This window comes from Clupea harengus, chromosome 9, assembly GCF_900700415.2.
Source record: "Clupea harengus chromosome 9, Ch_v2.0.2, whole genome shotgun sequence".
Lineage (NCBI taxonomy): Eukaryota > Metazoa > Chordata > Actinopteri > Clupeiformes > Clupeidae > Clupea > Clupea harengus.
The window spans coordinates 4565764-4803263 of NC_045160.1; the positions used below are offsets into that span (position 1 = coordinate 4565764).

A 237500-nucleotide genomic window follows, 5' to 3' on the forward strand; every position below is an offset into this window, starting at 1 on the left:
GCAAGGTCAGCACAGATGTGAAATCTGAAATGGGTTTCAGCGACAGCTCAGGGTCCTGTGGTTTCTCTGGGTTCCTTTTTCTTTTATTTCCCCTGACGAGTGTTGGAAGAGACGGCCAGCTGTGTATCTCTTCTTCCAAGACGCTCTTTTTCAGTTCTGTCGGTGTTATACAGTGGTGGAGATTTTATGAAGAACCAGTAAGACAAGAAAAAGAAACCTTAAAAGGCACATTAGCGGTTCAGGTTACATCTAGCAGACAAAGCCAGGAGTCATCCCTTCCCAAACACAAACTAATGGTCCCACTCAGATCCTCATCTCTTTGGAGGTTTCCTGATTGCATAACACAGCTGAATCCCAACGGTTTATTCTGATTACAGAGTGCAGGAGAGTCTCAGAGACATTCTTTTCTCACCGCATCTGTTTTTAATGATGCCAATTGGAATTGGAAAACAGGCAGCTTAAGTATTCCTCAGTAATCATTGCTTAAAGCTACTAAAAACCAACATAATAGTAAAAGTGGCTTTCCGTGCCTTCACAGAGGGTGTAATTGTGAAGGGAGGATGCGCCTGCTGCAGGCCTTCCCTTCCATCGCCCATGTTTATTGCTGGTGTCATTTAAGGGCTGCAGTACCACCTTAACGCTTCAGGGGAAAAGATTCTTCAAACACATGATATGGGTGATAAATGACAAAAAAAAAAGAAAAGAAGGGGGAAAGAAAAAGACACATTTATCTTTATCTTTCCAACCAACCTAGGTCAGAGCTGCAGCTTAATGATTCATGCAGATGATGATTCCACGTTACTGATGCGGCTGGAATTCATTATGCCGGGAAAGATCTTGTCATTTCTCCCCTCCTGTGAAATCCATTCCATTCTTTTCCAGAGAGATGCAGTAATTATTTCACCCGCCCACGCCCCCCTCCCCAACCCATCTTGGCGCTTGAAGCCCAGGATGAGAAAAAAAAAAAAAAAATGCCTGTCTTGCATCCTGCAACCCTGAGTCTCCATTCGACTCCAGAAGCTGTGTGTCAAAATATTGAGATTTCGTGCCGATGACAGGCCCCTCCACCCGCCATGGAATGTGAGCCTGCTCTTGCTTCTAAGCATAACTCTGGGCTGTGGAGGCTAAGGGACTACAGGTTTCACAGAGCCTCATGTGTATGCACTGCATTGGATTTTCTGCACAAGAAAGCAGCTACTGGCGAATCCAACAGTAAGTAAACAACTGGGAACGTGTGATCCGTATGGGTGGGTACTGGGTGGATTGCTGTGCTGAGAAGAGAGGCGCTCGTTTTTTTTCTCCCACCTGTTGGATCGTCTCGCACCACCAGTAAGCCGTTCCGACACACCACTTTCCCCGTGGTCGCATCCACGAACACCAGCGAAGGGATACTGGTCACCTTGTATTTGTTCCACAGCTTCATCTGCAACAGAGAGAGAGAGAGAGAGAGAGAGAGAGAGAGAGAAAAGAGGTGGCAGAGGAGGGACAGGCAGAGAACAAAAGAAAGAGGAAAAGGAAGAAAAGGAAAAAGAGCAAAAACAGAAAAAAGGACATGAGGCTTCTGGGAACACACAGCACACAGTGGAGAACAAAGCAACAGGAACAGTCGATGTAGCGCCACTCATCTCCACGGCGAGCAGAAAAACCTCAGCACTTTCAGGCCTGCCTTTAACGCCGCTGCCTAAACGCCTATAAGGGGCTGCTGTCGCCGCTATTATTGTGCTTCTGAGAGCGAGAGACAGTGCCAAATGAGACACAAAACAACTCTGAGCGCTCGCTCTGTGATGTGTTAAAGGGACTTCAAAATGCGGCAAGTTGAATTAAGCAGCAGCGCAGTGTGGCCCCAGAGGCTGAAATCACACAGCCACGGGGTCCCACTGCAACTTTAAACGAGCAGACATCTGAGGAAATTCAAGAGGAGCGCTTTCTCTCGCTTCCCTGCCATCTCCTGAACAAAAGCACATGAAGCGGCGCTTACAAAAGAGGACGGGTTGGGGGGCGGGAGAAAAGGAAGGGGGAAAAAGTCCACACGCACTAAGAAGCTGTTACATCGTCGCTATGATCGCGCTACTGTTGATGCCATTTGATTCCCAAAGGGTACTCGCACGTCTGCTCAGTACGCACATGCTTGAAGAAGTGGCATGCACACACACACACACACACACACACAGACTGCGACAGCAATGATGGAAGGAGTTCTGACACCAGTCACATAACAGCAAGGCTCCTTATGGACATCACTAGCATGAGCCACTAGCATTAGCTGGTGTTGTGTTACTGTTACTTTAGCTACACCAGACCACGGTCACTAATCACTGTACAAACCAATCACATCAAGCCTAAGCATATGGAATATGGTGGTTTTCTTACCTTGGCCAGTGTCAAGGTGTTTTCTGCCAACTGTAAAAATATGTCTACGTAGATGCTGCCAACCACCATTAATATAAGTAAATGGAGTGAGAATGGTGTGTGTGTGTGTGTGTATGTGTGTGTCTTCAGCCATGGGTGAAGAGTGTGTACTGGGGTACCAACCCTAGGGAACGGCCTCCAGAGCACAGAGAACCCCATTACTGTCAGTCTCCTACCAGACTGATTAACACTCCTGTCTGCACTCCATTCAAAACAATGACATCACATCAGCCCCCAGGTCAGAGAAGTGTGTCTGCACTGTGTGTGTGTGTGTGTGTGTGTGTGTGTGTGTGTGTGTGTGTGTGTGTGTGTGTGTGTGTGTGTGTGATAGAGAGCATATATCTTAGTGTGTATGTGCATATGTTATGTGAGCCTGAACGTGTGTGTTTCTATGTGTAAGTGTGATGAGAGCTGGAATGTATGTATGTGTGTGAGAGCGATACAGGGATACAAGTGTGTGTGTGTGTGTGTGTGTGTGTGTGTGTGTGTGTGTGTGTGTGTGTGTGTGTACACATGTCTGTATAATGTTTGAAGGCTGAAGAGGCTTTAAGAGTATGAGTGTGCTTTGGTAATGTGACCATAGTCCAGTGCCAGACACCATTTCTGTGTGATGACCTCTGTAGGATGACACTTGAGTGAGACCTCTGCTGAGCCAGCTCTCTCTCCATCTCTCTCTCTCTCTCCATCTCTCTCTCTCTCTCCTCCCTAGTCCCAGAGGTCCTCAGAGAATGTGTCTGACAGCAGACAGCAGACAGCAGCAGCTCGGGGCTGTCGGAGGACCAGTGTGTGGAAGCCACTCCAACACAAACCTCCAGCCTGGCCATGGTCAACAGCTCAACCGCTTGCTTCTGTGTTTGCTCTCCCTCCCTTCCTCCCTCCCTCTCTCTCTCTCGCTCCATCCCTCCCTCTCTCTCTCAGCCCTGAGAGTTCATCATCAGCGCCAAGCCTGGAAAACATCTCACCCACTCTGGAAAATTCACTCTGGGCCGTTAGCCGAGGCTGCCTAAAAAAAAAAAAAAAAAAAAAAAAGACAGCAAAGCAACAACTTCTCTCCACTCTTCATCAGACCACCGCTTTGTGTGACTGACATACCGAAGGATGTTTGTGCATGTGTGGAATAAGGCGTGTGAGTAAGGCAAGTAGTTGGGAGGAGGGCACGACTTGTAAGAAATCCACCCTGATTTTTCTATCCCATACTTGGACCAATCCTTTTGTTCGGGGATCAACTTGCAATACAATTTGTCTAAATATAGAGAACACCTAACTAGGGCTGAAGAATTAATTGCATTTGCATTTTTTAAATAATAATAATAATTTTCTTAAGATGGTAAATTTTGCACACACTGTTTAAAAAGTGCATGCCTTGTGTTTATACTTACAATGACTTTGTTTAAATTACTTAAATGCACAGTGGCAAAGCCACCGATTTGTTGTTCTTGTTTCTGTAATGAGCAGTTCAATAAAAATGTAAAGTGTGGGAAAGAATATTTTACACTAAATATCTAATATTGTGTTAGTCATATTAGATTATTTTCCCAAATCGTTCAGCCCTACACCTAACTGTAATCTATAGCCTCTGTGGTGAAAACACCAAGTCTAACTATATCACAAACAGCACAGATCCCATCTCCTAATCTATTTATCTTCATCCACAAAACATTCTTGGACACATTTCTGACTGAAAACTGGTGATGTGTAAGACAGCACACGCCCCCAAGGTATGGAGTTCTGGAGAAGGTAGAGAGAGGCCTGTTGCAGCCCCACCCTCAGCAGGCAGCGTCCCCAGAGCACCCAGCCCCGCGCTGGCAGGGTGGAGGGGTGGGAGAAAGGCCTTGGAGCCCACTCCGGGCGTTCTCACTGTCGATGATTTAGTGCGGAGCCCGGTGATCTCCCCGGAGCCGTCTGGCAGCACTTCACAGCGGAGCGGAGGGGAGTAAATCAGTGGGCGTGGAGATGGTCTGGCGGAGCACAGGGCAGGGAATGCGTCTCCTGTTAGCGCTGATTGCTGTGCCGTAATTACAGGTGCTCCATCACCCCGTCCTTCCCATTCAAATCAGCTCATTTCAACATTTGTGACACCTCCAAAAAAGACGGTGATTGATAGGTGGCCAGCCGTCACTAACATCTTCCTAGATGTCAAGACGCGAATGTGAGTCCACAAGAGACACCTCTCCCCCCTTCACCGAGCCCTCAAAGTCCATCATCTCAAGAGCTCTCAACATGTTCTTATATTCTCAAGGAAGATGATGTCCATGTTTGCTCAATCTCTGTAAAGAAATCCATCACGAATCACCAGAGCAAAAGAGGGCAAAGACTCACCACCCCCCCCCTCCCTCCCCTGAAAAGCTCCCTCTCCAGCTCATGGGAAAGAGCCAAGCAGGAATGTGAAGCCATATTGGTCAATGTAATCATTCCCATGCTCCAACTCCCCATCCACTGCCACGTGCATCTGCTCAGAGCTACAGCAAGGCAACAGACAGCACTTAGGCACCCATCAGCAGACACGTCCTAGATTCTATTTTAATGGAGCTTTAGAATGATGACAAATACGGCCCAGACACCAGAGGGTATTACTTTGATTAGTACTTCTACACTCCAGCAACAACAACATTCAGGGGAGAGTTTCCAGCGGGTTTCTTCTTCTTCTTCTTCTTCATCTCGCCTCTCTCTTCCTCACCGCACCACACATTAACCCTCTGGAGGTCTGGCGGTCTCATCGCAGGACGGAGAGGAGTGCCAATATCCCCTCCTCTGGGAACCAGTTAACGCCCCACAATGGAGCCAGGCCAGACAATCCATACTAGCAATCCATTAGCTTCTCCCCTCCACACACAACGCAAACACACACACACACACACACACACACACACACACACACACACACACACACACACACACACACACACACACACACACACACACAGGTCTAGATGCATGCTTGAAATTGGATTTGTCAAAGTTGTGGTTGTGGTAATAGAAGAGAAAAGGGAAAAGATGCCAACATCACATGCCCATGAGACCCCATGGGGGAGAGAGATGGAGAGAGGGAAAGAAAGGAGGGAGAGAAAGAGGCTATGGAGGTCATCTTGAACATACTCCATGAGGCACCAGGGGTCAGATGCTGTGGTGTTTTGCTGCTTGGGCAAGTAATTATGTTTTCACACATACATACACACACACACACACACACACACACAAGCATGCACACACACACATGCTCACACACACACACACACACAATGTAACAAACTGCATTGGTGAACATTGACTGGCTCACTGCACTGAACTGTTCACAGATGAGGAAGCAGCTGTAAGGAGAGATCACTAACACAGGGATAATTAAGCAGAGGTTCCCTTGTTCCTTGTGCCTCACTGCGCTAGTGTAGATTCTGAGGTACAGCTATCAAAAGAGGGGGGGGAGAAACTCCATCCTTGATGAAGATAGCCAGCCAATCCTGTTACTCACACTCCCCCGACTCCAGTGCCTCTCTGGAATGCTCAACCAACCTGGCTAGCAGCCGACTTTGGACCGAACCTGGCCCAAATGAAGGCCCGATCCATCCAAGAGTCAACTGCTGTCCGTGCAGAGGCCCTGTACTCCCGTCATCCCCCTGACCGCGGAGCGGAGGGTCCTGCTGAGGGATCTCAAGTGGAAGAGATTCCTGCAGTCAGCGGCCCATTCAGCGCTCATTGTTCCTACCCCTGACTCCGCGCAGATCCGCTTTCACCCCAGCCCCCGGGCCCAGGGCCCGCCAGACCTCAGCCAAAGCACCAACGAAGAAAACTCACACACACACACACACACACACACAGAATCAGCCGCAGCCCCGATTACACAACGGCCGTCACTTTACAAAGAGGGCCGCGAGGCCTACAAAAGAGCGCGTGTAACACGGTTCTGCTGGCAAGGAAGAAGCTCTCGTTCCTTTTCAACAGAGAGATGAAAACAGCAGAGGGACTATTTTTGGCCATCTCTAAAAGGAAGCGCTTGTTCAAAGACACGCCAGATTCGCCCCGGGCACAATATAGAGTGTCAGTATTCATATGAAGCATTCCCGTGCAGGGCTCTTTCACACCAAGGCTCTGCATCTAATCTAAATTGGTGATATTTATTTGTGATGAGTTTTCAGATCTAACGCCACATATTTGAATTTCAAAAACATATATATGAACACATATGCATATGTGTACTTAACTACATTCACTCAAATCACAGTCTTCACAAGCCTTTCTGGGTCTGTTCCAAAAGCGGATATAACACGAGCATTAACCAGTGAGTAATAATGCCCCAACAACAGCAGTTAAATTCACGACAGAATGATTTACTGCCACAGTGAATGTGTACTGATTGGTACAGTGTAGGGCTCCGTAAAGCCAGTAATACGTTCCATATTTCTCCATATTTCTTAAAGAGCACAGTCTGCTTGGAAAGGAAACCCAGTCGTATGTCTCAGTTTGATGTGATTTTACACTTTAAGCAAAGACATGCGTCTCATGCTGAGTTTTAAACTGGGAGGACGGCCTTCTATACAGCTTTGGAAAACAACCCAACCTCATTTTATGACGAGGTTGGAAAAGTTTGGCTTACCCTCTATAAAATAAGCTTGTTTAGTGGAATGTCATATTAAAGTCATGTCATGTCCGATGACTTTGACAAGAGACAAAAACAAGAGACATCATGGCTCCAGGGAGACTTTGGTGGGGTTCCCTCCTCGTTTCTCTTCAGACTCCAGTGATCTCAGAGCAGGCCCTGATGGGGGAGGATGGCTTTAGGTTTGGGGGTGGTGTGGGATGTGTGTGTGTGTGTGTGGGGGGGGGGGGGGTCAGGTCACGGGGGTCTGATGGACCAGGTCTTGGGTCAGTCATGCTCGCCCAGACCTTCATCTTTTACAGGATGGTTTTATAGAGCAGGCCCTGCAGGCAGGCAGTAAAGGTTTACAGCAGAGCCACCGGAGTAGCAGCCAGACCCTGAGCTGGAATAGAGACAAACTTCTTACTGGAGGAGAGATACAACTCTACACGTCACAGACAACAGGACCACAGCAAAGTCTGAGCAAAAACATTATTCTTGCATCTGATTAAGGTTTTACACCTGCATTCAGTTAAGGAGGAGATATAATTGAGCAGGCTTAGCTAACTCTGGCCTTCACTTTGCCTATAAGGAAACCAAGTCCCTCATGTGGGATGACATCAAGCAAAACATGAGGCAATTTTGGATGAAATCCCACCCCTCCTCACCACATGTGTATGTATGTGTGAGTGAGTGCATGTCTGTGTGTGTGTGTGTGTGTGTGTGTGTGAGTCTGCGTGAGAGTGTGTTTGTCTATGTGTGTGTGTGTGAGTCTGCGTGAGAGTGTGTGGGTGTCAATGTTAGTGTGTTTGTCTATGTGTGTGTGTGTGTGTGTGTGTGTGTGTGTGTGTTTGTGTATGTGTCTATGTAAGTTTGTATGTCTGTGTGTGTGTGTGTGTGTGTATGTGTGTGTGTCTATGTTAGTGTGTATGTCTGTGTGTGTGTGTGTGTGTGTGTGTGTCTATGTTAGTGTGTATGTCTGTGTGAGTGAGTGTGTGTGTCTGTGTAATCCATCTCATCTCAGTGTTTCTTGATGAGTATTGCAGGTCCCTCGCTTAGCCGCCCCTCACAGTCTCAGACGGCGCCTCGCATCTCAGACCCGCATTACGGAGAGTAATTGAACGTCCTGGACGCCGGTCTCTGCGTGTGAGACACTTGCGCTCCGCTATCTCTGCAAGCCCCCATCATTCTCCAACATGCACACTGCTATTGCCAGATCATATTTATCCCCTAAAATATTCATTGGCCATTGGCCCAAACCGCTTGGCGGAGGAGTCCTCACACGCACTGATATGCCGACTAAATTGCTTTTCGATACAGGGCCCTGGTTTCTATGGCAACCTCCCAGTCAGGACATGTCACGGAGTGGCGAACACATTGTGGGCTTTTAGTTAATAATTCAGTAATTCAGTCATAAATTAGCGGTTTAGCGAGGAAAACAGGTGCCAGTACGTCAGGGGCTTAGCCGGTATAGCTGACCAGGAAAGGAACAGAAAGAAAGGGAGCAAGAGTGAAAAGAGAGAAAAAGAGAGAGAGAGAGAGAGAGAGAGAGAGAGAGAGAGAGAGAGGCAGCAAAGTGTTCCGCGAGCTGTAAGTCCCACCATACAAAAGCGGCTTTCTCAATGCAGGCCATTAATGCAAAATGGTGGATCCTCTAAGGTCTGCTGAGCTGGATTTTTATTTAGCAAGAGAATGAGAAGTAAAGTGAGGGGGGATTGTAAGCGAGTTAAAAGGCAGCCCTGGATTGAAATATGTGTGCCATTGTCTTGCCCAAACCCAGCTTGCATGTGGGCCTCAACACTCAGAGGGGTGAAAGGTTATTTCAGCAGGGGGTACATTCTTCACTCCAGTACCCCCACCCTCCGCCTCCGACCCCTCCTTCTCAATGCCAGCGGGTTGCAGTCTCTCTCCCGCCTGCATGGCAACAATGCTGCGAGCCGCTGGGCTGGTTTACATAAAGGGCCAGACGGGGCTCATTCAGTCCACACATTAACTCAGCCCAGCTCACTTTCAATAGCTGCTCAGCATCGTCATCGGTGGCTTTGTCCCCCACTGTTAGGAGGACTACCATAAACCCACACCAAACCTCTCCTCTCCTACGTCCTTCTCAATGTTCTGCATGATGTGCAACCATAAAACGTTCCCCCCATCGTTTCTGCTTCATCTCTGCACACTGAATATTTTCGACCCTCAAAACAACAACAACAACAAACAAACAAAACTACTTAGCATAGCTCGATTAGCATGCTAAATTCAGAGCAGTCACACAGCACAGCACTGCGCATGAGAGTGGGCATGCAACTGCAGGTTTAAGTGAGGGAGCCCGGTCGCCCGGCTGTGAGGAGAGCCAGGTGAGTGTGTAGTCCACCACCAGACTCCTCCTGCCTCTGTCGTGCTGAGACCTGCCACGTCCTGCCACCCGGTGCCAGAGTTGGCGCTGACCCATCTGGACGAGTGCTGAGGGCTGCCAGGGACAGCCGGCCATCTCAGATTGGCATCGCACCCTCGCCACAGCGGCGGCCTCGCTCCAGGACGGGGGAGGGATGGTTCCCACTGCACCCTGCCCCCCTCACTTCATGACGCCTGCCAAAGCGAATTCATATCACACTCCTTCATGCGCAAAGGTAATCCAATACAGTATGAAGTGGTTACTGGCAAAGCGGCTGAAAGACATAACCCCCTCCCCTCCCCTCCCCTTTTCCCGCAGACAAAAACACTCAACCAAACAGCACACATCAAAACCATATCATTCATAAGCGCATTCTTAAGGCATATTAGGTGGTGGTGGCGGTGCTGCTGCCGGTGTTGTTATGCTCTGCCTTATGTTTTCTTCACACGGTGTAAAACAGAATTACAGCTCAAATGTGGGGTATGTGTGTGTGTGTGTGTGTGTGTGTGTGGGGGGGGGAGGGGGGTGATTGCATGTGCATATGGTTAAAAAGTCATTAAAAAGGAAACTACAGCTTAAGCTCCAGGGTGCAGATGACTTCCTTATGAGTCTAGGGGGGGGTTGTGGGGTGGGCGGTGGGGTGGGCGGTGGTGGAGCAGAGCGCATCTGCCGACTGTTGTCCCCCCTCTCCTGACCTGGAGTTGACCCCGCCTTTCTCGCCGGCCCGTGGGGAGGTGGTGTCTGCTGGCCCTCTCGCCTCAGATCCCCTCCTGCCAAATCCATATTTGATGACTAATAAACGCGGCCCAAAACAGTGCTTTTAATTCCACAGGACACTCTGCGCCTGCTCTGTGCGTCAGTGTGTTCCTGTGTGTGTGTGTGTGTGTGTGTGTGTGAAATGATACAATCTCTTGTCGGGGCGACATTATCACACATTCCCATCAGTGTTTTCCTGACAGCTGTGGATTGATTAGCCAATGCCTTAGAGGCGAAGCGGCGAGATGGAGTTCCTCCCAATTGTGTGGAAATTAACATTCTCAACATTCTCCAGAGAACAAAAATACCAATGCCTGCTCATTAATAGACCATTAACCATAGCAAATTACCTTGGCAATGAGGATATTAAAGAATGGGAAATGTGTGGAAGGCATCCAGCATGCTAATGTGAGATTTCCAAGATGGCTATTCTACCTCCACTTCAAGGGCGGTGGCTTTACAGCCCTGAAATGAAAAACCCTAAACCACCAAGAAGCCATCCATCTTGGCCAGAGTGAATCTTAGCTCTTTTGTAGTGTCTTTGTGATCCCAGGGGTCAGGCCATAAAGCATGTGGGTTGTCATGGAATCTCCAGGGCAACACCACGACGGGCCTCGTAAATCTCCACGAAACCCCTGGGGAGGGTGGGGGGGTTGACTTCTTTATAAACCTGAATGGCACACCGAAAGTCAGAGGAGCATGGCAATGTTGTGTTTCATCTAACCATGACTGGGATCTCTCTCACTCACACACACACAGACACACACACACACACACACAGATCTGTTTTGGGCATCTGAACCTAATAGATGCCTGTTGTCTCTGCCAGTAACTGCCGTTGCTTTTACAAAGCTCATATATTCAGTCAGACATGTGACTGATTCTGAGCTGATGTTTCATTGAGAGGCTCTCACTTATCTTAATGTACTGGCAAGTTGGTTTCCTTTTCTCCTTGTTTACTCATTAAAGAACACATCTGTTTCAGCTGCTGCTGCCGCTGCAGGCACTGCTCCTGATTTTACATCCACAACCCCCCCCCTGCCAAAACCATGAGCCGTCTTAGCTGTCCCCTCTCTCATCGCTCACGTCTCTCAGATCCGCTTTGATGCGACAATATGCTATTAAATCAGATAAGAACGGATTGGCCGGCTTGTAGAGCTGCTTACGGACACTGCCTCGCATAGCAGCTGTGGCTTTCAAACCTCACCAACACACACACACACACACACACACACACACACACACACACACACACACACACACACACACACACACACACACACACCAAAATCCCTGACTCACTGGACAAATGTCTCAACTTCTTTAAAAAATAACCACATTATAAGGGAAGAGAAAAGTACTCAAATTAAAAAGGAGAATCAAACAGACCACAGTGAACTTGATTTCCTGTAAGACCAAGAGATTTATGTGTTAGTGACTGTACAGTCTTCCCAACCACTCCCTGCATTTCATAAGGCAAAGAGTGACGTGTGTGTGAGTGTATGTGAGTGTGCGTGTGTCCATCAGTGTGTGTGTTTGTGTGTGTGTGTATATGTGTGTTGGTTAGAGGGGGAAGCCCACTAACAGCTGAGAAGCAGACTTCTCTGGGTCACCTCCCATCACGGGTCGACTGACTGACTGACTGACATGGCCCAGGCCAGTGGCTTCCCACTCTAGCCCAGAAAAACCGTGGCCTTCAAAGCAGCACCATCCATCTGTCTGTCAGTGACCCCTCATCCTCCAGTGAAACTGTTACTGGGAAGATCCTTCACATAAGCACCGGTATTAAACTTCAAAGACCTCCCATCCAGTAAGACTGTCAGATCTCTCTCTCTCTCTCTCTCTCTCTCTCTCTCTCTCTCTCTCTCTCTCTCTCTCTCTCTGAAAACAGAAGGAGAGGGAGTGCAAGAAGGGAGAGAGATGGAGAGAGGGGAGAGAGAGAGAGTGCAAGGGCGGGAGGAGTGGCCTGTGTGGAGTATTTACATTCACAGTGGCGGCGCAAGACCTTTGTCACTTAACAAGGCCAAACATCAAAGATGGATTGCACACCAAGGGTCCCGGCACCACAATCAAGTCAGCGCAGACATGAGGTCTTCCAATGGGGTCAGAGATCACAGGTCAAAGGTCACACGACACAGTTAGCCCAGACATCCCCCTGCTTCCTCTCGTGTCTCTCTGTGGCTTAAGGCTCTAATTGCAGCGATGCCTGGAAAGCCACACTCACCAGAACCCCATTATAAAGTAAAGGCATCTAGAGCATGGGGGGGACGAAAAGGTTTGCCTTGTAAACTTCATCATGAATAACTTCCAGGCACCCCAAACTGATGATTTTCTGGGCAGTGCTCTTACTCTGAGAGGCACCATGAACATAGCCGTTGAACACAAATGGCCTTTCCTGGAATTACAAGAAGTGACGTTGGAGAGGAAATGACTGCACACGAGTGGCATCATACATCCAGTGTAGCAGCACAGCACTGTAGAGCTGCCCCTTATTCAATCCCATACAAAGAGTGGAGAAAAATATAGTTAAAAAAAAAAACTCTCTAATGGAAGTTTGACACAAATCTGAGCCACTTACAAAGGTTAGCTCTCCCACTCACTCTCTTTCACACACTCTCACTGTCTCACTGTTTCTCTTCCTTGAAGCCAAGCATCACCCCCCTCTAATGTTCCTTCATAAGTCCTCAGTTGACTCGCTGGCCTCATTCACAGTAAATCAACCTCTGGTCTCAATTCGCAGCCGCACAATGTTTCACTAACACTGCAGTGATTTGCGCCCTGTGGCAAAGCATCATGTTCTCCAACACTACTCACTTTCTCTGCCTCTGACTCTGAGGTATGACATCAGAACGGTTACCATGTAGTGGATCACAAACACGTAATTTGACATGCACCCTCCAGGGGGGGAGCTCTGTTTTCCCTTGTCCTGTGGATTTAAATAAGTGCCGACTTTGTTAAGGTGAGTGAGTGTTAATGCCACGGTAAAATGCAATCTGGCGGGGTAATTACACCTCCCTCAAAGCCAGCCAATCGCCATGTGCGATGACAGAAACACGCTTTTTTTTTTTTTTTTTTAAAGGCATGGAACAATATTAACTGAGGACAGGATGTACTTTCATCAGGAACCGATATATTTGCAAGCACCTTCAATGATTGTCATCTAATCTTTCTGCTGCATCTGCTCATCTCCCTCCATCTCTCTTTCTCTCTCGATCTCTCTGCATTGTTTCAATAAAAACGCAGAGGTGGATAAACACTCCCTAAATCCCTGTGGCTTCCATGTTCCTGTCTGGCAGAGCCAGAGATTCCCCTCCTGACTGCAGAAGAGGAGCCTTGTTCGGGGGAGAAAGCCGAGACTCTGTGTTGCAGCAGCAGCTGGAGCCGCTCCAGGAGTTCCTCCACGCAGGGCAGGCTGCAGGAAACCTGTGCTCAACTGGAGCCAAAATGAAGGGGTAAAGAAGAGCACAGGCAAACTCCATTTACTTGGCTTGAACAGAAATTACAAAACAGCTAATACCCCTTGAATGACTTAATGAAATGCCCCTCACTAAACATACTTGAAGGTTTTACTAAGAGCACAGTAAAGATGATGTGGGCAGATAAGTATTTAGCGATTATAATTGTTTTACGGTATGTGTGACTGCTATTTTGTAAACAGTGTCATTAACTGAAAAAACTAAATGTGAGGGATGGATTGGCGGCTGGTTTTGGCAGGGACATGCTGATGCTATACGAGTGCAATCAGCGAAAGCGTGGTTAAAGTTTTCCATCGCTCGAGCGCTTGGGGAAAACAAGTGAGAAATGCAACCGTCATGTCAGCCATGAATCTAACGCCTTCCTCCGAGCAGAGACACATTCCCACAGAAACGACTGAGCATGAGTTACAAATCATGGCAAAAGACCCCAAAAGTCCACATCAGGAAAACACAACTACGCATTAAAATGGGAAGAAAAACTGGTGGAGATTATGTGGTGACCCTATCATTTCAGCCAAATGGATTTATATTACAGGGTACAAACTCTTGATTGATTTGTATTCATTGACAACTTTTAACCAGTTAGCCACACTTAACCTGAGTCTAAATAAAACGTCACACTAGTGTGGACAACATTATTATCGATTAACTGTGCCAGATTGGCGAGCGTTACCCCTCCTCGTGAAGAGAGGAATCTGTGTGTCAAACAAAGGCTCACACACAGCAGCGAGGTACGCGCTCCGTCAGCGGAGACGCGCTGGAATGCTCTGCAGCTTTACGTGGTTTATAAATAACCGGCAGGAACAGCCAGACACAAAAGGCAACGCTGTTTCGGAGCGGGCCTGGCTCTCTCCCCGACACCCTCGCAGCCCCGCGGCCCACTCAGCCACGCTCTCCCAGGAGTCACCAGCACTTCTCAGCCTGCGCCTGCCTCCGCAAACACCGAGTCGCACACACACACATACACACTCACACACACACACACACACACATACAACATGAAGGCAGAGAAAAGCTCTGCCTGCTCTGAGGAGTAACACGGACATGATGTGTGTATTTTGTGGAAGCAGACCTCGTGAGCTATGTGCTTTCAGTGCAGCTGTGAGCTCAGCTACAGCGAGTGGGGAAAGAGGTTAATTAGAAACACTGGGGTTTCAGCATGACTGCATGAAGCTCCATTTTGCACAAAAAAAAAGAGAGAGAGAGAGAAAGAGAGAGAGAAAAAAAGACGGCTGACGTTCTAATGACTCTCTACTTCACCCATAAGGGCACTGGCAGCCAGTGTCACAGTGAGCTATAGCACTGCAAATGGAAAACAGCACAGCTAAACTCACCGCAGCAGCAGCGACAACAAAACACCACCCCGAAGACAACATACTGCCACGCTTCTCCCAGCTGCTCGAGATGGCTATGAAAAGCAATCTGTATCGCTACATTACAGGCCCAATGCTGCACCACACACACACACACACACACAGACACACACACACACACAGACAATGAAAAAAAGGAGGAGGGGTATGAGGGGGGGCATATATCCCCTCCAAAGAGAGGAGAGTCAGCCCTGCCGTTATTAGACACACTTTCACCGCCTCCATCCCTCGGCAGTGTGTCATTTTGGGGAGGTGGAGAGAGACAGGCAGAACATGGTGAAAATGGGAATCACAATGGCCAGTGACACTGCATTCAAGGGGGCTCTCGCTCAGCAGACACAGGAGGAGCATACGGTGGTGAGTAGGGTGGGTGGGGAGGGGAAGGTTTGGGGTGGGGTTGATCAAGGGAGCTGAATACCCCATCAGACATACAATATTTCAATAGAGACAAAAAAATTATTTAATCTTAATTATGTAAAATCATTTAATCATGTCTGTAATAATAGTCAAGGCAATTTTCCTATGTTAATCCTTCCCAAAAGAACAAAATTGTATGCTTTGTTAGCTTAACAATGAATATTATATCACAAATCACTACCTGTGGTGAACAAAATAATTAGCAAAATAATTAGCCTAATCATTACCATACCATACAACCCCCAAATGAGCATGTTACCCAGGAAGGGCCCTTACCAGCAGAGGAAACAGGAAGGAAAGGAGCTACCATAGACGTCGGAGCCTTGTCCGCATCGAGCGGATCTAATTAAATACTGTTCCACATTAACAGGATTGAGTGAACTTACCATTTCCTGCTGGCTTCCCCTGGCTTTTGAGTGGCACTCCGACTAATACTCGTGAGCAGCCACGCAACGTAACGTTTCCCTGGATACACACACCAGACACAAGTGAAACTGACATCCACACACAAGGCTGGCCTTGCTCCACATTGTTGCTACAGGTTGTGGAACATGTTGAGGTGGTGGTCACATCCCTCAAACAATAGCCATCGGGGATGGAGGGGAGGAGTGGGGGTCATTGCAAAAGAACATGTTTGGGAGTGGAAATATCTACTTGTACAGGAGTCTAAACAGAGAACAGGCCTGTGTGAAATGGATATTTCTACAGCTCTTTTTCATACAAAGGATTTGCGTTTGAAGAACAAGTGCATCAAAAGACAACTGTCGAGTGCAAGCACACACACACACACACACACACACACACAGCTTAATACAACCCCTCCACGAAGCGCCGCTGAAACGGTAGTTGCGACAGGCTAACAGGCTTGCTGCGTCTCCTGGGTCGTGCTCCACCATGCCAGGCAGTATGATGGGGTGCCAGCTGGACACGGCCACCCTCACCACCCCTCTGCCAGTGGTCAACCAGGACACGGCAGCCGGCCAACCAGACAGTGAGTACAACACAGGCGTAGCGCATGGACGAAAGATATGATGACTGATACCACAAAGTTTTAAATCCTCCGTTTTAGCATAAAGATGACAATTCACTCACAATTTCAACCACTTTTGAAATATTTAGTATTTATGTTTTACAGACACAGTATTTCTGTGATGGTAATTGGATATGCCTGTGATGAATTCACCGTATAATTTTAGGCTGATAAAACTGTGCGCAAGCCTCCCGTTTTGCAAGAGAAATCTGTTTTTAGTTTGAACAGTTCTAAATCTCCGGGCTGATACAGACACACAGGGCTGGGAAGATTGGGGAGGGCAGCCGACTTGTTAAGAAATAACTCTAAGTTGCTCCTACACTCAGCAAAGGGGTATACAAAAACAAAGTTGAGTCCTGAATTAGTGTTATGGGTTTGCACAAGACAAACTACATCCGGACAATACATTCCACACAAAGCAGAAAAGAGGATGGAAAAAAAAAACAATGAGATGCAACATAGCTATACGCCTGCTCTAACTCAGCGTTTGTTTACAGCCCAACTCAACCTTAGTGTTGGAGGGATGGCAGAGATGTTCAACATCCCTTTCCTGTGTACTGGACCTGTGGTGTGTGGACTGAAGTTTTGGCCAGAATAATATTTATACGTCCTGATAGAAAACCACAGACAGACCACACAGCCTAAACCATGCTCCTGAGTGTCACAGAGAGTCTCACTGCTAATTTCATCATTTCATCTTTTTTTGTTCCAAGTAAACCCAGACTGCACAGACCCTAAAAGAGGAGGAATGAATTCATTTCAATTTTATTTATATAGCGCCAAAACTATAAAATTGTCTTAAAAGAATTGACTTTATATGTACAAGCAGTCTTACATTGACATAGTAATTTGATCCAAGGTTAGATTGTACTCCAAAAAGAATTCTGCCAAATAGTTGATGTGAAGTATGGCAGTGAATAAACTGAATAGGAATCTGGAAAGTATACAAAATAGCAGTTGCTTCAGTCTCAGTGAGTCTCATGGGAACAAGCCGATCTCTTGTGAAAGCCTCCCGTCAATCATCTTGGGCCCTTCCACAAATCTCTAATTCACGCATCGCCCTAAGCAGACTTAGCACTTCCATGGAATCAGGGAGCTGTTGGTTCTCAAAATGTCATCCTCCCTTCTGTGGAAAGCTTCCCCTGTTGTTTCCCTTATGATCAACAGCAAAGAAACACAGTTTTTTTGTCTCTTGTGTACCTCAGCAATCCTCTCTGGGTCGCCTGACTCTAAATGGGCCAATATCAGGTTGGGTGTCTGTCCCAAAGATCCTGACTTTACCTTTCCCCATCAACAGGCCTCTCTACCAGATACAAAACAGCCTGCATGCCATTCTCCTTGATAAGCTTCTCCAAAACGTGAATGAACTGAGTTGGACTGTGAATTGTGAAAATAAATTAATTGCGTTACTAAACAAACACAAAAACGGCAGGAACATCGAGGAACACAACGGAGGTGTATTTCCCAAATGTGTGTTTCTTTGGCCATGTGGAATCTTTCGCTCATTTGGAAGTTTTCTTTGAACAAAACTACTTCAGTTCTGCTGGCTGCACGCCCTTCACTATTGCACACATACTAATTTCAGCATGATTTTCTGCTATTTTTAAGAAAAGCTTAAAAGCTGTATGACAGTAAATTAAAGTGAATAAATAAGAGGAATGGCTTATTTCACTTTCACAAATGCTACCCCTTCTCTCTGGAGGACCTTCAGTGCTATACCCTCTCATTTTGTCAAGGGCTTGCGGCCTGAGCAGCGAACCGCAGGATTTCCTTTGTGTTCTGTGGCATCGTGTCACGGGACCCAAAGCCAAATCTTCATTCTGCTCCTACCGAACCGGTCATCAAGTTCATCTGCAACTGCCTCGCGAATATACCACCTGAATTCTTGACACTTCAAAAGAGGTGTGAAAAGTCCACGTTGTTATCCTCTGTTATGATAGGGGTATTAAATCAAACACGAGCGCAAGACAAGCGCCGAGACGAGCGAAGGATTAACTTCTAATCACCACCCATGGGAGGACGTCTGTGGAGGGAGAAAACTCACAACTGGCAGCAGTTGCTTTATGAGAAACCTGTGTTTTAAAGACACTCCAGGTGTATCCTCCTCCCTGCCTCTCATTCCTTCCTCCCGTTTCAACATACTGCCCTTTACATTTGCGAACCACAGCCTACCGCATTTTTAAGGTTCTACTTCACTACTTTACTTCATTGACAATTCTAATGATCAGACCAGTAAATATTCCCATTCTAGTAATCTGTGTATCTCAGAAAGTAAACCATGGCTGCAGCAAGAAGCTTCATTTGGATGGTATGAGTGCATTCCCCTTCCAAGTCCTCTTCAGCAAAGCTCAGCGGTTCTCTGACCCATTTAGGGCTGCAATTACTTGTTATGGTTCCACGCGGGGCCGTAATGGCGCGTCGTCCCCAGTGTTGCCTTGCATGTCTGGGGGCCCTTGTTGCCGTCAAACTCCAGCAGCCCTCGCAGTAGAGCAGAAACAGCGAAAAGCCAATAAAACTTTAATTTCCTCCCCAGCCAATCAGCTGCTCCCTTTGCTCGTCATAAAGCGCTCATATCAGACCTGACACCTTCCCCCCATCCCCGCAGCTGATGACGAGAAACCAGAGTGCTCACACACACACACACACACACACACACACACACACACACACACACACACACACACACACACACACACACACACACACACACACACACACACACACCAAGCCTTGTCTCATGTTCGGAGTGGAAGCTCTGGGAACTGCATCAGAGTAAGCAGAGCATGTGGGCGAGCTCTTAAGAAGGCAGCATTAGTCTCTACAAAGGACTGAAGTATGAAACTAGATTAAGGCTTGTTATGAGGATAGGTGGATCTAAGTGCACAAACTGAAGTAGCCATCATCTGACATTACTTTGACCCCTTAAACTTTTAAAGAAGATATCTTAGAGACCAGAAAACATTTCCACCAATGAGAAACAAGTGATGCAGAGAGGTTTTGCTACACATGACACAGCGAAGAGACTACAGCATAACACCCACAGGCTTGTTAAGCAAGTAGGCTTTCATGGGCGGAACCTAGAACATTTACAAAACCCATCATTAAGATATATTAAAAGGATAAATCAAGTGAACCGCTCTAGGAGACTCGCTGTTTGACGGGCAAGATTTGTTTTGTTGCTTTTTCTGCAATCATTTTACAAAAACCCACAAACACTCATGGTGAGAAACTGCTTTTAACTGACACACAGAGAGAGTCCAAGGACAAGTTTTTGCCTCAATTAAACTTAGTGGGACAATAAACAAACAGTACCGTTATAGATATAGATCCTGAATTAGAGGGTCCATCACTCAAGTTCTCCTACATTATTCCTACACTCTGCCCCCTCCATACTTCTCGTTATCACCACATGGTCAGTGGGAGACCTGGCATTTGTTGTCTATTTCATTAATTCCAAATAGCACAGCTTAATTGCCACAGTGCTGGCCTGCATTAAGCCACCAGCAAGAGACAACAATTTTCTGCTAAAAATAAGAGCCAGAAATCCTACACTCGGCTAATTATTTAACTGCCCTCGTACGCTCACTGGCAGCCTGAGGCAAAGCCTTGGAGTGTTCGCTGGGTTTACATGGACGAAGCATATTTTAAAGGGCTGGGAGGGAGGTTTGAGGAATTTATTTATTTCATAGCATTGGAGAGACTGTGGAGTGTAGACCTGCTCGGTTTAAACAGCTATGACTGAGTAAACAAGCGAGCGGTGATGGACGACCTGAATCCGCCTTTCAGTGGAACAGGCAGAGGGTGAGAGCGTACCTCATGAATCAAAACAACTTGATCCCCTCCTCTCCTCTCCTCTCCTCCTCTCCTCTCCACACACACCCTCCTCCTTATTGTGAGCCAAGGCACAATCTTTTTCAAATTAAGGCCCTGGCTAGTTCCTGAGAGGTCCAGCAGGGTTGACTGCCTTTCCCTCCTGAAGATCCTTAGCACTGAGGGAAGATTTATGTCCATGATTCATAAAAAAGGCAGGAAGAAAGAAAGAAAGAAAGACAGAGAGAGAGAGAGAGAGAGAGAAACAATTAGAAAGAAAGAAAGGAGAAAGGGAAAGGAAAAGTGGACATAATTAAATTAAATGATCTGTCCTCAAATAATACACATTCCTCCTGAGCAGAGTAAGGAGGGGATTGTGTTTTCATTAGACAGTGGGCTCTAGGCCTCAGCCACACAAGGAGACGTCCAGCAGACAATAAACGGCTGCTTTAAAATGGCCGCCTGGAGGAGGGGAGCCCAGGGATGAGGGGACACTTTATTAGCACTAATGCTCCATTCAGACAGACGCACAGCAGTCACAGCTGCTGAGCCTTCTCAGAAAAACAAAAACCTTTACCCAGTGTAATGATATCAAGGAATGTAGCAGAGGACTTTCTGAGACACACACACACACACCAAACAAACAAACAAACAAACAAACAAACAAACAAACAAACAAACAATACACTTGCCTACCATACCAGCACACCAATGCAGTTATGCCAGCCTATTTCCTGAGCGCTGACAGGAGCCCATTTTATAACTCCCTGTGTGTAACTCTAGGGGCTCTGTGCTGGCATAGCTTCTCCCGCTCAGTGGAAGCGCTGTGGATGTTATAATGGATTTGTTTGATGTGGGCGCATCACTCAGCAGTCTTTTTCTCCCCCTCACTCGACACCCCGTCACCACTCACTGACTCAACGCGCAGTGACACTGACACTTGTTGCTTTGCCGCTGCGCTGAGCGCTCAGCAGCTCCCTTCTCTTGAGCCGGAATGGAGTAGTCAGCAACGCTTGGTAGACACTCTGTTTTAGCATTACTATTAAAATAACAATTATTTTTATTTGGTCCTATGAATTAGTGCAACAAGCAACAACCAAGTTTGGCACCCACCAGGACAGCCTGACAACCCGACATCACAATACCACCCCCCCCCCCCCCCCCCTCCCTCCCTGCAGTCCAGCCAAGCCGAGGCCCCCCCTTCATCGGCAATTACCAGCTCACACTCATCATTTCAGCAAAGGAGAAGAAAAGAGGCAATTTGATGCTTAAACGGATAAATGTGTGAATAATTACAGGTTTAATCGACCCGTAAGCATCTATAACAGCGACCTAAAAAAAAAAACGACAAAGAAAAGAAGCAAAAAGGGAACGAGAGAGAGACAAAGACGATTTGCCTGCGTCCCAAAAAGGCGGGTATAATCCTTGACACCTGTCAGCCGGCTCACACTTCACAGCCCCCCCCCCCCCCCTGGCCATGAAAGAGCCGCAGCCGTGCTCACAGGCTTAACCCCCTCCACCCCTCCAACCCCACGGCCCCTTCCTCATTCAAAGAGCCGGCCGGTTGGAGTGGGCCCAGCAGGAGCTAATCCAGACACGCAACTCCAGCCGATCCACGCATGCTGACATGTACGGCTCGCGGTACGCAACATGCACGCAAGAGCGCCAGCACCGCCCCAGACCCGGGCCAGAGCTGACCCAGAGGCAGCAGATACCTGGGCTCCACCTTGGGCTCCAACAGCAAACCAGTGACCAGCATCTAAAATAGATATTGGTACATAATAGGTACATGCTTTAACTGTTTGATGTGTACTGGAAGCCCAAGTAGTAGTTGAATATTTACTACGTAAGGAAAGGAAGCTAAAATCACACAATTGTCAGGAACAGCTGTTGAATCTCTAATTATGGAGTGAGCAGAGAGGAAAAAAGAGAAAGAAGAGAGAGGAGAGACATGGAAGAAGAGTGAGAGAAAGAGGTGAGCACATGACCTGCTTCCCCGGAACAGAGAGGGTGTTATTTTTAGGAGGTTCCTCCCTCTCTCTCTCTCTGCAGGCCTCCGCTCCGCTTCAGTTTCTCTGTTTGCTTAAAGAGACCTCTGTCTGTCTCACCCTACCGCCTATCAGCATGGCTGTCCATCAACGTGTCTGTCTGCCGTGTCTCGGGGTGTGCCCCCGTCAGCACACGTGTCTATAAATCCGTCCATTTCCATTTATCAGTCACTCAGTATATCTGTGTACACATCCGTGTGTCAATCCATCTGCCACTTTGTCTCTCTGTCTCACTCAGTTCAGGTCTTCCTATGTACATATATCTCCCTATATGTTCACTTCTCTGTGATCCTACTGTTCGCTTAGAGTCTGATTGTTAAGGCCTGTGCCTATCTGTGTGTCCGCCCCAACTGATAATCTGTCTGTGTGTCTGCCTCTGCGTCTCTGCGTCTCTGCGTCCATCCCTGGGGAAATTCTATCCGTCTCCCTATCCGTCTCTCCGTCTACCCAATCCATCTCCCCTCTGCCTGAAATCAAAGCAAGCTGACCGAGCCATGGCAACTGCGCCACACACACACACACACATTACAGGAGGAACCTGAAAAGCCCTGGAGACGGGCAAAGGATTCTGGGAATGTGGCGCTCAGCTCAGGGCTCCACTCAGGGCTGTGGGCTCGGTGGCCGTTGCCTTGGTGAAGGCATGGGCTGTGAGGGCCTGGCAGGGCGCCCATACCCCTCTGCAGCAGGGGGGAGGGGGGGTTGGGTGATGGGGGGTGGGGGGGGTTTCAACTCGAGACGTCCGCGGCTCCTTAACCAGCCAAGCCTGCGCCATCTGACAGTGAAAAACAAACCGTCTTCCCTCAGCGCTCTGGCCAAATGTACACGCTCTCACCATCACAAGCCCTTCACTATTCCTACAATCCTAACACGGACAACACTGCTATTTCGGAGTGGGCTGAAGTGCTCTTCAGTGAGCTAATTGATATCAGATTTCAGTATTTGTGGAATGAATCACGCTGTGTCATATGGCAGCTACTGCCATATATTTGTTTCAAATAAGCCAACAGTGCCTTCTAGCCACAAAGTGCTCCAGTCTCACTTAAAAGTGCAAAATGTGGCTTTAATTCCCAGTACTGCTATATATCCTTCCACAAATTTGAAGGCAATGGAGAAGTTTGTATGGGGCGGGCAGATGAAATATAGGCCTCTCTGTACTCCAACATCTCCCCGTACTGAGTGCAGACTGTGGGACAGCAGGGGGCATAGCCTTTGGTGAAGGAGCAGAACAGAATGGAGAATACAGAATGGAGGAGAGGAACATTTGGTGGTGGGCGGGGGGGAGGGGGCGGTCTGAAAGCAGGGGGGCTATTGTTACAGCCTCAGAAAAGTGTACAGGAAGAGTGGCAACACTCTCTCTCTACCTCTCTCACACACACACACACACACACACACACACACACACACACACACACACACACACACACACACACACACACACACACACACACACACACACACACACACACACACACACACAGAGAGAGAGAGAGAGAGCCTGTGAGACAGGGGGTTCTGCAGAATAACAGGAAACTCTACAAGACTCCATAGAGTGGAGTGACGGCACACCACTCGGCCTGCATCCTGTTCCAACCTAGCGGCCCCACAGGTCTGAAGAGCGGGCGGGCAGTCAGTCACTCTCAGCAGAGAGCTCCACAGCCGACCCCACCCAGCCCACATGCCCCAGTTAGCACTCGCCAACATTTCCATAAAAACGCTGCTCCCTTTTGACAAATGAATGATTCAGTTTTGTCCCACTGCCCGTACATGCTCTGGCTATGTCCCACTCTTGGCTGTGTAAGTTGTAAGTCCCTCTAAAGCAGGGCCCTGACGAGCAGAGATGATGTGCTGCTTCACACTGGGGGGAAATAACAGGGAGGAACAGAAAGAGGAGTAATACTCCTCCCCAAGCCTGTAAATGCAATTACCAAGCAGAGGCCTTGAGCGGGCGCCAGGTAAAACAAACACGTTGTTGTCCTTATGTCACCATCTTACATGGGAAGTCATTGTAATTCATTCTGTGTATAAGGGGTGGATCAACAAAACAAAAAACACAGACTCGGATGGCTCTGACATGTTTAGTTAAAGTTCCCACCTCTTATGGGAAAAAGATTAAGACATGAGGGAGGAGAATATCAGCAGTTAGTTCTTCCTGTGGTCACGTGGATCAGACGAGAAAGAGGAGGTGAGGATATGTGTGAAAATGACAGACAGAGACAGAGAGAGAGACAGAGAGAGAGAGAGAGAGAGAGAGAGAGAGACAGAGAGAGAGACAGAGAGAGAGAGATTTCTCCATGCGCTGGCCTCCACTCTGTGACCCATTGGGTGTCCATAAATCTTTAAGCGCAGCCCTTTCCGCTCTCGTGTGTCTGTTCTCACTCTCACACAGTCATCCCCAACAGGCCACTAAACTACGATTGTATTTATGTTTCAAATGGCACCAACCCTAAGAAAACCACTGCACAGTCAAGGCTGGGCCCAAGTCATAGGGAAATAAAAACACGTAAAATCAGCTAAAAAAAGCCATAGAATGCCACCATAGCAAGCATCGACCAATCAGTGTTGGCTTGATGTGGTGTTACGGGGCAGCACTTGACACAACAAACTGAGATTTTTGACCCAACATCCACACTGATCTACAAGATCAACAGGAACATATGAAAGAAAGATTCCACATTACATAAGAAGCCTTTCAGAATCTCTCAACGCCAGATTAATCACAGGCCTTCACCGCACTTGTAAACGTAATCTATACAAAAATATCTTAATCCAGAAAACATGAGTTTCTCTGTTTCTCTGGATATGAGACACAGTCTTGGCGTGCGTTCACACACTTCATCATCAGATTTCTCAGTACTGTGTGTCAGTAGAGGACATGCATATGGGCCTACACACACACACTGCTTGTCCAATGCCATATGTGAAAGCAGCACTCTGAAGGGAGGGAGTACTTTAGCCAAGTGGCAGATAAAAGACTCTGTGCTGTTGGTTGCTGCTCGAAGGCTCATTAAAAAAAAAAAATGGTGCTGCTAGACTGCCTTTGCATTCGGCCACATGCAAACATTTGCTTTCAACCTGCATATACATGAGATTCAGAAGTAAACCCTTGAGTCAAATCCGTTACACATTACACATTTTTCATATGATGTTCAGTTGTGTTCATGCTTGCATATTGTGCATTTGGACATCATTTAGTAAATATTTCATGGCTGCCTGTCAGTGTTACAGCTGGAACAACATCTTAACACACACTAACAGGCCAATGAATCTGAACTGTGCAGCCTAAATGTAACACATCCCCCTAGAATAGAGCCCCAGTCCCAGTCTCATAACCTATACAGCTCCTGCTCTCCCTACCCACGTTAATGCAATGCCAACTCTAACCATAATGACCCTCGCCTGCAACCCCATTTCCACCACAAGAGTAAACCCCAAACCCAAAGCTAATCTATTCATTTCAGTGCGGCACCCTCTACGTTCACAGTCAGCTGTGGGCTTTTCCTCCTCTTCCTCTGCTATTGCTGGGAGTTTAAACAGAGGCTCGTCTGAATAGCCTTTATAACTCAGTGCTGGCTTAAGCGCATCCGATGGAATGAGACGGTCTTCAGAGTGCAGCACGATGGAGACACGTTTTCTCCGCTAATGATAGTGATAGCAGTCAGAGAATGCTAATTTGCGGAATTAACATGCTATATTATGACATGTAATGGCTGCAATTTGGGAGATCAAAGTTTGGATGGATCTTGTGGAAACTCTTTTTTGACTTTGCCTCCTCCCTCTTCCCTGTTATTGGTGGCTTCAAGGAGAACAGAGGGACAGCATGAGATTGCCTCTCCTCTGATTTTAATTTCCCCTGGGCGCCTCCGCAAAAGAACTGGAGCTGCGAGGGAATGGCAGACCAATTAAGAGAATGTTCCAGAAAAGCCAGTTGGTTCTCTGAAGGCCAGACCCACTGACGAGAATCACTGTTCAAAAAGGGAAACCGAATGGGAAAGGGAAGAGAGCGATGGGAACACCCCAAAAAAACACTGCAGTCAGGAAATCATAACACAGCAAGGCTCAAATCCTTTACGTTCAACTTCAGGGTCATGGAAAACTGAGAAGTCACACCTGCTGGCTGAAAGAGCTACTCAATGTAAGATAATTACTACTGGGAAGACTGTACAATGGAACAATCTGCAGCTCAGTGGCTTACATCTGATAGGAGGGATGAATGTTTTAAGACAGTCCAACACATCAGCATGATGATAAAACACAGTTTGTTATGGCACCCATTTTCAGAGAAGTGTGTGGTTAACGTGATCATCTTTAATAGCTGCCAACTGACAGACAACAAAAGACAGCTGATCTGTTATCTCAATCCCTGAACTTACATAAACTGCTTTGCTTATTCCTTTTAAAATAGTCCATGCTTTGAGGCCACGCCAGATATTTAGCTTGGCTCTGCTCACTGCGGTACAGAAAAAGCGTGAGGAAAGAGGGAATAAAATGGTGGAGCAATAGAGAGAGAGAGAGAGAGAAGAGAGGGAGAGAGAGAGAGAGGGAGAGAGAGAGAGAGAGGGAGAGAGAGAGGCCAGCCGGCAACAGGAGGGGGCTGGCGGACAATCCCTGCAACACGCTGCATTCTAGAACTCTCTTCCTCAACGCCAAGGCTTGGCCAGAGTGAGCTGCCTCTTGTACCTGAACTTGGCACAGTACTGAGAGTAAGTGCATGCATGCAAGAATGGACAAGAATCCTATTTCATGGTGCAAAAATATGGTTTCTGCGTCCACGGCTGTGTGAGGGCATCTGGCTAACTTAGTCAGCTCGGTATGGTTGGGCGTGACACATACCGCACATGAACTATTATTTCGATAATAGCCCTGAAAAATGAGTCTCAGACAAAACAAAGCTCGCAACACATGTGCAAACACCTTAAATAATCTCAGAGTGAACAAAGGCCAAAACATGGGGCTTCTGGAAGCAATAATAAGCCAACAAAGAAATCCTTCAATAAATGACATCCAGAATGTGGGATCGTGTGCCAAAGAGCAATACAGACAGTAAGACCCTATGCTCTATGTTAAGGTCAAATATCGGTTAATTCAATATTGTAAACACTCAGAGAGGAACGTAATGTTACAAATGTCTTTTGCAAGGGGACCAGCGGCCCTTGGGATTGCATATTGGCACAGAGGATAGTAATTACTCAAGTGGTGACTGTAATACTAATAATCGGAAAGGGTAATGATGGGGCCTGTGATCAATGCAGCCCTGCTCTGCCGGTGCGTATGGCTCACATGGTGGAAAGCTCAACGCTACTCTTAACCCTGCTCTGTATTACACCAATTACAACCACAGGGCTTCTCATAGACGTTTCAGGTAGAGTCCATCAGTGAACTACTATGCTCTGCAACAAAGCAATGAAAATGAACATGTCGTTTTGTTTATTAAAGGTCAATTAAATAAATGTCTGTATTTCACATCACACAAATATATTTCGAGGAAAAATAATTTAGCGCCCAGTCTGACATCCTGGAGCCCTCCGGAGTTCTCTCAGTGTCTAAGAGGGACGAGTCAGAGACAGTATAGAAACAAGAGGAGCTCTGCAGAGCAAATAAATGCTGCTCTTGATGGTCAGATTGACTTCCTGGCTCAGAACATGTTATCCCCTGATCTTGCACTGAGCTCTCTCCCATAAACATCAAGTAACGCCATTAGTCTTTCATGTGTCCTTCTTCTCCCTCTTTTTTACACTCTCCCTCACTGCCTCTCCCCGCTCTCTCTTTTTCAGCTTCACTTGCAGCATTTGCTTGTTTTGTACGACATGCTTCCTGCTCCTACCATAACCCTTCATTACCTGAAAAACGAGGGCCTGGTGGGGGTGTTGGTGGGGGCACTTGGCAAGCCACACTGACATTCCAATCCCCCTCCCAACACACACACACACACACACACACACACACACCTCAATCAAGTCAACCTTTATCCAGCCCCTATGAACCAACCAGCCACACACTCTAAGCTCCAAATCACTGAAAGGCTATTCTTCTGAACTGAATCAGTGGCCTTTCCTCAGGCTGTAGGGGGTACGGGGCTGTCAAGTTGGAGCCTCTGCCCCTTTCTCATAGCACAGGTGTGCAGGGGCACCTCCATGGCCCCCCTCTGCCACAGACGAATGAACAGGTGGCGACTGACATACTTGCACCGCACCAGGGATTGCCGGGGGGCTAATGACTGCTCTGTGGACGGCCACCTCCCCGCCAGTAAAAATCCCCGCTCAGCACTGAACCCCTCCACGGGGCCGGAACACCCATCCGCAGCCACAGAGGCATTCAGAGGAGCTTCAGCCTAATCATTACTAGCACCTTCAAACACGAAAATCGGCTGAAGTCTTTCCGGCCATTCGCTGCGTTTTATCGCACTGCAGTGGAAATCCCCCTTGGCAACAGCATTAGCGTGGGCCAGCAGAACTTATTAGATCAACTTCCATCGCACTGAGAAATTCTATGCGCGGTATCAGGATTAAGAATTAGCTCCATTCATGTGGCCGATGCGAGGTCAGGCCAGAGTCTTGCCTGGAGTCTTTGAGGCAGACCATTTTGCTGGCAGCAAAACACTCAACCATGACAAACTGGACTTCCTTCCTCTTTCAGGTTATCGTGTCGTCCGCTCCACTTGGACAACAGAGGGCATCGTCATGAGGCTTAATGTTTAGCCCACACTTACAATGTGGCAGGGGGGAGGAGAGGCAGACAAAGACACAGAGAGAGAGAGAGAGAGAGAGAGAGAGAGAGAGAGAGAGAGAGAGAGAGAGAGAGATAGATAGATAGAGACAGAGAGTGAGTGCAAGCTGAGGTTTTCTATGCCTGTAGCCTCTCTGTGGGAATGCAGCGTCTCTAATTGACTGGACACTTCTACCACAGAGGCCATGCTCTTTCTCTCTCTCTCTCTTGCCTCGTAAAAAGATGGGACCCCTTTTGCTCCGGCGACCAGCTTAAGCAGATAAACCCCTTTCATTTGGACATGGCGTGGGATCAGCTCCCCCTTGGTTCCAAAGACACAGAGCTGAAAAAAAAGAAACGGCTAATCAAAACAGCGATTAGCCTTCGACGCAGTCACAGGCACCCTGCTGCTCAGGACGCGGCAGGAGGCCTCAGTCAAGCACCAACACCAACTTGTAAGGGTGAGCAGCCCTGGGCTAGCATTCACTACGCTAAAGCAATGGTGGCATCTACCAGGAATGATGAGCCATGCAGTTCCACACAACGGAAAAGGAACCAGAACATTCAGAGTGAGAAATGACACAGTGGAATTTCAGTGGAATTTTAAATTCTAATTTTCTACACACCACATTGGAATACCATTGATGACATTCCCCTTGAGGGAAAATATTTGTTAAGGGTTACAGGTACGTTATAAAAACAAAATCAACAAGCTGTGGTGACCGACACTTAGAGGCCTGTGTATTTTGGTTATTTGTTTACTAGGTGGAGTGGTTGGTGGCCACTTCACAGACTTCTCCCATGTCAGCATGATCTGAGACAGAGGTTTGAGATATTGCCACAATACACAAACTCACTGGCACAGAAAATAGAGCCTTCACATCACCCTAGGTCCCAATGTTCAGTCAGGTATGAAAGAGGCCACAGTCCTGATGACGCAGGAACTGCCATCGCTGGGCACTCCCACAGCCTCAAGTCTCTCCCACAGCCTCAAGTCTCCCGGGGGAAGACTCACCCACATGCTCTAGCACCCAGTCTGACATCCTGGTTCCACAGGAAAGAAACGCCCGGGTCCCAGTGGGCTGAGAGTCCGGTCCGCCACACAGGGAGATGATCTCAGCCCTCCAGGAGTTTGTTTCTCTCAGTGCCTAAGAGGGACGAGTCAGAGATAGGATAGAAACAAGAGGAGCTCTGCAGAGCAAACAAATGCTGCTCTTGATGGTCAGATTCACTTCCTGGCTCAGAACATGTTATCCCCTGATCTTGCACTGAGCTCTCTCCCATAAACATCAAGTAAAGCTACAGTCAGACATCACGTAGTCATAGCACATCACACAGTATGTGTGACTTCAGATCTTTTGGATAAGTTCCAAGCTGGTCCTCCAGAACACTGCAAAGACACTGGAGCTTGCTAGTGCACCTCTCAAAGTAGCACACCTGGCTTAGATGTCTTTTGAATGCATTTTTGTTAGAATTCCTCCCTCACATTGTTCTTTTGAGTGCAGGCAGACTTCACAGTTATCCCAAGCCATTAGTTACACAGGATCTCATACACACCCTACTGAGCAAATGGCTGAGAGAGCAGACAGGCAGACCACACATCTGTCTTTAAGGAGACCTCATCACAGAGCCTCCAAACCCAAGGACTCAAAGGTCAGAGGTCAAAAGACACTTGTAGAGTACCATGTCTGGCGCAGGAAACTGCTCTGGTGACTTTGGAGGTGCTAATTGACCATAAGCTCTTGGAGATGAAGCAATTAGGCTACTTGGCGTGTACCCACGGACTAGGCGCTGTTGGGAAAAGGGGCATGGTTCATTTAACCACCAGGGAATGGGTCACAAGGGAGTTCATCACTGCCTGGAGCATATTAGGCCTGCAAGGCTCTTCTATTGATTCGGTAACTGAGGATTCTTCCCCCTCTCCACAAGAACAAAAAATTTAAATTGGCAAACAATATGAAGTATGCAGAAAACATACTTGAGGGAAATGGACTTAATTAAAAACCTGACCAGCATATTTCACTAGAGGTGTTTATTCAATCTTTCAGCCAGAAAATGGAGGTCCCCTTCCAAGATTATCAATCTTCTCCTCAAAAAGGTTGTGGTTTTTGAACGGCCTCCCATTCTCTCCTGGCTAGGGAGTAGCTCTCTTCCCTCGTCGTTGGTGCGTTTTAAAAGTCACAGACTGAGTGGCAGTCTGACTGTCTCCTCCAGCATTATGACAAACGTTCCGTTGACATCACTGACTTCCCATCTTTCATCTCAGTCCAGCGTGCTTCACTCTCAGTTTGGTTTGGTCTAACCAACTAACAAACTGTGGGTCATAGGCAGCACTGGTAATGTGCTAATAGCAGACTTCTTGCTCCGACAAAAGAGCAGTCAAAGCATAGATTACTTCCCAGTTTTTTGAGAGCTTGCCACCAACAACAACACAAGGCTCTTTCAGATCCCGCCACATCTGTTTCTCCCATACAGAGATGCAATATGGGGTCGGACGGAAAAGAGGATCACAAGGAGTACAGTTTCTCCACGGCGGATGACCTTTCATAAAAGGTGAGAGCTCTTTTCAATCTCCAGAGACGCTCAAATGACACACTGTATGGCAAAAGAAGACACATCTCCAGCGCCCCTAGAATAAGCACACTCAATGCAGTGTGAAAGATACCAGAGCGAGATAAGAGACTTAAGTTTGAGCCGGGGCTCAGGAACTTTCCACTTGGCCCAGTGTGCGCTCTTTCCTCCCGTCCAACTCTGCATTCTTCCATCCCTCCTGCCACTTATCTCCACAGCCATCTCGCCACTGATTCCCCCCTCTTCCTCTTTCTTTTCCGGCTCAGACCAAAATGCCATTAATGCCCATCGATAGAACCCAACCCAAAAACCAAAAGAGTGGCATTCGATTACAAGCAGAAGAAAAAGGAAAGCAAATAAAACAACAGCAGAGGAAAATGTGAAAGAATAAAAAAAAAACTGGGCAGTCTGTGGCGCAGAGCCCCTTGGGTCTGGGGTTATTATGGAGTTATTATGCGAGAAATGGCAGCCGAACAGCGGTGCGGAGCAATTAGAGACTGCTGACGGAGAGGGGGGAGCAAGAACAACAGCGACCCCCCCCCCCCCCCCCCCCCCCATTCCTCCAACACTGCCTCCTCACTGTTTCCAAGATGGAGGTGCTGGTAGGGAAACACATAAACAGCCCCATCTCCGTTCGCAGTCAGCCATGGCAGATAGAGGGACAGTCAATGAACGGTGCTTTGCGGACAGACTGGAATCTCATTCTGAGTCAGGCTACACATCCCTATTTCCCCGGTCTCATTCCTGCTCCACCCATTCTGAGTTGGAGTTTCAAAATAGCATTCGACAGTGCCTTATATAAATGGTTTATTTGTCCATTTGTAGTCATAACAGAGCAGGTCTCCACTAATATATAGGCTTCACTTTAGTGTTTTTGTGAGCTACTGGTTATTCTACCTTCAGTGCCACTATACTGTAGAATGTTCTTGTGTGAAAAGAAGACATTTTTTCTTTACTGTGGGAGAAACTCAGCAACCACAATGACAGTACCCCCAGTATTATGTATTAAATGGCCTTCCTCTATTCACTTTGTGTAATGTGTTACTGAGGCAGCAATTTGTCTAGGGTCACAACCCACTAGACCATTGTCTCCTTGCCTCCAAAGATAAAACACAGAGGGGGGAACAGCTTGTGTTGCCAGGTAAAGAGGGGGGTCCAGTTCTGAGTGCTGTCTGAGCCCGAGGTGTCTGTGTTTTCATCTGCCCTCAAAAGGTAACTCAACCTTCCTTCCGCCCGCCCCGCCCACCTCCAAAAGAAAGTATCCATCTGCAGGGATTCTCGGTGCCCACACTTCCATTGTGCTCAGATGTCATTACAGCACTCTGTTGAGAGCATCACAATAGGGCCTGAAAGGGCGCTGTAAATCTAGCTTGGTGTGAGCCCTCACCTTTGCCATGGCTAAGTGTCCACAAAGCCCTGCTGAGGAAGCTCTTGCGTAGCCCCACTTCCAGCCAAAGGTGGTCCTCTGGAGCAGGTGTCTGTCCACATTCCTGACATAATCTCTAATCAAATATCCTACTAGCATGTACAACCAGCTGGTAGCAGAATGGCCCTCAAATGTATTACACTACGTTGTCCAGGCATAGTCGTTCAATAACATGGAAGTCTCCAGGCAACAGCCAATCAGTACTCCACCCTGTTTTTGTCCCAAGAATTTCTATGCTGGAAGTTGCAGAGACAAGCATCTGGGAAAATACTTGTGAGGCCCCTGGCCTGATGGTCCATGCCAGTTTTTTGTCACCATGCACTTTGCAGGTATACAGCTCCATATGTCCAATCACAGGCTCTGCCTTGCTTTCCACTTAGCCTTTTTATCAGTACAAACTGTCTGTTGACAAAATGACAAAAGAAAGGTCTCTCTCTCTCTCTGTCTGAGAACTGACCCCAAGCCAAACTTGCCAAGACACGACCCCCGACCCCCCCCCCCCGCGCGCCCCACGGCACAGCAGATAACACAGGTCTCATCTCCAGGCAGCTCGGCTTGAAATCGAAGCTGCCCCAAGGCCACAGCCTAGAGATATATGATGAGCTGGCCTCAGCGCAGTTTTCATCAGATCAGTGACACTTCGATGACAGCCACCTTTTAGCCCTGCGCAGAGGACTCCAGCAGCTGTATCCAAGCTGCTAGAGCAAACCAGAGAAAGGGAGAAAGGGAGAGAGAGAGAGAGAGAGAGAGAAAGACAGTGAGAGTGAGAAAGAGAGAAAGAGAAAGAGAGAGCCTTTCTCTCACACCAGTACTATTCTGCCTCTGCAGTTTACTTTTCACCCTCAGCAGAAGAGGGGGGGTTGCAGGGTTTTGGCAAGGGCCTTAATTGATTTATTAGGAGAACCCCCTTTCAACCCACATCCCCCCCAAACACACACACACCCTTCTTTCTAGTGTGTCTCCTTGTAAGGTAACACCAGCCAAGTCACTAGAGTCTTGCTCACTAGTCCCCTGATACCATGTAGTACCCATCGGTTTGAGCCCACCACTCCTTTAGTCTCTTTCACAGGCAGAGAGGAAAACCTACATGCCAAACGCCACAGAATGCTACAGCTGTGCCGTCATCCCACAAAACTTTGGTGACCTTTCCACCAAGCCAAAGCAATACTGGAAAAATACTGGTGTGCAATGAAATGGCTTGTGAACCAAACAGTTTATGGGTTTGGGGAGGTCAGTGATGTTGAAGTGACATAAGTGAAGACCGCAACTAACGTCGTTCATGGCTGAAAACTTTGACATACTTGCATGAAACCAAACACTTAACAAACGACTTGTTTAATTGCAACTTAAACAAAGTAGAGAATGGAAATGATGGCGCATAGTGTAAGCCTGAGGAAAGAGAGCAACTAAACAACATTCTATGCTATGGGACTATTTATTGCCTTGGAGTTTATGGCTTCAACAGATGCATATTAATAGCACAGAAATATACAGCATGACCATCACTGAACCTCACAGCAGAAGAGGATCTTTATTGCAGAGCATATTTTCCTTTTTGCTTTTGGCGCAGTAGCCTTTAGAACTCTACAGCAGTTATTGTAACTCCACAACTGTGATAGAAATGCAAAAAAAATAAAAATAAAAATCCAGAGTTATAGGACTCTTTTAGTTGAGCAAACACAGATTCACAACAGTGGAGAGAGAAAGAGAGTGGGTGGTGGGTGGAGGGTGGAGGTTCGGGGTAAGGGGCCTGAGGCTGAGTGATGATGCTTTGCAAGATCTGACTAAAATGAGTAAGGACTCATTTCTGACAGGGATGAGCTGCACCTGCCTACACACAACTAGTTCTCCTCTTCTGTAGGCTCAGCACAAGCACGTGCACGCGCACACGCAGGAAGTGGGCCACTTAATACCTGCAGCCCCACTCACACTGGCTTGGCTTTCAGCAGGCTAACATCATGCAGCAATTAAGGCTCCTCAAGGCACACCCACCCACACGCTCTCCACACACACACACACACACACGCTCTCCACACACACACACGCTCTCCACACACACACACACACGCTCTCCACACACACACACACACACACACACACACACACACACACACACGCTCTCCACACACACACACGCTCTCCACACACACACACACACACACGCTCTCCACACACACACACACACACACACCCACCCACACGCTCTCCACACACACACACACACACACACCCACCCACACGCTCTCCACACACACACACACACACACCCACCCACACGCTCTCCACACACACACACACACACACGCTCTCCACACACACACACACACACACACGCTCTCCACACACACACGCTCTCCACACACACACACACACACACAGACACACACACACACACGCTCCAGCACTCACTACGATCACCCAGACCCAGACCACATCCATGCAGCGGCCTCACACTCCTCTTCAAAGGTTGCCTCACAGCAGGGTGTCTCTCGTTGGATACATGGAGACAAACTTTTTTCTATTTGCTATTCCCTCAAATTTCTCAATAAGAAGGGGCCTTTGAGAACATGGTGGCTGAGAAGACTCAGCTTATTGCATTCCAGAAGGATTTTTTGCAGAGGAAGGACATTATAATTCAAACCAATTTCCAGCTATGAATTTTAGACTATGTAATGTAAAATGTTTATGATATACTGGCAGAAAAACATTTTTCATTTAAAACGAGAATTCAAATTTTTGTTCCTCAACAAAATGGTTTTATTACCATTTGATTTCACTCATGAGTCAAACAGACTCGAGATAACATAGCAATAGAGAGGGAAAATAACTAAATAAGATAACAAGAGAAAGTAGCACTGCAGAGAAAATCTAACAAAATGTTTAAAAATCCTTTGACGTATTTAAACAGAGAAAAGGGGCCCACCCAACAAAAAAAAAATCGGCTCCATTTGGACATCATTAAAATGGCTGTATGTGAAAAATCCCTCTGCCAGGTGCATTGTTTGACAGGCTGCACACAATAGGCTCGTTGAGCTGGTCTCACTGCAGTACTGGATTTTTTTTTCTCCCCCTCCTACATTTTTTTCGTAAGGCCTTGAGCTGTCTTAATGAACTTCCCAGTCATTCCGAGGACAGAATGCGCCGCTCCGGCCTCTGACAAAGACCCAGAGCACAGGAAGAGGCCAGAGTCTCAGAGGGAGAGACTGGTACCATGGCCGGAGAGCAGCACCAGTGTGCTCATCCACCCAACACTACATAAACCCCACACTTAGACAAAAAACAGGCAATGAAATCACAAGCTATGTGTGTTACTTATACAGTTCATTCTCTCTCTCTCTCTCTCTCTCTCTCTCTCTCTCTCTCTCTCTCTCTCTCTCACCCAAACACACATACAGTTTCATGCATAATTGCAGTCTTTCTTTGTTTCACACAACATGTATAATGTCGAGCTTAGACATTTAACTAGATACTATGAAAAACAGGCTCAGTCTCTGTGAGTGTACTTGTAAAAATACTCTTACGAATGCCATTTGTATTGTGGGCAGACAAGTATGCTAGAGCTTGCTAAAGGAGGCTGAGTTGGTGCAGTGGAACAAAATGGTTACCCACGAAGACGGGCAAATACAACCCCGATGCCAGCTGCCTGCTCTGTTTGTGTCCAGGGTCTCCCCTATCTCAAATGAAACATGAACACCGCCAACTGCCATGCAGATATGAACAAAATTCTCCAACATCCAAGGATTATCAATTCATTACTTTCAAAGATACACTTTGATATGATATCAAAGATTTAAATTAAATAGCTGTTCTATAAATGGCCTCGTTTGTTGCCTGTATGCACACATTACGAAAAAAAAGAACAGGCAGACTATTTGTTATGACCCTGAGAGGTGAGGTCACTGCAGCCCTTGGATAAATGAGGTATTCTATTATAGTGTGGCATTGACCCCACCCCTTTTATAGCCCATTATTCTCTCATCAATGACAGTGATCTGGTTTCATTCAATTCCTAAGACGTTTTTTTTATATATGAGCAGGCTACATCAAGGCGATTAGCTATTAAATGCCACGCTTTCCTTTCTCTCCCGTCACAAAAGGTATGCATTTTGACCTTTAATATTCAACACCACCTTTACTGCTTCAACAAAAATGATATCTGTTGATTCAGGGAACTATGTGATTCTAAATGTTCCTATTAAAATTCCTATTATTCTCATTCTTCTACCAATAACATTTACCAGGGTCTCAACCAGTCAAAATAAAATCTTACAATAGAGAAGGGATGATTGAAAAAGAAAATGGTCTGTTTCCCATCTGTTCTAGGTTACAGGCTGTATCAGTAGCGGTGGCCTATTAATGGTCTGATATTCCTTTACGATTCTCACAGATAGGCCTACTATTTGTGATGACATCTTAATGACAATGCTTTTATTAAATCATTATTTTTCTTAAAATGTACTACATTTGTTATGGATACCTAGTAAGTACAATGCAGTGGCGTTTTCTGCTATTCCTACTGGAAAAAACTAAAGCTTAAAGAGGCAAAAGATTTTTAACAGTACAATGACTTCATTTGTAAACAATGAAAATAAGGTGAGCGGAAATTGGTGACTAACCACAAAATGTATAAATCATAGCCTCTAGTCTAACAGTTACATATTATATAAAAAAATGTATTAATAGAAATGATGCATTAGTAAAATTGTTAAAAGTAACCTAATAATGAAGATGGTGGTAAAATGAAAATGAAATGACTAAATTGCAAAGGTAGTCGAGACATAGTAGGTTGTATAATGTTTTAAAAGAATGAAAACTAAAAAAGGCAGTATCCTACATTGATAGAACTAATGGTAGCCTAAATATAAAGGCCTTGACAAAGCTGTTTAATCTGGATTTACTTTATGATAAAAAGCATAGTCTGGCCGACTGCTTTGCAGTTTCAAATCTCGTCATGAGTGGATCTTTTGAACAGCATATAGATCAGTAGGCTGTAAGCCTGTTAAACACTATAGCGGAAAATGGGTCAGCTGTAGTTTTTCATAGGACCGTTAAGCGATTGTGGTTCAAGGGGACTACTGTTTTGCCAACTACATAAAATGGAAAAAAGACCCCTGTGTAATAATAGCATATGCAATATGTCAAGGTTAAGCACACTCGTTTATTAAGATAATGTGAAGGATTTCCATGCTGCCGCGGGTTCATTACTTTACAGTGTCAGGTGGTAGATGACCAATGTTTAGCAGTTAACATTGAAAAAAAAATAATAATAATAAAAGTCAATGAAGTCCAAATAGCCTGGGCTATTAGTGTCTTACCTTTTTGTGTCGGTCTTTAAAAGGCAACGCCAGCCATTGCATCTCTTGTAAGAAGTCCTGCCAGTGTTTCTGGTCCTGATCCGACGAGATGAAGACGATTTCCAATTTGTCTTTATGTTCTGACGTTTTCTTAAACTTACTGTAAAACTCACACAGGCTGGCGTTGAACTGCTTACAAGGGCCGTTTAAACTGCAACCGAAGTACAGCCCGACCAGGGACAGCTTGCTGCCCAGGGCTTGCACATCTACCTCGGCTTTCTCACTGTTGACGAGCCGCTCTCCGAGTAGATTCACCAGAAACTCCGACATCGCAGCTCACGCCTTGAAACACACCCAAATTACACGCCGTTCTTTAGTCCAAATTGCGATGAAAATGAAGAAATCAGGGGCGCATTAAAGAACAACACGCCGTCGTCCTCCTCCTTCGCCCCTTTGGAGAGCACCAAAAGCGTGGAGTAGGCTGTCTGCACGAGAGAAACCGCCGCCTCCACTGTGACTGGTGTTGAGGAATGCTCTCTCCAGTTATAGCATAGTCCTCAGCAATTGAATCCGCTGCCTCCCAGCAACACCCAACACTTGAATGACACCTAGTTACAAAATGGTGATATTGCATCTCAGAACTTGAAAATTGGGATGTCAAACTAGAACATCATCTTAAAAATATCGTAATGCAATCCTCAATAAAAAAATCTAACATATATCAATTTAAAAGAAAATCTAATCTATCAAGTGCGTGGTGAACACGGAACCGACTGATTTATTGCCTTTTCGTTCTAAAACTAGCACTGGAAAAAAGCACATGCAGAAACCTTTTAATAAGCTACTTTTCGAAACAACAGGCTACATGGTTGATAGGCTTTTAAATGATTTCATCATACAGGCCTGGTCTTGCTACTTGCATGAGAAACGGCTACGCCATGGCTATTTTATATTTATATTTTATATTTATATATTTGATCATGTTGCTAGATGGCCTGACCTGCAGATGAATACTTTAAATCATGAAAAACATAGATCCCAATGTAAATATGTCACCTGGTAGCCCAGGCTACTCGTTTGCCGTGATATGGGCGCTTCGGCCATGAGGGAAAGCAGATACTGCCATCTACTGTTCATTAGGAAAACTGTTAACTATATGGTGAAGTTCAATCTGCATTCTACAGACTCTGTCCTCGGCGACTGTGTAGTTAAACCCAGGAAAAAAATATTTTCCATTTAAGATACAGTGTGTAGGTCTTGCATAGTTGCATGTAGTTTAAAAACACTATTGACTACAACATTCCCACTGAAAAAAATATCCTAACAGTTTATGTAGCAAGAAACTCAAACTGTTGAAGTTGGCTTTTAGTCTTTTAATTGAATCATATCCAACATGACATTTTAGCAGGCACCTGTTCAATTATAAGGACACAATCAAGTCACCAAGTACAGTCTATACATGTATTATTTACTTACAAAAACAATTGCAATGCAGAATGGAATATCCTATGGAAATTAACATAGTGCTATCTGTCATTAGATATTATACTACAAAACATTATATGAAAGGCAATTACAGTGAACTGAATCTCAAACATGTTTTATCAAACATGCATACACAAATGTAGTTTAATCTTCAGTGAACATCATCCGCACCAAATCTTGTTTGAAACACTCCTCCTCGACAAGTTTCTGGGGCTAAAAAGGAAAACAGACAAAGTAAGCCCACTTCAAGATGTGGAATTCACAGGCCCACAGACATACACCATTCAGCACCAAGTAACATGGTAAGGAACATGATCAACCATCTGCAATCTGTAGGCCTAAGTCACTGCAAAAACAAGCACACCTGTGCATAGAAAGTAAGAGATAAGATGACAAATACCTATTTGTTAATGAATCCACAGGAATTTATAATTATTAGACCAACGAAAGTTAATCTGATGTCTATGAGGAATCTCCAATAGCCTATGTATAGCCTATTCAAGATACTGTTGTTGGCTGAATTGTTACGTCTGCATTTTAGGAGGAAGTGTAGACTACAGTGTATAAGTCATAAGCCTGTGTACAACTTCCAAAAACATATTTGACTCCTTACAGTTCCATATCGTAGCAATGTGGGAACACCAGTCAGCTTCAAGGTCTTCTTGAACTCATTGTTGGGGTTCTTCCAGCTTAAAGAATGGGGTAAAACCAGAAACAGTCGTTTAATAAGAGCTCACTTACCTGACAAGAGCTACAAATCTATTTCGAATAAAAGATACATCTAACTTACTAGGGTCTTTCTCCGACTTGGCAATAGATAAAGACAGAACCTTCCGGCAGGTGAGACATCTCCCCTCTGACAACAGGCTCAGCTAAAGAGACATTTCCAGTGATTAGCCTACCAAGAATAAGTCAGCATACCGCCTTCAAAATGTGATCATGGATGTGTGATTGAGTAAAGGTGAACGTTGTTATTTACAACGAATGATTAACCTGTGGCAATAATAGAAAAGAGAAACTTGAGAAATAGGTTAGATTTGAGCCATCACTGCTGAGGAGGTCCTAATTTTGTCACGACAATGTGCAAGTCACCCAAATAACAGTTGCTGCATTTATGTCACAAATGCAACTCCCGATTCTGCGATTAATTTTGCTACTGCTCACCTTTTACACAATCCGGGCACCAACTCAATCCTTGATCGTCTTTATTACCGGAGAAATAGGCGAATATGTCTTTCCCCTTCCTCTCCGATACAGCTTTGCAAAATTCTTCATAGCCACAAACTTTGACTTCTTCGTAATTTGTCATAATGTTACTTACAAGACACTAACGGGAAAGAGAGTTGTATTTTTCGGCGAACGTAGGGAGACGTAGGCAGTTTACAGTGACAAGAAGTGGGATGATTTTTGATTGTGTCAGCTTTAATACATCTCTACCCTGGTGAAGTGTGCTATCATATGGTGCAAGAAGGATGTGAAGGTGGCTGCATTATATGAATACACTTCCGGGTAGATTCAAAGGAATTAAAAGTCCTTCGATACAGGTTTAGCTACATTATAAACTAAACTATATCTATGATCGTGCATTATGTTTGTGTCCATTATGTATTCATTGTTTTAGATTTATTCAATATTGCATACAATGTCTTGGTATATTATTAATACTCAAATGTACTCATCCAGTCATTTTTGGCCTTAGGTGGTATCCGTACCCACACTTGGTCATATGGGCTGTGAATGGTTGTCAGCGTGAGTTTGGAATGTAATTTTGCCGATTTTAGTCTGTTTTAATATGTACTCGTTACAATGATTAATATGGACACAAATACCAAATACCATATAAAGATCTTGAAACAGGTTTGTCTGTCTTTGTCTTCAGGAACTACCAAACGGTTCCTGCCAGAAATGTTCTGTTCCGATGACTTAATTATGCCCTTATTATGTATGGTACAATTATTAAATTACCCTTGTCTTCTGGATGGTCATTTTGATGTTCTCTATGTTGGTCTGAATGGGTGTGTCAATATATGACGATGTTTTTACGTTTAATTTGCACATATAGCCATGGGCTTTGTAGTTAAATGAATATCTTATATATTGTGTTTTTTTCTTTTTTTCTTATGTGTAGGCCTAGTACTTTTTCTTATGTGTAGTAGGCTACTTATTGTGTTTTTATGTTTAATGTTTAGGCTACTGTATGCACCTATACACCAGAGCAAATTCCAGGTAGGTGTAAAGGCAATAAATACAGTTCTGATTCTGATTCTGATTCTGATTCTGAATACGCTACATCTAATCAGAAAAAGGGAATGGGGGTTATCTCTTTTGTGTTTGGACACCCTGGCAAGATTCAGTCTCATTATATCAGAAGGGATGAGTTCAGAGCAGCATGAAAAATCCATTAATGAGCAGCAAGGAAGTTAGAGAGGTAGGCCTACTCTGGGCAGGTGGCCTCCCTGTGAGAAAGCTGAACTCCTGCTGTGAAGAAACTAGTGCCGCAGATGTGAAGGCTGTTGGCCCCACCAGGAGGTGGAAAAACAGACTTGCTCCTTAGAAACCTCAGTCGAGCTCGTAAAAACAACAAAATAATTATTCACTGTGAGCTTGCATACTTCAGTGAGATGGTTTATTGCAGGCCTGTCAGACCAAGGTGCTGCCCCAGCAGCCTAAATGTCTTGGGCTATGTAAAACTTGATTCAATAAAGAACAACATGAACCAGTCCATAATATGTAGCTTTACGTACAAGCCTAAACGTAGAACGTAAAGTTAAAAATGCTAATTGTGGTGAGAATCGCAGTGATAAATCTGTTTAGTAGCCTAATAGTCAATGCAAGTTTAACCAATAGGGGCGCCCAATGACAGTGTCAACAGCCTATGAATGAATTATTTATTCACTCACCATTCAAATGAAATTGTAGGCCAAACTATATTTCACATCTGGGTCGATTTTCCCAATAACGATTTATCTTTGTGGCTAGAGTGTTCTCGAATGATTCAGTGAATGTTTGTTAATTTTTACAGGCTTTTCTCAAACAAGAATGCAAGCAAACGCGCAAGCCCTGCTTTTAAGAAGTAGCCTACTTAAAGGGAGGCTTCGGGATTTTTTTTTTAACATGAACCCTATATTACTATCTTTTTATCTATACACTTTAACTAGGGACAAAAACGATCGGTAAAATCGGTAGAACGCTATAACCGACAACCGCAATTGGGGCAAGAATCTGCTTTAGAGTAAACTGCTTGTTTTTTGTTTTCCTGAGTAAACTGCTTGCACTGACATGCTCATTGTATGTGTCTGACAACATGGAAAGGATCCCTGCAGAGATAGACCTCTTTACCTAACTGTAAAAAAAACATTAGAAAATTACTTTCTGGGTATTTGAGTTTAAAGTAAGATTCTGGGGGGGGAGTTAAATGGCAGGATATCTAAGACAAAAAGTCAGGAATAATTTCTACAATTAAGAAGTCCGAATTTCTTAGATTAGCCCACATTCAGAATTTCTGTGAAAAAAAGTTAGGGTTAGTCTTTATTTTGGCTATTCTTTAAAATGAATGATCTTATGAAGCTGTATTTTGGAATTGGTTTTAAGTGTTCTAGCCTACTTTGAAGCATCGTGGCGAGCTGGGTCTGAACCAGAGTAGAAATAATCCTTTGTGCAGGAGGTACTATCGAGAGATGGCCAAATAGGCCTACAAGGCTATCGTTGGATGCATCTTCTAGCTTTTCAAAAGGGGTTTGTGGTACAACAAGATGTGATATGGCAGGTTATCAAATGAATGTATCCTCAAGTTATCGAACTGCGATGCACACATCATCTGCGGCACAGTACTCTGAGATCCTAACGCACTCTGGCATATGGACTCATACCATAAAGTGAAGCCGTACGGAATAGGGATCGATGTTAAAGAGAAAATGTCCTGGTGGGGAATACTTCAAAAAAATGCTCAATTCTAGAGGAATCTTTTTTTTAAACCCTTCAAAATAATGGTCATTTCAGTAGTGATTTCTTGGATAAACTCTCATCCCGTTCTGCTTCCCAACCTTGTGCAGGTAACTCCAGATTATCTCTAGATAAGAGAGTGCTTTTTAAGTCAGTCCCTAAACACGCACACGCACACAGTTTATCAAGAAAAACACATTGGATCGTTGTCATCTTCAATCTACCACTATGAACTGTTTTAATAAAGTAGGCCTTTTACGAAAAAGGATTGATTCCACTTTTACATAGATTATTTCAATTCAATTCAATTCAATTCAATTCAATTCAATTCAGAAGGAAAAGGAGGACAGAATCAGAGGCAAGCCAATGGTTTCAATCACATATAAGAGGATAGCCTATATGCTGGATATGTACTGTACATGATATACACATAATTGATGATTCCATGACGCATAAAAAAAGGTAGATACATGTATACATGATACATACAGAATTACTTTGAAAATGGGGGGGTCATCCCAAACCCGGATTAGAGTAAGGGAAGAAAGAGAACAGCCAAAGATAACAATAAGTAATTTGGCCACATCATCAGTATCAATGACAGTACATTATGATATAGGGAGGGGTGAATAGGTATGAGGAGGGGGAGAGGTTGCCCGGTATGATATTTTTTTTACTTTAGCTACGGTTGATGGGGTTGGATAATGGACATCTGTTATTGTGTGTGAACAAATATCACCAGGCACATATCACATTAGTATTATACCTGCATCGATTAATTTTGTCCAAACTGTTATTTCAGGTTTCGTTTAAAAGGTTACTACTCATCAAATATCCAAACATATTAGCCAGCTATCTCTCTTATACGCACATTATGATCAGATTATGTTTACTGTTGTGGAATATATTGTTTTCTGTTGGTTCTGAAGAGTATTTTCTTTATGATCCTGCAGGAAGAACTTAATTAAGTTGTGAGGACATGGAATTCACACAAGCCCAGAATGTGTCTGAAGGTCGTCTAGTCTTGTTGTGAAACAGACCCTCAGATGTTTGGTGCAGAGGACAGGCTGAAACTGAGTGACCAAGAAGAGGTGGATCTATCTATGTAAGGAGGAGTGTACACTCAAGGGTCAATTACCTTGTGATGAAACTGTGTTTGATCTATCTGTACTACTGATGCGGGAAAATGGATGGACCCTCCAAAAGATGCATCTGATGCTGCTGAACTACGTATACACATGGCTAAGAACGGAGATACAGCAAAACCTTTAAAGATGGGGCTCACTTTTTTCTTTTTTTTTAAAAAGGAGAATGGAGTACCACTTGCTTTAAGTATTTATTTGTAAGTACAAAGCAAAGTTTAAGGAGGGGAAAGTATTCTCTCTGGGAACTGTGCATCTTCTGGCTACCACCCAAACCTTGAGAGACAGTATATGGGTGCGTTTATTCACACGTAAGTCACTGTATGACATCACATCCCACAAGGTGAGGTCAAGGGCACGGCTGCTCATAGAGGACTCAGTATTAGAGCATTTTGCCGCTGTTTGGATTCGTATTAAATCTCTCTCACATGTCTTTCCATGTGATCTTTATATTATGGAGAGAAAAATGTCTCAAAATTATTTGTACATTTTTGGCAGAACCAAATAGATCTTATCAAAGTGATAAAAGTTGAGGAGGGGTGTAGAGAGGTTCTCTATATAAAGAATTTGAACTTGTCGTCGTTCACTCATTCTCAGAGGAACTCAGGACAGACTGCATCATGAAGTTGGCCATCGTTCTGTGTGCTGTGGTGGCACTCTCTGAGTGCCTAGTCAGGTGAGCTTGTCAAGGACAATTGATGTCCATGTCAATATCAATTTTAACAGTAATTTAGGTGTTATTATTATAGTTACTGTAATTTGCTATTTAAAAATAGTATTCTTGTTGTTAATATTATTTGGTATTTGCATTTTGTTATTATGATTATCACAGCTAATGTATGTATTTTGTTAATCACTTTAGATAAAACATCTTTTAATAAACGTAAACATTAAGCATATGTGTAATGTTCTCCATGATTGATGTGGGGAAAACACAATGGTGGCACCAAAGCATTAAGACAAGCATGTTTTGTGTCTTTTGTGCCAGGGTCTCCCTGATTAAGCATTAGACCACCAGGGAGATCATGGAGGAGAAGGGCCAGTGGGAGGAGTTCAGGCAGAGGTACCCCTGCAACCCCATGGCCAGGTTTGACACTAACTCCATTAATGAGCAGCAAGGAAGGTAGAGAGGTAGGCCTACTCTGGGCAGGTGGCCTCCCTGTGAGAAAGCTGAACTCCTGCTGTGAAGAAACTAGTGCCGCAGATGTGAAGGCTGTTGGCCCCACCAGGAGGTGGAAAAACAGACTTGCTCCTTAGAAACACCAGTCGAGCTTGAAAAATCAACAAAAGAATTATTCACTGTGAGCTTGCAGACTTCAGTGAGCTGGTTTTAAACAGGCCTAAGCAGACCAAGGCGCTGCCCCAGTAGCCTAAATGTCTTGGGCTGTGTAAAACTAGGTTCACTAAAGAACAATATAAACCACTGCAATGTGTAGCTTTACGCACAAAGCCCAAGCAAAGTTAAAAATGGCAATCATTATCATAGGCACACTGCGTAAATCTGTTTAGTAGCCTAATAGTCAATGCAAGTTTAACCAATAGGGTGCGCCAAATGACAGAGTCAATAGCCTATGAATGAATGACTTTTCCACTCACCATATACATTTTAAATCAGATTCTGAAGAAAAAATAACAAGTTCAAAGCCAGTGACACAGCCTCTGCAACACACTCCTCTGTTCCTGCTCCAGTCCCTGCAGCTACTCCAGTCCGGGTTCCTGCTCCGGCACCATATGCTACTCCAGTCCGTTCATCCTCCCCAGTTTTTAGTATTTTCCTCCATGTTTAGTTCTCACCTGTAGCCAATGCATTGATTGGGTTTCTATTTAAGGCCTGGACTTTTCCTTTGTCTTTGTGTGATATTGTTTGTGTATAGCAAGACGCTACATAATGTGTTCTCTGAGTCCTGAGTTCGTTGCCTTGTTTGCCCATCGTGGCCTTTTGTAGATAATTGGATAGATATTATTAAGGAAATCCATGAGATGGAGAGATCAACCTTTCTACTGTGACTGAGAAACGACTTATATATCGGAAGATGGACAAAATGGATTCTGTATGTGTTTAAGTAGGGTTGTGATTGATGGTTGACATTGAGATAATTTACCATTTAATTTTCCTTCCTGCTGCTGCATATTGTGTAAAATCTTACCAATGAATGTTGTAACACATATCACATTAATATGTTTGACAAAATGGATGTTGTTGTGCCAAACAACTGTATGGTTGTATGGTTGTTCAGTACCATTGTTTTTGAAATACTTCAAAACTCTAAGAAATACATAAAAAAAAAAATAAAGTTTGCTCTCTATGATCCAATCGCCACAGGTTGTCCAGTAAGTAAGCCAAGCATTGCCACAAGCTAAGGATTGAGGAGCACTTCAAGAACAACTCCGACCCCCGACGCATGTGGCAAGGCATCCAGGCCATAACAGACTACAAACCTACCAACACCACCCCCCAAAACAGGGATGCCTCCTTCCCTGACGAGCTTAACAGCTTTTATGCACGCTTCGACAGGGACAACCAGGAGGCTGCCATAAAGTCTGTGCTCACTTCAGACCACCAGCTCCTAACACTCTCCTCCACCGACGTGTGTGCTGCACTGAGCAGGATTAATGCACGTAAGGCTGCTGGCCCTGATGGCATCCCCGGACGCGTGCTCACGGCCTGTGCTGGGCAGCTAGCTGAGGTCTTGACTGACATATTCAACCTGTCACTGGCCCAAGCTACTGTCCCCACGTGCTTTAAAACCACCTCCATCGTGCCGGTGCCAAAACACTCCACTGCAGTGAGCCTAAACGACTTCTGCCCTGTTGCACTGACCCCCACCATCATCAAGTGCTTCGAGAGGATGGTCCTGGCTCACCTCAAAACCTGCTTACCACCCACACTGGACCCCTTCCAATTCGCCTACCGCAAGAATAGGAGTACGGAGGATGCCATCTCCACGGCACTACACTCCGCCCTTTCTCACCTGGACAATAGCAACAGCTATGTGAGGATGCTGTTCATAGACTTCAGTTCAGCTTTCAACACTGTCATCCCCTCCAAACTAATCACGAAACTCAGTCACCTGGGTATCAACACTTCCCTCTGTAACTGGATACTGGACTTCCTATCCAACAGACCCTAGTCTGTTAGGGTAGAGAACCACATCTCCTCAACCCTCATCCTGAACACCGGCGTGCCACAGGGCTGTGTGCTAAGTCCTCTCCTCTACTCCCTCTTCACCTACGACTGCACTCCTATACATGGTTCTAATACCATTGTCAAGTTTGCAGACGATACAACGGTGATTGGCCTCATCATCGAAAACGATGAGTCGGCCTACAGAGAAGAGGTCCAGCACCTGGCGGTGTGGTGCGCTGACAACAACTTGACTCTCAACACCATGAAGACCAAAGAGCTAATTGTGGACTTCCAGGAAGAAAGATGGCACACACACCCCCATCCACATCAACGGGACGGAGGTTGAGCGTGTCGCCAGCTTCAAGTTCCTGGGTGTCCACATCTCTGAGGACCTCTCTTGGACCCTCAACACCTCATCCCTAGTCAAGAAGGCACACCAGCGTCTCTTTTTCCTGAGGAGACTGAAGAAGGCCCATCTGTCTCCTCAGATTCTGGAGAATTTCTACCGCTGTACCATCGAAAGCATCCTTACAAACTGCATCTCAGTATGGTATGGCAGCTGCTCTGTTGCTGACCGAAAAATACTGCAGAGGGTGGTGAAAACTGCCCAACGCATCACAGTTCCTCACTCCCCACCTGTTACGACAGAGCTGAAGAACCAAAATCTCTCGTAACATAAAATAGCCAGACTCCGAGTTTTGGGGTAAATATACCACTTTTATTAAAAATGCAAAGGCGGTTGTCGTCAAAAGGAGAAGAGAAAACAAAAGGACATCCAAGAAGCCTCACAATAAATAACTTAGTCGCTGCAGCTTACCTCACTCGCGAATAAATGAAAAAGAAGGTGAGTCTTCCGGGAAACTTACATCCCTGCACTAACTAACCCTGGGCTAGAAAAAGTGAAGACACATAAACAACAGCCGCCAATAAACAACTCAGGGAATGGTTATCTAACAGCAAACGGAAAAGCGCGTAAGACGCGTAGGGTCTTCGGAAGAATAGTCTCTGTGGTGTGCTCAGTGTTTCTAAAGGCCAGGGAACGCCGAAACAGGTCGGGAACAGGAGAGGAATGTCACGAAATCCAGCAGAGAATAACGAGAACGACAGCCATCTTGGGGTAGACCGGCTTAAAAAGGGGAGAAGTCCCGCCCAGCAATTACGCGTGGTCCGGGACAACGCCCACTCTCCACCTTGCAGAAACAGGGAAAACGGCACACACACAGGGAAACCACAATGCCCACAACACCATAACACCACCATTGAGGCTGTCCAGAGCAAGAGATGTCTGCGGAGGGCGTGCAGCATCGTCAAGGACAGCTCACACCCCAGCCACAGACTGTTTGCCCTCCTCCCCTCTGGGAGGCGCTACAGGGTCCTCCGTTCCCGGACCAGCAGGTTCAGGAACAGCTTCATCCCTGCGGCTGTCACCCTACTAAACTCTGCACCACGGTAATAGCCCCCCCCACCTCCCCCTGTGACTGTACTTCCCCCCTCCACCCTGGCTAGACTGCCACACATCCTCCTCCAGCCACTGAACATTTGCACCAGAATGTCTTTTTTTACTACTGTATATCCCACTTATTACTGTATTAACTGTATTAATCGTACTTACACCATACAATACTTCTTAAACATTATATTACTACTACCTCATTCACTTCATTTCACTTATTACCACCACTAATACTTACACCTGCACTTTTATATACTTATCATATCTACACTTCTTACCTCAATTGCTGCTAGTCCCAACTCTGTTCATATTACATATCTATTTCTTACTGTACATATCTATTTATGTATTCACTTATTACACTTTACATATGCACATACTCTGCACTTTTATTGCTATTTTGCACTTCTGGTTGGATGCTAAACTGCATTTCGTTGTCTCAGTACTTGTACTCTGTGCAATGACAATAAAGTTGAATCTTACTAAAAAAAAAAAAAAAAGAACAGAGTGATACCAAATAATAATACAAAAGATGTATTGATGCACACACACACTCATGACATACGCTCATCATGTTCGAAAGCCATGATTCCTGTGAACCATGAATAGCTTTGTTACTGTGAACCTTGAATTTTGAACCTTGTTAACCGTGAACAGCCTTGGTACTTTGAACCTTGATAACCATGAATAGCCTTGTTACCTGTAAACCTTGAACGTTGTTAACCGTAGTTTGCTCTCATGGACGTCTTGTCACCTTCTTTGCAAGTGAACCCCATGCGCAGCCCATGGAACACTGGGAACACAGAATTGTGGGTGCACAGCTGGACACCGCTGGGAACTGCAAGGTTCTGAACATGCAGGTAACACCAGTCTATGTCTAGAGATTCAGTCCCTAAAGCACACACACTCACAGTTTATCAAGAAAAACATATTGGGATCGCTGTGATCTTCAATACATACATATGCCACTCTATGGACTGTTTTAATATAGTAGGCCTTTTAGGAAATGGATTGATTACACTTTTACATACATTCATTCAATTCAATTCATAAGGTTAAGAGAGGAGAAAAGGAGAAGAGAGAATCAGAGGCAAGCCAGTGGATTCATACACATATAAGAGGATAGCCTACATGCTGGATATGTACATGATATATACATGATTGATGAGTCCATGACACATACAAGAAGGTATATGCATGTATACATGATACATACATGAACTACTGTAAAAACGAATATAAAAATGGGGGGTGATGCCAAACCCAGATTAGGGTAAGGGAAGAAACTGGGATACAAACCCTGGTAACGTTAGGCACCCACAGAGAATGACGAGTAATATGGCCACATCATCAGTATCAGTGACATACCTGCATCGATTCATTTTGTTCAAACTTTTATTTCAGGTTTCCTTGAAAAAGTTACTACTCTTCAAAAATCCAAAGATATTAGTCAGCCACCTCTCTAGGAAGAGAAGATGTTATTATCAGAATTATATGCAAATTGTGGACAGATTATAATTACTGTTGTGGAATGTGTTGCTTTCTGTTGGGAAGAAGAGTATTTTCTTTATGATCCTACAGGAAGAACTTGATGAAGTTGTGACTTTATGTCTATACTATAGTATATAGTATAGTAGTCTCTAAACCTTGAGATGCTGTATAAGGGTGCGTTTATTCACATGCAAGTCACTATGTGTGACAGAATCCCACAAGGCGAGGTCAAGGGCAAAGCTGGTCATAGAGGACTCAGTATTTGAGTATTTGCATCTGTTTGGCTTTGTATTACATTTCTCTCTCTCTCTCTCTCTCTAACGTGTATATGTAATCTTGAGGGTATGGAAAGAAATCTGCATAGCTTGCATCTGCATTATCTGCATAGCTTTACCGATAAAGCGAAACATATTCCGTTTGTTGATTTCAGCTGCATGGTGGGATTGTTGACCCTTTGATGACACCACAACCGCAAGCTACGTTCACTACCGCCATAAAAGAGGCTTGCCGTGATCACATCGAAAGTTCAAAATCAAATGTTTATCGAATGTCAACGTAGTCCCATCGCCGAGCATGGCTGAGTCAACTTTTGAGCAAATCCTTTCCACTGCATTCGATTATAAAACTGAAAAGTATGTAATTGTGAAAAAACATAAAGTTGGAGTATTATACAGAGTTATTCAGCTGTGTATCATCGGATACCTAATCGGGTAAGCACATACCCGCGGTAGACTTACCTGCAGCGGTGATAGTCGACGTTTGTGTTTAACATCAGTTTGATCAAATAATAACACTACATATCTATTAATTTAACAGTATTTATTGTATGAGTTGCACTGTATCGGAGACAGAAGGTAATGGTTGTTCTCACTTATACATTTTGGATTTGTTCCAACTGATGAACCGACTAACTGATAACGGATAACTGACTTACTTTCTTGGTAATATGAAGTGATCTTTCTTGATGATATGAAGTGATCTTTTTCGCTGTTGATTTATACATTTGTCCACTTTTATCTTTTGCCTAGGTGGGTTTTTGTCATAAATAAGGGCTATCAAGCAACAGAGGACTCCATACAGAGCTCTGTAATCACCAAAGTGAAGGGAGTTGTACTAATCAATTCCAGCGACACAGGAGTCAGTTTGTGGGGACCAGAGGACTATGTAATTCCACCGAATGTGAGTCCAGACATATGGCAATTATGTAGTTGTGTATTATTATGTATGTGTGAAATGTTATTCAAACTTGCCTGCTCTATCTTATCATTTAATTTGTATATCTGATGGTATCATATTGAAATATATTACAATGTTGTAGACAGATATTTTCTGTAAGTACAAAAAACATTTTCTTTGCAGGGTGATGCAAATTTTTTCATCACAACCAATGTCACACAAATACCCAATCAGACATTAGGCATCTGTGCAGAGGTAAGTGCCTCTCTACAGTGTTTACAAGCAGACAGGTGGGGTGCCACACATTTTCACATTCCCTGTATATCTCCCTGAATTCTGGTAATGACATTATTATTAAATTCTAAAATGCGTGAAACACTTGGCATGTTCTGTCATAACCATGTTGTTGTAATGAAGAACAGAGTTTTGTTCCATGTGAATTAGTCACAGTATCTGGAGCATTATTTTCGGGAAAGACATGTCAAGCATGTCTGTTCACATTCTTACTCAGAAATGTCATCAGACAGACTGAATTGAACTTTAACAATAACTTTAATGGTGCAATGTGTAGGATTTAGTGGCATCTAGCGTTGAGGTTGCAGATTGCAACCCACTGAATTCCCCTCCCTCTTTTTTTCCAAGCGTGGAGGGTAGTGTACGGTGTCTGTCAGTTTGCCAGTAGCTGTTTCCAAAATGATGTCATCCCCTACAACCACATCGAGTAGCCATAATATGCACAGTGATGCGGTTAGATAAATATTTCAAAACTGTATGTTGGTACTTAGTCTGTAAAACTATAGGTCATAGATTCCATGGACTATAAATTGTGAAGTTTGGCTATGTTAGTTGTTGGCTGACATGAGCTCCAAAGGTCTTTTGTTTAATGTTACACTTTTATTGGCAATCATTTTCAGCTGCTGTGTGCTCAGCTACCAGGTCTTCTGGGTCGAAATAACTAAGATAAATTGCAGTTTTGGGGCATACATATAAATGTACTACCCTGGTAGCGATTAGATATTTTTTATCATTGACACAGGGAGTTGGTAAATATGCCATGTTCTAGCTAAAGCGATCAAACAACAAATTGCATTTAGATTGGTATGCTAAATTACGTCCTGGTAGGCTAAATGAGGCGGAGTTGAGGTCGGAGGGACACAGCTGGAGGACTTTGGAAAAGCTGCCGCAAAATCGAGTCCGGTGGAAACGTGTTATCAACGGCCTATGCTCCACTATGGAGTGAGAAGGCGAAGAAGAAGAAGGCTAAATGACCTGTCCAGCGGAAAACAGGGAATTTCCACATCACTCTGAAAACATTTGTCCCTTATCAGCGATTCCCATCAGAGAAATGCCACACGTATGCGTTTATCATTATTTTCTGCCATCGCTTGTCCTGATTCCTGATAAATCCTACACACTGCACCTTTAACACATTAATAGCCCTTGCAAGGGGCGTTCTCTGAAAAATGAAAACATATTTAATGTCCACTAAGGTAGTAACTAAACAAACATCATTATGTGCCGGTGATGGCCACCTTTCCCAGTGATTTCATACCATATGGAGGACTGTAACATGTCAAACTGAGGCATAGTGGTGTAAGATTTAAATGCAGATCTACATGTGTGTCTCCTCTGCTGAGCGTCTGAGCCACTTTAAGCTCTTCAACAGCAGTCACACACCAACCTTTACACCTCATATGGCTAACCGGTCAATCCCTGGCTGACTCAACTCTATCTGCTTTTATCCTTTCACTATTTTGTTTAGAATACTGCCCCACAGGTTAAAATTGCTTCATGTTTGTTATCCTTTTAGAGCGATAGGATTCCGGATGGCCGCTGTAGTGACCATGATGACTGCCCACGCGGAGAGTCAGTTAGAGCTGGTCATGGTATGATTAAGGAAGCACCATATTATGAGAGTGTGATTCGGCTATTCAGTTGTAATAAACAAGCCAAGTCACCATGGGGTGCTAACAGGAAAAATAGATGCTTTGCTTCTTACATAAACAAGAAATGAGTGATATACCTTTAAGGAAGGTTTATTTGGCTGGATGTGGTGGGGTGTTGTATCGTTTGTTGTACTTTTGCTCAATGTCCAGCTGCTAATTGTTTATGTGATAACAGCAAACATGAAATAGCATACTATTTTCAACAGAATCATGGTCTGCTTTGATGAAAGGGTAATTTTTTTATTTACATGTGCTATATATTCTTTAGGAATAAAGACTGGTCAGTGCTTGAATAAGGACAGAAATGGGACATGTGAAATACATGGCTGGTGTCCAGGTGAAGAGAGTCAGAAATCCCAGTGAGACACTTTTTACTACAGTAACACATACTTTCACTGAGGACATGTGGAAATATACATCATTGAACCTTTTTTCTTTGTAAATTAAGAAAAAAAAATAAAAAATACATGGTCTGTAGACCAATTCACCAAGAGCTTCTATCAAACAATCCTGTTTACATGAAATGATTACTGTTGTAAATTCATGTCCATGAATAGGTGAATGCCATGGCTTGTGTCAGAAACATACCTGAGAGTAAAACTGTTTGTGGAAAAATCTCTTTATGTCAGTGTGCTAGGAAAAGTTGAAAACTTTACCATCTTTATCAAGAACTTCATCAGATTTCCAAGATTCAGCTTCTCAAAGTAAGTCAAAGGTCTGGTCAGTTTTGGGGAAATAATGGAGTCATGTGATCTTGTTAGTGGCATGATGCCGTGGCTCAAAGCTACCCTCTCGAATGAGCACACGAGAAGTTATGGCGCTAATTTTGATCCTTCATTGATTTCAGATCAAACATCCCTGAGACACAGGACAGGAGTTATTTACAGAAGTGCAACTACGATGAATCGGTTCATCCTTACTGTCCCATCTTCCGTCTGGGGGATATTATTAACAAAACTGGACACAGGTTTCAGGACATGGCTCAAGCAGTGAGTACACTATTTGTATCAGTTTGACTAGTGATATATGCACTGATAAAGTCCTGAATACAGGTGGAAGGTAAAGTAGACTAATATTATTGTCTATGACCTGATAACTTGATGACTTGACTTAGCGACTTAGTTTCTTAATTTCTTTTAAATTGTGTAAATATGTTTTTACTAGGTTTAACACAAATCAACACAGTGTTACCAAGCTCATATAATAGATCATCCATGTGATATTTAATGAGATCCATGTGAGATTTAGTGAGATGGCCCTTTAGATGCGAAAGTGTGAATAAGCAACAGGAAACATCTGCTACCACAGTAATTCAGTGCTGGTCTAACATCAGAAACGTCTGATGCTAAATATGATAAGGCTGTGATGAAGATTTAGGTGACCTTATTGTAATGGGTGTAGTTGTGAGCAGGACTCAAATCGCACGACTCAGAGACAGGGGTAAGGAATAATCAAAATCTTTTACTAGCAGAGTTCAGTACACGGAAAGACAGTCCAAAGGCAGGCAAACAAATCCAACAAGGAGAAGGCGACGACAGGGTTCGGTGTGGGTCAGGTCGGGGTTCAGTACACAGGCAGGCGTTTGAAAATCAGGCAGATTATCCAATAGGAAGAGGCAAAGGCAGGCTTCGTTAAACAGGCAGTGTCAGGGCCGTCGAGGCCAGATAAAGGTAGCAAACTTAAAAGCAGACTCGGGAACAGATGGACGATTTAGTTGTTCTTTTAATATGAATATGAGGACAAAACAGTCAGGCACGACACCCAGTTGGCAACAGAAGAGTCAAAAATATCCAAAAAATCACAGCAGAGGTTCAGGCAAAAATCCAAGGTCACTAGTCAGGCAAGGGTCAATTCACAGGCAGACAGAGTAAGGCACAGCAGAGGTACAGGCAGGCTTCAGGTAAAAATCCAAGAGTCCAAAAACAGGCAGAGAGATGGGTACACAGGTAGGCAAGGAGAATACAGGCAGCAGTACAAAGGGACTTGGGTCGAAGACAGCAAAAATTCAGTAACAGCAAAACAGCGAGAATCCGGAAACTGACGGGATAATCTGGTGACTACTGTCAGTCCTGGTGCAGTTTAAAAGCTGTGTCTGACGAGGAGAGTGGAGTCAGGTGTGGTGGAGCAGGCACCAGTGATTGGATGCCTTGCTTGTCAGTCAGCCAGGAGACAGGCCAGAGGGAGCACACGGAGCACACAGAACCGCGCTGACATGCCAGATCACTGATTAGGGAGTGGGTGTACCAGGCCGGACTGTGACAGGCAACACTAGGAAATCAAATCAGGTGGGCAGACAATCAACAAAGGCGGGGCACACACAAGGGCAGGGCATGAGGTATCTGAAACGAGAGGAGAGATGAGTAAACAAACAAAACACAGAACTGAAGAGTAAATGATAAAATAAGGAAAACATAACTAAGAAACAGGACGTGACTTACCATTTATATCTATCTATATCTATATTCATATTATGATTGTGCTCATTAATATAGGCAGATATTTCTATATGGATGTGTTCTAACACTCAAATACATAGTACATATTATAGCTACATACTCACACAACATAGGCCACAAAATATAGCTACATACTCATACAGCTGATACTAACAACATGTCACTGAAGTGAAATATAATTTGCCACTATGAAAAAGTTCCACCACACCCACCAGCCACACTTTTGTGTAATATCAGAACACAACAACAGAGCCTCTCTTTTCTGGGCCACTAACCAAGACAGTTGTGTGTCCTGTCAGGGTGCGGCGATTGGGATCCTGATCAACTGGAACTGCAATCTGGACATCGACTCGTCCCAGTGCCATCCCAAATACAGCTTCATCCGTCTGGACGTGAACACCACCGTCAACTCTATCACTACCTTCAATTTCAGGTAGAGCCTTCTGCTTGACCCAGGACATTCAGACTGTTAGCAGTGTTTGTCTCCATTCAGCAGAACTGACATCACCTTGTGTCATGCATATTGTAGATATTAACATTAGCGCTGATTACATCTCCAGATATGCCCGCTATTACAAAAATGCTACTGGACATGACTACCGGACTTTATTTAAGGTGTATGGAATTCGTTTCAACGTAATGGTTCATGGAAAGGTATGACAGAAATACTTGTTGTTTTTTCTGTTGTGGAGCAGGGAACACTGATGCAAATTGATAACACTGGTGTACTTGTTTCCATAGGCAGGGAAGTTCAGTATCATCAACACCATAGTTAACATTGGATCAGGACTTGCTCTACTGGGTGCTGTAAGTATGAAATCATGATGTCACTGTTGACATTTTCAGGATGCTAGATGTAATTTGGCTGAATAACCAGTAGAGGTCAGTACTTGTTAAAAAGGCCATAGTAACTATTTGTGAAGTTGCCTAGTAGAACATGTTTCGGTTTATGACCATATATGGTAATTGCGTGGGTCATGTGACTCCACTCCACACGGTATAGTTTTAGTTTGTTGCTTCACGGCATAAATAGATGGAGTGGCAGTTTGCTTTGAGCAATAATTCCATATAATTGAATGTTGGACGTTGTTGAACGTAGTTAGTTAGTTCCCTGTATAATTAATATTTAAATGTTACTACAGGGTTGTGGATTATGTATATTTCTGTTTGTACTTTACTTTCATAACCACACACGCACAATCACACACACATACAAACATACACCCACCTACAATTCATTCCATTTACTTGTGTGAAAGCAATACAAAGTGCAAATAATCAAACTGGATATCCAAGTCTCCATTCTTTCCCATTCTAACCGGATGCCCCTCAGTGATAACACATTTCCCGACCCCCCTCTATAACAGTACTCACTACCCTCACGGTCTAGCCCTAATGATGCGCTCTGTACTTAGTGTGGATACTGTGATTATGCCTAACAATGATATTAACAGATGCACATCACTTTTTTTCTCTAGGGGAGTTTCCTCTGTAACATGTTATTGCTTTACTATATGAGAAATAGAGACGAAGACAGAAACAAAATGTATGACTCCATAAAGGCTGGCTCCTCCAGGTACTGTCCTAATTTTCAAACCACAATCGTACAATAGAACTGAATATACTTCCGAATATCCGAAAGAAAGAAAATATCCTGTGCTTTTCCTAGGAATGATACCAGTACACGAGACAAAGCTCAAGAGGAAGAATCACGTGAACAGCAACAACTCACCAGTCTGAAGCTACAGGCAGACTTCTCAAAGGACGCGGAGGCTTCAGCCTGACTAACAGGAATCAATGCAACATGGCTGCTTTACGCTTCTCAAAGACTTTGTATTGCAGCTGCAATGTGATAGTGTCAATAATCTGTATGTGAAGACAATCAACAATTAGGGAAGGGCCAAGGAAGATTTAGTGTGACAAGTAAAATCAGTATTGTGTGATTTAGTGTGACAAGTGAAATCAGTATTGTCTAGAGACTTGCTCAGGTTTATGCTGTTGGTATTTTACTGGCAACCGCAAAATAGGCGGATGTTATGCTGATGTTTTTTTGTTTGTTTTTCACATTCTTATTTTGAAAAAAAATATTGTTGTTGTTATGCTGTTAACGTTCAAATTAAAAGTGAAGACACAGTTGTGGTAGTCTTGGATAAGTGTGCTACACAAGAAATCACACAATTCCACACTTACACAAAGCTTTTAACAGCCCACATGAGAGACAAACATACAACCCAAGCACCTTACACTTCTGTAACCCATCTCACGATGTTACAGAAAGTGAAAAAAAAATCCTTGATCGTTCACGAGTCGGGACATTTCTGGCCACTAGAGGCAGCCAAGGACTCCTTTAGCCCACTGTTTAACCCACATGTGCTGTGTTTATTTATGTTGTCCATGTGCTTCAGACCAGGGGGGTATTCTTCGTAAGTGGTTCAATTAAGTCGATCAAATGTCCCATTAGCCAGCCATTAACGCGATGATTGAGGACAGGCTATCTCGGTTCTTCCAAGGCTTCAAACACTGTCGTTAATTCGAACCAGACTTCACTTATCAGGGCAATTGCGCGTGCCCGTCCTACTTCGAAAGGGGGAAGCGTCGATCACCAAAACCATCATTTTCTAACGGTACAATGGCTACTAAACTCAAAGAAAGAGCCTCTTTTTTTCTCCTCTGGCGAGATGATCATGAACGCTTATGAAGAAAACAAGACCATAATCATGGCAAAATCCAACACCGCCACTGCTGCGAGAGCAAGACAAGAAGCTGTGTATGGGGCCATGACTATGTATGCATGTATGATAGCAAGTACAACAGTGGTACAGGGGGTAGAGGAGTTGTTTAGTAATTGCAAGGTTGCCAGTTTGATTCCCCTCTCCTCTTTACCATGTGTGTCCTAACATTTCCTTGTAAGTCGCTTTTGATAAAAGCGTCTGCTAAATGACTAAATGTAAATGTATTAATAAGAAATTCAATACATTGAAGCAGTGAAAAGAAATTGTGTGTATTTATCTCTATTCTTATCATGAGTCCACGTTAATCATTTTCTACAATAATGATATGCTATGGTGTACTAATAACACTGTCATATAATTATGAGTGGTTTGTTCTCCACATCGCCGACACTACAAAAATGTACCACTCGCAAAAAAGTGCAAGGCTATGCAGACAGTCTGTGACACAGTCAATGCTCCGCAGCGGCGTGTGGTGTTTGCAATAAATGGCTCGAGAAGGTCTTGTAAATAATGTATTCCTTGTCGGCTGAATCGGAAGCGCTCATACAAGAACTCATCATTATGGAATAACGCATCTTGGCGATCGCGAAGAACTCTCTCCTTATGAAGCGCTAATCTAACTAATACCACTCCTTGGTCAATGGGATCTCTCAGGAAGGTAGCTGCCATTTTTTTTCCAGGGAGGGGCAAGCTTATCCAGCTTCACTTAAATTAGCCTGCGCTGGAGCAGGTTCAAGTTTATTGATGTGTTGCTATGGTGATTTAGCCAAAGTTGCTTTACAACACCCACAACCGTCGGAGAACCATAAATGTAAACGAGTCCGTCGAGGCAACTGCATTACCACGCAGTAACAGAGTCGTAGAAGTATTTTTCGGCCTTTAGTTTCCTCTGTGTTTCTATCGTCCAAACGGTTTCTCCTTGTGTATTGATTTTCTATTGTTGCCGACCTCTTCCTGTCTAACAAACCCTGCTTTTGCCTTTCCCTTTTGGATGTATCGGCTGGATCTTTTAACTGATTGCCTGTTGAAGGGACCGGCATAGGTCATAAGAATATGCCATAGTCAATAATCCAATGATATTATACCTAGTTATAATTGTTACTTTTATTTGGATTTAACTAGCATGCAAACAGTTTCTGGGTGAATATACTCTTGGGCTGACCTGTGGAGTGAGGTGTGATATTAGACTCACCTCCCCCCCCCCCCCCCCCAGGTCGAGACAAAGAGCCCGGCACCCATGGCCCATTTGAATAGACGGTAACACCCCTAAACTCAGCTTTTAAGAGCAAATCCTACAAGGAATAGATCAGATGAGCCTGAGGTGAAGCTATGAGTGGACGTTCAGACTTTGTCTCCCTTGGTTGGCCACCATTGTATAAGATTAAAACCTGGATCTTGACTGCAAAATCTAAGACTGAATCTTCAATATAGGGTATAAATTATATACCATCAATTGGAGGTCCTCACCGAAAGATACGTTCTTGTATTGCTGATTCGAGTTTGCTGTAAGATGTCTCTTCACCCCGGGTTGACACAACGCTTTGGTAAGTAAACTTACCTAAATCTTGGGAAATATAGGAAGTAGAGTCCTGTGTAATAACAGAAATCTTATTTTATTTTACTTTTATTTTTATTGTGATTGTCTTAGAAGTTGACACACACTGTGATTGTCTTAGAAGTTGACAAAACACTCCTAGTTTTTCGGGTATTGGTCCGAGGCAGTCTGAGCTGTGCTTGTTGACATACTCTACGTGTTTTACTTACCGCTCAGATAGATTTCCCAAGATGATAGAAGTTTTGTGGTCATAAATGGGTGTTTGGAAAGGGATCTACAGCATTATTAATATTTGAATTTAGAAATTGTTCTAGGTCAATTTGTAAATTATTTACATTAGATTGTGGGGATTCAGTTCTTGGATTTGACCAGTCATGATTCATGACATAAGATTCCTTTAAGTCCAGATTTCACAATGCTTTTGATAAAGTCAGATGTTAGACTGCTAACATGTTAGATTGTGTCTGTTCACACAATAGTTACAGACAGCTTTCACACATACCACTTAATTCACGAATTACGAATAATTGTAAGCATATTTTTAACGGAACAAAGTCTTCATCCTTAGTGTATGGGTTTAAGGTACATGAAAAATACGATTTTTTTTTCTTTTTTTTTTCGGAAACCGTACCTGATTTTACAGCAGCAGACGACTGCTGTTAGATCAAAAGGGGGAGGAGTTGAGCTTCAGAGAGAAATTACCTTAATAAGATGATAACTGCAGAATGTGTTTTCTCAAAACAGGTTTTAGCTGCTGAATTTCTGACTTCATCAAATGATCAGGAGCAATGAATGAATTAAGGAATGCCTTAAATGGTTTGGCATTTAAGTGCCATTGGAATCTGGATATAAAAAAGGATTTTATGAGATAATTTTGTAACTAACTAACTAACTGTAACTCTGTAATCAGATTGATTCCTTTCTCTTAGGAATGGACCCATCTGTCTCCTGAACAAGCGAATGAATGTGTGTGTGTATGCCTGTTACAGTCCTCTTTAACCTCCGGGTGGCGTAGTTCTGTTTACTTTGTGCCTGCTCTTTTCTTTTGATTTAATACGTTTCAGGTGCAACCTGGGTTCGGGGGCGGAGTCGTCCCTTTATAAAGCGTGTCCTGCCGTGGATGAAGGGCTGGCTAATACCGAGTGATCTCACGTCCTGCTCCTAACGCCAAGAACGGATGCCTACTGTTGTGAACCTGTGGCACTAGTCTTTTTGTTAAATAAATAAACCCCCCCTAGACACGAGCCCCTTTGACTCTTTTGTCTTCAATGTTGCAGTCAGCGAGGCTGGCCGTAACAATGCCTGTAGGCTGGCCAGTCGTCGTATGAATGAATGAATGAATGAACTTACAGGACTGTTTAACCTACATTTGACCACTGTCTTTATCTTCAGGTGAATGGTTTGAATTTCTTTCAAATCCCACTCTCCTTTTCTTTAGTTGGTTAGTATGCGTCTGTGGTTTTTTACTGATATTTGCTTACACTGTTTCTTCTTGGACACATGTTCACACCTGCTTTCACACTCATTAGCATCCAAATGGCTAATCTGGGCGCAGACCTAGCTTTCTGCAGTCTTTCATACCCAAATACCAAAGGTCTATTGTCTGATGTGTTGAGTATGCTAACAGGCTTCCTGCCTCATGGAGATGTTATCCAGTATTATCTTTGTCTGAGATCTTGTTACAGTCAGTTTTTAGGAATTTGGAGAATAGCAGATGAAGGACATCAGCCCCATTCAGCGCCTCGTCACGATGACAATAGGAAGCAGCATCTCGCCAAGATGTCGAAAGGGGGAGGAGCACGACCATTGGAAACTCCACGGAACCCTCAGCCATTAACCCAGATCAACACCTCTGGAACCCGCAGGACTGTTTGAACAAAACATCACACCTTCAACCATCATAGACGATCAACTCCAAGGAAGCACGGCAACACCTGAAACAATTGCCCACCCCCACCCAAGAACTTTGACGAAACAGCATATCAGGAAATTGCCGAAGGTGGAATGACCCCATATGGAGGGGAACAACTGAGACAAGCCAAGCGTCACAGACACACACACACACTAACACGCACAAACACACACACACGTCCTACCCCCTCCCAAGGAAAGTCAACCCTTGCTTTAAAACAAAGGCAAGACACAAGACACAGAGAAGACCATAGGAGGCAAACAACAAGTGTCAACACTCACACACACACACACGAACACACACACACACACTTAACTGTATCAACCGTCAACCCACATTACAATAAAGTAATGCTCCATGTCATGTACCCCTCAGTAACCAGAAAGGAAATGTTTTAAGATGTTGTGACACTATAATGTATCTCCCATAATCCGTTATCTTCTGTACTATTGTTTAATCCTAACATTTCATTTTAGCTTAGTTTACCTTAGAGTTAACATGTGTAATTAAGTTTGTTCTGTGTTCTCACCGCTTGTAAACTGCATTTTCCGAATGGGTACCATGTACATACATGTATTACTTCTGTTATATTTCTCTGCTCTCACGGCTACGATAGGATGGTTATGTTGACATAACATCGGGAAGGAATTTGTCCCTAAATCAGAGGTCCACACAATTGGAAAAAAAAAAAGCGTGGGGCACTCTAACATGGGTTTCGCCTTGCCTCGTGAGAGAATGCCACATTTATGAGACAAAGACTGAACAAAGCCACTCACTCAAGAAAAAGAAAATAGTTAAATGATCTGATGTTTAAGACATACAGTCTTAAAAAGGGGGAATGAAGGGACCGGCATAGGTCATAAGAATATGCCATAGTCAATAATTCAATGATATTATACCTAGTTATAATTGTTACTTTTATTTGGATTTAACTAGCATGTAAACTTTCCTTGGTGAATATACTTTGGGCTGACCTGGGGAGTGAGGTGTAATATTAGACTCTCACCTTCCCCCCCAGGTCGAGACAAAGAATCCTGCATGCATGGCCCATTTGAATAGACGGTAACACCCCTTAGATATCAGTGTATTTAACAGACTGTTCCTCAAGGAATAAGTCAGATATACTGAGGTGAAGTTCTGTGAGGGAGGATGGATCCTCAGTCTCTGTCTCACAGTGGTCGGCCGCCATTCTTCAAGAATAAACCTGAATCCTGACTGATCAAACCTAAGACTGAATCTTCAATTATAGTATAAAACTAATTACCATCACTGTGTACTTGTACTTGTTCGATCTGACCCACACCGAATCCTGTCGCCGCTCTCTCCTTGTTGAATCTGTCTGCCTGCCTGTTGGACTGCCTACCCGTGTACTGAGCTCTGTTAGTAAAACGTTTTTGCATATGTAGTGGGTTGGAATGAAGGTGCCTGTACCTTTAAGCCTGAGCTGTCTTGTGCTACACCAGACTGACGTCACTCAATGCGACACTGATGTATCAATTATCAGTCTCGGAACTTCTTTAAAAGCACTGCGCTGGTGATAGCCAGGTAAGCGGCAGGACTGATTTTGGATCATCTATTTGTGTCTGTTGGTTCATTTATCGTGGCATTTTCCTTGCAAGACCAAGGCTGTGCGGCTGCTTTTCCCTTTACTGGTACGTAGCTGCCTGCTCGGCTGGCTGTAGCTATTTTAGGTGGCTGTGTTTTTATTCGTGTTACTTGCCCTCATTAGGCTGCTTGGTGGTTTTGGCAGTACATTCCACTTCAAGTGAGGTTCCGGTTGATCCCTGGCTGCGGTAGGTCACTCTTTTAACCTTTGCTTTATCATGGTCTAAAGACAGATGCATTTAATATATGCCTCTGGTATTTTATGCTTCCCGCAGATTGTCGGCTGACGGCAAGAAATTGAGGCTGCCTTCCGTCACCGGCTGCTGTTTTGTTTCTACTTAAAGTTCCTTTTTGTTATATGTTTGTCCATTGATTACTGACTATTGTTGCACTGCTTGCGTGCTGCCAGCTCATGGTAACCTGCGGGTGTGCGTGCGGGTGTTGAGGAGTGTCGGTGAGGATTATTTTGGTTTCCTTTTATGTTTAAGTCTCCATTGTCTGCATGTTTTGTTGTTCGTTTCCTTGTCCTCTCTGCTTCTGTAAAACCCCACCAGTGGCGAACTTACCCCTGTGACTGGGCACCTAACACTGTGGCTATTTGTTATTTGCAGTGCTCTTATTTTAAGGTGCTTGTAGTGCCCATTTGGGGTGTATTGTTTTGCTGTGCTTGACTGTGCTACTTCACATTCCTTTACTGCCCAATCAGTCCTAAGGGGTGGGACGTCTGTTGGTCTCCAGAGGCTTGATTTGTGTACTAGTTGAACGTGTGTGTTATTTTGTGTTTGTTTTCTGGTTGTCCTTTTGGTTGCAGGAGTTGGGTACCCCCAGCAGGGAGGCCTTGGCACCTGGTGGTGGGTATCCGCATGTGTGTCTGACTATCTTTGCAGTGTAGGGTCACCCGGGTGTGCAGTGTGTTCGCGTGTGGTCCCTTGGACCCCCCTCCTAGACAGATTGCCCCCCTCTGGTAAGCCCCTCTCCTGCCTATGTTTTGTGGTGTCTATCATGTCATTGTGTGTGTGATGACCAGCGGAGAACTTTTCCCGTAGATAAAAGAAAACCCATGTAACCTAATTTATGCAATAAAGAAATATGTTATTTTTGTAATAGAATCCTGTCTCTGCTTTATCCCTGCACGAACCTGTGTGCTGTGTATGCATATGCCACTGAATGCTCATGTGTATTGTATGGGGCGCCGTTTGTAAAATGTTGCACGTTCTAAAACCCTGCTCAGTTTTGGTACATTTAGCATTATCATATGGGGAAAAAAGAACAACAATATTCAAATGTCACTTTTTCAAACATTTAGAGAGATATTCATGTAAGGATACTGTTTGGCAGTAAGACAAAGTTGTTGAATAATATAAATATTTCATCTAAATGTAAATGTTAAATATAAATGTAAATGTTAAATGTAAATGTTAAATATAAACGTAAATGTTCAATGTTATATGTAAATGTTAAATGTAAATGTTAAATGTTCAGTCTACATGTCAGATTTGAAGACTGAACCTTACAATATTTACGGTAATTGGCTTTCATAGTTTTCACGTCACGTCCGAATTACCAGCTTGCGGGCAAGAAATACACTCCACAGCTGTCTACCACTGGAATTTATACTAGAACTGACCATCTTTCATTCAAGATTATTTAATATATCCTCTTTAAAATGGTCTGACATAGGTAGTAAAATGCCAGACAGTTGTTGCTCGGTTGGCTGTTCAAATCGGCGAGGAGACAAGCCCGGCTGTTTCCAGCTGATTGTAGACGTCTTCTGGGTCAACTTTTCTCAGGCGGGCAGTAAAGTAGCCTTCTTTTTGGAGCTTGCAATAAAAGCATTAACCCTGTTTTGGTCGCCTCATTCATCAGAATAACTACCTAAAACGGGAATAGATCAAGAAATAAAGTCAAGAAACAAAGCATCAACACGATTAAAATTGGATTACCCGGTTTCTGCTCTGAGATTGCGACAAGTACCTAAGCAACTAGGCTAGGCTACTGTATTTTGTCATCCAACTGGTAATACTACAATGCCAGTAGAAAATACTTGGGAAGATAATTTCAGTTGTCATTCGAAAGAACAGTGTTGGGTAGGCTAAAGGTTGCTAGCTAACAGCATGTAGCTCGCTAGCTGGTAGCTAGCTATTAAATGGCAATCATCTTTGCTCTGATAATGAAGATGTTTATTAGTTTTCACCTTCCAGACGACATCGTTATTAACCCATCCCCTTCTGAAAATTAAATTACTATCTGTGCTTTTGGTAGGCTTTCAGTTTTTGAGGTGTGTAGGGGGACGGATTTTCTATTAGATATATGTAAATATCTCCAAACTGGAGCTCAGGCAGGGACTTCTACGACGTTATAGAAATACAAATATCAGCGGGTGCAGTAAAGGGATCACAGGTTCCCAAAATGTAATTTTTGTCTAGATATCTCTGTCTGGCTATTGTGGTATGATCTGTGTTTGATGGCGATCGTAATTGCGTAGGTTGCACTGCTCGATGATGGCCACTGTTGGTCGACACATTTTGCCCGCAAGGTATCCCTGGTAGTGTTACTGAAAGCTATGAATTACCGTAAATATTCTAATTTTCTGTCATCAAGTCTGACATGTAGACTGAACATTTATATTTACATTTAACATTTACATTTACATTTACATTTAACATTTACATTTAGCATTTGATATTTGTATTTACATTTAACACTTATATTTAACATTTATATATAACATCGAACATTTACGTTTATATTTAACATTTACATTTATATTTAACATTTACATTTAACATTTAACATTAACATTTAGATGAAATATTTATATTATTTAACAACTTTGTGTTACTGCCAAAAAATATCCTTGGAAAAGTTATCGCATGAATTTACATGAATTTCTCTCTAAATGCTTGAAAAGGTGACATTCGAATATTGTCGTGCTTTTTGTTCCATATGAAAATGCTAAATATAGCAAAACTGAGCAGGATTTTCGAACGTGCAACATTTTACAAAAGGCGCCCCATAGTATTGAGGACATTCAGTTAGCAGTGGTCTCATTCTAGTTCCTAAGGGGAGCATAACTCCTCTGGGTGGCGTAGTCGACAAGTGAAACTCTGATCATTCCCTGACCCCTCTACACATACCCTTGTGTCCGAGTAGAGCGATTGAGTTCAACTGTCTGCCACAACTAGATTGTTACAAAGGAATACTCTTCCGCCGTCTTGGAACATAATTCCGTAGCTCTTAAAGGGCCGAATTCTCAGTTGTCTTTCAAGCAGTCACCAACATATGGGCAGTAGAATTCAGACAGCTTGGTGCAGACCTTTCTAAAGATGAACAGAAAACACTGGGTTAAAACCTCCAACTCGCAACCGGACAAGGGAGTCGGGCGTACTAGTTAGGAGGCTAAACTACATGGTTTGCATGTGTCCAAAAATGTCAGGGAGTGGGATTTACTCATTGCATAGCATTTTACCCGCTGGCTAACGTTATACTGAGATGAAGCAAAGATTGAATCAGTGGCGGCGCCAGACATTTTTTTCTGCAGGTGCTATGGGGGAGCTCGGCGTTTTAGTGAGGGTGCTATGAAATGAGGATGATAGCCTATGTGTCACATGGTTCTCTACTACAACAACTTTACATGTTTGCTCTCTGAAGCGTCTTTGGGGTCCATGAAAAGCGCTAAACAAACCGATTGTATTATTATCATTATCTAGGCTTCCTCCGACAGACGCGCACATCTGCGACGGTCACTGACAAAAGGCATACAGCATGTTATAGAGTCCGCAATCCCAAATACCTAACTTACTTTAAAACACTTGTGGTAGTGAGGATTAAAGTTGGGCGACAGGTGACCACTACCATGTCAGAGTTAAATTAATCTTGGAATAGCAGATAGAATTAACTGAAAGAGTCAGAAATGTGTTAAAAAGGTATATATTATTTCAGTTCACAATCATCAGTAATCACATAGAACCTTATGTATACCTAGCACACAGACAGATTGCTTGTCTTAGGCTAAAGAATCTCTGATTTTTTTTTAAGGCGGCTCCAAAAAAGAGGAAAAAGGCAAAAAGTTAAAATCTTCTGCAAAAAAAGGGCATCTTCGTTGCTAATCAACCGAAACGAGTCTTCAGCGACACAGGGCAATCAATGCATGCAACAAATAAGACAGCTTTCATTAATGTTACACAGCTAACAATACCTTAGTTGCATTGTACTCCAACCACGCAAACTGTCCCAACCAGCTTTTACAAAAACTCCTTTGCTGGACTCCAAACATGCAAGGTGGATATTTCTGGAGTTTTGGTCTTCTCGGACCATCCTGAGCGTTCATGCTAATGTCACTGATGCTGCTAGCACCATGGTTAGCACCCTCAGTAGTGATGGAGGGTTGACCTCCTTAACCACAACGTTCCTCTCCTTAAAAATCCACACCAGATACCCCTGCCATTTCTTCTTCTTCTACATCACTCTTGTTTCTTAATCGTTCTTCCAAACATGGACATTTAGGTAGCAAGAACCGATGCATTGTTGATATTCACTTGAAACTACCACGCACTAGCTCGCTTTCTTCTTCAACCGTCTAGTAACGTCAACATTCAAGCGTGCGACGTGAAAGTTAGGTCAAAGGTTATGACAGAATGATTGCTCTGTCTAAAACAATCTGTTCATTTCAATCTGTTATTTTCTTTTGTGAGTTAAATATTATTATCACACAATAAATAACGCAGAAAGAAATTAAATAACAATAATAAATAAACCATTATTTTCTTGGGGGTGCTATGGCTAATCCAGGGGGAGCTAGAGCACCCCCTAGCCCCCCCCCTGGCGCCGCCCCTGGATTGAATAGTCAAAATGAAGTTAGAATCCGTTACCAGCACACTTGAACAATAAAAACCCTGTTATTGAGGATAACTTCTAGTAGCTGCATTGTTTTTAGTCATACTCTGATGTTTATGAGAACCGTTCAGACTGAAAGTCACCAATTTTTCTGGTTAACAAAAGATGGCTCCACTCCACTTCCAATCAGTACTTTAACTGCAAACAGTTATGCTCTAGTATATTTCTATTCAATGTTGCACACCTGAATAAAACCATGTCCTTGACAAGTGGAATGAGGGGTTTTCCCTCCCGTTTATTCTGTAACAGCATATAAATAGGCTACGCCATTTCACGTCGGCATGTTCTTTCTCTTCTCTACTTTCACTTTTTTTTACATGCCACTGGCTTAAGGCTCTTATATGGTACTCCGACTCCGTTACGGATGGGCGGGCGGACGGATTGGACGGACTAATTAAGCTGGGGCACACTCGCTCACCATGACGGGGGAAGAAAAGAAAAAGGGGGAGAAGAAAAGAGAGGAAAACGGAGAGAAAAAAGGGAAAAGGAGAGAAAAAAAGAAGGGATTTCGTATGGCTTATCCTCCATGACGTGGTCATGATGAGGGCGAGAACTCGCATAACCCAGGGATATTCCGTGGCTTGGTGGACGTCGGTGCCTCACTTGACAGTGCACTGAAAGAGCATCTCGAGAGCGCAACTGTTTAAGGGAACATCCAAAACAGTCCAGAATGAACTTCTTGACTGTATGCTGGCTGTTGTGAGGGAAAAGTTAGTGAGATTTGCCAACTTGAAAGAGAGGAGGGCTAAATTTCTTAACAAGTAGTGGGGCCTACTCTTGTCAAACACCCAATGTAAAATGTGATATCTCTTTCTGAATCTCTTGTGCTCTAAACCTCTCATGTGAGGGTGTGGGCACCTGTTTTATTCTGTAAACCTCTGAAACCATTCTGCTCTGAACCGCTCATGCCCAAAGTTACAGTTTGTTGATGGTTGTTATTGGATAGTGTTGAGCACTGTGTGTTCTTGAAATAAAGCTTTGTTTTTTTTAATATTCTACTCAAACTCTTTTCTTATTGTGGAGTGCTATTTTAACCGCGCCGCCCAACTGCGCCCCCCCCCCCCCCAAAAAAAATTCACCAGCCGCCACTGATTGGGAGTACTGTTCACCTTCACTTAAGAAACAATTCAAACCTGTGATGTGTAAAGCTCTGTATGATGTGACCTGGTAAGAGATTCATGGTTTCACAATACAGAAAGATTCGGAGTGAAGCAAACTGTGTCTTTATTGTCCTCAATCTGAGCAGGATATTGTACAGTCAATTGACAACCAATTCTTCACATGTTATTATTTTAAAAGTTGTTTTTCACCCCAACTGTATAATGTAGGTTGATAAGCACAAATATGATGCACAAGAAGCACATAGTTGTTCCCTTACACACAAAAAAACTTGCCTGTATCTCCTCTCTGCTGCAAAAGGGGCTTTTAAACGCTCTACCATCTTGGATAGTTACATGCCATTGGAAATGATCAACTCATCGGGTCAACACCTGTGTATAGCAACAGAGGAAGGAAACCTAACCTGAACCAAGCCATCATATCCTATTCAACCTATATTTACATACATTCTGAACACTTCTATATAGAAACGTCAGTTCTTAGGATACACAAAATAATACAAAAACATTTCACACTCTTCTTGGTTCATACAGCATCCCAATGTCTACACCCCACCTAAATATTGGGGTGACCAGGACCCAAACTATCCTCACTGAACAACAGTGTATAGTTATAGTTTTAAGAGGAGGAAAACTAGGGAACCATGCTGACCTGACCTACATGAAGAGAGAGCCCATGAAATGGCACATGGGGTGAGAGTCAAAGGACAAGTTAAATGTAACGGTTATAGTCACAAGGAATTCACCTGCCTGGTGCACAGATGCAGTAACTGGAAAGTTAACTGACACGTTCCCTACTCAGAAATGTAAGTCACTAATATGGATTCATGCAAAAATCAATGGGCCTCATTCTCGAACGCAGTTGAGAAGAATGTAAGAAGGAATTTCTTCTGAACTGGATTTAGGAAAACATTTGGCATTCATGAAAGTTTTCTCATCTGGGATTTGTTCTGAACTTCAGAAGACTTTCCGAACGCGAAATAGCAGTCGTAAATCGGGCAGAGTTTTCTCAAATGCGAGTCCTTAAAAAAACACAAGATGGCCCTGTTTAAGAAAACTCTCCGTGTTAGAAGTGTTAATGAATTTGTGAGAAATCGTTGGTGATTGCGTTCACATCAACTCTACAGACATCCTCAGATTAAAATAATTATAATAATAATAAATACGAGAATATTTGTATCATTAACAATTGTGTTTCACATTTATAGTCATGATTCTACGAGGCATCGTGATGTCCTAAAATAAATAAAAGGTCTACACGAACACTGCAAATGTAAGTGAATAAATAAATAAGCACTAAACTCAATCGCGTTGATATAGCTATAGTGGAATAGAATGGACCCATCTACATCCTGCAACAGTACCTCCACCTCTGCACCGGTGAAGTTAGCTCTGCGTTTACTGTAAGTGCTCGCTTTCCGCTTCGACATGACTCGTTTACGAGTTGCTTTCGCGTAGATTCGGTCGATTCCGACTGCACACGTCACTACGGTTGCGTGTCCTTATAAGGAGCTGGCTGGGCGTGTATGTATGCAAATCCAAGTGCACGAGAACGCGCTTTCAACTTAAGAAAACTCTTCCGGTGGAGCACAGCTCAGAACACCTGCTGCGTAGGAACACATTTTCAAGCGTTCATGAATTTGCGGAGGTCTTTTTCTTACGTTGTTTTTCCGAAGTCCGAAAGAAACATTTCAGAAGAAACTTCAGAAAATGTTCGAGAATGAGGCCCAATGTCTTCATTAGTCTCCTCCAGAGTCATTATTGCAAAAATTAACATTTCCCTTTTGGTTAGAAATATGCAGTCCTCTAAAGATCAACCTGCATACACTAGAGATTATCTACATACAGTATTGTGCACAGATCCAGCACCTTCAGTTCTTAATGAATGTGGACAAAATCAGATAAATATCAGACCTCTGCTGCTGAGAGATACTTATAAGGAATATCTCCTCTGTCGATTCAGATTTGTAGAGACCTTCTTAGATCAATACGACTTGTGGTTGAAGTTTTGTTGGGAACATCCTTTAGAAGCTTCTTACGTTCTTTTTGCTCAGCCAGATTACACTCTAGTTCACTCAAGGCATCAGCTCCTCTGACACTCTGACCTGTACTCATGGTATCATAACCAGATGACGCGGCATAATTTAAATACCTCGATCTCCACCGGGCCACCTTTGCCGGTCCAAGGCTGACTGACATGCCGAATTCTGAAGGGGTTTCTCCACTCACTAAAACATGGTCAAATAATTCAAGTCAACAAGAGTGTGTTCATGCAATAAATATTACAACATCAGGTGTATACAGCAGTATAAACTAAGCTATACAGCAGGACTTGCAATGTAATAATATACAATACAATACAAAACGTATAATTTACTATTATCATGGCAGTGATAAAAGCAGACTTTCATGTTCATAGAAAGATATGAGGCCATGAGTTCTTAGTGCATGATACAGATCTATGTGGAGATATTCCATATTCTATATATTTAAGCAATATAGTACGAGTGCGAGTGGGGTAGGTAAGGGATATTCCCACGGGTGGTGTTCGGCCGTAGCCACGAGGCCGGAGGCCGAGTGGCGCAGGCAACAAGTATTATATATTATTATATTGTAGAGTACTATATTGCTTTTATAAAACAATTTTATAGTCAACCAATTAACATTTAAACACGAAGTTATTGATTAAAAAATGTTTATTTCGCCATTGTTTCTCCGCAACAAAAAAATAGTTCCATTGTCAACGTCTTTTGACTTTGAATTAACGGTTATCGCTTAATTGTATCAACGTGCTATAGAATGTTTCATCGCGGAGTGATTTATTATTAGCTGTGAAAAGTCCGAGTTGGGATGTCCTGGGATATTCCAACTCATGGAACGTCTCTCGTCCAATCAGAAACAGCTAAATAATTCAATAGAACCCAATTGTTTTATAATCTATTCTATTCTATATTTGCATTGGACATCAAGCATCCCCAGTTTTTACATTTGATATCTGGCACTGTCAGTCGTTTTTATAGTTAAATTCTCACCCAACAACTTAACAAAATTGTCCTTCTGTGTCAGTATCATCATTCCCATCCAAAACCCATTACTTGGGACACACAGGTCTTTCAGGCAGGGAAATGTACATTTTAGTCTGTTTGTAGTTTAAAAAAAAAAAAAAAAAACAGACTTTCCACATCTGAACTAAATCAGTGTGCTATTATAATAAAGAGAACCAAGAACCAAGGCAGTTACACAAGAATAGGTTCAACTTACTGTTGGGGACAAAATGGATGTCAAGGCTTCCTTCTCTCATCTCTATTGGCTTTGTATCTGGTTCTGCAACCACAGCTTTCAGCATTCTCTCTATGAGATCATCCTCTCGCTTGATCCATTCATCCTCTGTCAGAGTCTTTCTCCTAAGAAACCGCTTAGAGACTGATGCCTGCTCACCCTCAGGACAGAATGGGTTTCCTCTGTTTCTAACCATCATCTCATCTACCTTCTCCAACAGCTCACTGACCTGAGAGCTTGAGTCATCATCGTAGCAGCTCAAAACATGATACCTGTTCCCACATTTCTCAACCAGCCACCGGAGGTTGTCGCCTTCACTCTCAATGTACTCCTCAACTGATCTGTCTCCAAGCCAGTCTCCCCGGGTGAATACAACTATGGTGTGTCTCCACACACTCTCACCGATGATGCTCATGTACTTAGATGTGGCTTTTCTGTCTTCCTCTGTGAATGCCCTGTTTACCGGAACAACCACGAGGAGGCCGTGTGGACCTGGTGAGATCATGGACACACCACGTGCAATCTCCTGTTCCACCAAAACTGATGAGTCATCGGGTGATGTACACCAGCCCGGTGTATCAACCACTGTGACACGCTTGTTAAAAACGTACGCCTGATGCAGGAGACATTTTGTGGTGCCATGACGTTTTTTGAATGCCTGCAGGGAAATTATGATTTCACAGTCACAATATAAAAGTTAATACACAGTTCTAATATTTCAAAAGATAAAGACATGAATCAAGCCATAAAGATTATTTTGACTTATTTTGATTGCAAATCACCTTGGTGAGGCTAGGCCTGAATACAGATCTCTTGAGAATGGCATTGCCAGCTGAGCTTTTCCCTGCTGCTCTCCCACCAAGAAGAACAAGTGTTTGCTCAGAGAAACTGTGATTCTGACCTAAAAAAAAATGCAATTACCAATTACCAGTTGGTAGCAGTTACTAAAAACAGATTCAGTCTCCACCACAAGCTTTATTTCTTGTTGCATCCACAACCCTCAAAATATACAAGATAGTTTCACACTTTTTTTAAATGGAACCTGTAAACTTCTGGTGAATCTTTTGCTTAAGGGTAGGGGTGTATCATTCAGGAAAAGTTGTTAAATAAAAAAATAAATGCTTACCTCTACAGAGTTCCTTTAGAGTTGCTCTGATTCTTTCTGTTTTTGCTCTGAGTTTTTCAGCATTTTCCTTTATTAACCTCTTCTTTTCAGCATTTTCCAATGCAACATCTCGATCAATCTCGTAACAAGAGCCGCGGTTGCTGGCTACCAACTCGTCTATCTTCTCCATAAGCTCTTTAACTTGGGTGTCGTCGTCTCTGTTCTGGTTGTTAAACACATGATATCTGTTTCCACACTTCTTAAGGAGCCACTTCAGGTCCTCCCCTTCACTTTCAATGCGTTCCTCAGCTGTGGTATCTCCAAGCCAATCTCCTCTTGTGAACAGAACAATTGTGTGTCTCCAGACATCCTCACCGAAGAGCATCATGTGTTCCCTCACAGCTTGGCAGAGAGGCTTGTTGAATGCTGATGCAAAATAAACAGTCAAAAGAATTGCATGTGGTCCAGGAGGACAGAGGGACACGCTAAACCTCATCTCCAGTTTGTCCATAATGGAGGTGTCACATGAAGGGCTATTGTAAAGCCACCCAGGTGTATCCACCACTGTGACATGTCTTCCTGCGACCACACCCTGCTGGATGGCACATCGGGCTGTTCTCTTTATGTCCCCCCCAACAAAAGCTTCTCTTCCCAGAATGGTGTTGCCCGATGAACTTCTCCCTCCATACTTCTTTCCAAGGATGACGATTCTTCTCTCTTTTAGGGGGCCCAGCTGATCTCCGATCATGTCTTCTAATGTTACAAGAGGATTTCAGCAACATACTTTTCCATATAATGTGCATGATTTTATCATGAGAGCTTCACAAAAGCTTTCATAAAATGTAATGTTTAAGTAATATTTAAGTGGTGCTAGCGCTCAGGACCGATGTACATTATCAGTGTATCTTGAATTATACTCACTTTTAGTGATTTATTTCCTTACTGACCATATTTCTTACAATAGCAAGAAAAATACAGGTGACAAAGATAAAAAGATAGAGATTGTTTTCCTTACCGTTCTGCAATGCCTGGTGTCTAGCCCTTTGTGTTTCCACTGCCGTGATCCTTTCCTCAGCTGCTTCTTTAAGCGTTCTCCTCCATTGTTCCAGATGGACAGCATTCTCACCAGGCTCATAGCACCGCCCTTTGTTCAATGTTACCATCTTCTCTATTTTAGCTAACAGTGCCAGGACCTGAGACTCATCACTTTTGTTTTTATTGTCAAGGATATGGTACCTGTGCTGGCATTTCTCAAGAACCCACAGCAGGGCTGGCCAACGCCTAAGATGTCCCTCAAAAACATCTTTCCTATAAGGGCCATTTGAACTAAACAACACAAGGGTGTATTTCCAGACATCTCCTTTGAGAAGTTCTAGGTGCTCCTCCAGTGAAAACATGTAATCGTCATGAAAATCCATGTCCACTGGAATGACAAGCAGAAAGGCATGCGGCCCAGGAGAACATAAAGCCGCTCCATGCAGAAATTCAATCTGATCATGTTTTGGGGTGGCATCAAGAGCATGATGCCACCACCATCCAGGTGTGTCAACTACAGTGATGTGTCTCCCAAACCTTTGGCCCTCACTCTTAAGTGATTTGGAAGTTCTCTTGTGAAAAGGACTATCATCCCGCCCTAGGATTGTGTTTCCAGAAGAGGTTTTCCCACTCGCCTCAATCCCCCATTGCTTTCTGCCCCCTATCAGCACAATCTGCAGCGCTAGGAGATGGTGTCCTTCACCTGCATAAAAAGGACAGGTTATACGTGTGTGTGTGTGTGTGTGTGTATGTATGTGTGTGTGTCTGTGTGTGTGTGTATCCATACCAGATATATTCTAAAATAGGGTAGTGAAAGCGATGTTTAATAATAGGAGAGCACTCACCCGAGGATATGGGAATGTGGACATTCATAGCTGAAGCTTCTCATTTGCATGCACTCTGCAGTAAGTTTAGGTGCTTCTCTTTGCACACTTGTAGCCTTGAAAGACATTTTACACAGAGAAAAATTAAGCCTCTCCCTGGTATCTAATATTTCAAAGTAATTAAAAGAGATTTTAATTGAATTAGGCCTACTTAAATTAATATGTGGTATAAGGTGTAGGATTCACTATAGCTGAAATGTTGAAAACTTATAGAAGTTATTCAAATAACGTATTCAAACTTATAGGAATACAAGACATATGTCTGGGCTATTACTCTCTATATACTGTATCATCAAACAATACAGAATTTGAAGTATCCACTTAGATAAACATACTTCTTGTTAGGCTATATAAGAATGTTTTATTGGCCTAACAATATGCGCTCCAATTGCATTCCATTCTGTACACAGGGCTTTAGGGGGGAAGGTGTCTTAGGGGAAAAATAACAGCACAACTTTTCAGTACAAGAGGTCATTATTTTGTTTAAAAAGTATACAGTGTTACTCTAGTTTGACAAGTCAAGTGTGTATCATGTAGGCCTATCGACACAAGGTGCAGGTGTTCAGTTTTATATTCATGTTCGGCGGGAGAGGCCGAAGACATTGATCTGAAAGGTAGTCTGACATTGAAAAACGAATGACCTGTTGCACTGTATTTTGTTTCTGTACAGTTTTACCAAGCTCTCACCATATTCCACAAACGGTTCGACAAAGGTTTAGGCTATGCTATTTCTGAAATTATTTTAAGCCTACATGGAAACAATTTGATTGCGTCTTCTCTTAATAATTACATCTGCCTAGGGGGGCGTCTCGCGGAATCTTATACAAAAGCTCATTGGGTCTGTTCGACCCGTAGCTATGAATTAAATGTAACCGGGTAGCTTTACGACCCAGGAATTTTTAGACCTGGTCCTAACATTCTCTGAGACCATTTAATGCTGAGTGTACCAACCCGCCACATATGGCGTAGTCGGCAGGATTACAGAGGCTGTGGTATTTTGTTTCCATTTGTTGATGGCCCTATTTTGTTGTAATATTCATTTAGTGGGAAAAACAGTGGTTGTTGTGGGATATTTTTATGATAAGATGAACATGGATTGGTTTCTCTTAGTACAGGAGTCATACAGTCTGAAAAGCAGGCACCACACAGAAATAGACCAGGACGCTTGCGCCAGATAAGGACATGATGAGGGCCTAAAAAAAGCCTCAAAATATCCAACACCAGGTGGAGACGAAGACAGCAGTCTTTTGACTCCCACATAGACAGATTACAGGTTAAAGGTGGCCTCAGAAAATAGGCACTCAAAGCGCGCAGATACACGTCCAAATAAAGATGACTAGGGGAGTTAACACAGGGCACCGCCCCACAAAGTGGAGGCTTTAAAACAGTGACCAAGACATCTGTACTTTGAGATCGTAGCGAATCCATGGACCATCTCCTTATTGTGACTTATTGATTACAATAAACACTTCAGATTTCTACAATCAGTCTCCAGTCTTCTGATAGAAAAGGAACGGAATGATCAGCCACAACATATTTGGCGACCATCGAAGGGACTGATCAGAAAAAAGCTCCGTGGGGGGGGGTGGACCGATTGATCCAAATCTACCACAAGGCGCCCAATTAAAAAACGGTAAACAGATTATTTTTTGCTAATTAGACTGGTGGAATTGAGTCAATTGGAAAACCCTATCCTGGACAAAAAGTTCTTCAGACAAAAACCCGATAAGAGACTGAGGGCCTCATTTACTAACATTGCGACCGCAGCTTAATCTGCGCCTTTGCCAAACCGCAAATAACGCACGGTATTTTGCATCTTATTTATCAAACAAGAACCCTCGTCGCGTCATCTGCGCCTAACACCGCCCATTACTGTTATTTAGCGCTCTGCGAAAATATGGAAGAAAGAGCCTGTGTGTTCCACCGTGGATGATGAGCTAAAATTAGAATTAGAGCTTTTGGTTCACGAGGTTACAGCAAACTAACCCAGGTAAATATAGAAACTCATAAATATTTCTCCGTTTAGCATTTCCGTCCACATTAAAAGTTGTGATCACTTTGAATTCAAGACTGTCTTTTATTGGTGAGCTGATTTGGGGAAATTAAACTTTTCAGCGAACATTGAGTGTTTGGGTTGCTATGGTTACCCCTCAGGGTGCCTGTGCAGCTTCATATTAACGAGTTTATGTTCACAAGAAAGTTCATATTCACACATATTAACATGAGTTAATCACACACAGGCAACTGCAAACTGTTAAGATGGGTCTAAGCTAGAGATAGCTAGGATTGTTAATATCCAGGTTAACTGCTCCATAGCATCCCGTTAAATAGTCTGGTAGGAATACACAACACCCCTTACCCTATTCCAACACTGAAAACCATGCTTTTCAAAAACGCTGCCCTAGGCAGATACATTTGAAAACTGTAGTTGTAGGTTACCATGGCACTGGGGGTAGCTTGCGCTTGAGAGGCTATAACATCAAAATAAACATGGAAGGTGAAATGAATATGCTGCTCTGTCTCTACAATTTACTTACCGGTAGTTTAGTTAGTGTACTTCGAGTACAAGTACTTTTCCTGAATAGATACGCGTTACTCCTACGCAGAAGGTGTGCACTGTACTCGGTGTGCTTGAACTATGAAATACCGTTTAAACCATACAATGAACGGCGATTCTGGGTAAGACGTGGCCGAACTTTTCCCGAACAGCTAGCTGGTGGGACAGTTTGTAATTCTATTTGTTTGTATGCCTATATTAAATGATATATCAAATATACACATTTTTCAAATTTCTCGCAGGCACATAGTTTTAATTTAGCAGCTGATATGTCATGCTAAAACACCTCTTGTTTCGTTACTAATACATAATTAGGCGCACTTTACGCATCTCCTCCCATCTTTTTGCGACGAACACCCACTTTCCCACACCCACTTCCCAGTTGCGGTAATCTGCGCTTTTACTCAGATGCGCCTCCTTTGGAAATGGGGTTTTATGTCTTTACCCGCTATTTTACGCCTGAAATGGGCGCAATCCTGTTAGTAAATGAGGCCCTGAGTGTATGAATCTGGAAGTTATTAGGAAAAAGTGTACACAAAGGTTAATTTTTTTATATGGAAAAGCGCTATTAGACATTCGAGGATTGTCTAAAAGAGAAGACGCGGTCTTTTCTCGTGCCGAGGAGGGGTTATTTTTAACTCCGTGGGCACATTGTGTGTTATTTTATATGTGAAGATAATCTGATAAAATTGGATTATCAAGGCGTTCGCGGAACTGCCTAAAGAAAAGACTCATGCAACAAACATACAAACACGACATATGGTTGTTCAGTTTTGAATTATTGAATTATCTATAAGGTATACGAAAAACTGTCATTGAATTTCCCTTTAAAGGTAATTTCGTGACTAGCAAAGAAAACACGAGTAAGACGGTGTTGTGCTACGTATATTATAGAAATTGTGAGAAACTTGAGCATTACTGTCTTAGGGTTAAAGTGGAAATTAGAGGTTGAAAAGGTTGGGGTGTTGAGTTAGTGGATACATTTAGACGGGTAAATAAGTAGAACAGGGGAAACAGTTTGTGGCAAATACGTGTGATATAGGAGTGAATCAGGAGATTGGATTGTTAGTTTAATTAAGAGGAGTTGTATGAGAATACGTCATATATTGCAAGTTCTTGTAAGTAGTTTAAATTGTTAAAAGAAGTTGTGTGGTCATATAGAATTTGGACTTGGGAAAAGTAGGAAGTTGTGTGGTAAGAAAATGAATGAGTAGAAGTATTGAACAGCGGTTCAATCAAAAGTATCTTTAAAAGTATAAGACGTGATCAGTTTTGAACTCTGTGAATTACTTAGAAGAGAAAAACTCAGACTGCTCAGACAGGGAGAGAGAGAGCAGAGATTGAGAGAGAGGAGGGGTGAAGAAGAAGCCCAGAATCTCCGGAGAGTTGGAAAGGAGGGGCTCAATCACTCATCCTGACAGCGCGCACGCTCTTGCTCAAAACAGGCAGGGAAAGACAGAGAAGTAGCCTATAGCTATTTCACTCATAGTACGTCAGTATATTTTTGCGCACACGCCTATATTTTTTAATACATAGTGTTGTGGTAAGAAATTGGATTTAAAGATGGCTTTGGTAGACACAGAACAGATTACACCTTTGGAAGAGATAAGTAAATTGTACTCATCAGAGGCGAGTATAATTGAAAAACTGTGTAAAAAGTGGAGTGATCGTACTAAAAATGATGCAAACCCATGGCCAAAGAACGGCTCTTGGGATCTCAAGTTGATTCTGCAAATGGAAGGAAAAAGATATGACCATAAACATAGAGAGACAAATGAAATAAGGGAATCCAAAAGGAAACAAGAGTTGCAGACTCTTTACGAGCATTTATAAGAGTAGCAAAGGAAAAGGCTTTGGGCCAGAAACAGACTTCAGAACAGGTTAATGATAAAAGTAAGAAAAGGGAGTGTGAAGACAAATGTGCTTTCAGACCTCCACCGTATGTTTTTTCAAATGAATCTTTTCCCGCAGTAAATAGACTGTATCCACAGTTACCTGTTGTGCAGGGCGCTGCTGTAGGAATACGAGGAAATATTCAGGGCGACCTCGAGTTGACTCACGACTTAGAAGAGAGGTTCGGGCAGATGATGAACGATATGACTACTGCGATAAATGTAATATCCCGTAAACTGGGAGGAATAGAGGAAGGATCAAGTACTGCAACACCTCAAACAGGTGCTCTGCAAAAGGAAGACCCCCCTGTAAGTGCAAAATTCCAAGCCTCAGGCGGGGGAACCCTCAGTCAGAATAACGGGGAAGAAAAGTATGACAGCAAGTTAGATGTTGAAGGTGTCAGTACTAAACCAGGGTCTCTGACCAGTGGAACAATGATAGGAGGAAAAGATTATAGTCATTTAGTTGAGAAAGATAGAGAACAAATAAGGAAGAAATACGGACCACTCTCAGATCTTTCTGGAGACGCGCTCAGCGAAACAGAGAGAAAGCTGAAGGAATTTAACGCCAAAAATGCACAGGGGGATCGGGGTGGTCTGTCATGCATCAAGGGAAAGAGCGTCATTGACGAAGATTATGAAGAGTTTTGGGTCAAGATAGATGGAAGAATTATTTCCTTGAATGAGTTTGTAACACAAACAATAAAACAGGATTGTTTAAAGGCAGGAATGGATCACTTAATAAAGGACATTGTTGGAAGAAGAGACTTCTATTTTAATTAAAATTAAGAAAAGAAGAGGACAAACGTCCACAGCCAGATTTGTTAACACCAGTGCTCCCATTAAGGTTTAAAAGAGCAGTGAAAAAGACAGCACAAAGTCCATTAGGGAAAGTGCTGAGAGCACAGTTAGGAAAATTGAATAATGAAGTAAGGACAGAGAAGGCAGTGACTCAGAAGAGGGGGAAGAATCAGAAATAGCATAACAATGCTTTATAATAGTGCTTAGTAAAAAGAAGTTCTGAAGGAAAGAAAGAAAGGTCAGCACACACTTTAAACTTGGGGACATTCAGTTGTGGCTGGGCTGATCTAGACTACCCATTTTTGCAAGAAAGTGCTCCAAACTTCATAACTCGTCTGGAGAGTGAGATGGAAAGAAAACGTCTTGCTTGAATCTATGCCAAGGTCTGAATTCAAACCTAACTGAACTATGTGAAAGGGATAAAGAAAGGTCAAGCCCCAGCACCGGGCCTGGGACTGGGTCTCATGTCTGTACCAGTGTCTGTTCAAATGGAACACAGGAATCCCCTCCCCGACAGTTTTATGGCACCTCACCCCCGGCCTATGGGAAATTGAACTGGACACAGCCATCTCGACAGTGGCAGCTGCCCTCGAAGGAAAATTCAGGGGAATTTCGGAGGAGAAGGCAAAGGCAGAGGGGGTGAAGGGAGGTGGCAGATTACTGGGCCTCCGACATGACCACACACTCAACAAGGACATTTCTCAAGGATGTGCACCTAGAGGCAGGATGTGGTAGGACAGAGAAATGCTCAGCCACGAATGGGTGAAACCGGGGGTCTAGTTTCCCTGTAAGGGGGTGTGCAGTATTAAAGGGACCTGGGGAATTATACAGCTCCAGTGTCAATTGAAGTGAGTGGGAAGAAAGTAAGGATGCCAATATTGATTTAAAATCATACTCTTATTATTATGTTAGGGCACTATGTGATGTGCCGTATGGGAATTTAAATTCAGTGTACCCCGGATGGACTCTCTTTGACTAATCAGACACCACGCCTCACCATGGTTCTCCAAGCACTTCCCACACCACAAATGTAATCAAACCAAGCTGATAGAGAACTAAACTGCAGGTAACACTATGGTCCTTCAGACTCTTGTTACACCAAAAGATACACAGGTTTAGGGTAAATAATCCATATTGATAGTGAGTATAGCCATAATATGTCATATATAGATAGGATTAATGAGGGTTTAAAAGATTAGATGATGCTCAACACCAACACTGAAAATAGATTTAACCTGATATGCATTTATAGTTTGAAAGATAGACATGGTAAACAGGAGAGAGATACAGAGAAAATAGAGGGATGGAGAAAGACGAGTAGAGTATGAAAAGTTTCTCTTATCAACATTCTTAGTTATACAGTTAAGTGGAGAGTGACAGAGAGAAGAGGATCCTCTGCGCAGGCGTCAGTAAAACTCAGAACAGGCCAGTCTTGGTATGGAGTTAAATGTCTTATACTTAAAGGTTTGCGTGAGGAATTGTGTTGGTGTTATGTTAACACCTTGACAGTATATATGTAAATATGTGGTTTTAAGTGTCTCTTACAGACTTGGCTGTAATATCTACGCTAAGTGGTTTTGGTTGAGGAACAGAAGTGCCTTTAAAGGAAGGTAAACTATAGATAATTGTACTTTCATAGGGGGGTGGGCATGAGGATGGAATGCCATGCCCTGTGAGGTTTTAGTTTACTAGTGATATATCTTGGTGTGAGTAGGATTGATGTGGTATACAACACCAATGTAAGCCCTTTCATTATTATTATGTGGCTAAGGGGGGTCAGCCTTTATATATTTGATAAGCCATGTGGGCCATGGTTGTCTTCCACACAGGATTCAGCAATGACTTTGCAGCCAAACTTTGTACTAATAGATATACGAATATCTGAATATGTAATGACACTAGTTTATTGAATAAGACCATTGGATGTAAAAAAGGGGATGAACGGCAGGCATGATAAAATATGAATGTGCTCTGATGGCCACAGGGTAAATTCATACATGTTATTAGCCCTGTTGATTTGTGCGCACTTTGATTTCAAGTGCGCAAGGGGGGTATACGAGAACATTTTAATAGAGGGTTATGGTCACCCTATTTATGGGAGGTTTGGGATACAATTTGCATAATGCTATGTTTGTAGCATTTATAATCAGAGAAAAGGAGTGGGGATACAACTTTTGGGGAATATTTTACAATGGAAGGTGTAACTGTATAGGTAGTCATGTACTACATAGATATGAAAAGGTATTGGAGAATGGATGGGTTCATATGATGGACTGAGGAATGTCTAAGGACAGGACCAATACTGAGAGAGGGTAAGTATATTTTCAATATATGAATTTTTGTTTTGTTTTTAGCATTGCAGCAATGATTTTAGTATAATAATAAGGAATGTATGGGAAGCATGGAGTAAAGTACTGCTAACTTTGGTAATCATATTACACACTTTTAGAGTATGTCAAGAGGGCGTGTGGAAATGATGTGTATCTGTTGTTTCTAATTTCTTGAGATTATAAATACACAGGTGGATGCATATGGACTGGTCCAGTCAGGAGACTGGATATAGATGAAGGTTTTAAACAAAAAGAGCTTCCAGCCAATGGTGGTGAGAAGTCAAGGGTTTAGTGTGTAATATTGTATTAACTTTTTGTAGAATTTCAGGAACACAAGGTGGTGGGACTACCACAATTTAGGCTCAGGGTTAAAATGGGGAACATTCTTTTGCAGCAGCTCGACCTAGGCGAGATAATAATAATAATAATAATTCATTTTATTTGTAACGCACTCTTCATTCAGAAGAATCTCAGAGTGCCAACATATTAGAAACTAACTATAATAATACAAAAAAAAATTAAAAACATAAGCATAATAGGAAACTTTTTAACATTTTAACATAAGATTTAACACAAGTCCCGTTCACCATCATGGTGACCAGGAGTAAGGTCCAATCAACTGTTCCAGTAGCAATCCAGACCCCCGCACCTGTGGAAGTCCAGAATGATGGTTCTGGTGAGGTCCAGACCACTGCCCCTACTAAGGTCCAGGCTAAGGTGAAGGACCAACCAGAAAGTCTGGATGAGGATAAAGCTCTCAGAAAACGGAGAGCAGCAGAGGGGGGTGGATCCGTGAGTATGAAAGGTTCTCTAAAGAAATGGAAGGGTGGTAGCGAAGCCGAAAAAATCATAGCCAGAGGGAACAACCTCTGGTATAAGTGGGCAAGATATACTGCTACAACTGTTGAACCAGGGAAGAACTGTTATGTGTGCTCAATGGCATTGGAAGAAAAGGTGGTCATTCCGGTACCCTAGAGATCGGAGGATTCTCCTCAACATGATTGGGACTATAAAGACCACCTCTCTATTTATCCATACAGTCCTTTTGAATGCATGTTGTATATGGGAAGTCACTCACATAGGAATATGACCTTTAATATAGAAAAGGGTGTAAGCTATACATTACGGGATTCATGCAAATTACAGATACATACTTGGCCAGAAACTGACCTGGGAGAAATCCGAGACTACACAGTGGAAGAGCATTTTAACTATGAATGTTTTGACATGACAGATAGAATGCATGGTGGAGAAGATGTGGGTGTTTTTGAAGGAAATTGGCTTGGTATCATTGCACTCATCATATTAGTGGTATGTTTAATAATAATAATAATTAATTTTATTTGTAATGCACTCTTTATTCAAAAGAATCTCAGAGTGCCAACATATTAAAAACTAACTATAATAATACAATAAAATAAAAATGAATTAACATAAGCATAATAGAAAACGTTTTAACATTTTAACATACGATTTAACACAAGGCCAGAAATGCCTTCCTGAATAAAAATGTTTTTAGTCCAGCTTTAAAGGAGTCCAACGTCTGCGTTGCCCTTAGGTGGTCAGGGAGGCTGTTCCATAAGCGTGGCGCTGCCGAGCAAAAGGCCCGGTCGCCCATGGTGCGGAGCTTTGTTTTGGGGACGCGGAGGAGCGAGCTGTTTGAAGACCTGAGGGTGCAGGTGGAGGTTTGGGGAGTAATTAATTCTTGCAGGTAGGGAGGTGCATGCCCATTTATGCATGTATGGGTGAGTATAAGGACTTTGTAGTCAATCCGGAAAGAGACAGGGAGCCAGTCTAGTGAGTGTAATATTGTAATATGTCATCAGGATCCTGGCAGCGCTGTTTTGGATGTATTGCAGCTTCTGGATGTTCTTGCCAGTGATCCCATAGAAAAGCGAATTACAATAGTCCAGTCTTGAGGAGATAAAGGCGTGGACAAGCTTCTCTGCATCTGATAGGGTTAAGGTGGGGCGAAGTTTGGAGATGTTTCTTAGATGATAAAAGGAGGTTTTTCACAGGTGTTTTATATGGTCATTAAAGGTCAGGTGACGGTCAAACCTAACTCCGAGATTACTGACTGTGGAGGAGAGGGGGATGACCTGGCTGTCGAAGGTGAGATGAGTTAAGGAGGATGACTGAACCTGGTGTGGAGTGCCAACAAGAAGGGCTTCGGTTTTGCTATTGTTTAGCTGGAGAAAGTTGTTGCTCATCCATGCCTTTATCTCCCCAAGACAGGCGGTGAGACATGACATGGCTGCAGTGGGGATTGGGGCAGTTTTGATATAAAGCTGTGTGTCATCAGCATAACAGTGGAAAGACATCCCATGTCTGCTGATGACACGACCAAGGGGGAGCATGTAAATAATGAAGAGGATGAGGCCGAGGACCGACCCTTGCGGAACACCACAGGAGACAGGGAGCTGTCTGGACTTGCATCTTCCCAGTGAGACATATTCAGTTCTGCCAGAAAGGTAGGACTGAAACAACTTGAGTGCAGAGTCTGATAGTCCAATGGTGGTGTGGAGGCGCTCTAGGAGGATAGTGTGGTCCACTGTGTCAAATGCAGCAGTCAGGTCCAGGAGGATGAGGAGTGAGGGTGATCCTGCATCGGCTGTCATCAGCAGGTCATTCGTCACCCTGAGCAAAGCTGTTTCAGTGCTGTGGGCTGAACGAAATCCTGATTGAAATTTTTCAAACAAGTTGTTGTGTTTGAGGTGGTCCTGAAGTTGAGAAGCAACTACCTTCTCTAACACCTTGGACAGGAAGGCAACATTTGAGATAGGCCTGTAGTTGCCTAGAACCTCCGGGTCCAGGGTGGGTTTCTTGAGAAGGGGACGGATGACAGCAACCTTGAGAGCAGGTGGGACATAGCCAGACTGAAGGGAAAGGTTAACAACTTTGGTGATGAAAGGACTGAGAGTGGGGATGTGTGACTTGAGCAGAGCAGTGGGAATGGGGTCCAGGATACAGGTACAGGATTTCATTTTTCTGAGGATTTCCGCAACATGGCTCTCCCGAACCTCAGCGAGATGTAGAGGAGACAGCACACTTGCAGATAAGGTGTTGGTGGCAGATGGAGAGCTGGACATCAGAGAGTGAATGTTGTTGACCTTGGATCTGAAAAAGTCAATAAAGCTGTTGCATTGCTCCTCTGTAGCCTCAGTTGAAGAGGATGGTTGTGGCTTCAGGAGATGGTTTATGGTGGTAAAAAGCTGTTTAGAGTTGCCAGGGTTTTTATTAATTAAGCTGGAATAGAACTGTGAGCGAGCATCTTTAAGGGAGTTGGAGTAGGCCCTTTGATGCTCACGGAAGGCCAGTTTATGGACAGTCAGCCCAGAGTGTCTGTAGCGTCGTTCCAGGACACGCCCAGCTGTTTTTATTTTCCGCAGCTCATGTGTGAACCAAGGAGCAGAGCGTGAGAAATTGACCTCACGTGTCTTGACAGGGATGTTTGATAGTATGTTGTATTATTCCTTGTTTCAAGTCTCTCGCAGTTCGAGCAATAGCTTCTAAATTTACTCAAATGACAGTATTGGTTTATAAGAATGAAAGGAGGGTTGGTTTAACAATGTCTTATGGTAATGATGAAGCCCTTGAGATGATACAGGTGATGAGCAACTGAGAGTAAGATGAGTCAGGAGGCGAACCTGACTCCAACGGTGACGTGTGGGAACTGGGTGACCAGACCACATAAGTCCTGGATAAAAAAGAAGAACAAATAACACGCCAGAGTCAAGTGCTAGCCTGCCTCGCCAGCAGGGCAGCCGTGTGGTTCGCCATAGACGCAACCTCTGACTTACTCTGGCAGGCTCAAAGGAGCTGAAGACTTTGCCACACCGGAAGATGCATAACATACAATAATATACACTGAATACATACACTGGACAACTTATACACTGATGATAAGCTCGGAGTAGTTCTATGAAGAATGAGATTATGCATGCTTATATACATAGGTGGGTTTGGGTACTATTAGCATAGTTGTTGTTATATGTATGAAGACCTTCCCGGGAAATATTACCTGGGGATGATTGTATGTTATTGTTTTAATGATTTTAAGATGTCTCAGGAAAACTTGAAGGTTTGCATAAGTAATGGTGCTATATTTCAATTTTGTCTGTGGAATGAGGTACACGGACGGCCATATGCCTTTATATGAATGTTGATTGAGGTGTTCGTATAAATGGACACAGAATCTATGTTTTTTCTTTTTATATGCTTTCACATGTTGTATCTTCTATAATGTAATACTATGTTGTGTGCCTTACCCATTTGGGACTGACCCAATGGTCGTTTAAACTTGTTGAATGTTTGTTGATCTGGAGAAACAATAATGTGTTGTATTGGAATATAATTTAGAATAATTAGTATGATCATGTGTACATCAATGGCTCATATGCACATGATGTTTAAAATAAGGTTAACTATTGGTTTATATTGCATAGACAATAAGATGTGCTTTTATTATTATTTAGTGTATTGATAGTATGTACTTTCTATGTTAGCATGAAATGTTTTGTGTGTCAATTAGACACATAGGGGGTATTATGTTGGATATTTTTATGATAAGACGAACATGGATTGGTTTCTCTTAGTACAGGAGTCTTACAGTCTGAAAAGCAGGCACCACACAGAAATAGACCAGGACGCTTGCGCCAGATAAGGACATCTCTAAAAAGAGCCTCAAAATATCCAACACCAGGTGGAGACGAAGACAGCAGTCTTTTGACTCCCACATAGACGGATTACAGGTTAAAGGTGGCCTCAGAAAATAGGCACTCAAAGCGCGCAGATACACGTCCAAATAAAGATGACTAGGGGAGTTTACACAGGGCACCGCCCCACAAAGTGGAGGCTTTAAAACAGTGACCAAGACATCTGTACTTTGAGATCGTAGCAAATCCATGGACCATCTCCTTATTGTGACTTATTGATTACAATAAACACTTCAGATTTCTACAATCAGTCTCCAGTTTTCTGATAGAAAAGGAACGGAATGATCAGCCACAACATTGTCATCTAGGGTCTCATCGCCCCCTGGACAGCCTTTGTGTGGATTTTGGTGTGCGGACTTCGGTGACTGACATCAAGTGGATATCAGGCCTACTCTACTGGGCTCTGAAAGACTGGTAGTCATGTCTGAGGACAATGTTCAGGAACAATTGCGAGCTCTTGCCGAACAGGTACGACAGCTTCAAGCTGAAAACAGCCGCTTGAGAGATAACGGTGGTTCTCAGGAGGAAGGTTCCGCCCCATCTACCAGTGGGACGCCAGCCGCTGTTTCTTCACAACCGGTATCTTAGCATTATGTTTTTGTTCCTAGAGAGCGTTAATGCCCTACATTTTCTGCAAAAAATTCTTGTGACTTGATATCTGTTGAGGACTGGATTGAGGAGGCTCGTAGGTGTCTATCAATTAGACGCTAATGTTGCACGGTGTACCGGTACTAGAAAGGTACCGCGGTACCATTACGTTACAAACGATACGATTTTGCATATTTTTAGTACCGATACTTCGTTAAAAAAGCACGCAATCAGAGCGCACTCACTGTTCCGCTCCCTGACAGGCTGCCCGCACGCATTGACTACAAGGGCGGGGCTGCCCATCTCTCACACATGCAACAGGCAGCCCTCACTCACAGCAAGTGATCTCAGGGGAGACATGGCCTCATGTACAGGAGCTGTTGCTGACCGTATACTTACTTCGGGTACGAAGCAGACACCGAAGGAAAACCCACCAACATACATAGACCCGTCTGTAAAACCTGCTTCAAATCCAATCAGGCAAAGGGAGGAAACACGTCGAATATGGCTAAGCACCTATCATACAGACACCCCGAACTTTTCAGAGAGTTCAAAGAACGACAGGTTAGCAAATGTGATTATAACCATGAACACCCCCAAGCTCACCCATATACAGCCTAACACGAGTAGCCTTCTAGGGTGACCAGACGTCCTCTTTTACCCGGACGCATTTAGGTCTCGAAAAGAGGACATGTCCGGGTAAAAGAGGATATCTGCTTTGTCTTGTTTGTGATGTTTGACTGTGTTATGAAAGTTGTTGACTTGCTAGTTTGTCATAAACAAAGTAAGCCGATTTCAAGAGGTTTGGCGAAGTTTAGCCGCTAGCAAGACATCTCGTTAGCGATGTTAGCAAGCTTATAACACGCTTGGACATTGATCCTTGGACGCCTTGACTTGTGCTCGCTGGTTCAGTACTCTAGACCTGTAGGCCGCAAGGTGAACCATGAAAAGTCATTTAGAAAATGAATCCCACTCCACAGGCGTGCATCTACACAATATTTAGTTCATAAAAAAGAAAAGAGTCGTGCTTAGCTACCAAAAAAAAGTTTGTCGCTGACTTTCCAGTCGATTTTTGGTGCGTCTATGTTTTATGCCGAACTAGTTTCTTCAGAGCGTAATAGGATCTTGGTCGCGAGTGCCGGCACGTTTCGACACGTGATCATGCTACACCAATAAGATAGCTGCTTTTTGTCAACAGAGTTGCAAGATGGCGTCCACCATGCCTTCATCGAGCAGTACGGAAGACGAAGAAAATACACCGGAATGTCTTAATAAATCAAAAAACAAACATTGTTTTATGCATATTACTTCAGTCAAGCACGAGGAGGTACATTATTTCACCACTACACGATGGAATACATACAGGACAAGCCTACAAACGTGGCTCGGGTTGGAGGGTGGAGGGCTCTGGCCCCGTTCTTCCTGCCCTGTGCATAATTTGCCAAAAAAAGGAGAAGTTCATTAACCGAGCAGGCAAACGACAAAGGCTGAAACATTAACAGCAGGTAAACACACACACACACACACACACTGTGGTTGAGTGACTGAAAGGTACAATTATGTGTGAGATATGTCAACAAACTCATTGAGTTATCCTTTTTGTTTTGTTGAGGCCAATTGCAGAAAGCTGCCGAGTTGAAGGATGACCAAAGTATTCTTTTGCATATAAAAGACAAAGACTGTGTGGCTCTGGAGGTGCAGTACCACAAAGGCTGTTATAATCAGTACAACCAGGTTTTTGACGAGGCCTGCAAAACCAGAGAAAGAACAGTAAGTTATTTATTATATTGCATTTCAAGGAGATACTAACTTAACATTATATAAGTAAACATTCAATCTGCATTCTGTTGTATGTGCACACAATCACAACACTTATTCATTTCTTTCCTTCTCATTTATATGTTTTCTAGGAATGAGCCCACGTTTGATGTCAGCTATAAGTTATTCCGTGAGAGGATCATTCGCCAAAGGCTGCTTGTCAACCAAGAGGTGCAGAGAATGGGCCAGCTGAGGAAGGCCTTCATTGAACTGGTGAAAGCAAATGAAGATCTTGATGCTTCAAACTACAGGTAACTGCAATGCATTTTTCTCTCAAGTCTTATTATTTGTCATGTGCAAGTCCAGCTTTACACAACATGTGTGTGACAGGCCTGAGAAACTGTTTTTAAGTCTTGCTGTTTGCACAGACATGTACCAGTTGGCAACAAGGAGAAGGAGAAGGTGTGTGTGTGTGTGTGTGTGTGTGTGTGTGTGTGTGTGTGTGTGTGTGTGTGCGGCAGTGGTGGAGGAAGTACTGAAGTTTAGTACTTAAGTAAAAGTACAAGTACCCAGGAAGATAAAAATAAAAGTAAAAGTAAAAGTACTACATCAACAATCCTACTTAAGTAAAAGTAAAAAGTACTTACTTTTAAATTTACTTTAAGTATTAAAAGTAAAAGTACTCACGCAATGGGTTGTCTCTCAATGTCTAGGCTGTGCCATTTTGATAAAGAAATAGCTACTGGTAATAAATGCCTCTACAGATGTCACTACTAGTAATAATTATAAGCAACAACATTTGTTAATTGGAAAGGTTGGTGTACTTATTGTGCCTACCATCTGTAATACTGTTCACACTATATCTTACAATTCTGCGGATGACAAGTTATCTACCAGGGATTATTTGCAAAGTTAATACCATTAAGCCAAACCAATAAAGACACCATGTGATATCTTTAAATCTTTTATTTAATTGTAAACGTGTAAAAAAGGGAAACATGGAACATGAAAAACAAATGTGATTGTAAAACTGGACAGAACAAGGCACGCCAGCTTGACATAGCTAACCTACCAGCTTTAGCTTACCACTACGTTAAATATATAATGAAGGTCCAATCATGTTTTTTTGATGCTATTGCTGTATGTCAACATGCATTTCGCTAGATAACATTATAATATCATGACAGTAAACGAATTAAATACATAAATCAATATTCAAAAGTCAGGGACATTAACTTAGCATAGCAATCACTCTGCTTACCTCGATAAAGTACTTTAAATTTGAGGGCAAATTATTGAAGGCTAGCAACTCCTTTTTTTGAGGGAGACAGGAAACGCATTGAAACCTCTAGGAGTCATTCTTGGGGCCTTTGAACTCGAACATATCTTTTAAATAGGGCCAAGGGTGGCTCATATCAGAGGGCTCAGTTCAGGCCGACTCTGGATCCATGTTGAATAGGCAGTAGTCAGGCTGAATGTTCAACTATAACAGGCAAAGCTACCGCTAGTGCTGCTGCCAAACGCGCACTCTGATATCATTGGAGTTGATAGAGCCACCTGATTGGTTTAAACTTACAAAACAGCAACGCAATCCATAGTTTTGTGTGGGCAACATTTTGGCGAAACTATGTTCATAAAATGTAACGAGTAACAGCACATATTGTAGAAATGTAGCGGAGTAAAAGTATAGATAATAGCTAAAAAATGTAATGGAGTAAAAGTAAAAAGTATGCACTATTATTTTTACTTAAGTAAAGTACAGATACGTAAAAATTTACTTAAGTAAAGTAACGAAGTAAAAATACTTCGTTACATTCCACCATTGGTGTGCAGTGAGGTTTGTGATGTTGTGTTCCTTTCTTGGGCATCTTTGGTGTTAAAAGTGCTGTATGGCAGATAGGTTCTAGCCTGTAATGTCTTGTACCACCTCCACCACTCTCTGCTTTTCATGATACTCCTGTGACTCTTAATTGTCACTGTTTTGTTGTGTTGCAGACAGGATATGTTGAAGAAGAGGCTGACTCGTGATTTCCCCCATCAGTATCCAAAACCTAGAACAGTCATGTATAGAGCTGATGCAGGGTCACAACGCATGCAAATATTTGGCCCGGATCAGAGGACCCCAACCCAATGGAAAAAGTTTCTCTCAGAAGGAACAAATAAGGAAGCACTTGCCGAATTCCTGTATGTTGTATGGAAAAATGCAGACCTTACAATAGTGGGCAAAAACCTCTGCTTGCACATACAAATCAATGTCACTGTGTGACTGTTAAGGAGGGTGTACAGTCTGTTTGTGTTGTTGAAGACCTGCAGTGTGATCATGAAGAATGTGACACAAGGGTGTTTTTACATGCACAACATGCTGCACGGGAGCATAAAGCTGTCATTATCAAGAGCTCTGACACTGATGTGGCAGTCATTGCTGTAAGTGTGCAGACAGATTTGCCATGCAGTTTTTATGTTTTCACAGGGACTGGCAACAGGACACGTATCATTGACATTACCAAGGTGTCATCAGCTCTCGGAACCAGTGTGTGTTCAGCCTTAATCGGAATTCACACATTCTCTGGGTGTGACTCCACAAGTGCCTTTTATAAGCCTGGATACCAGACCGAACTTAGCCCCGCCCACACATTTTTTGGTTGGGAAGTTCGGTCTGGCATTACTCCATTGAGGAGAAATTATCTGCGGTACAGACATTGCCTTACCAATCAAATTGTCAAGGCGGGCTTTATACGATGATGGACAGATGATCAACCGTAACGTAATCAACCACGTCACCAAAGAGCTTTTGGGGTGAATTCGTTTTCAACAAACATGGCTGCCGTTGGAGAGCTAAAATGTGGTGATTCGAGTCTGTTTTAGAAGACATTGACAGCACATTCATTTTGAAAGAGGAACAGAGAAACGCGATCAAGGCATTTGTCGATCGAAAAGATGTTTTTGCCGTCCTTCCTACGGGATCCGGTAAAAGTTTAATGTATCAGCTGGCCCCATGGTCTATTTTATGGTCATACTACGTTGCTCTGATTGGTTCTGGATGTATCCAATTGAGCGAAGAGGCATTTTTTTCCCTGGTTCGGTTGAAACACGCCCCATAATCACAGCCCATTGGAGCGGTATCAGACTCATATTCTGACTAGAATTATGAGTATGACATCGTCAGGCTAGCCTTTTATGGCAAAGGAAAAAGAAAGACATTTTCTGTTGCATGTGAGAAAGATGAGTACCTAAAGGCTTTTAAAAGTTTAGGTACTAACTTTAACTTGGAGCAGTCAACATTTGCACTTCTTTGCCAGTATGTATGCCACTTATATGATCAGCCAGCTGCCGATAATGTAAATGAAGCTAGGTACAAGGCTTTCTGTATAGCATCATCAGCCTTGCCAGAATTATGCATTCCCCCTACTGCTGATGCCCTCCATCAGCATTGCAAAAGGGCAAACTACTAGGCTGCAATAATGAGGTCCTGTCTCAAACTAAATATAAGTGCTCCATCACCTGCTGGATATGGTTGGCAAATAGAAGATGGGACCTTGCACATCACCTGGATGACCAGAAACCCTGCCCCTGACTGCGGCTGCAAAGGTGCCTGTGAGACAGGCAGATGTTCCTGTTTTTCTGCAGGATTGTGTTGCACAGACTTATGTCGTTGCTGTAATTGTGCCAACACAAAAGAAACTGAGGAACTGGAAGATAACTGTCCTGACACCGACAGTGAGGACTGAATGTCCTTAATCTGTTATTTCTTATTTAGTTTTGTACAGTTTTATATATCATATTTCATATTTTTCATAAAAATTGTTTTTATGGTTCATCAGTGTTGTTTTCATTTGTGAATGAATGAATGAATGAACGAACGAACAAATGGTCATTGGTATAAGTACAATTACTGCCTTTTATTGATACAAGGAAGGAGGTTTATTTGTCACATACATAGAAATACTTACGTAAAGCATGTAGTGAAATTTCGTTTGGTGTTAAGCTTTTTCTGTGCGAGTGTGAAGAAAGAAAGATCAAGAAATATTTTTCATAGATAGCAAGAGGGAGTATAAAGTGCAGTGTGTGTACAGTCCATGTGCAAGTGTGAAAAAAAGTGTAATTGCTGTTTATATAGTCATTGTGTGTGTTCAGGATATGGAATGCTTGAGGAAAGAAGCTCCTTCTCAGTCTCTCTGTTCTGGTCTTGTAGCAGCAGAGACGTTTGCCTGACCTCAGTGTTTAGAAAAGTCCATGGTCAGGATGTTAGGAGTCTTTTACAATACTTTGGGCCCTGGTACGTAGTCTTCTCTTGTAGGTCTGTAGGGAGAGGTGCTCTGATGATGCGGTACTGCTGTCACAGGCTGTACAGTTCCTTTACCAAGTGATGATGCTGTCAGGACACACAGCTGATGGGTGCTGATGCTCTGAACTTCCTCAGCTGACGTAGGAAGTACAGTCTTTGCCTTGATTTCTTCAGTGTGTGCTGGGTGCACAGTCCATGTTAGATCGTCAGTAAGGTGTATTCCCAGGTATGTCAAACTTAATCTAAATGACTTAACACAAGCATAACATTATCGTATATTTGCCTCATTGTTCTTCTTGGACGCGGCTATGTATACAGCACTATTTAGAATCCATTTAGCCCACTTTTGAGGATGTTCAGGTGTTTTCCTCTTGATCGGTAACGTTGAATCTAACCACGGGAGCCGCCATCTTGCCATTCTGTTGACAAAAAGCAGCTACCTCATTGGTGTAGAGCGATCACGTGTCGAACCGTGCCACCACTCGCGACCAAGATCCTATTACCCTCTGGAGAAAGTAATTCTGCATAAAACATAGACGCATCAAGAATCGACTGGAAATTCAGCGACAAACTTTTTTTTGGTAGGTTAGCACAACTCGTTCTTTTTTATGAGCTAAAGATTGTGTAGATGCGCGACTGTGGAGCGGGTTGAAACAAAAACAGTGTTCACCTTACGGCCTACTGGCCAGTGGTTATAACCAAGTTGCCATGGCGGAGAAAGACAAGCCAAAGACTGCTTTTTGCACACCCTTCGGGTTGTTTGAGTTCAACCGTATGCCCTTCGGACTTTGTAATGCTCCAAGTACCTTTCAGAGGTTGATGGAGCGCATATTTGGACATCAGAGTATGCAAACCCTCTTGCTGTATCTGGATGATATCATTATTTTTTACTCTTCCTTCCAAGAACATCTGCAAAGGTTAGACGTTGTCCTGGCGCGCCTCCAAGAGCAAAGCCTAAAACTAAAATTGAAGAAGTGTCACTTCTTTCAGCAGGAAGTGAAGTATTTAGGCCATGTAATCTCTGCCATGGGAGTAGCAACAGACCCAGATAAGATCAAAGTGGTAGCTGAATGGAAGCGTCCTACTACTACTTCTGAACTGCGTTTCTTCTTAGGCTTTGCCTCGTATTACCGGCGCTATGTGGAACGGTTTGCGCAGTACGCTGACACTGGAAGGGCATTGGAGTGAAAAATGTAAACAGAGTATTGCAACGTTGCGAGAGCTCTTGGTCAGTGCTCCTGTTCTCGGGTATGCAGATTTTTCAAAGCCCTTTGTATTGGAAATTGATGCCAGCAATGCTGGCTTGGGGGCAGTCTTGTCGCAGGAGCAAGAAGGTCAGCGAAGACCCATCGCATACGCCAGCCGAGGCTTAAGGCCTACGGAGAGAAATATGACAAATTACAGCTCCCGAAAGTTGGAGTTCCTCGCCCTTAAGTGGGCTGTCACACACAAATTCAGAGAATACCTGCTTGGAGGGAAATGTACCGTCTATACAGACAACAATCCACTCAGTTACTTACGCAGCGTTGGGCATCAGATCTTGCTCTGTTTAACTTTGAAATCAAGTACCGCCCTGTATGGAGGACCAAACCTGCCATATTTACAAATGAATGAATGAATAAATAAATAAATGTCCACATTCATGCATTTAGACAGAAATAAATGAATACATGTATTAATTAATGCACAATTGTCAATCAATAGTTACTTATAATTTACATTTATGTATGTATTTATTTCTGTATTCATTTATTTATTCATTCATTCATTCATTTATTTCTGTATTCATTCATTTATATCTGTATTCATTAATTTATTTATTCATTCATTCATTCATTTATTTATTCATTAATTTATTTCTGTATTCATTCATTTATTTATTTATTCATTCATTCGTTCATTCCTGTATTTCTTCATCTCAATATGTTAATGAGATGTGTCAATCAAAAATAGGTAGGCGGTATTTGACACACCATTGGCTAATCGTTTTCAACGCGTTGTATTCGATTATGTTAGCCTTACCTTGCTGTCCTGGAAAAAGGGCAATTGCCAGAGACTTGGCCAGGCTGGCCGATCTTGTTGAAAATGAAAATGTATATCCAATCATACCTTAGCAACCGCTACTGAGAGAAGAAGGTCCGACAACTTTGAGGTCTGAGCAGCATGGTGAAACCATAGACAGATATATACCATACTATACTATATGTCTATGGGTGAAACAGTGTGCCTACGGGACTTGTAGATCTGACACAAGGTACCCTGCGAGATTAGAGGGACACGTCGTTTTTTCGCATTTCCAAAACCCAAAACACAGGAGGAAAGGTGCCAGCTGTGGATTAAACAGTGTGGGAGACCCCACTCCCAACTCAATATATCGCAAAATACACATATGTCTGCTCCAAAATAAATGAAGCTGCTTGCAGTTAGCTAGCTATCTATCTGGCGAACTGCGCTATCGCTAGGTATGATGACTAACTATCTATAGTTGAGAGAACATCCCCAAACAGTTATAGTTCATGGCAACTAGTATTATTACCATCAGAAGTACATAACTAGTCTCTCCAACAAATGTGTTAATGTTAAAATCAAAATGTTAATGTTACCGTCAAAATGCTAATGTTACAGTCTGTAAAATTGCGCGCTGAGCTATCCTAGCTAGCGATAGCAAACGCCAACTAGTTGCCAGGAGCTTGACATGCTGTATCAATGTTGAACAAAACGTCCCAAAAGGCCATTATGAACTTTTTTTATTTAAATCTTTGTAGCATTTTGTGAATGGGCAACCTACTCCTGAGTATCCCAAGGTATGCATAAGGCACAACCTGAGAGCAATAACCTGGCGATCTGATACAAGGCCATAGCATTACATCAGGAACATCATTTTACAAGCAAGTTATCGCTACAGTGACTGTGAAATACTTCCAGCAACACGCACACACATCCCTTGAACAATAACGTTACTAGCAGCTATCTTGCTCCACAGTCTCTCCCCCGAGACTGAATACATAACAATAATAAATAATCTTTATAGGTTATTAGCTAGCTTGAAATATTATATGCAGATCTTACGGAAAAATGCGGAAATGCTTGGACTAGTTAGCTAGATTGAATCTAAGGCTCTGGGTTGATTGCAAAATGTCTGAACGTCAGTTTCCACGCCTACTGGCCTCCTCTCATTATCATATTGGGAACAATGAATGAATGAATAAATAAATAAATGCACGAATGAATGAATGAATAAATAAATAAATGAATAAATAAATAAATGAATACAGAAATAAATACATACATAAATTATAAGTAACTATTGATTGACAATTGTGCGTTAATTAATACATGTATTCATTTATTTCTGTCTAAATGCATGGATGTGGACATTTATTTATTCATTCATTCATTTATAAATATGGCAGGTTTGGTCCTCCATAAGCCTGGACCCTCTAATCCAAATGCAGATGCACTCTCAAGACAAAATGCCCAAGATTCCATCGACACAGTAGTTGCCGGTATTTCGATACCACAAGAGGTCAGGCAAAGACACCTAGAGTCTAGGACTGGTCCTATTGTGACTGCGTCTAGCGGTATGATTGAGGCTCTCCCTACCCGCCAAAAGGCAGATTTAAGCGCTACAGGCTTCAGACCCTGTCATTGGGCCTTTCCTGCACTACTGGAGAAGCACGAGGATGCCCTCCAAAGAAGAACGGAGTAGGGAAGGTGTAGAGTTCCGGCATCTAGTGGGGAAAGATAAGGGAAAAAGAGGACGTCCTGTACCGCAGAATAATCCAACCCGGGGAAGTGTTACAGCTTGTATTGCCTCTCTGTTTGAGGGAAGAAGTGTTGAATAGCCTCCATGACAACCATGGCCACCAGGGGGCAGAACGAACAACGAGTTTGGTGCGTGAAAGATGTTATTGGCCCCGCATGTGGCATGACATTGAAAAGTATTGCCAAGAGTGCAGTCGATGCGTAGTCTCCAAAGCTGTCCAACCCCGAGCAAAAACATTTATGGGCAACCTCTTTGCCTCGAGGCCCCTGGAAATCATTGCTATAGACTTTACATTACTGGAGAAAGCTAGCGATGGACGAGAGAATGTGCTGGTAGTGACAGATGTGTTTTCAAAATTCACCCAAGCATACCCCATGACTGATCAGAGAGCCAGTACTGTAGCCCGAATACTGACGGAGAGGTGGTTCTACACCTACGGGGTCCCCAAGCGGATCCATTCAGATCAGGGCAGGATCTTTTAAAACGTCTCTGCCAATTGTATGGCATTGAAAAGAGCTGCACCACTCCATACAGGCCAGAAGGAAACGGGCAATGCGAGCGGTTCAATCGCACGCTGCATGATTTGCTGAGAACTCTTCCCCCAGAGAGAAAGAAGAAATGGCCCTTGTACCTACCCCAAGTGCTGTTCGCGTACAACACTACAGAGCACCAATCCACAGGCCACTCCCCCTATGAGCTAATGTTCAGCCAGAAGGCTCAGCTGCCTATCGATTTCCTCCTGGGGACAACAGAGGAAGACACCAACTGCAGTTCTGTGGGAGACTGGATTGGGGAACACCAGCACCGCCTGAACACAGTCTACAAGCACGCCAGGGAGCGACTGGAGACAGCAGCAGAGCGCCGTGGGCGCCAGGTACACTTGTCTACAAGAGGAGCTATGTCCAAGGATGTCATAAAATTCAAGAATTTTGGGATTCCACTGTCTACGAAGTACTAAGAAATATGGATGACAATGGAGCAGTATATCAGATCCGCCTTGTCAATGGCCCCCAAGGGTAAGAGAAGAACATCCACCGATCAGAGTTAAGAATACTCCTAGATTGAGAGTGATGAGAGGACAACCTCTGGCTGACCAGGGATTAGCAACGGCCTAAGAGTCAGTTGGAACCGCTGGACTAACTTTACGGCGTACGCCTAGAAGTACAGCAGGCCAACATGCAAACCCTTTCAACCTCCCTCGCTCAGCAGCTGGGACGCAGGAACTGTCCGAGGACCAGTTGGGGGTTGCAGCCCAGCCAGTGTCCAATCAAGCCATCCAAGCAGGATTTAGACCTTGGCTTTAGGCTATGGTAGACACTAGCCCTGTAGCCAGGACGGTGAACTTTGAAAGTGGGGATGAATGTAACAGGGTAGCTTTAGGACCCAGGAGTTTTTAGGCCGCCCATGGCTGACAGGCTACTTCTTTTAGCTTTAGGACCCAGGAGCTTTTAGGCAGCCCATGGCTGACGTGCCGTTTCCTTTATGAGGCCCGCGATAGTTTAAGTTGCCGTGTTGTAATGGAGGCAATTGTTTGCTACGAGGTTTACCGATTGCTTTAGGCATTAGCTCCGTGTACTTCAGGTAGGCTGGCAACTCTCTCACTACATCCACAGTAGCTAGCATGTTTGCATGGTGTTCGACCTGGTGTGATGTAGCCTAATGTTTTTTACCACATAGCGACAGCCTCCTCAGCTTGACGTGACGGTGGACAAGCGTTGAGCAGCGAGGTTACAATTCAACAGCCCTCGGTATGTTTTGTTAAATAAGTTAAGAACATTTATATAATGATGCTGTTGCTATTGTGTAACTAATACGGTTATTTCTACCACAGGTAGTGTCCAGCGACTGCCACTGTTTTTTGCCCATATTAGTTGTTCTCTGAGACCATTTAATGCTGAGTGTACCACCCCGCCACATAAATAACAAAAAAAAAATGCTTTAATTAAGGCTGATATGTATAGTAAATTAGCCTAACACTAATTTATAGGCTAAACCATTTTTCACCATGCCAGCGATTTTTAATGGTTTGTCAACGAATTATAAACTAAAAGAATAACCCAATTTATCCGTCGTTATGACTTATAAACTGAGGAGAAAACGGGAATTTGCTCACTCACACTCAAAATCCCGTTGGAATACAAACACTTTGTGTAATAAACATAATCGCCTAAACAGAGGGGATTGTTTTAAACCGCTCCTTATGGTGCATGCTGATGTTTTAGAGATCTTTTGTCAACTTACCTTCGTTACTCGCTGAAATGCAGTCTTCCAAATGAACACAAAATGGAGCGTCTAAAGTAAAAACAGAATCAAGCGAGTTTTACCAGTATGCGGCGCACGGAGCAGTTAAAAAGTTCCATACATTTGCGTCAGTCAACACAACTTGTTTTACCTGTTTTACCTGTAAGCGATTGTTATGTTTAGATATGAAAATGAAGCTCATTGTATGGAGGGATTTTTCCACCAAGTATGTAGTTACTGTATGAAGGCCTATCTCAATGATTTACAATATTGATAGGCAGTAACTCCACCAAAACTATAGGCTACACAAGACATTTTACTTGAAAGACTTACTCTGACAGGCACTAAGTCCATGAGAGGAAGGAAGAATTCCTGGGCACTGTGTGTAAGTAATTGATACAAGTGTCGAATTTCAATTGGAAGTGTTATACTAAAAGGTAATATGACACAAAATATGTAATCTAGCCTAAGCAATGCAGGTAAATAGGCTTATGTATTGGTGTTCGAACCTTTAGAACCACATACAACTTTTCTGACTGAAGTAGATACCCGCTGTATCTTATACAAAAGTTCAACCACTAGCTGCTTTAACAAGTTAAAGCAGCAATAAGGAGTTCTGTTCCAAAACATACAAGCTATCTAAACAAAAGACATACAAAAACCTTGCAAACACCACCAACATCCCAGTTGAAACTGATAGAAGCTTGCCAATACACTAACTGGTGTCTTTTGGCAGTATAGCTGGCAATTTCATGCTGTGAAACCTTTTCTTCCATTTTTTGCAGGGTGTTCCAGCCCGGAACACAGAACTACATAGGGCATATCCTGGATTGCTAGTGGGAAAGACACAGATATCTGTCCTTCACATGACCGTATGCTATCAAAATGAATTTGAGGATGGGACAAAAACTAGTTGCCTATCAAACCATACCTCAAAAAGTGTCAAATTGTTGCATAGTGTTACTTTAAATAACAAAAAACAATGCTTTAATTAATGCTGATGTGTATCATAAATGAGCCTAACCCCGATTTATAGGCCGAACCATTCTTAATCATGCCAATGATTTTTAATGGATTGCCTATGAATGATAAACTAAAAGAATAACCCAACTTATCCGTCGTTATGATTTATAAACTGAGGTGAAACCGGTTTAGTGGTCTACTGTGTAATTTGCTCACTCCTACCCTCAAATTTGCTGTTGGAACGCAAACACTTTGTGTAAGAAACATAATCTCCTAAACAGATAGATTGTTATGTAAGCCTATCTGAATGATTTACAATATTGATATGCAGGAACTCTAACAAAACTATAGGCTACAAGACATTTTACTTGAAAGACTTACTCTGACAGGCACTCGGTCCGTGAGAGGAAAGATTAATTCCTGGGCACTGAAGTGAAAGTAAAGGTAGACAAGTGTCGAATTACAAATGGGAGCCGGGAGTGTAATACTAAAAGGTAATATGTTACATAATATGCAAAGCAAAGCTTGCCAAAGCAATGCATGGATGTAAATAGGCTTATGTATTGGTGTTCAAAACTTTAGAACCACATAGAACTTTTCTGAAGTTGATACTTTTATTAACCAATGTATTAGATATATGGGTCAAATGATGATGAGATCTAATCCCGTGCATAGTTGATCCCGTTTACTTTAAATGCTTTAAAAAAATCCTGTTCGATACAGCAGGTGATTTGTCTTTCCTTGGTCTGCCACATACTAGCAGTGCTCAAATCTTGGCTCAACATTTATTTTATTTATAATGTATCCTGTTTTTTAAAGAAACTACTCGCTACTTCCTTGAGAAGAGAGGGCAAACTGAATTATATGTATCTATCTATCTGAATAAGGCAGAACCATAATTGATGGGGTACAAGTACAACTCATGAATCCTGCTGACCTCTTTGTTGGTTAAGTTGAGTAATAATACAGAAAAATGTATACAAGTTTACGTGTGTGTGTGTGTGTGTGTGTGTGTGTCATAAATATATATGACATTTTATTTCAACGTTTTCTTTTTTAACTGTTAAGGGGAGGTGAGAGATTGCTGAGAGATTGATAATGGAGACATTCTGTATGTGAGGATACAGTTCTAATTCAAATGTAATTAACCCAGCCTTCAGTAATTATGCGAGAAGAGGTTTGTTGTCACTCCTGTGGTTATTGAAGTATTGAGCGATGAGTGTTGAAGAAGGTTCTTGCTTTCAATCAGGCAAATGTAATTGTTGTCTTTGTGGTTTTATTTAACTTTGATTGATTTGATGTGATTTGATTGATCATTTTCACAACTTTAAAAAAGAAATGGTTAATGAGATGTGTGTAATTAGCATAGAATAACCTACACCTTATGTATTGCCTTCTAGAAGATGATTATTCATGCATAGAGTGTAAAATATTAGTTGACCAGTGTAGGGATGCCAAAGGGAGCATACACTATGTCAGTGTTTATCTTAGTCTTTATCTAATTGTGTGCTCCTTGAGTGCACTCTGAGTAAGGACTCTGCAATGTACGGTGCTGTCTGAACAGTTACGTGTATGTCACTGTCAGCCTACAATATGGTAGTATGGAGTCAAATGGAGTTCACAACTCTGCTGCTGCTCTGCCTGCTCTCAGTCCAGAGCTTACTCACACCACGCTACTCGTCACACAAACACACATTCACACATTCACACGCGGCCACTCTGGCCCTCTAATCCAGGCCTGCGCTTTGGGAATAGATCATGACAGAAACACAGTCAGGCCTGCACTGTGGGAATAGATCATGACAGAAACACAGTCAGGCCTGCGCTGTGGGAATAGATCATGACAGTCAGGCCAAGCGGTGTCCTGAGATGCACTCTGTATAGATGAAGCAAGAGTCTCTCACAAATAAATATTAAAATAGCTGGCTGATTTTGTGACATGAGCAATTACAATAAAAGTGCAAATGGAGTCCTTTATAATATAATTACTTTGTGTTTTATGACTTCATGAATTTATGCACAGAAGATCAGTCCCTTAGGAGACTGTTGGTTTCTGGCCTCTGTCCTGTTCACTTTTCCACATCCCCACAATAATTAGCATTTTACATGCTAGTCATAAAGTAATGGTAGTAGTGAAATATATTGGGAGTACTGTTCACCTTCACTTAAGAAACAATTCAAACCTGTGATGTGTAAAGCTGTGTATGACGTGACCTGGGAAGAGATTCATGGTTTCACAATACAGAAAGATTCAGAATGGAGTAAACTGTGTCTTTGTACAATATCCTACTCAGATTGAAGAATAATGTCAATTGACATCCAATTCTTCACACGTTATTGTAGCGCCCCTGTACTTAACTGGGAGCGGAACAATCTATGCCTATGACCTCTATCGCTAGGATAGAGGTGCTTCGGGTTCTCGTAGTTATTAGTGTGTTTAGGCTAGTTCTAGGCTCGGCATTGGAGGGGGGAGAAAACTGACAATAATAAAAGCATATACAGTACAATTTATGGTAAATACAATAGTTTTAATAAATATAATGATATAATAATAACAATAATGATAATAACAATAATACAAAATAAAAGAGAGCTCTATTAATTATCAAATAAAATACAATGAAACAGTCCAAACAAAACAAATAGTCTGTGTAATGAGTGAAATCAGTGTATGTGTTTCTTAGCTGGTTCCAGTCCGGATCCTCAATTCAATCTGGTCAATCTAGGTTAGCTCGCCATCCAACATTCTAAGTGTTCAAAAAACCAATCGGAGATCCGAATGAAAGATCAAAACGATTTACGCTAGTCAAGGAAAACGATTACTTTACTAAGTTAATAAGTAAAGTAACTTAAAAGAAGAAATATTAATTAAAGGGAAAATCGATTTCAAAGTAAAAAGAGGGTTTCATTGAGGAGCATAAATCAAACGGGGTGCATCAAAGGAATCAAGAAGAGTATTAATACAAGAAAAACAAAAGATCTCCTTGGAGACGGTCGCGTGAAAGATTTTCACGCAACTATTTGATCCACTTATTTAGGTGGGTTACATTATGTTTTAAAAAAAATTCATCCCAACTGTATAATGTAGGTTGATAAGCACAAATATGATGCACAAGAAGCACATAGCTGTTCCCTTACACACACAAAAGCCATTTTCGTCCATATCTCCGCTCTACGGCAACAGGGGCTTTTAAATGCTCTACAATCTTGGATAGGTATGCCATTGGAAATTATCAATCAATCGGGTCAACAGCTGTGTATAACAACAGAGGGAGAAAGAAACAAACCATACACAGAGTTGTAACAGTAATAAGTTTGTTGGGATATAAATAAGAGGTGCGCTGTGTTCTGGAAACTTCCCTTACATGACCCTGGTGAGGCTGAGCTTCAAAAGGCAATTGTTAATTTCTTATCCATTGAATGATGAGTGTGGAGAGAGTTTTAAAATACAAGAGCATCTGACCCTCAGAAGAATCACCTGAAACCAAGCCATCACTTCCTATTCAACCTCAATTGACATACATTCTGAACACTTTTGTACAGAAACCTAAGTTCAGAATCAGAATAATTTTGATTGCAAAGTACATTAATACTGTAAGGGTCACCGGGGATTTGAACTCAGGTCTCCCTAATGCAGGCAGGGTGCCTACCACTATGCTACAGAGAGGTGTTCTATTCAGATGCAGAGACAGAGAGGTTTGGTTCAGATTAGTTTAAAAAAAGTCTTCACTTGAGTCAGGCAGAAGTATCCAAGAAGTCACGACAAAGAACTCAAAATACATCCAGACAACCAAATACAGTCAGGTAACTGGTTTCTCAGGACAAAGATCACAAGCTCAAACTCGCACAACGTGACCGCAAGCAAGGCTCAGGTGAACACAATGAAACAATAAAGACAACACACATGTGACAGGCAAACGGGAACACTGAGGGCCCCACATGGTCAAAAAGGGGTATAGCAGTCCAAAAACCCTGACAAACACCTACCAGGAATTTTCTTTGGCATATTGGTGCAAACAAAAAACATGCTAAGTACTACAGAAACATAAGAAAAACAATATATAAATATTTACAGAATATGTTAAAGTGAAAATTAAAGAGCTGTGCAGGACTGTGCAACATAAGAGTATGTGCAAAGATAATAGTCCAAGAATAATGCAGAATAATTTGTCCTTGGCAGTGGCAGCAGCGTACCAGATGGTGATGGAGGAGGTAAGGATGGACTCAATGATGGAGGTGTAGACGTGCACCATCACTGTCTTTGGCAGGTTGAACTTATTCAGCTGCTGCAGGAAGTACATCCTCTGGTGTGCTTTTTTGGAGTTCCGTTCTGCTAGCAACGATAACCCACAATAACCCCAGGAAGTAAAACGAAACGAGGAAGTAAAATGAGTTTGTTGTATCAAATGAAAGGTTTTTACAACAAACAACCCTGTTAATCGACTGGGTAATATAAAAACCTTTTATATGCAACGAGTTGTATTGTTCCATTTGTCCTAATGATCGGGAAAATAGTTAAAAGCGTGTTTGAAAGTTATAGTAGCCTATTTGTCATTATAAAGTCCTAATCTGTCTACTCGCTAGATCAGACTTTATAATGGTATTTTGTTAACTGTGCATTATATTAACTTGCTTTAAAACAAGGTAAGATATAGTGAGTTCATTTTAAGCGTACAGGATACTTTGATAATGACTAAGATGTAGCTGAAAATTGACAATTAATATTACTTTCATAGTAACATCAAAATGGGTTAAAAACGATTCACTGATGTTACAAAAGTATGATTTTCTTGTTTAAATATAGGGAACACTGACTAAACAGGCATCATTGCAAATATTGTAGTAAGAAACAGTAAAACACACAACAATCTGCTGATAAAAGGATTATGTCTTCAATAAAGTTGGTTGAACATGTTCAGAACACTGTAAAGAAAGGGTAAAAAATGTTTAGCAGTAATTAATCTGGCCATTCACTGTGAAAAAACACTTGACACACAGATCACACAGGTGAAAAGGGATTATCTCCAATGCCAGGGTATTGCCATGTGACACGTATCAAACTTTGCTGATGAAACTAAAGATTGTGTCTCAATGAAAGGGGGGTGGAATATGTTTAGGACATTCCAAACATTAAATAAAATGTGTGAAGTAGTTGAGATTTACGTCCCTGAATGCTCCACAACACTTTAAACATAGGTGATCAGACAGGCGAAAATGCATTATCTTCAATGGTAGGGCCATGTGACATGTATCACTCTTTGCTGATAAAACTAAAGATTGTGTCTCAATGAAAGGGGGGTGGAATATGTTCAGGACACTCCAAACATTAAATAAAATGTGTGAAGTAGTTGAGATTTACGTCCCTGAATGCTCCACAATACTTTAAACATAGGTGATCAGACCGGCGATAATGCATTGTCTTCAATGGTAGGGCCATGTGACATGTATCATTCTTTGCTGAAAAAACTAAAGATTGTGTCTCAATGAAAGGGGGGTGGAATATGTTCAGGACACTCCAAACATTAAATAAAATGTGTGAAGTAGTTGAGATTTACGTCCCTGAATGCTCCACAATACTTTAAACATAGGTGATCAGACAGGCGAAAATGCATTACCTTCAAAGGCAGGGCCATGTGATACGTATGACACTTTGCTGAAAAAACTAAAGATTGTGTCTCAATGAAAGGGGGGTGGAATATGTTCAGGACACTCCAAACATTAAATAAAATGTGTGAAGTAGTTGAGATTTACGTCCCTGAGTGCTCCACAATACTTTAAACGTACGTGTCACATGGCCCTGCCATTGAACATAATGCATTTTCGCCTGTCTGATCACCTATGTTTAAAGTATTGTGGAGCATTCAGGGACGTAAATCTCAACTACTTCACACATTTTATTTAATGTTTGGAGTGTCCTGAACATATTCCACCCCCCTTTCATTGAGACACAATCTTTAGTTTAATCAGCAAAGTGTCATACGTATCACATGGCCCTGCCATTGAAGTTAATGCATTTTCGCCTGTGTGTAGGCCTATGTTTAAAGTATTGTGGAGCCTTCAGGGACGTAAATCTCAACTACTTCACACATTTTATTTAATGTTTGGAGTGTCCTGAACATATTCCACCCCCCTTTCATTGAGACACAATCTTTAGTTTTTTCAGCAAAGAGCGATACATGTCACATGGCCCTGCCATTGAAGTTAATGCATTTTCGCCTGTCTGATCACCTATGTTTAAAGTATTGTGGAGCCTTCAGGGACGTAAATCTGAACTACTTCACACATTTTATTTAATGTTTGGAGTGTCCTGAACATATTCCACCCCCCTTTCATTGAGACACAATCTTTAGTTTTTTCAGCAAAGAGTGATACATGTCACATGGCCCTGCCATTGAAGTTAATGCATTTTCGCCTGTGTGTAGGCCTATGTTTAAAGTATTGTGGAGCCTTCAGGGACGTAAATCTCAACTACTTCACACATTTTATTTAATGTTTGGAGTGTCCTGAACATATTCCACCCCCCTTTCATTGAGACACAATCTTTAGTTTTTTCAGCAAAGAGTGATACATGTCACATGGCCCTGCCATTGAAGATAATGCATTTTCGCCTGTGTGTAGGCCTATGTTTAAAGTATTGTGGAGCATTCAGGGACGTAAATCTCAACTACTTCACACATTTTATTTAATGTTTGGAGTGTCCTGAACATATTCCACCCCACTTTTATTGAGACACAATCTTTAGTTTCATCAGCAAAGTGTGATACGTGTCACATGGCAATACCCTGGCATTGGAGATAATCCCTTTTCACCTGTGTGATCTGCGTGTCAAGTGTTTTTTCACAGTGAATGACCAGAATAATGACTGCTAAACATATTTTACCCTTTCTTTACAGTTCTGAACAAGTTCAACCAACTTTAATGAAGGCATAGTCCTTTTATCAGCATATTGGGGTGTGTTTTACTTTTTCTTAATACAATATTGTCTGTTTAGTCATTGTTCATTATATTAAAACAAGAAAACCATACTTTTGTAACATCAGTGAATCGTTTTTAACCCATTTTGATGTTACCATGAAATTAATATCTCTGATAGTTTAAGAAAACACGGGGCTAATAAGGGACTTTTATTTTGAAAAATCGTAACCGGAAGTCGCTCAAGCTCATTTGCCTATAGTTGCTCACTGAACGCTGCTCTTTTTTGGTGATGTTAAGCTCCTACTTGAGGTCCTGGGAGATGATGGTGCCCAGGAAGCGGAAGGACTCCACAGTGTCGTCTGGGGAGTCTTTCAGGGTGATGGGGGTGGGTGGGGCTGGGTTCTTTCTGAAATCTACAACAATCTCCACTGTTTTCCGAGCATTGACCTCCAGGTTGTTCTGTCCACACCAGGTCACCAGATGATCAACTTCCCACCTGTAGGCGGACTCATCCCCACCAGAGATGAGCCCAATGTGGGCGGTGTCGTCCGAGAATTTAAGGAGCTTGACGGACTGGTGACTTGAGGTGCAGCTGTTAGAAATATGCAGTCCTCTAAAGATCAACCTGCATACACTAGTGATTATCTACACACAGTATTTTGCACAAGTTCAGCACCCTCAGTTCTTAATGAATGTGGACAAAATCAGATAAATATCAGACCTCTGCTGAGAGATGCTTATAAGGAATATCTCCTCTGTTGATTCATATCTGGAGGACTTCTTAGACCAATACGACTTCTGGTGAAGGTTTTGTTGGGAACATCCTGTAGAAGCTTCTGACATTCTGTTTGCTCATCCACGTTATACTCCAGTTCACTCATGGCATCAGCTCCTCTGACACTCTGATCTGTACTCATGGTATCATAACCAGATGATGCGGCATAATTTAAATACCTCAATCTCCACTGGGCCACCTTTGCCGGTCCAAGGCTGACTGACATGCCGAATTCTGAAGGGGTTTCTCCGCTCACTAAAACATGGTCAAATAATTCAAGTCAACAAGAGTGTGTTCATGCAATACATTTTACAACACCAGGTGTATACAGCAGTATAAACTAAACTATACAGCAGTATAAAAACTTGTACTTTGATGTGCAATGTAGTAATATACAATACAAAGCCAAACGTATAGTTAACTAGTGTCATGGCAGTGATAAATGCAGACTTGCTCATGTTAAGAGAAAGATATGAGGACAAGAGTTATTGGTTCATAATGCTATGTGTGGTATGTACATGGCCAATTCTACATTTACACTGGACATCAACCGTGCCCAGTTTTTACATTTGATCTCTGGCACTGTCAAAGTCGTTCTTATAGTTAAAATCTCACCCAACAACTTAACAAAAGTGTCCCTCTGTGTCAGTATCATCATTCTCATCTATTTCCCACTAACTGGGACACACAGGTCTTTCAGGCAGGGAATTGCGCATTTTACAATCAAACAGACTTTCCACATCTGAAGTAAAGCAGTGTGTCTATTACAATAATAAAGAGAACGAAGAACCAAGGCAGTTACACAAGAATAGGTTCAACTTACTGTTTGGGACACGGTGGATGTCAAGGCTTCCATCTCTCATCTCTATTGGCTTTGTATCTGGTTCTGCAACCACAGCTTTCAGCATTCTCTCTATAAGATCATCCTCTCGCTTGATACATTCATCCTCTGTGAGAGTCTTTCTCCTAGGAAACCACTTAGAGACTGATGCCTGCTCTCCCTCACGACAGAACGGTTTTCCTCTGTTTCTAACCATCATCTCATCTACCTTCTCCAACAGCTCACTGACCTGAGAGCTTGAGCGACCATGAAAGGTGTTCAGAACTTGATACCTGTTCCCACATTTCTCAACCAGCCCCTGGAGGTTGTCGCCTTCACTCTCAATGTACTCCTCAACTGATCTGTCTCCAAGCCAGTCTCCCCGGGTGAATACAACTATGGTGTGTCTCCACACACTCTCACCGATGATGCTCATGTACTTAGATGTGGCTTTTCTGTCTTCCTCTGTGAATGGCCTGTTTGCCGGAACAACCAACAGAAAGCCGTGTGGACCTGGTGAGATCATGGACACACCACGTGCAATCTCCTGTTCCACCAAAACTGATGCATCATCGGGTGATGTTCTCCAGCCCGGTGTATCAACCACTGTGACATGCTTGTTAAAAACGTGTGACTGATGCAGGAGACATTTTGTGCTGCCATGATGTTTTTTGAATGCCTGCAGGGAAATTATGATTTCACAGTCACAATATAAAAGTTAAATAAAGTTCAAAAGATAAATACATGAATCAAGCCATAAAGATTATTTTAACTTATTTTGATTGCAAATCACCTCGTTGTGGCTAACCCTGAATGCAAATTCCTTGAGAATGGCATTGCCAGTTGAGCTTTTCCCTGCTGCTATCCCACCAAGAAGAACAAGTGTTTGCTCAGAGAAACTGTGATTCTGACCTAAAAGAAAATGCAAAAAAATGCACAGTTGAGAGCAATTACTATTTGATAGTAGTTACTAATACTTAAAAAAAAGATTCAGTCTCCACCACAAGCTGTATTTCTTGTCACCACACTGTAAAGGTATATGACAGTAGGGTTACAGTAGTAGAGCATAGTTGTATAGTTATGTTCTACGTAGTGCAACTTCATGAACTTGCCCCATGCTATGCAAATACAAAAGTGTGTAGGTTTTATTTCTGTAAAAGTGTTTCACTTAACCACACAGGAACATGTAGTAAGCTGATGACTATCTATTTCTTGTGTATTAGACTGGTTGTACACTCACAGTTGCCCCTAAATGCTAGACCCAATTATCAGGTGAGTGAGGAAGCCACGTGCATGGAGAAAACAGCTGGTTTTGACCCTCACCCTCTCTCTAGAATACAACATTCAGTAAAGTATTGAGGATTTATATAGTGCAACACATATACTTTCCTACTGGGAGAAAAATGTGTCTCTATAACACATTTTTTCCAAATCTAATTATTTATATGAAGTGACTTTATTTGTATCTCGTACCTCTGCCCACACACTACTCCCTGGTCAGTTTTTCCTAGGACATCCTAGGAGGTCAGGTTTGATTACATCTTGATGTCATTAACTTGTCGAGGTACAGAAGATCTCTGGTGCACAGGAGGAATTAGAAAGTGTTCCCTACAACCGTGGGTAATTGAAATATCCAGCTATTCCAAAAGGCACACCAGATCTTTCTCTGCTGGCATCTCTGCACAATTTTGAAATGCCATCATACACACCTTTGCAGATGGCTGCAGTACATCACAGCAATGAAAGATGGCACATGGTCATCATTGAACCATTATGTATGAACCATGGTATGCCTTCAGTGGCCAATATGGGCAAGTAGCACTAAGAGCCCAAATGGGCTAACCCATAATGGGCTCATGTGGGATTTCTAAGGGTTTCCCTAAATCATTTGTTATTGTAGTAATTCCAAGTGGCCCCCATGTCAAAGATGTGTTGTGGGCTCTGTGGGAAATCTGTTGTCCACAGTTTCCAAAGGAAATCCAAAGTGGGCCCACAGGGGCATGTTTGCTGGGTTGGTTGCATGCCAAGATAGTTTCCATTTTTTAAAATGGAACTTGTACATTTCTGGGGAATCTTTTGCTCAAGGGCAGGGGTGTAATCATTCAGGAAAAGTGGTTAAATAAAAAAAAATGTTTACCTCTATAGAGTTCCTTTAGAGTTGCTCTGATTTTTTCTGTTTGGGTTCTGAGTTTTCCAGCATTTTCCTCGATTAACTTTTTTTTTCCAGAATTTTCCAGTGTAACATCTCGATCTATCTCGTAACAAGAGCCGCTGTTGCTGGCTACCAACTCGTCTATCTTCTCCATAAGCTCTTTAACTTGGGTTTCATCGTCTCTGTTCTTGTTGTTAAACACGTGATATCTGTTTCCACATTTCTCAAGGAACCACTTCAGATCCTCCCCTTCACTTTCAATGTGTTCCTCAGCTGTGGTATCTCCAAACCAATCTCCTCTTATGAACAGAACAATTGTGTATCTCCAGACATCCTCACCTCACCTCTTGCAAAACAAACAGTCAAAAGAATTGCATGTGGTCCAGGAGGACAGAGGGACACGCTGAACCTCATCTCCAGTTTGTCCATAATGGAGGTGTCACATGAAGGGCTATTGTAAAGCCACCCAGGTGTGTCCACCACTGTGACATGTCTTCCTGCGACCAAACCCTGCTGGATTTCACATTGGGTTGTTCTCTTTCTCCTGCCCTCAACAAATGCTTCTCTTCCCAGGATGGTGTTGCCCGAAGAACTTTTCCCTCCATGCCGCGCTCCAATGATGACGATTCTTCTCTCTTTTAAGGGCGCCCAGCTGATCTCCAATCATGTCTTCTAATGTTACAAGAGCATCATTAACATTTCAGCAACATACTTTTCCATATGATGTGTAAGATTTTATCACTAGAGCTTCACAAATGCTTTCATAAAATGTAATATTTAAGTGGTGCCAGTGCTCAGGACCAGTGTACTTTATCAGTGTCTCTTGAAATATACTCACTTTTACTGATTTATTTCCTTAATGGCCATATTTCTTACAGTCACAAGAACAATTCAGGTGACAAAGATAAAAAGATAGAGATGGTTTTCCTTACCGTTCTGCAATGCCTGCAATGCCTAAGATATCTCTCAAAAACATCTTTCCTATAAGGGCCATTTGAACTAAACAACACAAGGGTGTATTTCCAGACATTTCCTTTGAGAAGTGCTAGGTGCTCCTCCAGTGAAAACCTGTATTTGTCATGAAAAGCCATGTCCACTGTGTGTGTGTGTGTGTATCCATACCAGACATATTCTTAATAAATGTTAATGAAAGGGAGAAAGCGATGTTTAATAATAGGACATCACTCACCCGAGGATATGGGAATGTGGACACTTATAGCTGAAGCTTCTCATTTGCATCCTTTCTGCAGCACATTTTGGTGCTTCTCCTTGCACACTTGTAGCCTTGAAAGACATTTTACACAGAGAAAAATGAAGCCTCTCCCTGGTCTCTAATATTTCAAAGTAATTCAAAGCGATTTTAATCAAATTAGGCCTACTTAAATTAATACTGTAGGTGGTATAAGGTGTAGGATTCAATATAGCTGAAATTATCCTGAAATAATGAAAACAGAAATACAAGGAATATATTTCTGGGCTATTACTCTCTATATATCACCAAACCATACAGAATTTGAATCCACATAGATAAATACTTCTCGTTAGGCTATATAAGAATATTTTATTGGCCGAACAATTTGCGCTTCAATTGCATGCCATTCTGTACATAGGGCATTAGGGGGAAGGTGTCTTAGGGAAAAAATAACAGCATCTTTTCAGTACATTATTTTGTTTTAAACGTATACTCTAGTTTGACAAGACAGGTGTGTATCATGTAGACCATCGGTTCCCAAACTGGGGTACGCGTACCCCTAGGGGTACGCGAAGTGGTTCAGGGGGTACGCGGGGAGAACATTTCCGCGATAATAGAAAACGGACGGAATTCGCAGAATGTACCGTTTGAAACAGAATTGCAACTTTCAGACGGAAACATAATTTTGTGCATCAAAATCGCCCAAATTCCCCTGTATTTTGTCCTGCAAGGCTGTATTTCTTTTTTATAAACACAACAACGATCGCAACGATGAACAAGCATTAATTAGAAAACAAAACCACTGAGAAAATGTCACGTCTGTGCTGAACTCCGCTCCGGCCACGCCCCCCTATTCAACACATACCTCCGTAGCCTGTCAAATGAATTCGCTCATCTTCCCAATCGCCTGCAAATAATGTTTTTTTAGTCTTCTGTTCTGTTGATGGCTGGCAAACAACAACCTGCAGCTGGAGATTAAATGTCTGAAGGGGCACGGGACTGTAAAACGTTTGGGAACCACTGATGTAGGCCTATCAACACAAGGTGCAGGTGTTCAGTTTTCTGTTCATGTTCGGCAGGAGAGGCCTATGCCAAAGACATTGATCTGAAAGGGAGTCTGAGATTGAGAAACTAATGACCTGTTGCACTGTATTTGGTTTCTGTACCGTTTTACCAAGCTCTCACCATATTCCAGGAACAGTTCGACAAAGGTTTAGGCTATGCTATTTCTGAAATTATTTTAAGCCTATAGAAACTATTTGATTGCCTCTTCTCTTAACAATTACATGTTCAAAGAGGGGTGTCTCGCAGAATCTTATACAAAAGCTCAATGGGTCGGTTCGACCCGAAGCTATGAATTAAATAACAACAAAAAAAACAATGCTTTAATTTACGCTGATATGTATCGTAAATTAGCCTAACACTGATTCAAGGCTAAACCATTCTTTATCATGCCAACGATTTTTAATGGTTTGTCTACGAATTATAAACTAAAGGAATAAGCCAATTTATGCGTCGTTATGATGTATAAACTGAGGTGAAACTGAATTGAGCTGAACTGAACTGCACTACGGTGAACGTTGAGTGGCCTACAGTGGAATTTGCTCACTCCTACCGTCAAATATGGCGTTGGAACGAAAACACTTGTGTAATAAACATAAACTCCTGAAAAGAGGGGATTTGTTATGTAGGCCTATCTCAACGATTTACAATATTGATATGCAGTAACTCTAACAAAACTATAGGCTACACAAGACATTTTACTTGAAAGACTTAATCTGACAGGCACTCGGTCCGTGAGAGGAAAGGTGAAGTCCTGGGCACTGAAGTGAAAGTAAAGGTAGATGAGTGTCGAATTTCAATTGGGAGGCGGAAGTGTTATACTTAAAGGTAATATGTTACATAATATATAATCTTGCCTAAAGGGTCTTTTATACTCGGTTTTTACGCATAAACGTAACACGTAAGTTACATAAACGCAGTTGTTTTGATTTATAGTTCCTTTAGGTTCCCCAAGGGTTGTGCGTGTTGCAAAGCGCCAGAACAGTAGGTGGAGTAACGTTTTTTTGCCTACCCCATGACGCGAATGGACACGATGAACGGGAGATTTTTCTGTTGAAAATGCCTTACTTTATAGACAATGACGATCATACACCCCCATTGCACTAAACAACACTCAAACAAATAAATATTGGATTGTTAGTCTATTAAGTATTGTATTTTATTAATTAGCCTGTTGTTAACCTTTCCTGCTAATCGTAGTCTGAGATTACAGGGGAGACTTTTGTTTACTGCTCCAGAGCCGAAGTGATCTATATTCTTAACTCCGGGGTTATCTCCCTTTCCCTTCTGAATGTTGAGTGAAGTAAGCGTATTTATTGCAGCGGGACAAAGGAAAATGAATACATTTGTTACACAAAATACAAAGGTTGGCAATTCAGTACCAGTGGCGAAAAAGACAGATCTCATGATGCAGAAGTTCGTTTATTGACACATCTTTTAAGGACGGGCACAGCGCTTTAAAACGACGTGTTTATAAGTTGCATTATTCAAAGGTGAAAGATAAAAGGCGAGAGAATCGCCAGGTGTAGGCCTACCTTATCATCATGAGAGTAGCTATGTTGTCAGTATTTGTTATACAATGTGTTGGCCGCAAGTTAACTCCACTTCACGTTAATGATAGCTTTTGTATGAGCAGACCGGAATCAGCTTGCCTCACGTGTGCAATAACATATGCCGTTTAATCATATTTGGTAGAATGAAGGACAAATTAGTTGTGAATACTATCACCGAGTTTGAAAGGTAGGCTATTGGTCAGGTAATAGCCGAGTGACAGCTGATTTTCTTTCTGATTTGACAGTAGCCTACATCTGTGTGTTTTAAGCAAATACAATGTGAAATAGGCTATTTACCAACGGGCACCTGCTATCTTGGATTATACAGTAAATAAGTTGCGAAATGAAACAAAAACACATCACAGTTAAAGTTGTATTAGTATTGATTGATTCACATCGATATGAATGGATGACATGACTAACAAGTGGCGAAAAATGAATATGAAAGTACCAGTGGCGAAAAAAGACAGATCACATGATGCAGAAGTTCGTTTATTGATACATATTTTAATGACGGCCACAGCGCTTTAAAACGCCGTGTTTATAAGTTACATTATTCAAAGATGAAAGACAGAAGGCGAGATAATCGCCATGTGTACCTTCTCATCATGAGTGAATGTCAGTGCTTGTAATACAATGTCGTTGGCCGCAAATTAACTCCACTTCACGTTAATGTTAACTTTTGTATATGAGCAGACCAGGCTCCATTCTATCGCTTGCCTCAGGGGTGAAATTGATTGATTCACATCAATATGAATGGATGACATGGCTAACAAGTGGTGGAAAATGAATATGAAAGTATTTGTTCGGTGAATTAGCGCGTTCTTTCCAAACAATCGCAGTCAACGGTTTTTAAATGTCAACACAGTATAGCCTATCACCTAACTATCATCTGAAATATGACGGGATGTCAAAACAAACCTTTGATCTAAACAGAAAATTCAGTATGGAATAGGAATATATCAGAGCAGTATCTTCTATCGCGTTTGACAAATATGCTCAGATTGCTGTTTCTGATTTCTCCTGTGAGAATAGGATAGTAGCCTATTCTCTCCATGAATTCGCGGTCATTTGAGCATCCTTATAAGTGTTTAAAGAGGGTTTGTAAAGATGCTCATATCTTCGGACCTCTTCTGTTATGTTTGTTTGTCATGCTGTGGTTTTTGTTGCATAGTGAGAAATTTTGGCGGACGCACTTACGTGTTACGTGACTGCTTAAAGGGGCTTACAACAGCGTTTATGTAACTTACGTGTTACGTTTATGTGTTAAAACCGAGTATAAATCTGCCTTAAGCAATGCATGTATGTAAATAGGCTTATGTATTGTTCAAATCTTTAGAACCACGTAGAACTTTTCTGACTGAAGTTGATACTTTTATTAACCAATGTATTAGATAAATAGGCCAAATGATGATGATGAGATCTTATACAACGCAAAGTTGATCCTGTTTACTTTATATGCGTTTAAAACCAGCAGATGGAATGTCTTTCCTTGGTCTGCCACATAGGTATCTATCTAGCATAGCTAGCTAGGATGGTGACAATCTAGAGTACAGTACAGTAACGTAGCAGTGTAGAGCAAGACAGCTGCTGGTAACATTATTGTTCGAGGGATGTGTGTGCATGTTGCCATTTACAAAATGCTACAAAGATTAAAATATAAAAAGTTTACAATGACCTTTTGGGACGTTTTGTTCAACATTGATACAGTATATTAAGTTCCTTGCAACTTGCTGGTGTTTGCTATCGATAGCTCAGCGTACAATTTTACAGACGGTAACATTGACATTTTTTATTTTAACATTAACAAATTTGTTGGAGAGACTATTTATGTACTAGAAGTGTTCATAATACTAGTTGACATGAACCATAACTGTTTGGGGATCTTCTCTCAACTAGATAGTTAGCTAGATAGCATAGTTCGCTAGATAGCTACCTGCAAGCAGCTTCTTCATATACTTTAGAGCAGACATATGTGTGTTTGTTGATCTTTGATATATTGAGTGGGTTCTCCCACACTGTTTAATCCACAGCCGGCACCTTTCCTCCTGTGTTTTGGGCTTTGGAAATTCGGACAAAACGACGTGTCACTCTAATATCTCAGGGTACATTGTGCCAGAAATATTATAAGAGAATTCGGTATTTAGCAGCTAATTTATGCTAGCTCTCGTTACAGCAATTTTTTCATGTCTCTCCCGCCCCCCCCCCCCCCCCCCAGGAATTACTCTCTGAAATGTTACCATGTATTGGGGCCTCATTTATAAAACGTACTTACGCACAGATTTGATAATAGAGTGTTTGTGCGATCAAATCCACGTCTAAGTACAGATTTATAAAAACCGTCTTAGACGTAGAAAAGGACGTCTGGTTCTAGTTCGTGTAAGTACATTTCCTTGTGGCAATACTGGAGTACTGCAGGAATTCGGAACTCTCCGAGTGCCGGTTTCACGCTGGCGCTGGTTTCACCAACCTTGGGGAACACAGACGGCTTCTTTTCATTCCTTTTTTTTCTGCTTTTGCTTTATATGATGACCGCAAACGCTATTGTCACTTTTGTCATTGCTACACAGAGGAAGTTGCACGAGCCCATGTACGTGTTGATAGGAACTCTAACACTTCTGTGTTTCTTTTTCCCTACACTCTTTGTCCCGAGGATGGTGATTACGTTTTTGTCAGGCAGAAATGAGATCACTAAAGAGGAGTGTCTCTTACAGATGTTTTTGGTACACTTCTGTGGTTGTTTCCAGACTAGCATTTTGCTTCAGATGGCAGTCGATAGATTTTTTGCCATATGCTGGCCTATAAGTTACCACAACATTGTCAACCTGAGAAACTCCATAATATTCACCGCTCTTCTTGCCTTTCGTAACACTTTGACTATTGTCGTGAAGGTGGGCTTGTTCATCCCGCTCACGTTTTGCCACACAGACGTGATGTACCACTGCCTGTGTGAACACACCTCAGTAGTTAAACTGGCTTGTGGAAATGTAGCGCGTACTTACATAGCTGGGGTCGTGGCTTTCTCCCTCACCACCAGTGACTGCGTTCTCATTTCTGCCACTTATGCCATTATTTTCATAGTCATATTTTGGAGTCCTTCAGGGGAGTCCCGTCAAAAAGCCATACACACCTGTGGCACTCATTTAATAGCGATCTGTGTTGGATACTTGAGTGTTGTCTGTGCATTTGTTGGGTACAGGGTGAACACTATTCCACCTGATGTAAGGGTTCTGTTGACTTTAGCATATCTTTTGATCCCGAGTTCTTGTAATCCAGTTATTTCTGGGATTAGGACGAAGGAAATTAAAGTCCATGTGGTCAAACTGTTGAAGCTGAATAAGATTGAGTCTGAGAAGACCTGAGAGGACTACGGTGAAGGCTGCCTCCCCTGTGTCAGAGAATGAAACCGTGTCAGAGAGCATTTCATTGACAAACTAAATCGGTATTCAGAAACCAGTTAATTGTTTGTTTATTCAGGGCTTGCTTCCAAATGTAACAACCATAAACCTACATTTTTATGAATGTTTTTCCTCTCTTCTGTCATAGATTCTCAGATGATACAGACTGTTGTTTGCTAGTTATATGGGGTATGCTATAAACTGCTGTTAACATCAAGATGTCTTACTATCATGTCATTTCATCCTGTTGCGTTGCCCCTAGATTCATCTGCACCACCTAATACATTGTTATTATCATTGTATAACAGAAATGTACTATTTCCTTCCATGTGTGACAAACTGTTCATAGTGTGACACATCTGAAACCGTGCATCTGTGCTAAATTAACGGGACACTAAAAAGTACTTTTCAGAGTGAATGTTATCTTGAAGCTTTTGTATGTATGAGATTGAATGCTTCTTGAGGCCGATCGTCTCTTCAGTGGCAATTTCTATTCATCTTCATGGACAGATGTGACATTAACTCAGAAAAGTAGGATTTTCTAGCACTTTAGTTTTGATATGGTGGTTGTTAAACTAATCTCCTGTGTTTTTCCAATCATATACATTGAATACCTGTAATATTTTCTTATGTCCATTAAAAATATAATTAATACAGGTGTTGTATGGTTGTTGGTTTTTATTATGACATTTATGTATACATATACATGTATATATATATTAATATATATATATATATATATATACTGTATATATATGTATATGTATATTTATGTATTTACAGAAAACATTCCAAACTTTATTGACCGTTATGAAACCACATCCTTGTTGTGTTGTGCAGTTGTGTTGTGTTGTCTTCAACATCCTGAATCAGAGAGCATTCATTGTATGACCTGCACTGGCCATTAAAAAGAGTTTATGCCAAACACTGATATAACATGAGATATTCTCTCTATGAATGTGAAAAGGTCACATCAGTTTAGAGTCAAAACAACTTCAGTGACCTCCCGGTTACATCATCTCTCTGGTTTGTACACTCGGTTCACGATTCTAAATGCAACTGTTGATGATCAGAACTGGCCACACAAATGCGGAACTCCCTCAGTACTAATTAAGAGGGATGGTAATTGGTCCCTTTGCAGTGGTAGCCATGCCTCAGTAGTACACCCTGATCCAGCTCCCTCCTCAGGAGGAGGATCTATTGTTTTTGCCACTGACTCCATGTCAGGAAAATACTTATAGCTTGACTGGACTACACTGGACTTGGGCCCAGAGCAGCAAAGGACCTGGCCGTGTTAGACAAAAAGCATCGATAGAGATAGAATGAAACTATGTGTGTTGCAGTCCATTTCTTGCTAATGAGTAGCCTAGGCCTATTTGATTATTTCTCACAGGCTCAGCTCATCAGTGTAGCCTGTATATGCTCTCTTGGACAGACTCACTCCTAGCCTTAGTGCACATGATGCAAACATTGTTCAACACACTTCCTGTGCATGGTTGAACATGACTACATATTTTTGCAGTATTACTGGGACACATTGATCACTGGCTGTGTATTGAGGAATCAAGGTAAATGTCGATGAGATTGTTGGGCATGACTCAGACTGGAGTTCAGGTGATCATTATTAGAAAGAACATCAACAAGAAATCAAGTCAAAAGAAAGTTCCCAAAAAAGGATGTTACTCATAGGTTTGTATACGCAAGGGATTAAAAATGAATGGCTTAATTAATTATACTCTGTTTTTTCTTTAATGAAGCACAGAATGTAAGCTAACACATATATTGGTCTTACATAGCAGTCAATTGTAGTGCATATATCAAGACACTTACATAACATTTTTAGGCTCTAAAACGTGTGCCTCTGAAAACTGTGTGAAGGTATAGCTAGCTAGAGTGGTCCAGTCCAACTTTACAAAAGTATCGCTTAGAGAAGGTATACCTTAGCTAAGGATGTTCTAGGAAACACCTCGAAAGGTTGAGGCACAGCTTAAGGTATAACTTACAGATGCAGCATTAAGAAGGGTTTGGGAAATTCAGTCCAATGCTCTAAAATCAAATATACAAATTCACATATAAATGTTGTCATCTACTGTGATCAATTTGTCTGTTCAATCAATGTTATTTACATGAATGATGGAGGAAACACTATATCATTTAGTGATAGCCAGTAATTCAGATTATCATAGGAGTGACAAAAATGCCATAGATCATATCATCACTGCAATGCCTAAGGTAAATATTGTGTGGTTATTGCAAAGAACTGCAGTACTCTACGTAAGTTGTAGTCATTCACTTTAAGTGCATTTTATGTGTGAATACCATCGCCTCAAAAAGCACCCTAACAGACGAGCTGTGGCACTTTCTCATAGCACTAGGAGTTTATGACAGGCCATATGAAAATCATATGATTGCCCATGTATATACATGTATGCACAGCTATTTAAAACGTGTTATACAGCATTCGAATGTTGGGCTGATTGCTGTTGTTGTGTTGATTGCTGCTGTTGTGCTGCTGCTTCTGTAATGATCATAACACAACTAATTACTGGTCAGTAGGGCCTAAGTGAGTGGGGGATGGCCAGCTTGGAAAATTAGTTGCAATGGTTTTTCCACAAAGTTACTGCTGGGGTGCGTTAGACCTGTAATTGGCCCCATGGCAAAGGCTAGTCAATTATAAGTTGTATTTGTAAACAGGCACAGTTAAATTAGCTGGTGTTGAAACATGAACAATGAGCTTAATGCATATGTGACTTTCGAAGGAATTGATCAGGAAATATGACAAAATATTGAAATTTACAGAATATTCTATATGATGCAAAAGATTTCCAAAGATTTTGCACTAAACGCCAAGTTTTACACTAATGCGTAATTGTTAACAAGGTCCCTGGAGGTCAAGTGATGTCAATGGGACATAAAGGGGGAAACATACAGCAAAGTACCTATAAGTGGTCCATAGGGAGAGACCCCTACTCTGTATAAATAGATGCAGAATCCTCCACACTGGCCAGTGGTCATTGGACAAGTGACCACAAGAGAGAGGTCAAAGAAACAGAAGCTCACTGCTAGGTACAGTATAACCAGTCTTCATTTAGTGTCTTTGAGAAATTTGAAAAGCGCTATATAAATGTGATGTATTATTATTATTATTATTATTATAACTGTTTCAATCGTAATGTCTGAATTTTAAATCAAATGGTCTGCTCCACGACTGATGGAATATTTCACAGTGTATTGGTTTGCTTGCTGTAATTGAATATCATGTCTTTCCTTGAATGGTGATATCAGTTTGATATCAGTGCATGTTATTGTGAAACCTTATAGGACCTTCGGCTGTTATTGTGTTCATGTGCCATGATCGAGGAAGCCCAAGGAGCCAATGCTTCACACACCATGTTCGTTTTCATTGGTTTCCCAGAGACCTACAAGCATAGGCCCTGGTACTCAGTGCCCTTGCTCCTGAGTTACTTGCTTGTCCTGGTGGGGAACTCCCTCCTTCTCTACATCATTCACAACACTAAGAGTCTCCACAGCCCCATGTACATCCTGGTATCCACGCTGGCCGTGGTCGACATCATGAATCCCACGGCGATCATCCCTAAGATGCTGCTGGGCCTCTTGTTCGACCTGAGCGAGATCACACTGGCCGGGTGCCTGACGCAGATGTTCATCACGCACTTCTTCTCGTCTGTGGAGTCCACCATCCTCCTGGCCATGGCGCTGGACCGCTACGTGGCCATCTGCCACCCGCTGCGCTACGCGGAGATCGTCAACAATGCCCTGTTCGCAAAACTGCTCATCTTCACCCTCGTCCGCAGTGGGGCCATCATGCTAACGCTAGTTGGCCTGGTGGTGCCCCTGTCGTTTTGCGGCTCGAACATCATCAGCCACTGCTACTGCGACCATATGGCCCTCGTTAGCCTGGCGTGCAACAACACAGACAAGAACAACGCCATGGGGGTGGCTGTTATTGTGTGTTTCGTTGGTTTCGATATATCGCTCATATTCTTCTCCTACGTCAGCATCTTGCACGTTGTTCTAAGGGCGGCTGTCGGGGAGGACAGGTGGAAAGCCTTTCACACCTGTGGTACCCACCTGATGGTGATGATGAGCTTTTATCTGGTGGGTAGTGTGACGTTCCTCTCCCACAACCTGCACAGCCCCATACCCGTGGACGTTAACACCTTTCTGGGTTTGCTCTACATCATCTTCCCCGCCACTGTTAATCCCATCATCTACGGGGTGAGGACTAAGGAAATAAGGCACACAATAGTGAGAATGTTCAAGGTTCAGGCCAATAAGGTGTTTGTGGTACAAATTTCATCTGTGAAAAAGTGACACTATATGTGGCCTACACAGAACTGACTTTTGAGTTTGCATATTTTCATATTGTCAAAACTGTTTGATATATAAGGGATAATGTACAGTCATTCTCCATGATTCTGAAGAGCTGTATGATATGTGTGTGTAACAGACATCTCACTCTGACTCATCTCACTCTGACTCATCTCACCCTACTGCTCCTAGTCCTATTCAGCGGTTTCATTGACATACATCTGAATGTGAATATCAATGTCTGGATGCTGAAAGATCTGATCTGGTCCTTGCTTTCACATGTGATGTTAACATGCGTCATTGTGTTCTATTGTCATTGTGATCAGATCTACTGTTAAACTAAATGGAATATGTGGACATACATTCTTTTTCTGAACACAGAATTTGAATTGAGCTTACGTCAGCTTTAGATCAATGATACATGTAATGTGTTTTATTCATTGACATTTTTACCAATCCAGGTTCAGGTTTTACTTTTGGACCTGATGTATCACGTTTGTAAAACTATTTTGTACCATATTGTATTGCAGTATGTTGGTCTATCCAGTATGTTGGTTTATAAACTGAATGGTAAAAAGAATACGTCAATAGATGCAAGGTGTAAGCATGAACCATGTGAAAAATACTCTTTTTTTAGACAAAGTTGACCTGTTTTGTTTTTGTTTGTTTTTTTTAGATTTTGGTCAAAAGGTCAGAACACAGACTTGTCTATTATCACTATTTTTTTAAGTTTCAGAAATGCTCTGGTAAATGTTTCATGATATGATTTTCATTAATTTGCTACAAAAAGCAGATCAGATGTGTTTCATTCCATTTTAAATACAGTGTCAGATCACGAGACAAATTTAATTCCAATAAAATACTTAACTAAAGTTTAATGAATCTTTGTGTTCTAATAAATGCTCACCTCTAATTCTTGAACACTGTCCTCCTCCTCTAGCCTGTCCTCTTCCTCATACTCATCCTCAATGAAGTAAACACCATTAACAAACACCGCTTCTAATTCAAATCAGGGAGTTCAACCATCAGTCCTTAGCTCCCGTTATGATGGGTTTTCTGTCCCTCTTGCTTCACACCAATTTTGGTGAGGAGTATTTCTCTGAATAGAGATGGCAAACTTTTAAATGCCAGTGTTGAATTTAATGTCAGTGTGGACTTAATTGTAGCTTGCTTAATTGTAGCTCTTGTCTATATATAGAAATGCATGTATCTTGCAGCACATGTGGAGGTGCTCTTGGTGTGAGGATGTGAACACAATGATGTGGAGTTGGTTCCACCACACACAATGATGTGCTCAGTATACAGATATACACTGTTGAATGTTGTTCACTCCAGGAGCTATGTAGCCTTTCCTTGTGACAAATAACCACTCAGTCACTTTTACAACTGATTTCCAATACAGTTTGGCCCAGTTGCAGCAACATGATTCAGGCAGTCAATAGCATTGCATGGCAGACCATTTGTGGTGTCTGTCACAGCTGATTTATTTACTGACACCACCTTTGTAGCAGACATCAATACATGAATGCAATACACTTGTTGAGAATCTCACATAATGTCTAGGGTCACCAGATTTTGACATGAACCGTAAAGGAACATAACATTATCCGCAGCTAAAGGTTTCTCCAAGCTTCAAGAAAATCTTCTGTACATGCCAGTTTACAGTCTCTAATGAGATAAGGTCTAATTACTTGCACTCAGCTAAATCACATGTCTTATTATCTCAGTACGGTAGATAGACAGGTATGTTTGATAAAACTGAACACACAGTATGGAAATCTCTTCAACATTAATGCTGAAAACGAGCAAGATAATCCTATACAGAAGTACAGAAAAAGAGATAGGTGAAGATAGAGTAAGATGTAAAGGATTAGTGTGGGTCAGAAGACATGGAAGCCCAAGGAGTTCTGTTACTTTGTGTTCTCATTAAGCCCAGGTATTTGACATCTACTCAGCACACACAACAAGACTGTGTGTATTCTAACTACACCCAGGTGATTCCTGTGTCCTGTTTGTGCTAGGAGATGACCAGATTAACAAGTTCACAGCTACGCTGGTTGGTCACTGCTATTGTTTTTCAGTATTGTGTCAACAACACCGTAAATTGGTCCAGAGCGCAGAGACTCCTCACAGAACACACACGTCCATCGGGACGAGAACCTTTCACCAGGTCACTAGCCAATTAAATTACAGTTGGAAAAAAAGAAGAAAAGGAAAAAGGAAAGATTTAATTGGTCACCAAGGAGCTTGCATCATTAACAACCAACTGAGGCAGTTGGTGCCAGCACGGCAAAGTGTGGGGCAATTAAAAATGAAATGATTAATTTTGCCCTCAGAGTCTGATCTCGTGCCACACGGTTGGATCAAATTCACAGTACTGATTGACTCATGAGCTAATGGTAAGTGCTGGTGCTAATGTGTGTGACGTGTTGCATGTGTCACGTGTGTGCTGATGTGTGTTACGTCTGAGGGGAAATCTGTGAGGACAAAAAATAAATGCTACACCACAAAAATGTACAGGATAGACACATTTTTATTAATAAAGATACAGTTTAACATAATATCTTTTACACCCTCGCCTGAAACTTGTATGGATATAATAATAATAATAATAATAACAATAATGTCAGTGTGATGGTCAATAATATTCATTTGTCAATAAATACTTGATAGCCCCTCTCGTAGTTTTGACTTATCTAAGATATGATTCAAATTCATTTTGAATGGTTGGAATGACTAGTTCACAGTCAATATGACTTTGACACTGTTTAACACAGTGAAGAAAAAGGAACAGGACAGTTTCGGACCAGAGCAGCATATCTAAACAACCTGGTGACACATGTCATAATATTAATCATGAAAAGAATAAGACCATTCTGTACTGTGGTAGTAAAACCTTTACAAAAGAAATCAAAAGCATTTTGGAAAAAGCATGAATCCCATTCACAAAAACGTACAAAGTATTGACATGTCATGCAAGAAATCAAGGCCACTCCTTTCTTTATAGATAATATAGCTTCATTTCTGTGTCTGCTAAGGCTCTCTCCTCTATCTACAATGCAGTGTTAGCACGGAGAATGGGGAATGAACGACCACACTGGAGACAGGTTTCCTCTTGATTTAGAAAAGCTGTGGAGATAAAACTACATGAACTCTGCCTGATGTTTGGCCATTTGTCTCTCAAAAACGGATAGTGTTGGTATATTAAACTATGTTCTACTCTCATTTTTGCTTTTGAAATAAAGTGACACTGGATGGTAGTTTGGGAAAGGAGGCATGACATTCTGATTGTACTTTAGGTGGCTGGGATGTGTATGGAGTGGGGACCCATGTGATATGTGCATATCAGTGCTACTACTGGGAAGGGTTTCCACGAAGCAAGGAATACAACAGTCTCAAATCACATCTCTCTCTGGATTATCAAACAGCTACTATCAACTTGTCATGTCTAATGTAAGGCGAAATGAAATATATATGTTTATATATATTTATATATATATATATATGTTTACTTGTAAATAGTTCTCCAAATTCTCCCCTTACCCCTCTACATTTGTACACTTAATAGTTTTCCCTGATGGAAGGTGCATTCGGCAGCTCGTACTGAATTTGGCAGTAGTCATGGTTATAACAATCCCAGTTATGTACGGAAAGAGAAGTACAGATACAATACATTAAATATATTATCATTACAGAGTTGTGTCTTTGCTCATTCCTATTGATACAAAATGCAACGCAACAAAACCAAACCAAACCAAACCAAACCTAACAAAACGTTAAAAAAACATGTATTACAAAGTGAAGTTTATTTCAAGGCATGCTTCCACTCAAGTTAGATTCAGCCATGATGATAACTGCTAAGACCTCCGTTTGAGTGACCCTTATAGGAAATCCCAGATACCTAGAAGGTGGCCTAAAGTAGCCTACGCACAGAAATCTCTCTCCCCTCTCTCTCTCTCTCTTTCGCCCTCTCTCTCTCCCTCACTCTTGCCAATCAACACTGATGACTAGGTCACACAAGTACCTAAGATGTAGAGGTTTTGTTTTCTAATACTTGTCCCGGCTGCATGGAAAGACAAATGTAAACAAGAAACACGACGACGGCACCACTGAGTGTGTGTGTTTGTTTTCTCTCTCTCTCTTTCTCTCTCTCTCTCTCTCCCTCTCTCTCTCTCTCTCTCTCTTTCTGTGTTTCATTGTAAAGGGGGCCTCCTCGCTTCAGGTTTATAGCCGAAGAGGCTCTTGGTAGATCCCAGGAAAAAGCAACACCACCGCCTCAGAAGAACAGTCAGCCCCGTCACACCACGCTGCGCCGCTCTCCACTTATCTGTCGTTCAGCCGGGGCGAGTCTGTGCCCTCCTCATCATCGTCGTCTTTCGCCCCGATGAGCCGCTGCCGTGCAAAGTCCTCAAAGATGATATCGTCGTCACTGTGGAGAGAGACAGAAAGAGAGAGCATCCCTTAGCTTTATCTAACCTTCAAACTCACTATTCTAGGCCTTCACAAGCACATATCACTAGAGGATTCAGTGTCCTGGTTAAGCACAGCCACCAGATACACATATTTGAAACCACCTGCAGTAGTCATTTTAAGCCTTCAGTTCTTCAAACAAACATGAAAAATATATGAGAGTGGTGACTCATGAAGTGCAGCTTGTTTAGCATTCTAACTTTGGCTATGGCTATGCTGAGTTTGGCCTGAACTCAGGCAGCTGAAACAATACTGGATATGTGAGCAAACACTACCATCACAGATACACACTGCTAGAGAGTAGAGTGTTTGTACTTCATCTGAGATACACTTACATAGTAACAGCTGGAGTCATTCAGTGTCAAGGGTTGTGTGTGTGTGTGTGTGTGTGTGTGTGTGTGTGTGTGTGTGTCTCTGTGTGTGTGTGTGTGTGTGTGTGTGTGTGTGTGTGTGTGAGTGTGAGTGTGCTGCCTGTGTGTGTGTGTTTGTGTGTGCGTGTGTGTGTGTGTGTGTGTGTTTGCGTGGGTGTGTGTGTGTGTATGTGTGTGTGTGTATGTCTGCTTCTGTGTGTGCGTGTGTGCGTGGTTGTGTGTATGTATGTGTGTATGTGTGTGTGTGTGTGTGTGTGTCTGTGTGTGTGTGTGTGTGTGTGTGTCTGTGTGTGTGTGTCTGTGTGTGTGTCTCTGTGTGTGTGTGTGTGTGTGTGTGTGTGTGTGTGTGTGTGTGTGTGTGTGTGTGTGTGTGTGTGCGTGGGTGCGTGCTGCTGTGCCTGGTGCGGAGGTGTGGCAGCCAGGGGAGCTGGAGCTGGGGGAGGCAGCTGAATGCATTATTGATGGGGCATAGCACAAGCACAGCCTCTGTGCACATTTCACAAAGGCTAAAAGGACGGGAGGCAAGAAAACAGCTGCGACAGCGGCTCTTACTTTGTGTCGAATTCTATCAAGTTGGTGTCGATGGGCGCGTCGCTCTCAGGAGCTGTGGAGTGGACAGAACACAAGTAGGGGAATTAAAGAAAGGCTTTGAAGGTTATTCAGTTTGCACACGTTTTCCCCAAACTCAGCACTGGGTTTGTATCCATGTGAAGAGACAGAAGGAGAAGAGAGTGAGGAGACTTGTGATCAAGGGACCTACCGTCTCCGTATAAGTCTTCAATGGGTTTGGGGTGCATTAACGTGAAAGGCAGTTCCACAGCAACATCACTGTGAAGTAAAACCAGGGAATTAGACTAAATCTGGTCCCTTTACCCAAATGATGAATGACATTGTAATAAACGCCGGTCTTACCTTGAGGCAAGATCTCCCAGAAGTCTGGAAATATAAAAAATAAGTTGAAGTTCCTGCAATGTCGTCTAGTAAATGTTTATGTGAGGAGTGCAACACCAGTCTGAGTTCACACACCATATGAAATACCAACATTAGTAAACTAACATGTATATATCAGGCAGTGGAAAACAAGTTGCTTTGTAAGAGGATCTAAAGTAGTTTACTTCTTGTAACACCTTTACACCACCCTAACGCAAAATCCCGATTTAGAATACATCCCTGTGTGCAAACCCCATCCACAAGTGACTTGAGACTATCTGAACAGAAAATGAAAACATACAAACAAACAAACAAACACACATGCACTTACCCGCCTCTAGACACCACCAGCTTGACTTTGACTTTGTAGGAGACAATAATACCCAGGATCTCCTTGTTGGCCCCTTCTCTCAACCTGACGAGGGCAATAATATAAACGTTAAAATTTAATTTCATATTCCTGTTCCTGGGAACATGAACACAGGTAAAATGTATATGCAACACATATATGGGATAAATATGGTAGAAAAAATTATGAATTAAACTATTTGCTCGACAAATTTAACATCATGCATAACAATGTACAATACTTCTCATCAAGGCAAAGATGATACAGTCGCTATAACAGAGTGAAACTGAGTCTATTCTAATATGTAAGATATAAATTCCAAACATTTACAGTTTTCCTTTCATTGTGAGGACTGCACAGAACACCTGGTCAAGCCTTGAGGAGCAGAGCCTGTGCTGTACTCACAGTGTGATGGAGGCTAAGAGCTGTACTCACAGTGTGCTAGAGGCTAAGAGCCTGTGCTGTACTCACAGTGTGCTAGAGGCTAAGAGCTGTACTCACAGTGTGCTAGAGGCTAAGAGCCTGCGCTGTACTCACAGTGTGCTAGAGGCTAAGAGCTGTACTCACAGTGTGCTAGAGGCTAAGAGCCTGCGCTGTACTCGCAGTGTGCTAGAGGCTAAGAGCCTGTGCTGTACTCACAGTGTGCTAGAGGCTAAGAGCTGTACTCACAGTGTGCTAGAGGCTAAGAGCCTGTGCTGTACTCACAGTGTGCTAGAGGCTAAGAGCTGTACTCACAGTGTGCTAGAGGCTAAGAGCCTGCGCTGTACTCACAGTGTGCTAGAGGCTAAGAGCTGTACTCACAGTGTGCTAGAGGCTAAGAGCCTGCGCTGTACTCGCAGTGTGCTAGAGGCTAAGAGCCTGTGCTGTACTCACAGTGTGCTAGAGGCTAGGTTGGTGTCCTCATGCTTCAGCTTGCCATCCAGGGCCAGGCCCCTCTTCTCCCGGTTGTTGACGAGGAAGGGCGTGAGGGTGTAGACCCTACAGAACGTGGAACTCGGAGCTACTATGTCACTGACAGATGAAAGAAAGAAGGTTCATCAGGTGTATCAGATTATATAATTTTTCCGTATAATGTATGAAAGATTCAAATATAATTTGAGGCATTAATGAGCATGTATCATTCCAAAATAGTTGTAGAAATTCTTTCAGATGAGTCAGCCCGAGGCTTTAAATCTAATTTTACTTAACACATACACTGACATTTGTGTAAAGCATTTGTGATTCTGGGTCTATACTTACTCTGACTCTTCTGTTGCTACTGGGCACTTGTACTGGGCAGTGTTGAACAGGCATATGTCTGCATACTGACGCACTAAAGTGAAAAAACAAACACTGTCCAGCTGAAATGCCTATTTTTGAATAGCAATATATTCATGAAGGAGCTAGTGATACGTACCTGAAATCTTCATTTTCTTCACTGTCTTGTTTGTGTTGTTAGTGACGTGAACATTGACACTTATGGGCTCGCCATGGTAATAAATCTATAGGGGAAATCACATGATTTGAATGAAGCTATCGGTCACGTCCCGTAACACACAAGCGCTTTAAGAGAAATAATTCATGGGATTATGGTGCTTTTATACATTAAACATTTACATGAATAACATTTGCAAACGTGTGTAGTGGCCTTATGTTTGTGACAGCAAGTGTGACCTCCTTTGAAGACATAAGCAGTCAGCTGATTGGCAAGCACACATTAAACAGGTCTGTATTGAGCCTCTAGGGAACAGAGTTTGACTCCTACTGCATTTACCTAAATGTAACACTTTATGATGAATATTGCAGCGATATACTCTTGAATTATGCATTACACAAAGGTACATAGTGCAGCTTTGTTGACAAAAAATAAACATACAAAGAGACCTACAATAATGATGTAGTTCCCCAGGAAGAATGTAAAGATGACAGCAAAGAATTATTGTATTAGACATTCTATATGAATTGGTTTACATTCTTGGGCCAAGAAATTGTAAGCAAATGTCACAAACGCCTTAAAATATATACTGGCAAACCCTGTCCTTTCATCATTCCCTCACAATCACATTCTACCAATAGTGTCATATGATAGAAAACAAATAAACAAAAAAAAACATAATCCACTTGCAAAAACTGGCATGTGAAAATTAATCAGGTTGGAGTCTGAGATGCTACTCTCTCAAGCATCCAGCAGGGGGCTCCCTACCTCCTTGTCCAAGGAGGCCTCCAGGTGAAGGGGCTTGTCAGACATGAGGAACTGTCGTGTGGTCTCTGCCATGGGCTGTGGACCCGGCTTCTCCGGGGCATACTGCACCTTCCTGATAACAAGGCGCACAGAGTTCCTGCGACACACACACAGAAGGCTGTCACAGTCAGGAGTGCCCTGGGCACTCTAAGATTACAGCACTACTGACAAGGCTGCTTTCAGATGCTGAGGTAAAATTCTGGTATGTTCCATTCATCCTTCAGTGTGCTGGACAGGAGCCACCCAGATGTTATATTTATAAACGTGACTGGGTCCCATCCAATAATAAGAATGCAAGGGGAGAACATCCAATCACTTAAGAAGCATTTCACACTTACCATTTAAAATTCATGGGCTGCAGCCCACTCCCATTGCATGCAATCAGGCCTGAGCTACAGTAGCTAACATGCTAATTAAAATCAAATATTCTTGAGGCTGTACGCACTCTGAGGACTTTGAGGGTAATTCTTCCTGACACACACATTCAAGGTCACTCCATTTGTGGACAGTGAACTCTCTCTATCTCTCTCGCTCACTCGCTATGTCTCTTTTTTTCTCTCTCTCTCTATCCCTCTCGCTCACTCTCTCCCGTCATTTGAAAGTAAGTCATGCACCTTAGTGATTATGCTCTTAATAGTGTGACAGATGTCGATGATGTATTCCACATGGCTGACAGAATAGTAGGATGACTGTACCTTTTGTGGATTTTTTCCTCAACGTTCTCTCCGCAGAAGGCTTTGACTTCAAAGTCCACCCCACAGGCCTAAGCAGGAGAGGACCGGATGACATAAAAGAGAGAAGTCACTTCATTAAAGAGCTGGAGACGTGCAGCCGTAGTGTTACACAGCCCGGCATGCTAACTAGCCCGAGCGAGCCCACACACTTATCATGCGTTATAGCCTGTGAGGATGATCCCGAGTACCTTTCCTGTGTCCTCAGGGCCTGGCTGCAGAGTGACTGAGCAGGGCAGGTTGGGAGGAATCTGTGGGTGGAGAACAGAGATGAAATTCAATGAAATTTCGATGACAAACTATCTCCGATGAGTGGTAGTTCTGGAATGGGTGCAGCTAAGACCTGGGCCACATCTCCTCCAGAGTCTCCTGCCATCTGACACTTTAACATACTGATTTCCCTATGATGGTGGGGACTGATGGAATTTTATAATAATTTTATAATAATCCATGGAATTATTATATACAAGAGTTCAGTCAAATGGAAGCATGACGATTGTTGTAAAACAAACTGCACTGGGAGTCACCTCCAAATGGAGCCTCACAACAAAAGGAACAAACAAACAAAAGGTACAAACATACAAACAAACAAACAAACAAACAAAGGAAAATAAATATCAACACTTGAGTGAAATCCTGTTCCAGATAACAGCTGGAGCAAGAGAAGAGAGTGGAGTACCTCGAAGGTGAAAGGATAAGCATGTTCCCCGAGCTTCTTAATCAAGCGCTCCTGTAGGCGGGTGAGGCCTTTCTTCTCCCCTGGCACTGGGGGGAACGCCTGGATGTTGGCCACAAAGAGGTCCTTTCGGAACGTCAGTCCCAGAACATCCAGATCCTCGCGGCCGTAGCGGAAGGCACACGTCAGCGTGACAAACACTGGAGGGGGGGGGGGGGGGACAGAGGGACAGAGAGGCACAAGGAGCGCGGCCTTTGAGTAAGTCTTTACATAATGGAGTGTGACAGACATAGGGCAGAACATTGCCGCTCAAACTAATATGGAAATCACTCGGCACAGTGATCCGTAACACCAAAGATTTTAGAACGCTAACCAAGATTGAGCAACGTAATTCCTGTCTATGGGCACAAAAGCAGGACAGTTCTAGTGTCACCAACATAAACTTTCTCTCCAAATAAACAGTAAAATAAGATAAACATAATTTTGTGTGCTGTATTACTGTCTATGATTGTGTATGATAACAATGAGTCACTCTTTTGGACATGGAGGATCATTTCCTAGGGCGGTTATCCTAGTTTGGGAGCTAGCTAATGGAGTGAGGGGCCAACTGGCAAAGCTCTGAAAAAGATCTCAATCGTATGTCAAATACGATTTCTTTACTTTTATCCATTTTCTCATACCTTTCCTCTCCTTCAAATACTCTGGGTCGATTAAAACAACACCATCTGGAAGAGAAGAAATAAAAACAAACCATTTTCAGAGATTTAAAATGACATTATAAATGTATGATCTCTTTTAATCATGCTCCATGCAGGTACACATACCGACTGGCTCTACAAGGTCCACATGGTCAACAAAGTCCCTCTTCCCGAGGTAGACTGTGAGCTAAAAAAGACACCAAAATGTCAATAGGTCAAAATGTCAAAGGATTTAAAAAGTATGAACTGTCATTAGCAGCTCACCCTTTGCATATGAATACATCAGAAATACAGAAATACATTGTGAACTCAGTTTGTTGGGCTCGTAATGTGTCTGGCTGCTTTCGCAAGGCGCTTCAATATTCTTCAATATTCACGGCTGGGAGTCTTGCCCACAGATTGGCCTTCTCATCTGTCTCTCATTACTGTCTGCATGAATTTGTTGGTGTGACTCTGGAGAGGGCTTTAACTTCCCAGAGCGTAAAGCTGACACAGACACACACACACACACACACACTCATCATAGAGAGCACAGAAGCGCTCACAGAAGCTCATCATAATGAATCCAAAAGCAGACACACACACACACACACATAGTCATGCACACACCCACACATTAACTCTCATGCAGACAGAAACACCAAACACACAAGCACACAAATGTGCCCCCCACACACACCTTACTCATGCACAATAATACAAGTACATCATAATGCACCCACACACCCACACATTTTCTGTCTTGGCATTATTTATTGTCACGCACACACCCACGCGCGCACACACACACACACACACTCACACACACACACACACACACACACACACACACACGGCTCTTTCATATTCTCCTCACAACCACTTGCTTTTCAACGACCCCGATGTACCCTGCCTCAGACCCCCCCCCCCCCCCCCCCCAGCCAGGCTGCTAAAGCGGTGGATCCGACCGTGACACAACACGAGGCGTCCGCCTCTGCTCTACTCTGCACTCCGCCCAGAGACAGCCCATCGCCGTGCCGACGCACGTGTCGCCATGCTCCAAACGAACGTAACTTCGACCTGTCAGCAGGTCGTCTCGGGGAGATGCATGGGCGTCTGTGTGAGAACGCGACCTCGGCGCCTCGTCCGGGGCCTCGTCCTCATGGGAGCGGACTCTGAGTCCTCCCCTCCTCCTCTCCTCTTTAAGAGCTCCGACTTTGAAAAGGCCTCTGCTAGGCCGGTGTTGGATCTCTGATATCGATTGATTCACGAGACAAAGGGGGTTTGATTAGAAAGGGCAGTTTTGATGCTGGAATGGAGTGTGCTGACGGAGGCTTGTTTCGCCCCCATTACTGACACTCGAAGCATTTCTCTGTTCTACATGAGCACCTTGTTATCAGAGTAGGGTTGTTGACCTTTAAAGATGAACACAAAGGAGAATATTACCTTGCCATTGGGACTTGCTTTCTTGAACACCCTGAAAAGCAAGAGAAAAGAGCATAAATCAAACGAGACCACAGGCAATATTTTAGACAAAAAACTGGTTAATAGCAGCACAGCAGTGACTCATGTCAGACCACACCTCACTGTTACCAGGATAGGGCCCTAACGTGGTATGAAAGTGTGTCCGGAATCAGCTAGATACCAGATTGTGTCACTAATGAATCACTCTTGTCTTTTCCAGGAAAGCCAAAATAAGCACACAAAAAAACTACCTTGGTATGGAGGTAGAGAGTTATTGCCCACAGCAGTCCAACCATCACCATTCCTGCATTCGCCGAGCCACAGGATTCAGTTAAGGGCAGGGAAGTGGCTCTGGACGGAGGCTCCCAAGAAAGGGAGAGAATTTACTGCTTCAGTGGCACAGGAACAACTCCAAATGTGAGAACAGCCCACTGTGAATCAGGGCATCAGTTACTGTGACAAGAGCCTTCATCAAATGAGCCTTGGGCTAAGATGAAGTCATAAACTACTTGCGGTGTCAGAGCCTGTGAAAATAACTGCTTTAGGAGACATAAAATCTTACTTTGGAACTAAAGTTTAAATTAGAGAGTACATGTTTTTATGTTTAATGATGGTTGGACCACTTTGTGACAGGAGATTCTATCTCTCTTTCTCTCTTTCTCTCTCTCTCTCTCACTGAGAAACTATAAATTGAATGTCAAGATGTAATGAGGATGTGTTGTCAAGGCAGAGACAGCAACAGAGTTGTTGCCATAGACATTTTAATAATAAAATGTAACAACAACAACACTAACAATATTAAAGACATTGTTTTATTTTATACCATACACATCAAGCCAGGAAGATAATACTTTTATATTTTTTGCAGAAGGCTTCTTTCATACCCTAGGATCACAGTGCAATATCCTCTCTGAAGAGCACAAAACCATTGAGATTTTATTTTTATAGTGTTTAACAGCTTGTAATGACCAGGAATCAAAGCCCTCTCACAAACCTCAAAAATCCACAGAGTAGCCACAAAACAAATCCATTAACTCTCTCTTTCTCTCTCATAAACACACACACACACATTAACGCATTAGCACACACTCACAAACACAGACACACACACAAACTTTAAACAGCTCCTTCCACATAAAAAGCACGCTTGGGCTGGGCCAGTGATAAAAACCATGTCCCTGGAGCCGTGAGAGAGCCAACACTGTCCCATGAGCGCGTGGAGCATCGCAGGGAGGGGTCTCAGAGCCTTTCTAATTGACCTCCTTCCGATAACATGATAACAGTTCGCCTGGAATCAGCAGGCCATTGGGTGTGGGAGGGCAAGACGTCCACTTTAACTAATGGAGCACAAAGACTAAGAGGCACGTGGGCCAGATCTCTCTGGAGAAGAAGGTTGTGGAAAAAGACCAACACTGTTTGGAGAATGACATGCTGAGTAGATATGGTTGCAAAAATACATCATGGCTTGCCATATTCAGAAATAAAATGTGTTATGGCTACAGACATACACATTTGTTGCATGTAATCAATGACTCTTGATGGATTTGAATGAGACCTGTTGCAAACCCCTAATGCTGAGGCAAACAGGACACAATCGATAAATCTAGTGCAGACTAATGTTTCAGTAGCTCATGCATGTGTAATTATCAATAATGGCTTTACACTACCATGCCACTCATCACTTACGCCCTAATTTAATTGACGGGCAACTGGCAACCAGCAAAGCAACGAATGGCAAAGTCCGCCAAAGGCAAAGTCCGCCACGCACGAACTAAAGCTAAATCATTTTGCTAATTTAATACCTTGAGAAAGATCCTAAGCGCAAACATGGGTGGGTCAGCGCAAACACGCCACACATTAGCTTTAGTTCATGCGCAACAGAGTTTGCTTGCTCTCCATCAATGAGATTAGGGTCCAAAGTGTGAACAGAGAGCTGTTAAGCCACACAGAGAGGAGAGCAAGGGTGGAGATTAGAGGAGGAGGAAGAGGAGGAGGAGGAGGAGGAGGAGAGCATTGGTGGAGACAAGAGGAGGAGGAGGAAATAGGAGGAAGATGAGGAGGAGAGCAAGGGTGGAGATAAGAGGAGGAGGAGGAGAGCATTGGTGGAGATAAGAGGAGGAGGAGAGCTAGAGAGAGACAAGAGGAGATAGGAGGAGGAGGTGAGCTAGAGAGAGGAGAGCAAGGATGGAGATAAGAGGAAGAGTAGGACTAGAGAGAGCAGGCATGTGGGGAAGAAGTGAAGATGTATGTATTAATGAACCATAATGTGAATCAGGGATTTCCCAAAGCCCAACTACACCAACGCCATAGAAAAACAGCACGTACCACCAAACCGGAGGAGAGGGGAGTCAAGCATCCGCCCTTTCCCAGATGCTCTCAGGCCCCTGCTTAATGGCGTCAGACACAGTTAAACTGCCTCCCTATCCATCAGGCCCCAACACAGCCCACATAAATCAGCCCACACTTTCTCAGGCCCCTCTGGGGCCCGCACTCCTCCCCACCCTCCTCCTCCTCCTCCTCCTCCTTTAAGACACTCTGCCTAATGACAGCAGCATCCTAATCAAGCCTGATCCCTACTGATAAACTCCCTCCGAAACACGTGCCCATTTAGTTAGGCTGTTGTGACATTTGGGGAACACACATACTGTATATTATTATAGGATCTGTACTGAAGTGTTAGATAAGTACTAAATAGCCACTGTAGGTCTTTCAGAGTCACACACTGTTAGATTTTCAAGATGGCACCTGTCGTCTTCATGCTTGTTATCATAGTCGTCATTGCAGTAGAATACTGGTTATGTAAGGGCAGTACTTGCAACCGTCACAGTAAAATGCCTGTCTGTCGGTGATCTGCTCTGAATCTGGGCTCACTTTACTGGATATAAACTTGTAATCGACACATTCAGCAGTCTTAACTCTGCGACTCCAAGCCAAACCTTCCTCTTCTTGTCATACATGCAGAGGGCTGTCGGTTTCTAAGCATGACACGGTCACTTGGCCTCTGGCTAACAGACCATTTAGCTTCTGCACATCCCTGTGTTGATCACTCATTTGACTGTCTCCAATCAAAGTAACCATGAAGCCCATGGCGTGCAGTTGGTGCCGCACAGTGCAGCGCAGCGCAGGCAGAAATTAATTCAAAGCAAAGGGGCATCTGCACGACTCTGAGAGCGCCCTTCCTATTTAAATTATGGTTGACATGGCAACAGCAGATGGCTTTTGTCACAACGTCCAGTGTTTCTTTTTTTCCCTAATTAGCATTAGGCTATGACTCCAGGCTGTGTTAATGACCATATTATGCGCTTTACAGTGGGCTGTGTCAGGTTTAATATCTTATAGATTTTATTTGCTCTGTTGCTATGCCCACGGTGGGGCATGGAGCTGGAGGTTAGTGCTATTGTGTTGCTAGCTTGCTGCCTTCCAAGAATTATGATGTGATGACCGGGGTTAGCCAAGCGAGCTGTGAAAGTGGGTGTTGAACAAAACACAGCAAATGTGTTTCCAGAATAAAATCTGCCATGGCAAGGTTTTCCATTATTTACAAGCATGACCAGTGATGTCTGTCTGTATTTTATTGTTAAAAAACAAAATAAGCTGCGTAACAGAAAACAAAGTAGACTATTCTTCCTTCTTAAAATGTGTGTGTTAAGTGTTGTGTTGCTCCAGGGAGCAGCTGTGCCTGTGTGTGGTTTGAACAATCTCGTTTCTCTTTCATTGTTGTTATTGTTGTTCTTGTCATTTGTCCAATTGTGTTTTTCCCTCTGCCTGTGCGGGGTGTAAATCCACAGGCTGATGTCAGGCTGGATGAGTCACACCCCTCTCATGTCTGTTTGTCTCCAACAGGAGACATCTGTTGCGCCCAGGGCCCAGTGCCCAGTGCCAACACCTGTGACGGGGCACGCATTCAGCTGTCTGGAGGCTCATCTCATCTCTGCCATGCCAAGCCCACTGGATCACTCGTGCCCCCAATCCCAACCTCCACCCCCGGGGATTGGCTGTCCACTGGGCACGGTTTGCCCCTGCAGATGGACGGGTTTAGAAACAGCTCGTCTCATGAACCCCAAAACCACTTCTTCATCTTGGAGGCTAGTGGAAGAAACATTTCGACTTCAACCTGCTGCCTTGAGCTTTTAAATGAGGTTTTCAAATCTCTTGGTTTCATGGTTATCTGCATTGATTTTCAGGCTGGTATTTGTCCATGCAGCAGGCTTAATTAGGAGGCAAGGACATGAGGCACATCTGTGCAAATCAATATGAGTACTGTGCACTGATCAGATACACAATTAATTTAAAACCCTCTGCAACAAAGATGTTTTCTCTCTCTCTCTCTCTCTCTCTCTCTCTCTCTCTATTTCTCTCTCTCTATCTATACCTCTCTATCTATCTTTCTCTCTATCTCTCTCTCTATATCTATCTCTCTCTCTCATTCTCTCTCTATCTCTCTCTCTCTTTTGACATTTCATTTTTATGGCTTCAGTGGTGAAACCTCACCCAGGATCTGTCTCAGTGCATCTCTGCGTCTAACCATAAGGCTTCTTCTGCGTAGAATGTTTTCCCGGTGTGCCTTTTTTAGGCTTGTAGCTGTCAAAGACCTTTTTACGACACGTAGAAAAATGATTCTCATGGCAGGCTGTGTGACTAAAGTCCATGCAAGGCATCTGTTGAGCAATTTCTCTTCTTTTCACTGCCGTTCATTCAGCTGCTGGGTTTGTCTTTGTGTGAATGAATTATACATCATTCCATTAGGCACATCCACATGCCCCACTGCTCTGCTCTCAAGCCATACAATCTGTAAATGGATAGGGGAGGAAGGAAATTGACTTGCTTTTGACGGATGGTTGTCAGTCAGGCATCTCACTGCTCTCCAAAGGAGAGAAAAGAAAGGAATGATGATGAGAAGCAAAACAGATGTCATGATGTGGGATGATTACAAATGATGAAGACCTCAAGGCTGTTTCCAGGTGAAATAAATCACACTAAACTGAATGTGCTATGAATGCACGGCCAACATAGTACCACATGAAATAGAATTAGATGTACAAGTAGATTCTGGTACGTTAGTTTCTAGCATGTCCAGTACAGTGATAATGTGGTCTTTCCTTTTTAGTCAGAAGTCCCTGCATAAAACCTGAAACATTAAACCACTGAACCAAACATTCCAAGTAGACCTCTAACACTATCTGTGCAAAACACGTAAACTACCGTGTCATTAAAAAACACGAGGCATACCTCATCATAAGGTACCTCATTATGAAGCATCAGTAAAACACACAGACATTGTTTCAGAATGCCTGTGAACTCTCCTCGAAAAACAGCAGCAGGAACTCAAGCTCCTGACACGGAATCCAGACATGGTTAAAATCCCTGAGAAAAAATGTCTGAGGAAGGTCATGGTAAATTAGAACAGCAGGGGAGGACTTAATGTCATGCTGCCCATGCCAGAGGCTTGGCCTGTTCTGATAGCCCAAAAAACGAAAATCCCAAACAAAACCAGTCCAAATAAGAGGACGGTCCAAACTCGGAGCTGTGAAAGTATCGTCAAGGGATGCGGTGAATTGCATGCGTCATACAGCAACTATTGATCAATTTGATCCAGAACAATCATGACCTGATTTAGGTCAATAACTAGTGTTTAGGTTTCTAATAAGCAATGTCCCCCCAAGTTGCTGTAGTTTATGAGAAAGAAAACAGTTTGGTATTATTGTTCCATTTCCACATCTATTCTTTCTCTTTAATTTTTTCTCTCTCTCTGACCCACATTCCATCTCATTTAAATGAACCACTGCAGAGTTTTTGCTTCGCTCGGAGAAGGCGGGGGCTGAGCAACGTCTTCAAAGGACCAGACAGAAACACACAAGTAGCATTTGATCCTTTCCTGCGGGGGTGGAGAGGAGAGGAGAGGAGAGGAGAGGAGAGGAGAGGAGAGGAGAGGAGAAGAAGGACAGCCCAAATCCTCTGCTCACATTTCTGGAATAGTTTATCAGGAGGATAAGTGGATTCCTGCCGAATCCTAAAGACTCATTTAAGGAAACATGAATGTTTAATGAGAGAGTCCAAACCTTACCGACTATAACTAAGTAATGGGCATTCGCTTGATCAGTCAGAAAATAGAATGACTGTCAGATACTGTACAAGGACTCAGTTGTTCGGATTGTGGTTGTTTCTTGTTGCCACAGACTCATTTCATTTAACTTGACTGTTTGTGGTTCAGCCTCATAACGTGAGGGTCAATCACATTTAAGGTCCTGTAAATACATTTTCCCTCAAAGTTTAACTGAATCAGTATTCAAGCACTGGTCAGATAATGTTCAAGAGAGCAGACAGAACTCTGGTATGGCTCTGGCTTTGGTCTGGCTTTGACCTCACTACCTTATCTGGCCCTGATCTGTCTGTGATGTACATCTGATCTGTCTGTGATGTACATCTGATCTGGCTGTGATGTACATCTGATCTGGCCGTGATGTACATCTGATCTGGCCGTGATGTACATCTGATCTAGCCGTGATGTACATCTGATCTAGCCGTGATGTAGCTCTGATCTGGCTGTGATGTACATCTGATCTGGCCGTGATGTACATCTGATCTAGCCGTGATGTACAGTACATCTGATCTAGTCGTGATGTAGCTCTGATCTGGCTGTGATGTAGCTATGATCTATCCGTGATATGGCTCCAGCAGGCATGGATCGAACAGATCAAACCCCATCCCAATCTTGTCTCTGATAGGTCTAGAATGGTTCTCATTACAGAACATCATCAAGTGGTACCTGACAGAGTTGGCTCTGAGTGACCCTTACCATCCTCAGGGCCGGATCGGAGGGGAGTTGAAATTCAGCGAACAGATGCAAACCTTCAAGGTGAACACATTTTCTTTCAACTTTCAAATTTGAACGTTTTTGTGTAACCATTCCAAACCATTGACTTAAACTGTATCCCTATTATCCAGCTCCTATGGTTATTAGCCAAGAAATACCCCTCAGACCATCTGTGTGCGCTCACAAACGCAGTGAACTCAAAGCAAATAAGAAACGTTTGTGAACATTTGCCGTCGTTTACATTTTGAACGCACCTCCATATGTGGGCCAGGTCTGGGCCGAATCCTCTGCCGACTCTGCATCCGTCTGGTATTTGGCTCAGTGAATGATAAATGACTCTACTCTGTGTGGTGCTAACCCTTCACTTCATCATGCTGCAGAGTGCGAGGGCTCTTCACCCTGATTTATCTCAATATTAGACTATCGTCATAACCACACTGATAACACACGCTGACATTTGTTATGTCTCCCCACAGCCTCGCTTTGCAAACACTACCTCGCTGGTCAGTTGATGAGGTATTAAAGCTTCAAGGTCTCTAGAAGGCTGGAAAGAACACACTGTTGTAGTGATTCAGAGCCTAAATTATAAAACATCCCTTGGCGATGCCCTGCAGTAAACAACAATAACAACAGCTCACAAAACGAGATCTTCCCAACTATCATGCGCGTGAGAGTAGGCTCATGAATTCCAGGAAGCTTTCACAACCTTACTGTTTTTTTCTCCCCCCTTCACTCTGAAATAATAGGCAGGGAAACATTCAGTCAGGCCTTTCAGAGTGTGCATTTGAATTTTTAAATAAGTGGCCCCATCGGGTAATGTACAGACAAGCCCTGCCTCCACTATCTCCATGCTGAGTTGGCACATCTTTCGTGCTGAATCGCTCTCTATTTTATCATCGGGAGAGTTGGGGGTGGGGGTGGGGTGTGTGTGTGTGTGTGTGGGGGGGGGGGGTTTGAAACACTGTTATGGAAAAAGTCATTCTCACTCAACATCTAAGTGTTGCTCTTTAGTGGAGCGGAACAGAGGTGGCAGTTTGGAAATGCTCTATGAGAGATTCTGTCAGGTCCTGAGAAAACTGATTATTTCCAGGCATAATGTTGTGCCTCACTTGATAGCCCAAGGAGATGGTAGCACTCATTTTGAGCGAAAACAAATAAAACATATATTCATGCTGTCTACTTTACCGGAGCAGTGTAGAAGGCAGTCCTTTGAAGGAACATTCTGCATGATCTAGAGATTAGGCATATGCTATTGAGTAATAACAAACTACAGTCGATAGATTTGATTTGAAATTAACAAGCCACCTTTACAAAAATACAGCGTTTCATTGACTGACTTGTCTGGATTGACCTCCCATGAGATTTTGCACCGATCCGGAGAATTGATTTTATTTCTGCGTGAGTGTCTCACCCACGTCTCCTCCCCTGCCTTGGCTGTCTCCTCTTGTTGTTTCTGCAGGCCCGAGTATTGGATTTGAATCTGGTGTTACATGAGCCTCATCATCTCTGGTCTCATCCCTCCTGGTGGGTATCAGCGTGAGCCGAGGTTCCCACCACCACCCCCCTCAAGCAGTGGTCATATAAACCAGGGGCTCAGAACTATGGGAGAGGAAGGAGAGGGAGAGAGTGTGTCCTCCCCCACACAAAAAAAAGAAGAGGTGGAGGAAAGGATGAACAGAGAGGAAGCGAGAGAGAGAAAGAGAGAGAGAGAGAGAGAGAGAGAGAGAGAGAGACGGAAGAAGTGGAGAAGCAACATGAGCGAGGGATGACTGGGCCTCTCTGTTTAACACGCAGGGCACGGGCGGCCACATCTCTGCCTGCGCTATCAGTGCCACGTGTGTGTGTGTGTGTGAGAGAGAGAGAGAGAAAGAGAAAGAAAGAATGTGTGTGTGTGTGTGTGTGTGAGAGAGAGAGAGAGAAAGAGAAAGAATGTGTGTGTGTGTGTGTGTGTGTGTGTGTGTGTGTGTGTGTGTGTGTGTGTGCGTGAGTGGGCCTTCACACTCCCATTTACTGAATTGACTGGCCATGACAGAGAACAGAGGAGCGCCACACGGACAGGAGAGCACGGAATGAAAAAGAGAAAGAGCAAAAAAGAGAAAGAGAGGTAGAAAAGAGGAGTAGAGAGGAGAAGAGGTGTCTGGCGTGAAGAGGACAGGAGAGGCCAAGGTAGAGAGGGAGAGGAGCGAAGGATTCCAGAGGAGGTGAGAGGAAAGGAGCAGAAGAGTGTGCTGAGAGGAGGGTTAACCAATGAGAAAGCAGATAAGATGAAGAGAGTAGGTTTAACCAATGAGAAAGCAGATACGATGAAGAGAGGAGGGTTTAACCAATGAGAAAGAAGATCAGATGAAGAGAGGAGGGTTAACTAATGAGAAAGAAGATCAGATGAGAGGATGGTTGACAATATAGCAGAGAAACAGATAAGATAAAACTAAACAACAGAGAAGAGAAGAAAGGAGAGGGAAGGAGGAGAGAGGAGGGGAAAGGAGGTAGGAGAAAGAAAAAAGAGAACAAATGAGAAAGGATGAGAGAGAGAGAGAAAGAGAGTAGAAGGATGAGAGAGGTGTAGAGAGGAGAAGGATAGAAGACTAGAGCTCAGGAGATGAGCAGAGTGGAAAACAGACAAGCACAAAAGCGGTGATCCGTGACGGCAGCAAGCCTGCCCTGCATGCATTACATCTGCTTATGTAAGAGAGGCAGCCAGGGGCTCCTCAACCATCCCCACCACCACCCCACTCAGGCTGCACAAGAGCTACTACAGACAGAGAGAGAGATGGGGGGAGAGAGAGAGAGAGAGAGAGAGAGTGGGAGAGGACAAACAGAAAGACAAATAGAGATGTATAAGCCTTGCACAAGACGAAACACAGCTAACACACAACCTCAGAGAGAGAGAGAGATAGATAGATAGACCGTAATCAGAGTGCAGAGACAAGAGGAGAGAGGGAGAGAGAGAGAAAGCTAGATAGAGAGAGAGAGAGAGAGAGAGAGAGACTGTAATCAGAGTGCAGAGACAAGAGGAGAGAGGGAGAGAGAGAAAGCTAGAGAGAGAGAGAGAGAGAGAGAAAGAGAGAGACCAACAGAGAGCATAAGTGAGAGTAGTGCCAGGGGTAATGCGGATGTCCATCAGTGCCTGTGGTCAGATCTGTCCATTAGCAGAGAAAGGTGATGCTAAACTGCTCCACATTTTTGAAGGGTGTGAGAAGGCCCTCTCTCTCTCCTCTCCTCTCTCTCTCCTCTCCTCTCCTCTCCTCTCCTCCCTCTCTCCCTTCCTCAGCCTTAGTGGCAAGCGTGGCTAAGGGACAAGGGAGAGCAGGGTGATGTATTGCCACTGGCTTGAGACGATCTTACTACGTGGAAGGATTTTCCCCTAGGTTATGTGTGGCAGAGGGCCTCCAAGCTGTCCTTCAAACATGCTGGCCCTCTGATATGGCCTTATAGGCCACTCTCTTCATATGCACACACACACACACACACACACACACACACACACACACACACACACACACACACACACACACACACACACACACGCACGCACACACACACACACACACATACACACATGGTCAACACGCTCTGTAGGTGCTCTAATATCTGGGTCAGAAATTAAGGACTTAATTAAGATGAAAAAAATTCTCCTGAGAGAAAGCCCCCCCCCTTCGACTCAAAGACAGTATGTAACACAGATGGCTTTTGCATCCGTGATGTATTTAGGTCGACGCTTTGTTCATAACTCAGAGAGAGAAAAGTGATTGACACATGATGACAGAAGTACTGATAAGACGTGCATTCAGTAATAATAACCCAGTCGGGTGTAATTTAAAGGCGCTGACACGAGTGATAACGCAGATAAGACACATTCATTCACCTGAATGCATTTACAGACTCTAAAGGGTGAACTCTAGAAAGTGATGACTGCACCTGGTTGGTTAAACTCACTATGGATAAGATAAATATGATAAATAAGATAAAGGATAAGGGAAATATATAGGTAAATCCGTATAAAAAGGTATGTCACAATGCCACAGTTCCCTAATGGAACATTCTACCCTATCCTGAACTCCAACCAGTATTGGAGCTGAATGACTGACTCATCCTGTTGTCAGAAGCTGAAGCTGAAGCTTTGGTCTTAACAAGCATCTCCACAGCCCATATGTAGGGGCTGTGACAGCGAGCCCTTCACACGAAAGACGTCCTAACTTTGAGCCTGGTCTAAAGCTCTGTCACTGGCTGTCACTTTCATTGGAGGCTCATGGATATCCAGACACAGACACACACACACACACACACACACACACACACACACACACACACACACACACACACACACACACACACACACACACAGACACAGACACAGACACAGACACAGACACAGACACAGACACAGACACACACACACACACACACACACACACACACAGACACAGACACAGACACACACACACACACACACACACACACACACACACACACACACACACACACACACACACACACAGCATGTTACAGGGGTAGGACAGGTAGAAGGGAACACCGAGCCCCAGGAGGATACGCTCTGAGAAGGGATGACTGTGTACAGATGGATGGGCAGTGGCACAGGGCGACACGCTCTATGAATCCCAATGGCCCTTGTCCTTAGTCCACCCTGATTAATCATATTGCACTCAGCCACACTCACAGACTATGGTGTCCTGGAAACAGCAGACCACGCACAGCTCTGCCTTCACTTTCTGCTGAGAGTACAACCAGGCTTTAGGCTACATATCTCCACACTTAGATCTACTGCTTTAGCAGAAGCAACACATAATACAATACCACTATACATGTTCATCAGTATCTGGCTATTAAACCAAAGACTACAGTGTTCTTCGTTTTTCGTTTGCACCTTGCTCTACCAGCTGAGAGCTATGGAAACTCTGATATTATACCACTTGTGATTCTGATTCAATTTTGAATGACCTGGCTCACTAATCTAATGCACTGGCTTCTGGTTTCAGGGTTTACACTGCGTGTCTATGCAAGATGCTGACAAGAGGGGAGCCCTCACACTCAGTGTGATGTGGAGGGGTCAGGGGTCAATTGAACACACCCTGTGATTTGTCACCGAGGATGGCTGAGTCGTGGCATCGATATGGACATTTGTATTGTTTTCTTTTCTTTGTTCATTTATTTATTAATTTATGTGTGAGCTTGTGTAAGAATTAGGATCCTGTGTGGATCTGTTCCTGTTGATATGCTGGTTATGCAACATTTGGCTCCTTTGCATTGCACTGTGGGTAAATCATGTCGTTTCATAATGTTTAATCATCCGTGTATCAACCCATGGAGTGTCAAACGCCTGCCCTCAAAATACTGAATACCACTGTGATGAAACATGCTGGTCTTATAATAAAACGAATGTTCACACATTAGCACCCTCACACACAGCGATCAATGAGACTGCTCTATGGCACAGCCATACCCCAAGGATGCAGGGATGTGTGTATGTTGGTGATTAAATAAAGGTGGCAGGAGGCTCATTTGGCTCCTGAGAGTGATAGTGACACATTCCCTCCTGGGCACTCTCACAATTACACACAGATGTGGCGGACCATAATTCCCTTCCTGGAGAGAAACACATGGCGTGACGCATAGAGGTGGTGTGCGAGGCGTGCGACAGCTAGTGTGGCCGTGTCCTTACTGGCACAGCACGCCACATGGCTCACGTGTCATCACGCTGACACCGAGGAATGATTCAGAGAAAGAAAGAAGAAAGAAGAAGAAATATCCCTCGTTTCTGAGGGAAGCTGAGTGTGACGTGGCAATATGGTTCCTCTTCAGGTCAGCGCTCCCTTGGTGGCATCTCTATACTGTACTGTCAGGCTTCTGTGTGTGTGTGTGTGTGTGTGTGTTTGTGTGTGGACTGATAAAATGTACGTAGATGATCGTCAGGCATCGCATCAACACTCTCACAGCTGCCAGTAGGGTTGCCAACCGTCCTGTAAAATACAGACCCCCCCCCCCCCCCCCAATGATCTCATACTCTACTACTATTTCATCCAAACGGTCTGGGGTGCAAAGATTCCGTTCTGTGGCCCATGGCTCTGTGACTGGGAATCAAGCACCGACATGACACTGACCAACCCACACAACAGTCTTCCAGCCAATCAGCAACAGGGAGTGTTCATGCTTGTGCACAGGACAAGGGGAAGAGGAGAGGGAAGGGAAGCAGAGTAGCAGGAGAGTTGGGAGTATCACTGTCTGGAGCGGCTGTGCTGGCTCTGGGAAAACTCCGACTCGTCCTCTCTGCATGTTAGCATCGCAGCAGCAACTCTAGCGACAACCACTGTGTTTTGTCATTTGATGATGTTTCATGCTAAAATGTTTGTTTTTCTGAATGAGCACTGAAGGGAGGGGTGTATTTGGTTGTCCAGAATCGTTGACTCTGTGCCCAGATGCCCCAGTCATTCTAGGACTACAGACCAGGGACATGAGGGAAATGAAAAAGGCAGGAAGCTTGTTTGCTTGTTTGTAATCCCTGGCTATTACCACAGTTTGCCTGGAAAGCGTGACCCCGTGACCTTAGCGTTTCAATCCCAACAGCTATTGCTGCATCTCTAGAGGAGGTAGAGAGCAGGAGAGCAAGGCCCCAAGGAGAGGGAGAGAGAAGAAGAGGAACAGAGGAGAAGCGGAAGAGAGGAGAGAAAGAGAGGAGGAGAGAAAGAGAGGAAGGTCACAGGGAGAGGAAGAGAGGAAGAAAGGAGGAGTGCTAACAGGAAGGAGAGAGAAGCTCATTAGAGAAGTATTCATCTCCTATTTCAATGTTCACAGTGTCAACACGGCTTAATACCAGATACACTTCATTTTACATATGAGGTGTGTATGTGTGTGTGCACGTGTGTGAGAAAGATATATATATAGATAGATAGATAGATAGATAGATAGATAGATAGATAGATAGATAGATAAAGAGGGAGGAGAGAAGAGATGTTGAGATGTTTCTGCCGTCCCTCTGCAGATGTCGAGAGTTCAGGCTGCAGGCCAGTAAAGGAGACGCCCAGGCAATCTGAATTTAAGTAACCATGACCTCCAGTGCTCCTCTGAGACACACCAAACATGACTCACATCAGTCTCCCTCTCTCTCTCTCTCTCTCTCTCACACACACACACACACACACACACACACACACACACACACACACACACACACACACACACACATTACACACACACACAAGCACTCTGTTTTTCTCTCTTGCTCTCTCTAACACACACATACACACACACACACACACACACACACACACACACACACACACACACACACACACACACACACACACACACACACACACACACACACTCAACCACTATGTCTCTCTCTCTCTAACACACACCCACCCACACAGTGGCTTACATGCTCCCTTGCTAAAGCACACGAATAAATCTCACACAGGAAGCACGATACACATCCCATCATGCATACAGACACATGCACTTTCTCTCTCTATTCTCTCTCTCTCTCTCTCTCTCACACACACACACACAGACAGAAAGAGAGAGAGAGAAATGCTTCCATATCCCTGTGCACAAACACACATATAAATCACAGGAGGACGTACACGTCAACATGCATGCACACCACACACTCTTACACCCACACCTCCTCACAAAAATACACACACTCATGCACAAATGCACAAAAAGACTATTTAAAAGACTAATTCATGAACACACACACACACACACACACAGAGAGACTCCAGGCATAGCGATACATGGCCTCTGACCATCTCTGCAAAGTGATGAAATATGAATCGGTAGCTATTCCCAGTGCAGGTCACATTTGAGAGTGGAAGGGAAGGAGAGGGGCCGGGAGGAAGTCATTGGAGTATGTCAAGATGAAATGTGAGACAAAATGCAGAGATGGGAAGAAAGGGTGCAGCTCAATAATGCAGGGTTAGATTGCCGGCCAGCCGGACGACACGTTTACGAGATGTCAACGAGAGTGGCTCTCTGCCTTGGCAATACCATAGGGCTCGTTAAGGAAAGAGAAACTTGATGCCCTTGTAAAAACTTGCTGATCAAATCCCAATTAGGATCCTATGATTCAGAAAGTGGAGTGAATTACATCATCATAGGCATCTTAAAGTCTTCAGCCAATCCAGTTCTGTAGAGAGCTGTATATTTCCAGCTTTATACAGGACAGGTTACGTTCTTTGTGTTACAGGTCAGTAAGGCTAACACAAAAGGCCAGATCTGTCTTTCTCTCATCCGACACCTAAACAAACCATCTGCCCACTAATCTTATCTGGTCATAAATCAAACCTTACAGTGGCATGCCACAGGCTAGCCTATTCTGAACGAGTGAAAAGTGGTTCACATTAACCCTCCTGCCTTCAGTGTGCCTTCATTGATACAGTATTGGGGGGTGTAGACACTGAATGGGGTAATTGCAGATGTACAAAGCATGTGGATGGGCTAAGGCTGGTTTGTGGATGCTTTGCAGTCTGCTGACAGAGGAAGATTAAACTCCAAGAGGAAAGAGAAAGAACACTAAAGACCAGCACCACCACTCTCTCTCTCTCTCATCCACCCCCGGGCCAGATTTTCTTTCTTCTTTTCAACAGAGGTGGAGAAAGTACTAAACTCTATTACTTCAAAGTCAAACTATACTGATGGTACAATATTATTCTAATACAAGCTGAATTTGTTTAGTCAAATTTAGACTTGAATTAAAGTACTGGTACTTGCTTAAGTATTCAAAATTTTAAAATTTTAAAAGAAAACCTGACTGCATTGTATTGTTTGTGTGTGTTTGTGTGTGTGTGTGTGTGTGTGTGTGTGTGTGTGTGTGTGTGTGTGTGTGTGTGTGTGTGTGCATGATGCTGTACCAAAATGGTAAAAAGTACAGAAAAGATTAGAGATTATCATTACTAAGGTATTTAATAATTTAGCCCCAAGGCCAATCCCTACTAAAAGTAATGTGTTTATTTCACAAGAGTACAACATATGTTTCTGAAAGGACTTTAGTCAGTAACGTTAACTCGCCGTTTCGCTAGCTAACTATCAGTATGCATCAGCAGTGGATTCACACAGGACCCGATCCCAAATTTGGCATATCCATGAAAATCCATAAAAAGTCATATGACCAACCACAGCATAAAAACCACAACTACTACAAGCACAGACCACTTTGTTTAAAATGTTTATCTGGAGTTAAATACCTCAAAATACTTTCTCAGGTTGTAGGCAGTGATGAAATTTGTGCAAAATAAACAGAGCAAACATTTAAAAACGATATTATGTCTTTCTTCATTTCACAAATCTCAAACATGGACTTCAGATATGGCCATGGGTGCTCTGATGTACATGATTTATCTCATCTAAAATGTAGTGGAGTAAAAGTCAAAAGTCAAGTTTCCCAAAAAATGAATACTTAAATAAAGTACAGATCTCAAGTGAATGGACTTCTTCACAGTCCACCCCTGCTTTTCAGGCGCTGTGCTTTTTATCGTTCTCCTTTTCTCTGCTTCCTTTTCTGTCTTTTCCCCCCCTCTGCTCTCCTCTGTCTCGTTATCTTTTCTGTCTGTTTTCCTCTCTGTTCTTCGCTTTAGCTTTCATCCAATTTCTCTAACATCCTTTCCTCTACTCCTCCACTCTGTCCTCCTCAGAGATGAATAGTCAAATAGACCTCACAGGAAGCTGTGTGTTCTTCAGGGATTTGGGGATGAATGGATGGATGGATGGATGGATGGATGAATGGAAGAGGCGGATATGTTTTCAGAGAGAACCTCCCTCTCTGGTAGATAACAGAATTGACAGAGTAACCTACAGAAAGTCATCCAGGTCTAGGCATCCAAAATGTTCGTATCACACACAAAACAACATGACAGACTGTGGCTGGCACTGTGATTATAATCACGGAAGGTGAGAGGACAAGGGGAGATCCCTACGCAGCTGGTATTGATCCCGGGGGTAACGTGTTTTTGAGGGCGGCGTTGGGATTGGAGGGGACAGACAGAAGCGGCCAGACAGAACAATAAGTGGGTAACTTAATTGGATCATTTAATTGGCTTGTCATTTTAATGAATGCTGAGGTTTGACTGCCCTCAACAGGCAAGTCATCCTAAGGCAAGGGAGAAGCACCTCGGCTGCTGTGGTGTGTGTGTGTGTGTGTGTGTGTGTGTGTGTGTGTGTGGGATGCAAATGGGGGGTGGGGGCAATGGAGGTTGGGAGGGGGGAGTCGGGACCAGGTGGAGGCAAACCCAGAGGGGTTTCTCACCATGTCAGCTCTGTTAAATGTCAGAGTGAGTTCAGCAGTGCCCCCCCCCCCCCTCCGACTCCAAAATCCTACCACCTCTCGACCCCAGCAGAGCAGAGATGGTGTGCAGCTAGCTGCCTAAGTTCCATTAACACACACACACACACACACAGAGTCACACACACATAAACACGCTGCGCAGGCAGACACATTACACTTGCACTCCCTTTCTCTTACTCTCCCACACGCCCACAAACACAGAGACATAAATGTTAACCTTTCACACACACTCACACAGACAGGCAAACAGAGATTCATGTATTAGTCTGTAAAATGGTGCTCTAATGTTATTACTCCTGGCAGAAAGGGAGAGAGAGAGAGAGAGAGAGAGAGAGAGAGAGAGAGAGAGAGAGAAAGAGTACAGATGGCTCTCTGACTCACACATCTCATTTGTAACCTCTGGGATAATATGATCATCAATACGATCATGGACACAGACGTACCGTACATGCACAAGGAGAGGGACAGAGAGTGAGGCAGACCAGCTCATTAACCATACCCAGCAACTGTTTGTTTTGCCTAGTCGATCAAGATAAATAGGCAGTCCCTTTCCCAAGAGCAGAAACCCTCATGCACCACCAAGGCAAATTCAGAAATACACAAAAAGACATGACTGCTGTTACCATAAACAACCACTCACACAAAACCCTCTGCAACCTGACAACCAATGCCATCCCCCCGCCAACCTCCAACCACACACTAAAAAAGAGAGACTCTAAATCACATTCTTACCGTGTGCCTTTATCTCCCATCGCGAAGGTCTCTGTGTGTGTGTGTGTGTGTGTGTGAGAGAGAGAGAGAGGGCGAGAGAGAGAGAGAGAGAGAGGGAGAGAGAGCGCGAGAGAGAGCCTAACACCGTTTATCACTCACACAGCGAGAGGACTGGAGCAGAGCAAGAGCTGGGGGCAGAGATAGAGGGAGAGAGAGGGGAGAGAGAAAGAGGATACAAACAGAAAGAAAGAGAGAGAGAGCGCAGAGAGACCAAGTGAGCAGACAGAGGAAGGGGGGGGGGGCGAAAGAGATAGTGCAAAGAGAGAAAGTACTACAGCAGAGGAGAGCAAAGAGAAAGCGAGAGAGCAGAGCACTGATGTAAACTGACAGACAGGCTGTACAGCGGTGGACGTTGGGAGAGAGACAGCCAGAGAGGGCGAGTAGGGAAGAGAGGATCTGTCACCGCGCCGACTCTTCCCGCCTCGAGAGCAGCTCAGCGCAGCGCAGCACAGCGAAGCTCTCGCTCGCTCGCTCATTCACTCCTGCTGCCTCCGGACGCAATCCCCACAACGCTGACCAACCACCTCTCACCCCAACAAAAAAAGAGAGACAGAGATAAAGGAGAGAGAGGAGAGAGGGAATTGAAAGGATCCACCACAGACAGGCAGGTGCTCCTGAGTCAGTCTCCTGTATGGGTAGAGCTTGCTGAAAGTCTTTCGGACGAGCAGTGGTTCTCAAGAGGAATTATCCAGGTTGGAGCGTGCAGATGATGCACAGGAATCCACAAGGCAGCAATCCTTCTTCTCCTCTCCTCACTGCTCTTCTCTACTGTGAGAGCCTATCCGTCTGAGTTACCACGCGCAGTGCCTGCGTCTCTCACTAACCCTCTGTCTCTCCCTCTCGCTCACTACCTCCCTCCCGTCTTTTCTCCCACTCTCTCTTTTCCCTCCCACCCACCCTCCCTGCTCGCTCCCTCTCTCTCTTCATTCTCACTACATCTTTGAGAGGATGTGGATGCCTTATAGACGGGTAGATGTAGATCTCAAACATAGCGATATCTTTGCCTACCAGATAAAGCTAAATGCCTCTGGACATATACAAGATTTCCATACTCTCCCAAAGCATCCCACAGCCATGAAGACAACAGAGAAGTACCAGTTTAAATTGCAGGATTTCAGCAGTTCCACCATATATATACATTGTCAGTCAATCAAAAAGAACGCACCTCCAAACCATATACATTGTGTCAACAGTAGCACATTCATAACAGCTGTGTTTCTGTGACTGCTTATAAGGCAAACAACACTTAAGAGTCTAGCATGAGATTTGCCATGCTGCCCTGATTTAGGGTTGGGAGGCTGCTAAGGTGTTGACATCACTGTAAGCAACGTCTGTGTGTGATTCAGGGCGTAGACAGCAGTGGACTGAGGACTGTAGATTACTCGAGGATCGCTGCTTCACTGATGTCTAGCCCCGAGGCCATTCCACAGTTGAGGAAACCTCATTGTTACTTACAGCCGGAAAAACAGAGTTCCAGAGTCGTTACTCTAACAGAGATGTGCTCATGCGTGATCCTCTGTGCTGCGTCATCTGAAGTGTGTCTGTGTGTTTAGTGGATATGCACGAGATCAGGGTCAGAGCTGGGTCAAAGTCTGATGATATCTGGGCATTTATGTGACCAAGAGATTATCAAGACATCCAACGCCCACAAAGTCAGATATATGTTTTATTTCTTGGAAACACAAATGGGTGCCAGACAATACATCCCTTGATAAAAAAACCCGTTGGTATCTCTTGTATTTCCCCCCAGAACAATACTACTAATTATATATAAAAAACCCATCAGGATAAATCATGGCAATGTTACATTATTACAGACAAACATGTAGCTTCATAAGAAGACATTTCAATTGCACAGCTAGTTTACATACACCTTTAAGTGACACAAACAAAAACATGCAAAACAAACAAACAAAGATGGGGTCGCACTTTAAATACATTATTAAGGACATAGTAACACACTGTAAGCAATAACACACACATTCTGTGTATGCACATAGATACGGTTGGAGTTCATATATGATTATTTAATCTAAGCTGTTCAACACTGATTTACATCAGTTTGTTGAACTGTAATCGTTGGTATAGTTACAATATAATAACTGCCATGCAATGTAAAGTGTCACCCCAAAATTCCTTCCTTTTATATTAAAACAGCAAAAACAGACAAAACTATTTTACAACACACAACTGACACCAAATTAACAAAGAACAACTTGTAGACAATTTCAAGTATACATTTACATATAGAGCCCTTCCAATTATAAACAACCAAAAGGTTGGAAAGATGAAGACAAAAAAAAGCTTTTTGACATCAACACATTTTCTCAGTATGGTAAACATATCTTAACTGATCTTTGTAATTCATTTCCCCATTTAACAGAAAACCCTGTTTTCAGAACAGACATTTTGGGTGTCTGAGGTCGTTCCTTACCCAGTAATGTGTTCACCTCTGACTCATCACATTTGCAGGTAACTGGTGGTGGAATGTATGCTGGGTAAAGCATGTATATTTAATGTGTTTGTCTGTATTTTACAACCAAATCCCTACCTCACTACCTATGCACCAGGCTGGTAGCTAGCAAATGTAGCTGCAGTATTCTCTATCTTGGAGCCACAGTAATACAGACTGTATCCTAACAACTTAAAAGACTGCCTTCATACACTGAATAGATAAATGCTTTTTAACCTGGCATGTGGAACAGTCTAGAGAGGAACATGAAAAACTAAAATGTCTTGAGCGCTGGCAGCTGCAACTAATGGCAAGCACCCTCTATCAGGGAGACCATGCTCAGACAAGAGGGAATTCATATTTAGACTAAAGAATGCCAGCTTGACCTGGGAAGGGCACACTTATGCTTGCACAGACGCATCAAACAATCTTTTCTGCTGACAACTGCACTTCTTTTACATGACTTGCATACAGTGCATAATGCTGCAAGTGACCTACTTCTCCTACAACCCATGCAGGCACTTCTATATTAAAGAAAGGGACAAGGTCATGTACAGAGGCACGAGCGCTAGTTCTGAGCTAAACTCCAGTTAACAGAAAGATGAGCACAAGAGGTAAATTATGCGCAGCGGCCAGACCTCAGCTTCTGCCCCCGGCCACGTGACCCATGCGGTTCAAAGTCCTGGGGGCTGATTAAAAGGAAGCAGGGTCCTTTTTAAATGTAAATGCCACGGCAGCTGACTTTGGGAGGGATCCGGCCCCTTGACGTGGCGCTTAGCTGCCGGATTAGCGCCAAATCTGGGCCGAATCCCTGCCAGTCAGTGGGGGGGGGGATCTGAAAACAGACAAGAGTCCTTGTGACTGCAGAGGGAAGAGAGAGAGAAGGGGGGAGAGAGGAGAGAGGGAAAATGACAATTAAGGAGATAAAGAGGCAGAGGCAGAGAGAGACAGCACTGAGCAAGTGCAACATTTCAGCTCATCACTTATTTCAGAACTGCCAACACAAATCTCCTTTTTCTCTCATGAAGAAAGACACAAAAACCTTGGCAGCATTTCAAAAGCACATAAACAAACGTCTACAAGGGTCCAAACACGCAGCATCAGACAGACTAACACATTTATTGTTTATTGAGATATAAGAGTTGTCCCCCATCAGACTAACACATGTATTCTTTATTAAGACATGGGTTTTCCCCCATTTCCAGTCCAGTTCCCCATTTCCAGTCCCCTTTTCATTTTTTTCCCTTTTTTGTTCTTCACAGAAAGCCAAAAACAAAAACCTCACAGTGGTGAATAAGCCCCCATGAGTATAAAGTGTCGCGTGAGTGATGTGGCTTCATATGCACTGTGGTTGATCCCACGCCGATCTGAAGAGGTGCTGAAAACAACATTTTAGTTTTACTACAGGTCCTTTTCGGGCAGAGAGACGTTTAGCCCTTGTTTTTCCCTTTTTTGTATCTATTGTTTTTTGTTTCTTTTTTTGTATCTTTTTTTGGATTTTTTTTCTTTTTTGAATGCTTTTCCCCTTCTGTCAGTAAAACTACTCCCTCTGTTCCCATGCCACACTCATTATGACATCACACATTCCCAGGAAGTGAGGAAGTGCTCTACTCAGCAGTGACCCAAGAGTGCACAAGTGCCTTTTATGCATACAGAAGGTCACAGAGTGACTTGTTCCTATTGGCATGAACACAAAACACTTCTGGGAGAAAATACTGCAACACATATGCCTGCTCAGACTCTTGAAAAGACACAAAAAATGTCCGTCTGTACCATCTGAGGCTTTGGAAGAAATACAAAACAGAGATTCCAGCCAAGCCGTAGTCAACCAACCAACTGCCGCAATCAATGTACTTGCTGCAACCCTGGAGTCAGCGTACACCAGGGATTCGGCATTTGTGTGTCTCAGTATACCCACAGGAGCGACAGAACTTGTTTAGTTTCCCTCAAGGTGCATTGTCGTCATGGTGATGCGAAAATGAACTTGGCGTCCCCCAATCCTGCCTCTGAGGCGCTTAGATGTCGCTCCACAGGACGGCACGGCGGCTCTTGTCCACGCTCACCACAAACTCCCCCGAAAGCGACCATGCCACTGCGTTGATGGAGGAGCTGTAGAGGGGACAGTGGAACACACACACACACACACACACACACGCACACGCACAAACACACACAAAGTGTTCCAGACACACACACACACACAGAGAATGTTCCAAACACACACAAGCACACCCACATAGACACACACCCCAAGTTAAAAACACACCAACACCAAGTAATGCAAAACACACACAGAAACACATTCTGACACACACACGCATTAACTGATGGCACATTGCCCACTGAAGCTACGCTTCACCAGTAGAGTAAGACAAAGAGAAGAAGGTGGAGTAGCAATCTGAGCATATTAGCTCAGGACCAAGACCACCACCCCCATCATCAGCTGACTCGGAGTTGGATATGGCACTGATCTGACCCTCAGCTTCTCTCTAGGCAGACAACCACACACACACACACACACACACACACACACACACACACACACACACACACACACAGCGAGAGTTTGGCATCAGGGGACAAACTCAGCCTGTTGAACAGCCCTCCCTGCCTCCCAGTGGACACAGATGAGAGCTAATGGCCTGAACACAGGAGCAGGGAGCCAGGAGAGGGGGAAGAGAGGAGAAAGGGTGGGGGGAGAGGAGAGAAAGGAGCAAAAGGAGAGAGGGAGGAGGAGAGAGAAAGAGAGAGGAGAGACAGAGAAGGGTGTCACACCCATTTATTAAACAATGGCCTTACTTTCTCACATGCTTACACTGATAAAACATGTACAACATTACAATTCTCTACACACAAAGCCTACATGCTCACATAAAAATACTAACCTCCCTATCACGCTTTAAAAAACATCTCCTCATTACTACTAATTTCACACAACACCCCCCCACAGAAAGGGAGAGAGGAGAGACAGAGAGAGAGAGAGAGAGAGAGAGAGAGAGAGAGGTGTGCAGGGGAGAGACAGGAGAGAGGAGAGAGGAGAGAGGTCAGAGGGTCTACTGGTCACCCATGAAGAATGCTGTTAAGAGCAGGACCACAAACATGATGGGAGCTGGCTGCAGAGAAAATGCCCCCCTGAAAAAATATATACAACAAAATCTGCAAGGACTAACATTTAAACTATGACAGCTACAATGACAGGTGTTGAGCTCCCTTGTTCAAAGGCCCTCAGGGAGAGACTATAGATCTACAGATCAATTGGTGGGGACTGACTTCTCTCAGGGCTATCTCATCAACCCATTCCAACAATGAACGATACAATACGATACTGTTTGATACAATACTGTGCAATATGATATAACACGTCATGAAACAATACGTTACAAAACTGTACCGTTCCTCACCAAGTAAGTTAACATTCACTAAGGCACAGGTTGTTTTTTCTTAGACATACACACACACACACACACCTCTACCCACACATACTACCTCAGAGCTCCTGTTGCGAACTTGCTGCCCTACAGGTGCTTGTTACCTTACCTATGCAGTGCTACATGAGGTAAATGTGATCTCTTTATTAGCTGTATTAAATGTGATCTCTTATTATCTAAGAATAATTGCACAAGCTTGAGTGGTAATAAGAGCACTTCATTTGACCTTCCTTCTAACGCCTGTGGTATTTTTCTCATTAGACATCCTATTAGTTCAGGTTCATGAAAAACACTAATTAGCAAATCCAGGTGGTTAGCGCACAACATCATATGACTTTGCTGCTTCCTGGACAAAGACTGCATGTGTCTCAAATGTATCCACACCACACCGGGCACATGCCTGCCCCAAGAGTGAGCTGCTATGTGGGCATGGATCCAGTTCTGACAAGAAAGACCATTTATGTTCCATTAGTAGCAGTATGAGGACTAGCAGCAGCAACAGTAGCAATCAGTAGTAAGTACAACATCAGTAGTAAGCAGATGGGGAAGGTGACGGGTGGCTCCTGCCCCTGTTCAGCTGACTGGGAAGCCCTGCGGATACTACTCAGTAGTTCTAGCAGTACCAGTGACAAAGCACTATATCAGACAGCAGCAGATTTAGTGATAGTAGTAGTTGACTTGAAATACTCTGAAAAGAAGAAGGATGTTTTGGCCTTCAGGGTGACTGCAGGGCATGTGGGTATCTCACCTGTGCATGCCAGGCAGGCGCTTCTCCAGGTTTCCGGAGTGGACATTCCAGATGTAGACGGCCCCATCTGCAGAACCAGCTGCCAGGTAGCTACCATCAGGACTGTATGGAGGATGAGAGAAGATGGGAGAGATTGACCCAGAGAGAAAATAAAAGACGTAATGAGCACAAAGAGAAGGATGGAGGGAAAAGGAAAAAAAGGAAAGAGAAATAGAGAGAGAGAGGTCACTCACTGTTCATGGTTTAACTGTGAACTTCCTCAATCTCAGCACACCTACTGAGACCATAAGTCCACCTCAACATCCTAATTCAGTGAAAACACACACAGTGGACAACCACACTACCACACTGCTGATCATGAAATGTTACCCCCAGGATGCTGTGCTCGTCTAAAGAGCGTCGTTTAGCACTGCCGACTCTGCAAGTACAGCAATCTAGACTATTCTCATTCGTAGCTCCACGTTGGTGGAACGAGCTGCCTAGCACTACCAGAGCAGGGGCGTCCCTCTCTCCCATTTGCAGTCCAATATCCCTACCGAGGGATATGGAGTTTTTGTAAGGGTATGTTTAGATTTGATTTAAATATATTTTTTTTTACTACATTCCTTTTACTCTCATGTTATTATTGCTGAGGTCTTCTAGAATATAATCATAAATGCCACTTTTGCCTCAATGTTTTTAACTAGGGGAAATATACAAAACAACAATAAATGTCAGACTACCTAAAAAAGGCTCGGACTCAGTAGGGTTAGGAAGCTCTTAAAGACCCAACTCTTCAGAGAGCACCTTCTTTCCTAACTTGCACTTCCTCTCCTTTCCTCTTCCTTTTTCTCCTTATCCTTCCTCTAATGCTATCTCCTCTAACTAGTACTTAAGCCGCACTTACAGTAGTTACATTCCTGCACTTTTTTATTTCTTATGTAAAATAGTATTTATTGTTAGACTATGTCTCTATTGCTCATAGCTTGATTGATCTCTCCTTTGTGCGTGGCTTTGGATAAAAGGGTCTGCTAAATGACTAAATGTAAATGTGATCAGAGTGTGCCTTGCTCTGAGCTCCAGACTCTGGGGAGTGGTGAGCTCAGTGTTGGGCATGTGTCGTGAGCGCTGTGGGACAGATTGAGCGCTGGGGTGTCAGTCTGGAAGGAGGTCAGGGGCAACAGATAGGGTAGGTGACGGGTGACGGGTGGCGCCTGTGTCTGTTCAGCTGACTTGGAAGCCCAGCGAATAAGACAGAGGGCCCGGCTCAGCCAGCATCACTGTCATCTCCTCTCTTTCTTTGCACTTCTCTATCCTTCCTTCTTCTTGCTTCGCTTCTCTTCCCATCCCCTCCCCATCTCTCTTCTCTCTCTCTCTCCTCTCTGTAGTTACAGGCCTATGAAGGAAAAAAATGTGGGGAACAAGAAATGGCATTCTGGTTTCCCACTGTTGCCGTGGCAACAGCTGAGTGTATGCTGCGGTTGGGGATCTAGACAGAGTGCGACGCACAAGGGGAAAAACACCCAGCATGTTCTATTTCATCTGCGATCATCCCTCTCTCCCTTTCTCTATCTCTCTCTCTCGTCACCGAGGTGTCTCAAGTTTCAGTTATGCTTCCTTATCTTTATTTTATTTTTGGTCATCTTTTTCTCTGATATATAAAGAATGGCAGTCAGTGCAAACAAACACTGGTGTCTGAAGTCTTCTTGCGTTGTTTTTCTGTGACCTTTAAAAAACTGAAGCTGAAACACCACTGAAAGCACTGAGCGGACTGAAATCAGACAGGTCGACACACAGGCATTTTAAGAATAATAGCAATAAAAAAGCCTTAAGACAGTTGACTTCACAGATGCCATGGCACCCTCCAACGGTCTGAACAAACCATCCATCACAATAGAAGGATTGCTGTTGTGGTGAGAGGTATGCTATTGCTACCTTAACCGACGACAGAGAATGATGACATAAACTAGGTCGGGTCAAACAGAAGAGAAGGTTCTCAAAAGAGGTGTTGTACTGAGGCCTAGCCGCATACCCCTCCCACCCAATGCTACCAAAGCCTCTCTACACTCCACACTAGCATTCCTGTCCATCGATAAAAAAAAAATGAACCCTTTTTCTATCTTTCTTTCTTTCTCCCTTTCTTTCATACACTTTCTTTTCTACATTCGCTCAGACTATATTCACACCTATCAGCTCTCTCCCAGAATTGATGTGGGACTGTCTGAATCGGGTATTTCTCACCCAATCAAACCAAACTGAGGTATTTCACAACCAATCAAGCGCTGCGATCTGCAGTATCAAAGAGTGGCCCAGTGGGCGGGCAGTCTACTGTGTGCTCCTGTGGGAGATGATGGAGGATTGCTTGATTATGACTGAATAGAGCAGCGCTACTTCCACCATGAACTCAATGGAATGGTTCATTTCCCATGATGCATTGGTGTAAGGCTGTCATGACAACATATAACTGGACTTGTGATGGAAAGGGAAAACAAAAGAAAAAGAAAGAAAGAAAAACAAAAACCGAACAAACAAAAATACAAGGTTAGCTGACCAGGGCAGAAATTTTGAGTATTTCACGGAGGCAAGATCAAGAGACAGAAATCCACCCCGGCTAAACTCCTGCATTAAATGAGCCACGGAGGGTCTCATCATCTACCCCAATGCCTCTGCAGCTCCCGCTCCTGCCTGCCCGCTCATTGTCCTGTTTTTAAGTGGTCATTAAAAAAGCAGCCATCTGCTTATCCAACCCCCAACAAGGCCAAACACACAAACACACACACAAACACACACACACACACACACACACACACACACACACACACACACACACACACACACACACACACACACACACACACAAACACACACAGAGACAGAGAGAGAGAGAGAGAGAGACAGAGAGAAACAGAGAGAGAGAGAAAGGCACAGCCTAGCAAAAAATCATGGCTACGATCAGCATTTGTGGTCACTGTATGACTGGTGAGATTGAGACAGAGATGCACTTTCTCCATTATGAAAACTTAAAGAAAGAGCTCACTATTATAACAATTTTTTAAATATAATACCAAATTTCCATTCAGTGAATACCATGCACAAACTCACTAAAGTACTTGGAGAGGGACAAACAGCGCCTCTGGCCAATCAGTTTGTCACAGCCTGCCATGACCTGAAAGACAGTGACCATCAACTGTTTGATCTTATGTGCCAGCCATGACCTTAGAGACAGTGACCATCTACTGTTTGATCTTATGTGTTGGATGTAGAATCTGAATTCCCACTTTCGTGTGTTCATGTTTGTGTGTTCCTTTCTAGTTCATTTCATTGTTAATATTTCCATTTCATTCCCAAACCCTGCTTTAACCGGTTTTTGTTTTCCTTTAATGTTACACCTTGCTTTGGTCATGCCAATAAAGCTACTTGAATTTGAATTTGAATTTGAGAGGCAGAAGAGGAGGAAGACAAAGCCTGTAGGTAATAGGACTAAAATATCCTAAAAGAGTTCCCACACTGCCAAGCTGAGAGGGCTGTTCAGCCATTGGATGAAACTCTTCACAGAGACTGGAGTGATTTGCCAATCACCTTCACTGCGTGGTGTCAGTCAGTCAGTCTGAGTGATTGGTGAGCATTCTAGAATGTTCACAAAGAATCACATGGAACACAGGCTGACATATTTGAGTGGGCCCCAAGAGGAACACCTGGGGATCCTTCTGGTAAACAATAAACAGACCCACTTAATCTTCCTTTCCCTTTCCTTACTAAAGTGTACTCATAAATAACACTCAGTTATTTGTTAGTAACATAACATAAGAAGAATCAACTCTTTGCCTAATCTTAACCATAACCCTAAATATGTTTTGTATCAATTTGCAGTCCACTAAAGTTAAGAAGTACCACTTAGTTAATGACGTACTTGATGAACAAGTTTCTTGTTGTATGACCTCTTGAGGAAGACCTAAACCATGAGGTAATAGTAGGGATAAATAACTAAATATTACTAAACATTACTATAACTAACTAATAACTAAAAAACTCTCCCTCATGAGACTGACAGATGATGTTTCCGGTCATAAGTTGCCATGGCAACCAGTGCCCAGTGATATCAAGGTGGTGTGTCATCATTAGCTGCAACCGTCATATCAGTGGACATGACAGTTACAACTATTGACTGTCACGATGAGCCATGACAGGATATGGCTTTAGGACAGCTTTATGTCAAGTTCCCGTCACTGTTATAGTGGCAGGTCAAAGTAAAGTGCTACCCAATAAAGAATGGAAGTCCCAAACACGCACCTGAAGATGGCCTTCGTGCTGTCACATCCACACTTGAAGCCATCAGCCCTAAAAGACAGAAGTTCAATCAATGAGGACCTCAAACATTAAATCATTTTAACAACAGTACAAAACATCACAGTAATATAAATGGACTATTTTCATGATTTGATGAAATAAATGAGTGTGTGTGTGTGTGTGTGTGTGTGTGTGTGTGTGTGTTTGCGCGATTCACAAAGGTAAGAATAAGCATGAAGAACAAATTAAATAATTGCTACACATCAATACCAGCCGAGCCCTAATATGGGAACCACACTCGCCAGTGCAGGGCGGCTCCACCAGGAAAATAAAAACGGTATGAAACAGCGTAATGGAAATGTTTACACACTTAATGAAGCATGTCCATAGCGCGTCGGTGATATATGTTCCAGTTGTTAAGGCGCCTGGAGGCACACACTTGTTTGTCTGGCTATGCTGGTGTGTAGTAAGGAGAATAGTAATATTCTCTAGATACTATCTGCATTGCCTTCACGTTTTTTAACAATGAGGCGCAACGAAAAGAAAAGAAGGCAGTAAGGAAGGAAGGAAGGGAGGGAAAATATGTTTCATTGCTCCATTGTCCGAAGAAGGTTAAGCAAAAACAGAGTCACGTTCATTCGAGAGAGAGATCACATTCGCATTACTGTATTCCACACATTACAGTATATTGTTATAATTGTTTTATCTTATTCTCAGTTATTGTTGTGAATGTCTTATTGTGAGTAATTTGTAAATTAGACTTCATCATAGCTATGTATATACATGAAAAACAGGTTATATATGGTGTTTGGTTTCGGCTATCTGCAGTAATTACCTTTTGTAATGTATACAGGGCCACTAATGTATAGTGTTTATATGTATATGCATCTGTGTGTGGAACGGTGTAAATATGCATGATATGTACATGTAGATGTGTGTGAGTGTGCTAGTATGCCTATGTATGTGTGTGTGTGTGTGTGTGTGAGTGTGCTAGTATCCCTATGTATGTGTGTGTGTGTGTGTGTGTGAGTGTGCTAGTATGCCTATGTATGTGTGTGTGTGTGTGTGTGTGTGCATGTGTGTGTGCATGTGTGTGTGTGGGTTACCTGAAGGAGATGCGTGCGTTGCTCATCCTGAGGTCCACTACCTGCAGGCTATCGTCTCTGGAGCAGCTGAGTAATTGCCGATGGTCTGGGCACATGTCCAGAGACGTCACCTTCCCCTGCAGGGGGAGCTCCTGAGTACAGCTGGCAGCCCTGGGACAGAAAGAGAGAGAGAGAGAGAGAGAGAGAGAGAGAGAGAGAGAGAGAGCAAGAGAGAGAGAGAGAGAGAGAGCGCGAGAGCGAGAGCGAGAGAGAGAGAGAGAGAGAGAGAGAGAGAGATCTGATTTAGTTTCTTGCTTGTTATACTTCCATCTAAAGAGAAACAGCAATCCTTCTATGGTGATGGATGGTTTGTTCAGACCGTTGGAGGGTGCCATGGTATCTGTGAAGTCAACTGTCTTAAGAGAGAGAGAGAGAGAGTTTGTGTGTTTATGTGTTTGAGTGAGTTTTCGAATGTGTGAGTGCATGAATGTGTTTGTGTTTGAAATGTATCAAGTGTTGGAGAGAATGAGTGGGAGAGAGAGTGAGACATGCTAAACACATGCCTGATTAGACAAGGGTCAAATTCAAACTCATGATTGATATATAATATACGATTGATACATGATTGACTCATATAGCACCGAATAAGATGGTTTCACAGTGAACTACACTGTTGACACAACCCTGATCGCTTGAAATTCTACGAAGGATAGATCTAAAGGCATCTGACAGTGCAAGGCCGCCGCTGTGTGTGTGTGTGTGTGTGTGTGTGTACGTGTGTGTGCGTGGTGGGTGTTCGTTAACTGTATTGATTTCCTGACGCTCTTTCCCTCCACGACTCCAATGATCAGCTGGGAGCGGCGAGAGGCTTAGACAGAGCACATATCAGATCAGTGTCACTTTAACATACAACCCCGACCCTTGGGTTCTGCCATGTTTCATCTCTATACAAAGGCGAACAAGGAACCACACACATACATATAATCTCTCTCTCTCTCACACACACACACACACACACACACACACACACACACACACACACACACACACACACACACACACACACACACACACACACACACACACACACAAACACATGCATGCATGCATGAAGAAATGCACACACCCACACTTTGTAGGTCTCTCCCTCTCTCTCACTCACTCCCCCAAAGATCCAACAGCTACACAAATGAACACAAGGAAAGAGGAACAGTAATGTCATAAGAGAGAAAATCCCCATCACCCAGGGACGAGGCCAGAGACAATTATGTGGGCTGCCTGTTGCTAGGCGACAGGGTGAGTGGGAGCAGCAGCGAGGAGCCGAGATCGGCGGCGGAGGAGGCACGTGGGGCGGCCGTCGAGGGTGGTGGCGTGGCGTCGGCTGAATGACGGGTGTCAAGGATGACTAAATCACAGCTTACGTTCCCGTATCCCTACGCTCAGAGAAGAGCGGAGACCAGGGAATTGTGTGTGTGTTCATTTGTAATGCTACGCGAGAGAGGAGAGATGAGACGCACACACACACACACACACACACACACACACACTCACAAATACTGACACACACACTCAATCATAGACATCTAGGGTGCTTCACAAGCTCAGTGATGCACACTCACACAGAGATCCACACACACACACACACACACACACACACACACACACACACACACACACACACACACACACACACACACACAGGAGAGAGTGTATGTGAATGGCTGTATTTCATCTCTCCAAACATGCGACTGATTGCAGAAAAGTGCACATTTAAAATGCCTGTCAGTAATGATGACACAATGACACACACTCACACACAAACACACATTTACAAGGCAGAAGCTCACACAGGCACACACAAGCACACGTAATATGAGCGAGGGCGGGGGCTGCTGGGTATGGATATCATGTGTGCTTCTGATGCTAAGCACGATAGGTGGGATGAGACACACTCACATGAAGCCATAGAAACACAGATCATGGGGCATAGTGATGCTTCAAAGACACCCCACTGCCTCAGATACTCAGAGAAAAAACACCAACAAGTGCATTCCCTCAGACAGTGAGGACACACAGACACAGGTGCATCCACACACACACGCATGCACGCACAGACAAACCCAGGTGCGCACCCACAGAAACAAAAACTGCCAAACCCACTCATGCGCACACACACACACACACACACACACACACACACACTCAGCGATGTGTTCTATAACATATGCTCGGTTAGGTCCTACTGTGGACTCAAACCTTGAGCATGGAGTGCAGCCGAGTGGAGAAGCCTGGGAGGGGAGCGCAGCTGTCCCGCCGTCCTCAGCGTCACCCCCCCCCCCCCCCCCCCCCCCCCCCCCTACTAAGCCACATCTGGCCCATGGTAAACACAGCAGTGGCAGCACGCCTCTCATAGCAACATCACTCCAGGGCCGTCAATCACAGGCATCACCACTCCAGAGTTAATGAGACATCAGACGCCCGAGCTGTTACCAGTCTCACACACACACACACACACTTGCACGCATACATACATATGCCACACACAGACAGACAGACACGTATGTATGTGTGTGTGTGTGTGTGTGTGTGTGTGTGTGTGTGTGGTCTGACATCAGCTACGTTCACAGAGACATACACACTCATATTGGCTCTCTGATATGAGGTTCAGTGACAACTGTCATATAAACACTATGTGACATCTCTATCGATGACCCAATCGCAAACACACTGTCATTAGAACATGACTGTTGTGATACAGAAATAGTCACCATCACACATATTTATACACACACCCACACCCACACACACACACACACACACACACACACACACACACACACACACACACCCACACACACACACACACACACCCACACCCACACCCACACCCACACCCACACACACCAGGGTTTCTGTGAGCCGTTAATGTCTTTGTCTGGTAAAAATGTAACAAATTGAAAACTGGTGAAATTACCAGTCAAAATGGCAGATGTCTTTAAAAAGGATATACATTTTAACCAAAACAAATAAATCAGTAACGAAACTATATTTTATTGATAATATCTTATTTTATTGATTACCGTGAGTCACAAAATCCACCCACTTCTATTCCTATTGTACGGGGAGAACACAGGTTCAATCCAATCATCCAATCCAAAGCCTTCACCACATCCGCAGTACTGGCAATGAATAGAAAATCTAGTTTAGACTGTCATACACATCGTGGTGATTAGCTAATCAAATTGTTCCATTTCTACGAAGAGGGTGTAATCTCTCAGAAACATCAGCGGCTCTCTGGGTGTGTTTGATAGCCTATAAGCTGACGGTAAATGCCAGCAGCCTTGAGAAGGGTAAGTAGGCTCATCCACTTCACAGGGGCAGTTCTCCTCTCCCAAACCATGTTGTGCTGATGTTGACAAATTACCATTTATATGATTTCTCTCATCTCATAGTGCAATTACTTCAGTGATATTCTTGTGAGGTAGTTTATAACCTTCCAGCAGAGGTTATGCAAGAAATGTGGTTTCAGAACAAACTAGCTAGCAACAGTAAACAATGCGCTTCTGTTGTCATTTTCATCTTGAAATGCTTGAAAACTGTGTGCGTCCTTACGTTTTTTTCTTCAGTTTTACAGCTTTAATTCTTGAGTTTCACGTCTATGGTTGGTAAGCAGGACCGTTTTTGATTGTATCAAATTAGAAGAAGGTGAGGTGCCAAGCATGATGCTGTGAAGCTGCAGTTGCAGCCTACACTATGGACAGGTACGATTTGGACATGATCTATTCTTTTCCTTTTGTCAACCTAGGTGTGCACTCGGCCACATTATGTATGTGTGTTCGGAACATAGATTCTTATTGAAACGTGTGCCAGTAAGTTTCGGGTTTGCCCGGTAAAATAAATTCTTTCCGGACACCAGCCGGCAAAAACTCTGATACACACACACACACACACACACACACACACACACACACACACACACACACACACACACCTGCGGCAATGTAGTGCTTTTAGGTCAGAGCACCAGGCTGTGGTCGTGACTGGGTGAGGGAAAGCTGGACGGGGGGGGGGAGGCAGATGAGTTCTGGCCCCCCCAGGCTTCTGCCCCAGCTGTGCTTAATTATTCTGATTTTAAACAGCCAGCGCTGATGGGAGGAAAGCATGCCATTCTCATCTGTCCTCCACTCATGCTCTCTCACACACACGCACGCACGCACACACACACACAGACACTTACTGAGAGACAGCCTCACAGCCAGACAGACACAGACACAAACAAACACACAAACATGCATAAACACAGACACGCACCCCCACACACACAAGCACCCATGATGTTTAAATAAACACACGATACATTCTCCTTCGCACGCGACCTTTTTCGACCTTTTGAATATTCATGAATTGAGCATTTTCCCTTCTCTGTCTAAATAAGCTCTCTATTCATCATTTCAAACTCTCTCTTTCAAACACACACACTCTCTCTTTCTCTCTCTCTCACACCCACACACACACTGTACGGATACAGTCATATGCTCCCAGACAAATGATGGGCCCGCAGTGAATGGGCGTCTTGAAATGATGCATCGCTGTCTTTTGTCTCTAGATCTGTGAGGCTCCACGGTGGCGGTAGCGGAGGAGGAGGAGATATAAATACCCCCATTGGGGTGATTCATCTCTGTTCGAGAGACCCACACAAGACGCGGACGCACCGCTCAGACGTGGCGCGAGCGTGACATGACGTGACGAGAGAGGACCGGACACATGCCACAGGACGACGGCGGAGCACTATCCAGTTTCTGAAGACGGAACATTTTTGTGGAAATAAACACGTAGGATTTCCAGAAATAAAATAAAAAATGAACAGCTTTCACAGGACTGAAAGCCATGCCACCTGGTATGGGACAGTCCCCAAGCCTACTGCGATGGCCAAGATGACCCATGTGGTTCGGGAGTGCATGTGACAGGGAGTCATGGTGTGCCGTGACGACAGCGGACAGGACACCTGCCACACGATGACGGTGGAGCGATGTCCTGTTTGTGACGGCAAACGACGTAGTGGAAATTCCCTTTTAATGAGCACATAGGGCTTCCGGAAATAAAATGTACAGCTTTCGCAGGACTGAAGGCCATGCCAACTGATGAGGTCCGTCCACAAGACCGTGTTCTGACCAAAGAAATACAGACTGCTGCCTCGACAGAGACAGAACGTGTTTGCTTGTTGTTTGGAACCGAACGTGATGAACAGTGAAAGTAGACACAGGCTTGTCATTCCACATTGTTTCACGGTCTGTGATGATAGGGGGGCTGTCATGATTTCCGAGTACATTCATATATTCCTGACAGGGCAATTTCCTCCAGAAAGAAAATCAGAATGACATTTATTCATTTAGCTGATGTCATTTACAGAAAGTCACTGACAGCATGGGGAAGCAATCTACAGCACGGATAATGATGAGATTTTGGTTATGGCTCAAATGAGTATCTTTCATTATTTGATCACTGATTGAGTTTTACTGATTAAACTTCAGTCTGTTTGATCTCTTGACTAAATAACTACGTCCTAGGGCCATCCACTGTGACAGGCTCTGTCATTATATTTGGACATGTCTACATGTTTTGATCATCACACAGAAGGCAGTTAGACACCATCAGGATTCATCTCAGCAGTAAATGTTAATCAACTGACCTTGCCTAACTGCTACAGTAAGGTCCTTAAACTCAAGGGCCATCATTCTAAAGGCTGCTCATGGAGCTCACATCATTAATCAGTGATCAATCACACTGATCCTTGAGATCTGGGACAAAACATGTCCGCCATATAAAACACAGTTTTTGGGAATTAAAATGCTCAAAATATTATTCAAACAAATAACTGAAAGACTAACCAGGGCAATGTTAGCACAACAGTATATGACCTCCTGATGTTTCATAAACATCCCATAACTCTAAAGTTGAATAGTCACGGAGCATTCAAAATGATCAAATATATACCTGTTCTGCAAGTTACATTGGAAGAAACCGTGTGGAAAGTGAATACATGTAAAAGTGTGTTGCAAAATGTAGGTAAGTAGCATCAATCTGCTTTAAGTGTCTCTCTGGGCTAATGGTGTTAGCTGCCGTCCCAATAAGGATAGAGGGTCCGCGTTACCTGCTGTCCCAGAAGCGGACCTTGTTGTCGTAATGACCACTGACGATGAAGTACTCCGAGCAGACCACATCACTGCAGTAGGATAGCACCTCAATGGTCTGAATGCCTGTCACAGAGGAACAGGGAGAGGTGGAGACAGGGAAATTGAGTTGATCAATATTAAACAGAAATCATTTGAGAACTTGCGAGGAAGAAACACACACACACACACACACACACACACACACACCTTCATACACACACCTTCATACACACAGTGTATGTCCAAGTTTGTCTTCAAATGTATGAATGCATGGCTTCTGTGTATGTGTATGAATGTGTTTTGACAGTATAGATATGTGTACGAATGTAATTGTGTGTAGGAATGTGTGTGTGTGTGTCTGTGTGTGTGTGTGTGTGAGTGTGTGTGACTTTGCCGCACTCACATGCTGCCCGCTGCAGGTCCCACACCTTCACTGTGCGGTCGGCACTGCCAGTCACCACCTGCCGCTGGCTGCACCTGAACTTGGCCGCCGTCACCTTACGCGAGTGGCCCGTCAGAGTGAACTGAAACAGCCGACATCACTTCCTGTTAACCTCTGACCTTTAACATGAGGGTGGGTAGGCTTATGGTGGCACCACGAGTAAACACACTTCTAGTTTAAATATCAACATGAACACGTGTCAATGTCATGTTCACATATCCTCTACATGCATAAAGCAGTGAAAACTGATGACCTTGTGAGAATGAATAATTAAACCCATAAATCCATATTTGAGATTTTGACAGAGAACACTTTCACTCTCTGAGCTTCCCTGCTACTGTCGCCTATCTCTTTCCTAAATTCCTGTGCCTTGTTTAAATCATGGCCCCCTCTGTTTAAACTGGGGCCGTCGTGCCACGACTGACGTGCACTTAGCTTTGGGCCTCATGACAGCGGATGTTTCTTTCAGCACAGGGCTCTGCTTTCCATCAGACAATGCCTCCTGCTGGAGGCTTCCTGCTGGGAGCGTTGAGTGTGTGTGTGTGTGTGTGTGTGTGTGTGTGTGTGTATGTGTGTGTGTGAGTGGGGGGGGGGTGTCTGTGTCCCTTGTTTAAAGGGACACCCCCTCCCCCCATTAGGTGGTGACGTACATGCTCACCGATGTCTTGCGGTGACGGTGAATTCAGAATATCACAGATGATGAGAGGATGGGCGAAAGAAAGGAAAGGAAAAAAATAAACTGAACGTGAAAAGCTATGCTCTGTTACCTTGGGAACACAATCATCCAGCTTCCAAAAGAGGGCCGATTTGTCGTATGATGCAGCCAGAATCCTGGTGCCCTGAGGGAGGAGAGAAAGAGAGGGAGAAAGAAAGAAAGAGAGAGAGAGAGAAAGAAAGAAAGAAAGAAAGAAAGAAAGAAAGAGAGAGAAAGGGGTGAGGGAGAGAAACAGAGGTGAGAGACAGTGGAGGGACAAACAGAACAAAGAGAGAGTGAAGACGTTGATAAAGAGAAACAGAAAGGCATGACAGAGAGAAGTGAAGTGAAGGGGATGAAGGCAAGAGTGGAGGAAGCAGGGGAGGGAAAAAAAGAAAAGAAAAAGAAAAGAATGCACAGCGGGGCCTGGATCTCTCCCATCAGACACTCCACAGATCCTCCAGGAATAATAAGAGCACCTCCACACCCCTCGTCAGCATACACAAGTGGCTTCCCACATAACCCAGACAGGGCAATCACAGCCAGCGCTATGACAGACAGACATGGTGAACCTGGCCTGCAATCCGGGTTCTGGGCCAAGAGCAACAGAGAGTCCTTGAGCTGATTCATAATTAAGGTAGAACAAGTGACGCAGCTTTCTCCCTTACCGTCGGGTCAAACTCGATGCTTGTGATGCCCTCGTTGCTGCCATCTAGTGTTCCCCTGTGGTGCAGCATGCCTGGACAGAGGTGAAAATGAAGCATGAAGGGGTTTGAACTGGCATCACAACTGGCTTCACAACGTGCCTGTCACATACTCGTATAGTGCTTCTGTGTTCATAATCAGATCAGGTGGCAGAAGTACACAAAAATGTACGCTAATTCTTGTATTATTGCTAAAATCTTATAATACCTTTAGCACAGTCCCAGGCCAAGTACAAAGGTTATGACACAGTTACTGCATTCCTTGTCATCTTATCTAATCAACAGAAGAACATCTTGAACAGGTCTGATAGGGTGTAATGTAGGGCACATATGATATGGAGCAGGTGAGGAGGCCTCTGGGAGCAGGTTGACCCCTGCTGGTGTGAGGCTGCAGTCACAGGACCATGACAAACAGATAGAGAGAGAAAACGATAAAGGACAATAGAGAAATGAATATGCTGAAACACAGACAGCCACTAGTGAGAGAGCAGAGAGGAAGAAAAAAAAGAAGATAATCAATCAAAAGAGATTAAAAATGAACAAGAGATGAGATGTGTAGGCAAGAAAGAAAGAAAGAAAGAAAGAAAGAAAGGGAAAAGAAAAAAGCATGCATAAGAGAGCGAATGAGAGGAGAGCCGTAAAAGGCCCATCTAGGGCGCTGGCATGTCTAATGGGCATCTCCTGCACTGGGTACCTGCTGTGATGTCCCAGAGCTTGATGACCCGGTCTGTGCCACCTGTGGCCAGCAAGTTGGTACAGGCGCTGAAACGAACCGCGTTGATGCTCAACTCATGGGCGTCCTGTACAGAGACAGAGGAAGGGATCAAACAGTGGCGGTCATGAACCCACAAAGCCCATATCTGACCACTCGGAATATGATCATTCACTATTCTAACCTAGCACATGTAACAGACTTAGACACAAGCCCACAGAGTACCTATACAGAATGCCCCAGCCACAAAACATCACAACCATTCTTGGACTGAAGGATCATCATTACAACGGTTAATGGTGTGGTTTCTTGGTTAATGTACCTACACTTGAGTGCAATCCTGGGACAGTGTACCCATCATTCCCACCCAGCTTTTCTCTTTTCTTTCCCTTCCTTCGCTTTTCAAACACAACCCAACGCAACGCAACGCAACCCAACGCAACGCAACGCAACGCAACGCAACGCAACGCAACGCAATCTGAATATGTAGGTAGTTACTGACATCCTCAGAAATGTCATGCACCCATAGCAAGATCACACAATTGTTTCTTCAAAGCGTGCACCGCACATTGGACTGGAAGGCTGATGTGGTGCATGTGTAGTGACAGCTCCCTACGCTGGGAATAGACACAGGACTCACTGCACAACTAGTGAGAGACATATCGCTGCATTGAAATTACATCTAGAAGTCTTTCATCTTTTACCATCTGGCAAGCACAACACAAACGGACAAGCGTGACAATACCCGGTTAAAAAAGCAGAAATGAAAAAAATAAATAAATAAATTGAAAATGAAAAAAAAAAAGACTGTCACTTCCTGCTTGTGTGGGCTCCCATCAAAACCCTATGCGATGACAAACTATGCAAATCAGGCCATCTGACTCCTTCCCTTTTTAGGAAGTATATCACCACACTGCCCCCATGCACATTATGTGGGCGTTGGGTGTGATGGGGAAGGTGGTCGTTGGTGTGTGTGTGTGTGTGTGTGTGTGTGTGTGTGTGTGTGTGTGTGTGGTGACGGTTGGGGTGGGGGGACATAGAATCAGGCTAGTTCCCCTTCTGACTGCTGCGCTCTCCATTCAGATGAAAATGGCCCTGGATGTCTCTCGGCGACGGAGCAGAGCAGAACGGGCCACACAGAAGCGCTCTGTTAGCCGCTCACAGACGCCCTCTTTGTGCCTCGCCCCGGAGCCCACGCTCAGGCTCAACCGCTAGCTTCCTGCGGCCACCGTGCGTGGGCTGGGATTGAGGGGTATGGGGGAGGGTCACTTTATCAGCTACAGTGACAACGGGGTCCTTCTTAGTTCCTCCCGAGATACCCGATGATGTCTTCTGGCCTTAATGACCAGGAAATGGACTTTCAAACCTAAGGAAGTAGTTCTTGTCATGCGCACTTCTCAGAAAAAGGTGAGGGGCTACAGAATCACAACAGCAAAGACTGGCCAGGTTTTTTTAATGGAAGAAAAATGTATGTTGACGGATTATTGGACTATATAAGTCTACTTTGTGTGTGGCTGGAACCGGAACCCTTGAGTCTTCATCATAACAGGTGGCAAAGCCCACAAGCCACTCCACTTCCATTCATTGAGATGAAGAACCTACTCGGACAGACTTCTGTATGTGGGCTTTACTACATATTGTTACGACGGGCAACTGCATCATTGATGTATACATGAGGATGATGATGATTTATGATGACTGTTGATAATGATGATGATATTGATAATAATGACAGTGACGGCACTGAGGGCTTGTGTCTTGTGTGTTGGCATAGCGCTGGCTAGTTCTCACCAGCGAGTGTTTGGCTACTGCAGGGACTCTGGCAGCCAGGCAGATCCCCACAGGAGAGTACATGTCCTCCTCCAGACAACACACCGAGTTCCCTCTCCTCTTCTTCCTACTGAACACACAGACACAGACACACGCGCGCACACACACACACGCACACACCCACGCACACACACACAGGCAGTGCCATCAGGACAAGGACCAATCTTTATGGTCTATTACACTAAACCTACAAGCTAATCTTGACTCATAGTGTGAGGGGTGTTTTTTATTACCAATTGGACTTATAGGGCAAGGACCGATCTTCATGACTGACTGCAGTATGTAAGGGTCTGTTAAACTTACAGGAGAGAATATTTAACCAACCATGAGCCACACCAAGCTCCTTTCCAGTAAGTGTGTAAGTGTCAGAGAGGCTGGGAGAGTTCTAGAAAGGTGACTGAGATTATGAAGAGCCGGGAGAGGAAAGGGAAATGATGTAACGAGGCACTCACTCGAAGAGATCTCTGATGGAGCTAAGGATCCTGGGGGACGTGGCAGATGCTGACCTGAAAATTAATGAACACGTTAAATTATTCATCCTTTAATATTCAGTTCAAAATTATAGCATCGTTAATGGACTGCCTGTTCAGCAGGGTTTTTTTCTATCTCTGAAACTCTCAACTGAAGAAATAAAATAGCAGAAGAAAGGCATTACTTAAATGTGTATCGATTACGGCTTAATAATTGATACTGCCTGTCGTCATGGTTGACAAACACAGGGGGTGTCATTTTTTTTAATGCCAACTGCGAAAAGATGAACACTGTAGAAACACAAACTATATATTGCCCTTGTTCAGGAAATCAATACCCTCTTACAGTCAGCAAGTGCTTCAAATAACAATAATAATCACATCTAACTTTTCAGCTTCATGTAGAGTGATAGCTTAGGGCTTGTGTTATGTGATCAGCTGTTTTAAAATGATGTTGTTAGTATTCAAACATGCAAAGTCAGCAAACAATCTGACCAGGGGCAGCGGCACACAATATTACAAACTAATACAACCGAAAACAGGAGGACACTCACATGTACGCCAGGGTCAAAGGTCAAATATACATTTAATTTGTTTGAACAGCAGCTAGTCAAATACATGGCTCTATAGCTTTAGCAGCTGTAGTAGAAACCCCTCATTAGATTAATGATAGTGATAGTGGATTTGTCACTCATCTCTTTGTTTACCTGAACACGCGTGCATGGCATTTCTCCACAACACCCGGGTCTGCAGAGTTGGTGATTTTCAGCTGTGGCACACTTGCCGACCCACTGTGGAAAAGCACAAGCATGCAGTCAAAGTAAGACAAACCCTGAGTCTGGTTTCTGATTGGGCAGACTTGTGCAGCCATTGTTGGTGTGGAATTTGTTTGCTATATAACTAGTTTTTCCCCCCTTTCATATCATTCACTTTTTTGTTCTTCTGATATACCAAAGGGTTCTTAAGTCAAAGTCTCTCTTTCTCTCTACCTATCTCTCTCTCTCACACACACACACACACACACACACACACACACACACACACACACACACACACACACACACACATTCTTCCTCTCTCCTGCATTATTACTCTCACTCCCCCTCCTCTCTGTCATCAATGATCTTCTTTTTTCTTTTTTTTCTTTTTTACATGCGAGGGCCCCGAAGGACAGATTCTATTTGACATCAATTAGTCCCAGCCGGGTCCCTCCGACAGACTAATGTCTCTGGGTGACAAAGTCCCACTGAAGTTACAAGCAATAATTACCCTTAGCTACACACCCCTTAAGAGACAGTCTTTCTCCCTCACTAACACATATATATATATATATATATATATATATATATATATATATATATACACACACACACACACACACACACACACACACACACACACACACACACACACACACACACACACACACACACACACACACACACACACACACACACACACACACACACACACACTAATATCCCAGAGGCCTGGCCCTATGAACTCCGAGAGCTCCCACTGCAGTCTCAGTCATCAGCTGAAGTCTATTAGCACTCCCCATTAAGCATGCCCCCCTCCCCACCCACTCCCCCTCTCTCTCTCTCTGCCCTCTCTACATTAAGCCTGTCTGCCTCTCTCTGTCTCTCTTTTTCTCACTCTCTCTGTATTTTTCCTTCCCTTTGTCCACATAGTCTCTCTCTCTCTCTGTCATTGCCTCTCTCTCTCTCTTTCGTTCTTTCTTTCTCTCTCTGTCCACATCAAGTCTATCTGCCTGTCTCTGTGATTCTCTTAGTCTGTCTTTAGCAACGCTGGCTGAATGGAGCGTGTGTGGCCGGGGAACCTACTAGTCGATGTCCACCGTCTTCCTGGCAGCCAGCTCCAGCTCCTTGTGAAGGTTGGCCTCTTTGGCCCTGAGAGGTCGGGGGGAAGTTAATTAGGATGAATGCTTAAGTCAGACAGGGCTTCCTACTAAAGCTTTTGTCACTCACATCTGTAAATTACCACAGGCATAATGCTAGAGACACTGTAATTATCAAGCACAACTAAAAATAACTCTTAATGAGGAGAGAGATACAAGGATCCTGTCAGGGGAAGGAAGAGAAATATCTACTCGACTTCCTGAGCACTGCATGTGCATAGCTACAAGGCTGTGTTAATATCTACTCAACTTCCTGAACACTGCATGTGCATAGCTACAAGGCTGTGTTAATATCTACTCAACTTTCTGAGCACTGCACGTGCATAGCTACAAGGCTGTGTTAATCTCTACTCAACTTCCTGAACACTGCACGTGCATAGCTACAAGGCGGTGTTAATATCTACTCAACTTCCTGAGCACTGCACGTGCATAGCTACAAGGCTGTGTTAATATCTACTCAACTTCCTGAGCACTGCATGTGCATAGCTACAAGGCTGTGTTAATATCTACTCAACTTCCTGAGCACTGCATGTGCATAGCTACAAGGCTGTGTTAATATCTACTCAACTTCCTGAGCACTGCATGTGCATAGCTACAAGGCTGTGTTAATATCTACTCAACTTCCTGAGCACTGCATGTGCATAGCTACAAGGCTGTGTTAATATCTACTCAACTTCCTGAACACTGCATGTGCATAGCTACAAGGCTGTGTTTGCTTTGCTCGGCAGGTTTCACGGTTAGTTAACTTGGCCTGAATGGAGTTCAAGCTGACAGGCATGATCAATCAAGGAGATCACTGAACTTCCTGCAGCTGATATATATATATATATGTGTGTGTGTGTGTGTGTGTGTGTGTGTGTGTGTGTGTGTGTGTGTGTGTGTGTGTGTACATTACATGGTAGCAATAGAAAAATGAAGGTATATGTTTCCATGCAGTACACAAAGTTGTTGATTCATTTACAAACATAAACCTTTGAGAATGTATACAAGAGAAATCTCAATCCCACACACAAGGGTTTTTCGAAAACACAGCCTTTGCTTGGATGACTACCTACCACACCACACCATGCATACCACATAGCCTCAGCCTTACAAACATAAACTTACTGCCAGCAAATGAAAACCTACCAGATTTGCAGGACTACTAAAATCTTAAATAATCATTCAAAACTGTGTGCAAACAACAGTAATGTCTGTAACATATACACATTAGCAACACACAAAAACAAACATACATAAAACCATCAGACAACGAAACAGACAGAAATAATAAACAGGACGCCCACGGATGAGAGTTGGTCTGTACCTGACTCTCTTCTCGTTGCGGTTGTTCATCTTCATGGCGGCATCCTGCTTGTTCTTGATCATGTCCTCCACCATCTCCTGGCCCATCTCCCTGGCCTGCCGGTACTCCTTCTCCTTGTCGCTGCGCTGCTCCAGCAGGGTGTCGTACTCCCGCTTCAAGGACCGGTTCCGCTCCCTGATCTGGGTCGCGCTGGCCCGCAGCTCTCCCCGGTCGGACTCCACCTGGGCCAGCCGGGTCTGCACCTCACACATGCTGGGAGAAGGCACAGACACAGACAGGAGAGGATAGAGAGAACAGTTACATATGCCACCTAGGTTTAAGTATATAGTATGCCACGTATGAATGGTTTAAGTATATAGTATGCCACTAATGAATTGCTTAAGTATTTAGATTAAGCATATAGTATGCCACTAATGAATTGCTTAAGTATTTAGATTAAGCATATAGTATGCCGCTAATACATTGCTTAAGTATTTCGTTTAATTATATCATATGCCACTTATGAGGTTGTTGACGTATTTAGCAGATGCTCTTGTTGAGCAGTCATGTACACTATGATGAAAAGGGAATAGCACCATCTTTGCTCATTACTGATTTCATCCTGATTCAAAGTTGTCTGATCAATAACAACAATGCAGTATGTGTACTATTCAAATGTTAAACACGTATCATAACTATTAACACAAAGTTGGGAGTTGAGCCTTTTTCATATATAGTACACTTTGCGTCTATACTGATCTGGGAACTGTGCTGAGGGTAGAGCGGCTGCTAACAGCATCCTGTTAAGTGAGAGCACCTACTCACAAATATTTCTAAAGCCAAAGGTCACATAATTACCCACAGCTAGCACTCATGGTTCAGTGAGTTCCTGAGCTGAGCATTTCTTGTACCACCAAACATGTAAATACACACATTCAGGCCTGGGGGATGTTCGAAGTATAAACCTGAGTAAAATAACTCAGAGTAAGTTGTACACCTCCTAATAGAAAAAGCCCTATGGCTTCATTCTCCTGGGGAAACAAAGCCATGGGGCTCTTCTATTAGGAGGTTTACCGCTTAGTCTGAGTTAACCTACCCAAGTTTATCAGTAAACCACGTACTTGGAATAACATTCTGAACACTTATAATACATTCCTACCTTACAAAATGTACACAATCTCACAAAGGGCAGGCTTGCAGAAACTGTTTGCTAGCATGGAGGAGGATCAGAGAGAGCTTCTGAAGAAAGAGGCCCATTTTGTGCAGCGAGAGGCAGAACAGGAGAGAGTAGAGAACGCTCCCAGGAGAGAGTAGGCAACGTTCCCTCCTCAGACGGTATGCCAGACGTTCCTGTTTTTGAGCTCTGGGGATACCATGTCCTACCTGGCATGCTGCTCTTCGAGTACGGCATCTTTGATTTCTATCTTCTGCTGAAGCTGCAGCACCTGGTATGCCAACTGGGAAGAGCAACAGAAAGACAGAAACAAATATAAATAATTAAAACACATGAAAACAGAGCAGCAACAAGTGATACAAGAGTTTCACCACTGATTAATTAAATAAGAGTGTCGTCAAATCTCTCTGAAATGATACTGTGTGACGCTTAGGAAACCCTCCAAAAAACACTGGAGATGGGGGAAATCGAGAGAAACGCTCATAAAGGCAGGTGCTGCAAGCTCATAGAGCCAGCGAGTTCTTTCACATTTTCTTTTCAAACCTGACAGCACTGTAAATGACCTGAGGCTATGGGTGTGAGAGAACCACCCACACAATCGGAAAGCAGTTAGGCCTAAGACAGACAATGCCAATCCAGCCTTCTCTGAGCATAAGAAAAGTATATGTCCCAGAACATTCCGTAAGTACTCTACACAACACACTCTTGTTGAGTTTAAACTGACTACCACTTATCCCGGTAATTTGACACAAAAAAAGCAATGATGTAGCCATTCACTACATGCGCAAGGAAGGAGACCATTTTCTTTTCAGTGGAGATGTGGGTAAAGAGTGCCACCTGAAACCTCTGCATGACCAATCAAGATGACATTTATGTTGCATTCAGCTGAGATTATTCTGTGCAAAATAGACACTCATGCTGATCAGATACGCACAATACAAAACAAGTGTAAGTCTGATGATTTTTGATGAAGATTACTGTATACAAAATTACAAATATAATGACAGAACTGGCCAAAGCTAGCAGTCACTAGCACCAAATGACGAAATAATTTTATAACAATTTGAATATCATTTCGAGTGATCATTTCAATTGCTGGTTCAGAGCTGGCACTGAACAAAAAGCTACTGACTAGAAACCACACAAAAACACCCATCTAAGCTAAGTGACACTTCCGCACTGACAACAATGACAATACACAATCACAACACCAACAACCACAGGTACCACACACTCAGAGGAAGTCACGGCACATTCAAATCCTCACCCCACAGCCTGCAGTTGTTGTTAGCCCATTATTTGCCCAAGAACAGCACTGACATTTGATTTCAAATCCCTGGCAGCTCATTTTTCACAAAGTGATACTCGTGACACACTGAATGTAACAGTAGGTCTATCAGTGGTGATGTTGAGCTGACTGGGTGTGAGAAACGTTTGTGATGCAGCCATGCAGCGCAACCCCTTCCATACCTCCCCCGTGGTCTTCTCCAGATCCTTCACCAGGTTGTTGTGGTCAGAGGCTTGAGCTGTCAAGGAATCCCAAGTAAAGGTCACAGGGGGAGGCCTGCAAAAAACACACACAAAATAATCACACACAAAAGTGATACCTCTGCTACTTTCAATATAAGTAATTTCATTGTATAACGTGGTGCACTCAGTAAATGCATAAACATATTTTTGTTGCTCAGTGTATGTAGCTTCAGACTATAGGTGAGAGTACTGTTTGAAGAGGGGAGATTGGCCACCTTGCCATAGAGCCCAGGATGAGAGCTCTCTGTTTGGTCCTCTCCAGCAGACTGATATCTGTTAAAGTGCAAAAAGAAATTCGCTGAAACTTCAGCCAAAACGTCATCCCAACTGCAACAAATCGGTCTGACATCATGCCTCAGAGACACATGCGTGCTAATGGGTAGTCTCATTTACACGCATGTGTTGGTACCTGGCGGAATTCCACTGGGAAGCTTTGAGAACTTTGCAACACATAGTATAACGCAATAATGATAAGAACGGTGGAAGACATCGACTATTTTGAAGACAAGTAATCGTGCCCATTGAAAAGCACTTATAGGCTTCAATGGCAGACCCGTCTAGAGAGGAACTTCTTCATGACTTTTATGAAGAAACTCGAACAGAATGACACGATCAGGTTTGGTGCATAACCATTTTCCGTCTATACCGTATATGCTAAATATTTCATAGGACTGACTGACTGGGCCAGTATTATGACTCCTGAGGCTATTTCCTGGAAAACACTGAAAATCTGGCGCAGTCATTCAAAACAAGCTGACGGGTTCAATCAAAACAAGTTCCAGTTTACTTGTATCGAGACGTCGAGTACAAATATATAAATCTAAACATACATACACGATCGTATGACATCCTGAAAGTTTTTATTCTGTGTCTTGTCCCGATGTTTGAGTTGCCGGATGATATGACGTTTCCACGTCTCCATGGGCTCAGCTGCGAAATGTATCCTCCCAAGCGTGGTTGAGGGCGAATCCCGATGGCATTCCAACGCCGCCATGATGGGCAACTCCCTGATGTTCGTCAAAAGTCATTGCTGTGCATTTCCATAATGTCACTGAAGGATACCTTTAGATTTTAGCCAGGTCTCAGGGACAACAACTTGGTCAGCCAATCAGCCGAAACTTTCCACCAGGAACAACTTCTTCAGCCAATCACAAACTTCTCTATCGTATGTCGTCATTATCATTAAAAACACATGTTAAAACGGGTCAAATTGTTTTTCCAGTCCGAAATTTAAAATTTTAGTTACACCGCTACAGAGTTCAATAAAAAGATTATTATTATTAAATAAAATGTGATCTTCATAAGTCTTATGTTTCTTACACATTTCAGATAAATCACTGTTAAAATAGGTGGGATACTATCTTTGCCCAAGCACTTGTAAATGTCAGTAGAGAAGAAAGTTTAATATGTAAAGTGAAACTCTAGATGATAATTTCTTGTTAAGCCCTTAAAAAAAAGGGGGGGGCGGGGGGGGCTTTTTGTGAGAGTAGTCCATTGATACATGACATCCTATAGAAAAGGTATAAAACAATTTATTATCAGATTAAAACCAATTTAAAATGTAATGAAGGTTTTTCAAATATTACTGAACATATTTACATGTCATTTTTACACATGGAAACAAAAAAGGTGACAAACAAGGATATCAGAGGATTGCACATCGACAATATTACAGACAAATAATACTGTTTTAATAAAACAAAAACCAAGATAAAATCATCTCTGTGCACCAGCATGCCCTGTGCCTAACTTGGCTGTTAAGATATGTTGATATGATACATGTAAGGTATACCAGAGGAGGACCAGAAATACAAGAGAAAAACAAAGCCTTTCCAAGGTGCTGTGGAACTCTAGGGTACCTAACCACTTGATCGAGAGGAAAACTCTGGTGCAGAACACAGGCCAAAACATACTGGTCAGCAGTGATTGAAAAATCCTACTACTAACTATCCTAATAGCTACTATCCATTCATTTAAAAGGACTCTGGCTTTTATGACATTGCAAATTAGAATCAGACAGTGTAATATACTTCATCTGCAAGTGTAAAAAAAAAAAAAAAATCTTGGAAAAGGACCACTCCTAAAATCCCAATGTTTGGTGTTTGTGAAGAAAGTACTTTTACACCTTGGCCACATATGGGACATACAAATATTAGGCAAAGATCTTCGTTCAGTCAACATGTGTAAAAACAAACAAAAAAAGGTACATTAAAAAATGTTAAGGTGGCTGGTGGCTGTAAAGTGTTCACAGTAAAAGGAAGTCCCAGATTTGTGTGTGTATGTACTCCACTCCATCATGCATGTTAGAAACTGAAAAGGCGAGCAGTAGGGCATGGATATCTGAAGGGGATTTGAGGGACTGGGACTAGGACTGGTGAATGAGTTCAGTTGGTGTCCAGCTTCTTCTCCGCCATCTGGAGCAGCAGCTCGGAGTAGCGCTCCAGCAGAGCCACGGCGCGCTGGTCCTTCAGCTGGCGGCCGGGGGAGTCCTCTGGAGGAGGAAGAGGAGGAGGCGGCGAGTGGATGCAGACCGAGTCCAGCTCGTCACGCACCCCTACAAATGCCTCCTGCAGAATGGACAGCATCTGGGCCTCCTGATCTGGGAGGTCGGCCTGGGAGCAGAGCTGTGGAGGCAGACAGCATTATATCTTACTATTTATCTTTACATTTGACTTCAATCTCATTTACCTGAAAGGTGCAGTCTGCCATTCTAATCCAATAAACTTTCAGTCCTCTAACTCTCTAACGTTAACATTCTGTGTGTGCACTTAAAACATGGCGTACATAGTGCTGGCTTTCTAAATAGGAAACAAACTAAGTGGCTCGGACCATACAGTATTCCAGCCAATCAGTATGTTGCTTCAAGGAAAATGTAAGACGAGAGGTGCTCTTTGATTGGCTGCTGGGCTCAAATATCAACACCAAAAATCGTGGCTTGTACCTTTACAACTGCTGTAGGTAATATTGACGTGTCAACGTCTGCCAGACTTAGTCAGTTAGAGTCCGCCTTGCCCTTTAAGGTGTTGTGAAAGTTTCCTGATTTGTTAATGCAGCTAGAACATGTTGCCATTTCAGTTGTTTAGAACAGACCCAAAGTGAAGCAACTTTGCCTCTGAAATAGTCTCTATTCCTGCGAAGGTCATCAGAATGGCGAGTTCGTTAGCGTAATCATTCCCACGCTCAAGTTACCTTACAGCATCACTATAGGCAGAACTCATCCTAGTATGACACAGCACCGTTGTGCAGGCATTAGTTGAGAGTGGGTATTTCCCCCAGAGACAATGAGCCTTGTGTTGACGCTCACCTTGCTGTACAGACCCACGGCTCTCTTCATGGTGTGCCTCAGCTCGTTCACCATCTGGTTACATGTCTGCAAGTTCTCCAACTCCATCGGATCAGCTAGAAGCCCAAAAGGAGTAACCAGCAACCAGATTAATAGCCATTCACCAGCGTTCACAGACATGAGATTGCAATGCAACTCAAGACCGATTACGTGCATCTGGAACATGACATCAAGAAAGAGCACTCTCAATGCCAAAGACTTCTGTTCAATAGTAAGACTACCTTAAATCAAAGCTCAATCAAACTGCAGGACTAACCCTTCCTACCTGACACCTAAACGTTATTTTCCCTGTAAATGCCATGTACCTTGAAATAGTAGTACATTTCTGTAATACAAATACCCAAACATTTTTTTGGCTTAATTCAGAGAACAAAAATCAAACCCTTTGCATGAAAATTGACAAGCTGCAGTACAGCGGGTCAAACCTCCCCCATCTGTCCTCCTCACCTGAGTCCAATGGACTGGAGCATGACGCCGGGCGGTCTGGGAAAGACATGTTCTCCATGGCAGGAGATGCCACTGAACCAGGGAGGAAGTCGGCCTGCTGTGGCTGGACCTGGGGCTCCGACCTGGGGCTCCCCGCTGCAGCTCTGGCTTGAGGGGGCTCTGGAGATGGGCAGTGGGCAGGGAGAGTAGTGGGGAGTCTGGAGCAGAGAGGACGGCGGGGGGTCATGCTATCCTCAATGCCGCTGATGCGCCTCTTCCCCTCCTTTCCCAACGACCTCATCTCTGTTGGGGTCACCAGCGCCTGCCGAGCTGCGCCCTCTGGGGCTGTCCGCCGCCGGGATTTCTGGGATTCGGGAGGCGGGCAGTCGGAGACCGACAGGTCCAGGCGGAGGGCTGCCCTAGCGCTGTGGTTGCCAGGCAACAGGCTGAAGGAGGCCGCGGTGGCCATGGGCGTGGAAGGGAGGCTGGCTGGACCCGTCTCAGAGGTGAAGGCAGTGATGGTGGAAGAGGAGGCCAGAGGAAGAGGTGGTGGCAGGTTCTCCTTAAAGTCTCCGTGCTCCATGCTCAGGTCCTGGATGGAGGGAGCCCTGGGGCCCGAGGCTTTGGCTGGCTGGAGAGGCTCCTCCGTCGTGTGGCCTCTGGGGGCCTCCCCCTGAGCCCCTGTGCGGGACACCTTGGCACGGTAACTGGTGGTGGTGCTCATATAGCTCTGGTGAGAGGAGCGGAGCCCAGCATCCTTCTCCGATCCCGGGAGGTTGGGTTTGGGAAAGGGGCCACTCAGTGTGTTCTGGGCTGATGTTGGCGCCACGTTCTCAATGTAGGACTGAGAGGAGAGGGCCTTGTCTGTTATCTCTGCAGGGAACAACAACAAAAACACACATTTGTAAAACAACTCAATGAGGAGGAGAAGATAGGGGACAGTCAACTGGACATTTCTCATGCCTGATTGGTTGATGTACATGGTGAATGGCACCAACACGCCCCCGGACACCATAGGTAAAGGCACTTTCGCCAAGAGGAATCGTGAACAGGAAATTATGAAGAGGGTGTAAACCAAATCACACAGACGCATTACAGAGAGAGAGAGAGAGAGAGAGAGAGAGAGAGAGAGAGAGAGAGAGAGAGAGAGAGAGAGATGAGAAGAGTCTCAACCCCACTGTGACCTGATCATCTTGTGCAGAACCGTCACAAACCCAGTCCAACACAAACACACACACACACCTCCCAGGGGGTTATTCCACCCAATGGCAGCTATGCTGTGGCGACTCTGCAGGGGGCGTGGGCGTCGTTGGGTGGGCGCCGAGTGCTGCTTCCTGGGCCCTGGTGGGCGGGACTTCACGCTCCTCACAGCTTCAGCTTCATAGCCAGTGCCAATCAAACCATCAACACCAGCATTATTCCAAAACCATCAACAGGAATGAAGGCCCATCCAGCTACAGCAGAGGTTCTCAACTGCCACCCCCTTCCCTGTGCATCTTCTGTCTGTCCCTGCTCCAAGGAAACCTGACTGGTCAGCGTTATTACAGGCCGACTGCTCTTCTTTAGCCAAATTAGATGGTCGAGCTAATCAGGAGCGCTACTGAGGACTTAACTCAAGTATGTTGAAGATGGGGGGGGGGGGGGGTATAAATAAATGCAGTGAAAGGGGATCTCCAAGAGTAGGACAGATCCACCCATCTGTGGAAAAATGGCTCCGAAAGTTCTAATATCCAAAAGGTGTCAACACAGAGCCATAATTATACCCATGAAGTTCTGAGAATCAGACCAACAGGCTAACCACGTACCAGACACCGTTTGAGGATGCCAACCACATCCTGAGAAATGCAGTCCTTCATACACACAGAGATCTTTGTTTTCTTTTCAGTTCAAACTATTTCACAAAACGAGTGGTTCAACAAAGAACCAAAAAAATCTGCCTGCACTTCTACAGAAATAAAACAAAAACTAAAAAAAAAAACGTTGGCTGCCACCGATCTGACTCAGACCCAGCCTGCTACTTTACACTCACCAAACAAGTGGAGCAGGAAAGAAGAGACAACAGCCATGACTCACCTCGGCTCCTGCCTTCCTCAGTCGCTGGGGGAAGGTCCACGGCACAGTCACTGACCCGCTGAGGCTTTACGGAGATCTGGGGCGCAAAGGGGAACAAACCGTTTATGTTGAAATGTGATTACAGAGCCTTATGGCACAGATAATCTTAGACTTATGTTAAGCCACTGCATCCTATGCCATCTTCTACCTAAGTGAACTTTAGTCTTTGTCTGGTGTGCAGAACATTTGGTGTCGCAGTCATGAATGTGTTTTCATTGACTGTACACAGCCCCCTAGAACCCAAATCCCCAAAAGGCCAACATCATGTCTCCAATGGAAGAGTGGTCTCTGCTCTGTCTCAGTGAGTGGCCTGTCCAGGTGAGCGGTTCTTACCTGTGGGGTGTGGTGAGCGTGAGCGGGGGCGGGGGCGGGTGGACTGCTGCTGGGGGACGACTCCTCTGTGATGCTGGGGGGCAGCGCTGCAGACCGGGGGGCAGACGCGCCACAACCCACACCTCTGAAAGGGCAAAGAGGACATCAGCGAACTGAGCGCCACTGAAGGAGAGTGTGTGTGTGTGTGTGTGTGTGTGTGTGTGTGTGTGTGTGTGTGTGTGTGTGTGTGTGTGTGTGTGTGTGTGTTCCCCACAACACACTAATGGGCACAAAAGGGGTGAGTGAGTGAGTGAGTGAGTGAGTGAGTGAGTGAGTGAGTGAGTGAGTGAGTGAGTGAGTGAGTGAGTGAGTGAGTGAGTGAGTGAGTGAGTGAGTGAGTGAGTGAGTGAGTGAGTGAGTGAGTGAGTGAGTGAGTGAGTGAGTGAGTGAGTGAGTGAGTGTGTGTGACTGACCGCAGGCGGTTCTGGAAGCGAGACAGGAAGCGTGTGGAGATGCTGAGACGCGGGTTGAGAAAGTTGCTGTCAGGCGCTGGCTGCAGGCTGCGGAGGTCGGTGTCAAACTTCTCCGCTTTGGGACACACACACGAGAACATGTTCATAAAGACATATTTGACCCGTGAACAGTACCTGACTGCGTGAGTGAGCAGACACACTTATGTGTATTCCTGCGTCAGCCGGACTCTGAGGGGAGAGTGGCGTTGGGAGCTCACCGTCATTGGCCAGGTTGTTGGCCAACGTGTCGAAGTGCTGCCGCAGGAGCATCTCAGGCGCCTCCTCCTCGTCCTCCTCCTCCTCCACCCCGGAACTGCCCGTGGAGCTCACCTGACTCATGGAGTCCGTGTCTGCTGCATCTGCAGAGAGGACAGGAGACACACGGAGAGAAGAGAGGATGAGACAAGATGTGAAGAGATGATGGATGGATGGATGGATGGATGGAGACGAGAAAAGAAAAAGCAGATGATGACATCATGGATTTGACATGTTACTTCTACCAGAGTTGTGCCAATTACGAAAGCTGAAGTAGAGAAACTAGGGTGGGCCGCCCATGTCCTTCTCTAAACTTAGAGTAATACAGACTATGACCATGTTGGTCAATGTTAAACATCTGTGGTGCTGAGGAGAGGCATCAGTAGGTAAGGACTCACGGTCCATCGCCGGCTCCTGGTTGGACCCCCGGCTCTCTGCTGAGCCCACGCAACAAGCACTGTCCGGGCTCAGCTCCTCCCCTTCTTCACATAAAGCCTTCACGTCAAAGTCACTGAGAAAGAGAGCGTACACACACACACACACAGACACATACTTTTTGAGTTGAGATTGAAACACAGCACATAATATTGGTTTCCCCCTCCCCTCTATGACACTGGTGTTTGACAGTTCAACTGCACTTAGACACTAAGAAACATGTGCAGCAATACAGAGACAATCAAGTCTGATTACATATTGATTCCACTATAAATATGTCCTGCCAATTTGCCTATGCAGCAGTGGAGAACATGCTGACTCGGTGCAGGTGGTTGTATGCATCTGTGTGTGTGTGTGTGTGTGTGTGTGTGTGTGTGTGTGAATAAGAGCGTGTGTGTGTGTGGGAATAAGAGAATGTGTGTGTTTACCCATCTCCTCCTGTGAGTGTGGTGCTGTTGGCCGGGTACAGGATGTAGTCGCTCCTCTCCAGAGAGCTGCGTTCGGGGCCAAACAGCTCCTCCACGGCAGGCGGCGGCAAGCAGCCAGGCCTCTGGAAACCCGCCTCAAAGTGGCCGCTCGAGCTCTGCACCAATACACACACACCACACACAACACACAACACACAACACACAACACACACGGAAAAGGTGAATATTTAGTCACCCTTTAGTAACCCGTCCCAGGATACTCGAGAGCGAGGGTGAGCGTTCTGGTTTCCGTGGTTACAGGCATAGCGATGCGCTCCATTCACCTGTGGCCGTAAGCATCAGACTGGCGGAGACGGAGGTGCTGACTCGCTGCTGCTGCTTTGCTGCAGTGAAACTGAAAGAGGGGGAGACAGAGGAGGGGGGGGGGGCGCTTTGCCCTTCATATCTCCTCTCTCTGTTTCTCCTCTCGCTAGCTGGCAAGTGCTCTCCCCCGAACTCACTCACTCACTCACTCACTCACTCACTCACTCACTCACTCACTCACTCACTCACTCACTCACTCACTCACTCACTCACTCACTCACTCACTCACTCACTCACTCACTCACTCACTCACTCACTCACTCACTCACTCACTCACTCACTCACTCACTCACTCACTCACTCACTCACTCACTCACTCACTCACTCACTCACTCACTCACTCACTCACTCACTCACTCACTCACTCACTCACTCACTCACTCACTCACTCACTCACTCACTCACTCACTCACTCACTCACTCACTCACTCACTCACTCACTCACTCACTCACTCACTCACTCACTCCTCCGTTTCCTTTGACCTCCCCCACTCCTGCCAAAATTCAGTGCCAGTTCCCTTTAAGTTTACACCACTGTGTGTTTCAGAGGGATGATCTCCGAGCCTCTCTCACATACACACAGCATGACTTCACTCTCTCTCTCTCCCCCCCCCCCCTCTCCCTCACACACACAGACACACAGACACACAGACACACAGACACACAGACACACAGACACACACACACACACACACACACACACACACACACACACACACACACACACACACACACACACACACAGTATGACTTCACTCAGGAGCTCGTTCTCAGTCACATGCTGTACGGGATACGTGTGTGTGTGTGGAGGGTGGGAAAAGTGAGTCACCCAAATCAGATCAGACTCATGTGACTGGGTGAGGGGGGTTTCAGTGAAACAGCAGTAGTCAGTGAGTCCTGATGGGAGTCAGGAGGAGAGCCGACTAAAGGCTGACACGTGGGAAATAATGTATGGAGGGGTAGGCTCTCAGAAGTCACAGGAAGTATGAATGATGACAAATACACCAAACATCAATATTTAACATACCTCATGACACACACACACAAAATCTCATATGAATCATGCATATTCACACACTGTAACATCAGCTCTCTGACCCACCTTCTCATCCTCCTCCTCTTCTACTTCCTCTTCCTCCATCCTCTCTTCCTCCTCCTCATCCATGAGGCTATCAAGGCTCTGGGGGTGGAAGTGGGAGTCAGCCTCCTCCTCCTCCCCGTCTACACGGTGTTCCCCGTCAAGTCTCTGGGGGCTTGGTGAGAGGGCCAGCTGCAAGCTGCGCGTCTCCAGCAGCGAGCGAATGGCCTGGGGGTCCGACTGCTCCGCCCAGCGTCCCCGCGGCTGGTAGGGGCCCGGAGCTGAGGGACCCGCAGCAGGAGCAGCAGGGGCAGCAGGGGCAGCGGAGCTCATTGCAGCCTGGGTGCCATTAGAGGAGAGGGGGATTGAGGGAGAAGAAAGGAATAGAGATGGGCAGGGGGAGAGAGAGAGAGAAATTATTATAAGACAGGGTCTGGGTCAAAGGTACAGTCCCCTTGCACACTGTAAATATTTCGATACATGTTTGTTTACTTGTCCATCTTTCCCACAGTTCTCACCAGTTTGCGAGCCCACATGGGCAGTCTGCCATTGGTCTGCAGCAGCATGGAGTCACCAGCCTCTAAAACCCAAGCAGGGATGTCCAACAGTTTAACAGCATCACTAACAAGTACATTACAGCTTTATAATGAAGTCATTTTCTACTTCGTTATACTTGAACAATTCACCCATAAAAGCCAGAGTAATCTAGGAATGAAAATTCACCATAGGCTAAAAGCCTCAAAAAGGCCAGGGATGAGAACCATCAGAGATGTTCTGGTGACATCATTTCAGGGTCATATCAGTTAGCATTCCTTGCTGTAAGCCACTCCCAATGAAGTTTTTATTGACCTCAGTAGAGAGTCTCTGTGGTCCGATGGGCGTTTTGACAGAGCACCCTCCCTGCACTCACCCTGGGTTGAGTCAACCCTAGCTGGGGTGTGCTGGGGCTCTTCGTCACACAATGCTGCATCCTCCTCTACCTCTTCCTTCTCCTGGGCCACATCCAGTACTGCGGGCACCGTGATGTAGGTTTCTCTCCTGGACACACACACACACACACACACACACACACACACACACACACACACACACACACACACACTTCTTTGATTACTTGTATCTGTTGGGCTGATCACTGGTGCCTCAGCTACCTCTAATAAGGTAAAACAATAAGCAGCACTGACTTGAAGAGGCAACTACAAACATGTGGGGGGGAAAAAAGAACCACACGTGGCACAACAACAAATATTACTAAGGAAAGCTTTCACAAGGTAAGAGCAGCATTAGCCACCTCTTCATGAACCAGTAACTTGTAAGTATGTAGAGGGAAACGTTTTTGGATGTATAACCTCGGTCTCCCATTTAGCTCACCTGTGGTAGAAATGTTATTACTGCGGTATTCGAAGAATGCCATCTTGCGATTTGTGCTAATACCACAACCAAACCCCCGTGTTTAATTACTTCCACAAAGGAGGTTATGTTTTCGTCGCTTTGTTACTTGTTCCTGAATATGCTAAGGAGTAATAAATAAATAAAACAAACAAACAGACTATTTCTGCATGGCATGTCTAGCTTGTCTATGAACGCGGCCATGATGTGTAGTCATGAGAATTATGGGTTATTATTATTAGGTTGCAATTAACGAAACTTTGGGGCGCAAAAACTCAACTCAGTGCCACGTTCTGGTCTGTTGCCATGGTCACTGTGTGTGGCTGTGTTAGCTATAGCTGTGTCACTAAAAACTACAGATGATCTATTCTGATGTTTTGTCTCTGGCGCAGGATCATGAAAGCCTATAGTGCCGCGACATCTGTCGACCATAACGACCATTTATTTAATTTTTAACACCTGGATTATGTTAAATGTTATATTCACTATTATTTGAATGCAAAATGTACATATTTAATTTGTGTGTAATTAATGGTCAGTCGATGGTCAGGCTACAATAATGCGGTAAATGTTACGTGTATGCTCTTTGAAAAAAATCCACATACACAAGACCAGACCAAGCCACAAGCTACATGAGGATGGCTGCACTCAAATAAGGGGGGGGGGGCTGTTATTGCGCTAACTGATACACCTCCTAGAGCCGCGGTATGGCGGTGATGTGGTTAGTGTTGCAGCTTTACTAGATCCAGATATAATTTTTTCTAATGCCATTAAACACACTGTAACAGTGCATTTAAGCAGCTTACTTACAAGGTCAATCATGAACACACTGGGCATGTTTCTTTCCCCTTACAGCCATAAGTGAGAGCACATTCTACTGAGGCCAATTCAGGAACAGCACGTAGAAGAAGGCTTCAGATGACCCTGGCTGTTTTACTAAACCACTGGTCATAAAACTGAAACTAATACAGGTTTAATCTAGATGAACGTGGCCGTGATCATAAACACTGGAACACCAGATTATGTTTATACTACCAGAACACAGACCAATTTGAGTTACATTTATGCACTACTGTTACGGCCACATATGTTCTTTGTTTATCACTTTCCTTCCCTTTTCTGTAGCTTCGCCCAGGTTGTGCTACCCCTGATTGCCAGATGAGATGCACCTGGCCAGGTGATTCAACAACAGTTAGACTCTAGTTTCCTGCTGCAGGGAAGAGGCTTCTAGCTTGGGGACTGCTGGTCTTGCTGCCTCTCAAACTGGGATTACAGCTATGTTTTGATATGGTTGTCATGTAGTTGCTGTGTACTTTTTATTAATACATCCCATGGATTTGGTACTTTTAAAAAGTGTTTTAGTAGTCGTTTTGGGTCAGTGGTGGACTGTTTGTTTGCCCCATAGGGCCACTAAAGTTGGGGCGTAACAACTACAAACAATGATATGTATGTGTTAAACCCACACACACACGAGACCTTTTTTTAATGTTGGAAACAGTCCATGAAGTCAGATCAAGGGAGAGACATTGCCCTCTGATACTAGAGTTCATCTCAGCCTCCTTGAGAGAGACAAAACTGAGACAGATAGCTGCAGACCAACTGTGTGTGTGTGTGTGTGTGTGTGTGTGTGTGTGTGTGTGTGTGTGTGTGTGTGTGTGTGTGTGTCTCACCGCAGCGCATGCTGTTCACTGGCAGCACAGGCGTTCCTGAGGCCATCCTTCTCCCTCTTCTCCGCCAGCCTCTTCCTCATGGAGTTGGTCATCTGGGAGTCCAAGCGCCACACAAACACACAGCTATACGCACAAACACACAGGAAAAAAAACACCAGAAACATCACATATGCATTTCTTGCAGTTAAAGGTGATTAATGCGACTAATGATTGAGTGCATTTGATTGCATCATGTAAAAAAACAAATGTCAACAAATTCTGACGGACTCCCTCACTCACCTATCCCCAGACACAGTGATGAGGTGCCTGCAGTCCTGACTGAACCTCATGCCAGTCACGATTTCTGAAGAATGAGAGAGAGATCACATGAATGGTTCATACACAAAAGAACAAGTATACAAAAAGTTCACAAATCATCTGGAACGGAGAGCATTATCTTAACACCAGTGTAACAAAAGAAAACAACAAACGCATTCATTTGCTTTGTAGAAATTGAAGTCAAGAGAAAGGGAAACCAAGTACAAAAGCTTTGTGAACATCGTCCATAAATTCGCTGACAAACTGTAATCAGGGGAAGTAGTTTTCCACAGTCATTTTAATCCTTTAATGTCTTGTAGAAACTTGCTTCTGTGTGCAGTTTTGTAAATCACAATCACACCGGTTTGCGAACATTCAGACCAATTTGAATCAGGAGTATCCATCTGTGCCAGAGGAATGCTCATCAATAAGAGTTTCATCTTGCTTAACTTTGTTTGGTTTTCCAAAATTTGGTAACTTTCTCTTTGTCTGCAGTTCGTAAAAAACGCCTCCATTTCCATACATCTGCCCTTTGCCTTTCAATCTCTCCAGTGTGTGTGAGTGTGCCAACACCAGAATCACTTATGACTGGCTTAAAGGAAGTAAGCTCAGCCACCAATCAGCTACCGTGGGCACTACTTCAACAGGCCCAAACACGCTGGCTCCCCCCACACAGAAACCCTCAATGGCTGGTCCAGCCCCAGCCACCGCACCTGGGAGCCACTCATCAGTGAGGGGTGTAGCTGGGGTCAACTGGGGTCGGTCAACTGCACCAGACAATCAGCTGTGGGAGAATCAGCTGCTGTGAGGTCAGCCATGGCAGACCTGTCTGCTGCTGACTTGCTTTGTTCAGCGCCTACATCTCTTTCATCAGCTCTTCCCTCTTTGTATCAGGACAATCACACACTATTTATTTATTTATTTATCTAATTTTTTTCAAAACCAACAAGAAAAAATTATATACGTATCTATATGAACACAAAAGTTAGAAGTATCAGCCACAGATGGCCAGCACTCACTCGCAGCATGGTGTGTGTGTGTGTGTGTGTGTGTGTGAGAGTGTGAGAGAGCAAGCAAGCTACATATTTGGATACTTGTTTGTTTACTTGTCGATCTTTCCGCAGTCTCAGGAGTGGATTGTATTTTTTTTAAAGAATGTCACTACTGTGAGACTGTTGGAAAGACAAATCAGATTGAGGGTGTAGAGTAAAAGTGGGGCGTACCAGAGTGCCCAAACAGGCTGGCCACACACTCTCCAGACTCGTAGTCAAAGATGCTGATGTTCTTGTCAGAGCAGCTGGTGGCCAGGTAGATTCCAGAGGGATCCATCTGAACCTGTGGAGGGAGACACACGCAGTCTCTACGTTACCCATCAGCATCACTGCTCGAGAAATCACACTCTGCTGCCGTCACTGTGAGGAACATAGGCCAAACTACAGACAGGAAAATAGAACTGCACTCAGCATTCAACATGTCATTACCCCACACACACACACACACACACACACACACACACACACACACACACACACACACACACAACTTGCCTTCAGCAGAGTGCCTTCTTCACTGAGGGAGCCCTTGAAGCACCTCATCATCTTGCCACTCTTGATGTTGTACACTCTGAACAGAGGACACAAAAACAGCAAACATGTCCACACAGAAAAAGAAGAGAGGACAGTCCGATAAAGCCCTTTCTATTTGAAATGTTGCCAAATAGATGAATCAACCAGTCATCCATCCACTATCACAATCCTGATCATTTGAGCAGAACACAGACAGAGAGTCAGACAGACAGTGAGCCACACCTGACGTTGCGGTCCTGGCAGGCAATGGCTGCCTGTGTGCCTGTGGCATCCAGGTCCATGTCGTAGAGGGTGGTTTTCTCTGCCACGTAGTGGGTGCGGGTGAAGGACATACCCTCCGCTGTCTGCAGGGCAGAAGGACACAACCAGAAACAAAGCACATTCAGAAAGCTACAGCAAACAAATGTACTTGGCACAGTTCCTTTTAGCAAGAAACAGAAGAAACTAAAGATGCACTTTCATTTAAACTGGTTAGAAGGCTGCCTATTCGTGGAATTTTCCAGCCATTCATTTTATCAAAGCTACCTTTAACGTTGACCTGACCCACAGCTGGGACTTTTTTCATCCTAGACCTGGTATGTAAACACGATGTGCTTGTTACACACACACACAAACCTACCTGCTCGGCTGTGCGGAAGTAGATGCTCTTATCGGCCCCACAGCTCACCATGTTCACATCTGAACCCTCACCTACACACACACACACACACAGAGTTAAAGGAAGTCAGATATTGCCTGTTTTGAGCTACATTGTGACAATCACGAGGACATGTAAGGACATGTCCTCAGGGAGAGTAAGGAGGTAAGCAAAGGATGCATGTTCAGTTTCTGTTTTTCTGAGGCGGAGAGAGATAGAAGGAGAAGGGGATAGACAGAAGGGCAGAGAGAGTGAGAAAGAGTGGGGAGAGAGTGAGGTGGGGCATGCGCACACACCGGAAAACTTGATGGCAGTGATGGAGGCAGAGTGGTCGTAGACAGTCTGCTCCAGGCTGTAGCTGTTCTCCATGTTGAAGATGTGGATGAGGCGGTCACGGCTGGCCGAGGCGAGCAGACGCAGACCTGACACAGACAAAAGCGACAGGTCACGTCACGTGACGCTCAGATACGAGGAGACAAGAACCTCACAGTGAACTGCAGAACAGAGATAAGACTGCCTGGGGGACATTCATTTTAAGAACGTTCATTCCAAGTGTGCTTTATTTAATGCAAATCTCTAAAGGCCATATGGTGTTATTCTGCAACAATTAACCCCATCCAATAAACATGGAGGAAAAGTTTTTGAGGGTTCTGATTTGGCAACACGACTTTCGTCAGTGCTTGCGTCTTCAAAATACTCTTTTGTAAAGCCAGACACAGACCGGTGTCAGTGGGTGAGAACTCCAGACACAGGACCTCGGAGTCGTGTGCCACGATCTTGGCGATCTCATCCAGGAACTGCAGCTCAAATATCCTGCCAAGAGATTAGGCCACCGAGGCAGATAGTGAGTAGCAGGTTGAGGAAAGCAGGTTCAGACAGCTTCAGTGCACACACACCAAAAGAGATTCATGAAGAGAAAGTAGCGTCATACAGGTGCTATGAAGAACACAAGTATAGCAATGGTGGGTATGCGTAAATGTAACATTTTGGTGCGAATGTGAAAAAAATATGACTGTGCGTGTGTGTGTGTGTGTGTGTGTGTCCATATATCGCTCTCACCGCAGGCTGCCGTTGCGGTCTCCGGCAGCAAGGTGCTGGCCATCTGGACTGATGCCCAGAACCCTGATGCCTGATTTGCCGTCTAGAGAGCCCCCTTCTGCCCGCTCGCTTGCCCGCTCAGTTTGCAAGTGCTGAGTGTCCTCCCCCACATACACGATCCTCATCAGGTCCTTATAACACACAAACATATACAGTCATTAATAGACCGATAAAGCATTTGATTACATAACAAATATATTTATCTAATTTTGGCAGACACCCACTACCCGCTGAGCTAACGCTAATCATTTTCAATTCCTACTAAATATCAGGGAAAGTGACCAAGTGTAACGTGTCAAAACTAAGAAGCACACAACAGCAGAAAAACAACTCATGGGCGTTTTACACCCTCAGCTTTGCAGTCATATTCGATCAAGTCAGCTCTGACAGCTGGGTTCTTACTGTCTCCGTGAAGCAGGACATGTCCTTGACTACTACCGGTGGACAGACACATGCACACACACACCAATGCTAGAGGGCATCTCAGTTTGTGTCCTAGACCTAGTGCATACAGCAACCTATTTCTCACTTTGTATTGATCCAATGTGTTGAGGCATGTAACTTTGTGTATGTGAGTGAGTGTGTGTGTGTTTGTCTTTCCATGTATGCTTACTCATATGTGTGTTTATGTCTACATAACTATGTGGAAAATTATTGTTTGTATATGCATGCATCATGATCCACAAATATTCAACGATTTACAAATGTTTTTTTTTTTCCATCCACAAACATCCTCCTTACTGTCTTATAAGTATCCATACATACCTGTGTCTGCAAGAATGTAATCACTGTGCATGTAGATCTGTGTATCTACATATATGTGCTTGTGTGACAGTGTGTGTGCGTGTCTCTTGCATGGCTGTGGATGCTGCAGTGCACGTGCCTGTGTGCAGAGGCAGGCGTGCGTGCGTGCGTGTGTGTGTGTCTCTCTCTCTTGCACGTACATTGCTGTAGACGTTGCGGCGCAGGGTGGTGGGCAGGCCGTGGCCCTGGGTGGAGCCCGGCTGGGGGTCCAGGAGCCACAGGCGGATGGTGTTGTCAGACGAGCAGGTGAGGAATGAGTTGGGGGGCAGGCAGGCTGCAGACGGGGCATCCACCTCTGGGTACGTCTGCAACAAAACAGGAGTGATAACCAGCACACACACACACACAGGTAATTGTACTACTGCTACACCACTTTACATTTCCAAAAGGATGGACAAGCTGAGAGGTTCACATAGCTCATATTCATCAACTGAGGGCTTTAGCAAAGTCTGCCATACAACATCACTGCATCCAAATGACCAAATGAGAGGGTTCTAAACTTCCCCAAGATCCAAACCATGTAGACAGGGGACTGGAAAGCTTAATGGCAAAGTCTGTGATTCTGGCAAAAGGTTCATATTTGAGCTCAGCAGCTAATCAAATGACACCCCTCCCTACCTTGCTCCTGAAGCAATGTGTTGATTGGCTGGAAGGGTGTGTGGCTTGGTCCTTTGTTTCCTATTTAGCTTCAGTGCCAGGACTGGGTTAGGAACACTAGTTTTCTTTTAGCACGCACACAAAACTGACAGCTAGAGGACCGTGAGGAACAATTCTTAAACTTAAGATGGGTGACAATGATTGCCCTTTTCCACCAACATAGAATGGGTTCTTGAACCGGTTCCGTTGAGGATTCTTTAAACCTTGGTACCATCTAACGAACCAGCCCGCATTTCCTCCAGTTTTGAAGAGAACCATTGTAAATCAAGGATGCGTCGTCAACAGAGGGCATTGCACAACGGAAGTAAAGATTACAAGCAAGATGCCGGATCGCAGTGATCACCTGCCAGCTAACCGTGTCGTCATGGTTCTAGCTGCGAACCAACTTTTCAAGTCCTGAACCAGTTAGTTTTTTGTTCAAAAAGCTCAGAACAGTTTGAAATTTGGTGTGGAAGGGAGATTTGGTAGCACAACAGAACCCGTTCCCCGTTGGTGGAAAAGGAGCATCAGTGTTAAGCCTTCCTGAATGGGACCAAATGGTTCCCCCTATTCCCTTTCCCTGGTCCGAGCTGAACACACCTCCAAGCTCCACACACAGCCGCTGTGGTAGAGGGCCGAGTAGACCTTCCCCACGTTCCTGATGTCGCGCACGTCCCACACATACACACTGTGGTCATTATACACGCAGGTCAGGTGCCTAGCAACAGGGTCAAAGGTTAAGGCCAGCATGTCTGGGTACTCTGCGCTCTGGTCTGTGGTGAACAAGTGCCTAAAGGGTGGAGAGAGAGAGAGAGAGAGAGAGAAAAAAAAAGAAAGAAAAGCCTTAATGACAAATCACCTAAAATTGTTCCATAAAAACAAATCAAAATGGATAGTCACATGCTGCCTAAAAGGACTATGAGTCATACACTAAACTCTGCAAGCTGAGGTCATTATTTAATAAATAAATAAATAAATAAATAAAACCCCCACAAGTTCTGTTTCTCAGCAGGCGCACATCTCTGCTCAACCTGCCTGGAGGGCCATGTGATGCCTACTTGCAGGCAGAGTGCACTTGGTTTTCTGTATGTTCACACACACACACAACCCCCACACACACACACACACACACACACACACACACACACACACACACACACACACACACACACACACACACACACACACACACACACACACACACACACACACACACACACCTGAATGTCTACTATGTGTGTGTGGCTGGTCGGATGCCCTTTGTGATGTCCATGCCAAGGCTGTGTGTGCGTGTGTGTGTGTGTGTGTGTGCGCGCTTCTCACCCTGGCTGGATGCCCTGAGTGATATCCACTCCGAGGCGGTGTGGGCGGTGCAGAGTGGTGATGAAGTGCAGGTCCTGAGGGCGGAACACTCGCACCATCCCGTCAGCACACCCACAGAACACATAGTTCTCACTCACAGACAGACAACCTGCTGAGGAAGTCTGAGAGAGAGAGAGAGAGAGAGAGAGAGAAATAACGGAAGAGTTTGGACGTAAAACTAAATCTGTGTGGACAACAAGTCTGAGAAGAACATTGTAATGGCATTAGGATGGCAGTATATCTGACTACCAGTATATCCTGTGTCAAACACTTCAACAGAAGACCTGGGGGGTATTCCAAGTACATGGTTTAGTGACAAACCTGAGTAGGTTAACGCAGAGTTAAACCTCCTAATAGAAGAGCCCTATGGCTTCATCCTACTAGCAGAGGTTTACCACTTACTTTGAGCTAACTTACCCCAGGTTTGTCACTAAACCACAAACTTGGAGTACCCGCCTGATGACAACGACTGAAGACAGTCCAATCTGGGCCATAGTCAGCTGCCATTTTACATAATGGATTTCATAGGATGTCCCAAACATATGACCACCATGTTGATTACCTGAGGTAACCTATTCTGCATCTGCCATCAGTATAACTATTGATATTGAGTCACTATAACTACTGAAAATAGCGTTATAGTATATAACAATACTAATAAATAAACAAAGATTTAGTCAATATGTTGTGCTGTCGACTGTAACATCATAACTGGAATGAAGGAGGAAGGGCTCAAGTTCAATCTACTGGTGTTAAACCTACCCTGAGGTCGACAAAGGCCTCCAGCTGCCTCTTGTTGTTGAACAGGCACAGCAGGCCCGTGTGGGTGATGGAGTAGGTGCTGCCCGCCATGGCGCCACGCCCGCATGCCAGGCCGCAGAACGTGCTGTTCCGCTGTTCTCCCAGCAACCCTGAGCGACCAATCAGGGGCACCGTGCTGTTCACCTAGAGGGCGGGAGCAGACCATCTACTGAGTGAGTTTGCCCTAAGAGCACTTGATTGATATTATCTGAGAGCCAATGGCATGCATTGAAATGTCTTGCTGAAGGGCATTTTGGCATAGTACCCGTCTCTCTTTGGAGGCATCCAGGTACCAGAACTTTACATGTCTGTTGCCAGCGGTGACAAAGTAGCTGTTGTCCTCAGAGAAGGAGACAGACAGAACTCGACTGGAGACCTTGTTTGACGCGATAACAGTCCCCTTCTGCAGAGGAGACACACACACACACACACACACACACACACACACACACACACACACACACACACACACACACACACACACACACACACACACACACACACACACACACACACACACACACACACACACACAGTGAGAGATGTGTGATATTATGTAACCTTGCAAACACATTTCTTCAGTAAATTATTCTGTAATACTGCTCAGACAATCTTAGATTAAACTGATCAATACTAAAGGTACCAACTGCCTCAAAAATAGCTCATCTCTCACAGGATAAAAACAAACAATACATCACTCCTCCTGGACATTGATATCAGGCTCAAAATCAAACAACATAACCAGCCATGCTTTCACAACAGTTAATATACAATCATTATATATATATATATAAATAATAGTTATTATAAAGTAAATTTCCACAACAGTTAAGCAAACAATCTCTTGTTTGGGGGGGGGGGGGGGGGGGGGTAAAGCACCTTGAAACTATTTTTTGATTATCTGCTTCTTACTACACAATTCACATTCACTTAAGACTACAAAAGAAGGCAAAACATATACCCCCTTCATCCATGCCAACATGTACAGTTAAGGGCATCTATGCTTAGCTCTGATTGGCTGGGCAGATGTCATGAGACAGGTATGTGCTCCACTTACCCTCCACTCCCACACGCTGACGGTCTGGTCGTGCTGGTATCCCACGGAGACGATGTAGCTGCCGCTGGTGGAGAAGGCCACGCAGGCGACCCCATACTTGTGACACTGGACCTCTGCCACCTGTGCCCGTTCTGCCACGTCCCACACGCGCACACATGGCATGTGCCCACTCTGTGTGTGTGTGTGTGTGTGTGAGAGAGAGAGGGAAACCAAAAGAAGCACATAAGTGGGGGGTGGGGGGGGGGGTAGTTGAGGAACTTGTCAGGGCAAGAGCTCTTTGACTCTCCAGAGTCATATAAGGACACAAACACACACAAAGGAAGAACACAAACAACCCTAAAGTCAATACAGTGCTTTGTTGGCAGTCAGAGTATGTAGGTCAGAATGCTAAATCTGACACATCTTGTGCTTATTTCAGCACATCAGCCCTGCAAACCGTTGTGTTTACTTCAGCTGACTAACAGGGCTGGAGGAGAGAAGGATGGGGGAGGGGATCCTTGGAACCCATAACCAGTGCACACATGAGTACATGTGTTTACAAACTCAATTTAAGAGGCTTTGCACTTCTCGTACTCTGCAACAGGATTATGTGAGGGAATTAGAAGGGGGACCTTGTATGTCGCTTGTCATACAACACCAGCATAGCAACAAACACACGCCTGCCTCATAGACTATACTGTTTGTGTGTGTGTGTGTGTGTGTGTGTGTGTGTGTGTGTGTGTGTGTGTGTGTGTGTGTGTGTTTTTAAAAAGCTGTATGTTGGTACAACAACTTCCCCACCACCAACCCACCTCTCCATGGCAACAGCTGCAGACCACATCAGAACACAACAACAACTGGTAGCCTAGCGCCCTGGGCCATAACTGTGACCTACGGCTGTGCAGAAAGCACTTATCCTCCTTCAAAATCACTCGGCTCGCCATCTCCCACACCACTGGTGATTATAGGCATATGCATGTGTGCATGTTGACCCCGGTCAATCAATCACTGATAGACTTGTCTGCCCTCTTGTACACAAACACGGGGAAGAACATGCAGTGCATGTAGGTTTTTTTTTAGGATCTTTTTTCTTCCTGTGGATTTTAGGAATGATTCCAAGTACTTACCTCACCAGTGACCAGATATTTTCCATCCTGAGAAAAGGCCAAGGCAGAGAAGGTTTTCCTGGGTAACACACACACAAACCTTAATATTCAAGGCTGCAATCTGGCATCGGAGTAAAAATAGCATGGTACTCATTCATTTTGTGGACATTTCAAAATATAGCCCCACATGGAAAAGGCCTGGGAGAATCTAAATATTACTCTTTGTGTGACAAGAAGGAATATGCAGCGAATCCCTTGTGATGGCTGCCAAGATAACCTTCCCTATAACCTGGTACAGCTGGCAGCAGCTACACTCCTTCAGACCCACGAGGGGAAACCTGTGTTTACAGGAGCCTGCGAATGATGTTGATTGGACTAGAATTCATCCAAGAGGACCGCTGTCACCTTGTAATTAATAGGGCTTAGAAGAGCAAAGGGGCTAACCATGGAATTACAGGAGTAACCTTATTTCTGGAGACCTTTGCATGCAGACACGCACACAGATGCTTACCGAGATGTATTGAGAATATGACTCTGCTTATTCTTCTTCGGGTGCAGAATGACAACAACGCACCTGTGATTAAAAAATATAAAATCAAAGTGTTCAGGTAACAAGGAAAGGCTTTCATTCAAGGGTCTCAAAAACAATTGAAATTCTTTCTGCAAAGCTGGAGTTCGGCAGAGATATTACCCTGCTGGATACGCGACCAAACCAGTGTTGGGGTCACAGGCCAGACCACTACTGCTAGCTGTAGTGATGCCTAGAACTCTCTCCAGGACCACCTAAAATGACAAAGACGCAGTTATTACAACAATCTGCTCTACTAAGACCACCACATAAAGTCATCTCATTATCCTGGTGCCTTGTTGGTTCTAGGTTCGCTCATACAAGCTTGTCGTTGTCAACATCTCATTTTACACTGACGATTCAGAGCTCGCCCGGCATTCCCGAATAGTGAAGAAGCAGCAAGCAGGTGCGGCAAAAGCAGCGCCAGAAATATAAGGGAAATATGAGCTCTGGTATTGGACCAGGAATTGTCCCCATTTGCGACCCACCTGTGCCCCTAAGCTACTACTGTGCCCCTGTTTTTTTTTTTTGTTATGTCAGGTAGATAGGGGATATAACAGGCCGCGAGTCTGGCCGCTTTAAGCCACACTCGTCTAAAAGTCCTTTCCCATTTCTGAAAGGTGTTGCAAAATGTCAAAGTCTGAATGCAATACCGGAGACTGGGCTACACAGGTGAGTCCTCCAAAAGGAACCTGATTGAGGAACGATGGGTCTTTCCATAACGTTTTATAACAAGCTTATGTCAGGAGTGAGTTCCAGTGCAGTTCAGTGAGGTTTCAAGGCATAGCGTTACCAGGAGTCTGTCAGAGGGCTGACATATAAAGTGTAGAAGCAAAATAAGGATAGCGCTATTACCCTTCTGTAAACCAAACCTAGGGATACGCACACTGAAATGAAAGTAGGTCTGCTTCATGCAACTTGACGTCAACCATATGAGGTTAGCTTAAAAAAAAGTCAGGAAATACATTGTTGGTAATACCATCACTCGGCCGTATCTGAATGTACATTCGCGATATTATTGAAAACAAACTAAAGTTACATACCCGATTGTGAATATTTCTTCTGTGAGACTGGCGAGTTTTCCGTTTCAAATGTGTAACGTTAACATTTGATGCAGAGTTGTTATTGCTTGCTTTTTTCACTGTGCAGGTAACGTTAAAATTGGCATTAAAGCCTCCGCCAAACTGCGATGTTTCCGCCATGGTGTCTTTGCAGAAACAAATAAGACAAAAATCCGGAATGCCTTGTTGGCCCAACGATAGTTGTCGATGTCTTCAAACGCTCTTACTTTTTCAGGACGACAACTTTGTTTCTTGAGGGGAATCAGAAGTTAGCATTTGCTAACAGTTTTTAAGCAGTATGGATATCCAAAGCTAACGGGGTTTGACTGACGACAGATAACTTGGCTAGCTGCCGTCAACATAAAACAATCATCCAACTGAAATTCGCAACTGGAAACTCTTCAGTAGATGTGCTAGCCAGCTCAACGTGAGACGCTATCCAAATGGTGATCTCCAGAAGAAAGTTAGGTATGCAGTTCGATATGCCAAAAAATGTGTAGTGCTAAAATAACTTCAACACCCTCCGACTTTCCCACTGTCCTTAAACTCTTCGGAAAACTACTACGGCAAGTCTACGGTGAAGTAAACTTCAGCCGTCAACGACGTTGCGGTGAATCAGCGGCACACATTTTCAAACATACACCGCCCTCTGTGATTGCGTGGTTTCAGCATAATTACCGGAATCCCTCCCCCATGCTCGATTCTCATTGGACAATTTCACAAGATTAGCAACAGCTGTAATTTCGGTTGATTCTTTCAAACATAATGTCATAATATGTCATATTATAATGTCAAATCATTTTTGAAAGATGGTACATGTAATTGAAGACAATCAATGTATTCTTCTGCTTTTAATTCTAACTTCATTCACAACAAAGCAAAAGGGAAGAGTTGTTGAGAGTAAAACAAAAAAATACATGTTCATTACTCACAGAAAACACAGAATACCAACTGTGCAGGCTCACAAAATATTCCACTCCACAATAGTCATATCTGGAGATTATATCTTTTTAACAGCAAGAGTAACAAAAGGTGCAAAATATATATATTCAGCCTGTGCATACTTTATTTCCATTGAGACTATGCTGTTCCGCAAAGAGGTTGGTGCAAGTGCTTAAGGGTAGCAAAAGAATATATGGGCACATTGCCATCAAATGGGAAATTTGAGGATTTTAATCATAACTATTAACGAATCAAAACATAACTAATACATAATATTCCTTGTAGCATTTCTATCTGTACATTTCATGATATTTTTGAGGATTGTGCATCACAGAGTATTACAGTGTAGAAAACTGTGCCAGTGTCATTTTATAAGTGCTGGTCCACTTCCTCCTCTTCTGTCTTCTGCTGGGCGTAAAGGTAGGCTGTGTTGTCGTCCCCATAGATGATGGCCACAGTCTCGCCCGCCTCGGTGACTGCCTCGCTGGTCTGAAGGTAAGCCTGGAAGAGACAAAGGGTTCTATTCACATCTCAAGATAGAGTGTAATCTACTGTATATGCAGATATCTATACCTGAATGAACAAATGTGTGATCTCACTATTGTGTATCCACCTGCTATGTGTATGCATACGTGTTGTCATTGTGTATAGTCTTTGTGACATAATTGCAGTTGCAGTGACAAGCATGCTACATCCAAATAATGCCATTTTTTGTCTAGCAACCTTTGCGTATGCTTTGCATATGATCACAATCTGAACCAGACCCCTACTGAAGCGCATCTATTCCATTCCAATCTCAACATATCTAGTGCATCTTTACAGACATTCCTGAACATGTTTTCTCCCTTACAATGCAACACATAACATTTCAATAAAAAGACTGTCCGACACAATAAGATTTAGTTTAATGTTGATAAAGCTTCGTTACCACTGATATTTAGTTAAACACTGTTGTGAAGAACTCGTCTCCACTTAGGGGAATTTTGTCCTGATTAACGACATTCACTAATAGGCTTCAGCATGACTTCATAATTGGTGCCACCTCACCAGAGGCCTTGGTGCTGTCACTGTATATGTGGAAAGCATGTTTGTTCTGCCCGTGGAGTGGTTCCTACTCTGCCCCTTACCCTCTCCAGCAGCTGGAGCCTCTCCTCATTGACCAGGTTTGTTTGCCTGAGCTGGCTCACTGTGGTCTCCAGCCCCAGCAGTTTGTCCAGGTGGCGCCGGTGCCTCTGCTGCAGCACCTTCACCTTCTTCTGCAGCTCGATGACGATCGCCTCCAGCTGCTCCTTGCTCAGGCTGTTCTTGTGGTAGCTGTGGGTGAGAAGCAAATGAAGGGTCAGTCTAATCATTGACAGTGATTCCAACAAGGTCATAAGGTTCTATAGCAATGCCTAAATGTCATATAATCAAATGTCTCCCCCGATCTAAACAGCATCGTTACCACCCTACTTTAACTCTTTACCGATGTTCTTCCAGTCGCTTTCCATGTAGTTCCACCCCATTCTCAGAGAGCCCATCCCCATCATCCTTCTCATCTTCCAGCCGCTCCAGTGTCAGAACCAGGGAGTCCGGAGAGGGAGGCATGTGCTTGGACACGATAGGGACAGTGGACACTATGGGCCGCGACCCAAGGGAGGATGAGAGCACAGTGTCGGGCGGGATGTTGACCAGAGCGGTTGGGCCGCTGGCTAGCACGTTAGGGATCGTCTCGAAGTACGCGATGAGCTGGACCCCGGGCTCCTCCTCCTCTTGGAATACCTCGGCCAGCTCCTCCACTTCAACAGTGGACACATTGTCGATTGTTAGCTCTGTGGGTTCTGGAGAGGCCTGGCTGCTGCATACACTGTCTGGCGCTGCTGTTGTTCTCTGCCCCTCAGATAGCATATCTCCTACAATCCCATCAGCCTCCACATCCTCCACAGGGGCTGAGGGAGTGTCCACAACATCGCTGGGCTCCCCCCCGGCAGCCATATTTGATCCCCTCACTGTCGGCCTAAATGCAACAGGGAAGTCCCCACTCAAAGCTGGAGCCGCCTCCAGCACAGGCAGGTGCCCAGGCGTCTGAAGAGACCCCATGGCACTCCTGATGTTGCTGGGGTCCAGCAGCACAGCCTCTCCAGGCTGGTCAGGGGTGACGGAGATGGTGTAAAGCTGCATGGTGCTCGCTGGGGTGTCCTGGCCTGAGCAGGCGCCAGGGGTTGAGGGCTCGGGATCTGACGGAGTGGCCAGTGCCATCGGCTTCTCACCACTGCTACGCGTACGCTTGGCTCGTCTTTCAAAGTGGTCTACTCCTTTGCGTTTCTAGAACGGGAAAATGTTTGAGAAACTGAGCATATTATATGGAGCATAACTGTAGTTACATTCAGGCTATGCACCCCCAGATGATAATTACCGATTACAAGCTGTATGGAATAAAAACTATATTCAGACGAATAAATAAGAATAGGATACTGTTACACTCTTGCCATTGTACACGTCATCAAATGTCAATGAATTATTACATTTGTACTAATTCATGTATCTATGTATTGTCTCATTGTTTTCTGTATTAATGCTTACAGAGTTCTACATCCATGTCACTTACTCCTTTGTTGCCAGACAAATCGAAAATGGTCGGAACAGCACTGCTGTCCAGGTAGCGGATGCCCCAGCGTACAGTGAAACAGGTCGGCAGAAAGTGCTCGTGACAGAGGTACTGGTGCCGTGACGGGCTCCAGTCTTCACGATCCATATTTTTCAACCAACTCTGCAGCCTGCCCGGGTCATGTAAGGGGAACCTGCAGATATCCAGGTATTTTCACTTTACACTAAGACGCTTTTTAAAGGTTTCAACCTACAGTTAGCCAGCCACTCAAGCAAGTTCTAGCATGTCGGCTTTGCCTGACATAATCCTAAATGTAGAGCGTAAACTATCTTTTTGTCCCTCGCCAATCAGTCTCAGACAGTGTTCTTTGATGGCCTCCCTCATCTGTTACTGAGGTCGGCCTGGTTGGTTGTTCTATCCAAGCCTATAGAGCGATAAAAGCTTAAGGACACCTTCACGAGGCAGACACATGGCTGAACACGATTCTGTAAACACTACTACTACAGGCGTATCCAAGGTTAAAGTGAGTATGAAGGCAGGACTATGAGTTAAAGCTTTAATGACAAGTGATTTCAACTGAATTGCAGTACAATGATATCGATTCCAATGAACATTTCGTTCGTTCATATAACCTATTATTTAAGTTAAATAGTAACCCACTGTAGTAGCTTTGTCACGGCTAACGTCAGCTAATGAGCTAGCTATGCTCTTGTTAAACAAATGGAAACTAGCTACATGCTGATGACAACATATATGTGCGCTTACTTATAGAAGCTTTTCTTCTCTGTCGTTGTGTTTCCAGAGTCATTCTTGCAGTTTGGGGCAGAACAATACTTCGGCATTGTAGACAACCTGACGGTTCAAATGCTCAAGGAGAAGACCTGACGCTGTTGGTTATGTTCAGGTTGTCACCCCAGCTGATTGAATAAAGTGACAGGGCTAAACTTCCCTCGTGCGAGCATGACGTAAAACGTTTGTCGACGTAATGACGTTTTACGTACTCGGATATGCATGGAAAACACGTCTTTAAAGGTGAATGCCAGGTATTTTACCAGACAATAGTTGATAAGTTGCATCTCGATACCGCTGATACTTCACACATCAATAAATTCAGTACAGACCAAATATTTCAGATGAGAATAATGTTCACAAAGGCGACACATCTAACTCCTTTACCTTGCAAATTGCCTGGTTTAAGTACAGCGCCTCACGTCCTTGAACATGCCATTCTGTAACTTAACCACCAGGGGTCATGATTAAGCGCGTCGTATTTAAAAATGTCATACCTACTGCTGAAAGATTATTGAAATCTCAGTGACTGAGAAAAAAACTTATTCACACACTCACTATGAAATAAAGTATGTAGTCTATATTACTATATACCACTTATATTTTCACCAAATTTTAAGTAAAAAAATCAGACCCATATGTGCACACATGCATTACTCATCCACTGTGAGGTAAGGCCTGTGAGTGGTGGTCTGCAGCCAACCTCTACTACCAGCAGATATGACCACAGAATACGTGACTGCTTTTGTTGGAACTCGGGTATATTTACTATAATGTTGATGAGCATCCTATTCTGTCCCTGACAAGAGGGTGACAGTCACTTCACTTCAGTTACTGTGTAGATGCATGTACAAGTTGATTGCACAAATTGTTCCACTCCAAGGTGTTTTTTCCCCACAAACAAGTAATATGAAGCAGAAATAATTAAACACACACATTTTTAAATCAATGGACTGGTGTTTTTTAATAACGTTTTTTTTTCCAAACATGTACACAGGATCTCATTTAATGTTACAGTATATATACATACACATTTGTGTATATATTATCTAAAAAGGGGAGCATGGGGATCGACTGCTGTGCGCTTTTGAAGAGACAGAGAGAGAGAGAATAGAAAGAGAGAGAGGAAGAGATAGATAGAGAAAGAGAGAGAGAGGAAGAGAGAGATAGAGACAGCGAGAGGGGGGGGGGGGGGGGGTGTCTCTGTGGACGTCTGCTCATTTGTCTTTAATGGGGTACATACACTGCCGAGGACACTGTTGAACACACACACATACACTGAGGGACAAGGAGCGTCATCGGTGCGTACTAAAATGAGATGAAAGAGGAAGAGGGCAGACGGTAAGGAAGAAGGGAGGGAGGGAGAGAGATGTGTGTGATAGCTGCCAACAGAACGGAGATGCACTGAGTGGTAATACTGTGTTGTTCCCACGAGCTGGTTCAGGGGGGAGAGGTGATAGTGCGAAGAACTGTTAAGTGCTACTACAAGACAGGTCAGTTCTTTGGACCTCTGCACAATTTGGATGTTTTGGCCTACTCTCACTCCCTCCACAAAAACTGGAGAATAAAATGTATATCTCGATGTGACAGAGAGCCCGGATAACAAAAAGAGAGGGGGACTGAGCCGAGTTGAAACCAGCTCTCGCGGATGACATTTGTGTGTGTGTCTAACATTCTCCTGAGATAACTTGGTCTTGCAACATTGAAAGCACAGGTTTATTTGAATTGCAGTCAATCGAAAAATGCTGGCAGCAAATTATGGCTCTGAAAACTACGGAATCACAGACACACATTACTCCATCTCTCTGCTGGGCTGGGTGGGGCTTCAGGCGAGCTCGGAACAGGATTAGACACAGGCGGGTGGATGTAGGGATGAGGGAAATGAGAAGGGTGGGGATCAGGGGGGGCGTTTAGGGGAAGGGGTCTGATATTTACTTCCCCATCAATCCAAATCGGATCTTTGGTACAATCCAGCTCTAGCTGTGCGACCTTACAGCTGAGAAAAATCAAGCCATGGAACCATTCAAAGCCTAGCAGCTCCAAACAAAGGCAGAAAAGAAGGGAGGGCAGATCAGAGACGAGAAAGACAGGCTGACTTTTCCACCCCCTCCATACTCTGGACCAGAGGGGCTATATTGACAAATAAGGGTAGGTTCCTATTTTGCCAACACATCTTGATAAGCACTCGGTCAACCCCTTGGCTACCCAGAACTGGCACCCCACTTCCTGAAACACAACAATATGTAAACTGAGTCCGGTATGTGTGTGTGCGCACCTTTGTCTATGTTGTTTTGTCTTTTGTGTGTGCACGTATGTGTGTGTGTTTGTGTGTATGCTAAAGACCCCACTAATACCAAACCTGGAATGAGTGTGTGTGTGTGTGTGTGTGTGTGTGTGTGACTACTGGCTGCAGGGACTGTCTGGGGGTTGGGTGGGGTGCGTTGGGGGGGGTCTACAGTGAACGGAGGAGAGCAGGTGACCAGCTGCTGACCAGCTGTGGATCAGCACACGGAGACAGACACGACCCGACGCGACGGCCTCTACATCATTCCCATCTGCATCAAGGTGTTGGCGTACGCCATGGGCTTGACATTCGGATGAGGCTGTAGGAGGAGGGAGAAGGAGAGGGGGAGAATAGACAAAGATCGTAAGCCATGTGATCTACGGAAGTACAACCAGCACATACAATTTACATACATACAAAAGCCACTCTACTTCTTTATCTGTAATTACTTTTAAATACATTTAACGTTCAAATTAAGAAAAAAACTATTCAATCACATCCACTGCATGATGGGGTAAATATCTTCTACTCTCACTAATAGAACAGTAAAGGCCTGACTGTCATTCGGACCAATCTGATAGGAGATCAATGAGGGGTTGCAGTCTGGTACTGATGCAAGGCCACTTACCACAGCATTGAACTGGTGAAACTCTGGCTTGAGGTCAGATCCCTTGAGGTGGATATAGGCTCCTTTATTTGCCATCTGGTCACTAGAGGGCAGCAAAGGGACTAGTTAGTGCAGGCAAAGGGAGATGAGTCTTTTTTTTTTTTTACAACAATAGAGGAAACGAACATCACACAGTTTTTGCCAGGCAACATGAGACACAATGAGCGAGAAATTGCATCAAACACAATGGGAGAGGCAAAAAAGAGAAATACTGCAAGAGACTGAACAGAAGTTGGAAAGCAGGCAAGACAGAAGTCCATGAGGCAGCGGCGTACCAGTAGTTGGGCGCTGAGAACACGGTGATGCACTTCCCTGAGTGGGTGATCTCGTAGCCTTCACCCTTGACCTCATGGCTGCGCACGATGTAGTCCAGCTTGTTCTGCTCCAGGAAGCGCTGCGTCACGTCCGGCCCGAACTGGCAGCTCACGCCCCTCTTACTGATGGAGCGGCCGTTCTGCAGGAGGAGGAGGAAGAGGAGGAGGAAGAGGACAAGGCAGGTTTATTTAACACAAATCATTCATATGGATCAGTGCGGAAGTGCTTTACAAATGAGCAGATACAATAATGCAGAAAAATTTAATATTAAAATGGAAGCTACAAGAATGTTAATAAAAAGTAAAAAAGTAGAGTGCTAACAAACAGTTTGGTCTTAAGTTTAGATTTAAAACTGGCTGCAGTTGGAGCATCGTTGATTCCAGAGCTGAGCAGCAAAGCACCTACAAGCTGCTTCACCAGGTTTAGTTCTGGCAGTGATCTGAGGGGTCTAGCAAGTGTGTACCACTGAATATATTAAATGTCATTTGGTCATCCGGTCCCTTTCAGTGATGTATAAACAAGCACCAGTGCTTTACGGTCAGTTCTGTGACTTACTGGAAGCCAGGGTAGGGACTTCAGTAGTGAAGTAATGTGGTCAGTTATTTTTGTAGAAATGTTGTACAAGCTAAAGCGGCAGAGTGAAATAAACTGAAGAAATTCTGCTCCCACACACACACACACACACACACACACACACAGAGTAGCCCGCTTACACACAAACGAAACAAGTAAGAACACACACAAGTAGCACAGCACATCTACCATGCCCTCATTCTCTAACACACAGCAACAAAAACACACATATACACATGCGTGCGCACACACACACACACACAGAGTAGCCCGCTTACACACAAACGAAACAAGTAAGAACACACACAAGTAGCACAGCACATCTACCATGCCCTCATTCTCTAACACACAGCAACAAAAACACACATATACACATGCGTGCGCACACACACACACACACACACACACACACACACACACACGCGCCTGTGTGACAGGTGAGCAGGAGAGGTGAGAAGGAGCAGACACTAACCTGAGGCTGAGGGTCGGACCACAGGAGATCACACATAGGACCTGTAGAAGAGGGAGGGGGGAGGAAGAGGAGAAAAACAGAGGAAGAATTGGATTAGAGGAAAGGAGGTGACCGCAAGGCGAAGGGAGGAAGAGGAAGGGAGGTGAGCAGAGGAGGAGAAGAAACACAGGAGGAGAGGAGAGATGAAGAAAAGAGGAGGAGAAGGGGAAAGGAGGAGAGGAGAGGAGGAAGAGAGGAGAGAAAAAGACAGAGGATGAAGACAAGCCAAATTCACAAACACTTCCACCAGTGTCAATACTGCATTGCAAAACATCCTTCACATGTGATTGATGTTACTGCTGATGAGACAGCTTTGGCAATCATGACAAAAGCTGTTGACGTAAAAACAAAGTCAGGCGAGGTGTGGAGTAGAAATCACGCTAAGCATAAATCCTACACCAGCAGCACGGGGCGGATGATTTTGCGGTGACTTATGTCTGTCAAGTCTACAAAAATGTTTCACAACAGCAGGCTGGCAGGTAAAAGCCAGAGACTTGCTGAGGCGTGTGGAAGGATTTGGGATCTCGTCCGTAAACCCACCGGAGTCTGGTGGCTGTCTGTTCCTCTCAATTTTCCGGAGGTCGTCCAGGGTGACTCCATCCTCACTGAACAGGCCTCCGTGCATCACCTGGGAAAACCCCCCAACACACACACACACACTTTTTTTTACACCAACACGTCTCATGGTGACTCACCAGGGCATATCACTCTATCCTTGTGGGTTTTCAGAGATAGAGAGAGACAAACACTAGCCCAAAGCAAAACATTCCTCACAAAAGATCCACAAAGCAATGATATCAAGTTGCACAATTCAACATCAGGGAAGGAACCACTCCCTATGCTCAACTGATTCATGATTATGCAATACTATACTCAGTCATCATTTCACGTCAGGAAGTAACAGACACTATTAGCCTGAGAACTTGATATCAGTGATAAAATAGGAACTGTTGAAAGTTAGTGATACAAGGAATTCATATTTAGAAAAATTAAATATTTAAAAATATACCTCTGTGTGAAAAGAGGGGGGCAGAGAAAGATGCTTTTAGGATAGAGTGAAGGGTACCAAAAAAAACACAAAGCAAAAAATTGCCAAGCAACAGAGAGAGAGAGAGAGAGAGAGAGAGAGAGAGAGAGAGATATAGAGAGAGAGAGATAGAGAGAGAGAGAGAGAGAGATATTGTCTGGTGGAAAGCTCACCAGCACTTTGCCGTTGATGCACTGTGCGAGTGGCAGCCACTGGAAGACCTCACTGAAAAGCTGGAACATCTGCGCTGTATACTTGGCCTTCACTTCGCCCTCGAAGCCGTACATTTGGTTCATATTGTCCGTCTCGTGGTTACCTGGGCAACAGACACATCTGTGAGCATAACGCACACACAAGAACAGTCCAGTAGTTTGCAACACTTGAGTCAGAAGATTACCGATGTCCTAAACAGCCTGGAGTCTAGTCCGCAAACCTTGATGCACAGTTAACAGTCACTTATGATTCATGACTCCCTCCAGGAATATGCAATTGTGCTAATTCAAGAATTTCTCGCAACACTTGCAATTTTCTTTAATTCCTGTAATATTTCCGCAAAAAAAAAAAATCTAAATGATCGAGAGATAAAAATCTTCCATTATTCGCAATCTCTTTCACCAATGTTCCAGCAAGCGTAACCCTAGTATAAAATCTGCCACAGCATCCAATCACGGTCCAGGCATGTGTTATCATTAACACACCACATGGCATGCTCTGCAGCTCCCTGGAATGTCATGTTGGCGATAGCAGATCATCTCTTAATAACAGAAAAGTTCAGGGCAAAAAAGAATCCTCAATTCGGAACATTAGTGGGGGCAACGTGTGTGTACATGTGTGTATCTTTCCAGCGTGTATGTGTGTGTGTTTTCTTACTGCAAGATTAAGCCTATTTAAATCGGAAGTCTTTACAGATGTTACTGTCACCAATGATCAGAGATTTTAACTATCATAAAAACCTATCATACGCCTAACAATTTTTTTGTACATCTTCCACAGCAAATTCAGTCATCTTTGGCCACAAGTATAACAACAAACCCTTGCCAGATCCTGGTGGGCCTGATTCATTATTCTGTCAAGGTGCTTTTCACTCAAGGTTTGCTTGAACATAAGCAAGTGCCTACTCCCCAAATTGTCCTTCTGCCATGGTAGTGTCTATACAATTTGGAAAACATGCCTTCAGTCTGCTCTCTACAAGTGATCTGGCCTTGACATGTTAATATCAAGTTTGTTCTTGCAAACTGAATTAGAGCCGCTGGGTGAAAAAAAAAAAAAAAAAAAAAAAGAGTTGTCTGCACTCAAGTTAATGAAGTAATGAAGCCTATTTTGGTATCCACCAAGCATCCAGACCACACTTTCAGCTTAATTCAATGGATGGTAATTCCCTGAATGTGGTAACATTGTACAACAGTAAGCAGACACCCCACGTTTTAAAGAGGACTGTAGCCAGCATAGAAGCCAGCATACTCTCCCCAGGGTTCACTTCTGAGCCCTAAAATCAATGTGAGTTAAAGACAACCTGGTGGCTTGCTAAAACACCTGTTAAGCTTAAAAATGAGATGTGTTGGTCTACTTTTCAATTCAATTAAAGGTGCAGTGTGTAGGATTTAGCAGCATCTAGTGGTGAGGTTGCAGATTGTGATTAGGTCAAATATTCTGTACAACATACTAAGGCCTGGATATAGTCTGCATCACATACTACAGCCCAGAGTCTGCATAGTATACTACAGTCTTCATTCTAAACTACAGTACAGGCCTTAAATTAAAGCCCATCTAGTAGTGACTGTCAGCTGGGCATCAGGAATAGACACCGAAGGCCTCTGGCCAAGACAGCAGTGTGACTCACCCCTCAGCAGGAAGAAGTGGTCGGGATAGAGCAGCTTGAAGCCGAAGAGTGTGACGATGACCTCCACGGAGAAGGAGCCGCGGTCAACAAAGTCCCCATTAAACAGCTGTGGCACCAGGGTCAAGGAGCATTACTGCAGCATTAAATGCCAGTGACATGCAAGCCATTCAAACCGATACGCTTTTTACTCTTTCCTCTAAAGTTTCTTTTTACAGTCTACAATATACTGGATATGCCCAAATGGAAATGGGATGATATTCCTGTGAAGAGCCAGATGTGAAAGGAAATACTATGCACATCAAAACAAACAATAAACTAAGAAATCAACGACATCTTATCAACTCCGGGGGGGGGGGGGGGGGTGTTCTAAGGCAGATAGTAATGGCCATGTGCTGTGGAGAACATGCAGAGCTGAGAGATGCGTAGTGTGTTCCTGCGTGAGGAAAGGATACGTAGATGTTGGTCTCAGATGGTAAACCATTCAGCTCAAAAATGTGGAGGAGGTCATAGTACTGACCATGTGTGTCCCCGCAAATGGTCATTTTCTCTGTCTGTTGGAGGGAGGGAAATAGAGAGAGGGAGAATGAGCTTGCTGTACCTGAGTAAAGGATACAATGACACGATGATGAAAAATATGCAACCAGACAACAACAAACTTGTACAGGTTTGAGGACATACAACCGCCAGGGTGGATAAATGGCAAACATGAGCTCCACATCTATACGGGTGTTCCTACCTCTTTAAGTGTAATCTCAACAAGACTAGGAAGCTTGGATAAAAGCTCTTTAGCTTGGATCAGCATCTGCAACAGGGACATTTTATGAGATTTAGAACAGTCTGACATTGACTTACATGAATATGTGAAAGGGCCTGAGTTAAATATGCAAACTGTAGGATTAACATGTGTACCTGGTAGGCACACTTTCTGTGCAACTTCTTCTGGTCCTTAAACCAGGCCATCAGGTCCTTCATGAACTTCATCGTGACATTCCCCTCCTCTAGTTTGGGGCCTGTGTACTCGTCCTCAATCGCTGTGAGACAAACAGGACAGGAGGACAGTTGATGACACCGTTAAGACAAATGGACATGGGACATAACAGTTTCCCTCTCCATTTAGAAAAAGTCATTAGGCCCACCACAGTCTTTGCCTTGGGTTAAAATCCACAGCAGACTATAATAAAAAATGTGTTCTTGCTCAGGCTCTTTGCTAAGTAGACAAAGAAACCTCACAAACTAGTCATCAGGACCATAAGAATTTCTTCACTGCCCTACCATACCCACAGATGTTAGTTTTAATGTGCGTCATTCACACTCGGTTTCCAACTGAGAAAGAAACCACATGCAAACACACACACACACACAAACAGCCCCCTGACACCCCCTCTAGATTGCCTGAGGCCGGAGATGACTCACTCATGTTTTCAATGTCTAGGGAGTCGACCACCGATCTCTTGAGCTCGTCACCGGCAATAGCCCTCTCGAAGGCCTTCTGTTTCACAATCTTGTTGCACTCCTGGTACTTCATCTTGGCATCCTTGTCGTTGGGCCTCACCCTCACTACCTGTGACAGGGAAACAAACAAAGCGGCAAACTCTTATTTTCAGTGAAGCCTTTCGGGAATCTTTGCTGACTGAAAAGTGAGGTGGGAATTAAAGACCAATCGGACGTTTCTTTCTCTACAACTCATTAATTTTCAGACACCTCAACAGCTGGGAATCTATGTGACGTGTTTGTTTTACGCTAGTCGTTTTACACCTCCTTCCATTCATCCAACCACATCCCCACAACTGTTTTAGTTCTCTCTCTTTAGTAGTACTAAATTACCCCACCATCATTAAGGCCTAAGGCACTAAAAAGTGAGCCAAACAACTATTTAAAAAACTCATGTCCTACTGTGGCCCCGGAGGGGTATAGAGGCAAGCACATGACTGACTCTAAACATTATGTCTGTATGTCGTAATGTGCCCAACTTCAACAGCGACTAGATGGAGAGGTTTCCTTGCCCTGGAATGCAAAGGCACATATTATAACTTGTTTTCAAATCAGATTTCCTTCTCTGTCATACACAAACACACAAAGCCACAGAATTACTCACAGAGAATTATACACATCAAACGATACTTGTATGAAAACATGTCCCAACTATCTCTCTCTGTCTGTCTGTCTGTCTGTCTATGTGTCTCGCTCTCCAACACACACACACACACACTCCAAACCAGCCGTACATAACTAGTGTTGCACGCATATTAAAAGCAATCATGAGTCATACTCCAGTCTTCATCAAGGCCACCAGTTCCCCTCAGGGGGGCATGAGGACACATGGCCCTGTCACTCCAGCTGCACCTGGCCCTCTCACAGAGCATGGGTGTGTCCCGTGGGCATGCATGAATATGTGTGTGTGAGCATCCAAGTGTGTGTGTGTGTGTGTGTGTGTGTGTGTGTGTGTGTGTGTGTGTGTGTGTAGCCTTCATACCAGAGCAAATGTATTTATGATCATCCACCAAAAGGAGGATGACTAACTCCTCAAATCACAGAGTGGTATCTATACGAGTGTGTGTGCATGAGTGAGCATGTGTTTATGTGAGCATGTTCATGTGTGTGACAGCATGTGTGTGAACATTTTTGTGGATACGAACAGCCTCCGCTTTATAGCATGTGTGTGTGAATATTAATGCTCTGCCACCAGTGGGCTTGGAAGGCAGCGGAGGCTAAATTAGCGGAGCCTCACATGCTGCCTCTCAGCTCTCCAAGCGGTTCTCACAGGCCTCCTCAGCAGCTTAGCGTGCTAATCCCTGGCCATGGCCCTGATCGAGGACACATCGCCGCTCTACACCTCTAGGATGCCCTTCATCAACACCTCACGCCCTAGTCCCACTCCATCATCACTTCTTTCCTTAGACTCAGTACTGGTTTTGGTGAGGGGTGGAAGCAGCAGTAAAGCACTGTTGTCACTGGGTCAATCAGAACAAGAGTCGTCCTCCAAAGGATCTCTCCCAGATCTCGCTACTTCACCGCTCGTACTGACCACGTAACTCTCACTTCTCGGTTACGCGCCGCAGCTTCCACTCACCGTCTCGTAGTCCTTGAGGGCAGCCTTGAACTTGCCCAGTGCCATGTTGGAGGTGGCCCGCCTGTAGTACCCTTTGATGTAGTTCTTGTCCACCTCCAGGGCGCGCGTGGCGTCGGCCAGAGCGTAGCCATAGCACTCGGTGCGCAGGTACGCCAAGCTGCGGTTGCTGAAGAAGATGGCATTGGCAGGGTTCAGCTCGATCGCCTCCGAGTAGTACTTGATTGCGTTCTCATAGTCTTTCTCTGGAAAACACAAAGGGCAGGTGAGGCCATCCTGAAAATGATGTTGATCTGGAGTAACACGTCTGACCACATTTTTTTTGCCATTGCAAATGTATCCATTGCCTACTCTTACGGGCTAATAGAATAGCCTAAGACGTAAGGCAAATACTGATGGCAGTTCTGGGCCCGTACTCTAAAAGCATTTACTTACCACTAAGTCACATTAAAAGTTTCTAACTAAATCTTATTAACAAAGCTGATGAGATCAACTTTAACTAAGTAACTAAAGGTTTAAAAATTAAAAACTCTAATTATTTTTAGGAGTTTGTCCTGGTTTTGATAGCATAGGCAATAAAACCTTAACTAGATAACGTTGTTAGCCAACAGCTAGAAAGCTGCTTTAAAAATGGACAAAAAGGCTGTTTTCAAGAATTAAAAGCAGAGGGTTAGCTGGTACAGGTCCAGTGAGACACATGGCAGTCACAAACCTCTGTCCCAGAAGTGCTTTGCCTTACATATGCAAAGCACCTGCAGCTGTAGGTATTTGTGCACACTGACAGCATGCCGACTCAGAACAAATGCTGGTAGGCAGGGTAGCACCCACAGTGTCAGTCTAAATTGTGCATTCAATACTGAATAAGATGTCGGTCACTGCATAATAAACATGAACCTAGTCCAACACATAGGCTACAAGATTGCAGCAGTCACCACACCATCTTTCTGTCCTTTGGGCTGGCATTTCTGAACAGACTGCTATGCATAATTTAATATTTGTGTAATAAACATCAACAGCTTTCATGAGTTTGTCAGTGCTGTTATTCTGCATCACAGCCTCATAATTACAAAGTCAATATCTAATCTACAGTCTGGGACCCCCATTATGCAAATTCGTGCCAACCTGTCCTTCCCAATGACAGAGCACCTCAGACAAGCTTTATGTAAGCATACAACAAGGGCTTGGTGTTGTATCATAATCCCTTGAGGGGAGGGCATTTACGACCCTTTATCTTAATCAGACATGATATCTTATCTACTTGCCTTAATGCAACAAGCTCTGCAACTAACATCTCTGCACCACCCCTAATCACTAAACTCTGACTGCCCAGGTCACCCCTACATGGATTTACAATACAAATACACAATTAATCATTTGTGCTCTGTGAGGGGCCAGGGAGAAGAGGTTCTCTTTAAATAAACAGGCCTAAAACAACAGACAGTCACACAAGCACAAAGACAAACAAGCGCTGAACATGACGGCGAGTGCACACGTGTGATGCATCTTATTCTCTGTGTTTTTCGGGATGACCCGAGTGCCACAATGATTCGCACTGAGACTCCAAGGTATGAGCACAGGCAAACAGTTGCCCTGACCAGCGAGGGAGAATGCTGCCGCAGGAGTGGGTGATGACATCGCGCTGTGACAGAAGTGAAGAACAAGGTCTTTATCTTGAAGCAATGTTTAACTAAATTTAAATCACAATCTTGAATAGATAAGTACTGTGCTTGCCGCCGTTGTATCGAGATAATAATAATGTGCCGGAAATAATTGCGATACTAAACTGCATCTATTTTTTCTCCCACCTCTAGTTTTCATCCATCAAGAAAATGACAATTCATGAGAATGAGTGGTGTGCGGATGGCCCAGTAGTTGTACACAAATGAAACCATGGCAATTATATGGTCCTTAATGGGCCTCAGCTAAACTGTCATTTATGCATAAAATAAAGTTAAAGTGCAAATTCACCCCCAGCTCTGAGCGCAACTCCACCCACTGCATAATTTGGAAAAATGCTAAGAAGCAGGCAAGGGCCTGAAACTTTATAAGACTGAGTGTCTATAAATATCATGATGTAGAACAGTTGACTGTACTTCAGCATCAGCCATGCGAGATTCAGGATGATTTTAAACAGTAGATGGCGTGTTGAGCCATTTTCTCCTTTTTTTTAGCTGTTTTTAATGGAATTTTGTCAATATTAAACTCCAGCATTGATGTGTTCAGTCATATTTAGTTTACAGCTATAAAAAAAGAACACATTTTGCAGCTAACCGACAAGACCTATTATGGATGCATAACACAAAAGAGTTAAGACTGGTTAATTCACTAAAATTCTGATACATTTCTCTCAATGTTACATCAAGAGCATGTCGAAAACACCATATAGATGAAACCAATTAATGTAATTATATCTGAAAAATCATTACAAACTCCTCGAGGAAGATCCAGTGTCTCCTCTGCCTCTTATGTAATTGGGCCTTTCCAACGATTTGCCTTGCTTGGTGAAAGCACACATACAGAAACGTTCTGTAGTCACATTCAAGAGCCTGCCCTTGTATTTCTTTGGGATTAACGTCACTGTTTAAAAATGCAACGCATCTTGCGACTAGACTTTGTACAGAACGACGTAAAACCATGCCTACAAAAATAAACATTAACAACTCGAGTCACCGCCTATAGCATCGCGGGAAGATGGCTTGGCTTTTAGCAATGGCAATCTTCAATGCTAGTGGGTTAAGTGGGTTGGCATTGCTGGGTACTAGTGATTAGCCGGTGGCTATGGCTAACGTGTAATTCAGCTATTTCTTAGGCTAATATGACTATAAGTTGTCTGTATCAAAACACTTATTTTACAGCCAGCCATGACAACGCTAACGAATCCGGGGGTGGGTCAGTTTGTATTGTATAGGACAGTCATCAGCCTACGTTACTTCAAATGACAATCTTCAGCTTTTGGCAATAAATAACTTGACATCGCCTCTAGCTATCTAGCTGTTCGCGCCGACTCAGAGGATGGCTTAGGGGCTCGTGTCTAAACTTGAAACGCGTGTTAGCCAGGTAACATTTCCAAATAAGTGTTCGAGAGGTAGCTCGAAGTCTTAGCTGACGTTGGTTGAGTTTTAGCAACACCGATTAATTCAGCGCCCATGATATCCCATATCTTTACCAGTCCCTCCACACAGGTTTCCGCCAAGGAGATTAATTGTGATGCTATGTACTTTAACATCTAGCCCGATAGGCTAGCAAGTTCACGGTTGGATCTGTGGCATGGGATTTGTGTAGCGCGCGTCCCTCACCCATCTGGCTAAGCAGAGCTGAGATAGCTAAGCGCCTCTGCAGTGTGCAGTGTGCAGCCTGGCATTAGCTTGCTACTGCTAGATGGCTAAGCTACCGGCTTCATGTGCTAGAATCTTCCACTGTACTAAGACATGTGGCACCGACTTTTCGCAGAACGCAGGGGCGTCCAAATATAATAATCAAGTAGCAGTTCTGTTACGACAACATGCGTTTACTTGGCATTACCTTTAAAGTAATTATTCGCCTTCTCCTTGAGTTTATCAGCATTGGCATTCCGTTCCTCCTCCGCCATCTTCTCACTGCCGCTATCCGTCACGCTTGCCATTGCCGTTGAGGGCACGGTCGCAAACTCTACGGTGAGAAGACACCAATTGTCGCAAATCTTTTCGTTTGTAGACCTCTCATGCTGCAGTAAAGAGGACAGAGGGCCTGCTTCTTCATAGTTGAAATGTCTACTAAATGTAAATCGCACACGTGTACCTCAAAATGTGTTTGTAACACGTGTATAAGAACATTAGGGTACTTAATTTTTAATTGTATTATTATTATTACTATTATTTTATTATCATCGCCTTTTACTTAAGATTACATGACCTGATGGTTTTCCGTTATTGTGTGCATGGCCAACGACGCTATACTTCATATGCTCATGTACAAAATAAAGCTTTGTTTTAGAAGTTTACTGAATCTTGTAATATTCTCAAGTATCCTTTAGGGGGCACTCCAACCCTAAACATTTTACACTATGACCCAACAGCATTCAGCAGCTTTATCAATTACTTTCATGACTTTCAATACAATATATATCATGTCATTATGAGCATTTTCTACTCTGATGTATGGTCTAGTCATTTTCTTTTCAATAAGACAAAGTGTCACCTATACAAACAGCTCTTCCCCTTGCTCCTTCACCTTCTCTTAGCCCTGCACCCTGTTGATTGAGCCCACCTCCCTTCCTGTCTCTCAGTGATCTGGCTTCCTGTCATCAACTGTGGTATATGGGCTTGTGGGAAGCCAGAGCTGGGCGAGCAGGGGACCGATAAAGGGTACAGGTGCCTCTATAACCTTACTCACAAAGACATGTCATCTGACACACTCTACCCTCACCGGGTGTTTGTCGAAAAACAACACGCAAACCTTAAACAGAAACACACCAGCATGCGGATTTCATACAGCACAAAAACAAGCTGTTTACTATGTGCTGGACTAAGGGACTTTTTTTTTAATATGAGTGAGGTTTGCGGTTAGATAAACAGCCCTCAGCTGAAATACCCTTGGACCTGACAGCTCTGGGAAATGTCCAGTCTTCAGGAATGCCTTTCTTCCCTGTCCCACACAATGAAGCGAGCTGAGTCAGTAAGACGATGATTTATACAACTTTTACTCTTTTAACACTCATCCCATAACCACGTCTTTACCATGTCTTTGAGCTGGTCGGGCTGGTGGATGAGGGGTGTTGCGCAGGGGTTTGGGGGGAGAGACAAACTTCTGACACAGAGGATATTTCTCCCGTCTCTGTCTGGCCATCTGACTCATTGGGGGCATCCCACAACGGTGAGCAAGTGAACGAGCAAGGGGAAGACGGACTAATGAGGCCGGCCGTGATTCACGACTACCTCCTTGAGCCACCCTGGAGGAAGTGAGGTGAGCGTGCGTGCGCCAGCCAGTGTGAGTGAACTTTCACTCATCGTGCACTCTCTGAATGAGTGTCCCTCCCTGATGACCTCATGAGCTTTAATCCATCCCTCCTGGGGGAGAGAAGTCATCACACACTGACCTGGCACACTGCATTAACCGGGGAGCCTCAGGGGGTGAAGAGAGGTGGTAGGGATGAGAGGAAGGAAGCAGGAAGGGCACCAGAAAACTAGAGCAACAAGAGGAAATGTACCCAGACAGAAAGGTCTGCTGACCAGAACTATTTGCCGAGCAGGGAGAAAGAATGAGACAGAGTGGGAGAGACAGAGTGGGTGGAAGACCTAGATGCAATCCCTGAGAGCAAACTGACAGTGGATAAGGAGCTCCGACAGAGAGGGAGATGGAGAGAAATGGCTTCTCTCCTGGGTGCGAGATGCACGAATTTGGGATTTGCGGGGTCCTGAGAAAGTTTAAACATGCACAAATGGTTTACAGCCATGCTAGCGGTATGGGAGGGATAGAGGACTAGATGGCTAAAGGTCGAGGGAAAGTGAGTGACGTTCCAGACCTCGGAGCCAGCCAGCTATCTGAATTAATGTTCACAGAGGGTAAAGTGTTTTTTTTCTCCTCTAAAATTAAAATAGCCTCCCCGTCTTGTATGAGTGTATCTTTGTATGTGTGCACATGTTTGTGAGCGTGCGTGTGTCTGTGCATATGGTCCCACACAGTACAATCACTGGCCGCCCACTCCTTCACACACACAAACACAGACACACACACACACAGGCGCACGCGCGCACACATACACTCACACTGTTTGAGAGTGAAACTTTTCCTCTCAGGCCCCTGCTCCGTGACCCCCACCATGTCCATGTTGGATTGTCAGGATGATAAGCAAGTGGCCCTGGTCTTGCCTAAGTGTGCGATGATGACTGTATCTCTTCTCCCCTTGCACTAATGAGCCATTGGCTAGAGGCTCACTGCTGGAGGTCTGGCCTGGGTAGAGGGACACTTATTACTAACACATGTTATTTAGCAGAGGGTGGGAAAAAAAGTATGGGGAGGGGGAGTCAATGGACTTCAAACGATCCCCAAAAAATCCCAAAAAGATAAGTCATGATTTAAATAAATACGTCCCAATCTACCACACTGACCACACCCTGCCGTCTCTTTCATCTCATGCACACACAAACACACAAACACACACACATGCACCCAGACACGCACGCACACAGCACACAAACACACACACACACACACTCTCTCTCTCTCTCACTGTCTCTTTTCTACCTCTCTCTATATGTCTCTCATTCTCTCCATTTCTGTCTTTTCCTCCATCTTTCTCTCTATCCCACATTCCTGCCGTAGATCTCCTTCCTCTGGACATTCTTTTTATCAGTGCTCCCAGTGCTCTGAACTTTAGTGGTGACAGCGTTGGGTGAGTCTGGCATGATGTTCTTTTGCGGTTCGTAATGACACTGTGAGTGTGTGCGTAAGTGTGCGTGTGTGTTTTCCTTGTGGTGTGATTACGAGCTTGACTCATCGACCTGAATGGTCATGTTTGTGTGTGTGTGTGTTTGTGTGTGAATGTGTGTGTGTGTTTACACATTATTAGGGCAGCCCTCCAGGAATCCTATAGGATGCCAGAATGGAATCTCTGGTGGATTGGCAGCGGGAGTGTAAATCTACATCTCAGAATGACATTTTACAAGTTCACTGGGGTTGTTTGCATGTTTGGGAGCCGGGAGCTGGAAATTTGATGTAGTGGAAAAAGTAACAGAACACATACCTGACTGAAAACACTACTCTTACCTTTCCATAGTACAACCCCCACTCTTCCCACCTCCCTGCCCAACTCAATGCCCCGACCCTCCACCACTAGAGAGAGAGAGAGAGAGATAGAGAGACGACAGAGAGACGACAGAGAAGCGTGAAGTTGTGTTTACATTTTGTAGAGCGTCTGTTTACATTTCTTGTAGGGCTGTTTAAAATACAGTGCAGGGTATTTACTCCTCGATGGCTGACTTGAAATCTCCTGAGTCCCCAGTTAAAGGCCAAAATGGACAACCTAACAAACGTTCACTCTGTTGCACTAGGAATGACTGACATGAGTTTGGGAAATTGTCTAAACTACTTTTTGTTTGTTGTCCTTTCGGTCATAACATATCAGATCTTGGCAGGTGTTGATGGATGAGTTTGTAACTGCATGTTCACTGTGGAAGGTTTTCTTAACGTATACATTTATGCAAAACCTACAAGCACAGTAGCGCTCCCTACATTTCAGGCTGAGCCCTTGGTTGATAGGTCATGTGACCAGTAATACTGAAAGTGATGCTATTTAAGTTTCTCAGAAAAGGAAATGACTTTTTTTTACAGCTGTGGTGGAAACATGATTTTATTTTTTAATATGCTGTGAGGACATCCACAATATTTTCATTTCCCATCCCATAGTGGCGAGTTCCACTTCAGTGAGATTGATGACATTCATAAGCCATGATGTCAGAGTATGTGGCTGGCTTGCTTAACATGATGCAGTTCTGGTAAAGGACTATTTGAGTCCCCAGAAGTTCCTTAGAAGCCCCGGTTATTTTCTTTTGGAATTTTTTAGTTTTGGACAGTGATTCCTTTTACTGCTAGGAAAGACTGCAGATACCAGTGGGATGAGCATCATTTCAGGAAAGAACCTCAGTGAACTTGAGTCTGAGTGGACCCACTTCACACTGGTCCCAGGGCTTTTTTCAAACCAAGCTGAAATGGAGGTATTTTCCACCAGTAAATTATGTCAGGTCACCAGGTTAAGTAATACCCTCTAAAATCTTTCATATTTTAATATTTTACTCATAAAGGTCTGAAGGTCTATCACAGGATTTAGTCTCACAATGTTCCTGAAATGATGAGAAGTCTGATGAAATGAGGTTTACTGGAAAAGCACCTCAACCCCATCCTGGTATACTGGCAGCAAGGGGCTTATTAAGAGAGATTAAGAAAATGACGGGCTAAATATATAATTGAGATAAATAAAAAACAATGAAGTGGAAAGGAAGCATAAGGCAGCTTCTGGAAACGCAGCGAGGGGCCTGAATGGCCCGGGTCATTATTGGGAGCTTAGTGCACTTTTTCCCTCTGTGTTTGTGCTGGCTCCGAGACCGGGCGTCTGCCAGAGAGGTGATCAAGAATGCAGTGGGAAGAATAATCACATCCCATTAGCCATGTTTAAGCTCTCTCTCACATACGCACTCTGTCCCTCTTTCCCCTTCTCTCTCTCTCTCTCTCTTTCTCAATGTTTATCTCTTCCTTTTCTCATTCTTCCTTGTCTCTTTCTCACTCTCTCTATCTCCCCCCTCTATTTATTCTTCCATACACTCTTCCCTCTATGCCCCCTCTGGATAGTCCTTTCAGCCTTTTTAGTCTCCCTCCCTCCCACCACCCAGCTCTTCTTCTTAGTGCTAACTCATCAGTCACCAGTCTCTGAAGAAGAGATGTTGACTGTGTTATCTTAGCCTCCCAAAGACAGATTGTATTTTACCTCTCACTCCCTGTCTCTCTCTATCTTTTTTCCTCTTTCGTCATGTCTCTCTCTCTCTCTCTTTTTCCTCACTGTTTCTCTGTGTCTCTCTCTATATCACTTTTCCTCTTTCCTCATCTCTCCCTCTCTCTTTTCCCTCACTCTTTCATGAACTCTCAGCTCTCACTCCTGTCCCCCCACTCTCTCTGTCTCGGAGGAGGGGGCTGTTTGATGTGTGTTGGGCAGAAGAACAAGGAGCCGGTCACACCCCAAACAGGAAATGAGGAATTCTAGCAAATAGACGCATGTCTGAGAGTTAGTCTGCGTGTGTCTGAGGAAGCAAGATGAGATGAGAAGGGGAAGAGAGAAAGAGAAAGAGTGAGAGAGAGAGAGAGAGAGAGAGAGAGAGAGAGAGAGAGAGAGAGAGAGAGAGAGAGGCTGCAAGGAAAAAATCCCAAAGAAATGTGCCTCACAGATTTTGGCCAGATTTTTAAGATGTGTGGGATAGCCCTGAAGGAAGAAATAAAAACATCATCTGAGCTTCTGCTGCCAGTAGCCACGTGGAAACGACTCTTATTTTTTCCCCTTGACATCAGCCACTGTTATGGAGCCATCACCACCCTGTCACTTCCACTGAGGCAGCGGGGGCCGCCCATCCCCGCCCTCTTGCCCTCTGCACAACACCTTCCCTCCCTCAGACGGTGACACCCAACCTCTCCAAATATAGCCAGCCCGTCTCCTCTGCTCCAGGAGGTACACCAAGGCTGTATGTTTCTTCAGCCACCGTTCACAATTCAAACAGGCCTATCTTTGTGTGCATCCCTCTCCTTCAATCTCTCTGCGTCTCTCTCTCCTCTCTCTGTCACTGGGCAGTTCCTTTTTGTGCCAGGTCCAGCTTCTTCTCAGTGCCCACGCCCAGCGGCAGGGATGTGTTGGCCTGCATGTGGTGACTGTATGAGGCCCATAAATGAACTCTGTCTTTCCTTCGAAAGAGAGAGAGAGGCAAAAGGAGAGAGCGAGAGAGCATGCGAAAGAGAGAAAGACATAGCGAGAAAAGTTGGAAAGAAAGAGAGAGAACAAAAGGGACATAAATGAATGCTGTCTTTCCTGCAGAAGAGAGGGAGTGGAAAGGAGAGAAAAAGCAAGAGAGAGAGACAGAAAGCAAGAGAATAGCAGAGAGAAAACGAGAGAAAGAGAAGGAAAGAAACACAGAAAAACGGAGGCAGCTGTCGGCCTGCTGTAAAGCCCTTTCATCCGTGTGTGTGGCTGTTGTTTTCCTGCCACTCCAAACGGTAGCCGCGGCCGAGCATAGCGGCAGCTAATTTGTTTTCACACAGTGGGCTGCGCTCGCTTCTCATTTATGGGCGATGAGAGGCATGTGGCAGGGCGCAAATGGCCTACCTCACCCACAACCAGGACCCACACTGGCCCTGAGTCACCAGCACAGCACATGCCGCACACTGACGGCATAATGAGTAGGTTTGCTCACGAGGTTATGGACGCTTCCATGCAACGCAGTAGGAAAGCCCTGCTATGTAAACCATTGCAAACTTTTTTAAAGTTTGTTTTGATCTAAAAGTGGAGTGTCAGACAGTCAGAAGTTCATGTCACAAAATAGGGTTGGACCCATGACGCAAGTGACCGTTGCGTCCAGTGGTGGATGAAGCTACTTATTAGGGCCAAGAGGGACTAGCACAAACACAAGCGTGGGGGAAAACATAATCCCACGAACGTACGCAATGCACACACACGCAAATAAAAGGCTTCTCTTGTAGTTCTGGCCGGGCGTGACGCACAAAGCAAAGATGCGTCCACAAACACACATTAGCCCACTGCCATCTCAAAATAAACCGCTGTGCACACACAGACAGCCATCCAGGATGTTGTGCTGGAACGGGGCTTCCTCCTCTCTGTATCCCGCGCTAATGGGTCTTCCTGCTTGGTCCAGGTTAGCGGTCACACAGCCATAGGGAGGGCTCCAAACCCAAACATCATCACCCCGACCAGCTCAGCCCTCTGGAACTTCACACACACTTCTGCATCTACACACATGGCACACTACCTCCCAACGCGCACACACATAGCCCTCCATCTCATGTTTCTCACTATAATGATGACATCACTTCCTGTACACTGGGTGGCCTGGAAAAGAAGACTCAAGAAGTGTCCATTTTTGTTTGGGGGGAGGGCAGGTTTGCAGATTGCCACATACAGTGTGCGCAAACGCGCACTCAGAACATGCTTTTTCCGAGTTTCATTTGAATCATTTGCACACTAATTGTCTACGCAGGTATTAGCCACAGTAGGCTACACCATATGTCATGAAGTAGAGTCAGGATGATTAATGAAGTTCAACTTTTAAACTCTAGGCTTGGATTTCCTTGCTAAACTGTCTGCGTTTTTCATGAGAGAGGAATTTCGGGGGACAGCTAACAGATATGTGTGTTAAGCCTGAACATCAAGTATTGTAGCAGAAAACAAGTAACCTGTTCTAGAACACGCTACAGCAATGTCACAAACACACCGTTGTGCTCTGTGATTCTGTGATAGGACACATCGGAGATTTAATTACAGCATAGTCCATAAAGCCAAGCCCTGAGCCAAAGCAAATCAATTTGTCCACTTCCCTATTGTCCATTTTTATAGGTGTCAATACAATACCATTTAGTCTTAAGGTAATGCTAAAGCTTATGAATGCAAATAGTCATCTGGTAGCATAGCATTTTGTAATCTCTCATTGTACTCTTTAATTGTACTGTCTTCAAAAACATGTCAAAAACTTGTCCTTGCCGCATTTTATTAGCTCCAAGGATTCTACTTGGCCCGTTAGAGAACCTCTTCTTCTCAAAGAAATGGTTCCACATGATTTCCATGGAGGATGAGGACCACCCCCCGAGACCCAGCTCATTTTTGTATTACTCACGCCTTACACTCATCTCACACACGTCTGTGTGGACCAAAGACACAGGAAGGAGTAAAGGAGGATGGCGTGATGATGGTGATGCTTTCTCAGAGGAAATTGCCTCAAGAGATCTAGACTAACTCATGTCCCAGGATCCTGGACCCCCCCCCTTGGCGAGCACAGCCCCTCTCAGCTCCTGCTTGGTGTCTCATGGGCTGGCTCAGGGGCCAGGAATTGGCTCAGGGACTGACCCAGTGATGTTCCCCAATGTTGTTGTTTACGGCCAGCTACGTAAAAGAAACTGGCTCAGCCGTTGGTATTTTCATCCCTCATGCAAACCAAAACATCAGCCAAGGCTATTCTGTCTTCCATGAAACTACGCCGGCCATTGACCGAATACAGAAATGATAGCTTCCAAATGTGACCTCCATTGCGAGTGCTCGTTTAAATGTACCCCCTACAGATGTTGTGGATGCCATTGAACACGGTCTGATGGGCTGTTGTTGTGTGTGCATTGGTCCGGCCTCCTCTGAGGAGAAGCATGATGCAGAAGCTTCAGGGCTGGATGGGGATCTATTGCTGGAGCTGGACGATGAGGGACTGGCTTGAATTAGTGCACCGCATCGAGGTCTGGGTTCACTTAGACTTAGCCGTCGCTCTCCCTTTCCATCCTGTTCTTTCACTTTCTGGTTTAAAAGTGTGTGAAGTCTGTGTGTGTGTGTGTGTGTGTGTGTGTGTGTGTGTGTGTGTGTGTGTGTGCGTGTGTGTGTGTGTGTGTGTGTGTGTGTGTGTGTGTGTGTGTGTGTGTGTGTTTGTGTGTGAGAGAGAGAGAGAGAGAGAGAGAGAGAGAGAGAGGGAGTTTATGCACATGTGTGTTTGTATTTGCGTGTGTTTATCTGTGTTTGTGGATGAGAGGCACATGGGGGAGTTGGGGACGAGTAAGACAATGCATAAACAAATAACGTCTCTCTGTCTCTCCCCCCTTTCTCCATTTCCCCTTTCCCCCTCCCAAAATGCCCTCATCACAGGAAGTGGGCGTCAGGAATGACTCAGCCTCTTCTGACCTCCTCTGTCACTCCCTCCTTTCCCTCATCACTCTTTTTTTGTCCCTCTGTTCTTCGACAAGCTTTAATTACAAGGGCCACTTATTTATTTTTTCTTCTTTTCGGCACTCAACACTTGTCTCTCTCCCTCACCCCCCCCTTCTCTCTCTCTCTCTCGGTCTCTCACGCTCTCACTTCTCAAACACTTGCACCTCTCGGCTAGTGATGACTCATAGCTTTCTCCCCTGTCCAGCCCCCTCTCTCTCTCTCTCTCTCTCTCTCTCTCTCTCTCTCTCTCTCTCTCTCTCTCTCTCTTTCTTTCTCTCTCCTGTAATTCTCCAACTCCAGATGATATCCCTCCCCTAAGCAGTGGACGTGAAACAGCTGTGGCACAGATGTGTGCCCCGTCTCATACCTGCTCAGGTTGGAGAACTCAATCGAATCCAAGACACAGAGCGCTCTCACACACATCTACATGCACAAAATGGACACGCATGGACTCTTGCCTGACCAACTTACACAAACAAAAAATCAAAGAGACATCCTACAAACATAACCCCCCCCCACACACACACACACACACACACTCACACACAAACACACACACACACACACACGCACACACACACACACACACCACTGCATACTCACACACCCACGCATTCACACAAACTTTCACAAACCGCTTACACATCCATGGATGTTAGTCAGTGGAGTTCAAAGGAAAGCGTGTCATAAACAGAACCGACTGGGAAAGAACAGGAATGTGCTTCTCTGTGGGGAATTCACAGCAAGCTAGCAGGACACAGGGAGAACGAAAGAGAGAGAGAGAAAATGAGAAAAGAGAGTGAAAGAGAAGAATGGGGGAAGGAAGAGAGGCAAAGAGCAGAAAAGTTGAAGGGGGCCCACCGTATAACCCCTCGTCTCTCTTGTACGCTGTAATGGGACCTCAGTGCAGAGGAGAACAGGACTACAGTCCCAGTCTGTGTCTGTGAGGGAAAGCCAGGAGACCTCCGTCCAGCCATCAATAGCACTGAAGGGCCCTGGTGACAGGCTGCACTAATGGAAACCAGAACGTCCAATCTAACCATCTCCAGTCTGGCCTCCCCAGAGGAGAGGTCCTGTTACATTACCCCCCCCCCCCCCCCCCCAAAAAAAAAGACACACTTTCACACACACACACACCTTTACAAACCAAGAGAAATAAAGTAGCTCCTTATTAAAATGCACCAGGCAGGGTGGTGAACACAGACTTGAACTTAAGAAGCTTCTTTTGTCTTAGATATGTTGTTGTCGAGGCATGGCTTGAGTACAGTCAGCCACACAGTCGCTATAAAACAAACCTGTTCCTGTATTCGTGTTTACTATAAATACATTCCCTGCCAATGGATGGCAAATTCTGGAATGCCCCTGTACTCTGTTTTTTTCCCATCCCATCGACGTAAGCCACTGGAAATAACCCATCCCCAACAGACAGACTGACTTACTGACTGTGTCCACTGGGACAAGGGCAGGAGCACTGACATATCCCAGTCCATCCTCCCACACACCTCCACTCAGATAGAGCTCACTCATGCATTACTACAAATATACATCCCATTCCTCTGGTTATCCTCCCTCAACCTCACCCAGTTCCCTCGATGGCAGGATGATTTGTACGACTGGTCACACCACTCTTAATTAGGTTTGCTGCTGCTGGGGGTGTTTGAGTGAGTGGCGTGAGTGATTGAGTGGGTGAGCAGACCGTGAGTAATTGAGTGAGATGGAGAATATGTCTGTCACCCAGTCAAAAGGTCACAGGGGGAGAAACAGAGAGAGGTAGAGAGAGCGATTTAGAGGGAGAAAAAGAGGAGGGAGAAAGAAAGAGAGGGAGAGAGAGAGATAGAGAAGGAGAAAGGGGGAGGAAGGGAGAGGTTACAGAGTCAAGGCCGAGGGGAATTTCCTGAACCCCCTGAACCACCCCCAACCCCCCCCGCCCTCGCCTCCTTCCCCCACCCCACTCCACCCACACACCCCTGTCCCCCCCTGCACACTCTCCCATGAAACAGTGGGAGGGGGTATTTATGAACATAAGTGGTTCCCTTTTTTCATCAAGTGCAGAGTACTTATGGAAGCAATTGATGACAATAGTAGTGTTACTGCAGATTATTTCACATTAATACCCCAAGCACATTTTCCTTCACCTTGTATCTTTTACAACAAGTACACTGTTCATAACTCATTAAACACCAATATTAATGAAGTATACATGCTCAAATGACATCTGATTAGGTCTCTCCTTTACATAAGTGTACATCTGTGTTGTTGCATATGTGGCATCTATCACATAATGACACAAAGTCGTTGTTGGATGTCTTCACATAAAGTCTTGTTATTGAGCCAAGGGAAAATGGCTGTTGTTTCTTCTTCTTCTTCTTCTTCTTCTTCTTCTTCTTCTTCTATGGTGGTCAGGGACACTGGAACACATTACAGAAGAGTCAGTGTAGTCGGACATTAAAACAGACTCCAGCTAGAGGAGTACAGAAAGAGAGAGGAGAGAAGTAGAGAGGAAGGGGGCTGACAGCAGGAAGGGAGGGAAGGCTGCATGTGAAAGAGTGAAGAGAGAGAGAGAGAGAGAGAGAGAGAGAGAGAGACAGAGAGAGACATTCCACAGATATAATGGCTCCAGTTCTTTTTTTAGCAAACCTATCTCACCAAGTCCCTGGGTATGAGTCAGGGTCCAACATGTTTTGTAACAGACGTGAACGCTGTGAACAGAAGTCAGACACACATACACTGATTCACCATGCAGTTGTAAATAGCTTGGCCACACAGTAAACAAAGCCAACCAGAAAAAAATGGTAAAATATCAGACACAGGAACAGGAACACCCTGTGTTACACATCCTCACAGATGAACCAAACCCAGACCCACTTACTCAGCACACTGACTCCCACTCAAGTGGTCCTCTCACACATCAAACACAAACAGACGCTAACTCACACACAGACAAACACACACATATACGCACTTGAGCAGCAGACACAGGCACACAAGCACACACAAACACGAACACACATACGCAGAGAGAGAGAGAGAGAGAGAGAGAGAGAGAAAGAGAGAGAGAGAGGCACACACACACACACACACACACACACACACAAACACATAGAAATACAGACACACACACATAGACACACATACACTTGTCCCACATCTCATCATATGTCAGTCATGCTGCGGGGAGTCACATGCAGATATCACAGAGAGGGTGTCGGCTTCTCCAGCTCTGGCTTTGAAGTCAGATGAGTGGCACACATTTCACCCTCTTTGAAGGAGCCTCTCAGATGTTCATTACAAAGACAGTAGTACACTAATCCTGTAATGCCATAGTGATGTAAGGCCATTGTTGTGGTCAGACCACAGGCCTTTGGTGGTGTGTGTTATTAAAACAGAATAGACGTGTAAAGAGATCCACAGTCCTTGTGTGGTCTGTGTGTGTGTGTATGTGTGTGTGTGTGTTTGTGTGTATGTGTGTGTGTGTTTGTGTGTGTGTGTGTGTGTGTGTGTTTGTGTGTATGTGTGTGTGTGTTTGTGTGTGTGTGTGTGTGTACAAAACTCAGACGCTCTCTTGTAGTCTTTCTCTACCACCTTTCCCTTGGCATCTCTTTCTTTCCGCTCGAAGCGGGATGGTTTTGTGTATGAAATATAAAATAAATAAATAAGCATTATTATAATAGTTACAATATTCATTAATAATAATGTCAAGCTCTTCACATAACAACATCAACATCAAAACAAGTCACACAATGTGAACGCAAACAAAAGC

At 44.0% G+C, this 237500-nt stretch overlaps 9 protein-coding genes, 2 long non-coding RNA genes and 1 pseudogene across 16 annotated transcripts in view; 5 read left to right on the forward strand and 7 right to left on the reverse strand.

Annotated features, from left to right (window-relative positions):
* nxn (nucleoredoxin) overlaps window positions 1-39391 on the reverse strand; it is a 53674-nt gene extending 14283 nt beyond the window's left edge. The window contains exons 1-3 of the mRNA XM_012837902.3: window positions 39328-39391; window positions 38293-38879; window positions 1306-1423 (exon numbers count right to left, since the gene is read on the reverse strand). Coding sequence (XP_012693356.1) covers window positions 1306-1423; window positions 38293-38601 — 427 coding nt within the window. The 5' untranslated portion in view covers window positions 38602-38879; window positions 39328-39391. The remainder of the gene's footprint in view (window positions 1-1305; window positions 1424-38292; window positions 38880-39327) is intronic.
* Window positions 39392-39629: 238 nt separating this feature from the next.
* On the reverse strand, window positions 39630-41218 carry txndc17 (thioredoxin domain containing 17). Its single transcript, XM_012837907.2, has 4 exons — window positions 40921-41218; window positions 40547-40628; window positions 40370-40445; window positions 39630-39969 (listed from the first exon to the last, which is right to left on the reverse strand). The coding sequence occupies exons 1-4, from the start codon at window positions 41063-41065 to the stop codon at window positions 39901-39903; spliced, it is 372 nt and encodes a 123-aa protein (XP_012693361.1). The 5' UTR covers window positions 41066-41218; the 3' UTR covers window positions 39630-39900.
* A 10259-nt stretch (window positions 41219-51477) lies between these two features.
* LOC105909279 (P2X purinoceptor 5-like) lies at window positions 51478-58564 on the forward strand. Its single transcript, XM_031574149.1, has 12 exons — window positions 51478-51621; window positions 51940-52090; window positions 52271-52342; window positions 53898-53973; window positions 54302-54392; window positions 54663-54737; window positions 54881-55022; window positions 56789-56922; window positions 57050-57143; window positions 57231-57296; window positions 57968-58065; window positions 58159-58564. The coding sequence occupies exons 1-12, from the start codon at window positions 51485-51487 to the stop codon at window positions 58271-58273; spliced, it is 1251 nt and encodes a 416-aa protein (XP_031430009.1). The 5' UTR covers window positions 51478-51484; the 3' UTR covers window positions 58274-58564.
* Window positions 58565-64342: 5778 nt separating this feature from the next.
* LOC116221931 lies at window positions 64343-65402 on the forward strand. Its single transcript, XR_004164357.2, has 2 exons — window positions 64343-64481; window positions 64569-65402. It is a non-coding gene; the product is annotated as an uncharacterized LOC116221931 (long non-coding RNA).
* Window positions 65403-100611: 35209 nt separating this feature from the next.
* LOC116221932 lies at window positions 100612-111751 on the forward strand. Its single transcript, XR_004164358.2, has 3 exons — window positions 100612-100883; window positions 100980-101050; window positions 111258-111751. It is a non-coding gene; the product is annotated as an uncharacterized LOC116221932 (long non-coding RNA).
* Window positions 111752-112268: 517 nt separating this feature from the next.
* Window positions 112269-120337, forward strand: LOC105890604 (annotated as a pseudogene).
* Window positions 120338-123724: 3387 nt separating this feature from the next.
* On the forward strand, window positions 123725-126017 carry or55e1 (odorant receptor, family 55, subfamily E, member 1). The gene has a single exon (XM_012816651.2). The coding sequence runs from the start codon at window positions 123725-123727 to the stop codon at window positions 124706-124708; it is 984 nt and encodes a 327-aa protein (XP_012672105.2). The 3' UTR covers window positions 124709-126017.
* A 1203-nt stretch (window positions 126018-127220) lies between these two features.
* Window positions 127221-154678, reverse strand: arrb1 (arrestin, beta 1). The gene is made up of 16 exons (XM_012816652.3): window positions 154444-154678; window positions 136577-136607; window positions 135278-135338; window positions 135134-135178; window positions 134457-134653; window positions 133969-134028; window positions 133742-133809; window positions 133008-133143; window positions 132222-132306; window positions 132065-132137; window positions 131699-131836; window positions 130808-130891; window positions 130459-130482; window positions 130307-130374; window positions 130099-130150; window positions 127221-129134 (listed from the first exon to the last, which is right to left on the reverse strand). Exons 1-16 carry the CDS (start codon window positions 154461-154463, stop codon window positions 129029-129031), a joined length of 1248 nt encoding a protein of 415 aa, XP_012672106.2. The 5' UTR covers window positions 154464-154678; the 3' UTR covers window positions 127221-129028.
* Window positions 154679-156135: 1457 nt separating this feature from the next.
* On the reverse strand, window positions 156136-184758 carry LOC105890603 (protein Atg16l2). Of its 3 annotated transcripts, none has more exons than XM_031573137.2 (18): window positions 184228-184758; window positions 183609-183666; window positions 183334-183427; window positions 182073-182146; window positions 180711-180962; window positions 179331-179396; window positions 178194-178277; window positions 177469-177522; window positions 176978-177083; window positions 175169-175274; window positions 174439-174509; window positions 173844-173915; window positions 173038-173158; window positions 172613-172718; window positions 166483-166632; window positions 165380-165427; window positions 161111-161212; window positions 156136-159043 (listed from the first exon to the last, which is right to left on the reverse strand). In XM_031573137.2, exons 1-18 carry the CDS (start codon window positions 184385-184387, stop codon window positions 158950-158952), a joined length of 1818 nt encoding a protein of 605 aa, XP_031428997.1. In that variant the 5' UTR covers window positions 184388-184758; the 3' UTR covers window positions 156136-158949. The 3 variants fall into 3 exon arrangements, with proteins under 3 accessions (XP_031428997.1, XP_031428996.1, XP_031428998.1); XM_031573136.2 differs by having other exon boundaries at window positions 176978-177086; XM_031573138.2 differs by lacking the exons at window positions 183334-183427; window positions 183609-183666; window positions 184228-184758 and adding an exon at window positions 182644-183290 and having other exon boundaries at window positions 176978-177086.
* Window positions 184759-184907: 149 nt separating this feature from the next.
* wdr62 (WD repeat domain 62) lies at window positions 184908-207441 on the reverse strand. 3 transcript variants are annotated; one of them, XM_012816656.3, is made up of 32 exons: window positions 206691-207441; window positions 205771-205862; window positions 205591-205653; window positions 205101-205158; window positions 203995-204165; window positions 203203-203340; window positions 202899-203081; window positions 202098-202258; window positions 201375-201564; window positions 200279-200443; window positions 199296-199465; window positions 198958-199049; window positions 198533-198658; window positions 198219-198289; window positions 197822-197943; window positions 197561-197636; window positions 197237-197348; window positions 195996-196059; window positions 195717-195839; window positions 193568-193695; window positions 193176-193237; window positions 192682-192996; window positions 191217-191371; window positions 190752-190864; window positions 190317-190457; window positions 190060-190174; window positions 189608-189731; window positions 189236-189311; window positions 188405-188539; window positions 187184-188035; window positions 186698-186792; window positions 184908-186017 (listed from the first exon to the last, which is right to left on the reverse strand). In XM_012816656.3, the coding sequence occupies exons 1-32, from the start codon at window positions 206847-206849 to the stop codon at window positions 185778-185780; spliced, it is 4887 nt and encodes a 1628-aa protein (XP_012672110.2). In that variant the 5' UTR covers window positions 206850-207441; the 3' UTR covers window positions 184908-185777. The 3 variants fall into 3 exon arrangements, with proteins under 3 accessions (XP_012672110.2, XP_031429000.1, XP_031429001.1); XM_031573140.2 differs by having other exon boundaries at window positions 188405-188548; XM_031573141.2 differs by lacking the exon at window positions 188405-188539.
* A 103-nt stretch (window positions 207442-207544) lies between these two features.
* On the reverse strand, window positions 207545-211191 carry LOC105890609 (THAP domain-containing protein 5-like). 2 transcript variants are annotated; one of them, XM_012816654.3, is made up of 5 exons: window positions 211003-211191; window positions 210238-210430; window positions 209116-209954; window positions 208778-208964; window positions 207545-208151 (listed from the first exon to the last, which is right to left on the reverse strand). In XM_012816654.3, exons 1-5 carry the CDS (start codon window positions 211077-211079, stop codon window positions 208020-208022), a joined length of 1428 nt encoding a protein of 475 aa, XP_012672108.1. In that variant the 5' UTR covers window positions 211080-211191; the 3' UTR covers window positions 207545-208019. The 2 variants fall into 2 exon arrangements, with proteins under 2 accessions (XP_012672108.1, XP_031429002.1); XM_031573142.2 differs by lacking the exon at window positions 210238-210430 and having other exon boundaries at window positions 211003-211189.
* A 772-nt stretch (window positions 211192-211963) lies between these two features.
* On the reverse strand, window positions 211964-225008 carry ppp5c (protein phosphatase 5, catalytic subunit). Its single transcript, XM_012816653.3, has 13 exons — window positions 224833-225008; window positions 221314-221555; window positions 219657-219804; window positions 219153-219274; window positions 218980-219045; window positions 218696-218794; window positions 218244-218349; window positions 216577-216719; window positions 215917-216004; window positions 215338-215378; window positions 214253-214431; window positions 213939-214020; window positions 211964-213629 (listed from the first exon to the last, which is right to left on the reverse strand). Exons 1-13 carry the CDS (start codon window positions 224930-224932, stop codon window positions 213567-213569), a joined length of 1479 nt encoding a protein of 492 aa, XP_012672107.2. The 5' UTR covers window positions 224933-225008; the 3' UTR covers window positions 211964-213566.
* Window positions 225009-237500: the final 12492 nt, after the last annotated feature.

Bases quoted from the DNA above. Each gene is read 5' to 3' on its own strand.
- arrb1 (XM_012816652.3), bottom strand. From the start codon at position 154,463: ATGGGAGATAAAGGCACACG. The intron at 131,837-132,064 runs GTAAGTATAGAC...TTCATCTGTCAG, and splicing joins GTAGCAACAGAAGAGTCAGA to TGACATAGTAGCTCCGAGTT. The intron at 130,375-130,458 runs GTAAGACCGGCG...TTTACTTCACAG, and splicing joins CTGGGAGATCTTGCCTCAAG to TGATGTTGCTGTGGAACTGC.
- LOC105909279 (XM_031574149.1), top strand. From the start codon at position 51,485: ATGGCTGAGTCAACTTTTGAGCAAATCCTTTCCACTGCATTCGATTAT. The intron at 52,091-52,270 runs GTGAGTCCAGAC...TTTTCTTTGCAG, and splicing joins ACTATGTAATTCCACCGAAT to GGTGATGCAAATTTTTTCAT. The intron at 55,023-56,788 runs GTGAGTACACTA...GTGTCCTGTCAG, and splicing joins TTCAGGACATGGCTCAAGCA to GGTGCGGCGATTGGGATCCT.
- LOC105890609 (XM_012816654.3), bottom strand. From the start codon at position 211,079: ATGCCGAAGTATTGTTCTGCCCCAAACTGCAAGAATGACTCTGGAAAC. The intron at 210,431-211,002 runs GTAAGCGCACAT...GGATATCTGCAG, and splicing joins GAGAAGAAAAGCTTCTATAA to GTTCCCCTTACATGACCCGG. The intron at 209,955-210,237 runs GTAAGTGACATG...TTCCCGTTCTAG, and splicing joins ATTTGTCTGGCAACAAAGGA to AAACGCAAAGGAGTAGACCA.
- txndc17 (XM_012837907.2), bottom strand. From the start codon at position 41,065: ATGACAAATTACGAAGAAGTCAAAGTTTGTGGCTATGAAGAATTTTGC. The intron at 40,629-40,920 runs GTGAGCAGTAGC...ATGTCTCTTTAG, and splicing joins GTGCCCGGATTGTGTAAAAG to CTGAGCCTGTTGTCAGAGGG. The intron at 39,970-40,369 runs GTAAGGAGTCAA...TTTCCTTTTTAG, and splicing joins CATTGCTACGATATGGAACT to CCCCAGAAACTTGTCGAGGA.
- ppp5c (XM_012816653.3), bottom strand. From the start codon at position 224,932: ATGGCAAGCGTGACGGATAGCGGCAGTGAGAAGATGGCGGAGGAGGAA. The intron at 218,795-218,979 runs GTAGGAACACCC...TCCCTCCAACAG, and splicing joins TTGAGATTACACTTAAAGAG to ACAGAGAAAATGACCATTTG. The intron at 214,021-214,252 runs GTACGCCGCTGC...GCTGCCCTCTAG, and splicing joins TTCTCAGCGCCCAACTACTG to TGACCAGATGGCAAATAAAG.
- LOC105890603 (XM_031573136.2), bottom strand. From the start codon at position 184,387: ATGGCGGCGTTGGAATGCCATCGGGATTCGCCCTCAACCACGCTTGGG. The intron at 178,278-179,330 runs GTAGGTTCCCCG...GCTTTTCCACAG, and splicing joins AAGACGGTGGACATCGACTA to TGGGTCGGCAAGTGTGCCAC. The intron at 177,523-178,193 runs GTAAACAAAGAG...ATTAATTTTCAG, and splicing joins TGCCATGCACGCGTGTTCAG to GTCAGCATCTGCCACGTCCC.
- or55e1 (XM_012816651.2), top strand. From the start codon at position 123,725: ATGATCGAGGAAGCCCAAGGAGCCAATGCTTCACACACCATGTTCGTT.
- wdr62 (XM_031573140.2), bottom strand. From the start codon at position 206,849: ATGGCGGAAACATCGCAGTTTGGCGGAGGCTTTAATGCCAATTTTAAC. The intron at 189,312-189,607 runs GTAAGAACCGCT...TTTGCGCCCCAG, and splicing joins ACGCTCACCACACCCCACAG to ATCTCCGTAAAGCCTCAGCG. The intron at 186,793-187,183 runs GTGAGGAGGACA...TTGGGCTTCTAG, and splicing joins CTCCAGTCCATTGGACTCAG to CTGATCCGATGGAGTTGGAG.